This window comes from Ovis aries, chromosome 2 (assembly GCF_016772045.2).
Source record: "Ovis aries strain OAR_USU_Benz2616 breed Rambouillet chromosome 2, ARS-UI_Ramb_v3.0, whole genome shotgun sequence".
NCBI classification, from domain to species: domain Eukaryota; kingdom Metazoa; phylum Chordata; class Mammalia; order Artiodactyla; family Bovidae; genus Ovis; species Ovis aries.
This window is the reverse complement of record NC_056055.1, coordinates 249,140,084-249,367,410: the sequence shown is the minus strand read 5'-3', so window position 1 is coordinate 249,367,410 and position 227,327 is coordinate 249,140,084. Positions and strand designations below refer to the sequence as shown.

At 56.5% G+C, this 227,327-nt stretch overlaps 6 protein-coding genes and 1 long non-coding RNA gene across 30 annotated transcripts; 3 read left to right on the top strand and 4 right to left on the bottom strand.

The window, feature by feature from the left end:
- Positions 1-9,010: 9,010 nt before the first annotated feature.
- Positions 9,011-22,649, top strand: NECAP2 (NECAP endocytosis associated 2). Of its 3 annotated transcripts, XM_027965675.2 has the most exons (8): positions 9,011-9,122; positions 11,276-11,376; positions 13,793-13,897; positions 13,983-14,064; positions 15,014-15,122; positions 17,579-17,756; positions 20,534-20,618; positions 21,425-22,649. In XM_027965675.2, the coding sequence occupies exons 1-8, from the start codon at positions 9,031-9,033 to the stop codon at positions 21,471-21,473; spliced, it is 801 nt and encodes a 266-aa protein (XP_027821476.1). In that variant the 5' UTR covers positions 9,011-9,030; the 3' UTR covers positions 21,474-22,649. The 3 variants fall into 3 exon arrangements, with proteins under 3 accessions (XP_027821476.1, XP_060267507.1, XP_042100711.1); XM_060411524.1 differs by lacking the exon at positions 17,579-17,756; XM_042244777.1 differs by lacking the exon at positions 20,534-20,618.
- Positions 22,650-24,171: 1,522 nt separating this feature from the next.
- On the top strand, positions 24,172-82,118 carry CROCC (ciliary rootlet coiled-coil, rootletin). Of its 6 annotated transcripts, none has more exons than XM_060411519.1 (37): positions 24,172-27,909; positions 35,138-35,252; positions 35,881-35,991; positions 40,770-40,955; positions 41,040-41,123; positions 41,204-41,265; positions 41,342-41,507; positions 42,063-42,169; positions 48,363-48,587; positions 49,239-49,335; positions 49,993-50,076; positions 50,458-50,688; positions 51,279-51,478; positions 52,837-53,019; positions 54,430-54,574; positions 55,193-55,339; positions 55,686-55,916; positions 56,601-56,794; positions 56,983-57,110; positions 58,042-58,211; positions 60,070-60,249; positions 60,961-61,095; positions 61,504-61,647; positions 62,530-62,768; positions 63,268-63,427; positions 65,448-65,615; positions 66,840-67,191; positions 74,420-74,589; positions 74,711-74,831; positions 75,005-75,168; positions 76,927-77,142; positions 77,920-78,144; positions 78,510-78,659; positions 78,928-79,128; positions 79,444-79,575; positions 80,781-80,945; positions 81,628-82,118. In XM_060411519.1, the coding sequence occupies exons 1-37, from the start codon at positions 27,650-27,652 to the stop codon at positions 81,712-81,714; spliced, it is 6,135 nt and encodes a 2,044-aa protein (XP_060267502.1). In that variant the 5' UTR covers positions 24,172-27,649; the 3' UTR covers positions 81,715-82,118. The 6 variants fall into 6 exon arrangements, with proteins under 6 accessions (XP_060267502.1, XP_060267501.1, XP_060267503.1 ...); XM_060411518.1 differs by having other exon boundaries at positions 55,669-55,916; positions 56,591-56,794; XM_027965673.2 differs by lacking the exon at positions 24,172-27,909 and adding an exon at positions 34,468-34,590 and having other exon boundaries at positions 35,843-35,991.
- Positions 82,119-83,273: 1,155 nt separating this feature from the next.
- MFAP2 (microfibril associated protein 2) lies at positions 83,274-89,918 on the bottom strand. 11 transcript variants are annotated; one of them, XM_042244774.2, is made up of 9 exons: positions 89,619-89,918; positions 86,851-86,927; positions 85,426-85,515; positions 85,234-85,260; positions 85,047-85,133; positions 84,885-84,929; positions 84,117-84,204; positions 83,936-84,009; positions 83,274-83,751 (listed from the first exon to the last, which is right to left on the bottom strand). In XM_042244774.2, the coding sequence occupies exons 2-9, from the start codon at positions 86,885-86,887 to the stop codon at positions 83,648-83,650; spliced, it is 552 nt and encodes a 183-aa protein (XP_042100708.1). In that variant the 5' UTR covers positions 86,888-86,927; positions 89,619-89,918; the 3' UTR covers positions 83,274-83,647. The 11 variants fall into 11 exon arrangements, 10 of the variants coding, with proteins under 10 accessions (XP_042100708.1, XP_027821482.1, XP_060267513.1 ...); XM_027965681.3 differs by having other exon boundaries at positions 85,426-85,512; XM_060411530.1 differs by lacking the exon at positions 89,619-89,918 and adding an exon at positions 88,129-88,879.
- Positions 89,919-92,205: 2,287 nt separating this feature from the next.
- On the bottom strand, positions 92,206-111,942 carry ATP13A2 (ATPase cation transporting 13A2). Of its 3 annotated transcripts, none has more exons than XM_042244766.1 (29): positions 111,773-111,942; positions 106,795-106,889; positions 106,310-106,492; positions 105,942-106,000; positions 105,672-105,786; positions 105,022-105,098; positions 103,151-103,228; positions 102,901-102,970; positions 101,987-102,121; positions 101,839-101,905; positions 101,528-101,656; positions 100,852-101,007; positions 100,344-100,454; positions 100,219-100,265; positions 99,946-100,134; positions 98,070-98,328; positions 97,566-97,661; positions 97,331-97,487; positions 97,183-97,251; positions 96,903-97,027; positions 95,638-95,798; positions 95,401-95,517; positions 95,226-95,305; positions 94,624-94,776; positions 94,447-94,543; positions 93,415-93,638; positions 93,181-93,332; positions 92,777-92,946; positions 92,206-92,692 (listed from the first exon to the last, which is right to left on the bottom strand). In XM_042244766.1, the coding sequence occupies exons 1-29, from the start codon at positions 111,780-111,782 to the stop codon at positions 92,558-92,560; spliced, it is 3,516 nt and encodes a 1,171-aa protein (XP_042100700.1). In that variant the 5' UTR covers positions 111,783-111,942; the 3' UTR covers positions 92,206-92,557. The 3 variants fall into 3 exon arrangements, with proteins under 3 accessions (XP_042100700.1, XP_027821472.1, XP_027821473.1); XM_027965671.2 differs by having other exon boundaries at positions 97,131-97,251; positions 98,122-98,328; XM_027965672.2 differs by having other exon boundaries at positions 97,131-97,251; positions 98,122-98,328; positions 101,987-102,094.
- Positions 111,943-112,059: 117 nt separating this feature from the next.
- On the top strand, positions 112,060-116,149 carry LOC105611576 (uncharacterized). Its single transcript, XR_001034868.5, has 3 exons — positions 112,060-112,455; positions 112,684-112,950; positions 114,357-116,149. It is a non-coding gene; the product is annotated as an uncharacterized LOC105611576 (long non-coding RNA).
- Positions 116,150-120,296: 4,147 nt separating this feature from the next.
- Positions 120,297-152,049, bottom strand: SDHB (succinate dehydrogenase complex iron sulfur subunit B). 4 transcript variants are annotated; one of them, XM_027965666.3, is made up of 9 exons: positions 151,948-152,049; positions 144,488-144,556; positions 138,669-138,796; positions 129,678-129,763; positions 127,284-127,420; positions 126,606-126,722; positions 124,101-124,202; positions 122,689-122,811; positions 120,297-120,518 (listed from the first exon to the last, which is right to left on the bottom strand). In XM_027965666.3, exons 1-9 carry the CDS (start codon positions 152,017-152,019, stop codon positions 120,441-120,443), a joined length of 912 nt encoding a protein of 303 aa, XP_027821467.1. In that variant the 5' UTR covers positions 152,020-152,049; the 3' UTR covers positions 120,297-120,440. The 4 variants fall into 4 exon arrangements, with proteins under 4 accessions (XP_027821467.1, XP_042100701.1, XP_042100702.1 ...); XM_042244767.2 differs by lacking the exons at positions 144,488-144,556; positions 151,948-152,049 and adding exons at positions 139,953-140,054; positions 141,382-141,675; XM_042244768.2 differs by lacking the exons at positions 144,488-144,556; positions 151,948-152,049 and adding exons at positions 139,953-140,051; positions 141,382-141,675.
- An 18,873-nt stretch (positions 152,050-170,922) lies between these two features.
- PADI2 (peptidyl arginine deiminase 2) lies at positions 170,923-224,925 on the bottom strand. Of its 2 annotated transcripts, XM_060411522.1 has the most exons (17): positions 224,753-224,925; positions 207,703-207,886; positions 206,592-206,664; positions 198,374-198,435; positions 192,813-192,930; positions 191,972-192,097; positions 187,935-188,000; positions 186,585-186,763; positions 184,373-184,476; positions 183,517-183,628; positions 182,912-183,019; positions 180,601-180,752; positions 179,065-179,209; positions 178,232-178,325; positions 176,526-176,611; positions 174,605-174,733; positions 170,923-173,984 (listed from the first exon to the last, which is right to left on the bottom strand). In XM_060411522.1, exons 1-17 carry the CDS (start codon positions 224,842-224,844, stop codon positions 173,751-173,753), a joined length of 2,064 nt encoding a protein of 687 aa, XP_060267505.1. In that variant the 5' UTR covers positions 224,845-224,925; the 3' UTR covers positions 170,923-173,750. The 2 variants fall into 2 exon arrangements, with proteins under 2 accessions (XP_060267505.1, XP_027821466.1); XM_027965665.2 differs by lacking the exon at positions 187,935-188,000.
- Between the last annotated feature and the right edge of the window lie 2,402 nt (positions 224,926-227,327).

Below are 227,327 nucleotides of genomic sequence, written 5' to 3'. Positions count from 1 at the left end.
CCCCCGACCCACCAACTCCATCCTTCAAGCTCCTGCCTCTTCTCCAAGCTTCCAACCACCTCAGCCCTGTCTCTGGCCTTTGAATTCCTTTGCTGCAACATCAGTACCATGTCTATGGAAATGTCATGGAAACCTCTATTCACTGTTCACTTATTTCTAGGGGTAAATCCTACCCGCCCAGTGACACCTTGAGGATCTTGACGGCGCTTCTCCCACTTTAAATCCTGACAGACCACCAGCACGCACAGAGGAACCTTCTGTTTGCTGGGCATGTTTGTCAACGATATTCTAACCACTCCGTCCGCAAGGTCAGCGGGTTCGGCCCTGTTTTAAACTGAGGTTCAGGGTGGCCCAGTCCTTTGTCCAATACTACACAGCAAATCTGCAGAGGAACTGCTTTCAAACCCAGGCCTATATGACTTCTAAGACTGCTTATCTACCATATCACTTGCCTCCAAAGAAGCTCAATTCATTCCCTTACTCACCCGCACAGCCATCAATTGTGTGCCAGATGTACCCAAGCCTGGCGCATCATCAGGCTTTGGGAGCACACTGGGGGTCCCGGTGACTCTCACCAGGGGCTCCAGGGACGTGCCCCTCACAGCAGTTGACCCAAATGCCCCTCTGTTCTTCCCTCCCCACCACGTCTCCCCTCCAAGTCCCACCAATCCCACAATGCAAACAAGACCCCTGCACCAGGAGACCCCACCACGGGAGCAGCTCCAGTCTCCCCGAGGACCTAGACTCTCACTGGGCACAGAGGAGTCAGCACCATGGCGAGCCCCTCTCTCTTCCCCTGGGGTCCCTCCCTTCTCTCCCCTTAGGCTCCCTAGGCCGTCCCCTTTCCTCTGAGCCCTCCTGCCCCAGACATAGATGACCCATCTGGGAGAAACCTGGCCCCCTCCACACCCCTCACACACACCCCCCATTGTCCACTGTCTCCACTCAGAAAGCACAGGCTCAGCCTCAGAATCCTCAGGCCCCAATATTCCACAGGCTGGGTTTCAAGGGGGCAGCAGCTCCAGAGGGAATCCAGCCCCCTCTTTGTCCCTGTCTGGGGCTTACAACTTCCCTGAGAATCTGGACGAGAAGGGGAAGCCCCCACCCCCAGCAGGAGAGCACGGATCTGAGGATAGAATTGGGGGTGCCCAGTACACTCTGTTCCACTTTCAGGGCACTTTCTTGCTCGCTTTTATTGAGATTTAATTCACACATCACACCACTCAGCCACTTAAAGTGTACAATTCAATGGCTTTTAGTATATTCACAGAATTGGACAATCCTCACTCCAATTTTAGAACATTGTTCATCACCCCCAAAAGAAAGCCCACACCCCTTAGTCATCACCTCAATTCCCCCAACCCACCCCCAGCCCTGGACAATCACTAATCTACTTTCTGTCTCTATAGGCTTGGCTATTCTGGACAATTCATTTAAACGGAATCATATTTCCATGGTGGTTCAGAAGGTAAAGAATCTGCCTGCAATGCAGGAGATCTGGGTTTGATCCCTGGGTGAGGGTCCCGTGGAGAAGGGAATGGCAACCCACTCCAGTATTCTTACCTGGAGGCTTCCATTGATAGAGAAGCCTGATAGGCTATAGTCCATGGGGTTGCAAGGAGTTGGACATGACTGAGCGACTAACATACATATAATATGTGGTCCTGAGTGACTGGTTTCTTTGGCTTAGCAGATGTTTCCAGGGTTCATCTGATTTGTGGGTTGTATCAGCCCTTCATTCTCTTTTTTGGCCAATACTCTACATTTTTTTTGGCCGTGTCATGCAGCTTGCAGGGTCTTAGTTCCCCAACCAGGGATTGGACCTGGGCCACAGCAGTGAAAGCTGGGAATCCTAACCACTAGGCCACCAAGGAATTTCCCCTTTTATGTCTCCATTTATCAGTTGGCAGACATTTGAGTTCTTTCCCTTTTTTCGCTATTATGAATAATGCTGCCATGAACATTTATGTACAAATTTTTTTGTGTGAAAATATTTTTTCGTTTCTCTTGGGTATGTACCTAGGAAAGGAATTGCTGGGTCATGTGGTAACTCTGTTTAGCCCCTGGAGTAATTGCCATGCTGTTTTCCAAAGTGGTCGCATCATCTTACATTACCCAAAGTGTAAGATGTCTGAGGGCTCCAGTCTCCCACACCTTCGTCAACACTTGCTCTGCGTGTGCTTTGTTCTGGCCACTCTAGTGGGTGCGGGTAAAAAGCAGTATCTTATTGTGGTTTTGATTTGCATTCCCCTGATGGCTAATGACGTTGGTCACCTTTTCATGTGCTTATTGGTCATTTGTGTATATTCTTTGGGAAAATGTCTATTCAGGTTCATTGTCCATTTATAAATTGAGTTATTTGTCTTTTTATTATTGAATGGTAAGAACTCTGTATATAATCTAGGTGCAAGTCCTTTGTCAGATACGTAACTTGCAAAAGTTTCCTCAAATCATGTGACCTGCGCTTTCGCTTTTGCTGTCCTCTGAAGAACAAGCATTCTTAATTCTGTTACGTCTCATTCACCCACTTCTCTCTTCTGTTGCCTGTGCTCTTGGTGTCATATCTAAGAATCTGTTGGGTTCTCTTTATTGTAACATAAATCCAAGATCATAAGGATTTGTCTATGTTTTCCTCTAAGAGTTGTACGGTTTAACTCACACATTTAGGTCTATGCACCATTTTGAATTAATTTTTGTATATGGTGTGAGATATGGGTCCAACTTCATTCTTTTGTGTGTGCAATGTAGATAACTCATTCCCGCACTGTTTGTTGAAAAGATTATTCTTTATCAAACTGTCTTGGCACCCTTTGGGAAAATCAAGTGGCTATAAATGTGAGGGTTTATTTTGATTTTTCCATTCTATTTCATTGCTCTGTGGTCTATCCTTATACCAGTACTATACTTTTCGATTCCTGTCCCGTCATATTAAGTATTGAAATTGGGAAGTGTGAGGTCACTAACTTTATTCCTTTATAAAATTGTTTTGTTACCAAGTGCCCTTTTAAAGTAGTTTCCCCATGGCTCAGATGGTAAACAATCTGCCTGCAATGCAGGAGACTCGGCTTTGATCTCTGGGTCAGGAAGATCCCCTTGAGAAGGGAACGGCAACCGACTCCACTATTCTTGCCTGGAGAATCCCGCAGACAGAGGAGTTTGGCAGGGTCTGTCCATGGGGTCGCAGAGTTGGACACGACTGAGCGACTAACACTCCCCATCTGAGAAACAGGGAAATTTCTCTTGGAAATGTTTATGATGGCAGAAAAACACAGCAGGTAAAGATAAGCGACCTATCATAATTCTGGAAGCCACATAAGAACACTGCTCCCCTCAAGCCACCACCTTGGCCCTGGACCTACCAGAAAGCTGCTGGATGAATCACAGCGAGGTTGTGCACTGCTGTCACCTCCTCCCATACGAGACGGGCTCTGCGTGAGCCTGCACTCTGCCTGTTGGGTTGAATTGAATTTGTTAAATAGCGGAGTTAACCTGGGAGTAGCCAGTAGGCCCTCTTATTCTTGGCAATAGACGTTTAGAAATGCCTTTCAGGCGTGTCTGGCCATGTGACTGGGGTTTGAGAATAAGGCAAAGGACAGTCTGACCTCCCACAGCCAGAGGACAGTGTAGCTTCCCTGGGCTGGTCACTGCTTCAGTGGCTCCACTACACAATGAGGATAACAATCCTCGCTCCGCCTACCTCACAAGGATTATTGTGTCAAGGTAACCTCTTCCAGGGAGCCTTCCCTGACTGCCCCCAGGCTGGGTGAGGTCTCTTTTCTTAGCTCCCACACTCCTCTGTGAGTTTCTTCCGTCGTAACACTTTTCATTCCACGATGCAAATGATTCATTTTTTCTCTGTCTTCTCCTCTCTGTTAGCTCCATGAAGGTAGGAGCTGGCTAGGCCTCATCTCTGTGGCCCCAGCACCCAGCAACTGGCCTATAGTAGCTCAGTGCCCATCTCTGTTAGGCTGAACTGAAGGGCAAGTGCTCTGAACATGTTGTAAGACCTAGCTACACAGAGTGAGCATTCCCTATGAGATTGAGAGAGGAAGGTATCCTACATGGGGCAGCCACAAGGGGCCACTGTCAGCCGCCTTCACACTGCTTGGCTTCCAGAGATGAAGTGATGGAACTTGGTGCTGATGGTGGCCGCTATCCCAAAGTTTAGCTCTTAAGAGCTAGTCCCAGACGCTCTCCCAGGTGTAAGATTCCTGGGACACTCTATTTTCCCCAGGTGTTGTTCAGCACATACTGATGCAAAGAGTCAGAGTGTGAAAAAGGAAACACAGTGGCTCATCCCCAAATCACTCCTTGGCTTTGGGATGTAGCCAGTTGAATACACACACACACACACACACACACACACACACACACACACACACACACACACACACACACACAGAGTCATGTACTTTCATTCGCTGAGAACTTAGTCTGTAGCAGGTCCTGTGTTGCTGAATATGGGGGTCCAGAAAGGCAGGGACAGGGTCCTGTGTTCAAGAAGCTTGCAGTCTAGTGGGAGAGTGGACATGGAAACAGAATGACAAGAATGTGAGGGATAAGACTGTCAGAGTGAGAGGTGCCCTCCCTCACCTCTCAGCATCTCTCCCCTCTAGCTTCTAAGGGAACTTCTGTCTTTGTCACTCCTGGACTTTAGGGAAATGAAATAGAACTAGGAGAAAGAAATCTCATTTCTCAATCTCTTTGTTGTGCAGAAACAGGGTAAAGATGAAATCAAATGCTAAATCAGTTCACATAAAGAGAGGTTAGCTTCATACCCACCAGGATGGCGAATATCAAAGGAAATGGAAAATAAGTATTGGCGAGGATGTGGAAATTTGGAACTTTTGCTGGTAGAAATGTAAAATGCAGCTTCTGTGAAAAAGTTTAGAGCTCAAAAAGCTACACATAGAATTACTGTATGGGCTAGCAAGTGCCACTTCTAGATGTATGCCCAAAAGAACTGAAAACAAGGACTTGAACAGGTATTATTCACCAATAATTCAGGTGGCATTATTCACAATAGCCAAAAGGTGGAAACAACCCAAATGTCCATCAATAGACGAATGGATAAACAAAATGTGCTCTATTCAATGTTCACCTGAAGTAATGAGGTTACCAGAACTGCTCCAGCAAAAATGGGTTTGCACGAGATCAGCAGAGAATTGCAACTCAGGGTCTGCAACCAAGGCCAACCATGTGCAAGTTCCCCCAGGGCAAGGGGAGCAGAACTCTTTTACTGAGGGGAAAAGGAACCTGGGGAAAGGAGGGATACAGTAAACCGAGTCTGTGACTTTTCATTGGCTGAGTCATTGCCAGGAAAGAAGAGAGTCTTGCTTCCTCCTTTTGGGCTAGCATTGCAGGGTCTGGAAGCTCCCCATCTTGGGCTCCTGACTCTTATTTAACCAAACTTTCTGTTTATTAATTTTTTATACCATACAGTGAAATATCATTCAATCATTAAAATACATGAAATTCTGATATAGGCTATGATATGAATGAACCTTGAAAATATGAAATAAGTGAAATAAACAAAAACAAATACTGTATGATTCCATTTATATGAGATACCTGGAAGAGACAAATTCATATACAGACAGTAGAACAAAGATTACCAGGGGCTGGGGGTAGCAGGGAATGGGGTGTTATTGCTTAATGAGTATAGGATTTTGGATGATGAAAATGTCTAGAAATAGACACTGGTGAAGGTACTGAATTTCACTGAACTGTACACTTAAAATGGTTAAAATGGTAAGTTTATGTTATGTATATTTTACCACCTTGTATATATTTTAATTTAAGAAGGCAGATCAATCCTGTAATAAAGAGTTTATACAGAGTGAGTAAAAGGAGAGAGAGATGAGAGGGAAGAAGGAGGGGGAGAAAGTTTAGATGCGTTCAGTGAGCCGGAGGTTTGGGATCAGCCGCGGCACACAGAGGACCTGGCTCATCATAAGCACTGAAATGTTTCTATAATGAATGAGAGAATGGTAGGGCTTCCCTGGCAGAGAAGGCAATGCCACCCCACTCCAGTACCCTTGCCTGGGAAATCCCATGGACGGAGGAGCCTCGTAGGCTGCAGTCCATGAGGTCACTAAGAGTCAGACATGACTGAGCGACTTCACTTTCACTTTTCACTTTCATGCATTGGAGAAGGAAATGGCAACCCACTCCAGTGTTCTTGCCTGGAGAATCCCAGGGACGGGGGAGCCTGGTGGGCTTCTGTCTATGGGGTCGCACAGAGTCAGACACAGCTGACGCGACTTGGCAGCAGCAGCAGCAGCAGGGCTTCCCTGGAGGCTCAGTGGTAAAGAATTCTCCTGCCAATGCAGGAGACATGGGTTCGGGGAAGATCCCTCATGCCTTGGGGCTTCTAAGCCCCCGGGCCACCACTGTTGAGCCTGAGATGTGGAGCCCAAGCTCTGGAACTGGCCCCTTGTGCTCTGTAACAAGAGAAGCCGCAGCAATGAGGAGGTACACATGGCAACTAGACAGTAGCCCCTGCTCACTGCAACTAGATAAAAGCCCGTGCAGCAATGGAGACTCAGAACAGTCAAAAATAAATTAATATTTTTTAAAAAGAAATAAAGAGAGAGAGTGGTAGAGAAGGAGAAGGGATTCTGACAGTTTGACTCAGGGTGGCACAGTGGTAAAGAATCTGCCTGCAGTGCAGGAGACTTGGGTGACTTGAGTTTGATCCCTCGGTCAGGAAGATCCCCTGGAGGAGGAAATGGCAACCCACTCCAGTATTCTTGCCTGGAAAATCCCATGGACAGAGGAACCTGGCTACAGTCCATGGGGTCACAAAGAGTTGGACACAACTGAGCCTTCATGCAAACACTGTAACTTCCATAACATTCTGAGAAATCCAAGTTAAGACTGGGATACTTTAAAAAGTACTTATATTATTGAACTTGGTTCCTTTTAATACATCCTTTTGTTGAATCTAGACTACAGGGGCCCAGGCACACGGTGGAGTTAGGATAAGGGTGGCACAGTAGGGAAATCTCATTTAGCTGGTGGGAAAGGTAAAGCTTTCTCTAGAAGGAAAAGGCTCGGTTGCATCTTAGAGTTGGCTGATGGCAGGACCTTCAGGAAGAGCAGAAGGAAGCAAAAGCTGGAAGAGAGAGGCATCAGAGAGAGCTGTCCAGGTAGCAACAGCTTTGAATCTCAGCCAACTGGACATCAGGTGTAAGTGTCGAGGCAACAGGGATGACGACAAACCAGACAATGGATTGCAGTGTGATGTGTATTAAAGTTTTCTCTGTGGCTCCTGAGATGTTGTGGAAGGGGAAGTGCCCAGACAACCCTTGTTGTTGTTGTTGTCACTAAGTCACGTCTGACTCTTTGTGACCACATGGACTGCAGCACGCCAGTCTTCCCTGTCCTTCACTATCTCCTGGAGTTTGCTCAGATTCAGGTCCATTGAATCAATGATGCTAACTAACCGACTCATCCTCTGCTGCCCTCTTCTCCCTTTGCCTTCTATCTTTCCCAGCATCAGGGTCTTTTTCCAATAAGTGGGCTCTTCACATCAGGTGGCCAAAGTACTGGAGCTTCAGACATCAGATAACCTGAGTGTATGCTAAAGCCACTTCAGTCATCTCCAATGCTTTCCGACCCAATGGACTGTACTCCACCAGGCTCCTCTATCCACGGGATTCTCCTAACAAGAATGGGTTGCCATTTCCTCCTCCAGGGGATCTTCCCCATATAGGGATAGAACCCATGTCTCTTATGTCTCCTGAATTGGCCGGCAGGTTCTTTACCACTAGTGACACCTGAGAAGCCCTTCAGACAACCCTCAGTCAGTCAGTCAGTTCAGTTGCTGAGTCATGTCCAGCTCTTTGAGACCCCATGGACTGCAGCACACCAGGCTTCCTTGTCCATTACAACTCCCGGAGCTTGCTCAAACTCGTGTCCATTGAGTTGGTCATGCCATCCAACTATCTCTCTCATCCCCTGCTGTTCCCTTCTCCTCCCACCTTCAATCTTTCCCAGAATCGAGGTCTTTTCTAATGAGTCAGTTCTTCGAATCAGGTGGCCAAAGTACTGGAGCTTCAGCTTCAGCATCAGTCCTTTCTATGAATATTCAGGATTGAGTTCCTTTAGGATTGATTGATTTGATCTCTGTGCTGTCCAAGGGACCCTCAAACATCTTCTCCAACACCACATTTCAAAAGCATCGATTCTTCAGTGCTCAGCTTTCTTTATGGTCCAGCTCTCACATCAATACATGACTACTGGAAAAAACATAGCTTTGACTAGACGGACCTTTGTTGGCAAAGTAACGTCTCTGTTTTCTAATATGCTGTCTAGCTTTGTCATAGATTTTCTTCCAAGGAGCAAGCATCTTTTAATTTCATGGCTGAGGTCACCACCTGCAGTGATTTCGGAGCCCAAGAAAATAAAGCTCACTGTTTCCATTGTTTCTCCATCTATTTGCCATGAAATGATGGGACCGGATGCCATGACCTTTGTTTTCTGAATGTTGAGTTTTAAGTCAACTTTTTCACTTTCCTCTTTCACTTTCATCAAGAGGCTCTTTAGTTCTTCTTCGCTTTCTGCCATAAGGGTGGTGTCATCTACATATCTGAGGTTATTGATATTTCTCCCGGCAATCCTGATTCCAGCTTGTGCTTCCTCCAGCCCAGCATTTCGCATGAGGTACTCTGCATATAAGTCAAATAAGCAGGGTGACAATATACACACAGTCTTGACTATTCCTCTCCCGATTTGCAGTCAGTCCATTGTTCCATGTCCAGTTCTGTTACTTCTTGACCTGATACAGATTTCTCAGGAGGCAGGTCAGGTGGTCTGGGATTCCCATCTCTTTAAGGATTTCCCAGTTTGTTGGGTGGCTCCTGGTTCCTTCCGCCACAGGTCGTAAGGCGGGCTCTCCAATAAACGGCGCGCGGCGACGAGCGGCTGACGCCGCGATCTGCCGCTCTAGCCTGACGTGAGTCATAGAGTCGCGACTTCCGTCGGGCGGGGAAGGAGCCGGAAGTCCGGCGGGCTCCGGGCGTCGAGATGGAGGAAGCGGAGTACGAGTCGGTTCTCTGTGTGAAGCCGGATGTCCACGTCTACCGCATCCCGCCGCGGGCCACCAACCGTGGTTACAGGTGACCACCTGCCGCCAGGCTAGGCTAGTCACGACCTCAGCCCTCCCCGGCCCTGCCCACACGCCCACTGTGGCAGAGGACGGCGCGGCCAGTTGACGGGCGAGGGGCGGGCGCAGGTCTTGCCGGGTCTCTCAGGTCGAGGCCGGAGCCGCGAGGGGTACCCAGCCTTTCTCGTCTCAGTCCGACGAATGGGGTCCCGGCGGCGGGGACGATTGAAGGCGGTATATAGCATTTAGGGAACCTAAACATGGTCGGGAGTGGTGGTGTCACAGACCTTTTTTTCAGCGCTAGCTGACGGCCTTGACGGGATCCTTGGAAAGACTTGAGCCCTGTCATTGGCAGAAATTCCCGAAGGAAGGAAGGGGAGCCCAGAACCGGTCCAAAGGACCCGTCCTGGGAAGTTCTAAGCTGATGTTGAAAGCCCAGGGGCCCTTCCTTGCCCAGCTTTCTTGGCACGAACCTGGGCCCTGATCACCTCCTCTGGCTATTGAGAGGCATCCATCCGCACTTGTCTGGTGACATGTTCACCTGAGACGAACAAATAGGCGTGTTTGTTAATGTAGGTTATGTGGAAGTGAACACAGGAAACTGCCCTGCCAGAGGAAAGGGGGGGCTGGGAGGGTGCTTCCTTTTCATCGCATGTCTTTGTACAGTTTGCATTTTGTCACCATTGCATTTTGTCGTCATTGTCAACGAGGAAAAATATTAAAAGAAGATAATGTCTCATATGGATAACCTAGCGTATGGCTATTTTGTGCCACACGGGGTTGGGGGTGGGGGTGGGCAAGATCTTGAAAGCAATATTTCAAGTCCAAGTTATTTGGAGATACAGGGTTGGCCTGCACCACAAGAATGATGGAGTGTCAACGTCTCTGGCCTCTTGTTACTTTTCAGTTGTGTTAACATGTAGCTGATTTTCTAGTGAACAAATACTTTATCGAATACCTAGTACATCCATGACATAGTTTAAAAATAATATGAAAGCAACAATAGAACAAAAACTCATTTGCTTTCTGCGGTCAAACAGGATGGGCCACCAAACCAGGGATGGTCATCTGCCTCCATCCCTTCAGTAGGATGAGTCTGGTCCCCCAGAGATCGAGGTTACCAAGCGTTAAGGCTGACTAGGTTGGCAAAAAGGAAACTGCCAGCCCCTGCACTTCAGCCTCAGAGCTCTGCTTAACTTGAGTTAAAGGCCCCTTGTCCCAATAAGAGGAACTGAAACTTGTGAAGAGTCAGCTGACTTGTGAATTGAAAGTCTGCATTTATGTGGCCTTCAAAACAACCTGCGTCCACAGTTATGATGTCTCTCCAAGACCTGGCATATGCTTAGGGACTTCTAAGAAAAGCCTCTGGGAAATACCCAAGGTTTTTGCTTTTGGGGGGTTTACTGAGATGGAACTAAAATGTAAAGTTAATGCTTTAAAAGAGCTGAAAGAGGCCGTTGCGATAGGTCTGTGGTTTCCTGGGTTTATTTCTTCTCAGGCTACCTTTGAGAATAGCTTTCTTGAATACTCATTCACTTTTCCCACATGTCCTGTTACTCTTCTTTGCTCATCTGCTAACGCTTGCTTCCCTTCTCCTTTTCCTCCAAGATGGTCTCAGTGGTCCCAAATGATTGCTGTGATGGCCACAGCCTAGCAGTGTCTTCAGCAAACCATGGGCCCTAGTAGTTGGCTTTCTCTACAGAAAAAAACCTAGAATTCTACTTCAGAGAAGGTCTCTATAATCTGGAACTGGGGTTGGCCAGCTATGACCCACGTGTTTTTGTTTGGCTCATAAGCTAAGAATGGTTTCTACGTTTTTAAATGGTTGGGGAACATTTTAAAGAAGAATTTTTCAGAATGTGAAAATTATATGGAAATCAGATTGTCCATAAAGTTTCACTGAAATACATACAGCCGTGCTCAGTAGAAAATACGTAGTTAGAACGCCTGAAGCGCCAACATGTGATGCAGTATGACTGCTCTCCCCCTGCAGCTGCAGCGTGAGGAGTGCAGACAGAGATCGTGTGGTCCTTTTCCCGAGACGTCTGCCAGCCCCCGGTCGAGAGCAAGCAGCCCACGTGCCCTTCCCACCCCTGTCCCCACCCCCAACACTGGAAAAGGGGAGCGGAGCCTCTGGCAGCGACACAACGGTTTTTGTCCCTTTAGGGCTGCGGAGTGGCAGCTGGACCAGCCATCCTGGAGTGGCCGGCTGCGGATCACTGCAAAAGGCCAGATGGCCTACATCAAGCTGGAGGACAGGACCTCAGGTAAAGGCCAGGGAGGCCTGTGTGGGGCTGAGGGACCGCGCCTCCCACTTTGTGAATGGAGGGGCAGCCACGGCCTGGCCAAGCCACTCGGAATCAGGGGCTCTGTCCTGGAGATCAGAGCCCGGGTATACTTGTACATTGACTCCATTCCCCAACCTTTAGTTTAAAAGAAAGTGTTTCCTGTCAAGCACGTGTTCTTTTGGGCGTCCTTAAGAAAATACTAATTTGGGAGCCCAGAGAGAAAAGGCCTACAGGTTGGTCCCAAGTAGGAAGCCCTGGAGCTTGTCTGGAAGATAAGCCACACGTTGACCTCTGCTGTGAGCTTGGTTTCTTAATCAGGAATTCTGCTTATCGGCTAAATGGTAACTTCCCAGACTGACCACACCCAGTAACTGAAAGAACTGGAAATTGTCCTTCTCAGCTCTTTCTGTAGTGAGAGGACAAGCCAAGCTGGGCTGTGTTGGAGTCAGCTGACAGTTGTCACCCTTGGCAGAATCTCTGGCAGTCCTGTGCCACCAGCGCCTCTGGGTGAGCTGTGGAGGGTAACATGGCCTGGAGTAGTCCCAGGCCACCCCCTGGAGCTGGAATCAGATGCAGGGCTTCTCAGTCAGATGCCCCAGCATTCTGTAATGTCTTCTTTTTCTACCATAGAGGTTTTCCTTTGTGGAGCAATAAAATGCAAGGATTCGTGAGCAAAACTGGCTGCCTCTTCTCAGATCTGCACCACTTGTGTCTGAGCTGTGGGGCCTTAGACAAGCCGCATGACCTTTGACACCTTAGCCTCCTTTTTGGTGAAGTGGGGATCACATTAGCTCCTGCTTCATGGGGTTGTTGGAATACAAAATGAGCACATAGATATCCAAATGCTTTGTGAACTGCAAGGTGAGCCAAAGCGCCGATTTGCTTCAAGCATGACTGAGCATTGATGGCAGAGGTGTTTGAAGGGACGGCTGCCTGGGCTGCCCAGAGAACGCTGGCTGCAAGATTAGCTGGGACGTCCCAGGTGGCGGCACACGGGAATGGCAACACCTGTTCTCTGGGGACCCTGGGAACTACCTTTAAGGGACACCTGGTGTACCAGCCACTGCTCAGAGCTGAGCCTCACCTGCAGGAGCCACCCCAGGACACCCTTAGCTTGGGGTCCCGCCCTCTGGGTCATGTTTGTCCCTCACTTCCCAGTCACTCTAGGCCAGGGTGTCTCAGCTTCGGCAGTAGTGACATTTGGGGCCAGCTGAGTTTTGTGGTCTAAGTCGTATTTAAGATACTTAGCAACATCTCTGACTTATACCTACTAGATGCCAGTAGCACCCCCGAGTTGTGACAGTCACAAGTGTCACCAGACATTGTCAGATGTCCCTTGGCAGAAGGGAGGTCCAAATCACCTGTGATGGAGAACCACTGCTCTAGGCTGAAGACATCCAGGTGAATCCCAGATCCCCAGGTACCAAACTAGAGAGGGCAGAGGAGTTAACAAGAAGCTACAAACTTGGTCCACAGATTTGGCTTCAGTTCAGCCTTGATCGCACCGTCACCTCTGAACCATAGGATTTAGTAGAGACTGGTCAATACCTGACTCATCAACAGAGATTGGCACACTCGAAAACACCACCAGTTGTAAATGCACACAGAAGGTGTGTGTTGCACTACACCCTAGAGAGCCATAGTTGATAAGGGGATGCGTTTTACAAGAGCTGTTTTTTGTTGTATTTTTAGTTCTGCCTGTTTATTGCTACCAATCCATCTCCCTCTAACCCCCTCCGTCATGCCACCCCATGGACTGTAGCTTGCAGGTTCTTCTGTCCGTGGAATTTTCCAGGCAAGAAGACTGGAGTGGGTTGCCATTTCCTCCTCCAAGGAAGAGCTGTTTTTAAAAGCAGTCACTCTTTTGGCCTGTGATTAGATTAAATCAGCCTGCTTCAGGTCCTTCTGAGAGTGCAGAAACCTCCCCTCTTCACTGGGTTCACCTGTCCCTCGAGTCCTGCCTCAGGTACTAGACTGATGCGGAAGGTGTGATCTCTGTGAACCAGGGCCCTCGGTACAGGCAGTGGGTGTGAATGGGTGAGACACAGAACGGTGACCAGCTCCAGCCCATCATTCTCACGTGGAAGTGGAAGCCCAGTGTTGCTAGAGCTTTTAAGAGAAGCCAGAAATCTGGGTTATTTTACATGTAATTTGATTTTGAAGTGTTCGGTAGTTAAATTGAAAATACTAAACTGAGAACTGAATCTGACCTGTAAGCCACCTCTGACTTAAATCTTTCACCGGTTATATTCCTGTTACATTCCTTTAGCCAGAAGGCGTTTGACTTGAATTCCAGAGTCAGGTTTGCCGATCTTCCTCGTAGGGCAAGGGCCCCAGTCATGGGATAGAAATAGGCTGTGAGGAACTCAAGGCTCATCCTCACTTCCGCTTTCAGGGGAGCTCTTTGCTCAGGCCCCAGTGGATCAGTTTCCTGGCACAGCTGTGGAGAGCGTGACGGATTCCAGCAGGTACTTCGTTATCCGCATCGAAGATGGAAACGGTAAGCTCGGGACTCGGGGCTCCCTCTTCCAAGAAGGGTTTTCTCTGCCTTTGGAAAGTAGAATTGATTGTGTGTTGTCCCCCAGGGCGACGGGCGTTTATTGGAATTGGCTTCGGGGACCGAGGTGATGCCTTTGACTTCAATGTTGCCTTGCAGGACCATTTCAAGTGAGTGGTTCCGGGAGACACACTCATGCCTCCTCCCTCTTTCCTGGGACAGCATGATCTGCCAGGTTAGGATACCCAGGTGGCTGTGTGTGATCTGTCTGTTGGCAGAGCCTCAGGGGAGCTCACTTCTCCTTTAAGACAGGTCCCCTCTGCACTCTGCAAGTCCTCATCTCTACCCTGAGGTCTCCTTTTCCTGAGGCCCATCTCTGATCCCCAGTCAGCTGCCCTAGCCTTGGAGGTGTCACATCTCTGCCCCCGTCAGTCCCTTGAGCAGCCGGAGTCTCTTCCCGGCTCCCTTGGCCTTTCCAGACCTGTTCCTCCATGCTGTGATAAGCAGTGCTCGGTTTCCCAGGCCACTCGGCACACACCCTGCTGGTCCTTTTGAAGCTAGAAGGGGAGGAAAGCCTGCTTCCCTGCCATCTGAGGCCTCTACCTCTGGCTGTGGGGAGTGTGCAGCTGCTCACGTGAGTGCTTCTAGCGCCTCTGCTCTGCGTGGCTGCTGGAGCGCTGCTCTCTGGAGGGTGGGGGACCTTTTTGTTGCTTTCCACTCGGCGGGGTGTCTGTCCTCTCACCATCTACTTTTTAAGCCCCTGGACGGTGTTTTAGTCTTCACGCCACATGCTGAGGAGGAAAGGACCAGGTTCTCAGATTTCCTGGAGACCAGTGTTAGGACCCTCTATATAAATGACCTTGTGAAATTTTCATAGTCTTTAAGGCATAGGGAATCGTCATCCCATTTTGCTGATGAGGAAACTGACAGACATGCAGCTGCTTACGTGTCAAAGCCAGGACTTGAGTTCAGGCCTAATTCTTAAGCTGCTCTCAGTTCCTCCTGCAAGGCTGCAGTCAGAGCCTCGTCCTGGACTGATGGCAGGTGGGACTGAAGCAAGGGCATGAACACAGGGCAGCTCGCCCCTTCCTCACTTCTTCCTTCCTCTTCTCTCCTCAGGTGGGTGAAACAGCAGTGTGAATTTGCAAAACAAGCCCAGAACCCAGATCAAGGTCCCAAATTGGACCTAAGTTTCAAGGAGGGCCAGACCATCAAGCTCAACATTGCGGTGAGTGCTACCCCTGCTCGGCAGCCTTGGCCACCGCACCAAGCCCAGCCCAGAGCCGCTGCTCTTCTCACAGTCCAACATGTGGGTATTGAGCAGCAGCCCAATGCCAGGTACTGCGCTGGGGGCGAGAAAGAGGGTTCTGCTATCACAGAGCTCAGAGTGGAGCTGAGGTGAGGGAATCAAGATGTGATTATGTGGCGGGAAGGTTCTGTGACCTCGGGATGTCTTCAGTGCCGTGAACTCCTAGGGTGGGGAGTCCTGCAGCCTAGAGTTAGGGGGAACCAGAGACGCCTTCCTGGAAGAAGCGACCTACGAGCAAGGGAAGAGAGGTCAGAGGGCGGTTCAGAGGGCTTGGCGTGTGCAAAGCCTCTTGAGTTGAGAAACGTCAGTCGCTTGCTGACATAGCTGATGTTTCTGTGTTGGCTGTTGGCAGGGGGGACCATGTACTCATCCCAAGTTGTGTTTTGGGGACGTCCCTGGTGGCCCTTTAGTTAAGACTCCACGTTCCCGAGGTAGGGGACATGAGTCCAGTCCCCGGTCAGGGAACTGGATCCCACATGCTGCAACTAAAAGATTCCTCGCACCGCAGCTAAGACCTGGCACAGCCAAATTAAAAAAAGAAAAAAGGATCGGCAGCACTCTGCTGGCAGGGAAGCGTTGGGTGGGCACTGAGGGTCACGGGCAGCTCTGCTGGCGGTGGTGTCCGGGCTCCCTTGTCATGGTCCTGAGGGGCCCTACATCTCAGGAGAGGTTGAGCTGGGCTGGACTGTAAGATGTGGCCTCTGCCTGGGTGTAGGGATGGAGCTGAATGATTTGGGGGACCTGAGGACCTATGGATTTGTTTCTGAAGACAGTTTGTAACCCTGAAATAACAGTCTTCTGCTTCACTTACTATCTCTTTCTCCTCTCTTCTGCTTCCTGCTGGTGATGATTTGGGACCCTTGAAGTTGGCCAACTGTCTCTTAAGAGAAAATCCAGGTCATGTCCAGTGGACTGGTTGGGATGCGAATCTCTGTCTTGCTGGGAGGAAACTAACATTTAATGAGCATCACCTGTTTGCCAGGTAGTGTTTTTAGGGCACTTCTCATGCGGATTAAACATTCTCCCCTTTTACAGGAGAGGAAATGGAGGTTTAGAGAGCTGGAGGGTCTTGTGCAGGGTCGTCGAGCTAGAAATAATCAGCACAGCTGTACGCATACCCAGGACTTGGAAGGCTTAGGCTACCCACCCCAGTATTCTCCGGCGTCCCTGGTGGCTCAGCTGGTAAAGAATCCACCTGCAATGTGGGAGACGGGGATTCGATCCCTGGGTTGGGAAGATTCCCTGGAGAGGGGAAAGGCTGCCCACTCCAGTATTCTGGCCTGGAGAATTCCATGGACTGTATAGTTGAAAACAGTCAGACACGGCTGAGTGACTTTCACTTCAGTTCACTTGACTCTGGTCTGTGATCTCAGCATTTGATTGCTCTCCTGGCAAGGTGGGAACCATGCCATTTTCATATTTGAGATGCTCTGGCTTCTGGTTCACCTCGGTGTTGACGTTTCTGTTTTTCTTTAGTAAATGTTTTGTTGAGGTCTAATATACATACAGAAAAGTACACACATTATAAATGCAGAACACAGTGGATTTTTAAAAAACAAATATGCAGGCTTCCCTGGTGGTCTAGTGGTTCAGAATCTGCCTGCCAGTGCAGGGGATATGGGTTCTGTCACTGGTCCGGGAAGATCCCGGATTCTGTGGAGCAGCTGAGCCTGTGCTGCAGAGCCCGTGCTCTGCAAGAGGAGAAGCCGTAGCACTGAGAGAAAGCCCACGCACAGCCGTGAGGACCCAGTGCAGCTGAAGATGAGGAAATAAATGTTGAAAAGACAAGTTTGCTCCCACAAGCTAGCCCCCAGATGAAGGATGGCTCTCAGCACTCTGGAAGCCCCTCCGCTGCTCTCTTCTGCAGGACAGAGGGAGCACTATCCTGATGTTGTTTTGACGGTTTGTTGATTGACTCGCGCCCTTCATGCTCCTCTGTGTGTGACTCCTTCCGTCTCCTCAGCCTGGCATGTCTGAGGGCATCCACGTTGCTGAGCGTAGGCGGTTTATCCTCGCGGTGGCAGCGGGCTGCATAATGGGAGGGACTCCAGTGGCCTGGTGGTGGGCGTCGGGGTGGTCTCCAGTTTGGGGCTGTTAAAGGAGTGCTGCTGTCAGTGTGCAGATGGTGTCTTTGGTGCCCACGTGTACGTATTTCTGTTGGGTCCATGTAGGAGTGGAATGGCAGGGGCATCAGGCCATATGTTCAGCTTTAAAGATTCTTACAAACAGCTTTTCAAGGTGAAAGTGCTGCGTGGATGGCTGCTGAGCGTCCTGGTGATGCAGACTTTTGGGGCCCCGGGGTCACCTTGTGAAGTTTTCTGATGGCAGTGGGGTCCAGCAGAGCTGACCGATGCTCATTCCTCCCCTCTCTTTAGAGCATGAAGAAGAAGGAAGGCGCCGCCGGGACGCCCCGCGCCCGGCCCACCAGCACGGGAGGGCTGAGCCTGCTTCCCCCACCCCCGGGGGCAAAGACCGCTGCCCTGGCCCCTCTCTCCGGGGAGCATTTGTCTGTGGGGGGCTCTGTCGTCCAGCCAGCAGTTTCTCCCAGCTCAGGTCAGTGTGCGAGGGTGATGGCCCCACAGCTTGGGCTCCTCTTTCCCCTGGCAGCAGGCCCTGCAGCTTTCCCTCCTTTGCCCACATGGGTCACACTTAGTGCCCGTTGTGAGGAGCTGGAGGGTGGGGGCCACAAAGCTGGTCCTGCCCACACTGGGTAAGGGCTTCCTCTCTCTTCCCACAACTTCTGCTTCAGGGTGTCTGTCCCGCCCTGATGGGCAGGGACTATAGCTCACTCGTGGCTGTGAAACCATCAGTGCGTGGGCTCCTGGCTCTCAAAGGCTGCTCGCAAGTGAGTGAGTGATGGCAACGTGGCCTGTGGTCACAGGACGCTCAGTCTGCTTGTAGCAGAAGAGAGGGATCCTGAGCGCAGAGAGCAAGTGCGCAGGGACCAGACTCACTACCAGCCGCGTGGTCTGCAGAGCTGCCGTCGTGGAAGAGGTGACACTGAACCAGGCCTTGAGGGACAGAGGCCCGGGCAGGGGTGCCAGCGCTCCAGACAGAAGAAGAGCAGGAACAGGACTTCGACTTTTAAACGTTGGTGTGTTAGGGAGATGGAGGCCACACGAGTGTTCCACGGCAGGTGGTGGGAAGCATACCTGGAGATTGAGTTTGAAGCGGGCTCCTCAGCGAGGCTGTTGGGCACTAGACGCCGTGAGGCAGCTCCCCCAGCGGCTGCGCTGGCGCTCGCTCCAGGCCGTGAGTAGCGCCTCTGGAGACCCGGGGTTCTGGACAGGAGCGCCTTGTGCCAGGCATGGAGGTGCTGGGAGGCCAGCCTGGCCCCTCAGTGTCCCCGCCCCGCCTGCCCGGCCGGCGCGACGCTCTTCGTCTCCGTTGGGCTGGCTGGCTGTCGCCAGACCCCTTTCTCTGACCAGGATATCGGGCTGGGGGAGGGTCCCAGCAGGAAGCCTGCTTTCTTTCCCTTTTCAGGGTCGGGCCTACCTGGAGGTCAGGCTTCAAACCTCAGCCCTGTGGGGAATCCCTCACCCCAAGAGAACGGCAGGAACAGCAGTCAGGGAGTGCGCCTGCCCAGCCCCTGGAGTCACTCTCAGTGAGGTCGCAGGACCGCTGGGCTTGGCATCCTGGGGCCGGGGGCGGGAACCTGCACACTTCACACTGCTGGGGGCTCACTGAGGTCTGAGGGCCACAGTCTCGGGCGTTCTGTCTGTGGCCGATGCACGTCCAGTGCGAACGTGGAGTCCCTGCGTCACGCCAGGTAGTGTCTGAGGGCACTCCAGGCGCAGCCCTAGGCCTCTGCTTCCAGGGCCGCATGATGTGATGTGCCGGACGGGCAGCTGCGGGTTGTGACTGGCCAGCATTCATGATCACTTGCCAGATGCTCCCGGGCCAGACTGAGTGAGGTCACAGTCCAGCTACCGCTGTGTGACGTTCAGAAGGTTGCCTGCTCCTTCGTGCCTCAGTTTCTATCTGTAGGAAGGGAGTAGTGATGATGCCTGCAGCACCGCTTTCTTGTGAGGATCAAATGCGCCGGCCCACATCGCGCTCGCAGAGCGGCACCTGGAGCAGTGTCCGCGCTCCCTGTGCGGCGGCTCTCGCCTGAGTGGCACTGCACCATTGCCGTCGGCATCACTGGTGGCTGGGCCTGTTGGAAGCCCTCCACTTGTTTAATATATTTGATCCTCAGACCGGTCAGTCTTATGAAGAGTATTCGTCACTGCCGTCTCCATTTTAGAGATACGGAGATTGAGGCTGAAGTAACCTGCATAAAGTCAAACAGACTAGCCTGTCTTCCCCCAGGGGCTGTGGTGAGGTTCAGACGAGATAATGTCTATTAAATACTTACGTGCTTATTCGCTGAGTCGTGTCCAACTCTGTGACCCCATGGACTGTAGCCCACCAGGCTCCTCTGTCTATGGGATTCTCCAGGCAGGAATACTGGAGTGGGTTGCCATGCCCTCCTTCAGGGGATCTTCCCCACCCAGGGTAGAACCCAGGTCTCCCACATTGCAGGCGGATTTTACCTGTAGATTCTTGACCTCAGATTCTTTCCCATCTGAGCCACCGGGGAAGCCCAAGTTTTATGGCTCTCTGAGGGTTTAACTTGCTGAACTGCTGAACTGTGGAGGGCCCTCGCTTTATGTGCTTTTCTGGCCCATTAGACAGTAGACGTAGCTGGTGGGAAGGCAGGTGGCTGGCACAGGGCCTTAGGAAGGAGTGCTGGCACCACTGGGGGAGGGGCTGGAAAAGCAGGCCCTGCCGCCCCATCGTGCCCTCCACCCGGTGACAACACCCACACAGACGCCCACTTGGTACTTCTGGAAGACTCCCCAGCCCCATAACAGTTTGGCTCCTAGGACTTGGTACATGTCTGGCACATAACTTTCTCAGCTAGTTGAGCCAGACACTGGCCTGAGGACTTTATATAAAGACAGTGTTGCAGTTTTGATGAGCATTCTTCATCCAAGAAGTCAGGAGGTAGCACATTTTAAACAGATTTCCAGCATAAATGGTTGGAGCGAGGTCTCCTTCAGATAGAGTGATGGCATGTGACCCGCCCCCACTGGTACCCTCCCCTCCACCTGGTCTGTGGCCTTCTGCGCTGTCTCCAGGAGCCCCTCGGGCTCGTCAGAAGATAGCAGAAATGGGAATGGCTGTGGGTGTTTTGTTGCCAAAAAGCACATCTCTGCATATCTTTCTCAGCACCTTGGAATCATGAGTCTGATTTCCAGGTTACTGAGGCAGCCAGAGGGGAGGTCTCTGACACCTCTATCTCCTTCTCTCTTCTTCCTTCCCGTCGGACTTGGGGACGTCTGTAGGAGGTGCCACTGTGTCCTGGCCACAGCCCAAGCCTGCCACCACTGCCACCGCCGACATCTGGGGAGACTTTGCCAAATCCACAGGGTGAGGAGGATCAGGTTCTCTGTGCTGGGACTGGGGCCAGGGCTGTTACTCTTCAAACCTGGGGTCGCCCCAGCGCCTGCCTTCTGACGTCGGGAGCAAGAGCACCGGTTCAGACACTTTGAGGCCAGTGAGGGGACGGAGCCCCAGTGTGCCCACTCCAGGTGGCACGCTTCTCTGTGGGAAGGCTTTTTGCTGCCTTCCACTGCTGAATGGCCTGGAGCCGCCCTCTGCAGCTCCTTCTGGCCTTTCAACCACCTCACCAGGTACTCTGGCTTGTCAGCAGTACCTCTAATCTCCTCCTCCCCACTAGCTACCCCAGGACACTGGGCCACGAGTTCACCAGGGTTCTGGCATTGGCCCATCCTCATGGGACCTCTGCCTTTTCTGCCTCCTTAAAATTTCGAGCCTTTCCTAGGGGTCAGGGTGAAAAGATGCTAACCACACAGCATCATTATGTGGACGGGCTGTAGGCCGGGAGTTAGCACACACTTTCTCAAGGACCGGGAAGCCAGAGTTTAAACTGCAGGCTAGCTGGTCTCTATCCCAGCTCCTCGTCACCACTCTTGCAGCCCAGAACAGCCACAGTATGTGAGTGAGGGAGTGTACCTGTGTACCAGTGAAACTTTATTTACATAAACAGGCAGAAAACTAGGTTTGGTCTAGTCCTGGGTTGTAGTCTGCTGACCCCTGCCCTAGAACATTCAGGGACTGGCTTCTCGGAGTTCTTTCTGCCTAGGGAGAAGTTACATCTCCTGTGCTCCGTATTTCCAAACATTTGAAATCTAACCCCGTCCCTCTCTTTCCAGGTCGACCTCCAGCCAGACTCAGCCAGGTGCAGGCTGGGTCCAGTTCTGACCTGGATGTGACTCTCTTCCTCATACGACTTCTGGAGAGGAGCCGCCTCGTCGGGGCTGAAGGAAGGAGAATGCGGTGCTCCCTGGCCAGCCTCTGTTGGGAACATGAGTCTCCTCTCCTCCTCCTTACCTGGCTCTCTCGACAGACTGGGCATGTTGGGTGGTACATTGGCCCCGTGTCACACTGTTGCCTGGGATTCGAATTTGCAACCAGAGCTTGGAAGAAGAGTTCCTGGATGCCTATCCCCGTCTGTCCTCTTGACATGAGAGAGACTCTGAGACTCTTCCATCGTGATGACTCTTATTAAACACAAGCCCCCAAAGCAAAAGAAGGGCTTGAGTGTGCTGCCTGGGTTCAGACCAGCCGTCTGGGGAGGCTGTAGGTGTCTCATGATCGCTGTCTGGAGGGGGCCTTTCTGCATGCGCCGGCTGTAGCCATTCCCGTCAGGAGGAGGGATTCCTCCCTGATTTCTGAAAGGTTTTTAGGCTGCAGCCTGAACAGACGATCAGGAGGGAAACCAAGAGCATTAACCAGCTTTTAAAATTCTTTTAGTGTTTGCTTTGCTGACATGCTGATCTGCACTAACTCACGGTCTTTGTAAAAGCATGCCCTGGCAGCCTGCCCCCACAGGAGCCTCTGAAAGCATTCCTCACTGTCAGCTGCAGGAGCGGTACTCTGAGCTTCATCTCAACCTCGTGGCCTGGTTTCCGTGTGTGCAAGGCCCGGCGGGCAGGGCGGGGCTGAGGCAGGCGCTGGCGGCAGCTAGGCCTGCATCTGGGCCAGAGTGGCTGCTGTCCTCATGGAGGTGAGGGCTTTGGCCCTGCCGTCGCGGGCAGCCGTGTGGGCTCCCAGGCTCACTGCGTGGTTCCTGGCGGACTTGGGCTCTCTCCCGGGTGTTTCCTGAAGTGCCTTGTCTGCAGACAGTTCCTTCCTTCCTTCTCTCCTTCGGGGACTGTACGTGACAGACAGAAGGAGTCTGAAGCAGCTGGACGTCTAGGTTTGCCTGTGTTCCTGGTTTATAGGAAATAATTTTATCTGAGCACACCTCTAAAATCGCTTTCGTTGACATCCATTACCTCTTTAATTGAAAGGTCTAGATGATGAACTGAAAAAAAGTGTTGGCCTTTTGGTGGGACCAGATTTCTAAGATAAAAAATAAATTTTTCTACTCTGTCAGTGTGTGTCAGAGATGGGAGTGTTCTTGGCGCCATGGCCGCTGACTCCTCCAGGATGCCTCTGCAGGACACGCCGCCTTTTACCACTGAGCCCGCGTCCAGACTTCAGACTGGGGCCACAGCGCCAGGCTGGCCGGAGTGCGGGGATCTGGTCCTGTTGCCCTCAGGCAGCCAGTGATGTCTCTGCTTACAGAGGCCAGCCTTTCTGCCCTTCTGGGACGCTCCGGGCTTCTTGCCCTCTAGGGTGGGGGCAAGCCCTGCCTCCTGCCCAGACCTCCGCAAGGAAGCAGGCCCCTAAACAGTAAGGGTGTCCAGGCAGAGACCTAAAAGCAAGATGAAGGCCGTGGCGTTTACATGCCTGTGGGCTCTGTAACAGATGTGCGTCCACCGTTGCCTATAGAAACGGCCCCTCTGACTGGTAAGCAGCGTGAGGGATGACAGAGGAGAAGTTAGTTGGATGGTGAACGTGAGTTTGAGTGAACTCCAGGAGATGGTGGAGGACAGGGAAGCCAGGTGTGCTGCCGTCCATGGGTCACAGAGAGGCTGACACAACTGAGCAACTGGACAACAGCAAAGGACAAAGAAAACTGGAACTGAGCGCCCTCTTGCCCTTTAAGTAAGGAAAAGGAAATTGCATCGAGGGATTCTCAGGAGGAGTCAACTTTTTTGTCTGCTGTTACTCCCCGTCTTCTCTAAGTGCCTTGCTGCTGCTGCTGCTGCTGCTGTGAGGCTAGGAAAGAAGCAGCTTAGCGTTAGAGGAGGCCCTTGACAGGAACCATGTGCCGTTGAAGGTGAGCCCTTGGGTCTTGGAGACAGACGTGGGCTTTGATCTAGACTGTCTTCATGGTAAAAATGTGTGCCACGGTCTCCTTAAGCCAGGTGTCACTTGGACGAGGCATCTAAGCCACCAGCAGGTGCCCATCCTGTGACTCAGGTGCTGCGTCCAGAACTGTTACTCCCAATGGTGCTGCTGAAGAAACCGCAGTCAGAAAAACAACCTGGAAAGCGCCTGGAGGGGTCTGTAGGGCAGGGGACAGTCTGGTGCATCAGCAGCTCAAGTCCCAGCTGTGGGACCGGGGTCCCCAGGACAGCCCCCAGTGCTGAGCCATGCATTGCCTCACTTAGATCCCTGCCTGGAGCTTCCAAACGCTGGGGTTGGGGATAGGAGGTAGGTATTGGGTTTGAGGGTTTTGAGACTACAAGATATCTTCATGATTCTATAACATCGCAACTTGTGTCTCACTGGCTTTAAAGAAGCCGACTGCCACGTCGCGTGACTTGCCCTAGTCCCAGGGCCACAGCGTCGAGGTGGGAAAATCAGCCTCTCCGACAGCCAACAAGAAGCTGAAGCGCTCAGGTCAGCGGTCTACAAGGACCTGGATGCTGCCAGAGTCACCTGAGCCGGGGAGCAGACCCTTCCCCGGTGGATCCTCAGATGAGCCCCAGCCTTAGCAGCCTTGCAGAGACCCAGCCAAGCTGTGCCCAGACCCCCGAAGCCTGAAACCCAGTGAGTAAATGTGTCTGAAGCTGCCACGTTTGCGGAGGTGTCATTAGGCAGCAACAGATAACTAATACAAAAGGCGACTGAAGGGCATCGAATGGGAGTCAGAGGAAAAGAAGGCTCTGGACACACTTGAGGGCAGGATGGCCTTGGTAGGTCACTTAACCTGCCCCTTGGGGCCTCACTTTCCCTTTCTGTGACAACAGCTATTGCTTACGTCTGCAAGGCACTGGTCTGTGCCCTTAATGTAAAATGTGCCTCAGGAACTGCCCCAGCAGTCCAGCGGTGAGGCCCATGCTGCCACTGCAGGGCACGGGTTGGGTGTCTGGTCCGGGAGGAGTCCACATGCTGCGGGGCAACAAGGCCCGTGCTCCACAGCAGAAGCCGCTGCAGTGGGAGGCCTGCGCACCAGAACAAAGACGCTACCGCCCCTAGCGGCCGGAGAGAGCGGGCACAGAAGCATAGAGCCAGCACAGCCATAAGTAAGGCTTAAAAAGGGTCTTTTAAAAAGTCAGGCATTATAAGACCCTGTCAGTAAAGCATAAGGTATCCAGCAGGTCCAGTTAACCAGAACACACGTCCTCTAAGCCTCCTGCTTAATGTGGTTTGCCGATGGGGTGCAGAGTCCAACCGAGCCTAGCACCTGGGTTTGGCAAGCACTTGGCCCTAGCAGCATGTGGGTACTAAGTCCCAGTCACGTGTTTCCATTACCGGAGCCGCAGACTTAGACCCCTCCACAGTGGAGCAGGCATAACTCCCTTCTGGTGGCCAGACCTGGGGCGCAGGGCTGGGTGCCACCTGGTTATGGGGCAGTGACCCAGTTCGCAGCCCTACGCTTTCAAATGCCCACAGGTCGGGCTGAGCTGAACAGAGCCCCAGGTCAGCACGGCAGCGGGCGTGCAGCCTGCGGGGGAGGGCTGATGCCAGTGTGTGCTTCCCTGCAGTGGGCTCCTGGGAGCCCCGGGGTAAGAAGGTCCAGCAGAGGAGCTGTGTTTGCTGTCCCTCCCAAAACCTCCGGAGGCAGTGCCATGGTGGAGAGGAAAGAACATGGGGTGAGACCCACTGGACTTCACGCTGTGTGCCCTCGGGCAAGCCACTGCACCTTTGCGACGTCTTGGTCTCCTTACCTGTAAAGCTGACATAACCCTAGAACCTGTAGCCTACAATTCCCCTTCACAGAAAAATTCAAAGGGGATGGAGGATGGAACGAGAAAATGAGAGGTTAACAGCCAGCAGTGTGGAAGGACGCCAGTGTGGGCTGCCTGCGAGGTGTGGGCACTGGCAGCCCTAAGGGAGACCTGGTGCAGATGGGCCTGGACAGGTCCACTGGGGAGACGGGCAAGAAGTGGGGAGCACAGACCCTGGAGCTCAGAGCAGGCTCGGAGCGCAGACCTCAATGCTGTGAGCAACATTCTGGAAGTGAGGGCTCTGTAGGGACAGGCAGGACCAGAAGTGGGCTGGGAAGGCCACGAGCCTGTCAGCACCTGGGTTCAGTCGCTCAGTCATGTCTGGCTCTTTGCGACCCCATGGACTGCAGCACGTCAGGCTCCCCTGTCCTTCATTGTCTCCAAGAGCTTGCTCAAATTCCTGTCCATTGAGTCAGTGATGCCATCCAACCATCTCAATCTCTGCTACACCCTTCTCCTTTTGCCTTCAATCCTTCCCATCATCAGGATCTTTTCCAGTGAGTCGGCTATTCACACCAGGTAGCCAAAGTATTGGAGATTCAGCTTCAGCATCAGACCTTCCAATGAATATTCAGGGTTGATTTCCTTTAGGGTTGACTGGTTTGTTCTCCTTGCAGTCCAAAGGACTCTCAAGAGTCTTCTCCAACACCACAGTTCAAAAGCATCAATCCTTCAATACCCAGCCTTCTTTATGGTCCAGCTCTCACATCTGTACACGACTACTGGAAAAACCACAGTCTATAGACTATATGGACCTTTGTCATTAAAGTGTATCTCTGCTTTTTAGTATGCTGTCTAGGTTTGTCACAACAAGGCTGTGATCCATGAAGGAGCCAGGCCTGGGTAGGGATTCAGCAAATCTGGAGATTCTGGACAGGTTGACACAGACCTGAGCCACGCTGGGGAAGCTGGGGGCCCATCTGCTTTCTGGCAGAGGTCGGTCAGCCCTCCTCAGGCTGGGCCAGGGACACCACAGGGAATCTGTGCCCTTCTGCAAACCTCACAGCCCTCCTCATCCCAGACCCCAGGAATTGACCCAAATCTTGGACCACAGCTCTCAGGCCTGGCCCAGGTCGCAGCCTTGCCTGCATCATCCCCAGGTATCAGAGCCCAGAGGACACATTGGCAGCCCCTAGCGTAGTTTCTCAGGTGTAAAACCCAGGCTCTGACAAAGACAAAACTACCGTTCGGGGAGCTTCCCAGGTAGCACAGTGGTAAAGAATCCACCTGCTGAGCAGGAGATGAGGGTTTGATCCCTGGGTCAGGAAAATCCCCTAGAGGAGGAAATGGCTACCCACTGTAGTGTTCTTGCCTGGGAAATCCCATGGACAGAGGAGCCTGGGGCTACAGTCCACGGGGTCGCAGAGAGCTGCACATGACTGAGCACCACCACCATCCATCCCCTCTTGCCGGTGGAGAAACAGACCGCCAGCTGTAGGCCTGCTGCTCTTCTTTGTGGGAATTTACTTTTTTTCCAAATGTAAAATCACAAAATCAAACATGCTTTTTCAGACAAAACAGTCCTTCCTCCACCCTAGAGATTCAGACCTGCCTGCCTCCCCCTTTTGAAATGGATCCAGTGCCCTCAAGAATGCAAGGAAGTTGAGGCCCACTGAGAGGATGGACATCGAACCTACTTTAGAACAGACAGGACACATCGCTGTTTAGTTTCAAAAGCCTGCTTTCCTCTGTGGTCTCATCCCCATTCCGTGTGGAGAAGGCACCAGAGGTTCTGAGATGGAAGGGCAGTTCGTGGGCTTCTGCCATTTTACCCGTGAACAAGCTGAGGCCAGAGTGCCTCATCCCAGACTGCAGGGCAATCAGGAAGACAAAGACATTCTCCCTGCAGGTCAAGGGACTGATGCCTCCTCAGTCTGGCTGGGCGATGGGTCAAGGCCAGACTTAAGGAGTTTAAGGCCTTGCAGGCAGGGTCAGGGGGCACAAGGGCTTCCCAGTGGCACAGAGGTAAAGAATCTTCCAGCCAATGCAGGAGGTGAGGGTTTGATCCCAGGGTCGGGAAGATCCCCCTGGACGAAGGTATGGCAACTCACTCCTGTATTCTTGCCTGGAGAATCCCAAGGACAGAGGAGCCTGGTGGGCTACAGTCATGGGGTCACAAAGGGTCAGACACGGCTTAGTGACCAAACAGCAGGGGACACAGAACCCCAGACTGCCGCTGGGTCTCGGTTCCAAGTCGACTGTACCACCTTGCAGCTTCCAGGCCCTGAGCAACTGGCTTAGTCTTCAATTTCCCGTTTTGGCATAAGGAGCTAATAATCCCTGTTTGAGGATTATTACTGTCCGGAGCAGTAAATGCAATCCTGTGGGAAAAGCCCTCTGTCCAGTGTGGCTCCCGGGCCAGAGCCCGCCTCACGCTTCCTGCGACCAGCCCCGCCCCGGGCCCAGGGCGCGCCCCCGACGCGGGACGACGCGAGGACGCGGGCGGGTCGGGCGCCAGCCCCTCTGGACCCCGCCCCGGCCCGCCATTGCCCCGCCCACCTCTGGCCCCGCCCTGACCCCGCCCTCCGGCCCGGCCCGCTCGGCCTGCGCGGCAGCGGCGTTGGCGCGCGAAGGTAGGAAGCCGGCGGCGCGCCCTGCCGTGGGCCAGGGGCTCGGGCGCGCGCGGCGGGCGGCGGCCGCGGGTGGGGCGGGTCGCGGGCGCGCGCGGAGGCGGGGAGGCGGGCGCGCGCGGAGGCGGGCCGGAGCCGCGGGGCCGGGGCCCGGGGGCCTCAGGGCGCGCGCCGCCCCTCGCGCTGCCCGGCCCGCCGCTGGCGGAGAGCGCCCGCGGCCTCTGCAGACGGCCTGCCCGCCGTCCGGCTCCAAATCCCGCCCGATTCCCGCGGCCTAGGGTGGGCGGGAGGCGGGGGCTCGCGCGGGCTTCTAGACGGACGCCTCTCTGTCGGGGCGTCGCCTCGCGCGCGGCTGGACAGACTTGTCCCAACTCCGCCACCATGAGGCATCCCTTCCTGCGCTTCCTGTGGGCCAGGCGCCGGCCCTGCCCCCCAAGCTTGAGATTTTGTTTCAGTGCAGCCTACGAAGTCGCAAGAAGCTCCCTTTTGCCCATCAGGAGACTGAGGCCTAGCGCGGTCCACTGAGTTCCCAAAGATGGCACACCCTGCAGGGATTTGGGCCCTCCTGGGGCCTCTCACCGTGGGGCCTGAGACCCCCATCTCTGGGGTTGCCCTTGTGAGCCGGCTCCCTTGTGATTTTTATGCAAACACAAGAGGACAGCGCTCTGAGCCGGTGCCTGCCTTGGGGACCAGTCATCCCAGCTCCCTCTGGGACCTCCACTTGTCTTGGGGATTGGGAGACGGTTGGAGGGAAGCGACACTCGGGTACCATCTGTTCTCATCTGAGATTCCCTGTTTTTCTTAGCTAAGCTCACAGCAGGTGCTTACCAACCACATCCTGTGGCCTGATCAGAGCAGAGGCTAAGGCCAGGCAGGGCAGGCTCCTCAGTCAGGAAAGACCTCAGGAGTCAGAAACCTTGGATCTTGCAGATTTGTTTGACTTAGTTACTCCTCCCCATGTTCCTCTCAAGCCCTGGGTCAGCCCTTGGAGACTAGATACCCCTCCCACCTGAGAGTCTGCTGTCGGGGACATGGCCCGGTTTTTAACCTTGGGCTCCTGAGGTGTGGCGGGTGTTGGATATGTGTTCCCGGGGTCCTGGTGGGATCCCATTCTGTGGAGAATACACAGGCCAAGACTTGCCCTGTGTGACCCCCGACAAACCCAGGGAAATTTTCTTTTCCTTCCTATTTTTCCTTTTTCATTTAGTTTCCTATATTACTATTGTCTCCTGGCATTCCTTCACTCACTTGACAACTGTCAATGGTATCTGGGGCCTTAAGCTCTACAGAGACACCAGTAAGCAAGGCCAACTTGGTTCCTGCCCTTGGACCAGACCAACAGCATACCTGTAGGAAAAAAATTTTTTTTGGCTGGAAGATCAGGGTTCACACTCTCAGAAGGTGACATTTTTGGCCGAGGTCTGGTTGAGAAGCAGGAGTCAGCCGTGAAAGGAAGGGGAAGAGCATCCCAGGCAGAGAGGGTGACAGGTACAAAGGCCCTGAGGTGCAGCGTGCTTGGTGTGTGTGAGAATCAGGAAGGCCAGCATGCTGGGGAGGAGTGCGCTTTGGGAGAGGAGAGACGAGGTGGAGAGGTGGACCGGGGTTGCACTGAGCGGGCCTTGTGGGCGTGGCGGGACTTTGAATTTTATTCTGAGCAGGATGGTAGCCAGAGTGGGGGCTGCACAGAAGAGGGATGTGTGGGAACAAACGGGTGGGGGACAAGAGAGGAAGTAGGGACGCCCATGAGGAGCCATCTCGGCAGGCGGGGCAAGAGGTGGCAGTGGCTTATTGAATACACATCGGAAACCTATCGTGGTGACTGGCACACAGGAAGCGCTACATGACGGTAGCCGTCACGTGATGGCTTCAAACTATGGAGCCAGGCACACGTGGGCCTCTCCCGTGGCTTCAGCTCTTCATGGCTGGATTTGTTGCTGTTGCTCAGGCGCTCAGTCATGTCCAGCTCTTTGCAGCCCCATGGGCCGCATCACGCTAGGCCTCCCTGTCCCTCACCCTCTCCTGGAGTTTGCTGAAACTCATGTCCATTGAATTGGTGATGTCATCCAACCGTCTCATCCTCTGTCACCTCCTTCTGCCCTCAGTCTTTCCCAGCATCAGGGTCTTTTTCCAGTGAGTTGACTGTTCTCATCAGGTGGCCAAAGTATTGGAGCTTCAGCAGTCGTCTTTCCAATGAATATTCAGCATTGATTTTCTTTAGGATGGACGGGTTTGATCTCCTTGCCATCCAAAGGACTCTCAGGCATCTTCTCCAGCACCACGGTTCGGAAGCATCAATTCTTCGGTGCTCAGCCTTCTTTATGGTTCAGCTCTCACATCTGTGCATGACTGCTGGAAAGACCTGACTAGACGGACCTTGGTCAGCAAAGTAATGTCTCTGCTTCTTAATATGCTGTCTAGGTTGGTCATAGCTTTCCTTCCAAGAAGCAGTCGTCTTCTAACTTCACGGCCGCAGTCACCATCTGCAATGATTTTAGAGCCAAGAAGAGGAAATCTGTCACTGCTTCCACCTTTTCCCCATCTATTTGCCATGAAGTGATAGGACTGGATGCCATGATCTTAGTTTTTTTAATAGTGAGTTTTAAGCTTGTTTTTTCACTCTCCTCTTTCACCCTCATCTAGAGGCTCTTTAGTTCCTCTTCGCTTTCTGCCATTGGAATGGTATCATCTGCATATCTGAGATTGTTGATATTTCTGTCAACAATCTTGATTCCAGCTTGTAACTCATCCATGACTGGATGACTTTGAGCAAATAATTTTTTTGGGTGGGGGGAGAGGAAAGGAAAGTGTTATTACTTGCAATAAATAAGGAGAACACCTGGGATTGTTCCTAAAATAGTGTTTCTGAGCAAATCATTTAACTCCACCCAGGCTTATTGTTATCATCTGTAAAATAGGTACAACAGTAGCAGCATCCGGGGCTGTCAAAAAGGTTTAAACAGATAAGGCAGAGGTGCAGAATTTGGGGCACAGCATGTGGCTCATGGTAGCTTCAGTATTTTTATTATAATTTCTAGTCAGCAACTGGAGAATAAAGAAAGGATAATGGGTAAGAGCAGCTGGTACATTTGAGATTCATGAGTAGCCTTTGGGGGACTTTTTGGCTAGTGCCTGCAGCTGGGCATGGCAAATGGCAGCTTTGCAGGGTGGGCAGAGGGCTAAGCAAGAGTGGGGAGGAAATGAGTGCAAAGGGTTTCTTTTCTGTGTTTATTCACCCAACAGTGGCTGAGGGGCTACAGTGCACCAGGCAGGGTTCTAGACTGGGCGCTGTACTGGTGATGATAGCACTAACAATAGCCAACCCGAAGGACTTCCCTGACGGTCCAGTGGTTGGGACTCTGCATTTCCACTGCAGGGGGCAGGCGTTCCATCCCTGGTGGGTGAACTGAGATCCGTCATGCTCGCAACCACAGAACAAACAACCAAAACAAAGACCAGTGGTATTAACTACGTAACAGTGGGGAGTCATTAAGGTAATTCTGGCTGATGCGATGGGCTTCCCTGGTAGCTCAGCTGGTAGAGAATCCACCTACAATGCAGGAGACCCTGGTTCAATTCCTGGGTCGGGAAGATCCTGTGGAGAAGAAATAGGCTACCCACTCCAGTATTCCTGGGCTTCCCTGGTGGATCAGACAGTAAAGAATCCACCTGCAACGTGGGAGACCCCGGTTCGATCCCTGGGAAGGAATCCCTGGAGGAGGGCATGGCAACCCGCTCCAGTGTTCTTGCCTGGAGAATCCCATGGACAGAGGAGCCTGGCGGGCCACAGTCCATGGGTTCGCAGAGTCGGACACGACTAAGCAACTAAGCACAGCACAGCTGATGTGATAGTGAAATCCTGAAATCTCAGTGACTTAGCACAAAAGAAGTTCATTTCTCATTCATGAGAAGTCCTGTTAGGTGGCTTTCTACATGGTGACCCACAGACCCAGAGCCCTTCCAGCTTGTGGCTCTAGCATTCTCTAGGAGCCCCGCGTTATTTCCTTCCAGCTGGGGGACAGGGGAGGCGAGGCGTCCTCGTGGGAGGTTTCCATGGGGCAGGTCTGAGTGGCATGCTTTAGTTCTGTCTTAATTCTGCTGTTGCTGTGCAGGCGCTCAGTCGCGCCCGACTCTTCGCGACCCCAGGGGCTGCAGCATGCCAAGCTCCCCTGCCTTCACTGTCTCCCGGAGCTTGCTCAGACTCATGTCCGAGTCGGTGATGCCATCCAAACATCTCATCCTCTGTTGTCCCCTTCTCCTCCTGTCTTCAGTCTTTCTCACCATCAGGGTCTTTTCCAGTGAGTCATTTCTTCGCATCAGGTGGCCAAAGGATTGGAGTTTCAGCTTCAGCATCAGTCTTTCCAATGAATACCCAGGAATGATCTCCTTTAGAATGGACTGGTTGGATCTCCTTGCAGTCCAAGGGACTCTCAAGAGTCTTCTCCAACACCACAGCTCAAAAGCATCAATAATTCTGCTAGTGAGAACTAGATCACATGGCCATATCTGACTGCAAAGGAGTCTGGGAAATAACTTCTAGCCATTTCCCATAGAAGAACTGGAAATGTTTTTTGGTGAACATATAGCAGTTCCTGTCCCACCATATCCCGGTACACAGCTAAGCATGGATCATCTTATTTAAACCTCATGGCAAAAGCAGGCACTGTTATTACCCCATTTTACAGATAAAGAAACCGAGACAAAGTCATTGGCCCGGGGTCACACAGCTATGGGAGGCACGGCCAAATCCTGGCAGTCAGATGCTAAAGCTATACGATCCAGAGCTTTCCATGAGGAATTCAGTTGTTATTTTGAGAGCTGGATGGAAGCTATGAACGTTAGAAAGTGCACTTACACACAGGGATTAGATATGGGTTCTTGGGCTCTGTGATAGAAGCCAGAAGGGCTGCCGGGGAGAACCCTGTGGGCAGAGCCGAGGGTTCTGGCATCTGACTCCCTTCCGCCATCCCCTAGGCCCCGGGTGGGGAATAATTTAGTTCAGTTCGCCAAGGGCATCTGGGCCCACTCTCTGCCCATCTGGGCAAGCAGGGCTGCAGAGCTTGGCCGGGGGTGTTTGTGGCCCCCTCTGCTCTGGCTGTGGGTGTGCAGCCTGTGTGTGGGGGGTGGTTCCTGGAGGCGGTGTCTGGAGGCGGGAGGGTGGAGCCCCAGGTTCTGTGGTGAGAGCTCCCTGCCTGAGTTTAGCTTTGCCTGAATCCGGCCTTGGTTGTCGTGGCAACATCGAGGCACTTATTTTTCTGGCCTGGGTGCTGGCTCCTGGTTTTCCATTCCTGATTTTCCATTTCCAGAGCAGATTCCCTGGTTGGGGGCGAGGGTTTCAGGCTCAGCTTGGACTGCTGTGCGTTTATACGCACCTGCTGCATTCCTGGGCCTGGCCTAGACAAGGTTGGTAGCGCCTTGGAGTGCAAATGCCCCTGCCTTGCCCTCAGGCCATCTGGGAGGCTGCCTAGCTTAAATGGAAAGAGTTTAGGGCTGCTTCCCCTTCCCTGCAGCAGCTGCAGTTTGGAATAGGTGCGAGCCCCCAGCTCTCTGTGCCTGAGGTGAGGATTCAAAGTGGTCGCACGAATGTGACACTGTTAGAGCAGAGAGCACCCGGAGGCCGGGGGTCAAGAGGTAGCAGGAGCCCAGACGGGCGATGCCAGGGACCGCGGGAACAGCAGCCGCCTTGCTCTGACTGCTCGCGACTCGGTTCAACCCCTTTAATCCTCACGGTGACTCTGTCCGTTTCACGGGAATACTGAGCCGCGGTAGCTCGTGGGTCACACTGCCGACAGGTGGCAGAGCGGGACTCCGCTGTGGCCCCGACTCCGGAGCTGACGGCCTGCCCCCTGCGCCGCACAGCCTCCCTGCCCCAGGGCGGGAGCAGTGGAGGCTGGGGGTGGAGCTCGGAGCCCCAGGGCCTGGGTACAGCGACCGGGCGGGCTGGATGTTCAGAGGAACGAAACCAGTATGGCTCACACGTTCCCTCCAAGCCCGGCGCTCAGTCACACGCCCTTTGCCCCCAGATGACGCCCTGAGCCGGGTGCCAATGTTCGCACCTTGTGCAGGGACATGGGCTCAGAGAGGCAGAACTGCTTCCCCTGGGACGCGGCCTGGGAGGGAGGCGCGGCGGGAGTTGGGGAAGGGGGATTCGGTTCCGTGCCTGCACTGGGCAGTTCCGCAGCCCGCTCCAGATGTGAAGTCGTCCGAGCGCCTTGTAAACACATTTTCAGCAAAGCGTGTGACCCCTTTTCTGGGTCAGCAAAGATGATCCTGAAGACTGGCCTTTCCCGCAGCGTGTGTGTGTGTGTGTGTGTGTGTGTGTGTGTGTGTGTGTGTTGGGGAGGGTCTTCACCTCCACGCCCTCCCCCTCCCCATCCTTCCCTTCGTTTCCCGCTCCTCCCCTTCCCCTCCCTCCTCCTCGCGCCCCTTCACGCCGCCTCCTCCTCCTCTGTCCTCCTCCACCAGGCTCCCCTCCCCCACCCTTCTTTCCCCTCCCCGGCCCCGCCCACCCCGTGATCACGTGGGGCCCGCCGGATTTAAGCCTAATCTGCCCGGCGCTCAGCCGGCCGTCTGGCTGTTGGGGAGTCTGGGTGGGTCTCCCGGGCCCTGGCAGAGGCCTGCAGAGGGTGCCCACGGCCGCCCCCCATGAGCTTGGGGCTGGAGCAGTCGTTGGAGGTGGTTATCCAGGTGGGCCCGGGTCTGTGCCCCGTGCAGGGCAGGGGCGCAGAGCCTCGAAGGAGAGGGTGAGGGGCGGCGCGTCTCGGGGTGCAGGCGTGGGTGAGCCGGGGACCCCGGCTTGCAGCTCTCGGCCAGGGTGGGGGCGGAGGGGTCTGGGCCTCAGTTCCGGGGCTCTGTCCAGTGCCCCTCGAGTGAAGGGGAGTCCCCACCTCCAGGTTTTAGGGTTGGGGTGACCGCTGCTAGCACTTTGAGGTCCTCACCCGCCCTGGGCGGGAGCCCCCGGCACCCCGCCTGCCCGGGGCGGGGTCTGTGAGTGGGCCGTGCCTTTGGCTCGCTTCTCGTGCCCCCGGGGGCCTCCTTTCCAGGGCAGGGGCGCACGGAGCGTAGCGTCCTGTTGGGCTTCGTGCAAGTCTGACTCCCAAGCGTCCTTCCAGGTGGGGTTTCCTGAGCGCCTCCTGGGCACCCACGTCTCGGGTGGCAGCCGTGTTTCTTTGCCACCCGCGCCAGGGAGCCCTGGGTCTCAGGCCCCCCGCAGACCCTCCCGCTTTCCCCGCAGACTCTGGAGAGGAGCCTCCTGGGGTCGGGCCTGGCCCAGGACTCGAGGCCCGCCCACCTGTCTGCCCGCATCAGGGAGATCATCACCCGCAGCCTCTCCCAGCCTGAGAGCGCAGGTACCGCTCCCTACCCCCACCCCGCCCCAGACACTCCTCTCGACAGTCGTGAGGACGGTAAGGATGGCAGCTTCCATTTCTTGAATCCTCACTGTGAGGCAGGCACAGACCCATGATGGAGGGTCCCATTTTACAGATGAGAACATGGAGGCTTGGAGGTGTCATTTGCCTAGACTTGGCTCCACGTGCTGCTGTGTGAAGGCGGGGCATCACCTCCTTGCTTGCAGGAAGCCTGCTTCGAAAACTAAACCCCAAACACAGCGTTCTCTCCCAGGGAAGGGGTGGCCTCGGTGAATCCAAGACAACAGGGAGAAGGCAACTCAGCTTAGCTCAGGGCTCTGTAGACAGCCTGGGGTTGGCAGTGCCCGTTCTCCACCTGGGCAGGAAGGCTCATGGGCCCCCAGGCCCCTGGAGGGCGGCCCCCACAACCTCCTGTGTGCTTTGACAGTCTGGGAAAGGGCCCCTCAGCTGCAGCTCCCTTCAGGGACGTGGTCCGTCTTCCTGCCTCCAGGGATGGGTGGGGCACCTGTCTGGGGAGGCGGTCCCTCTGGACACAGGTGGAGGCCAGTCGAGTGCCCGCTGTCCTGCAGGCCCGGCCCCCGAGATGGCTTCCATGCTGTCGCTGCAGGAGGAGAACCAGCTGCTGCAGCAGGAGCTGTCCCGCGTGGAGGACCTGCTGGCCCAGAGCCGGGCGGAGCGCGACGAGCTAGCCATCAAGTACAGCGCGGCCAGCGAGAGGGTGGGTGCTGCCGGGCGCAGGGCACGGGGCTCCCCAGCCTTGGGGGTGGGAGGCACCCTGGGCAGCGCACCCGGGAGGAGAGGTGGGCCCCAGAGCCAAGCGGCCTGTGTTCAGGTTGTGACTCTGCCCACTTGAGTGGCCTTGAACACGTCTCTCCACTCGACACGCCTGCTGTCTACAGTGGGGACAGTGACGACACGGAGCTGCGGAACCGATGGGACGAGGGGATGAAGTGCCAGGAGCCTGGGTGTTTCATTCCCGGCTGTCCTGGGGGTGGGGCATGGAGAACAAGACCCCCAAGAGTCCCCCGCCGCAGTCTCTGGGCATCTCTCGTACCCCTGTGTACCTGGGCTGGGGTGTGCACAGACCTGGCCCGCTCTCCCAGATGAGGCCCCGCCAAGGAAGGACAGGGTAGCCAGGCCTGCGCCCAAGTCCAGACAGGGTGTGTGTCCGGGGGCCTGTGCCGCGGGGCGGGGCAGGAGGTCTGTGTGCTGGGCGCAGGGCGTCGTCAGTGCCTCGTCTCCTTCAGGTCGCCAGGCTCCAGGCAGGCAGCCCTGGGGAGGTGGTGGTGGCTGCAAGTTGGTGAGAGAGCTGCATGCGGGAGGAAGTGTGTGTGCCTGTGGGGGCGGGTGATGGAGTAGCACGCAATAGTGTCTGTGGGCCCTTGAGCCCCTGCTGTGTGCCACGTGTGTGCTGGGAGCTTGACGTTTGCGATGCAGAGGTCGGGACCGTTGCGACGCTCGTGTGATGGAGGAGCTCGCTGAGGCTCAGAGCGGGAGAGCGCTGTGCTCGCAGCCGCGCAGCCCGGGGCCCTGCGTTGTGGCTTTGTTCCCTGGGGATGGGAAGAGGCCACTGGGCTGGGAGTCCCGGGGGGCAGCTGGTCCTGGGAAAATGGGAAGGACCTCAGATACGACCCCCTAATACTGCAAGCGGCAAGCTGAAGCCTGCAGATTGACGCTGGCCCAGGGTCCCCTGAGCAGGACTGGCAGAGCCAGGGTTGCCCAGGACTCACTGAGCTGGGCCCGTCTGCACGAGGGCTTGTTACCCGGCGGTGGGAGGAGCGATCTGTGTCTCCCTGTTGGTGTGGGCTGTGCCTGTGTCCTGGCATCCGCCTGCTGGGATAAGCCCTCACCTTGTTGGGACTTGCAGAGAAGCAGGGCGGGGGGTCTAAAGCGCACCCCAGCACTGGGCACAGCGCAGGGCTCGCTTTCCCAGGGTTTGCAGGGAGTATGGGGGGCAGGCTGGGCTAATGCGCATTGTTCGTGGTGCCTGAGCCAGCCCCTCCCACTGAGGCCAGTCATCTTGGGGCCCCTGGCACAGTGTCAGGCCCGGGCGGCGGGGGGCTGCCTCTTAAATGCCAGCTTCTAACCAACAGTGGGGCCAGCATAGCCCCCCTGGCTGGGAAGGGAAGGGAAGAAGAGGTGGAGGGGGCCGCTCCCTTTCCTGTGAGGACGCTGCTGGGGGGCTGCATTAGTCTAGGAAGTTCCCTCTTGTGGCTGGGGAGGCTGGGACAGCGTGCAGAGGGAGCCTGGCGTGAGGCTGTCCCCTGTGTGTGATGGTGTGCGTGGGGCCCTCTGGTTAGATGAGGGTGACCTTGAGGCCTGTCCTGGGGGTGGGTCCCCAGGTAACATCAGAGCCTGGAGATCGCCTCATGAGAGGTGGGGAGACAGGCCCAGGGAGGGCATCGCGGGGCCAAGGCCGCTGGTAGAGCTGGGCCGAGCCCCTGGCCTGGGCGCCGCAGCCCTGGGGCATCGTCCCTCTCGGCTGCGCGTGTGGCCCTGGGCCGCGGGCAGTGGGGCCTGCAGCCACAGTGGTGCATGTGGCCTGGCTTGAGGTTGTTCGGACCCTTAAACTCCTAGCACCTCAAGGAGCGGGGTGGAGCTGAGGTCATGATCTGTGTCCAGGGGCTGCGTGTGGGGAGGCTGAGGTGGTGACCCCCCTGGGTCAGAGGGGGGACCTCGGGTCCCTGTGAGGCCTCCGCTCTCCCATCCCTGAGGAGCAGTTGTTGGGCCAGCCCGGCTCCCGCAGTGTCCATGGTAACCTGGACCGGGTGAGCCCTGTGCAGTGGGGCGGGGGTTGCTAGGGGAGACAGTAAACTTCTTTCATCCTTGGCTTGGGAGCAGCCTGCTTCCTTTTTGACTTATGAGTGAATTTGAAAGAGTTTGTGGAAAGGGCTGGGGTGTGGCCAGAGGGGCAGGGGTCTGGCTGTGAGCCCTGGGAAGCAGCGGAGCACTGGCAACTGCAGGGACCCCCGTAAACCCGAGAGACGGACAGCGCCCGGTTCCCACAGCGGCAGGGACCCTGGTAAACCCGAGAGACGGACAGCGCCTGGTTCCCACAGCGGCAGGGACCCTCGTAAACCCGAGAGACGGATAGCGCCGGGTTCCTACAGCGGCAGGGACCCCCGTAAACCCGAGAGAAGGACAGTGCCTGGTTCCCACAGCGACAGGGACCCCTCTAAGCCTGAAAAACGGACAGCAACTGGTTCCCACAGCGGCAGGGACCCGTCTAAACCCGAGAGACGGACAGCACCGGTTCACGCAGCTGTGTGAGACACACACCACGGCCACCGCCAGACCCTTTGTATGTGCACGAGTGCAAGTCACTTCAGTCGTGTCTGACACTTGGTGACCCTGTGGACCCTAGGCCACCAGGCTCCTCTGTCCATGGATTCTCCAGGCAAGAATATGGAGGGGGTTACCATGCCCTCCTCCAGGGGATCTTTCCAACCCAGGGATCGAACCCAGGTCTCTTATGTCTCCTGCATTGATAGATGGGTGCCCTTCTATATACACACACCAACGGCCCACCAAGAGGCTGCACTCAGATCCACAGAAGCTGCATCAGACGCCACACCGCCCCACCCGCACGCATAGCCACACACCATGGCCTGTATGTCCACACTGCAGACAGCCCAATGCTGGCTGGATACCTACAGCCAGACACAGGTGTGCACAGATGCACGCAGACCCCCCTCGTATGCTGTGCACACAGGCGTACAAATGCATGGACACGTAGGAACACACGCAGACGTACCCATCTGCTTCACCACAACGCATGCCTTAGACCACAGATGCCAGCTCACCCAGGTCCTCGTGAAGGCCCAGACACAGACACACAGGGTCACACATGGAGACAAACGACAAAACACCCCCCCCGACATCCAGGAAGCGCCTGCTGGATGGTTGACACACACGCAGCACCCCGGTGCCGCAGCCAGCACCGACTCTCTGCCCTTCACCTAACTTGGGTGGACTCCACGCAGATACTGGCCACGGGCTTGCTGCCCGCCCTCCAGGGAGAGGGACCCCCTGCGTATCGCCTGCTCCCGCACCCTCAGACCAGGTTCCACCAACATGAGCTGCAGCTGGCACACAGCCTCTGTGGGCACAGTCGCCCTGCCCCAGCGCTGTCCCCGGGGTGGGGATGGAGATGAGGTGGTTCTCAGCTTGGTGGCTCCCTGAGCCTCTCCTGGCGCACCGCTTAACCCCGGCCCAGAGGGCCAGCCTGGCCTGGGCCCCTGGTCCGCATGGGTGATGGTTGTCGTCCTTGCCATTGGCCTCCCCGGGACCGGACGTGGGCGTGTGTGTGAACGGATGCCCTGCCCCGCCTCTCACAGGCCAGGCTCTGGGCTCAGCCCTGCTGTCGGTCCACTCTGGGCACCATCCTCCTCTGAGCCCTGACATCCTCAGCTGCCTCCTCCATCCTTTCTACACTTCTGGGGGAGGCTAGGGGCCCCCTGGGACCAGCAGGTGCCTGGAGGAGTGAGGGGGTTTGGGCTAGTGGAGGCCGTCAGAGCCTGGGACCACCTGGGCCTGCAAGGCATCGTGGGTCGGGGTCCAGCCTGGTGCCCCCTACAGAGGCCTGAGCCTGCCTTCTGGGGAGGCGCAGGACTCTCACCTGGGGCCCTTCCCCGCAGCTGGAGCAGGCTGTGGTAGGGTGATGAAGGGGCTACAGGCTGCCTGGGCGTGGGGGACGGGGTGGGGTGGAGGTCCCCCCAGTGAGGGAGAGCGGAGAGCTGGGGGCCAGGCTGGGCTGGGCTTGTGAACAGCCACGCCATGTGTCAGAACACTTGTGCTCGCCTCTCAGAAGCTTGAGCACTGTGTGTGGGGAGTGGGAGCCAGGTGAGTCCGCCAGTGCCCGTCTGGGGTGTCTGAGACGACCTGTGCGCTGTGTGTGTGCGCGCGTCTCTGAGCTCACACCTGTGCGCTGTGTGTGTGCGCGCGTCTCTGAGCCCGTCTGGGGTGTCTGAGACGGCCTGTGTGTGCTGTGTGTGTGCGTGTCTCTGAGCTCACACCTGTGCGCGTGTGTTGACGCCTCTGAGCGTGTTACATGTGCTCGTGCTGTTAACTCATGAGCACGCTCTTCTAAGACCGCATGCTCACGGCCCTAAGGCACAGTGGGAGCAAACTCCAGGTTTCCTGGGTTCGGGTGGCACGGCACGGATCTCATAGTTGGCCACACAGGGTGCTGCCCGGGCCTCAAGGTTTGCCCCAGGGGCATCTTTGTGTTTTGTGTGCACACGTGTGTGGGCCCACCTGCACGCGTCCCTGCACACCCTGTGTGTCCCTGCACACCCTGTCTGTGTCCCTGCACACCCTGTCTGTGTGTCCCTGCTTGCCTCGTATGTGTTTATGCTTGGCCGTGCACACGTGCTCTCCGTCCTGGGCTTGCCTGCAAGGCATCGTGGGTCGGGGTCCAGCCTGGCGCCCCCTACAGAGGCCTGAGCCTGCCTTCTGGGGAGGCGCAGGACTCTCACCCGGGGCCCTTCCCCGCAGCTGCAGCAGGCTGTGCGTCGGGAGTCTGGGGAGCCGGAAGCCCAGGAGTCCAGGGGGCTGGCCCTGCAGAGCGTGGAGCTTCGGCGGCAGCTGCAGGAGGAGCAGGCCTCCTACCGGCGCAAGCTGCAGGCCTACCAGGAGGGCCAGCAGCGGCAGGCGCAGCTCGTGCAGCGGCTGCAGGCCAAGGTCGGGCTGGCGCCCCGCCCTCCGTGCACCTTTCCTCCCCCAACCCCAACCCCCGAGGCTGACCCACTCTCTGCCCACCCCCAGATTCTCCAGTGCAAGAAGAAGAGCTCGGAGACGGAGCAGCAGCTGCTGGAGAGATGCACAGAGCTGGAGCAGCTGCGGCTGCGGGTGGGCGCCAAGGGGCTGGGGGGCAGGGCTGAGCCTTCCTGTCCTGCCCAGTCTGACACCCCCGCTTCCCGACCCCTCAGGACGCAGGGCACAGCCAGGACCTGGAGAGCGCCCTCGTCCGCCTGGAGGAGGAGCAGCAGAGGTGGGCCCGCGGGGGGCGAGCGGGGGCCGGCCGCCCTCCGCCCAGGCACCCACCTGCTCTCCTCTGCCTCGCCCAGGAGCACAAGCCTGGCCCAGGTGAACGCGCTGCTCCGGGAACAGCTGGACCAGGCGAGCTCGGCCAACCAGGCCCTGCGGGACGATATCCGCAAGGTGACCAGCGACTGGGCGCGCAGCCGGCAGGAGCTGGAGCAGCGGGAGGCTGCCTGGAGGCGCGAGGGCGAGGTGGGCGAGGGGCCGGGGCTGTGGGGCCCCACTGGGCTGGCAGGGAAGGGGCCCCGCGCCAGCTGAGCCCTTTGATTCTGCAGCAAGAACACCGGCGTGGGTCATCATGCCCTTCTCCAGGGCATCTTCCCAACCCTAGGATGGAACCCGGGTCTCCTGCACTGTAGGCAGATTCTTTCCGATCTGAGCCTCCAGGGAAGCCCCGTTAGGGAGGAAAACAGTTGTCATAACAATAGCCTTGATTAGTGCCTATTGTGTGAGAGGTGGGCGTTTTCTCCTCTGATCCTCTTAACCTACGTGGATGGTGTTCTAGTCCTCCTGAAGAGAGCTTGAGCTGCTGCCCGGTCGTGCTGCAGGCAGCTGGGATGCAGACCGAGGTCTCTGGCATCTTCTGCCCTTCCCCGTGTAGGCTTTGACACCCAGCTCCCTGGGCCAGGGGGAGGCGGGGGCTGGTGAGCGAGGCAGCTCGGACCCAGCCTTGCAAGCCGGCGGTGGGGACGGCACACGGCCCCCGGGTCGGCCCTTGGGACCTCACTCCGCCCCTCCGTCCCCCAGTCTTTCAACGCCTACTTCAGCCACGAGCACAGTCGCCTGCTCCTCGTCTGGAGGCAGGTCGTGGGGGCCCGACGGCTGATCAGCGAGGTGAAGACGGCCACTGAGAGGTGAGGCTGGCGGAGGCGCGGCCCTGCTCTTCACGAGTTCAGCTCCGCCCAGCTGGGCTTCAGTCCAAACCGACCCGCCTGCTGTGTCTGCTGTGTGCCGGCCTTGGGAGACACAGAGGCACCTAGTGATAATCAACTCTTACCAGGTCAGGGCAGTCATGTCGAGTTTGCTTAATGTATCTGCTAAACTGTCTGTGACTAAATAGTCATATTTTACTAAACTAAAAACATTCTTTTAGTAAAAAACCTTTTTTTGTAGTTTTAATAATTTTTAGTAAAACATTTTTTTTCAAGTTTAGTAAGCATATTCTACTAAACTAAAAACTGTTTCATTGTTTTCTAAATTTACTGTTTCCTAGTTACTACTAGTACCCTGGAGGCAGCCATGGCAACCCACTCCAGTACTCTTGCCTGGAGAATCCCCAAGGACAGAGGAGCCTGGTGGGCTGCAGTCCGTGGGGCCGCAAGAGTCAGACACGGCTGAGCGACTAGGCATAGCGCAGTCATTACTAGTAACCAGTAAACATTTGCTAGATATTTGCTACTAGTTGGGCTCCTTGAACCTTTTATTTCATTTCATATCCCCAGTGTTCCTGTGAGGTAGGAACTGTAATAGTCCTCACTTTTCAGGGGGGACATTGAGGCTCAGAGAGTTAGATCACAGAGCGGTAGGAAGGAGGCTGAGTCAGGATTTATCGCCCCTGTTTTTAACCCACTGGACTGTTCGGTGAGCCTGGTGGGCTGCCATCTATGGGGTCACACAGAGTCGGACATGACTGAAGTGACTCAGCTTGACCTAGACTGTTCGCTGTCTCCTCCCAAGGGCCTGGCGACCTGCAGGGGATTCCCTGGCTAGGACTCTCTGTTTTCACTGCTGAGGGTCCAGGTTCAGTCCCTGGTCAGGGAACCAAGATCCCGTAAGCTGTGTGCGGCCAAAAAGGCTTAGAATAAGAACGAAGGACCTTGCGGTCTATGGACTGAGGAAGCGAGAGGTCAGTGACATGGAAGTGGAACAGAAAGGACGTCCCAGATGCTCAGAGGATGCAAGGGGCTGTGAAAGGAACAGTCGCTCAGTCGTGTCTGACTCTTTGCGACCCCGTGGACTGTACAGTCCATGGAATTCTCCAGGCCAGAATACTGGAGTGGGTAGCCTTTCCCTTCTCCAGGGGTCTTCCCAACCCAGGGCTTGAACCCAGGTCTCCCGCATTGCAGGTGGATTCTTTACCAACTGAGCTAGGAGGGGAGCCCCCAAGGGAAGGGGTTGGGAGGCCGGAAAAATGCTTCATAGGGAAGACAGAATTTGCACTGACCCCAAAGGATAGGTAGGGTTTTAACTGGCAGAGCTGAGGGCCCTCCAGGGAGAGGGAACAGCAGAAGCAAAGGCTTGGGGGTGGGAGAAAGTGGCAGCCAGTGGGGCTGAAGCAAAAGGCAAGTGAGCGGGAGGTCAGGTTGGAAAAGAGCCTCACAGGTCCCTTGCTGCAGGGGACTTGGTGTCTGCCCCCGCCCACCTCCGCCACGCACAGCTTGTGGGATCTTAGTTCCCCGACCAGGGATCAAACCTATGCCCCTGCACTGGAAGCATGGAGCCCTAAGAGCTGGACTGCCAGGGAAGTCCCTTCCTACTTGCTCTTTGAGCACGTGGGGCTGTGGGGAGAGCCCAGAGGCAGGCAGACCAGTCTCTCTCCTTTTGTGCTTTAAGCATTAAGTAATGACCTTTTGGTGAGATATCTCATACTCGCTCAGTATCCACAGTATCAATTGATTCATCAGTATCACAGATGATTTTGCTTTGGTTTTTGCATTTAAAATTGTTTAAATCAGGATCCACAGATGTTCACAAGGTGTGATTCATTGATTTGTCTTAAGTCGAATATTTTATTTGTTCCAGAAACTGGGACAGTTGCCCTCAGAGATTCCCACGGTCTGGATTCTGTGGTGTCATGTAACACCCTTGTCTCCTGTATTTCTTGGAAATTGGGTGTTGGCTGTAAGGCTTCATCAGACTCAGGTTCGGGTTGTTGTGTTTTGACACAACCTCTTCATAATGCTGTGTGCCCTGCCATCAGGAGCCTCTCTTTCTGTGTGTGGGCAGCCCTTGACGCTCCACGCCAAGGCCCAGACACTCCTCAGTTCCGTTCAGTTCAGTTCAGTCGCTCAGTCGTGTCCAACTCTTTGTGACCCCATGAATCGCAGCACGCCAGGCCTCCCTGTCCATCACCAACTCCCGGAGTTCACTCAGACTCACGTCCATCGAGTCCGTGATGCCATCCAGCCATCTCATCCTCTGTCGTCCCCTTCTCCTCCTGCCCCCAATCCCTCCCAGCATCAGAGTCTTTTCAAATGAGTCAACTCTTCGCATGAGGTGGCCAAAGTACTGGAGTTTCAGCTTTAGCATCATTCCTTCCAAAGAAATCCCAGGGCTGATTTCCTTCAGAATGGACTGGTTGGATCTCCTTGCAGTCCAAGGCACTCTCAAGAGTCCTCTCCAACACCACAGTTCAAACGCATCAGTTCTTCGGTGCTCAGCCTTCTTCACAGTCCAACTCTCACATCCATACATGACCACAGGAAAAACCATAACCTTGACTAGACGGACCTTAGTCGGCAAAGTAATGTCTCTGCTTTTGAATATACTATCTAGGTTGGTCATAACTTTTCTTCCAAGGAGTAAGCGTCTTTTAATTTCATGGCTGCAGTCACCATCTGCAGTGATTTTGGAGCCCACAAAAATAAAGTCAGCCACTGTTTCCCCATCTATTTCCCATGAAGTGATGGGACCAGATGCCATGATCTTAGTTTTCTGAATGTTGGGCTTTAGGCCAACTTTTTCACTCTCCACTTTCACTTTCATCAACAGGCTTTTTAGTTCCTCTTCACTTTCTGCCATAAGGGTGGTGTCATCTGCATATCTGAGGTTATTGATATTTCTCCCGGCAATCTTGATTCCAGCTTGTGTTTCTTCCAGCCCAGCGTTTCTCATGATGTACTCTGCGTAGAAGTTAAATAACCAGGGTAACAATATACAGCCTTGATGTACTCCTTTTCCTATTTGGAACCAGTCTGTTGTTCCATGTCCAGTTCTAACTGTTGCTTCCTGACCTGCATACAGATTTCTCAAGAGGCAGGTCAGGTGGTCTGTATTCCCATCTCTTTCAGAATTTTCCACAGTTTCTTGTGATCCACACAGTCAAAGGCTTTGGCATAGTCAATAAAGCAGAAATAGATGTTTTTGTGGAACTCTCTTGCTTTTTCGATGATCCAGCAGATATTGGCGATTTGATCTCTGGTTCCTCTGCCTTTTCTAAAACCAGCTTGAACATCAGGAAGTTCATGGTTCACGTATTGCTGAAGCCGGGCTTGGAGAATTTTGAGCATTACTTTACTAGCGTGTGAGATGAGTGCAGTTGTGCGGTAGTTTGAGCATTCTTTGGCATTGCCTTTCTTTGGGATTGGAATGAAAACTGACCTTTTCCAGTCCTGTGGCCACTGCTGAGTTTTCCAAATTTGCTGGCATATTGAGTGCAGCACTTTCATAGCATCATCTTTCAGGATTTGAAATAACTGGAATTCCATCACCACCTCTAGCTTTGTTCGTAGCGATGCTTTCCGAGGCCCACTTGACTTCACATTCCAGGATGTCTGGCTCTAGATGAGTGATCACACCATCATGATTATCTGGGTCGTGAAGTTTTTGTATAGTTCTTCTGTGTATTCTTGCCACCTCTTCTTAATATCTTCTGCTTCTGTTAGGTCCAGACCATTTCTGTCCTTTATCGAGCCCATCTTTGCATGAAATGTTCCCTTGGTATCTCTAATTTTCTTGAAGAGATCTCTAGTCTTTCCCATTCTGTTCTTTTCCTCTATTTCTTTGCATTGATCGCTGAAGAAGTCTTTCTTATCTCTTCTTGCTATTCTCTGGAACTCTTCATTCAGATGCTTATATCTTTCCTTTTCTCCTTTGCTTTTCGCCTCTCTTCTTTTCACAGCTATTTGTAAGGCCTCCGCAGACAGCCATTTTGCTTTTTTGCATTTATTTTCCATGGGGATGGTCTTGATCCCTATCTCCTGTACAATGTCACAAGCCTCGTTCCATAGTTCATCAGGCATTCTTATCTATCAGATCTAGGCCCTTAAATCTGTTTCTCACTTCTACTGTATAATCATAAGGAATTTGATTTAGGTCATATCTGAATGGTCTAGTGGTTTTCCCTACTTTCTTCAATTTAAGTCTGAATCTGGCAATAAGGAGTTCATGATCTGAGCCACAGTCAGCTCCCTGTCTTGTTTTTGCTGACTGTATAGAGCTTCTCCATCTTTGGCTGCAAAGAATATAATCAGTCTGATTTCGGTGTTGACCATCTGGTGATGTCCATGTGTAGAGTCTTCTCTTGTGTTGTTGGAAGAGGGTGTTTGCTATGACCAGTGCATTTTCTTGGCAAAACTCTATTAGTCTTTGCCCTGCTTCATTCTGCATTCCAAGGCCAAATTTGCCTGTTACTCCAGGTGTTTCTTGACTTCCTACGTTTGCATTCCACTCCCCTATAATGAAAAGGACATCTATTTTGGGTGATAGTTCTAAAAGGTCTTGTAGGTCTTCATAGAACCATTCAACTTCAGCTTCTTCAGCGTTACTGGTTGGGGCATAGCCTTGGATCACTGTGATATTGAATGGTTTGCCTTGGAGACGAACAGAGATCATTCTGTCATTTTTGAGATTGCATCCAAGTACTGCATTTCGGACTCTCTTGTTGACCATGATGGCTACTCCATTTCTTCTAAGGGATTCCTGCCCACAGTAGTAGATATAATGGTCATCTGAGTTAAATTCACCCATCCCAGTCCATTTTAGTTCGCTGATTCCTATAATGTCGACATTCACTCTTGCCATCTCCTGTTTGACCACTTCCAATTTGCCTTGATCCATGGACCTGACATTCCAGGTTCCTATGCAATATTGCTCTTTACAGCATCGGACCTTGCTTCTATCACCAGTCACATCCACAGCTGGGTATTATTTTTGCTTTGGCTTCATCCCTTCATTCTTTCTGGAGTTATTTCTCCACTGATCTCCAGTAGCATATTGGGCACGTACTGACCTGGGGAATTCCTTTTTAGGTATCCTATCATTTTGCCTTTTCGTACTGTTCATGGGGTTCTCCAGGCAAGACTACTGAAGTGGTTTTCCATTCCCTTCTCCAGTGGACCACATTCTGTCAGACTGCTCCACCATGACCTGCCCGTCTTGGGTTGCCCCGCGGGCCTGGCTTGGTTTCATTGAGTTAGACAAGGCTGTGGTCCTAGTGTGATTAGATTGACTAGTTTTCTGTGAGTATGGTTTCAGTGTGTCTGCCCTCTGATGCCCTCTTGTAACACCTACCATCTTACTTGGGTTTCTCTTACCTTGGGCGTGGGGCATCTCTTCACGGCTGCTCCAGCAAATCACAGGCACTGCTCCTTACCTTGGACGAGGGGTATCTCCTCACCGCGTTCATCAGAGATTGCAAAATCGTGAGGGTCTCACTCTGTCACTGCGCCGTGTGTTAGCCGGAGCTTTTCTACAATAAGACACTTCCTCTTCTTACCATTTGATACCCAGTGGTACAGTCCATTCAGGAAAGGGAAGAATTTAGCCTATTTGATATATTTAAAGTATGTATTATTTTAAATTAGCATTTAACATTTTAGCATCTTGCTTTTGAATAATTCACGTAAGTACAAGATTCAAATTTTACAGGGTGTACTATGAAGAGTCCCTCCCGCCTTTGACCCAGACACTCAGGCACATTTGATAAAAGCAAATAGAGCAGACTGTACGTGTCCCTGCTCCCCTGGCCCCTCCACTGCTCTTCTGCTGTGCTGGGCCACCGCCGCCGTGGGCTTTTCTCTGCCTGCAGAGGGCGGGGCGGCTCCCCGGTCCTGGCGCATGGCTCCCCATGTGGTGACTTTTCTGGTTGCAGAGCACTGGCTCTCGGGCTTCCGCAGCTGCCGCTCGTGGGCTCAGCAGTTGTGGCTCCTGGACTTGGTTGCTCCGTGGCGTGTGGGATCTTCCTGGATCAGGGATCAAACCCGTGTCTCCTGCATTGGCAGGTGGACTCTCTACCACTGAGCCGCCAGGGAGGCCCCCATTGTCGTTATCATTTACACTTGGAAGCCTGCCCCCCATCCGACCCCCATGCTGTGTCCTCTCCACCAGGGACCTGCTGCAGCTGGGAGGGGAGCTAGCCCGCACCTCGCGAGCCATCCAGGAGGCGGGCCTGGGGCTGAGTGTGGGCCTGCGGCTGGCCGAGAGCCGGGCCGAGGCCTCCCTGGAGAAGCAGGCGCTGCTGGAGGAGCAGCTGCGCAGCAAGGAGCTGCAGGAGCAGGAGCTGGCCCGGCTGCAGCTACAGAGCAACCTGGACAAGGCCAACCTCAGTGACAGGTGGGTTCTCGAAGGCGCAGTGAGGCAGGCCTCGCTGGAGCATACAGCCGGGGTTCTGGGGCAGAGGGGTGTCTGTTCACCAGCGATGGTCCCTTCCCCTGTGTGCGCTTGGCCAGTCTCCCCAGGTCCTCTGTTTGGCAGAGGGGAAGACAGGTTCAGAGGGCTCTTGCCCAGGTTTGCAGTTCAGCCTCTGCTCCCAGTGCTAAAGAACCCATCTGCCAGTGCAGGAGATTAAGAGAGGAGGGTTCGATTGCTGGGTCAGGAAGATCCCTGACCACGAAGATCCCTCCTCCTGGAGGAGGGCGTGCGACCCACTCCAGTCTTCTTGCCTGGAGAATCCCATGGACAGAGGAGCCTGGCGGGCTACAGTCCACGGGGTCGCAAAGAGTCAGACACGACTGGGTGGCTTGGCGCCCAGCAGCACTCTGCTTCTGAGATCTAGGCAGGTCCCAGAGTGGTTCCCCATGAGATAAAGTGCCTGGCACTCATTCTGATTCAGAGATGAGAAGTCTGCAGCCCAGAGAGGAGGTGCTCCAGGTCACACAGCAAGGGCGGCCAGCTAGCGTCCCTGCCTCAGGTCTGGGGAAGCTGGGGGTTTGAGGAGAAGCTGGGTGGGCCTCCCATTCACCTGTGTAGCTCCCCCGCCTCCAGAGTGACCGAGCTGGCCGTGACAGTGGCGCGCCTTCAGGACCAGAATCTGGAGAAAGACCAGCTCAACAAAGCCCTCAGCGAGAAGCTTGAGGCCCTGGTGAGACGCGGGGTGCGATGGGAGGGACCAGATGTAGGCTGAGGGCTGGGTTGCTTGGGCAGCCCACTCAGAATCCGCATCACCCCTCGTTAACTGAGCACCTAGTGTGTGCAGCTTTAATGTGAGCACCTAGTATGTGTCAGCCGTAGTGGTTAGCACGTTCGCTTCCTTTATCCCATTTCATCCTCTCAGCTGTTCTGTAGCGTGATCCCCATTATACAGATGAGGAAGCTGAGGCCCAAGAGAAAATACTTGTCCAGAGTTCTAGAGCCGTGTTGCTGGCCCGTCAGGACTGGAACTCATGCCTATGCCCTGCTAGCCCAGGGCTCTTCCTGTTGGAACTCAGCTGCCTCCCCACCAGAGGGACACCCCTCATGGGTGCTGCCTGGGTTGGTCATCCTGTGTGTGGTCTGGCCTGGATTCCGCGCCCAGCTCTCTTCCAACAGGCTGTGTGCCCTGGAGCACACACTGTACCTCTTGGGGCCTGGTCTGTTCAGTGAGGCCACTGGTGCTGCTGTGGGGTCTCCCAAGCCGTTGGCCTCTGGGCATGGCCTTCCAGGCGCTCTGATGGGCGGTGGTCCAGGTAGGGAGACTGTGGTTTCTGACTAGGGCAGAGACCCTGACCACTCTTTCTTTGTCTTCCCAACGCCACTCTAGGAATCCCTGCGGCTCCAGGAGCAGGCGGCCCTGGAGGCAGAGGAAGGAGAGGGGCTGCAGCAGACCCTGAGGGACATGGCCCAGGTTGGAGGCAGGCCAGCGCTGGCGGGGGCCTGGGCAGGGCCAGGGCAGGCGGGCCTGGACCACTGCGTCCCCTGGTGGCTTTGAGCTGAACTGCAAGCGGTTGAGGGCCCTGGCGCCCTCCCTGCTGTTCTCAGCTCAAACTCTGTCCGGAGCGGAGGCACTGCCTGTTCCCTGCCCGTCTGAGAAAGGCTCTATGGTGTCTTCTCAGTAAACGGAAGGCGTCCCGGTGGGCTGAGGGCTGTGATCAGGAAGCCTGCTTTTGGGAGGGCCCTAGGCTGTGTTGCGGAGTCTGTGGTGAAGCTGGATGCCAGGACTCCAGTGGCCGCGCTGCGCCCCACTAACCGCGCAGCTCCCCTCCCCTTCTCTCTGACCCACCCCCAGGCTGTCCTGTCGGACACGGACAGCGGCGTCCAGTTAAGTGGCTCCGAGCGCACAGCGGACACTTCGGACGGCAGCCTGCGGGGGCTCTCGGGGGCCCGGACCCCGTCCCCGCCGAGGCGGCCCTCACCCGGCCGCGGCCGCTCCCCGCGCCGAGGCCCGTCCCCCGCATGCTCGGACTCCACGCTGGCCCTCATCCACTCGGCTCTGCACAAGCGCCAGCTACAGGTCCAGGTGGGACAGGGCTTGAGCACCCTGTGCTGGGGATCCAGCCCAGGGCGGGGCCTGGCGCCTCCGTGGGTGGGGCCTGAGCACCCTAGGAAACCCTAGGGGCAGCCAGAGCCCGGGGAGAGGGTAGAGAGTCGGGACCGGAGGTGGCCGAGCGCGCAGCGTCTGGAGTGGGAGGGGCCTGAGCTGCTGGGGGCGGGGCCTGGGTGGAGCTAGAGTCCTGGTGTGGGAGGGGCTTGAGCCGCTAGGGGCGGAGCCTGGGTGGAGCTAGAGTCCTGGTGTAGAGCGGAAGACGAGGCGCCCACATCTACCAAGACAGCCTTGGGTGAGGGCGTCAGACGCGGGGTGCGGAAAGGAGTGTGCTTGGTGTTCGGGAGACTTGGGTAGTTGTCTGGGGCCCCAGGAGCTGGAGGTTCAGAGCCCTGGCAGAGGTGTCAGAAGGGTGGGAGGGCACCGTGCAGGGGAGTGGACACTGAGCCTATGGGCTTCGCTCCACTTTGCCGCCCAGGGATGGACGCAGGTCTGGGTCCCAGAGCAGGCTGGTGTACATCCTGCGGAGAGCAAGGGCTTCCCTGGACTCAGTGATTCTGCCACAGGACATGCGGGGGCGCTATGAGGCCAGCCAGGACTTGCTGGGCACCCTGCGGAAGCAGCTTAGTGACAGTGAGGGTGAGCGCCGTGCCCTGGAAGAGCAGCTGCAGCGTCTGCGGGACGACGCCGACGGGGCCGCCCGGGCCCAGGAGGACGCGCAGCGGGAAGCCCAGCGCCTGCGCAGCACCGTCGACCTCCTGAACAGGTGCCAGAGGCCAGAGGTGGGGCGCCCAGCCCCAGGGATGAGTCAGCCTGCACGTGCTGGATTTGCACTAATACGGTCGTAACTGGCCACGTGTGTCTGTTCAAATATAAGGCAACGTTTACAAAAGCGAAAATTCAATCCCGCAGTTGCGTTAGCTTCAAGCGCACGTATGACTAGGAAACATCTCCATCGGCCCCGAGAGTCATGTTGGCAGTGTTATTCTAGACTCTGTTTCTTGGGGATTTCAGGGACAAGAAATTATCCGTTCTTGGCTGCCTGATGGTTTTGATTTTTTGTTCTTGCTTATTTTTCTTTTTTAATGTAACTACATAATAAAAAGGTTGAAAATGGAGGGAAATAAAAAGGTGAAATCTCTTCACAGCCCTCCCTCCCCCACCCATCCTGACCCTGTTAATGCCCTGGCTTTGCTTTCCATCATGTTTCCTGACAGTTTGCAAGCGTCCCCCGTACACCTCCTGTGTGCCAGGCTCATTGCCAAGTCCTTCACATGTACAGTCTCAGTCAGCCTTCCTGTCAACCCCATGCACCCCACTGCTGTTACTGTCTTGAGGTTGAGAGCCTTGCCCAGGGTCACACAGCAGTGTCCTGGGGTAGGCGATGGGATTCTGGTCCATCTCATGGCAAAACCAGTGCTTCCCGCCTTGGAAGGAGGAGTGCTTTTTTGTAGTAGTATTCTTAGTGAATGCCTCGTTTCGCTTGGTATTGTTTTTCTTAATTTCACGTTGTTATGTTTTCCTCTGCCTACTGCCAGCCTTCGTGCCTAGTGTATTCACAGGGTGCCATTTTGAGCGAAGGGGAGTTGGCAGTGGAGGATATGACAGCCGTCAGCCCTAAACCAGAAACTCGAGTCTTGGAAGGAGGCTCTTCCCTCCCTTGCCCTTGCCCTGGTTGCCACGTGCTGCTGGCCTGGGCAGCAGACTTTGGGATCTGGACACGCCCAGTCTGTTGGGCCTCCCAGAACTGAAGGGCATGGGGTGCTGTAAGGGGGCCTTCCCGGGCTAGGTGGGCCAGCAGACCTGGCGGCAACAGTGCCCGCATGTCTCAAGCCTGGCCTGGCCTCTTCACCCGGAGGCGAGGCTTCCACCCATTTCTCTGGGCCTCCAAGTGGGGCTGGATGGGGAAGAAGGATGTCTGGATTCTCTTTGCTGGAAAGAGCCGGCTCCAGGGAGACGTGGAGGAGATGAGTTGGCCACACGCAGGGGCAGGAAGGCTTCCTGGAGGCACGGGCCTCGGAAGACGGCAGTCTGTGGTTCCTGGCTAGCACAGTAGCGTGGCCATCCTCCGTCATGGAAGGGGCCCTGGCAGCCCCTTCAGCGGCCCCTCCTCTCGTCCTGCAGGGAGAAGGACAGCCTGGCCCACAGCCTGCATGCGGCCAAGCAGCAGGCCGAGGAGCTGCGACAGGAGCGGGAGAAGCTGCAGGTGGCCCAGGAGGAGCTGCGGCGCCAGCGGGACCAGCTGGAGGAAGAGCGGGAGGACGCGGCTCAGGACTGCACGCGGGCGCGCCGGGAGCTCGAGCGCAGGCGAGTGGCTTCTGGCGCTGAGCTGGGCCCGGGGCCCTGGCTGTCCCTGGGGGCTCGGGAGCACTGACTGTGCGCGGGCCTCCCATGTGCTCGGAGTCCTCGCCGCACCCCCTGCTGCAGGGTCTCCTAGCCAGACCTGCAGGAAACTGGGGCTCGGGCAGGTGGAGTCGTTTCCCAGAGATCAGAGCTGGTCGGAGGTAGAGTGTGGATGATGATAACAGCTAATATAACAGCAGTTACTTTGTTGTTCGGTCGCCAGGTCGTGTCCGACTCTTTGCGACCCCGTGGACACATGGCAGCATGGAAGCATGGCAGGCTTCCCTGTAGTTACAATATATAATAACTTCCCTGTAATCATGTATATAACATTTATATGAAAGCAAGCAAAGTTGCTCCGTCGTATCCAACTGTTTGTGACCCCACGGACTGTAGCCTACCATGCTCCTCCGTCCATAGGATTTTCCAGGCAAGAATATTGGAGTGGGTTGCCATTTCCTTCTCCAGGAGATCTTCCTGACCCAGGAATAGAACCCAGGTCTCCCGCATGGTACGCAGAGGCTTTACCATCTGAGCCACCAGGGAAGATAACATTAAATAATAGTTATATGTAACTTCATATATAATATAAAGTTACACATAACATTCAGTTCAGTTCAGTCGCTCAGTCGTGTCTCTTTGCGACCCCATGAACCACAGCACGCCAGGCTTCCCTATCCATCACCAACTCCCAGAGTTTACCCAAACTCGTGTCCATTGAAATGTCGGTGATGTCATCTAACCATCTCATCCTCTGTCATCCATATTATTTAATTAAAACGTAACATTTTATATGTAACATTATTTTAATTAATAATATTATTTTTAAATTTAAAGTTATAATAATAAGACTAATACTAACATTACTAAGTACCAGACACCATTTTAAGCGCTTAGCTTCTCTTGTTTCACCTTCTTAATAACTCTGTGATGTAGGGGCTGTTATTAGCTCCATCTTATCAACAGCGAAACTGAAGCACAGAAAGGTCATTTAAGTTGAAGACCCAGGATTTGAACCCAATCACTGGGGCTTCAGAGTTAACGTCTTAATCACTGTACTGTTCACTTATTTCTCTGAGGCATAAGTGACAGTGATGTTTAGCACGTTGTGCCGGTGGATGTTATCCTTGTTTCTGAAGGCCCTTGGGGAGGTATGTCAGGTTACAGTAAAGACACACGTCCTTTTAACAACTTCACAAGGTGGGTGTTACCCCATTTTGCAGATGTGAAAACTGAGGTTCAGAGTCACCGTGGGCTTGGCTGTCCCTGTGGGTGAGGCTCCTGCCTCGTGCCTGGCCTCTCGCTGCTCCAGCATGTCTGGCGGTGGGAGACTCAGGGGAGTGACTGGGGCAACCCCTGCCCTCTGCCCCACAGCCACAGACAGTTGGAGCAGCTGGAAGGGAAGCGCGCAGGGCTGGCGAAGGAGCTGGTGGAGGTGCGGGAGGCGCTGAGCAGTGCCACGCTGCAGCGGGACATGCTGCAGGCCGAGAAGGCTGAGGTGGCCGAGGCGCTGGCCAAGGTGGGTTCCCGTTTGCCACCCCGCCACAAGCCCACCTCTGCCCTGGGCCCCAGGCCTTCTCCCTCTGGCCACAGGCTGGCCCCCTCCTCCTAGACTCAGGCTGACCTCTGTCCTGGGCCGCAAACAGACCTCTGATCCCAGCCGTAAGTGAACTGCCCTCCAGGCCTGGTCATACCTCTGCTTTTCCAGGTGCTTCTGGGGCAGGGCCTGTGACTCAGGTCGTCCGGCCCCATCTCTGGGCATAGGTCCTGGGGTCTGTGAGTGCTGGGGGCACAGTTCTTGGTTGGTGCCGGCCCCACTCCCTGTGTCTAGGCCCTGAGCAGGCCCGCCCCCGACCCCACGCTGGTGCCCTCTGACCTCTGGCCGTGCCCGGTGGCGGGAGCCGGCCTTGTCGGCCCTCGTCCAGCTCTGCGTGGGCAGCAGGCCATCTGCAGGGATTCTGTCTCACGCTGCATCTCCTTCTCATGGCCCCGCCCTGTCTGAGGGCCTTGTCTCCCCACGCCTCTCCCTCCGCCCATCTCTCTGACTTTCTCCTCGTGCTTTTGCGTCTCCGCGTCCCTCACGTCTCTTCGCTGCTCTCTCCGCCTGACCGTCTGGCCGCTGGTTCCAACCCTGCAGGCGGAGGCTGGCCGCGTGGCGCTCGAGCTCTCCACGACCAAGCTGAGGGCGGAGGAGGCCTCTCTGCGGGATGCCTTGTCCAAGCTGAGCGCCCTGAATGAGGGTCTGGCGCAGGACAAGCTGGCCCTGAACCGCGTTGTCGCCCAGGTACGTGGTGGGCCCGTGGACCCTCCTGCCTTACTCCTGCCCCTGCTCCTCAGAGACCCCCCAGAGGCGTCCCCAGGCCCAGCTCAGGCCCAGCCCACCCCTCCCTGGACGCCTCTGTTCCTCTGTCTTGTTCTGTCTCTGACTCCGTCTGTCTTCTCCCTTGTGGTCTGATGGAAAAGAAGCTCCGCAGGCCCTGCGTCTCCTCCCCAATGGCCTGATGGCCTCTGGCCCCGCGCTTGGCCCTCGGGAACCTCCCCTGTCCTCTAGCCCAGTGTGGGTGATGGGTGGGCCCCCTTCCGCATGAGGGCTGGGTTTGCCCCCGCTCTCAGCCCCGCCTGACCTGCAGCTGGAGGAGGAGAAGGCGGCCTTGCTGGGCCGGCAGCGGCAGGTGGAGCAGGCGGCCGCCACGTCTCAGGAGGAGCAGGAGCGGCTGCAGCAGGAGCGGCTGGAGCAGGAGGTGGAGCGGCAGGGCCTGGAGGGCTCCCTGCGGGCAGCGGAGCGGGCCCGGGAGGTGCTGGAGCGCCAGCTCCCCGAGCTGCACCGCGAGCGCTGTCGGCTGCAGGAACAGCTCGCCCAGGTGGGTGGAGGGGCAACACTGGAGGGCTTCTAGACGCTGGAAGTCACAGGCTCTGGAGCCTGATTCCCCGCTGAAATCCAGCCCCGCCTCTGCAAGCTGGGACCTGGAGCAAGCTCCCCAACGCCCCCATGTCCCGGTGGCCCCATCTGCAACACTGGGATGATAGCTCTCATCCCAGAGGGTTGTTCTGAAGAGTGCACCGTGTAAACACTTGGAAAAACGAGTCACCACTTAGTAGATACGCGGCAGAGAAGTTCAGAACTGGAGTCAGGCGTGCTGGGAAACCATAGCTGGAGGGACCTTGGGTGTCTGTCCTGGAGGGCCTGGCTTCCTGGGAGAGGTCGCTAGCGAGCAGCCCGTGTGGCGCGGGAGCCGGGCTCCAGGCCCCTCCCTGCAGCCTGTGGGGCAGTTCTCCTGTGGTCTGTGCTATATACCCACCTTCCCTGGACATGCTGGGGGAACAGCAGGGGTTCAGTTACTGCCCAGACTGAGCGAGGACCCTGTGCACTGCAGGTCCAGAGAAGGCTGTGATTTGTCCAGATACAGCATGTCAGGGTAGACCCTGGGCTTGGGCCTGGTCTCCTGCCTGCCAGGCCAGGGCTGGGTCAGGCCCAGAGCTGGGATGCTTCAGGATAAGCAGGGGAGATCCCAGGGGTGGCGCTCACAGTGCCTAGTGGGGGCCAGCTCTCCAGGCAGGTGAGCGAGCGGGAGCAGCAGCTGGAGCAGGCCCGACAGGAGACGCAGCGGCAGACGGAGGCGCTGGAGCGGGCAATGCGGGAGAAGGAGGCTCTGGCCAAGGAGAGGGCTGGCCTGGCAGTGCAGCTGGCGGCCGCCGAGCGTGAAGGCCGGGCCCTGTCGGAGGAGGCTGCACGCCTGCGGTAAGGCCTTGGGCTCTGCCTGGCCCCCCTGGGAGGGATTGGCCAGGGTCGCCCGGTGACCAGCCCCGCCCACGCATTGGACCCAGCTGGGCAGGTAGGGTGGCACCTGGCCCTGCCGGGCCACGCCCCGGAATCCTCTGGGGCCCCGGGTGTTGGGTCCCAGGCCTCAGGTATGTCGTGTGCTGCAGCTCGGAGAAGGAAGCCCTGGAGAGCAGCCTGTTTGAGGTGCAGAGGCAGCTGGCGCAGCTTGAGTCCCGGCGGGAGCAGCTGGAGGCAGATGGGCGGGCCCTGCTGCTGGCCAAGGAGGCCCTGACCGGTAGGCAGGCCTGAGGCGAGGGGCGGGGAGCACCGGGCTCCACCCAGACTGCACCCCGTGGAGTTCTGGGCTCTCCCTGAAGTGGGGGTCCTTGGCTCTGGCTGACCTGGCCCCCAGCCCCTCCTCTTTCTGGGCTGCAGGCTCCTCATCTGACAGAGATGAGGAGCCCCACCTCCTGAGGCTTCACCAAGATGAGGTGAGGGGAGCATGGCCTCGGCAGGATGCCTGCTGCTTATCGTCAGCAGGACCCTGAGAGAGCCCCGAACTCTCTGGAGCCATCAGCTGCCTTTATGGTGGCTTTCATTGCCCGCAGTCTCGGAGCTCGGGGTTTTTTCTCGCTCCACATTTACTGAGCACCTCAAGAAGGGGAATGCCGACAGTGTCCGGTGGCCTCCAGCCCCCAGGATGGTGTCTGGATTCCTCCTGCAGTCGGGCGCACTTTCGTCGCGGCCGTTTCCATTAGTGCTGACAGTCCCCCAAGCATACCGTGGCAGTCAGTCACTAACGGCGGCGTCTTGCGGAAAGCTGCGTGGCCTTGGGAGGACCCTGTCTTCCCTGAGCCTCCCTGTCCTCACCTGGGAGTTGGGGGTAAGCCTCCTAGGCGTGATGTGAAGCTGTGACATGCCCGCCAGGTGCCCGCCAGAGCACGCGCTCAGTGACGGGGGCTGCCGTATGTTTGTGTCCTCCCCATCCTGGGGCCCCTTCTTCAGTCATTTCACCCTTGAGATGCCGTTCCAAGTGGGTAGGGCCACTGGGCCATGCAGCCGATAGGGAACTGCGGCGCGGAGAGGGCAAGGAGGCTCTCCAGGGGAACTCAGCCTCGACACCAGAGGGACGCTCTCCCCTCTGGGACTTTGTCCCCGTGGTTCCCCTGGCCCAAGTCTGCTGGCCCACTGGGGAGTTCGCCCCAAGACCTGCCTGCCCTGTACAGGGGAGCTGGCGGGCCTGCGACAGCAGATGGCAGCTGCAGAGCAGAAGGCTGCTCTGGACAAGGAGCTGACGGCCCAGAAGCTGCTGCAGACTGAGCGGGAGGCCCAGGCCTCTCTGCGGGAACAGCGGGCAGCCCACGAGGAGGATCTGCAGCGCCTCCAGCGAGAGAAGGTTCGGGCTGCTGCCTTGGGGCAGACTGGGGAGGGCTGGATGGGGGGTGGCTCTGAACCACTAGCTTTTGCTCCTCTGTGACCTCAGGCAAGTCAGCCTTCTCACTCTGCCCCAGTCTCCAAATCTGTGAAATGGAACTTCATCTGTGTTTCAGAGGCTCTAGGGGCAGCTGGGAGGATCCATCAGGGGCCCCTTCTTATCAACCATGCAGATTCCCAGGCCCCAGACTTCCAGCCCTGGTGATCCGAGGCAGGAGGTCCACAGACGTGTTTGGAAAACGCTGGTCTAATGCACAGCAGGAAAGCACTTTAACTTGTGAGAAGTGCTATTTGCACTATTTGAAAGTATGTTTGAAAGTGCTATTTGAAAGTAAATTCTGGAGACCAGAGCACCTAGGAGAGTAAGGGGCAGGTCACTGGAAGAGCAGAGCAGCAGTGTCTGAGCACACCGGCTCTCGAGCTGTGTTGCCCGGCTCAGACCTGGTCTTGGCCGCCTGTTGGTTTTGCTACCAAAGGCCGCTGTGCCTTCACTTGCTCATCGTAACCGTGGGGAACGGTGACAGTTTGAGGCTGGCCAGAAAGCTTGTTCAGGATGGAATGGCAGGCCAGCCCAACCACACGAAGGGCTTCCCACAGAGCAGGCGCTTTCTGGATGCTGGTGGTTATTGCTGCACTGAAGCACTTCCCCGGCAGGCCTCTGGGCAGGGCCCTGCTTCACCCCTCTTGGACTGGGCTGCCTCTGACAGAGGGTTCGGGCTGTGGCCCTCTCCGCCAGGGGCCCACGCACCCCGCCTTCTTGGATTTGGGTGGATGGAGGCCCCCTCCCTCAGCAGGGGCGGCACCGCCTTTTACGCAGGGTGTCCTCACAGCTGCTAGGACGTGTGCGGGGCCAGGCGACCCCCTTAGGCCCCGGGCGGGCTCTGCCTGTGCTGCCTGTGGGTCTCACCCACCCAGTCCTGGGGGCCAGAGTCCATGCCCGCCCCCCCTCTCCCTGCAACCCCAGACTCAGCCTCTTAATGTCAGCAGACCTGTGGCTCCCAGACCCAGGCCGCCTCAGTCCTCACAGCCGACCTAGCCCTGCTCTGCCCAGACCCCGAATCCCAGGCCTTCTTCCGCATTCTGTGTGTGCGCGTGTTAAGTTGCTCAGACGTGTCCCGACTCTTTGCGACCCCATGGACTGCACCAGGCTCCTCTGTCCGTGGGATTCTGCAGGCAAGGAGACCAGTGTGGGTTGCCGTGCCCTCCTCCAGGGGCTCTTCCCGACCCAGGGATCGAACCCCAGTCTCTTACGTCTCCTGCACTGGCACGTTGGTTCTTTACTACTAGCGCCACCAGGGAAGCCCACCACAGCCCACTGTTCTAAAATTCAGATTGCCCCTTATCGCCCTGGCTTGAGACCTCTGCTGTCCCTAGGAATCAGATCACTCCCCCCGACGTGCACTGGTCTGGCGTGGTCTGGTCTGACTGCTCCATGTGGCTCTGGCCCTGGCCTTCACCCTGTCTGCCTTGTAATTCGAGCTCCAGGGACCGTAAACATCATGGTTTCCCTGTTCGTCTTCCTCTTTCCTCCAAGCTGTTTCTGGGGCTGGACTCGGGCCCAGGGTCCTTTTTCTTTTTTCTCTACCTGACTAACTGCTGCTCATTTCCTCCAGGAAACATTTTCTGCCCCCGCTCCACTCAGCCCCCATCCTCCCAGCCTGCTAGCTGCTGCTCCTTGGGGTTTGCACAGCCCTTGCATGTCCCTGTCATAGCCCTTCCTCTTACCCACCTCACCTGCCCTGAGGCCCGGCCGCCCTGAGGGTGGAGAGCGGCTGCCCACCCAGCTGCATGGGTCACGCACACCTCGGCCTGGCCCTCAGGAGGCGGCGTGGCGGGAGCTGGGCGCAGAGCGGGCCCGCCTGCAGGGTCAGCTCCAGCGGGAGCGGGAGGAGCTGCTGGCCCGGCTGGAGGCTGAGAAGGAAGAGCTGAGTGAGGAGATGGCCGCCCTGCAGCAGGAGCGCGATGAGGGCCTGCTCCTGGCCGAGGCTGAGAAGCAGCAGGTGCGTGGGCTCCGGCGGCCGCCTGAGGGGCCAGTCCCTGCTCGCGGCGCAGGCTTGCGGCCAGGAGTCCTTTCCGGGCCTTAGTCTCCTCACCTCACAGTGGGAACTCAAGGGGCGTTTGTGAGGCATCACCGAGACCCCCATGTCCAGCGGGTGGGCCTGGCACATGGCGGGAGCTTAACGCGTAGCCACCACAATCCTGACACCATGAGTGTTGTTCCCGAAGAGCTGACTCCCTCCACTCACCCTTCCTCCACCCCAGGCCGGGCGTGGCGTCCCCGTGACTGCCTCCGAGCAGTCCCCACAGAGCCTGTGTGCAGCAGCTGACCCTCCTCAGAAAGAACTAACTCCTGAGCTTCCTGTAATGTAATGGAGACAGGGCAGGCTGCATCCATCTCCTTACCCGCCACGTACCCCAGGGCAGGTCACTTTACCTCTTTGAGCCTCAGTAGCCTCATCTGTAAAATGGGAATATTGAAAGGCCCTTCAGGATGTGCGATCTCTCGTGTCTGTGTACAGGTGGTTACCACTGTTGTGACAACAGTGCCCCGGCGCTTTTCTGGGGCTGCGACTTGGCCCCGGCTCCACCTGCGGTGGCCGGTCAGGGCCCCAAGCCCCTGGGGCACCGTTCCCAGGGCGGGGTGGGGAAAGGCCCAAGCATCCCCCCGGACCTCCCAGGATCCTGAGCCCTCTGCTCCCGCCTCTCCGCAGGCCCTGTCACTGAAGGAGTCCGAGAAGACGGCGTTGTCCGAAAAGCTGATGGGGACGCGGCACAGCCTGGCCGCCGTCTCCCTGGAGATGGAGCGACAGAAGCGGGACGCCCAGAGCCGCCAGGAGCAGGACAGGGTAGGGTGGGCGGGGCTGGGGGGTGGGGGCGTAGGCCGAGGCTGGGGCGGAGATGTGGCCCCGGGTGGGCGTGGCCCGGGCAGGGGCGGGGCCCGGGACGAAGGCTTGGCTGTGCCCTGCGGCAGCTTCCAGGCTGTGCTGGAGGCTTCGCCCTTTCTTGGGGGTCGCCACTGGAGGCAGAGGGTACAGCTGGGCCCTGTGAATCCCTAGCCTGGGGGAGACAAGCTGCGTGCAGAGTGCTTCCGGGTGTTGAGATCACAGAGGGCCTGAAGGGCCGCCATGCGCGGCCGCGCTGGGAGCCGACAGTGGGCAGTGCCCCGCTAGCCCAGCTGCAGTCAGGGGCGGGCTGGCGGGGGCAGGGCCGGGGTGGACACTACAGCCCCAAGTCTGAGGAGCCATCGATCCTAGAGCACCGTGAACGCCCTGACGTCCGAGCTGCGGGACCTGCGGGCCCAGCTGGAGGAGGCCGCCGCGGCCCATGCCCAGGAGGTGAAGAGGCTGCGGGAGCAGGCTGGGGACCTGGGCCGCCAGCGGGAGTCCTGCCTGCGCGAGGTGAGCCGCCCGCCCGCCTGCCTGCTCGCCCCTCTGCCGCAGCACAGCTGAGGCCGCTGGGGGCCCAGAAGGTGCCTTTGAGAGTAAGGGAAAGAAGGAGGGAAGGAAGGGAAGCGAACATTTGTTAAGGGCCTTCTGTGTACTTGAAAGGTTGGTGGGGTCCCTGCCTTCTTAACTCATTATTGACCAGGGGTTTTTGCAGAAATTAATGCCTGTGGCCAGCAATTTGTAAGTGAATATTGAAACGTTTTTGGTCAACATATTCAGGTAACAGGTTGTATTAATACATCTCTGGTCAATAACGTGTTAAGGTTGATCCTTAGGATGATCGATCTTTTCAGGGGGCTCTGTTGCACAGCATGTGGCAACTTCTCCAGCCAGGGATCACACCCGTGCCCTCTGCAGGGGAAGTGTGGAGTCCTAACCACCGGACCACCACAAAGTCCCTGCAGGGTGCTCTTGACTGATGATTAGGTGGTGGTAGTGTTAGTCGCTCAGTTGTGTCTGACTTTACAACCCCATGGACTGCAGCCCACCAGGCTCCTCTGTCCATGGAATTCTCCAGGCAAGAATACTGGAGTGGGTAGCCGTTCTGCTCTCCAGGGGCTCTTCCTGACCCAGGGATCGAACCGGGTCTCCTGCATTGCAGGTGGACTCTTCACCGTCTGAGCCACCGGGGAGGCCCTGATTGATGGTTCTTTCAGGCCAGAGCACCGCTGACTCCAGCATGCTTTGCCCCAAATCATAACCTGCTCACCTGCAGGCCCAGTCGCGGCAGAGGGATGGGGCAGGCGCCTATGGCTCCGGAGACGGGAATGGGCGGGCTCGCACCCAGCCCAAGGGGGCCTGGCCCTCGGCTGTGGACACCCGCTGTCCTCACAGGCAGAAGAGCTTCGGACCCAGCTGTGCCTGCTGGAGGAGGCGCGCGGCGGGCTGCGGCGGGAGCTGCTGGAGGCCCAGCGCAAGGTGCGGGAGGGCCAGGACGGCCACGAGGCCCAGCGCCAGGAGGTGGCCGAGCTTCGGCGCAGCCTGAGCGAGGGCACCAGGGAGCGCGAGGCCCTTCGGCGCTCCAACGAGGAGCTGCGTGCGGCCCTGAAGACGGCAGAGAGCGAGCGGGTCAGGTGGGGGATGCGCTGGCCCTTCACCGAGCCCCGCCCCTTCGCCAAGCCCCGCCCCTCACTTCCTTCCGCCTCATCCCTGGGACTATCTCCATCCCCACGGTTCTGGGGGAATCGCACAGGTGGGGTTTCCCTACCCTCAGACCAAGCTCAGACTCTACCCGTTTGAGGTGATTTTCCTTCCCTGCAGGAAGGGGAGTGGTGGTGGCCGGTGGGGGGCGGCGGCGGGGTTGGGGGTGGGGGGGCCAGACCCTGGCCCCACCTGCCAGCATCGCCCTGGAGACCAGTGTGCCTTCTGGTCCACCTCTCCCCGCCGAGGGTCTGCTCCCCGTCCCTGGAGGGCCTGGCCCAGGGGAGGACCGCTTGGCAGGTGGCACTGGGCACCTGCGGGCAGGAGGCAGCCAGAGCCACTCCAGAAACCAGGGGCAAGGGCAGCTGTATAGGGTCACTCAGGGTACCCTCCCCAGGACTGGGGGCCACCTCTGCCCTCTGATCCCTCCAGCCTGAAGCTTGCCAACGAGGACAAGGAGCAGAAGCTGGTGCTCTTGGAGGAGGCCCGGGTGGCCGTGGGCAAGGACGCTGGGGAGCTGCGGGCCAGGCTGCAGGAGGTGGAGCGCTCCCGGCTGGAGGCGCGGCGGGAGCTGCAGGAGCTCCGGCGGCAGGTACACCCCCACCCCCATCCCCCCCACCGGGCACTCGCTGTGTGCCCCAAGTCTACCGCACCCCCTTCCTGGAGCCGAGGCCCCTCGTATATTTAAAACCAAGGGCTTGAACTGCAAAAGGCCTGTTACCTGTCTTTGGTATTAATGGATGGTCTTCGAGAGGAGTCCTCAAACCATGAAACTGTGTGTGTGTGTGTGTGTACTTTTGTGTACACATTTATTCACATAGCTCCACAGATTGGGTCCGGGGCTCTTAGCCAATTCTCAAAGGAATCTGTGAAGAACCGGAGGTGCAGATCCCATGAACTAGGTCAGGAGCTGCCAAACCCTTGTTTTGAAAAGTGTCCGATAGTAAATATTTCCAGCTTTCTGGGCCTTACGGTCTCTGTCGCAACTACTCTTCTCTGCCATCATCGGGAGGAAGCTGGCCTGGGTGGTACCTAACGTGAGTGGAGTGTGTTCCCTTAAAACCCTGCCTGTGGACATTGAAATTTGAATTTTATATACTTTCCATGTGTCAGAAATATTCTTTTTTTGCTTTTCTTTCAACCATGTAAAAATGAGGCATTTTTAACTACTCAAAACATACAAACCATCCTTAGCTCAAACTCTTACAGAAACAGGTGACTAGTGGAATTTGGCCTCTGGAATCTTGGCCTGCCATTTGCAGAGCTCTGAACTAGATGACCTCCAAGGCCGTCAACAGCAGCAAGCACTTAAGTACCTGCTGTATACTGGGCACTGCCCTGGTCACTGAGCACTCAGGCTTCCCCACTCCAGAAGACCAGCAGGACAGGAAACAGCCCCCTTTGGCACCCAGGCTCTGAGATACTGCAGCCTCAATAACGGACCCCCCCCCGCCCACCTTCCACCAGTGTGCCCCTAATCCTCTACCCAGGCCCCTTTCTGCTAGGCTGAAGTCCTGGGAAACCACGAGAATCTCTGACGGGAGCCTGTGTACCAGGCTCTTGCTGGGGTTTTGTGTGAGATAGCATGTTTTCAAGTTCCCTTTGCTAAAGTGCTGCAGGGTAGGCGGGCCTCACCCCCACCTGCCTCTCTGGGAAATAGGGGGCTAGAAACATCCCTTTGATTCTACTTGTCTGAGATCAGATCCCAGTGTGCTGCTTGTGGGCTGTGTGACTTTGGGCAAGTCAGCTCTCTGAGTTTTCGTTTTCTTGTCTGTTAAAGAGGGATAATGTCAGTACCTATCCTGTATTAACGAGTTCACATGGCCAAAGTACTTAGAACAGGGCTGGACATGTGGCAGACACTCCATAAAATTAGGCATCATGGTGGAGTAGAAAGATGACCCAGAGTCCCTGCCCTGCAGAACTCCTGGGGGTCAGCACTCCCTGCCCCGACTCTCTGTGGGAGGTGGCTGTGAGTAGGTGGTACACTGAGGTCACTGGTGCCCAGGTGAGTAGGTGGCACACTGAGGTCACTGGTGCCCAGGTGAGTAGGTGGCACACTGAGGTCACTGGTGCCCAGGTGAGTAGGTGGCACACTGAGGTCACTGGTGCCCAGGTGAGTAGGTGGCACACTGAGGTCACTGGTGCCCAGGCGCCTGACCGGGCTGGAGCTATCAGGCACGGGCTTCCAGTGGATTAGGGTTGTGTTCAGTGTTATGTATCCCTAGAGATTCCTAGGTGGCTCAGTGGTAAAGAATCCGCCTGCCAATGCAAGAGATGTGGGTTCCATCCCTGGGTTGGGAAGATCCCGTGGAGGAGAAAATGGCAGCCCACTCCAGTGTTCTTGCCCAGATAATCCCACGGACAGAGAAACCTGGTGGGCTACAGTCCGTGGGGCTGCAAAGAGTCGGGCAGTAAGCACGCACACGTGGTCGTGGTCTCTAGAGCTGCGGGTCCCGAGTTCCCTCCGTGCCAGGTTTGGACCAGGCAGGTTCCGGGGCAGAGCTGAAGCACTGCTGTTGGGGCTTGTGGCACTCACGGGCACCCTGGACTCGAAGGGAGCATGGTGCTGAGAAGCGTCCTCAGTTCTGCCTGTGCCCACTCTCTCCCAGATGAAGATGCTGGACAGCGAGAACGCCAGGCTGGGCCGAGAGCTGCTGGAGCTGCAGGGCCGCCTGGCGCTGGGCGAGCGGGCAGAGAAGGAGGGCAGACGGGAGGCCCTGGGCCTGCGACAGAAGCTGCTGCAGGGCGAGGCCAGCCTGGAGGCCGTGCGACAGGAGGTAACCAGACGGTGGGCAGGCTGCCTGGATGGGAGGGTCCTCAGGCGCAGTTAGAAGGGGCTGGGGACTCCAATAATGAAGTCGTCTTTTTTGGCCACGCTGCTTGGCATGTGGGATCTTAGTTCTCTGACCAGGGATTGAGCCGTGCCCCTGCAGTGGAGGCAGGCTTAGCGCTGGGCCTCCGGGGAAGCCGTGCTGCAGGCATTCTGAGAGGCCACACCTTAGGACTGGCCCCTGACCCCCACTCCTGGGGACTCTTCCCCGAGTATAACAGTAACAGTAATACCGATAAGAACTGTGTAGCGGGGGTAGGAGAGCTTTGTAGACAGAAACTTGTTTGATTCTCCCAGCAGCCTCATGAGGTGGGTATAATTAGCCCCAGTTTAGAGAGAGAACCAGATACTGAGGCTCAGAGGTCAAGGGTACTTACCCAAGGTCACACGGCCACCCAGGTCTGTCTGACTACAAAGCCGACACGTGCTGGCACCGAATCTACTGTGTGACCTTGACTGAGTCACTCGACCTCTCTGTGCTTCAGAGCAATTATAGGAGAGGGGTATACCAGGCCCTGGCGCAGGTCTCGGCATCCAGGTGTCCAGTGGACGCGCTCAGTGAAACTAACGGCAGTGAGTGGGAGGTTGGCTCATTCTCTGAGCCAGAGGCGTGTGTGGTGTGTGTGTCACGCGCGTCGCTGGTAAGGAGTTTTTAGTGCCTCCTGTCATTGTGTGATTCACTGATAAATTACGTGCACTGAGAGGCACCCTGGTCTGGTGGTTAAGAGGGAAGGTCTGGGTCCAGGGCTGCCTGGCTTTGAATCCTAGCTCTCAGTTTTCTAGCATTGTGGCCTTGGGCAAGGTAGGGAACGGCCCGGTGTCTCAGTTTCCTCATCTGTGAACGGAGATGACTCAGTGGTGATTAGATTTGGTTTTCTGGGTGGGGGAAGTGCTTAGTGCCTGGCCTGGCACTAATAAGTCCTATCTGCAGGCCTTAGCTGTTAGTTTATGACTAATGAACGGTGTACACTGCAAGGCACATACAGAGAAGGCAGAGAGAAAACACGCTAGCCGCTCCCTCCCTTACTCTCACGACGTTCGCGCATCTCCTACGTAGGTGGAGACCACAGGTGCTGCGTGCCGTACTTTTTGGCCCGTTGGCCGGGAGGCTGGGTGTCTGTTGAGGGGTGGCTTTGCTGACCCCTACTCCTGGGCCTTGTCCCCACTCCAGCTCCAGGGGGCCCAGCGGAAGCTGCAGGAGCAAGAAGGCGAGTTCCGGACCCGGGAGCGAGACCTGCTGGGCTCCCTGGAGGAGGCGCGCGGTGCCCGGAGCCAGCAGCTGGACCATGCCCGCAGCCTGGGACTCAAGCTGGAGGCCGCCCGGGCCGAGGCCGCGGACCTGGGACTGCGACTCAGCGCAGCCGAGGGCCGGGCTCAGGGCCTGGAGGCTGAGCGGGCCCGCGTGGAGGCTCAGCGGCGCGCGGCAGAGGCCCAGCTCGTCGGCCTGCGCTCGGCCCTGCGCCGGGGCCTGGGGCTCGGGGGGCCAGTGGCCGGCTCCCCCGCCCGGGGCGTGCCTGCGGGAGGTGAGAACAGAAGCAGCGGTCGGCGGGCGGGCCTTGCGGGGCCTCCGCCCCTCTCCCGCCCCTAGGCCTAGCTCTACCGCTACCAGGCGCCCAGGGCCTGGCCGCCCCTCCTCTGATGACCCCGCCCTGTGGCTGGTTCTGGTGACTTCGCAGAGCCCGCCCACCTGGGGCCCAAATCACTTTCCGGCCTCTTAGCCGGGGCCACGCCCCCTCACAGAGGCAAAGGGGCACACATGGATTGATTGCTGCTTTTTAAAGGGCTTTCCTAGTAGCCCAGAGGGTAAAGCGTCTGCCTACAATGGGGGAGACCTGGGTTTGATCCCTGGGTCAGGAAGATCCCCTGGAGAAGGAAATGGCAACCCACTCCAGTATTCATGCCTGGAAAATCCCATGGACCAAGGACCCCGTGGGGTTGCAAAGAGTCGGACACGACTAAGCAACTTCACTTCAGAGGAAGCGGGAGGTGCTTCCTTTTTTTTACATTGAACCATGGTTGATTTGCGGTGTCACTTCTGATGTAGAGTGACGGGATACAGTTACATGTATGGAAGTGGCTTCCCTGGTGGCTCAGTGGGTAAAGAATCCGCCTGCAATGCCAGAGATACCGGTTTGATTCTTGGGTCGGGAAGGTCTGGAGAAGGGAAAGCCTACCCACTCCAGTATTCCTGGGCTTCCCTGGTCCCTCCTCTGGTAAAGAACCCATCTGTAGTGCGGGAGACCTGGGTTTCATTCCCGGGTTGGGAAGATCCCCTAGAAAAGGGATAGGCTACCCACTCCAGTATTCTTGGGCTTCCCTTGTGGCTCAGCTGGTAGAGAATCTCCCTGCAATGTGGGAGACCTGGGTTTGATCCCTAGGTTGGGAAGATGCCCTGGAGAAGGGAAAGGCTACCCACTCCAGTATTCTGGCCTGGAGAACTCTGTGGACTGCATCGTCCATGAGGTCGCAAAGAGACACAACTGAGAGACTTCCACTTCACTTTATGTATGTAGGTATATTTTAAAATATTTTTTTGTTATGGTTTATTACAGAGTATTGAATAGAGTTCCTTGTTGTGTATCCACTCTACATAAAATAGCTCATATCTGACAATGCCAAACTCCCAGGTCATCACTCTGCTAACCATCTCCCCCTTGGCATCCACAGGTTTGTTATCCATGTTTGTGGCCCTGTTTCTGTTTCATAAGAGTTTCTTTGTGCCATATATTTAAAAAAACATTTATTCACTTGGCTGTACTTGGGCTTAGTTGTGGCACGCAGGATCTTCCATCTTCATTTTCTGCCTGCTGGATTTTAAGTTAACTGGGCAAGTTCCCTGAGCAGGAATCGAACCCTGGCTCCCTGCACTGGGAGTGCAGAGTCTTAGCCACTGGACCGTCGATTCCACATATAAGTGAGATCGAGTGGCGTTTGTCTTCCTCTTTCTGGCTGGCTTCACTTAGTGTGATGAGCTCTAAGCACACCCACGTTGCTCCCAGTGGCGTCACTTTGCTCTCTTTTGAGGCTGAGCAGCAGTCCGCTGTGTGCGTGTCCGCGTCGTCTTGACCCACTCCTCCGCTGATGGGCATTTAGGCCGCTTCCTGTCTTAATATGGACAGTGCCGCTGAGAACATAGACTGCGTGTGTCCTTTTGAATTCTGTTTTTGTCTGGGGATATGCCCAGGAGTGGGATTGCTGGATCATATGGCAACTCTGTTTTTAATTTTTTGAAGACCTTCCGTACTATTTTCCATAGTGGCTGAGAGGGCTGCATCTTGACGCCCTCACCTCCTCTGGGTCTGTCTGTCCTCTGATTGACTCCTGCCCTCTCTCCATCAGCTCCTCATCCTCTTCCATCTCCCATCACGGCCGCCCACTCCTCTGTTCCGGCCTGCGGCCACTATGTCTACCCTAGAAAGATGCGCACTCAGCCCACCCGCCCTCCAGGAACTTCAGGAAGAGACCCCCCACCTGCCGTCTGCTCCCAAGGCCCAGGGGGTGACACTGGGGAAGGCATCACTGTGCTTCAAGGGTGCAGGCAGCCTCTCAGGGAGCCCTCATCTTGTCTCAGCCTAAGCCCAGTCTCACCTTGACTCCTAGGGCTAGAAAATAGGTCAGGGGAAAGTCAAGGGATATTGTTGGTTGGAACGTAAAATAATGCAACCACTGTGGAAAAGTGGTTGGGCAGTTCCTCAAGCAACTAAAATTTAGAATTACTATTTGTTGTTGTTGTTGCTCAGTTGCTGGGGCATGTCCGACTCTTGGTGACCCCAGGGACTTCAGCACGCCAGACTCTGTCCTCCATTATCTCCCAGAGTTTGCTCAAATTCGTGTCCATTGAATTCGTGATGCTATCTATCTGTCTCATCCTCTGCTGTGCCCTTCTCCTTTTGCCTTCAGTCCTTCCCAGCATGAGAGTCTTTTCCGATGAGTCGGCTCTTTGCATCAGGTGGCCAAAGTATTGGAGCTTCAGCATCAGTCCTTCCAATGAATATTCACGGTGATTTCCTTTAGCATTGACTGGTTTGATCTTCTTTCAGTCCAGGGGACTCTCAAGAGTCTTCTCCAACACCACAATTCAAAAGCATTAATTTTTCAGTGCTCAGCCTTCTTTATGGTCCAAGTCTCACATCTGTTTATGGCTACTGGAAAAAACATAGCTTTGACTATGCGGACCTTTGTTGGCAAAGTGATGTCTCTGCGTTTTAATGGTGTCTAGGCTTGTCATAGTTTTCCTTCCAAGAAGCGAGCATCTTTTTAATTTCGTGGCTGCAGTCACTGTCTGCAGTGATTTTGGAGCCCAATTACCATATGACTCAGCAATTCCACTCCTAGGTATATCCCCAAGAGAACTGAAAAGAGGCGCTTGAACAGATATTATATATTGTACACCATTTCAAAGTGTGCATGGACAGGTGAATTGATAGTGTAGTATTTGAATACAGTGGAGTTTATTCAGCCTTAAGAAAGAGGGCCATCTTGATCTGCACTGCAACATGGATGAACTTTAATAGCATTACATTAGGTGAAATAAGCTGGTCACCAAAGGACGAATATAAGGACTTCCCTGAGGATCCAGTTGTTAAGACTCAGCATTTCCACTGCACGGGGGCGGGGGGTGGGCATGGGTTCGATCCTTGGTGAGGGACCTAAGATCCTGTAAGCCATTTGACATGGGCAAAAGAACAAAAAAAGGACAGATATAGTATAATTATAGAAAACATTTAGCATCGACATTCATGGAGAGGGAATGTAGAGGTTGCCAGAGGTGTGGGGAAGGGAGGATTACTGCTCACTGGCTGTGGAGTTTGCGGTTGTGTTTATCTGCTGGGGCTGCTGTAACACAGCAGCACAAACCAAGTGGCTTAAACAAGAGGAAGTTGTGTCTCGTGGGTCTAGAGGCCAGAAGCCCGAAGCCCGAGCGCTGACAGGGCCGCCCTTCCTCTGCAGAGTGAGGGAAGGATTGGCTCCAGGCTCCGATCCTGTGGGAGTTTCTTGGTGGTGGAGCATGCCCCGTCTTCGCGTGGAGCTCTCCTTGCGGGTGTGTCCAGGCCCCCCTTTCTGGCTGGGCCAGGTCTCAGTCACAGCGTGTGGGATCTAGTTCCCTGACCAGGGATCTAACCCAGGCCCCCTGCATTGGGAGCATGGAGTCTTAGCCACTGGACTCCCGGTGAAGTCCCCCAAATGTCCCCTTTTATTAGGACACCGATCGTGTTGGATCAGGGCCCATCCTCCTCCAGTGTGGGGCTGCCCTGGTGGCTCAGGCAGTTAAGAATCTGCCTGCTGTGTGGGAGATGCAGGTTCCATCCCTGGGTCTGGAAGGTTCTCTAGAGAAGGGAGTAGCAACGCACTCCAGTATTCTTCCCTGGAGAATTCCATGGACAGAGAAGCCTGGTGGGCTACAGTCCATGAGGTCGCAGGGTGTCAGACATGACTCCTCATCTTAACTCATGACAGATAAGGTCCCATTCTAAGGTATGGCGGTTAGGACTCCAACGTGGATTTTGAGGGGACGCAGGTCATAAGTGGTGATGGAAAGGATTTAGAAACAGATAATGGAGACGTTCACGCAAACAGTGGGAATGTAACTAATGCCTCTAAAGGTGGTCAGAGAGCCCTGTTTCGGTATATGTATCTTATCACAATAAACGTGTTTGGGGGAATTCCCTGGCTGCCCGCTGGTTAGTGCTCTGTGCTTCTAGGGGCAGGGGTTTGATCTCTGGCCAGGGGACATCCTGCAAACTGTGCAGGGTGGCAAAAGATAGAAGAAAATGCTTGTTGTTAAAGATAAGGCAGCGGTGGGGGCTTGGGGTTTGTGTGGGAGGGCAGGGAGATCCTCACTGAGGAGGTGGTCGGTAGGAAAGGAAGGGGGAAGAGACTGCAGGCGAGCGGGTGGGTCCCGAGTGGCGGTCCCCCACCCTGCGACCCGCAGAGGCCACCGGGCAGCCAGGGAGCGGCGAGCAAGGTGGAAAGGGGTGGGGTGACGGCCGCGGGACCTGCTCAGGCAGACCTTGCAGGCCACCACAAGGTGCTGGCTTCACTGTGAAGGGTGCGGCAGTGAGTTGATGTCCTGCTCGGAGTCCTTTGGGTGCTGACGGACTGCGAGGCTGTTAGGGTGTCACTGGGCAGAGGATGCTAAGGGCAGGCCGACTCCTCGTCTTGCAGTGCCCCTGTTGACCTCTAGGTGCCGTCCTGCCTCCGTCTGCCCTGCCCCCTCCCCCCTCTTCACTGCCCATCTTCTCCCAAGCAGAGTTTGTTTTTCTGCAGGGAAATAGGGGCACGTGCATTCCAGTCTCAGCCCTGGACCTTTCAAGCTTTGAGGCCAAGCCAATCACTTAAGAAGAGGTGGCAAGGATACACAGCAGAACTATATGAAAAAGACCTTCACGACCCAGATAACCACGACGGTGTGGCCACTCACCTAGAGCCAGACATCCTGGAATGCAAAGTCAAGCTGGCTTTAGGAAGCATCACTACGAACAAAGCTAGCGGAGGCGATGTAGTTCCAGTTGAGCTCTTTCAAATCCTGAAAGATGATGCTGTGAAAGTGCTGCACTCAGTATGCCAGCAAATTTGGAAAATGCATCAGTGGCCACAGGACTGGAAAAGGTCAGTTTTCATTCCAATCCCAAAGAAAGGCAATGCCAAAGAATGCTCAGACTACCGCACAATTGCACTCATCTCACACACTATAATGCTCAAAATTCTCCAAGCCAGTACATGAGCTGTGAACTTCCAGATGTTCAACCTGGTTTTAGGAAAGGCAGAGGAACCAGAGATCAAATTGCCAACATCTGTTGGATCAGAAAAAGCAAGAGAGTTCCAGAAAACATCTACTTCTGCTTTATTGACTATGCCAAAGCCTTTGACTGTGTGGATCACAAGAAACTGTGGAAAATTCTGAAAGAGATGGGAATACCAGACCACCTGACCTGCCTCTTGAGAAATCTGCATTCAGGTCAAGAAACAACAGTTAGAACCAGACATGGAACAGTGGACTGGTTCCATATTGGGAGAGGAGTATGTCAAGGCTGTATATTGTCACCCTATTTATTTAACTTATATTCAGAGTACATCATGCAAAATGCCAGGCTGGATGAAGCAGAAGCTGGAATCAAGATTGAGGTGAGAAATATCAATCACCTCAGATGTGCGGATGACACCACCCTTATGGCAGAAAGTGAAGAGGGCCTGAAGAGCCTCCTGATGAAAGTGAAAGAGGAGAGTGAGAAAGTTGGCTTAAAGCCTAACATTCAGAAAACTAAGATCATGGCATCTGGTCCCATCACTTCATGGGAAATAGATGGGGAAGTAATGGAAGAGGTGGCAGACTTTCTTTTCTTGGGCTCCAAATCACTGCAGATGGCGACTGCAGCCACGGAATTAAAAGACGCCTGCTCCTTGGAAGGAAAGCTGTGACCAATCTGGACGGCATATTGAAAAGCAGAGACGTTTTGCCGACAACGGCCTGTCTAGCCAAGGCTGTGGTTTTCCCAGGGGTCATGTATGGATGTGAGAGCTGGACCGCAAAGAAAGCTGAGCGCCGAAGAATTGACGCTTGTGAACTGTGGTGTTGGAGAAGACTCTTGAGAGTCCCTTGGACTGCAAGGAGATCCAACCAGTCCATCCTAAAGGTGATCAGTCCTGAGTGTTCTTTGGAAGGACTGATGTTGGAGCTGAAACTGCAATACTCTGGCCACCTGATGTGAAGAACTGACTCATTGGAAAAGACCCAGGCTGGGAAAGATTGAAGGCAGGAGGAGAAGGGGATGACAGAGGATGAGATGGATGGCATCACCGACTCGATGGACATGAGTTTGAGCAAGCTCCAGGAGTTGGTGATGGACAGGAAGGCCTGGCATGCTGCAGTCCGTGGGGTCGCAGTCAGACACAACTGAGCGACTGAACTGACTGAATCTCCTCTGAGCCTGTGTAGCCTGTGAAGGGGAAAGATTGGTCCTTACCTCTCAGGGAATTACTGTGAGAATGGAATGAGGTGATGTAGGGAAAGCTTTGGTCCAGTACCTGGCACATCGCAAGCTCTCAAAGTGTGTGTGTCAGTCGCTCAGTTGTGTCCGACTGCGACCCCATGGGCAGTAGCCCTCCAGGCTCTCTGCAGGCACGAATACTGGAGTGGGTTGCCATTGCCATCCCCAGGGGTTCTTCCTGACCCAGGGACTAAACCTGGCCCTTAGCATTAGTCCAGGGAGGCAATGAAGCGAGGGAGAGTCTACCCACAGACTGGGCCCTGGGGACGCAGCCTCAGGGTGCTTGTGGTCTGGGGGTGGGGGCAGACACTGGACCCCCAGGAGGTGGGGAGGAGCTCACCCCCACCCAAGGCTGGGGTCAAGGAGGCCTCTGAGGAGTGTTCTTTACATTTAGGCCTAAAGGAATGGGCCAGAGATGCCTGGGGGGAGAAGGGAATAGCACGCACAGAGACCCTCGAGCCTTTGCAGGGAGGAATGTTGTAGAGCGTAGGAGCTGTGGGTGGTGTCAGCCGGCCAGCTTGCAAGGAGGGAGACTGATGATAGGGCGAGCAGCAGGGGACGGCCAGGACAGGGGCATGATTTTGAGGGTTGTGAGTGCTGATCGAAGGTGAAGCGAGAGGCTGAGCGGACCCAGCGCCTGTGCCGTGGGGAGCTCACGGGGGCGGCGGGGCGCACTAGGCACGATGCCCTGGGACGGTGCAGACACCCTGCAGACAGCAGAGGCCAGTGGCTCCTGTGTCCCCCGGCGTGTCTCCTCCCCTAGGAAGCCTGGAAGGGCTCAATAACCCCGACCCCATGGAACGCAGCCCCGGGTCCCAGCCGCCCTCCCCAGGACCGGCCGTCTCCCCGGCACCTGCAGACCTGGACCCGGAAGCGGTGCGGGGGGCCCTGCAAGAGTTCGTGCAGGAGCTGCGGGGCGCCCAGCGAGAGCGGGTGAGGGGGGAGGGGCTGCGGAGGGAGTCGCGGCCCAGCGAGAGCGGGTGAGGGGCGAGGGGCTGCGGAGGGAGCCACAGTCAGAGCTGGATCTCCTCCCCACCCGACCTCCGGGCTACAGGATGAGCTTCGCGTCCAGATGAGCTCCCTGAGACAGCAGCTGGCTGAGATGGAGGCCTCACGGGACGGCGCGGCCTTGCGGGCCAGGCAGCTGGAGAAGGCCGTGGTTGAGAGTGAGGAAGGTGGGTCTACCCCGGCGTCCTCGCCTCGCTCTTGGGCTCTTCCCACGTTGGCGGGAGGTGGTGGTGTCCAGGGGACCCTTTTGGGGGGGGGACCCCACATCCAGACCCCCAACCCCCAGGGCTCTGAGGGCTCAGGTCTTGGCCAAGCCTGACGGGCCAGGTGGGGGCCGCAGCCCGGCGCAGCGTGGACGGGCGTCTGAGCGGGGCACAGGCCGAGCTGGCGCAGCAGGAGGAGAACGCGCGGCGTGCTGAGCGGGAGCGCCGGGCGGTGCTGGACCGCGTGGCCAACTTGGAGAGAAGCCTGCAGGCCACTGAGAGCGAGCTCCAGGCCAGCCAGGTAGGCAGTGGGAGGGCGGCGGGGGGGTGCTGGATGTGCCTGCGGGGGTGTCTGTGAGTGCTCCTGTCCATGAGTGGGTGTCTGTGAGTGCTCCCATGCGTGCCTGTGAGTGCTCCCATGCGTGCCTGTGAGTGCTCCCGTGCATGGATGCCTGAGAGTGTTCCCATGCGTGGATGCCTATGAGTGCTCCCGTGAGTGCTCCCATGCGTGGGTGCCTGTGAGTGCTCCCTGCCCGTGTCATTGAGTGCTCCTGCACATGGGTATCTATGCGTGTCTGAGTGCTCCCGTGTGTGTATATGTCTGAGTGCTCCCGTGTGTGGATGCCTGAGAGTGTTCCCATGCGTGGATGCCTATGAGTGCTCCCATGCGTGGATGCCTATGAGTGCTCCCGTGAGTGCTCCCGTGCGTGGGTGCCTGTGAGTGCTCCCTGCCCGTGTCATTGAGTGCTCCCGCACATGGGTATCCATGCGTGTCTGAGCGCTCCCGTGTGTGTATGTCTGAGTGCTCCCGTGCGTGGATGCCTGTGAGCATTCCCGTGCATGTCTGTGTTCTGTTTGCGTGGCTCTCTCAGCACCCATTGAAGTGATTAGCTTGTGACTTTCTCCAAAAGTACGTTCGGGTTTTGTTGTCTGGTTTCATGCTGAGGTCATGAAGCAATAGAAGAGAGTCTGGGCGTTTACAGCTGCCAGACGGGTTGAGCTTTTGCCTCGCTGTGTGGTTTTCATTCTCATCGAGGAAAGGGGGAGACGAGTAGTTCTCTCCTGGAGGCCATGCGCGCGCAGGGTGAACGCGGAGACGGTGCTCACAGGGCCTGCTTCCTCTGTCTCTGTATAGTCACACCAGGGCTGCTCTGGGGGGTTATGTGTATTGGGGGGATGCCTGTGTATCCCTGTGTGTGTGTCTGGGGCAGGATGCACGGGCCCTGGTGCTGATGGTCAGGCTGCTGGAGCCTTGAGCCCTTCTTCCAGGCACAGATCCCCCCTCTCCCCCGGCCCTCCTGCCTGCCCCTGCAGCCCGCTCCCCGCCCCTGGCTCTGGGCCGAGCTTGCGCTGGCTTGTTGTGTCTGCAGCTCCAGCTCTGGCCGTGGGCCCAGCCGCAGGGGTGCGGGAGGCAGCCAGGAACAAAGCTGGGAGGGAGCCAGTGTGGGGCAGCGGGGCCCAGACACGGCAGGGCTGGGACTCAAGCCCATGGACAGGGGGCCAGGCCTGGGGGGCTGCGGTCAGAGCAGCTCTGTGACCTGCCCAGCTCTGGAATGGCGACAGAAAAAGAAAGGGACTCTGGTCTGTGTTCCTGCCCTGTCCCCAATCCCCAGGCCCCTTCACCGGCTCGCCTTGCTTGGGGTGGGAAGGACCATCATCCCCTACAACCCAGGGGGGCCCCGGGCCCCGGGCCCCTGCCCACCGGGCAGCTCTGAGCCGCCCTCCAGAGAGCCGTGAGGTGGAGCAGGGAGGCCCTGGAGTCTGCACTTTGTGAGCACCCAGGGTGTGGGCTCCTTGGATGTGCAGTAGGGAGCAGGGAGGGAGGCTGAGCCTGGACCACATGGCCCGTGAGACTCGGGCAGAGCTGGAAAGTGCCCTGGGGTCCCTGAGTCACCCTGCGAACAGAAGGGGCACTGAGGCCCCAGGAGAGTCGGGCTGACCCCCGATCCCATGGTGAGTGGTTGGACCGGCCCCTTCCGGGCCGCCCCCCGCTTTCTCCATGGGCCCTGAGGGATATGGGGGTCACAGGTAGTCTGCCCTCACCCTGCCCCACCCCCAGGAGAAGCTCAGCAGGATGAAGGCCGACGAGGTGAAGCTGGAGAGCGACAAGCGGCGTCTGAAGGAGGTGCTGGATGCGTCCGAGAGCCGCGGTGTCAAGCTGGAGCTGCAGCGGCGCGCGCTCGAGGGGGAGCTGCAGCGCAGCCGCCTGGGCCTGAGTGACCGAGAGGCGCAGGTGCAGGCCCTCCAGGAGCGGGCGGACCTGCTGCAGAGGCAGGTGGGTCCCCCTGGCCTACCCCGAGCCAGGGGCGTCATGGGGCCCTGCCCTCCCAGCAGCCCTGCAAGGCAGCGTGTGTATCGTCATCACCCCATTGCACAGATGGACACATGGAGGCTCACAGACCTGAGGTCTCTGCCTGAGATCACGGAGCTAAGCAGGGGCAGGGTGAAAACTAGACCGGACTGTTTGGTGATGGAGTCTGCACTGAAAGGAGGTCTATGGAAAGACAGAGACTTCACTCGTTTTCTTTTCTTTCTTTAAATATTTATTTATTTTGGCTGCACTGGCTTAGTTGAGTCATGCGGGATGTTTAGTTGTGGCACGCAAAGTCTTAGTCATGGCAGGTGGGATCTAGTTCCTTGACCAGGGATCGAACCCACGTGTCCTGCATTGGGAGTGTGGAGTCAGCCTTGGGACCAGCAGGGAAGTGCTTTCTTTTTTCGCCTTGGCTGCCAGGAAGCTCAGCTCTAACTGGAATGTTCAGTAGCTCTTCTAGCCCTACACCATCACCCACCTAAGCCAAGAACACAAAAACTGTCAGGGTGGTGGTGGTTACCCTTTCTCCTCCATAGCAGTGGGAGACCACCACGGGGTCTGGCACAGCTGGGTTGATGGCTGCAAGAGGGCACTTAACTGGCAGTGTGTCTTGGGCAAGGCAGCTTTTGGAGCCCGTGGGAGTGCCTGGGAACCAGGAGTGTCTGTGACAAAGGCCTGGAGAGAGGTGGCAGGGCTTGGCTTGGGCACACCTGGACCGTCCGGGCCGTCCTCCCCCAGGTGGCGGACGGCGAGGTGAAGGCGAGCACTCTGCAGCTGACGGTGGAGCGGCTGAGCGGGGCCCTGGCCAAGGTGGAGGAGAGTGAGGGCCTCCTGCGGGACAAGGTGCAGAGCCTGACGGAGGCCCTGACCCAGAGCAGCGCCAGCCTGGCCAGCACCCAGGATAAGAACGTTCAGCTGCAGAAGGCCCTGACTGCCTGTGAACATGACCGCCAAGTGCTCCAAGTATGGAGGCCCCAGGGCCCAGCTGTGGGGGGCACGGTGGAGAGCTGGCCCCTGGGAGCCGTCTGTGGGTGCACCCTTTGGGAGATACTGGCCCAGTACGCAGATTGGCCAATGAGAGGAGGCTGGGGGTGTCACAACGGCCAGGATGGGGTGCAGGGCCCTGGGGCAGACCCGCGGGAGCAGGGCTGGGGTCTGGGGGCTCCCCGCCTCATGGGGGCCTGTGGCCAGGCCTGCACTCTGGCTTACCACGCAGATGAGGGCACTGCCCACGCTACGGGCTGTGAGCCTGGCCTGGAGGCACCAGGCAGTGCGGAGCCCTTTGCCCAGGGCCCCCATGCAGCCTGGCACCGCCCCTTTTCCCTCAGGAGCGGCTGGAGGCCGCGCGGCAGGCGTCATCCGAGGCGCGGAAACAGAGCAGCTCCCTGGGCGAGCAGCTGCAGACCTTGCGGGGCGAGCTGGCCGACCTGGAGCTGCGGCGGGCGGAGGCTGAGGGGCAGCGGCAGCAGCTGCAGGAGGTGAGGGCCAGGGCCCTTCCCACTCACCTCCACCTCCTCCCAAGGCTGGGCCCTGCCTCCAGGAGGCCTTGCAGCTCCTTCGTCCGTGTCCCCATTACTCAGGGCAGAGACTGAGGTCCCAGGGATCGTTCCCCACTGTGGGCCTCCTAATAGCAGCCTCGTCTCGCCGGTTGGCCGAGCAGCTGGCCTCATCACCCCCAGCGTGATGGGGCTCCGGATGCCCACCCTGAGGCCCCAGGGGTCAGAGGCTTGCTGGCTTTCGCTGTAGGCGCTGCGGCAGCGGCAGGAGGCTGAGGCTGCGGCCCTGTACGCGGCCCAGAAGGTGCAGGACGAGCGGCGGCAGCTGCAGGAGCACCTGGGGAGCCTGCGGCGCGCCCTGGCCCAGCTGGAGGCCGAGAAGCGGGGTGCAGAGCGCTCAGCCCTGCGGCTGGAGGAGGAGCGGGCGGCCCTTAAGAGCACGCTGGACAAGGTGGGCCATGCCCCTGGGCCCTCCCTGGGCTGCCCCTGGGTCCCAGCCCTGCTTGTGTGTGCCTGCTGGCCCCGCTCCCTCTAACTCAGCACCCCTCCCTGAGCCCCCCTGGGACCTCCCTCCTTCCCCGGGCACCCTGATGCCCCCAGGACCTCCCTCCTTCCCCAGGTACCCTGATGCCCCCCCCGGGACCTCCCTCCTCCCCGGCACCCTGAAGCCCCCCGAGGACCTCCCTCCTTCCCCGGGCACACTGATGCCCCCCGCCTAGGACTCCCTCCTCCCCGGCACCCTGACACCCCCGCCCTCCCCTCCTAGGTGGAAAAGGAGAAACTCCGCAGTCACGAGGACTCGGTGCATCTGAACGTGGAGAAGGGCCGCCTGGACCGCACGCTCACGGGGGCAGAGCTGGAGCTGGTTGAGGCCCAGAGGCAGATCCAGCTGCTGGAGGTCTCGGCGCTGCCCACCCCGCCCCGGACACCCCACCCCTCTGCCCCTCTGTAGCCCTGGACCCTACAACCCTTGCAGGCTGTATGGGTTGTTCACCCCTACAACCTGCAAGCCCAGACAGTCCTGAGGGGGCGGCCCAGAGCCAGGCCTCAGAGGGAGGGGTCCTTTCCAAAGTGGAGAGAGACGGAGGTGCTAAAGGCCTGTCAGCGCACGTGCGTGTGTGCTCACACTTGTGGGTGTGCTCACGCTTGGGTGTGCTCACGTGTGTGCTCATGCTTGTGTGTGGTCATGCTTGTGGGTGTGTGCTCACCCTTGTGGGTGTGTGCTCACGCTTGGGTGTGCTCACACGTGAGTGGTCATGCTTGTGTGTGCTCACGCTTGTGGGTGTGTGCTCACGCTTGTGGCCAAAGAGAGCTATGAGTGTACGCGTGAGGACTCCTGTGCGTGTGGTGTGGGCCTTGTGCGTGTGTGTGGCGTGTCTCAGTGTAGGGTGTTCTGTGTGTGGTGTGTCTTTGTGTACAGATGTCTTCTGTTGTGAACACTTCTACCTGTGGCCGTGCCAGGCCTTCCGTGCTGCAGGCTTCCTCTGGGTGCAGAGCCCCCTCTAGCTGTGACGCCCGGCCTCTCCCTGCAGCGGCCTCTCTGGGCGTGGCACAGGCTCTGGGGCGTGTGGGCTCAGCAGTTGCGCTCGCGGGCTCTGGAGCCCAGGCTCAGCAGTTGTGGCGCCGGGGCTCCCTCAGCTGGTCTGTGGCGTGTGGGATTCCCCAGGACCAGGGATCGAACCCGTGGCTCCTCACTGGCGGGTGGAGTCTACATCGCTGAGCCCCCGGGGGAGCCCTGGCTGTCTTCCTGGATGTGCGTGTGTTTGTGCGTATATGAGAGTGTTGGGCTTTGGACACCTGCGCATCCACGTGAACACAGGTTGTTACATGCTTGCTTGTATGACTGTATATATACAGGCGTGTCTCTGCATTTGACCATGTGTGTGTGTACGCACGTGCTGCTCAGTGGATCACTCAGCAGCCTGACTCAGGATTCGCAGGCCAGGAGGGCTGGGTGCGGGAAGACAAGGCTCTGGTCCTGCAAGCCCCGCTTTGCCCATAGGGACCCTTGGGCTTCCACCCAGAGAGGGCCTGGCCCTTCACACTCACACACGTGCGTGTGCGCATTGCGGCCTCAGGCCTGACCGGCGGCCCCTCCCGCAGGCCCAGGTGGCGGCGCTGGAGCAGAGCCACAGCCCGGCCCGGCTGGAGGCAGCGGAGCTGCAGCAGGAGGTGGAGCGCCTGCGCGGTGCCCAGGTGCGGACGGAGCGCGCGCTGGAGGCGCGGGAGCGCGCCCACCGGCAGAGGGTGCGGGGGCTGGAGGAGCAGGTACGCGGGGCGCTCTGTCGGGAAGCTCAGCCAGGAGCAGGGCGGGAGCGGGAGAGGGCGGGTCTCACTGCCACTTGCCCCTTTCGGGCTTAGGTGCTCGGGGGTGCCTGTAACTGAGACGGTCGGGGTGGACCCGGGCTGGTGTCAGCCATGGCTGGACATGGGGGCGCGAGTGAGGTCATTGGAGCTCGGCCCCCTCTCCGTAGCTCCGTGCCTGGGCGGGCTGTCTTGCGGTGGCACAGTTGGCCTCAGGATAACCTAGCGACTCACAGTCCCGGAGGCTCAAGGGGCCGTTTTCCCTGAGAGCAGCAGTGGGAGTCTGAAGGGCGCTCCTCCTGGGCGAGCTGAGCTCACAGGCTCCCCGTGACCATCGTCCCCATCGCGTCTGCAGGGCAAGGCTGCCCTGTGGGTCAGGCCGGGGCCCAGGTCCGCCCTGGAGTCCAGCTAGTGCCAGGCCTGTCCTGGTGGTGAGAGGGGATGGGGCCCCCAAGGAGAGGCTGGGCAATCTGGAGAGGCCCAGCCACTCCATGGAGCCGAACGAGAAGCGGAGGGAGTTCCCTGGCCGTTAGGACACCTGGCTTTTCCTGAAACGCGGCCCTGGGCCCTCTGGGGTCCCTGCTCTCTCCCCGGTTCTGAGCCCAGGCTGGGCCTGGGTGGGCCCTGCTTCCTCCTTCTTTTCCAGGTGTCCACGCTGAAGGGGCAGCTGCAGCAGGAGCTTCGAAGGCACTCAGCCTCCTTCTCCCTGCCCTCCGGGCCCCCGGAGAAGTGAGCATGTCTCCTCTGGCATCGAGGCCCCGGGCTGGGCCAGATGGGAGGGGCGCCCTCAGCATGGTCCAGGGCGCCTGGGCCGGAGCTCACGGGGGCGAGGGGCGGGGTGCCAGGGCAGGGACGGGGCTCCAGCCTGTCAGAGCTGCCCCCTTGGGGCCCCCCTGAGGGCTGGGCTGGCGAGGCCCATCCCCGGCTGACCCTGGGCGCAGGCGTGCTGGCCCTGAGGGTCGGGCCTGGGGCAGGCCCTGTGGCTGCTCAGAGGTGTGTCCGTCTTAGTTCAGTGTTTGTCAGCGAGTCCCTCAGAGTTCAGAGCCGCTGTATTTTTATACCTTTTTACAATGTTAGCCGTTCGGAAGCGCTGTTTTTGTAACAGCCCCACTTTTTAAAGAACGCTTTGTACGGGTGTGTCTTTTTGCTCTTGATGTGCTTCCTGGGACATGGGGAGTCTGGAGGGCCCTGGGGCTGGGGTCCCCTAGTGAGGGGTGCGCAGGGACATGGGGAAGACTTTAGAAGGGCCCCTGCGGAAAGGTAAGGAACCGCCTCACAGGACGGTGGGCTGGAGAGGCCTCCAGGTCCTGGGCCATCCACCTGTTTAACAGACGGAGCCACTGAGGCTTGGGGCTGGGCCCAGCTCTGCTGTTCCCGGCTGAAGCTTTCTGCCCTTTCCTCTGGCTCCTCCTCAGGACAGGTGCACCCCCTGAGCACCAGCAGGCCTTCCAGACGGCATGGTGAAGGAGGGCAGGCCTGGGGGTGGACCTGGCGTCCGGCCAGGCCCCACTGGGTGGTCCTGGGCACAGCTGCTTCCGCTGTCAGCCTCTGTGCTCATTGGTATGGTGGGACCCTGCCTCCCAGGCCGGCGGTGCGGGAGCACTCAGCAGGTGCTTAGTCGTGTTTCCAGGGAGAACTGCCTCTCAGCCCACGGAGCCCCACGGCGTCAGGGTCTGCCTGCCACTGACCGACCGCTGTGGACCCCGGTGGGTGGGGAGTTCCGTACTGACTCTAGGCTTGATTTCCTGTCTGTAAGATGGGAACATTACCCATGCCTGCCGTACAGGCTTGGTTAGAGGCTTAAAGTGCGCTGTGTGCTAACCCTCTTGACGGAGCCTGGTGTCCCCATGCTCATCAGAGGGCGCTGTTCAAACGGCCGGCCTGCTTCTGCCTTCTGAAGTGCACCGGGCCTCCCTCCCCACAAACACCCTTGACGCCAGAGCCCACTGACCCGACCCTGTAGCCCTCTCAGGTCCCTGGACAGGCAGCCTCCATCCTGCCGGAGCCCTTCCCCAGTGACACCCCCCCCCCCCCACAGCCCTGACGGTGAGAAGGCCGTGTTCCTGAACCTTCTGTTTCTGATACAGCCTCCTGCAACACACACACAGCCCGGGGGCAGGGGCGGTTGTCAGGGCCCACGTTTCTGGGCAGAGCTGAGCTGGCACTGTGGAGGCCACAGTCGCCAGAACTGACCCTTCCCCAGGGGGGCCGGGCAGCCTCGGGGAGGATGCTCAGGGTTGGCGGCCCTGGCCATCTCCTCTGCGCTCCCCGCCAAAAAAGGGACTCCACGTCTTTCGTAAAAACCTGTTTTTAATTTTGTATAAAAAGGTGGTCTACGCCCAGGAGCTGTAGGAGATTCGAGCAGACCAGCTGGGGTGGGGGCTCACAGCCTACCTTGGGGGTGGGGGACGGTCCTGGTGGGGGACGAGGAAGGCATGTCAGGGGCCCAGGTCCCACAGAGCACCCGGGTTGTCCCCCACCCGGGGGGAGAGACTGGCCCTTCGGGAGCCCCCTTGCGGCCCTGGGGGTGGCCCCAGGCTAGGGGAGGGGCTGCGGAAGCCCCAGGCCCACAGCCCTCTGACAAGGCGAGAGGAACGTCAGATGGGAGGAAAGCACCAGGTCAGGCAGGGCCTGGGGGCCCCAGGCTGGCAGGGGACCAGCTCCCCCTAGCAGCCCCCACAGCTCCTGGCACAAGCAGCCGCCACAGACTGGCACAGGCCGCTGCTGGCCAGCACGCCGCACTTGGAGAACTTGTCACGGCACAGGTCAGCTGTCGGGAGGGCGGGGAGGAGCTGGGGTGAGCGCGGCCGGGTGAGGGAGCTGCCCCGCGCCCCAGCCCTGGTGATGGGTTGTCTGAGGATGAGATGGGCCGGAGGGGAGCCGGCTCGGACCCACGTTTGATAAGTGGTAGGCGGGCCCGGGGACGCAGGAGGGGCGGGGTAGGGGCTTCCTACCCCGCAAGAGCTCCTCGTGGGCGCAGACGGTCCGGACGCAGATCTCCTTATTGACGACATATACGCGGCGGAGGCTGAGGGGACGGAACGGGAGGGCTCAGCCCCGGGGAGAGGACCCCACGCCCACCCCCGGCCCGGGAGCCGGGCTCAGCCTCAGGATCACTGTCTGTCCTGCCCTCACCTGTAGAAGCAGGCCTCGTTGAGACACTGCTTGCAGGGCCTGTGTATGGAGTAGAGGCGGGTGCACGGGTACTGCTCCTCACGGCAGTCTGGGTGACAGGCGGGGTCAGCGGGCTGCAGCCCGTGGCTCAGAGCTGGGGGCCGCCTCCAGCCGCACCCCCGGAGGGACTGGCTCTCGGGGCCAGGAACCCCTGCACCCTAAGGCTAGACACGCACACACACACAGAGACACACACACCAACGCACGCACACAGCACTGCCGGACCTCCCCAGGCTGCCCGATTTTAACCAGTACATTTATACACATGCAGACTCACAACCGCACCGAGAGGCCTATATCCAAACAGACAAGTTCAAGCAAACCTACAACCACACACAGGCCCAGAAACACACGGCAGCCTCACAGGAGGCCCCTCACACGGAACAGGGTCCCCCACACACAGGCCGGCGGACTCTTGGCCGGGACAGTCCTGCTGAGCCCAGGAAGCCCCCAGCACCACTCGCTGGGGGGCTTCCTGCCAGCCGCTCCCCGCTCCCTCATGTCTGGGACTAGAGGCTCCTCCCGAGGCCATGGGCAGTCCAGCCCTGACCAGCTCAGGGCAGAGGGGTCTCCAGAGCTGCCAGAGGCCCTGCTGACCTCAAGCAGGGGCACCTCTGCCAGGGCCCCAGCCCACCACCCACCCCAGCCAGAGCAAGAGGCCTGGCTGTGTCTGACCTCCTGGGCCCCCCACTGCCCCCTAACTCCCGGGGGCCCCTCTGTCTCTCTTACCCAGAGGCCCTGGCTCCGTGGGCTCTGTCTCCACAGTCCCCGGTTCTAGAGTTGGAGAGTCAGGCAGAGACCATTGGGATGGTCCAGGGCAGGGTGGGGTCGCCTCCTCCGACCCTGGGCAGCCCTCCGCACCCCCAGGGTTGGCTGGAGCTGGTGGCCTACCTAAGGTGGGGGCTGGGATGACTTCCTGCTGGACTTGTTGCTGGGACTGGAACTGGAACTGCTCCTCAGGCGGCCGAGGGGTCATCTCTGCCGGGAGAGGTGGTAAAGGGGTCTGCTCCCTCCCCGCAGGCCCCGCAGGCCTCCACGACTCCCCACCCTGCGGGCGGCCCTACGCTCAGCCCTTTACCTGGGTAGTCGTAGTAGTCTGGATTGTCTGGAAATAAAGAGGTGGAGTTGGTGAGGGTCAGGCTAGCCCCAGGCACTGTGCAGCCAGGGCCCACAGCCCTGAAAGCCCATCCCACGCCCTGCCTGACCCCCGGCCGAGCAGCGCCAATCTGGGGAGAGGGCTGAGGGGCCTGGAGGTGGGCGGCGGGCTTACCGATCTGGTCGCTGTAGTGGGTATACTGCACGTGGTCTGGGTACGGAGGCAGTGGGTCCAGATCATACTGGCCCTGAGCCAGCAGGCCTGCTGTGGGGAGACAGAGCTGAGGGGGCGCCAGCAGGGAGGGGCAGCAGGGGCCCTGAGGGTGGGCCCTCGGGTGGGCCCGTAAGATCCCCAGCAGACTCAGACTCACAGGATGCATACGGCCTTCTTGTCCACAAAGGCCCTTACACGCCCTGGTCCCGGGCCGGCTCCCTGACCAGCCCCCCCATGCTGGCTCTCGGCCGCTCCTGTCTGCCCCAGGGCCTCTGCACTTGACTCTTCCTGGGCCTGAGAGCCTGCTTAGCTTCTCCTCCTCCAGGTCTCTCCTGAAGCTTCTGCTCCGCTCAGGGGCTTCCCGGGTGGCTCAGTGGTGAAGAATCCACCTGCTGATGCTGGGGAGTGGGGTTCAATCCCTGGGTCGGGAAGATCCCTTGGAGTGGGAAACGAACAACACCCACGCCAGTGTTTTGCACTGGAAAATTCCATGGACAGAGGAACCTGGTGCGCTATGGTCCATGGGGTCACCAAGAGTGGGACAGGACAGTGACTGAGCGCCTGGGACTGCCCCGGTGGTACAGCAGCTGAGATTCTATGCTCCCAGTACGGGGCCTGGGTTCAATCCCTGGTCAGGGAACTGGAGCCCACGGGCCTCGACTAAGGCCGCTGTGAAAGAGCCCACAACGAAGCCTGAGGTTCCCATGTGCTGTAAGACCCGGCACAGACCAAGAAATTACTATTAAAAAGTAAGAGAGGCCTTCGCTGGCCTACCCACCCACACCGTCGCATCTTCTGGTTTATTTCCATCACGGCACTCAACACAACCTGACGTTTATCACCTCGCCCTTCTCTAGACCGGCAGGGCACCACCACCCAAGGCAGGCATTTGCCCACTGGATCACTGCATCACCAGGGCCTGTCCCAGTGCCTGGCACAGAGTAGGTGCTCCACAGGTGTCTGTTAAATGAACGAACGTTAGACCTGGCAGGCCGTTTGTGATCCCCACTGACAACTCTTTCATGAGACAACCAGGGACCTCTCCAAGGTCAGGACTGTAGCTGAGCTGGCCCCAAAGGAGTACAAATCCCAGGCCTTCAGACCCCCTTTTAGGGGCCTCCATTCCTGCATGTCGGCTCCAGGGAGGACCAGGCAGTGAGCGGGAAAGTCTGGCTCCTGGTGCCTGGGCTGAGCCTGCTGCTGCGGAGAGGTGGGGAGGCGCCCAGGAGATGCCTCCAGACTTTGGGGGGTTGGCCAGTCCAGTCTGTGCTCCAAGACGTAGCAGGCCCTGGGGTTCGGGAAACAGTTCCGGCCGCAGGACAAGAGCTGGTGGCTAGCTCCCTGCCCGCACCCACGCGCGAGCCCCACCAGCCCAGTGCCACTTACCAGGCAGGAAGAGCAGGAGGAGGGAGGCACCTCTCATGACTGCTCAGGGACCGCGCTGGGCCGGTGTCTGGGGACAGCTGGAGAAAGAGGAGGGGCGAGCTGCTCCCCAAGCCAACACCCCAGGGCTGCAGGGCCACTTCTGCTCCCAGAATTCAGTCTGGAGAAGGGGGCCCGGAACAGAGGCCAGGCAGATGGAGGGTCACGGAGGCAGGCCTCAGGGGCAGCGACCACTTTGGACGGATCTGTCCCTGAGACCCCACTGGGCCTTCAGGACCTGAGGAACTCGCCTCCCCCGGGGCCGGGCGGGGGGCGCGGCACCCCCATCTGCTTAGACTCGCCTTCCTCCAGAGCCGATCATGACAATGGACCCTACCCTGCTCGCCCACACTCCACAGACATTCCTAATCCCTGCCCCTGCTCTCCCAGCCACACCGATGCCCACCCTCTGCTCAGCACTTCTCCAGGAATCTAGTGCCCAGACCACGACCCCAGGCCCATCCTTGGGACCCCAGTCCTGCCCAACTAACATCACAGCCCCGACTCAGCAGTCGGCCAGACCCAGACCGACACCTGCTCCCAATTAGCCTGGGGGCCCAGGCATCCAGCAGGAAACCACATGAGCCCGGGCCTGCTCCCGCCCCTCGAAGACTCCTCCTGCCAGGCCGCCCAGGACCTGGCTGACTCCATCACACACTCACGAGACTGAGGGCTATTTGTCTGTTGGGCAGGAAGCACTCAGGGTGGGGCCTGAAAAGCGTCTCTCCCGAGCCTGGAGGGCAGCGCTCAAGAGGACCGCGGTCCCCTAGCCCAGGGGCTCTGGACCGCCTGAGACGGTACGACTGTGACAAGCGTCACAAGCGTAGTTTGGGGGGAGAGGGCAGGTTCTTGAAGCTCGAGAAGCGCTGGGTGAGTCCCGTCCCCAGTCTGGCCCCACGGTGGACTTGGCAGACTCGACAAGTCCTCACGGCCAGCCCCAGCGCAGCGGGGGGCAGCCTCCAGACTGCCCGCCTTCAGCCAGGGGGCTGGGAGGGAGTCCTGGGCTCACCCAAGGGGCCCGCCCTCCCACAACATGAGTTCTTCCAGACGGGTAACTGGAAACCTGCCTGCCTACCCCTGCCCCCTCCAGGCCACAGGGAATCAAGGGAGAGGGGGGCCAGGGGCAGAGACCTGGTCCCTCTCCTTCTGTGAGCCCCACCCCCACCCCCACCCCGCGACCCTCTACTTCTGTGACCCCGGTCACCGCACACACTCCCCGTCTCCCTCCCCCTCAAGCCTTACTGAGCAGCGAAGAGGAGAGGAAGGGGTGGGGAAGCTGAGGCCTTTGGCCCAGCTGCCCCGCAGGCCAGGCGTCCACTCTGAAAACTCTCGGCCTCCTCCCCGCGGGGGGCCCCAAGGCCTGGAGCCCCCCCAAGTCCTCCCTGCCCCCCATCTGGCTCCCAGGCTGGTTGGCGCTGTCACCACTCGAAGGCCGCAGCTGGGGAGGTGGTTTGTGGGGTGGGTGGCGGTTCTGTCTGTCCCCAGAGCCCCTCCTAAGCCTCGAAACCCCCAGCACGGGGCGCCCAGGCTCGCTGGGGGAAGGGGCCCCGGGCCAGGCCATCCCGAGGAGAGTCCGCGCGGAGAAGGGGCCCCTCCAGGAGACGCGTCTGCGAGCGCGTCCAGACGGCGGGCGATCGGGCGGGGAGGGGGGCCGAACCTGCGGGGCCGAGGGGAAGGCCCAGCGGGCCGGGGACGCACCCCGGGGGCCCGGCCTGCCCTGCCCTTTGTCTCCGTCCCCGCCGCCCCGCGGGCACCCCGCCGGCCGCCACCTCCCTCCTCCGGGGAGACAAAAGCCGCCCCTCCAGAGGACCCAGGCTTCCCGGCGCCCTCTTCCATCTGCTTAGACGGCCCCCGGGCCCGGGCCCCACAGCCCCTGGGGGCCCGCCGACGTCGGATCCCCGGCCCCCGCCCGGCCCGCGCCCGCGCCCCCCGCCCGGCCCGCGCCTACCTGCGGGTCCCTGCGCGCCGCTCCGAGTCCGCGCGCCGCCGAGCCGCCCCTCCGCCCCCCGCGCCCCGCTCCGGGCCCCCGACGGGGCGGGCGCCGCCCTCCCGCCCGGATCCGCTGGGTCCTAACGCGAGCGCCGCCGGGCCGCCGTGCTGCGGGGGGCGGGGGCCCGGGGCCGGCCTCACGGAAGCTCGCGCCGTGCGGGACGCGCCGCCGTCCTGTCCCCATCCCGCCTGGCCCGCTGTCAACGCGGCGAGGCGGGCGTACCGCCTCCGCCGGACACAGGACGGAGCCAGCCTCCCGAAGGGGACCGCGCGCCCTGCCCTCCGCTCCGGCTTCTCCCGGCTTCCAGGACGCCCTCCCGGGCCTCCTACGTCTCCCCAGGCAACTCGCGGCCGCAGCGGGCTTCCATAACCAGCGTTTCTCCGGACCCACCGGCCACAGGCTACTGGGCCTGGCCCCACCATGTCCCCAGGGCCCCAAACTCAGCGAGGATTCAAGTCCAGAATCACAGCCTCCTGACCCTCCCCGGCCCCGGCCCCGGCAGGTGTTCCTTCAGGGACTGAGCCCACCACCCTTCCCTCACATAGCTGACTCCCCACCCGCCGCCCGCCAAGCTCCACCTCTAATCCTGAGTCCCTGGTACCTGCCCGCTAGGCCTGCCCACGTGGCACTAGTGGTGAAGAATCCGCCTGCTAAAGCAGGAGACATAAGAGACGCTGGTTCCATCCCTGGGTCTGCGAGATCCCCTGGAGGAAGAAATGGCAACCCACTCCCGCATTCTTGCCTGGAGAATCCCAGGGACAGAGGAGCCTGGCGGGCTGCAATCCACGGGGTCGCAGAGTCGGACACGGCTGAGTGACCAACCAGCGGCAGCACGCCTTCCCAAACAGGCCCGCCCTCACCCACTCACCCACTCAGGGCGGGCTAGGGGAGGCTTCTACCTGAAGCCTTTCACTGGTGTCCCGAGGTACCTGGGAACAAGGCTGAACTCCCCTGGAGACCCCAAGGACCCGACCTTCACCACAGCCCGGCTCTGCCTTCTCGTTCCCTCTGCCTGGTCTCCCAACAGCCTCAATGGCTTTTTAGCTGTTTCTCATCAAACCCCTTCCTCTACCTGCCACAGGGGGTTTGCTCAAGCGGTGTCTCCCCGCTGCAACACCGCTGAGTCCCTCCCCCTTCAAATGACAGGTCAACCCCCCCCATCCCTCAGCGGAGGAACCCCCCTCCCTGTGCCCAGCCGTGGCCCTGGTGGCCTCTCTCCGCCCGAGCCTGTCCACTGTATGGAGACCAGGACAAGCTCAGTTTCAGCTCATCCTCCGTTTGCTCACTTGGCACAGCGCCAGGCTCAGAGCAGCTGTTCAGTAAACATCTGTGGAATGAATAAATGAAGGCACAGTGGATTCTCCTGGGAGACGAGCCAGGTGTGGGGGTTGAGGTGTCCTGCCTGGTCACAGGGGTCTAGGCCTGGCTGGGAGGGGGACAGAGACACCCTCAGGCCCCCTTGCCTTGCCTTAGGCCACTTGTCCTTTAGACACTGAGTCCTATCAGGCAGGGAGTGGACCTGGGGTTATTTGTTCCACAATGCTGGTTTGTCAAATGAATGGATGGATGAATAACTATCTGCCCCCCACCCACTGATGGCAGAACAGTGGGGATTTTTGTCACTGGGAGTGCTTGGGCCCAGGGGCCAGCCCAGCCCCCCTCCCCCCGCCCTCCCTAGGCCCCGCCCCGCCCCCCCGCCCTCCCTAGGCCCCGCCCTGCCCTCCCAGGCCCCGCCCTGCCCGCCCTATGCCCCGCCCTGCCCTCCCTAGGCCCCTCCCTGCTGCCAGGTGCAATCCCACTAGGGTAGAAAGAACTCCCTGGCTGGTGGCTCAGCGGGTGAAGAATCCTGCTGCAGTGCAGGAGCCCCGAGTTCGATCCCTGGGTCGGGAAGATCCCCTGGAGAAGGAAATGGCAACCCACTGCAGTGTTCTTGCCTGGAGAATCCCATGGGCAGAGGAGCCTGGCGGGCTACAGTCCACGGGGGTCCCGAGAGTCGGACACGACTGAGTGACTAAATCACTGCCACGCCTGACAAAGGGGGGCACTGAGCCCCAAGCTACTGCCTCTAGACCTCACCTCCGAGACCCTCCGCTGTTTCCGCACTCCTCTGTCTTAAGGACGCAAGCACAGGTAGCAGCTCATTCGGGGTGGGGTAGCAGGTAGGGCACTCTTGCCCCCGTTTCCTTGGAGAGCTGCCCCTTCCCTGCCCGCCTCACACCACGTCTTATAAACTGCACCCAGGCAGAGGCCATGGCTTTGTTCTCCACTAGCGCTGTGCCTGACACATGACTGCCCGGCACAGGCAGGAGTAACCAGTTAGGGGCAGAAGGGACTCACACCCAGGCCTGGCGGTGTCCTCTGGCCCCCGAGCAGCATTTGCCACTTGAACGCCGCTGAGACTCAGAGTGCAGCGGAGGGTCTGTGGGTGCCCCTGGTGGCACAAGTTGCCTCTCCACACCCCACGCCCTGGTTCTCGGTTTGAGTCAACATTCACTGAGCTCCCGGGAGGGCAAAGCTGGGGGGGGGGGAGGGGGTGGACACCACGGCTTCCGGTAATAAGGCTGGTGAGGGGCTTTTCTTTCCTGTCGCCCCTGCCCAGCACAGATGACCAGCTGCATCTCTAGGGCGGGGCTCGGCCAGGGCAGCCCCCCCACCCGCTGGGATGACGTCAGGAGCACCCACCCTCTCCCGGGGGACGGTGCGTATGGTTCTGGCTGAGCCTGAGTCTTCATCTGAGGGAGCGACTGGACCGCAAACACAGCCCAGGGTGTTGCGGCTGGGAAAGCTGGGAGCTGCCCCAGTCAAGGCCTTGTAGGCGCTGGCGCTCGTCTGAGACATCCTGTTCTCTCTTGCCTCCACAGGGGAGTAGGAAGGTTAAGAGCGTGAACTCTGGGGTCAAAGCGACCTGGTCCCGGCTCTGACTGCCTGCTGCACGGCCTCTAAGCCTCAGGTTTCGTATCTGTAAAAGGGGGACTGGGAACTCCCTGGTGGTCCAGGGATTAAGACTTGGTGTTTTCACTGCCGTGGGCGCGGGGTTTGATCCCTGGTTGGGAAGCTAAAATGCTGCAGACTGCGTGGCATGACCAAAAATAAAACCTGAAAGAAGGGGAGGAACGGTACTCCACAGACGTAAGGATTAAATGACGATACATAAAAATGCTGAACAGAGCTCTGGGCACGGCTGTGACCTGGAAACATTACTGTCAGACGAGGACACGGAAGCTCAGAAAGGGGCACGGTCCACCGCGATCTGAAAAATTCAGGGGATGCCAGGAGCAGACACACGCGGGGGGACCCAGGTCTGTGGTGTCAGGCAGGAGACAGGCACGGCCAGGAAAATAGGACTTTATTTGCTACATTGACAGCGGCTCTGCCTGGAGCAGTGGCTGTCGTCTACATGGAATGTCCGGAGTGGGGGATGTGGATAGCTAGCATCTCCCTAGGGGTAGGTGGGAAGCTGCAGCCTCGGGGCTGCGGGGGGAATGGCGGAGGGGGTCTGGGGTCCAGTGGAGGCTCAGAGGCAGCAGGTCCAGTGTGCAGGGCGCGGGCCGCCGGGCGGCGCTACCTGATGGGGCCAGCAGGGGGCGCTGCCTCATGGGGCCGGCACCTCACGGGCCCGGCTGGCGGCGCTACCTCGCGTGGCAGGCAGGGGGCGCTGCCTCATGGGGCCGGCAGGGGGCGCTACCTCACGAGCCCGGCGGGCGGCGGCCACGGCCGCTCCGCCAGCTCCCGCTCCAGCTGCTTGAAGCGCTTCTTGGAGGCCCGCTTGGGCCGGAGCTGCCGCAGGCAGCCCGGGAGGTACTGGTCCAGCAGGCTCTGCGGGGACAGGGCGGTGCGGGGGCGGCTGAGGCCGAGTCCCCCGCCAGCGCCCCCCCAACCCCAGCCCGGGGCAGGCCCCACCTCCAGCATGAAGGCTGCCACGACGTTGAAGGCCACCAGGCCCAGCAGCAGCAGCTTGAAGGGGGTGCTGGTGATGCTCTTCAGCGCCAGCGGCCCCTGCAGAGGCCCGGGGGCCAGGACAAGGCCCACCAGGACGGAGCCCAAGACCACCAGGGCCACCAGGAAGGGCACTGGGCAGGGGGGGCGGAGCCCGTCAGGGCAGGGGGCCCCGCGGGCACCAGCCCCCCAGCCCGGCGTCCAGCGCGTCTCCGCTCCCACTTCATCCAGTGTGCCCCCCCGCGCGTCCCCCCTCCTCCCAGCGCGTCCCTGCCCAGCGCGTCCCCCCTCCCCACCGTCCAGCGCTCGCCCCTCCGCCCTTCACCCAGCGCGTCCCCGCCCAGCACATCCCCCCAGCGCAGCAGCACCGTTGGTGTACAGAGGCCGGCGGAAGGGCGCCCCCTTGGACACGGCGGCCGCCAGGATGAGGTACTGGAAGCTGGACAGGGAGAAGACCACCGTGTTCTCGTAGTTGGGGAGGTTGTCCGGTGCAGGCACGGTCCCGTTGAGAGGCACGAACCTAGGGGCACAGGGCCGAGGGTCAGGGACCCAGGGGAGGAGGCCGGGGCGCGGAGGGACGCGGACTGGCTCCCGTTACTCACCAGGGCTGGGCCACCGTCAGGAAGTAGCCCCCCAGCTGCACGCCCGCCACCAGGACCACTTGCAGCAGCAGGCTGCCGAGCACCGGCCCGCTCAGCAGGGACCCGGGCGGCCGCGCCCGCCCCAGCGCCCGCGCCGGCCCCGTGCGGCTCATGAGCACGGCCACCGTGGCAGTGATGACCAGGTCCACGGCCAGGAACTGCAGGTCGCCCAGGTTGGTGTTGACCTGCCAGTGGGGAGGGGGCAGGACAGCTCCCAGTCTGCTGGGAGGACCCACCCTGCCCTGAAAAGCCCTGCTGCGGGAGGTGTTCTTGTGCCCTGCCTCTCTGGAACCCCTCGCAGGTCTGGGAATTGCTGGTCTGACAGCGGGGACACCCCCCTGCCTCTCCGCAGCCCCTCACGGGTCTGGGAACTGCTGGTCTGACGGCGGGGACACCGCCCTGCCTCTCCGCAGCCCCTCGCGGGTCTGGGGAAGGCATGCCCGCTGACCTGGGTGGCCTCATTCTGCTGGGAGCACCCAGCCTGAAGGTGGTCCCAGAGGACTCACAGCTCCCGCCTTCCCCAGGCTGCCGGTGGACATGGGGCAGAAGCCAGCGCAAGGCCTCCACTGCCCGCGGCATCGCCTGCTTCCGGGGGGTGCTCAGCATGTGCTCCCGGCAGAGAGGGGGCGATGCCCACTGGCAGGATGCAGGGGGCACAGCTGAGGTCTGGCTCAGGGCACGTGGGGAAAGGTCGCTCCATGGGAGAGAGGCCACCGCCTCCTTCACCCCAGCCTGAGCTCTGCCTCGGTCTCCCAGCAGGTGGAAGCTCCCAGGGGATGGGGGGCCGGGAAACACGAGCCCAGGATAGCTGCTCTGGTTTCTGAGGACCTACTGTGCACCAGGGGCTCAGCGCTTTCACCATCTCAGACAGTCCTCGCCACTGAGACCCACAATGCCCACGCCACCTGGCTGGAGCAGGATCTGCAGCCACGCTGACTATTCCAGAACCCGCTGGCTCCTCGCCCCCCGGCCGAGGGCCCAGGAGACGCTCACCGTGTAGAGGATCAGCACAGAGATGAACTGGGTCAGGCTGTACAGGGCCATGTACTTGAAGACGCTGAACGACGTGTCCAGGGAACAGCGGCCTTCCCTGGGGAGCGAGCATGGGTGTGTGGGGTCCAGGCCCTGCCCAGCCCCTCTCAGTGCCCGCCGGTGCCTGGCCTGCCTTACCTGATGACCATGGGCACACACTCAATGCTGGCCACGCTGGAGGTGAAGGGGGAGACCACCGAGGCCTCGGCCTGGGAGAGCGAGATGCCCACATCCGCCGCCTTCAGGGCCCCGCAGTCGTTGGCGCCGTCCCCACACATGCCCACACAGTACCTGGTGGGGACGGGAGGGTGGGCGGCCCGACTCACCCGCCGGCTCTGGGCCCACAGGGGCCTCCGCGGCTGGGACACGACCCCCCGCCCCGAGGGCTTGCAGGCAGAGCAGGGGGCTGGCTGCACCCCCTGCCTGCGGGGTGCCTGGGAAATGCTCGGGAAACAGCGCGCTGTGAGCGCTCAGTGAACAGCTGCAGTCACAGCTGCGGGGTCTGAATCCACGCACGCGGAGGGATTGGCCACTTTACATACGAGCCCCTGTGGCTTTCGGCATCTGCAGGGACTCTTAGAATCAGTCCCCCGCAGACGCCAAGGGCTGGGGTGCCTGTTCACAGGACAGACCCAGGGGTGCCCGCGGGGTTCTCCAAGCCGAGGGCTCCCTAATGCCCCGGGTGGGGAGCAGGGACACACAGGCCAGTCGCCCCCTTCGGCCCACCCACAGGCACTCACTGCAGCTTCTGCAGCTCACACACCAGCTCTGTCTTCTGCTCGGGCGCCATGCGGGCAAAGATGGTGCCCTGGACCAACACCTGGGGGCACAGGGAGGAGGCAGGGGCTGAGGCGGCCCCAAGGAGGCAGCCAAGCACGGCGGGGGTGGGGTGACCGGGGGACCCTGGGGGCCTACCTTGGGCAGCAGCTTGGGGAAGTGCTTCACAAGGACGCCGAAGCTGGACCCGCTGAGGGCCAGGTGGCTGCACCAGGGGTCTGGCTCCACGGTGTAGCTGGCAGCCAGGTCAGGATTCTGGGGGCCCGGGAAGGTCAGCTCAGTGCCCCCTGCTCCCCTTGAGAGCTAGGGCCTGGGGCAGGGAACACGGGGGTGGCGGCGTGGGGGGCTGTGGCTGGAACTCAGGGTCAGCCTCACCTGGGCCCCATTCGTGGCTGTGAAGGACTCCACTGGCTGGAGCTGAAGGGAGGCAGGCTGGCCCCGCTCAGGGGGCGCGGCGTGGACAATCACCAGGCGCTCCCGGGGGCCCACCATGCCGCAGCCCTGGGCCACAGTGACCGCCGTCTGCAGGTTGTCCCCTGGGGGTGTGGGGCAGGGTCAGAATCCGGCCGCCGTTGGGGGCGCCATCCTAACCCTGACGCCTGTACAGCTGGGAGCACTGAGACTGGACGGACTCCGTCCACCACGATTGGCTGAGCGAGCTCAGGCAGGGCACCAAGGCCTCTGAACCTGGGTCTCCTCGCCTATAAAACTGTGGGTCAAAGGTCCTAGGAGAGGGCTTCCCCAGTGGTCCAGTGGATGAGAATCTGCCCCCAGCGCAGGGTAACGGGTTTGATCCTTTGTCCAGGAAGGCTGCACATGCCACGGGGCAACTACACCTACGTGCCCAGCCACAGAAGCCCGGGCTCTGGGCCCAGCCAGCAGCGACCACTGAGCCCAGCACTGCCACCGCTGACGCTCGGGCGCCCAGAGCGTGTGCTCTGCAGAGAAGCCATGGGAGCCCACACGCCGCAGCGAGCGCAGCCCTGCTCCCTGCAGCAGCGAGAGCCTGCGACAGACCTGGAGACAACACGCAGCCAGGAGGGGACCAGCTCACGCTTAGAAGTGCGCTGAGGAGAAGCGGGCCTGGGGTCAGTCCCACACGCGCTGTGTGATGCTGTGGGGCTCTGCCAGGAAGAGTGTGTGTGTGTGTCTGTGTACCTGTGTGTCTGTGTGTTTACGTGTGTGTATGTGTGTGTGTGGAGGAGCGGGAGGCAAAGAAAGGACTCAAACCTCTTGAGCCCTACCGTGTGTGTGTGTACGTGTGTGTGTGTATGTGTGTGGGTGTGTATACGTGCACGTGTGCAGGGGCGGGAGGACCAGGGGAGGACACAAACCCACTGAGCCCTTCCGGTCACCCTGGCTGGAGTCTTTCTTCCTTCCTCCATGAAACGGGCCTTCGGGGCTGACCTGCCCCTCCGCCCTCAGGGGCGCTCACCCAGCGGGTGGGCCCCAGGCTGTCATCCTGCCCAGCCTCGCCTCCCTCCTGTCAGCTGGGGTGACAACTACCGCTCGGAGGGAACCGTGATGATACTTGAAATGTCCAAAGAGGACCCGACCGGGAGCAGGAGCCCAGCAGGGACGCCCCAGAGGGGACACCTGGCACGCTGCCCTCTGGGGGCCACCCCGCCGGCCGTACCTACCCGTCACCATGACGGTGCGGATGCGAGTCTTGCGCAGAGCCTGGATGACGCCCGGCGTCTGCGGCTTCAGCAGGTTCCGCATGACCAGCAGCCCCAGGAGACTCAGCTGCTGCTCCACAGCGTCCCTGAGGGGCAGGCCTGGGTCAGAGGCCGCGGGCCACGCGCCTCCCCAGCCCCCGCAGGGCGCTGGGCCTGGCTCCGCGCACGAGGCAGGCACTCGGTCCCCACCTGGGCAGCTGCTGAGCGGCTTCCAGGCTGGCTGTGACGGGCAGCGGCTTACCAGCGAGGGCCACCACGCGGTAGCCCGCGGCCGTGTAGCTCTGCAGCCTCAGGGCGAAGTCGGCGGGCACTGCCAGGGGAGGGGCGGGTCAGGGGGCGGGGGCGGGGGCGGGGCGCCTGCCGACCGGAACCCCGGGGGCCCCCTTCACCTGTCGCGGGGTCGCAGAGGCTGGCCACCAGCTCGGGAGAGCCCTTGACGCAGGCCTCGGGCTGGGCGGCACCGGGCCAGGCCACCACCACGCTCATGCGCTGCAGCGCTGACAGGAAGGGGAAGCGGCCGAGGATGCTGACCGGCGCCGGGGGCTCCTGCAGGACCGGAGGGCCGCTGAGGGCTGACCGGTGGGCCCCCACCCCCCGTGCCCCACGGGCACCCCCGCGACTCACCATGCCCTGCAGGTGGGGCTCCTGGAGCGGGGGTTTCATCACCGCCAAAACCTGGGTCCCAAATGTCGAGTCTGCAATTGGTCCCTCCTCCAGGACCTGGGGGATCAAGGGGCGGGGTGCTGGCTTGGCCTGGGGCAGCCAACCCTTGGCCCCGGGCAAGAGGCAGTAAGGGAGACCGAGTTAGAAGCGTGGAGGACTTCCTTAATGGGAGGCTGGATGGAACAGACGTCACAAATGTGGGCTCTGGAAGGACCCGAGTTCAAACTCTGGCTTTGCCATTTACAAGCTGGTTGGTGACCTTGGACACATTATTCCAAATCTCCCCATTTCCTCCCGGTGAGGCAGCTTTTAAGCTCACCCCCCGAGATGAGACCCCTGCACCAGAGCGCTGGCATGGGGTTGGCACAGCCCAGGGCCACTGTCATTCTTGGTGGTGGGTAAGAGAGAGACTCCCTGGGAGCCCCAAAAATGGAGATCAGAGGGGCTCAGCTCTGGTGGGCTCACCCTCTGGCCCGGGTGCCCAGAGGCAGGGGGCCAACCTGCTTGGGCTCCTCACCCAGCCAGTCGACTCCACCATCTTGAGGTCCATGGGGTCGCCCACTGGGGTGTCCCGCAGCCGGCTGAGGGTGTGGCAGGTGGCCAGTGCCCGGAGCAGGGGCCCCACGGGCAGGCGGCGGGGCTCCGAGACCAGCGGCAGGAATTCCTGCCCCTCCAGGGGCACCACCCCCATCACGTCCAAGCCGTCTTCAGTGAGGGTACCCGTCTGCAGGGGGCAAGCAGGCAGGTCAGTGGCGAGTTCTAGGTGAGCTTGGTCCTGCGGCGGTGGGCGCCCATGTCCCTGGTTAGGGGGGCTCCTGGGAGCCCCAGGAGGCAGGGCTGGAGCCAGAAGAGGTCTCCGTGCTTCCAGACCTTTGGTCAAGCAGGCCCCTCGGCCAGGATGCCCCACCCCCCCAGCAAGCCCTGGGGCTTCCCTGTCTGGCATCATTCCCTCCAGAGAGTCTGCTTGCTCGGGGCTCCCACCCATGGCCTCTCTACTACCCCACCACTTGTCCACTGTGGCACCGAGAGGACCTGGCTGTGCCTGGCTCCCAGGGAGATGAATGGGTGACTGGGGTGAAAGGACTCCTGCATCTTCCGCACCGTGTTTCAGTGGCTCAGTTCCACACTGGCCCTTTCATGAGCCTGGGAGCTCTGCAACCTGACCACGCTCCATTCTTTCAGTTAAAATAACACCCGGGGCTTCCCTGGGGGTGCAGCGATAAGAACCTGCCTGCCACCGCGGGGATCCCGAGTTTGGGAAGGTCCTACATGGCGTGGGCCGCTAAGCTTGTGCAGTGCAAGTACTGAAGCTGGCGTGCCCAGGAGCGTGCGGTGCGGCGGGGGACGCCCCACAATGAGAAGCCTGCGCACCGCAGCGAGAGAGCAGCCCGCTCGCTGCAACGAGAGAGAGCGCGCAGCCACAAGGACTCATCACAGCCAAAAAACCGCTGCGCAGATAATGTCCAGCCTGCTCACCAGGGCCCGCCAGCCTTCAATCAGTCAGGGCTCTGCGGGTCTCGTCTCTTCACTGTTTCCCACAGCCTGTTCCTCCAAGGAGCCAGGAGCCACACAGCTTATCCCCTCCGCCTGGCCAGCCCCACTCTCATCGCGGTGCGGGCACCCCTCAAAGATCACCACGGGACTCACGGAGCCTCGACTGCCCTCTCTCTGAGGGCATGCCCTGATGCCTCCTCCCATGTACCCCATCTCTTCCCTCCCTAGAGCCCATCGCCATCTGCAGCTCTCCACGGTCCTTGGTTTGCTCATCCTGGTGGCGGGCACATCTCTGAGGGGCTGACTGCGGGATCCTCTGTGGTACCCAGGGGCTTCCCAGGTGGCGCTAGTGGTAAAGAACCCGCCTGCCAGTGCAGGAGATGGAGGAGACACAGGTTCAATCCCGGGGTCGGGAAGATCCCCTGGAGGAGGGCATGGTAACCCACTCCAGTATTCTTGCCTGGAAAATCCCACGGACAGAGGAGCCTGGCAGGCCACGCTCCGTGGGGTCGCACAGTCACACACGACTGAAGCGACTCAGCACGCACACTGGGCACCCAGCAGGCTCTCAGCGGTCTTCAAACAAATTAGGTGATTTCGGACATTTTGCATTTCAGACAGTGAGCAGGACAAAGGTGGAGCTGAGGGTGGAGGGCGCCTCTGAGTGTCTCCATCCCAGGACCCAAGGCGGTTGCCGGTGCTCAGAGAAGGGCCCATGGGCCGGCAGTGGGGACCTGGGTTCAGCAGGTGCTCGGTCAGCACTGCGGGGTGAGGGGTAGGGGTGTGTGTGTGTGTGTGTGTGTGTGTGTGCACCTGGTCGTGACGTCGGCGTCCCCGCAGCCCCTACCTTGTCGAAACACACCAGCCGGAGCTTGCCTCCCAGGTTGATGCGCTGCGGGTGGATACAGAAGACGCCCTGGCTCTCCAGCCGGCTCTGGGCGTAGAGCACGCACATGGTCATGGCGGCCGGCAAGGCGGGCGGCACGGCCACCGTCACCACGTCCAGCGCCCGGATCACGATCTCGCCCAGGGGCACCTGGCGGGAGGCGCTGTCAGGGCCCAGGGCCAGCCTGTGTGGGCCCTGGGCCCCCCAGAACTCCCCCCCAGCCCCCAGGCTTACCCGGTTGCGGAGGAGGGTAACGATGCTGTAGATGGTGCCAAGCAGAGCTGGGGAGACAGGAGGGGCTCAGCGGGGCTGTGCTGGGGCTCAGGGCCCCCAAAGGGCAGGGAGCGGGGGCCACTCACCCACAACCGAGAGGGCGGCCACGAACTTCATGCTGTGCTTGTAGAACTTGAAGCTGAGCGGCCGGGGGTGCAGGATGGAGCTCACCAGGCCCCCCTTGGCCGTGCAGAACCCTGGGAAGGGAAGCAGGGGTCAGGAGGGGTCACCCGGCCTGCCCCACACCGCCCACAGCTCCGGGGTCAGCGATCGCCCAGCTGGGGACCCACAGCTCCTGCCCAGACTTCACAGGTTTACTCAACACAGAATCAGTACGTAACACCAGCTACAAGCTGGGTGGTTTACTTCCAATCCAGATTGCAGCTTTGGCTGAAAAGAAGTCCAATCTGGTGACACTGGGTCCCCTTCCCATGAGGCAGGGGCTCCTGGGGAGCACAGGGCTGCTCTCTCCCTCGGGGGCTCCTTCCTTCTCACCAAGGTCCCGCCCGCTGCACCCAGCCAGCCCGCCCAGCTCTGCGCCCCTCTCCTCTGGCTGGTGACCCCAGTGTCTCTGTTTGGCCCTCCGCCTCGCACCTGTCTGCGTCACCACCGCCAGGACGTGGGGTCCCACAAAGGCCCGGGCCTGCAAGATGAGGGTCCCGCAGAAGAGTGTGTGCCGCCGGTGGGCCTCTGGGAGGTAGGGCGCTGGGCCCTCGGGCAGGGCCGTCTTCAGCACTGGGACGCTCTCCCCTGGGGGATACGTGGCGTGAGGCCCAGGCAGCCCCTCCGCCGACCAGACCAAGCCCTAAGCAGAGAACTGTAATGGAAGCCCTGGGCCTCATTTAGCTCTTCTAACTGCGTGTGAAGAAGTCACTGTCCCCGTTTTACACAGAGGTACACTGAGGCCCAGAGCGCACAGAAGACACAGGCCCAGTGAGGCACTCTCGGTTCAGGAGCCGTCTCTCCAGGGAGCCGGGAACAGTTGGGGGGCCCAGGGTCAGGGGAAGGCACTGCTGTCTGTCCACTGGGATTACTCTGTAACCAGCTGTGTTACTTTTACAACAAACCACCAAAGGGATTGACTCCAGCCCCGAGCCAGCTGCTGGTGAAGAGCAGCAGGGCCTCCCCCGGGGTCTGTGGGGCGGGAAGGGGTGAGGACAGGATGGTTACCTGAGAGCAAAGGGGAACGAGAGCTCCAGCAAAGACGGTTCTGAAAGGCAGAGGAGCTTGGCGGCGGGGGTGGGGGGCAGCGCCAGGGGCAGGGGCTGACCTGTCAGGGAGCTCTCGTTGACCACGCACTCGCCAGCCACCAGGGCCGCGTCGCAGGGCATCAGGCCGCCCTCCTGGGGCAGCACCAGGCAGTCTCCGGGCACCAGCTCGCTGGAGTCCACCCACTCCTCTGCGGGCAAGCCGGGGTCAGCAGGGGCCGGGGCGGGGCCGGGCGGGGCGGGGCGGGGCCGGGCGGAGGGGGGGGCGGGTTGGGTGGTCAGCAGGGGGCCACTGGCTCCTCCCCTCCGCCGGCTCCTCCCCCCTCCCCCAGCCTCTCCCCTCCCCCAGCCTCCTCCCTCCCCCGCTTCTTACCTCCCCCGGGCCTGCAGACGCACACCCGTACAGACAGCTGGACCATGTCCCTCAGGGTCTGGCTTTGCTGTGGGCAGGCGGACAGGAGGGCGCGGGTGGGTGGAGGTCCCAGGACGCCCGCCCCGTCGCCACCGCCCCGCCCACCCACCTTTCTGGTCCTGTAGACGGACAGGCAGATGGAGACTGCGGAGACGAGCAGGATGCACAGCGCGTACCAGTAGTAGTGGTCGGCCAGCCACAGCGCGATGCTGAAGGCCTGGAACCCATAGTACGGGTTCAGTGCCTGGGGGGGCGGCGGGGAGGCAGCGTCAGGGCCCAGGGCCCCCGCGGGGGACCGGCCCCGGAGCGGAGCAACTGACGGCTCCAGGGATGGAAGCCAAGCCCACCTCCTGGTCGGTCCCGCCCGACTCCCTTGGCCGCGCTCCCTGCTCTAAGGGGACACAGGTCTGCAGGCCGGGCCCCCGCCACGCACCCCGTCCGCCTGTCACACGAGGGTGAGGGCAGCTCCGCAGGCTGCCGCCGCCAGCTCCACCGTGCCCCGGGGGCGCCGGGGCACGGAGGCTGAGTCTCTGCCTGATACCCCACGCCCCGCGTGGCGCCGGGCTCCGGGCCTCCCCTCTGTCTCGCCGGCTTCCGCCCCGGCTCAAGGGCCATGTCAGCCCGGACTCTCGGTGTGTCCGGCACTGGCTTCCCTTTGACCCTGTGTGACCCTGGCCGTGTCTTCCCTCCTCTGAAGCTCCGGCTCCTCGCGTGTGAAACGCGTCCCTGCTGCGAGGCTGCTGGAACAGGAAGGTGGGCAATGCACGCAAGGACCCAGGCGCTGGAGCCCAGCTCTAGGCAAAGCGGGAGCCCCGGCCGTGTGGGGTGCCTCGGCCTCCGAGCCCAGCCGGACCAGAATTGCCGATCCCTCTCCCTGAGCTGACCGGGGAGGGATCTGAGTCATCTCCACTGTGGAGAAGAGCACGGCAGGCAGGACCCGCCTCTGCTAAGGGGCCCAGAGAGGGCAGGTCCCTGGTCCAGGTCACACAGGGCCAGAGCTGGGGAGAGCCAGGACAGCCCTACCTCGTCCACCAGCAGCTGGGGATAGGACTTGACCGGGACGCTGATCACGTTGGGGCCGTAGACGGCCTTCCTGCAAGACGAGTGACAGAGCTGTCAGGTGGGGGGGTGGGCAGTGGCAGCTGGACCCTCCGGCAGGGACGGAGCGCCCCGCTTCACAGCCGGGGAGACCGAGGCCAGGGAAGGCAGGAGACTGCCAGCAGGCCACGCCCTGGGGCGCAAGACAGAGGGCCGGCCCCCAGGCAGCCCCCACCTCACAGTGTGGTCCTGCAGGCTGAGGCCAGCGCTGGCACGGCGGAGGTCGTCACAGGTGCGGCTGTGGTCCAGCAGGCTGCAGGAGCGGAGAGGGGCTTGAGCGGGCAGCAGGGGCTGAGTTCTGTTCCCCTCCTCCTGGCCCACCTCTGCCACCCCGGCCCAGGGAGAATGCGTCCTGCACTAACTCTGGGCCCGAAAGAAGTGAACGTCTCAGTTGCTCAGGTGTGTCCAACTCTTTGCCACCCCGTGGATGGCAGTCCGCCAGGCTCCTCTGTCCAAGAATACTGGAGTGGGCTGCCATGCCCTCCTCCAGGGGATCTTCCCGACCCAGGGATCGAACCCAGCTGTCCTGCATTGCAGGCAGATTCTTTACTCTCTGAGCACCAGGGAAGCCCTCACTTTCCCCTTTTGTCCCTCTGATTGGGCCTCAAACCCTGTCACCCAAGAAAAACAATTAGAGATGATGAAAATACTTAGCAGGGACAACAGCTGCTGTTGTTCAGTGACATTTAGTGCCGCGACTATTTGCTGACATCAATGCCAGAATGAGTGGAAAGCGACACGCTGCGTAACGCTTTAAGCATTGTTACCGGCCCTGCGTTAACAGTTTGTGTGTCTGGCACTCTGAATTGGAAATACATATGTATATAGATAAAGCTGGCATAAACTTTGCTAAAGCAGCTATATTGAAAAAAGACGCCGCCTTAGGTAGGTCACTGCCTCTCTGGCCTCAGATGTTCATGTGCAGGTTGGAGCTGGGGACAGCACCGCCTCCCGGGGCTGCCGGTGGGGTCAGGGGAATAAGTTCTGCACGCGTTCGGACGGCTCCTGGCAGCGATGGAGCCACGGACACCGCGGTGACTCCCATTCTCCTCTCGCAGCGGAGCCTCCTGGGGCGTCCGCACGCCTGCTGGGCGCTCGCCTCTGGGCTGTGCTGCCTTTTACCAACCAGCTGGGGGGCATCAGGGCTCCTCCCGGCTGCGTGAGCACGCTCTGCCCAGGACCCAGGAAGGCCGGAATCACGCCCGAGTTAGCGGACTCCGCGACCAGGAACGGCCGAGAGTACGGGGATGGCCCCTGGCTTGCTCCTTGGGTGAGGGCACCCCCAGGCGTGTGTGCATCACTGGCTCAAAGGGGCCCCCGAGGCCTGCGTCCCGGGCGCCCACGACGAGCCCCTTCACTGCCTTCTCCCTGCCTCCCGACCCTGGTGTCTCCTTCCAGCCTCCCTGCACCTGAATCCTGTCTTGGGGTCTGCTTCTTGGGGCTCAAACTAAGACATAAAGTGAGCTCATGTTTCTCAAGCCCTTAGTAGGGGGCAGAGCAGCTACAAGACCCGGCTCTGTGCCAGGAGGTCCACGTCCAGGGTGGGCAGTCTGCTCACAGTGGTGCTGCCACCACGGGCCGGGCACTGGGCCAAGCCTTGCACCCCAAGCGTGTGCTTTACATTCCAAACAGAGCTAGGATGGGGCTTCCTTTGTGGCCCAGCGGTTGAGAGCCCTCCTGTCGACGCAGAGGACACAGGTTCGAGCCCTGGTCAGGGAAGACCCCACGTGCCTCGGGGCAACCAGGCCCCTGCTCCCCAACAAGAGAAGGCGCCGCCCTAAGGAGCCCATGCGCCCCAACTAGAAAACAGCGCCCCCAGCGGCGAAGATGCAGCACAGCCCGAAATACACAACCTCAGAGAAACTCTGGAACTTGAGGCCAGGATCCCCTTCACGACTTATTTACAAACAGAAACCTTGAGGCTCTAACAGGCTCCGTGACCTGCCTGGGGTCGCAGGGGGTCGAGGCCCGGAGCTGAGAGCGGAGTCCACGCCGGGCTGCCCCCCGCCAGCCCTCTGCCCGGCCCAGCGCCGCCCTGGTGCCCACCTGACTTGGCAGAAGGCCTGCTGGGTCTCTATCCAGACGTAGCGCTGGCCTCGGAAGACGTAGTAGCGCAGCCTCCGCTGCAGGGGGGACAGAGAGGGGTGTGCTCACGTGGGGCGGTGGACAGGGGCCCGCCTGAGGCCTGTGCCTGGGGGGCGGGCGGCAGGCAGGGGCCCCAGGAGAGGGGTGGGAATGAAACAGGTGATCCACCAGGGACTCCCTGGGGCTCCAGCGGCTTGAGACCCCTCGCTCTCAGCGCAGGAGCTGGGATATCCCCCCTGGTCAGGCCCTCGCTCTCGGCGCAGGAGCTGGGATTATCCCCCCTGATCGCTCTCAGCGCAGGAGCTGGGATCCCACCCCTGGTCAGGCCCTTGCTCTTGGCGCAGGAGCTGGGATCCCACCCCCAGTCAGGCAACCACGAACAGAGCCTGCATGCTGCAACCAAGGGCCAGCACAGCCAATAATTAATTTTAAAAAATGAATAAAAAATAATCTGATTAATTCAAAATAAAAAAGGTGATCAGCCAGTATCCTGGCCTCTTAGGAGAACCAGAGGTGCCCGGAGCACAGTGGAGGCCAGCTCTAATCGCAGAGGGTGTGAAAATGGGCCCCGGGACGGGCAGGGCGTATCCGGAGCCCAGCCGTCTACATACCTGCTCTTCAGGCCTGTGGAGCCGTGCGGTGTCCTTCCAGGCATCCTCCGGCTCTGCCCCCACAGCCGCCCGGCTCCGGCCATCCTCTGCCCGCGTCTGTGGGGGCGGCTGCAGGCTGTGGAGGGGCTGGGGTTACTGTGGACCCCGGGCCGGCCCAGCACCCGCCTGTCCCCAGTCACTGCGCTCCCTGGGATGGGAGGCCCGGGTCGGCGCCTTCGCGGGAGGAGAGCGGGAGCGGGGCTCCTGGGAAGGGGGACGCAGCTGCCTCACCTGTCAGCGCCGATGGCCTCCGTCTGCACTTGGACCGTACAGAGCTGCCATGAACTATCCTGGAATACGGAGGCCCGGACCCAGTCCGAAGCGATTCTTCCCCTCCCCAGCCCCACCCCACGGCCAGGTGGTCCCCGCTGGAGGAGGCAGGGATCAAGGATGCGGGGGACCTCCTGGGAACCACCAGCCCTGCCGCGTCTGCCCACTGCTCAGATCGGACAGCTGAGGTCTAGGGAGGAGACGCACCCGTGTCAGGCCCCACAGAATGTCAGCAGCCAGGCTGGCCCGGGAACCCAGGCGTCCTGCACCCCCGAGCCCGAGGCACTGCCACCCCTCCCTCCAGGCTCTCCCTGCCCCCGCCCGCTCACCTCTCTGTCTCTTGTTTCGATGACGAGTGTTTCCGCGCGGGCCAGGCTGCAGGGCCGGAGCCGCAGGCGCACCGCCCACAGGGGCTTCCACCGGAACAGGAGCAAAGGGAGCCCCGCCAGCGTCCAGACCACGGCGTGGTAGCCGACGGCTCTCCACGGACTGCCACAGTAGCCGCTGAGCCTCTGCACCGCGGGACAAGGCCAGCGCAGCTGGGCGGGCGGGCCCACCCCCACTCGGAGCTCGCCCGCCCCTCCTCGTCCGCGTGCACGCGTGTTCTGTCACGGCCGACTCTCTGAGACCCCCAGGTCACGGCTGCAGCCCGCCAGGCTCCTCTGTCCGTGGGACTTCCCAGGCAAGAACACTGGGGCGGGCTGCCGGTTCCTTTCCGGGATCTTCCCGGCCCCGGGATCGAACCCGCTCCTCCGCGCCTCCCACCTCTGCAGGCCCGGGACCCTCCCCCCGCCCCCGCCCCGCCTCCACATACCTCGGATGAAACTGAGGAGCTGAGGGGATCTGTAGATGTCTCGATCGTCAGGGTCCCATAGCCGGCGGGCGTGCTGCCCACGAGCGGGCTGCTGTCTGTGGGGAGAAGGGGAAGCGTCCTTGGTGGGGGGGCTTGGCCTCCTTCCTTAAACAGGACTGAAGCTGACACACCCAGCAACTCGGGCCTTTCTGGCCCTGTTCCCCGCGTCCTGCTGGCTCTCGCTCACAGCGCCTTGTTTCCTTGAGCCCCTGGTGAATTCTGACGGGCTGTGGCCAGGAGTCGGGGCCGGGGCCCACCTGGCTTCGCCAGCACCCATACACCCAGCTGCTGCCTTCCTGGGAGCTCTGTGCCCCACTTTCCACCTGGTCTCCACCCCAAGGGCAGGGACAGGGCTCTTCATCCTTCATTAACCTTCCTGCCCAGCACAGCCCTGGCCGTGAGGAGACGCTGAGAATCTGGACCAATAAAACGTAAAGGCAGCCTCACTGTGGAGGTGAAATGAGGGAGGAGGAAGGAAGAACCCTGTCACTGGGGGTGGGTTGGAGCAGGGCATGAGCTGAGCAAGCCCCCAGGGCTGGAGGAGAGACGCTACCACGTGCCAGTGCCCAGAGGAACAGCGGGCAGCTTCCTTCTGTGAGGAAGGGGCCCATTTTAAAGATGGGTAAACTGAGGTTCAAAGAAACACGGTGGGCATTTCTACTGCAGAAATCATTCTGTTTCTCCTGCTTTCCCTACTGTAGAGCTACATTCCTCGCAGAGCAGGCAGACAGGGGGCGATCTGGGGCCCTGCAGGGGGTAGGACTCAGGGCTCCCAGCCTCTGCCAAGGTTTCTCCAACTGCGGTCCCCAGACCTCTCAGAGAAGCTGTTAAGACATGACGATGCCCGAGGCCCTCCCAGACCCGCAGGCACGAAGGCGGTGGTGCTGGGCAGCCGCAAGTTTCCCAGGAAGAGCTCGCTGTGGGGGGTGGGAAGCCAGGCAGGTGGGGAGCAGCCTGCTGAGTTTCTGGGCTCCCTTCCCTGCCTCCCCAGACAGAGCCCTGCAGAGGCCTGAGCTAAAGGTCCCACCCAACAAACCCAAGGTTTCCCAGGCAGCTGATCCTGTCGCAATACCCCAGCCCCTCAGGGGCTCTGCCCCCAAACACTTGGGTTCCTGCAGCTGCTCCAACCCCGAGGCAGCCCGGAGGGTCAGTGTTTCCCAAGGACCCACAACGAGCGGGCTCCACTCCCGGTCCTTCTCATGTGGGTAACACAGTGACCCCGCCACGTGAGCACAGTAACTACCCCCTTTTTACAGAAGAGAGTTAGGCTCAGAGAGGCTAGGTAGGATTTTAAAGCCCATCAGACCAGACCAGACAGTCTGCTCTCTCCTCTCCAGCCCCCACGCCTCCACCTAAGGATGGTGGTAATGATCACTATGGTAATGGTCAGAGTCAGAGCTGCCGACGTCCATTAAGCACCTCCTGGGTGGCAAGAGTGGCTCGAACCTGCCACAGGAAGGGGCTGCTTTCAGTCCCCAGCAACACGAGGAGGAGCTGCTTCGTACGAACGGGGGAGCTGAGGCTGAGCCACAAAGGTCCCCAAGCGAACGGTGGAGCCAGGAGGTCACGGCCCAGACCCTGTGCTCTGGGGGCCAGTGGGCACCATCCCAGAGCAGGGCACACGCCCGCACCGCCTGAAGCCTCTCTCAACAAGAGGACCCAAACCTACACGGAGCCAGGCTCCACCACGGCCAAGCCACCCGGCTACTGGGCGGCTCAGAAAGCTATGGAGGCGCCACCAGCTCCAGGAAGGGCCTAGTCTCTGGGGAATACACAGAGAGAGAGAGAGAGACAGATAGACAGACAGACACACACACACACACAGAGACAGACAGACAGACACAGACATACACATACACATAGAGAGACACACACAGACACAAACACACACACACACACAGATACACAGAGACACGAAGCCTGCGGCTCTCAATCACCTGCGCCTGGTCAGCCTTCCCCCTGGGCCCACAGAGACCCCTGGGGGTGGTCCCTTTGCGTTCTGGCCCCAGCCCAGCCCGGCTTTGGAGGGACCCTTGCCGCGCTGTCATTTCCTGCCCGTCCTGATGGCAGCGCACAGATGAAAAAGGGCTGAGCCCCCCGCTCTCTGCGTGTGTGCGGCCCTCCTCTCTGCTGTGGGTCTGTGTGTGTCTGTGGCTGCAGGTGGGAGCAGGCGGCTCGCCCTGGGGCAGGACACCAGGCGCTCAGGACCCATCCGGCCTGGGCCCCTGACAGGCCCAGCCCTTTTTCTGTTCCCGCTTCAAAGACCACGGTCCCCGCTGGCCTTCCCACCAGAGTCCCCACCAGCTCTGAAGACCTGCCTCCTGAGGGGTCAGAGTCGGTGGTCTCTCCCCTTTAGGGCTGACTGCGGGTGTAAGGGGAAGAGCACCTTACAGGGGAATTCCCTGGCGGTCCAGGGGTTAGAACTCTGTGCTTCCTCAGCAGAGGGCACTGGTTTGATCCCTGGTTAGGGAACTAAGATCCCCTGCAAGCTGCAAGGTCAAAAAAAAAACAACCCCAAACCACCACCACAAAGGGGGCTGACACAGGCCAGGCACCGCTCAAGGGCTCGACACACTTCGATTCACTCATTTCTCACCACTGTCAAGCGGGGACTGCTTTTATTCCTATTTTACAGACTAAGAAACTGAGGCCCGGAGAGGTGGAGTAAGTCGCCCAAAGGCACACAGCCAGTGTGTGGTGGGATGTGATCCAGGGGGTATGATCGTAGGGTCCCCGCTCTTAACCGCAGCTCCATGCCTGCCGTCGCTGCCGTCCCCCTCGGTAACTGTGGTCCTGGTTCTTTCACAAGGGCCCCAGCCTCTCTGGCTTACCCCTCTCCAGGATCGTAACCCTGAGGCAGCTGGCCCAGGGGGTGTTTGAAGTTCCTGAAGCGTGGCCTGTGCAGGAGGGCGTCACCGGCTCCTCTGCCAAGGAGGTGTGGCTTCCGCCCTGACCCATTTCTCGGGCTCCCTTCCACGCTCCCACTGCCCCGTCTGAAAACCCACAGCTGTGCACTCAGCAGCCGCTCCCTGGCCTCCACGCCCCCAGGCCAGCGGCTGTGCTGGGGACCGGGCTGCAGCGTGGTGCCCACCAACTTGTCTCACAACTGGAAAGGCCATTATTCCAAAGCCCCCTCTGCCCACTTCCCGCCTCCGCTGAGAGCAGCGTGCCAGGCCTGCACAGGCATCACCCGCTCCTGCTCGCAGCGCCTGGAACCCACTGAATGAACGAACACATGAGTGAGGGCTGCACACCTCACTGACCTAACAGGGCTCGGAAGCAGCGGGGCAAGGGTCGCTGAGTCCCTCTCCCGCCCTGGGCCAGCTGGCAGGTGCAGAGCGGCCAGCCTCTTCTTGACGGGCCCCGCCAGAGCCCACCTGGAGCCGCCCTCAGCATCTCGCTTCCCCCAGGGCCTAAACAGTGTTCCCTCTGGAAGTTCTTTCTTGTGTCTGCCTCACACAAGTCACTTCTCCCAGTCAACGCGGGGAAGGAGGAAGGCAGCTTGAAGGAGGAAGCCACATCTGTGGAACACTCTAGATTCCAGCAAGGTCAAGCCCAGGGCCTGCTTTTGCAGAACACCTGTCAACATACTCAGAAGGCTGTGTTTATATCTATTCGCATCTGAGGCTCCCCAGGGATGGCACAGGAAGGTCAGGGCAGTGTCTGATCTCTTTCAGGACCCCTAGCTGCTTGAGATGAGAATACTTTCACAAATGATGGCATTGCTCTTCTCGATAACAGCAACGGATCTTCACAGGTAACCCTCTGATGGAGGGACTATTATCACCCCATTTTACAGCTGGGGAAGCTGAGGAACACAGCTTCAGGGTCCCTTGCGCAGGCTCATAGAGCTTGAAAGGGGAGAAGCTGGAAATGAGTGGGTCTGAATGAACACATTCCTTCCATTCGCCCTCACAGCCACCTCTCAGAAAGTAAGGATTAGGAACCCCATTTCAGTGAGGCTCAGAGAGGTTGATCAACATGTCCAAAGTCACACAGCTCCAAGTGGTCAAGACTAGACTTGAAACTAGTCTGACTCCACAGCCCCGGGGCAATGCCACGAGCACTGCAGAACCGAGGGACTGGAGTCAAAGCCGTTTGGGAACCTCTTGTTTCCTGCGGAAGCGCCGGTTTCCTGCTGATGATCGCGGAGGCCTAGGGCAGCCTCCTCCCTTGCCGTGCTTCTCCGGGGCCAGGCTGAGTCAGGCACAAGCTGCCAGGAGCTCCCTGATCTGAGGATCTGGGTCCGAGAGCCACAGCCCCTCAGCAGGCCTGCACTCTAGAGTCGGGGCTGGGGAGGGGGGGTGAGGTGGGAGACAGGAGGGAGAGGCCCAAAGGGTCTGAAGCTGCAGAGAGGATGCTCGGGTGTTGGTGGCCTGTGGCTGAGAGATGAGCCCTCTCTAAACACCGGAGGTCTACTGGTGCCCTTCGCAGCAGACAGGATTTAAATTACGTGGCCTCCAGACACACGGCTTGGGACGGGTGACAGGGGCGGTGTGGTCCCCGGACCAGGGCACTGAGCCTTCCTCTGGAGGCCTGGACTGACATTTGTACCCCAGGACATTCCAGTCCAGAGATTCAGGAACCCTTGGCTCCTCCAGCTCCATTCATTCATTCAGCCCAAAGGAACACCCGCTCAGAGGCCCGGACGCAGCGACCTCCACGCCTCTCCCACCTGGACGCCGGTCTCCGCACCCGGAGGCCCGCGCCCCGGTTAACCCTCTGCACGGCGGCGCCGGGCGCTGAGCCGCCGGGGCTTTAGGAAGGAGCCACCCCGGGCTCCCGGCCTCTCTGGGATCTGGAGTCGGGGGGGTGCCCGGCGCGGGGTTTTCGGTGGTGGTGGGGGGGGGCGCGGTGTCCGGGGGCCGCTCCCGCGGTGGGGTCTCCCAAAGGCAAGCGGACCGCGCCCGGGTCCCGTCTGCCCCGGCGGCGCGCTCACCTGCGCTCATGGCGGCTCCTCGCGCTCATCGCCGGCACGGGCGTCGCGAGGCCCCGCGGCAGGGGCCGAGGCGGAAGGCCGGGGGCGCGGGGCGCGGCGGAGCCGGGCCGCCCGCAGCACCTGCAGGACCGGGAGGAGGGAGCGGCGGCCACGGTGCCGCAGTCGGGTCTGCGCCCCCCGCGCCCCGCCCCGCGCCCGCCAAGCCCCGCCCCGCGCCCAAGCCCCGCCCCTGCGTGCGCGCGCCCCGCCCCCTGCGTCCGCGCGCCCCGCGGGCCGCCGGGACTTGTAGTCCGAGCCGGCCGCGCCGCGCCGCGCCTGGGCTGCGGGAGGCCGACGCGAGAGCCCTGGGGCAGAGGCGCGCAGAGAGGGGAAGACGGAGACGCGGCAGGACGGCCCGCAGACGCAGGAACACAGGCGCGCTCCGAGATCCAGTCCTCAGATGCGAGCGCGGGTGCGCCCCCCGCCCTCCCGCCCGGAGTCGCGCCCAGGGTTGCGACGCAGCTACACAGGGGCGCCCGGGAAAGCAGCAGGGCCGTGTTACACAACCACCTCAGACACGCACGTGGGTTCGCACACACAGGCGAGACTCCCAGGACCCAGACACAGCTCAGAGTCACGCACAGAGGTGATGCTGAGACACCAGGCGCTCACACCCGGGAGCCTGGCCCTCAGGAGACACACAGGTAAGACCAGGCCGGCCCGCCCCGCCTTAGGTACTAGGCACGCTGGTTCAAGCTGCGCCCCCTCTTCTAGGCTCTGTGACCTCGAGCAAGCCACTGAGCCTGGCTCTCGTTTCTTTTCTTTTTAAAGCATAGTTACATTCTATTTATTTATTTATTTTTTTGATGAGGACTATTTTTAAAGTCTTTATTGAATTTGCTACAATGTGGCTTCTGTTTTGTGTTGCCTAGCTTCCGACCAGGGGTGGAACACCCGCAGCTGCCCCCCCTCCAAGTTGAAAGGCGAAGTCTTAACCGCTGGACCACCAGGGAAGTCCCCCTGGGCATCATGTATTGACCTTTAGGAGGATGACGACATGAGCAATACCTGCTTGAAACTGTTGTGGGGCTCACAAGAGGAAAAGCACTCGGGACAGTATCTGGCACCACTGGAGAAATGGCAACGGAAGAAGCCACACCTGCCCGGAGACTCACAGTCTCAGAAACACCCCTACAGAGGTGAGTGTGCCCACGGGCAGGCTCTGCAGTGATGTACAGAATGCTTCTGAAATGCCAGAGAAATGGCAGAGACGGGGCTTCCCTGGCAGGCCAGTGGTTAAGAATCTGCCTTACAGTGCAGGGGACACTGGTTGATCCTGGTCCAGGAAGATCCTATATGTCTTGGAGCAACTAAACCCACATAACACAACCACTCAGCCTACATGTTACAACTACTGAAAGCCATGTGCCTAGATCCCCTGCTCTGCAACAAGAGAAGCCGCCACAGTGAGAGGCCTGTGACCGCAATTAGAGAGGCGGCCAGAGAAAGCCTGGGCGCAGCAGCAGAGACCCAGCACAGCCAGAGATAAATAAGAATTTAAAAACAAAGAAACAGCAGGGGCATAACCTGGGTCTCAGAAGCCTCATAGTGTGACGGCAGGCAAGCCTGCACAGGTGGGAACAGGGAGCCCCCGAAAGGCACCAGGACCCTGGGCTTGTACGCGGCGTTAGCACGTTGTCCCATAGTGACAGGCACAGACATGGTGTCCCCTGACCTGGGGCTTGGTGGCTTCTGGACTGAGGATCTCCAAAGGATTAGAGACCCCGGGCTCCAGGGCAAACCAGGAAGGATCACATAGAGACTAGAGCTGGGCCCAGGGCATCATTACGCATTTCTGCAAAGCCGGGAGCTGCTCTCCGAGCTGGGAATAGAAGGGTGAACAGACAGACATAGGCAGCAGCCACGGGCAAGCAGAGGGAAACTCCAGCGTAACCTGGAGTGGAGAGGGCTGCCGGGAGGCAGAGCCATGATGAGGAGTACTGGTGCGGGGAGAGACGGCAGGGGAGGGCAGGGGAGAGACGGCAGGGGAGGGCAGGGGAGAGACGGCAGGGGAGGGCAGGGGAGAGACTCCAGGGGAGGGCAGGGGAGGGCAGGGGAGAGACTCCAGGGGAGGGCAGGGGAGAGACTCCAGGGGAGGGCAGGGGAGGCTGTGGCAGTGTCTGACACAAATCAGGGACTCCGTGCATACGCTTGACAAAGGGGTGGGTGTTGGCAGGACTTGCTGATGAATGGGAGGTGGAGGTGCAGGAATGGGATCGAAGGTGCCCCTCCTCACTGAGTTTTGCTCTGAGCAGGTGGGGGGCAGGGGAGCCGTGTGCTCAGCTGCGGCTGGGGGAGCAGGCTGACGCTGGGGCGCGGGGCGACCCATTTCTTCTGCTGACGCCCCAGGGAGGGCAGCCTACTCCTCTGAGTCCCCACTTCCTCCTGCAGAACTTAGCTCCGTGCCGGTGCAGACCGCTTACCCAGGGAACCGATTTTGGCGGCAGGCTGGACGGCTGGTTTTGTCAGGGGAAGCGCACTGATTGAGACCGCGCACCCTGGCCCGGCACCACAGTAACCATTTGCAGGCGTTGTTTTATGACAGGAGATCCTGATGAGGAACACACTGATAAGCCACCACCACCAAGAAGAGTTCAGGAAAGGTCAAAAGGAGATGCCGCGTGTCCGTCCGCTTCCCCGAATCCCTCTCACTAGCATCCATCTTGGCTGAGCGATGATGGAAACACTCTGAATTAGAATGATTGGCCAAAGACCACCCGGAAACTAATCCCATCACCATAAAACCCGAGACTGTGAGCCACGCAGCAGAGCAGTTCTCCTGGGTTCCCTCGCCCTCCTGCTCTCCACCTGGGCGCCCTTTCCAAGAAAATCTCTTGCTTGGTCAGCACATGCGTCTCCTCGGACAATTCATCTCCGAGTGTTAGACATGAGCCCAGTTTCGGGCCCTGGAGGGCTCCGCCTTCCTGCAGCAGTCTCGCACAAATGGCTTCTTCAGATGCTCCTGCCGGGAGGCTGAGTGGTGCCGTGGCCGGGGCTGGGCCTGGCCCTGGGGAGGCCTGGGTTTGGTGCACGTCAGCTGCGTCTACTGTGAGAGCTTTCAAAAGCCACCCTCCCTCTCCGAGCCTCTCTCCTCCTCTGTGAAATGAACGCTCTTCAAACGAGGTGGCAGGAGCCAGCTGCTTTCATGAGGTCCCGGCGCTGGGCTAAAAGCTTCCGAAAAGCAGGGGGTTGGGGACTTGCATGTCAAGATGTGTCCCTTACTTCTTGTGTTGCTCTTTGGGGCGTCCCTGGGGGCTCAGATGGTAAAGAATCCACCTGCAATGCAGGAGACCCAGGTGTGATCCCTGGGTCGGGAAGACGCCCTGAAGAAAGGAATGGCCACCCCCTGCAGCATTCTTGTCTGAATTCCATGACAGAGGAGCCTGGCGAGCTACAGTCCATGGGGTCACAAAGAGCCGTACACGACTGAGGCACTAACTCGTTCACTTTCACTTGGCATTTAAGACACTCCAAGCTCTGAGCCCTCAGGGAAGGAGCCACAGCTGCCAGTGGTCCACGGTCTTTATGGGAGGAGGCCAGAGGAGGCTTCCTCCCAAACCACAGAGGATCTGTGAGGCCCTGCATCTGGCCAGGGTCACCTTTGGGGAAGCGGCTCTCCCTGTGGTCACCAGGTGGTCTGCGGGCTGGGACCCAGGGAGGAGGTTCCCTTCTGCGGCTGCTGCTTCCTCGGGGACCCACAGGAAGGACATAATATACCTGGTTCTGTAACCAGATGGGGTAAGGGAGCCCTGGGGAAAGAACATCAGGCCTGGCTTTCTTGCCATAAGAGAAGCCATTTTGGCCCCAGCCCTTCTGTGATCTAAGCCTGCCCACGATGCTTGCCCTAGACCAGGTCTCAGTAAAGTGATCTTAAGGGAACAAAAGAATAAGGGATTGTTATCAGGCAAGAGCAGTACCACTAGCAAAGATAATACATCGGTTGTAAATGTCAACTTCTGTGTCAGCGGTGACGATTAGCCCGAAATGCTCAACCAGCAGGCCAACTGGAACCTGATGTCAACCTTTCCCAACTCCTGTGAGTTCAGTCAACTAAAGCTTGGACTCTGTTGACTGTCCAAGCCCCTTCATGAATATGCGTGAACCCTTAGCTTAAAACTTCCCTAGTGTTGCTGTTTGGGGAGATGCTGCTTTGGGGGATATAGATCCCTGGTTCTCTTTTCTCTGCAAGAAATGAATCTTTCCTAATCCTGATGTTTTGATCTGACAGTCCCCAAGAGGCAAACCCAGTTGCCCAGACTGCTTTCCTCTAGAGCATTGCCAAACTTCTCAGTTCCCCTGGTTTCACTGCATCTTTGCAATAAAAGGGATTTTCTCAAACCCCGTGACAAGATGATGGCTGTCTAGACAGATCAGGTGGAGTTTCAGCAGTCAGCCTGGTAGCTTCCCGGGCAGGGAGGAGGCGGGTGTCAGTGGCACACTGTCCTGGCACCCAGCCGTCAGGGCGGCGTGGGCGATGAGGCGGGAGCGTTGTTAGCCTTGCACAGACAGCCCGCCCCCTGCACGGGGGGTCTCCCACTCTGGCCACGTTGGAAATACACCAGCTGTGGCAGTCCTGAGGGGCTGGTGCCCAAATCTTGCAGGATCTCAGTTTCCGAATCCAGGGATCTAACCTGGGCCCTCTGCTGTGAAAGTGGCGTCCAAACCACTGAATTCCCAGGGAATTAATCACCTTGGAAATGGGATTCAGTCTTCCACCCAGTAGGTGTTTGAGACAAACCAGTTGCTTGAGTTTACAGAGCATTTGCTCAGCTGCAAGCTAGAAGCTTTTTTTACATTATTAGTTTTTAAACTCATATGTGTTAGGTATTTATTTTTGAAGTTTTTTTCAGCGTAACTGAAGTGTAACTGAAAACAGTGTGAAATATTTAAAGTGTATGATGTGATGATTTGATATACATTGTGAAGGGGTTTTTCCCTCATCAATTCAATGAACACATTCATACCTCACAAACATTTTTGGGGGGATGGTAAGAACTCATATTTATTCTTTTTTTCAAAGATGCGTATCTATCTGGTTTTGGCTGTACTGGGTCTTGTTGCTGGGCCAGGATTTCTCTGCTGTGGCGAGCAGCGGCCGCTCTCGAAGGCACACAGGCTCCCCTGCAGTGGGGTCTCTGGCCATGGAGCACTGGCTCAGGGCATGGGGCTTCAGTGACTGCAGTTCACGGGCTCGAGAGCGCAGGCTCAGTGGTCGTGGTGCCCGGGGACCTGCGGCGTGCAGGCTCTTCCTGGACCCGGGACTGAACCAGCCTCCTTTGCATTGCAAGGCAGATTCTTAACCACTGGACCACTAGGGAAGCCCCCCATTTATTCTTATGGAGACTTTACCCACAATTCTGAGAGGCGAATGCTCTTAATTCCCATTTTACAGATAGCAAAATAGAGGCTCAGAGGTTCAACAACTTGCCCAAAGATGGGGTAAGAAGAGGTGGCTGGCTTCAGCCCTTAGGGAAACTCAAAGCATTCCACAGGATGCCTTTCTGAGGATGAAAGCACGTCGTCTGGACACAACTAGGGCACAGAAGTAGCGTGAAGGACAAAACACCGTCCCTGTTCACGTCTGCAGCTTTACTAGAAAAGTCTTTGTGACTTAAAACAGAACATGCGCCTGCAGTCCAATTGAAGATTAAATAAGCAGAAAATTAAACAGTCAGTTGATAACGTATTCTAATTTAGCTCAAGTTTAAATGGGGTGAGAGAGTGATCTATGCTTGTGAACTTGACGTCCGACAAAGCCGATTTGAAGTGGCAACTCCCCTGCTTCTCGTCAGTAGCTGGCTGGTGCAGAGCTCATCTTTAAAGCCATTAAATTAGTCCCAAGAAAGCCCATCTTTCCCTACAGGTCTAGAGATTAGAAGCAAAATAAAATTATCCCGGAATGTGACCTCCCCCCGAGGCTGTCAGAAATCAGTTAAGTGTGAACAGACCCGGAAGGCAGTTTTTGCCCTACTGCCGCCCAGCCCGGGATACGGAGAGCTGTCTGAGGTTTTCCTAATTCTCACTTCCAAACCTGGAGCTTGAACATCTGAAGCCTGTGTACTGCGTGTTCTTACTGAGGTGGTCGACAATTCTGAGATGCTGATGTTGGGGCTTCCCTGGTGGCTTAGACGATAAAGAATCTGCCTGCAGTGCAGCAGACCGGGGTTCGATCCCTGAGTTGGCAAGATCCCCTGAGAAGGAAATGGCCACCCACTCCAGTATTCTTGCCTGGAAAATCCCGGACAGAGGAGCCTGGCGGGCGACAATCCATGGGGTCGCAGTCGGGGACGACTGTGCAACCAACACATACGCAGTGTGAGGGCAGGGGCGAAGAGGATGAGGCGGTTGGATGGTGTCACTGACTCAGTGGACCTGAGTGTGAGCAAGCTCCGGGAGACAGTCAAGGACAGAGCCTGGCGCGCTGCTGTCCACGGGGCAGCAGATATGGGCACGAGCGAGTGACAGCAGCAAGTGGAGGGCGAGGACGGCGCTTCCTGAATCTCCAGTGATTGAAGGTTTGTTCCTTTTCTCTCCTAGGCAGGAGGGGACAAGCCTTGCCCCTCACCTCTTGCAGTACCAGATGAGTGCCTTTGAACTGTCCCTTTTATTTATGGCCTGCTTTGTTTATGGGCTTGGTCTTCGCGCTGCACATGGGCTTCCTCTGGCTGCAGGAGCCTGGGGCCTCCCTGTGGTGACGTCCCTGGTTGGGGGCGCAGGCTCTCGGGGAGCGGGCTCTCGAGCACAGGCTCAGTAGCTGTGGTGTCTGGGAGTGACTCCCCCTCGGTCTGTGGGATCTTCCCCTGGATCTGGGATTGAAATTGTGTTCCCTGCGCCTGCAGGCGGTCTTTTTATTTCCTGCATGACATGTGGGGTCTTAGTTCCCCACCAGGGATCAAACCCGTGCCCCCGCATTGCAAGTGCAGAGTCTTAACCACTAGACCCCAGGGACGTCCCACGGCTGGCCGACTATTAACCAGCGGACCACCAGCGGAGTCCAGACTGTCTATTAAAGCCAGAAATGCCCATTAAGGCTCATTCTCAGTGACTCGGACATTTTTCTTAGCCTCTTGATACAAGAAGCCTTTGTTTCCAGGATCTCAGTGCTACAACTTGAAAAGCAGCCTTGGAGTATTCCTCAGAGTGAACGCTACGGAAAGTGTGTTGGAAATGGTGGAAATGTAAATAAGTTACATCCTTGCCAAAGAGCAGAGAACCAGCGGGTAAATAAGCTGAAGTTGAAGGTAAATTGCACACACACACATGCACACACACACACACGCACACAGCTCTTTAAGAGCAGAGAACCAGCGGGTAAATAAGCTGAAGTTGAAGGTAAATTGCACACACACACACGCACACACTCACACTCACACAGCTCTGTAGTAGCACCATGGACCTTTTATATACCCTAAGGGTTAAAGTAGAAAGCTGCTGTTCACAGTAGCTGAAACGTGGAAGCAACCAAAACGTGCACTAACAGACTGGATAAACAAAATGTGCCGTGTGCATACAATGGGATTCTTCAGCCTCAGGAAGGGCTTCTGACGCTCGCTGGAGTGTTCACAGGAGTCAGCCTGCAGAACGCTATGCTAACTGAAAGGTGTTACAAAAAAGACAAACCCCGCTGAATGCCACTTCTGTAAGGTAGAGTAGTCGGAGTCACAGAAATACAAAGTCGAATGATGGTGGCTAGGCGCTATGGACGGAGAACTTTTAAGTGTTCAACAGGCAGAGTCTGAGCTTTTCAAGAGGAAAGTAGTTCTGGAGACAGAGGGCTGTGCAGTAATGCGGATGCGCTTAATACCACTGAGCCGCCCACTGAGAAACGGCCGAGGTGGTCGGTTTGTTATGTGCGTGTTACTGCAAGGAGGAAAAACAATAGACACTTGCTAATATTTTGTACCTCATTTTTGGAGGGAATGCAGAACTCCACACACCTGAGAGGACAAAGCTCTGGAGGAACAACGTGGACAGGCAGCAGGGGTGTGAAAGCTGGGGGGCTGGAGGGGCTTCCATTCTTCACTCAACAAGCTGCCACTTTCTTCTCAGTGTTGCCACTCGGGGCAGCAGAGCCAGGGCGGCCGCGGCGGGAATCCACGCTTCCCGCTGAGGCCGAGGGCTCTGGAGGGCCGCTGCGGAGCGGGAGCTCACAGCTGTGCCGGGGGACTCTGACGCTGTCTGCACGAGACAGAGACGTGGCTTTAAGTAACTCCGACGCTGCCAGCTGCAGACGCCAGGACGCTGCGCCCCACGGGCCAGTGCTTGCCGAGCGCCCGAGGGAGGGAGGCGCCCGTGCCTCCCGGGGGGTTGCCCCTCCCAGACGGGCACTCGGGGCAGCAGAGACGGGCAGCGAGCCCCCGGGCCCCGCGGCATGGGTTCTGCGCCTGTCCCCAGGCACTCCCCACGGTGGCTCAGCTCTGGAGCCGGGGCCCCTCCTCACGGCACCTGCGCCTCCCACTGCAGCACGTGTAAGGAACAGGCTTGGTTTTTGTTAATAAACTAGAATAACGTTTATTTATTTCTTAGACCGTGTATGGTACATGCAGCATTTGTGGGAAAGCACGACCTCTGAAGGAGCTCGGAGGTGAACTGCATTCTGAGCTGGCTACAGTCAGGTTGGGCACGGCAGTTAAGCAGAAGCCTGCTTCTCTTTATAGGTTGCCATCATCTTCTTGATTTCAGCAATAGCTTTCCCAGGATTCAGCCCCTTGAAAAAAGGAGAAGAGCATCAATAGGAAACATTAAGTGAAACTGAACAAACAGCCCAATGACCTTGGGTGGGGCTCCCGCCGTTGCTGGTGCCAGGTCCAAGCCCCGTGACTGCAGACCCAGGCCTCTGACTCCTCGGGGCTGGCTGGGGCGGAGAGGCCCCCGTCCCCACTCCTGAGACGGCCGCGCTCTCGGCAGGAGCCGGTCTCACTGAACGCCTGCGAGTGAGGTTCCCTGTGGCTGGTCAGAGCCCAGGAAGAGCTCCTCCTCCTGTGCCCACACTGTCCGAAGCAGGCAGGTGTCTCTAAAGGCTTCATATGATACTATTATCATTAAATCACCACCACCGAAAACCAGCATTTACAAGCCCTCAGAACGACGTGGGAGGAAGGACCCTGTTGCCCCTTCCTGAGCTCCGTGAGTTAAGTGGCGGCGACCCCGGGACGAGCTGCAGCCTGGCCCGCGGCTGGGACAGCTGTCCTGTAGGAGGCACAGGAATGAAGCCCAGTGAGCGCCAGCCTCCCGAGACAGCAAGGGGCAGCCCAGCGCTGGGTGGAGTCAGACACTCATCCGAGGCGAGCGGCGGGCTCCTCAGTTTACAAGAACAACTCTTAACTTTGAAATTGAAGCGTGTAGGAAAAAAGAGATCTTCAGAGAGAAAGAGAGGGAAAGAGAAGCCAGTCTTCAAAAGACTGGTCCCTGAAAGCTTATGGATCACAAGTGTATCCCTCTGAACTGATCCTTCAAAAGAAGTTCCCTGGACTATTGCTACACAACACGAGAAGAGGCAGACGCTGGCAGAGGGCATGCAGTCACTGTGCGCAGCGCCCCCCACCCCGCAGGGCGCCCGGGAGCACGCATTCCCGGAGGGCTGGGAAGGACCTCCCGCCACTCTGACCCACCGAGCCGTGCATACCGCCTGCCCAAACGGTTGAGACTCGGACGGGCAGTAAGAGGGCCTGATGCGGCCCCAGGAAGGAGGGCAGCCCTGGGCTGGGAGGTGCGTGGCGGGCCTCTAGCCCTGCCCCAGCCCGACCGTGACTGTCGTGGGCTCAGCTTCCCCATGTGTAAGAGGGGTTGTGCTGGACAGTTTTCAGGGCCCCTTCCAGCTCAATCACCCTGGGCCTGTGTGCAGCCTCAGAGCCCAGTGCCCGCCCCTCTTTACCAAGGGACGGGCGGGACATGCAAGTCGGCTCCTGGCTGGTCCGTCTGCTGCCCTCCGCAGCGCATAGGCTCACGCCCAGGAAGGCACCTCAGGAGGCTGTGTGGAACTTTTAGGAAACGTGAGGACGCGAGGCAGGCCTCCTTGGGGTGGCTGGTTTCTGACTGACCGGCTCCAGCAGGGCCAGGACCTATTTTGTTCCAATAACAGAAGGTCCCCTGCGCTGAGCGCTCACTCTGCGCCAGGCCCTGTCCTGAGAAGGTCATCGGCGTGAGCCGCCTCTGGGCCACACGGCTCACTGGGCGGAGCCCGGGTAAGGGCGGGCAGCGCTGCCTGCAGCCAGCAGCACCCAGCTGCCCCGCTGACCCCCGGGCCGACGCCCGCCCGGCAGACAGCGGCGTGGCCCAGTCTGGATTTCACGACTGCTGAGATATGGTGCCTTTTCTTTTTTAAGCCGCTAACTGGCTGGGTGTGAGTCTTCCATCTTGCTGCCTGTCCCCTAAAACAACACTGCTCCATCCACAGTCCTGCGCAGAGGGCGGCCCTGGTGGCTCCCCGCCCACGGGCCGGACCACAGCTGCTGGCCGACTCTGACGTGGGCTGTGCCAGGAGAGCTGAGCTGGGCCACGAGCCTCCCTCCAGGGAACGCAAGCCGAGAAATGAGGAGCCAGGCAGCTGCTGAGGCTGCGGCAGGGCGAGCCCAGGAGCAGGAGCAGAGAGAGGGAGTGAAAGCTAAGCGGAGCTCCGAGGCCGCGGACAGACACACGGAGCGCGGGCCTGCTGCGGGGGAGTGCGGCGGGCGCAGCCCTCGGGCCAGCGGGACCGCAGCCCGCACGGCCGCCTGTGCTCGGATGCTTCCGTCCCGTGTTCCTGCAGCCAGAGCGAGCCCAGCGGATCCGAGGGCAGGAACCCGCGTCGGAGCCCACGGGACCAGCCTCGCGCCCACACCCCCGGGCCCACGCTGAGGCGGCCGCGCGCTCTGCCCCCGGGCCCACGTGGCGGGTACCTTGGGGCAGGTCCGCGTGCAGTTCATGATGGTGTGGCAGCGGTAGAGAGAGAAGGGGTCCTGCAGCTTGGCCAGGCGCTCCTCCGTGAAGTCGTCTCTGGAGTCGATCATCCAGCGATAGGCCTGGGGGAGCGGGCCCTGGTGAGCCGAGCCGAGCCCTAACTGGCCGCAGCAGCCCTCTGACTGACCGCAAGGCTCCTGGGGTGCAGAGCGCCGCGCCCACCCAGCTTAGAGATCGTCTCCACACCCTTTATTTCTTGTCCCCTTTCAGAGAAAGGCTTCCCACCCTTTCATAACATCTTCCGATCACCTCGACCAATGGTCCCCACGAACCTCTGAGCCACAGCACCTGGTCCCTGGTGCCTAATTATACACCAAGGGCGTCGTGTCTTCAACTACTGATCTCACGCCCTCATTAGCCTCCTCCCTAGATCACCAAAGAGCAAAGGCAGGCATGCTGGGCTTGACTCTCTCTTAACTGCCTCCCCAGCACCTACTCACCGTCTCTGAGTAAACAGAGGACTTAACGTTCAATCTACTTATTGATTCTCTTAATGAGCATGGCCATCTAGGAAGCCTGAGCTCAGCCAGCTGAACACGGACTCAGCTCCTGAGCAGCAGGCTTGCTCCAGCAGTGTGGCCGGGAGGCCCTCTACGCTTCCCAACAACGCAGACGCCGGTGTAAGTGCCAACTATGAACACACCTCACTATTCAGTCTTTAACTTGGCCAACATCAGTACTGCTAACTGGTCGCAGAACCACAGAACTTCTCTTTTTGTGGGAAAATGAAAACAAGAAGTTGTTTTTTGAGTTGCTTAAGGCTTTATGAAAAGCGCTGACCACAAATATAAGTATGAGCTTTCTGGGAACAAAGACAGTGACTCTCGGCTGTGAACTACACACCCAGTCAGAGGCTATGGAAAGCAGCACGCCTTTCTTTCTAAGCAACCTCTCAAGCCTGCACTGCAGGCTTTCATTAGCCGGGAAACAATCTCCAACATTTCACCGTTAACTGCCCCTCAGTGAAATTTTTCTCTGCCCTGCCTGCATGTTGAAAATCCCTGGAAGGGAGGTGGGGAGCTTTCTGACAGATGGAGTCAGGGAAAGCGGGCAAGTGGGCAGCGAAGAGCCAGCTACACAGGAAAATGTCTTGAACATCCGCACGGCACGGCCTGCCAACCTGCAGCCACCAGCCCCTGGTGTGGCCCTTGCCACACTAAACGGAGGCGTTCTGCAGATGGAGCCCCAAGACTTCCCGAAGCCAAGTGAAGGCGATGTGACCCATTACCCCGTTTGTCGCGGGTGCCAGGGAAGGACACCACCCCTCAGAACAGCGAGTTTCCAGCACACTGTCCTCCTGGAGTCCTGCAAGCCCGTCTCGGCTTCCCTCCCGATATCGAAGGCGCCTCACCTGCATGAGGACCGCGGGGCCCAGGTACTTGTCTCCGTTCCACCAGTAGCTTGGGCAGCTGGTGCTGCAGCAGGCGCAGAGAATGCACTCATAGAGCCCATCCTGTGGGGGGGGAAAGGGGGTCAGGAGCCCATCGCGCAGGAGGCAGCTGTGCCCTGAGCTGACCCAGCGTAACGTGTGGGACAAAGCGCACTAAGCTTTGCTGCGTTTCTGGCGAAATCCCAGCAGTGGCTGCAGAGATTCACCAGGTTCATAAAAAGATCTTGGAACTGATCTTCAGACATGTGCTGGGTCAGAGCCCAAAGTTCTTAAGTCCAGACGTACTTATCCTTTAACAAATAACCCCTTGCTGCTGCTAAGTCACTTCAGTCGTGTTCGACTCCTCACGACCCCATGGACGGCAGCCTACCAGGCTCCTCCACCCATGAGATTTTCCAGGCAAGAGTACTGGAGTGGATTGCCATTGCCTTCTCCAAAATAACCCCTTACTTATCTTAAAAAAAAAAAAAAAAAAAAACCCACACACATGAAAAGAACTTACCACCTCAAATGCAGTCTAGCAGAAATTAAAAAGCCCCCAAGTGCTGAGGCATCCAGAGTCTACACTAGCTTCTGCCCAGGGTCAGCAGGGATCTCAAGGCTTCCAGGGGGAACATTAACACTGTCCCAAACAGTCAGCCCACACTGAGCACTGGGTGCCTTACTGACCTCACTTACGTGGCACAATAATCCTGGGGTGTTATTAGATTCCCATGTTACAGGTGAGGCACAGGGGCTCTGAGGAGTCAGGTCCCTTGCCGGGGGTCACACAGCTGCAATAAGAGAGCTGAGACGGGCCTCCGGGCAGCCTGCTTTGGCATCTCTCCTCTAACACTGCCACACTCACAGAGTCAACCTGCCCAACAGGTTCTAACAAACCGGACTGACTTGGGGAACAACAGAAACTGCTTACAGTGAGAGGCGAAACGGAAGGGTGTGCCGACTCTGCAGTGACAGCCACGCGCAGACGGCAGAGCCGACGGTCGCCACCGTGAGCACAGGCCCCCAACAAAGCCTGTGTTCTCAGCTGGTGAGCGCCCGAGCCGGCCCCACTGTCCAGAAGGCATGAGGTCACAGCTTTCACCACCTTTCATTAAGATCAGAGCCTTAGTAACAGTCGTATTATTTAGTCTACTTGATATGGTAGACTCCCTGGAGTTAGAAATTAGGGGTAGAGCTACGTCCGGAGAATAAGAAAGCCTTGAAGGGGAAGTTGGCTGCTTGCTCTGACTCACATTATCACCATGCCGACCCTCGGCATCCCCACGGTGACAGAGCTGGGCATCCCAGCAAGACTTTCTAGTTGCTTTTTGAGCTGTACCATGTGGCACGTGGAATTTAGTTTCCTGACCAGGGATCGAACCCACGCCCCTCACAGGGAGCTTGGAGTCTTAACCACTAGGCCACTGGGGAAGTCCCACAGACTTTCCTTTCTTAATGTTTTATGGGGAAGAGGAAGGTGTGAGTGCGGGCTCGGCTGCCTGACTCTACACGACCCCCTGGACTGCGGCCTGTCAGGCTCCTGTTGGTGGGATTCCCCAGGCAAGAATATGGAGCGGGTTTGCCACTTCCTTCTCCAACAGGGAAGAGAGGACATGCCACATATTCCCTAGGACCTAAAAGGGCAAAATTCATTTATTCACTCACACAACTGTATTTGCGGGTAAGACAGCTCACGCCATGGGACCATAAAGGGCAGGGTGTGGCCCGCCGCCGCGGCGCACTTGGCCTGCTGGCGGGCTGCCCCGTAAATGAATGCGGCGGTGGCCCGAGGCAGCGTGAGTCCCTGCCTCAAACAGGCAGCGCTGGCACCTGTCTGCTCTGGCCCCCTTCCCGCCTCTTCCTCTCTAGAGGAGCGTGCTGGGAGTGTGCAAGCCAGAGTCTCCTTAAAGGGGGTAAAAGTGTGCAAGGGAGAGAGACCAAAGCCTCAATAATACCCCCTTCACTCTCAGAGACTCCACAGCCTGTGCCCAGGCGTGGCACCTCCAAGAGTGAGCTGGCCCACACGGCGTCACCAGACGCGCGGCATCAGGAGAGCAGCAGGCGCTAGCCCTGGTTCTGCCATCACCTCTCACTCCCGTCTGTAACTAGAGCGGCGGCAGCCGGGCCGCAGCCGGCCAGCACATGCTTTACTGGCCTGCACTGTTAGCAACTGACGCAGCCCTCGGGCCTCTGGGTCCTCTGGAGGCCCTGGCGCCGAGGCAGCGCCGCGCCACCCCAGGCAGGGCCCTCTAGCCCTCGGGCCTCTGGAGGCCCTCACTACCCGCCGGGCTCTGATAGGCTGGGCGACAACCCTGGACAGTTAGTTCTGAAGGTCCTTTCCGGAAGATGCTGAATGGTCCACATCGTCTCCTGCGGCCCCTGCCACCAGCCTCCCCACCCCCCCCCCCCCCCCCGCCCCAGCCCCCAGGGTAAACATCTCTGGCACAAAATCCTCAAGTCAGATAATAAACGGGGACTAATGACCAGTTTCTCACGGTCTTCTATGGACTGCAGATACTGCTCCTTGCCTCCCTGGGACTCATCCTTCTTCTTCAAGTAAGGCTCGATGGACTTGTACTGAGCATAGAAGTTGCTCAAATCCTGCGGTTAAGAGGAAGAGGAAGGGACGGGTCAGATCGCACTGTCACCGAGTGCCCTGATTCGCCCACTTCTTGGACACTGCGCATCCCGCCCCGTGACAGGCAGCAGCCAGCCTCTCTTCCTTCGGCACAGACACGTGCAAAGACCGTGAAAGAAGTGGTCGCATGTAAGCGTGCGCAGGAACTCTCTCCTTTGGCCACGTGAGAAACATTCCCATCTTGCAGTACTTTCTCCTGATGCCCTTGAAAGCACCCAGCGAGGGAAAGGAAAGGCGGTCAGCTATCAGGGGGCAGAAATTAAAGCTTTCCCAACGGAGATTTTCCACATGAATTCTTTGATGTTAGGGCTAAACTCATTTCCGAAACTGTCCTGAGTCTAAAGTCCCGTGTCTTGTTATTCCCAGACAATCCTCCCCAAAGGAGTGGCTGGAGGTCCTCTGGGCCGTTTGTCTCCTGCCGCTCACATCCCTTAATTAAACTCAGGACAGGAAAGAGACCTGCCCTGAAGAGCGGCACCATCACACACACACCTCCCGACCCGCTTAAAACACAGGGAACTTACGGGAACAAGGTCCTTTATCACATACATGTGTGGCAGGGGGTAGATTTTGGAAACTTTGCTGAGGTTGGTGTCGATCCTGCGGGTGCACGCCAGAGTGTTGCCTCCGTTGATGTTCATGGCACAGGAGCCGCAGATGCCTGGAGAGGGAACGGGGCGCCCCGACCCGCTGCGTCGGCTCCCTGCCAGGCCCCGACACGGACACTCCGTGCGGAGGCGCCCGCTGCCTTTCCCTCCCTTCCTTCCTGAACGGAGACGCTGAAGGCTGGAGACCCAAAACCCTGCTGTGAAACCAGGGGCGACCCTGAGGCTGGAAGGTGCCCGCCCAGGATGGCGCTGCCGGCGCCCGAGGGCCCCCCGGCCCTAGCTCCTCGCTCCATGTCTTCTGAGAGGAAAAACAGCCTTTTCTGTGTGTGTGTTTTTAAAGTAACTGTTACTTGAATTATTCTGGAAAACTTAAAAAAAAAAACAAACTTTTTTTTTTTTGGATTGAAGGATAATTGCTTTACAGGGCTGTGTTGGCTCCTAGTGAACTGAACTTTTTTTTTGGTTTGGCCAGGCCACATGGCTTGTGGGATCTCAGTTCCTCAACCAGGGATCGAACCTGGACCCTTGGCAGCGAAAACTCAAAGAGTCCTAACCACTGGACTGCCTCGGAATACACTGGACTCAAGCCCTCAACAGATTAGGGCCCCACAAATCAGCACTGTCTTGGTCATCTTAAAGCTGAGGCCTGGACACGGGCGGCCCGGAGGTCGCCCTGATTCTCCTGTCTCCACAAAGCAGCTCGGTGCCTACACTCTGGACGTGAAGCCCACACGAGCTGCCTCAGCGCCCACTTCCCAAGGAGGATGAACTCATGGGAAACCAAAGCAAGCACAAGAAGGCGCTGAGCAAGCACCTCGAAATGAGGCTTCCTTAGCTTGCACTCACTTCCTGCTTACGGAGCTTCCCAGGTATTTCAGGGTTACAAATGGCTACGGGATCTAACCCCTGCTACCACGTTTCTAAAAACAAACCAGCAACAATGAGGCCTCCCTTAAAACGGCTCGCCTGGAAATTCTCTTTACAAACAAGGGAAACAGCGGCAGCCAAAGCTAGTATCACTCTGCCTTTTTTATTTTTAGCTCACATGGGCCACGCCTGGTGTTTGGCTCAGAAAGGTTACTGGAAAGTGTCTTTACTTCCTGTGTGCTCAGGTGGGTATTTGATTACAGCAGGATGTTCCCTCAACAGCAGGATTCAGCCAAACTATCATACGTGTCAGCAGCATTGGCTACATTAAATCCAACCCTGTAAGATTAGCTGAATCAAAACAGACGTCTTAGCAGGACTGGAAACACCTGAGCCCACAGGACACGCGTGAAGCGCAGTGGGACGGCAGCTCTGACGACCTTTCCTTGTACGGAAGGCATTTTAGGGACAAAGTCAGCCACGGCCCGTGGTCTTGGCCCCAGCAACCCTGTTCTGGTTTCATCCCAGGCTGCCAAGCCAGGCTAAGCACGTGCACCGCCCGAGGGGACAATTCCAGAATCAGAATCTGAAAGCTCTGCCCGAGTCCTGGCTCCCGGCTCAGCCGCTCCGGGTCCTTCCGGAAGCCGGGCCCTCCCCGTGCCTCCGCCTCCGCACAAGCCCGCCGAGGGTGAATGGCAGCATCGCCCGCCTGCCTCATGGGAAGCGCCCGGCACGGAGTGCGCGCAGCCTGCGCTCCACAGCCAGCAGGATCGTCAGCCCTCACGGCACCCGTGGTTTTCCCACACAGGACTCTGGATTACTTAGGAGTTTTCTTTAAATCAGCTCCTTTTACTTAAATGCTTATTTAAAAAATCATCTCTATCACTGTTCCACTGTTGTGACTATTTTTTTCCATGAAAGTAAACGGTGCTGGTCTGCACAGCCTGGAGTCAGCCGCGCAATGCAGCAGCCGCTGTTCCCACCCAGAGCACCCCGCCGACCACCTGTCCTGGTCTGTGCACGTGTGGCGCTGGGAGCTGGCAGGGCGCGCGCGCCTCCCCTGCTGGGCAAGTGGTGAGTGAGTGTCTAGACTTCCCCACCACCGCCCGAGCGAAGGGGCTCTGTGGCCGCCAGGCCGCCAGGCAGAGTATCTGAGCTGGTTCCCGAAGGGTGCAGCCGCTCACGGGGGCCGCCAGACGCAGGAACCACACAAGTGAAAGCTCCTCAGAGGAAACGAACTCCGAAACCTGGATGGTGTATCCGGAGTTCACACCCCCAGCACCTCTGCCCAGGAAAAGCAAGTGTGACTCGTGGCGGGGCTACCTGGCGGAGCGCTGCAGCCACCGTCCAGGTCGCCCCAGACACGGCTCTGGCCAGCCCAGGCCTCTTTTGGGAACCAGGACAAAAGTGTCCGAGCCCAGCGACAGGGAGGCAGAGGCTCACCTTCTCTGCAGGATCTCCGGAAGGTCAGGGTGGAATCGATTTCATTCTTAATCTTGATTAAAGCATCCAGCACCATAGGACCACAGCTGACCGAGAGAAAAAGAAATCACAGATATCACAGACACAGCTGTGTTTATGTGACGCCCAATCTCCCTGCACGTCGCCACGCCGTGGCCTCAGACAGCGGCCCAGGTCATCTGCTCTGCTTGCCCATCTGGCCTCTCAGGCCACCTTCAGCCTTTCCCCAGGTTTCACCCTGCGCACAGCAGCACACACACACTCTCACACAGTTAAGGGCCCCTGGGCTCTGCTCTGACGCCCACACTGCGTGCACACGCCCCGGAAGCGCAGCGTACAGAAAGGGAGACGCGTTTAGATGAGGGAGCAACCTCCACACACCGGCGGCTTGTTTCTTCTTCTAAAGCTCCCTGAAAAGTTTTCCCAAATAATCCATTTAAAATTTCAGGTTTATCTTTTTGGATGGAAACAGTAAGTAGCTTTAACTGGTTGGTTAACAGCTTCTCAGCTCTGGAGCACAGCGAGCAACGTCCACGTCACACAGGACTGCTGTCGGGGGGTCAGCACACAGGAAAATGCAGCACGTGACAGCGTGTCTGCCACACACATTCAGCCTAAGAGCGACTGCAGAGACTCTGATTCAGTGAGAATGGCTTATTCTCTCAGAGCCTGTTTCTCCATCTGTAAAGTGGAATTAATATTTATATAAAATTATGAAGATTAAATAAAAACATGTAACAAGGTCCTACTGAACTGCATTCAATATCCTGTGATAAGCCATAGTGGAAAAGAAATGGAAAATAATATGTATAACGGAGTCATTTTGCTCTGCAGAAATGAACACAACATTGTAGATCGACCACACAGCACTTCAATTAGAAAGCAGTGCAGCTTTCAGAGTGCCTGGCTTGGCAAGTCTGCCTCCTGGCTGACTCCTCCACCCTATTCTGAGCATTTCTCTACGCATGGGGTTTAATTGCCCCTCTCGATTCTCTATATGCTCTCTCTCTTCCCCCCACCCAGCTCTGAGACTGCTGACAAACACTATAACCTTAGGGCACGCCGCTGTTCAGCCGCTCAGCGTGTCCGACTCTGCGACCCCGTGGACGGCAGCACGCCAAGCTTCCTGTCCTTCACCGTCTCCCAAATTCGCTCAAACTCAGGTCCACTGAGTCAGGGATGCTCTCTGACCATCTCGTCCTCTGTCGTCCCTTCTCCTCTGCCTTCTGTCCTGCGCAGCGTCAGGGTCTTTTCTGGCGTGTCAGTTCTCTGCATCAGGTGGCCAAAGTATTGGAGCTTCAGCATCAGTCCTTTCAATGAATATTCAGGACTGATCTCCTTTAGGATTGACTGTTGACCTCTTTGTTGTCCAGGAGACTCTCAAGAGTCTTCTCCAACACCACAATTTGAAAGCTTCAATTCTTCAATGCTCAGCCTTCTCTATGGCCCAACTCTTATCCAAACATGGCTACTGGAAAAATCACAGCTTTGAGTAGATGGACCTTTGCTGGCAAAGTGATGTCTTTGCTTTTTAACACCCTGTCTAGGTTTGTCATAGCTTTCCTTCCAAGGAGTTAGCGTCTTTTAATTTCATGGCTGCAGTCACTATTTGAATTATTTTGGAGCCGAAGAAAATAAAATCTGTCAGCTTCCACTTTTTCCCTTTCTTAAAGTGTTCAGTTCAGTTCAGTTGCTCAGTCGTGTCCGACTCTTTGCGACCCCATGAATCGCAGCACGCCAGGCCTCCCTGTCCATCACCCACTCTCGGAGTTCACTCAGACTCACGTCCATCGAGTCCGTGATGCCATCCAGCCATCTCATCCTCTGTCGTCCCCTTCTCCTCCTGCCCCCAACCCCTCCCAGCATCAGAGTCTTTTCCAATGAGTCAACTCTTCGCATGAGGTGGCCAAAGTACTGGAGCTTCAGCTTTAGCATCATTCCTTCCAGAGAAATCCCAGGGCTGATCTCCTTCAGAATGGACTGGTTGGATCTCCTTGCAGTCCAAGGGACTCTCAAGAGTCTTCTCCAACACCACAGTTCAAAAGCATCAATCCTTCGGAGCTCAGCTTTTTCACGGTCCAACTCTCACGTCCATACATGACCACAGGAAAAACCATAGCCTTGACTAGACAGACCTTAGTCGGCAAAGTAATGTCTCTGCTTTTTAATATGCTGTCTAGGTTGGCCATAACTTTCCTTCCAAGGAGTAAGTGCCATTTAATTTCATGGCTGCAGTCACCGTCTTCAAGTGTGCAACATGATAATCTGATATCTAGTGGAAGGACCGCCATGATAAGGTTGGTTAGTTAACACATCTGCACTCTCTGTAAGTATCTCTACCAACAGTGTCGTACCCTTTCCACTGTACCTCTGCTGACACTGGGAATTGGAACCTTCACATCCATTACTTCTCGGAAGTCTGCTCTGCGCCAGGCTCTGTTCTGGGTGTTAGACACCCACCAGGGGACAGAGCAGACACAAACCCCCGCCCACAGGCAGCACGCACGCTAGCGACTAAGCTCGCAGGCTCCGCCTCTCCATGCTCCTTGCCTCTGTGTGTACTGAAGAATCTGGGGGATTTTCTTTGTTAAGGTCTCAACTACCACCTTCTGGAAGAGAAACTCTCCTGCTTTTGTCCACTGCTCCTCACTCCCAGGACCTCGCCTTCCAGTCACCAACTGTGTGGGTGCTGCCTCCACGCCAAGTGACTCTGCAACAGCAAGTGGGCGCCCCACAGCGGAACTCAACGCTGACACTATCAGCTCGAGATCCTGAAGACCCCCTCCTCCAGTTTGCTAGAGTGGCTCTCAGAATTAAAAAAAGAGAAGTTCATTGATTAGAACACTGCTTATTATAAAAGGACACAGTCCTGCAACAGGCAGACGGGGGAGGTGCACAGGGTGAAGGGATCTGGGAAGGGAGGAGGGCTTCCACACCCTCTCCTGAAGGCCACTCTCTCCTCGCACCTCCTGGGCCTCACCGACTCACACTCTCTGAACCTCGGAATCAAGGATTTTTATGGAGGTTTAACTATGTAGGGAAGACTGATTATATCACTGGTCACAGATAAGCAATTAAACCTCTAGCCCCGCTCCCCTCCTGGGAGACCTGGAAGTTCCAGCCCTCGACTCCTACGATCTCCTAGCAACCAGCCTTAATCGAGTGGATTTAGGGGCTTTTAAGAAACCACTTAATATAAACCCAGGTGTGGTTGAAACGAGCTTGCTGTAACAAAAGATGCCCATTTCACCCCTATTGTTTATCTGAAGCTATCTCAGGAACTGAGAGGGGAAACAAAACATCACAAAAGATGGCCCTATAGTTCTTTGGGGTTACAAGCGTTTTAGAAGCCAGAAACCCAAGGCCAAATACGTACCTCAGTATCACCCATCTAATAAATCCGATGCTAATCTTGCTTCCACCCTCAACCAGCAACTGGCTATCTGACTTCTGATTTTGAAAGTCAAAATTTTAAAACATGCAAAAATTTTAAATGTTCACACTGTTAAAAGGCGACCACTTTTCCTTTTACGATCCTGTCCCCTTTTAAGTCTAAAAGCCCACGCTCCTTCCTGAGGCCAGATGAATATTTTGGGTTTTCCTCTATTCCTTAACATTTTCAGAGTGTGCGTGTGTGCAGCCGTTTCAGCCGTGTCTGACTCTCGCGACACGATGCACTGTGGCCCCCAGGCCCTCTGTTCGTGAGCTTCTCCTGGCAGATTACTGGAATGGCTGCCACGCTCTCGTCCAGGGGAGCCTCCGACCCGGAGGTTGAACCGCGTCCCTTACGCCCGTGTTGGCAGGTGGGTGCTTACCACTACCGCCACCTGGGAAGCCCTCGTTTCTGCCTTCCTTTAAGCAGTAGTTTTACATTAGTATTTTAAAAATTCCATTTTAATATATATTTACCTTATATATTCCAATTCCATTTTACCTATGTCTCTTGGCATTGAAAACAGTCGTCTGTGGGTGTGTTCAGTTACTAAGCTGTGTCCGACTCTGCAACCCCATGGACTGCAGTGTACCACACTCACCTCTCCTCCACCACCTCCGGGAATTACTCTGATTCATGTCCACTGAGTCGGTGATGCTATCCAACCATCTCATCCTCTGCCGCCCCCTTCTTCTTTTGCCTTCAACCCTTCCTAGCATCAGGGTCTTTTCCAGTGAGCTGGCTCTTCACAGCATGTGGCCAAAGTATTAGAGCTTAAGCATCAGTCTTCCCAATGAATAATCAGGGTTGATTTCCTTTAGAACTGACAGGCTCGACTTCTGTGCCGTCCAAGGGACTCTCAATAGTCCTCTTCAGCACCACAGTTTGAAACCATCGATTCTTTGGCGCTCAGCCTTCTTCAAGGTCCAACTCTCACATCTCCATGACTACTGGAAAAACCATGTGTGCGCCAAGAAGCTCCCGTCATGTTCGGCTCTTTACGATCCTATAGACCACAGCCCACCAGGCTCCTCTGTCCATGGGATTCTCCAAGCAAAAATACTGGAGTGCAGTGCCCTCCTCCAGGATCTTACTGACCCAGGGATCGAACCCAGGTCTCTTGGGTCCCCTGCCTTGGCAGGCGGGCTCCTTACCACTAGCGCCACCTGGGAAGCCACCGCCTTGACTATACAGACCTTTGTCGGCCAAGTCTGCTTTCTATACGCTTTTAATTTTGTGGCTGCAGTCACCATCGGAATTGATCTTGGAGCCCAGGAAGACTAAAATCAGTCATGCGCCCACTTTTCCCCTTCTGTTTGAAGTGATGGGACCGGATGCCATGACCTTAGTTGTTTGAATGCAGAGCTTTAAGCCAGCTTCGCCACTCTCCTCTTTCACCTCTCTCTCCTCTTTCACCCTCATCAAGAGGCTCTTTAGTTCTTCTTTGCTTTCTGCCATCAGTGATATCACCTGCATGCCTGAGGCTGCTGTTACTTCTCCTGGCAATCTTCATTCCAACTTGTGATTCCCCAGCCTGGCATTCTCCATGATGTACTCTGCGTGTAAGTTAGACAAACAGAGTGACAATATAAGCCTTGTCATACTCCTTTCTCAGGTTTGCACCGGTTACTCTAGAACTACACGTCCTTAACTTCTCAATGGATCGAGAGTTAATACTGTATCACTTCAGGTAACCACCTTCCAACTTCACAGGTGAACCTGCTCTCAGCTCCTGTGATGGCGATCAGTTGTCAGGACTTCCCCGTAGTTTAGTGCCGAGAGCCTGCCTGCCAGTGCAGGGGACGTGGGTCTGGGAAGACCCCACCTGCCGGGAACAACTAAGCCCGAGCGCCACGGCCCTGGAGCCTGTGCCCTACAGGGCCCAGGAGCCACAGCTGCTGACACCTGTGCGCCCAGAGCCCGAGCTCGGGAGTGAGAAGCCCAGACACCAGACAAGAGCGCCCACCGCCCGTGGCGACCGCAGCAGACGCAGCGCCGCCAGAAGCAAGGCGCCAGGGGCCCCGCGGCACCGCTGTGAGAGCCACGCTGGTGCGACGCGCTGCAGGCGGCTGCAAGGCCATCGTCTGTGTTAACAGGCAAGAGGAGAAGGGGTCACAGTTATCACACCTGGTGCTCTTTATTATTTCCTGAGAAGTGAGATCCCACAAGGCAGTATTTTTCTTCAGCTTGAAAAACTTCCTCTTCCATGTGACACAGGCCGCTGGCTATTACTCCATTCACTTTTTGTCTGGAAATGTCTTGATTTCATCTTCATCTTGAAGGATCCTTTGTTGAATGCAGAATTCCAGTTCACAGAGCTTTCCTTTTAGTAGGTTAGAGAAGGCATTCCGCTGCGCTTCAGCCTCTGTAATTTCTGATGAGCAGTGAACAGTCACTCACATCTCTGCATGCAATGTGTGTTTTTTCTCACGGCTTTCAAGATTTTCTCTGAATTTTTATCTTTAGTAACTTGACCGTGATGTGCTTGGTGGTTTTCTATGTATTACCCTGCTTGGAATTCATTAAGGTTCTTGAGTATGTAAATCATGCTTTTCACAAGCTTGAGTAATTTTTGGCCATTACCTCTTCGAATATTTTTTGCTTATTTTTCCACTGCACTTCTCTGGGACTCCAATTACACGTGTGTTAGAGCTTCTAACTGTTCCATCCATCAGTGAAATGCTTCTTTAAAAATCTTTTTTCCTTTTTGTCTTAAGAACAGACAATTTCTAGTATTTTTTTTTTTAATTTCTACTTTCAGGTTTACCAAAGTTTCCCACCGTCAGTTCCCACCTGCTTTTAAGCTAAGCCCATCCAGTGAATTCTCTGCTCCAGAGACGGTACTTTTCAGTTCCAGAGCTTCCACTGGTTCTTCAAGTTCCTAACTCTCTGCTGAGATTTCCTGTCCTACTGTGAGCATATCTTCCTTTATCTAAGAACACAATTACAACTGCTTAAAATCCTTTCTGCTAGTTCCCACAAGCGGGTTGCTTCCAGGCTGGTCTCTGTCGAGCTGGTCTGGTCTCTGGTCTTTTCCCTTGAGTATGTACCATGCTGCACTGCTTCTGTGTAGGAGTAATTCTGCGTTGTATGCGGGACCATGTAAATAACACGACGCCGTAACGCTGGACTGTACTGTGCTTCTCAGAATGGTGACGATTTTTTCGTTGTTGTCAAATCAGCAATTAGTCTGACGGAACTCAAGATCTGGGCAGTTCATAAACAGAGTCTGGGACTGCCCCCTGTGCCTCGTTCCGGGATCTCCCCCCCAGTCCCTGGTCACCGTGCTGGCTTCCAGATGCACATTCTGGTCACGTGGCTAGCGACCACAGTGAGGCTGTGGCTGTAACTGAGTTTTAGCCCTTGCACTCCCACACCAATGGGGGCTTGCCTGCAGTCAGAGAACATGCAAAGAGAGTTTATTTTTGCAAGTAACATCCTGTCCTTCCAACTGCCAGCTCTCTGTGTCGGCCTGTGTCTGCCTGCCCGGCTCCTCTCCTGCGCCTCTGGCCACTGCTGCTGCTTTCCAGGTCTCCAGGGATCCTGCCTGTGCTGGCCCTTGGCTGCAGTGCACGGGCCTCTCGCGCACGGGCTCCCCTGCTGTGGGGCACAGGCTCGGGCACACGGGGTCAGTACTCGCAGCATGCAGGCTCTTCCCGAACCAGGGATCAAACCTGCCCCCTGTATTGGCAGGCAGATTCTTAACCTGCAGACCCCCAGGGAAGCCCCACTGCTTCTTATGTGTATTTTATAAACCAGAGTGTACAGTCATCATTTGTGGAAGGGTTAGGGCTGCCCTCGTGGCTCTGATGGTAAAGAGTCTGCCTGCAGTGCAGGAGACTCGGGTTCGATACCTGGGTCAGGAAGATCCCCTGGAGAAGGAAATGGCAACCCACTCCAGTGTTCCTGCCTGAAAAATCCCATGGGCAGAGGAGCCTGGCGGGCTACAGTTTATGCAGTTGCAAAGAGTCGGACACGACTGAGCAACTTTCAATTTCACTTTCAATCTAATGAAAGCTATTCTGCCATTACTGGAAGTAAATGCAATTGATCTTTAAATTTTTTATCATTAAAAATGTTATAAATTCAACTTTCAGTTTTAATCACATCCTGCAGTTTTAATTTGCAAAGTTTTTGTTTTTTAAGTATTTGATAACATTTTTATTATTCCTTAATCAAGTAGTTATTTTAAAAGAGTGCTTTTTAATTTCCAAGTAATTATGGTTTTTTGCTCTTAATATGAATTTTTAGTTTTATTGTGTTATGGTCAGAAAGTGTGCTCTATACAATTTTCCTTTATTTGGATTTTATTAATAATTTTCAGCTGCTAAGTATCTGATAGTTTTGTCTGAGAAGATCATATATCAATTAACTCTATTAAAAGAGTTTATGGGTTGACAGTTAAAAAAAAGCATTCAGAATACTAGTAGTTTTCAAACTTTTTTTGGTGCCATGGAAGCTTTTGTTCAAAGGAAATACTCATTTATAAATAAAACAGACCACAAAACAGAGCAGTGCTGGTGTTACTGGGGAGGCAGAGGTAGCCGGCAGCGGGAAGCTAGAGCCCAGCTCGCTAGACTCGTCCTTCCTCCTGGCTCTCTGCGGAGCGCCTTTAAAGATGCCGGAGGAGGAGTAGTTCAGAGACGCGACGTGAGGGACTCGGCCTGCTACTGCTGCTCTGGAGGCGCGGGCTGTGAGCCGAGGGCTGTGCTGGCCTCTGAACGCTGGGAATGGCCCTCAGCTGGCTTCTGGCCCAACAGCTTGAAGGGACAGAAGAGGCTCTCGTCTCCAGAAGGAACGCAGCCTGCGGACACCCTGAGCTTAGTCATGAGACCTTTACCGAACTGCTAACCTACAGAACTCCAAGAGAATAATTCGATGTTGTTCTAAGCCACTAAATTTGTGGCAATTACTACTACAGAAACAGAAAGCTAACGAACAGGAATGCATCACTTTTAATATTTTAACTTCATGCCTGTCTTGGCCCATCACCATTCTGGACAAGTCTATAGTGTTACCATTACTGTAGAACACACAGGCCCCCATTCACAAATTAGCATAAAACAGTGAGTATGTTTAAGCTCTTAATGTGTTAATGACTTCAGATCTATGCCTAAAACCGTCTCTACTGTTATGCTGTGAGATTCCCAGAAACAGTTACACTTTGATTTGGAAGAAAGAAAGGAATTTCATGAAAGCTGTTCTTGGTATTATCGTTTTTAAATCTAAAATCCCGGGTTATTTTTTAAATTTAACTCTGACTGAAGGAGAATTGCAACGCTGTGTCGGTGTCCGCCCTGCATCAACACGGGTGAGCCGTAGGTACACATATGTCCCCTTCCTCTTGAGCCTCTCTCCTGGTATTATCCTTTTGAATCAGGTATCTATGTCATTCTTGCTTTAAAATCAGATGATAAATTCCTGAGCCACTGGATACTCTCAGTTTTAAAACCTTCCAAGGATGGGAAAAATGTGTCCCTGAATCAGATCAAGAGCTCACCTTCATTTATCAAATACCTAGCTTTCACAGAGATACTCACTTATTCAAATCAATCTCGTAAGTTTGCATATGAGGTTTGTCTCCTGTCTTGTCTGGGTCCCATCGATAGATGGCAAACTTCTTGATTCGGGGTGCTGCGGCTGCAGCTGTCTGGGCCCCACGGCAGGCCTGAAATTTAAAAAGTTCCCAAGAAGGGGAAAAAAAGAATCATTAAAAATGCAAGATAAATCATTCTACTTAGTTGGCACTATAAACTGCAATACTGGATACAAACTCGCCTATTCCTGACACAGTCTTTCAAGATCCAACAGACGGCGCCAAGCAACTGTGCCATGCCAGCGATGGCACTGGGGGCTGGTGAAATGGCGCTGAATAAGCACACACAGCCTTTGCCCTCACAGAAACCAGTGTGCAGCAAGCAAGACGAGAGACAGAACACTCATAATAGAATACAGCGAGGGAGGCCTGGCAGCGGAGATTCACACTGGTCTAAGTGGCCAGGGAGGCCTCCATAAAGGATACTTAGGCTGAGGCTTGATGACTAGGGGTGCAGGGCAAGGAGAAGGGGCATTAGAAGCTGAAGGAGCATGTGCAGAGGCCTGGGTGGGAGGGCACAGACCCCTGTGAGGACCGAGAGACGTCCACTGTGCAAAGGCTAACCTGAGACGGGATGAGACAGGGCAGGCTCCAGGAAGGCAAGAAAGACTTCTAAGTTTTGATCTTATCCTAAGAGCAATGAGAAGCTAACAAAAATTTATCAGGTGGATGACATTTTATTTTTGAGAAGACCACCACTGGCTTACAAAGGAAGACTCGTCAGATGACATCTAGGGAAACCAGTTAGAAAGCGACTGCGGTGATCGAAGAGAGACGCTGGTGTTTCAATTAGGTATTTTAGCCTGAGTCACTGTAAAAAAAAAAAAAACACCGAAGACTAGGCAGCTAACACAGCAGACATTTACTTCTCATGGTTCTGGAGGCGGGAAGTCCAAGAGCCAGGTGTCAGCAGGTCCGCTTTGGTGTCCAAGTGAGGACAGACGGCTGCATCCTGCTCCACCTCCACTTGCCGCAGAGACCTCAGGTCTCTCCTTCTCTCCATGAGGGCAGTGACCCACCACACAGGTCCTGCCCTCATGACCTCATCTAACCCTAATTCCCTCTCACAGGCCCCAGGTTCAGGTACCATCACACTGGGCATCGGGGGTCCTACGTATGAATTCTGGGGGAACACAATCCGCCCGCAGCAGGACGGCTTTGTACAGCAGCAGAGGAGACCAGGTAACGCATACCGTATCTTAGAACAAGGCAAAGCCCGGGCACTCACAGCAGCAGAGACCTGCGCTCTGAACACAGCTCCTGGGCGTCCACAGTCTGTGCCAGTCGGCCTCATGCGCGCCACGGGGCCCTGGAGCGCCGCCGGGGGCTGCTGGGAGACGACAGTGGTAAGGGGGACCGGCTTCCCGCCCTCCAAGAGAGCAGCCTCCCCACAAAAATGTATTTGCAAAAAGGGTGCTTTGCTCAAAAAGTTTTCTGTTTAAATTTACCCTCATCTTAAAAGCCACTATTTATTACTGCCAGGCACTGTATTAAATGCTTTATATTAATGACTCCACTGGATCTTCATTTTTAAAGACGAGCAAATGAGGCTCAGAGGTCAAGTGATGGGCCCACAATCAAGAGCTGGTCAGCGGAGCCAGGACTGGAACCCAGGTCTGGCTCCAGAGCCCACGTTCCTGAACACGGTTCTGTTCATTTGGGCGTCTTCTCAGGCCTCTTCTTGGTGCCGCTTCCTTCTCCTCACATCCTGACTCCTCCAGGGCATGTGTATCAGCCAGGCTCTCCAGAGAACCAGGACCGACGGTGTGTGCCCGCGCACGCACGCACGCACACACACGCACGCACGCACGCACGCACACACACACACACTCACACACAGAGTGTGAAAAGAGGGTTAGTACACAGAACCGGCCCACGTGCCTACGGGGAACTGGCTCGTGTGGTTATGGGGATAACAACCCCCAAGATCCGCAATGGGCAAGCTGGAGAGCCGATGACGCAGCCCCAGTTCAGATGCCAGCACGCTCAAGACCCAGGAAGAGCTGTTACTTCAAGTCCAAAGGCGAGAAGAAGAATCAATATCCCAGCCTGACAGACGGGCTTCCTCTGATTTGAAGGAGGGCCAGTTTTTTGTTCTATCGGTATCTTCAATCGACCGGATACGGCCGCCCGTGTTAGAAAGCGCAATATGCTTCACTCAGTCTATCCTATTTTCTTAAACGCAATTAACAACTTTTAAACAATTTAAATTTTTTTAAAAAGTATATTTTCTGGCCACATTGTGCAGCTTGTTGGATCTTAGTTCCCTAACCAAGGGCTGAATCCGGGTCCTCAGCAGTGAAAGCCTTAAGTCTTAACCACTGGACCACCGAGAATTCCCCCAAATATTCTGATACAATCTTAAGGCTTACTTCACATCTACAGTTATTACAAGAGACTGGCTACAGTCCCCGTGCTGTCTGCGCCTCCCTGAGCCCGTCTCCCGCCCATCAGACTGTGCCCCCCGCCTCCCCGCCCCCCGCTGGTAGCCATGTTTGTTCCGCTTCCTTTTTGGTTCTGTTCAGCATTTTGCTTTATTTTTAAGACTCCACATATAAATTGCATCATATAATAATTGTATTCCTCTGTCAATCTATCAATTAAAATGTTAAACTCATTCAAAAACACTCACTGAAACACCCAGAGAAACATCCTACCAAGGGTCTGGGCCCAGTCAAGTCGATACAGAGCGCGTGACAGCATGGAGCCCTACATGTCCCGTCTCCCAGCAGACCTGGTCCAGGCCCCTGCATACAGCAGTTCAATCCATGGTTAGGAATGACTGAAGAAAAGGGCAAAAACTGAGCATTAGAATAATGCAAAAATGTGGTTTATTCTGAATGTACCTTAAAAGGCTGAACAGTGCAACCTACATCAAGCCATTAAGAAATAAAAGTACCCCTCTGTCTGTGGCATTCCCGTACAACGAATGCCAAGCCGCCGCCGTCCCCTCGTCCTTGAAGCCCTTTTGCATTTAGGCAGACAAAACAAAGCAGAGGCCACACAAGTCCTGCGGGCTTCTCCTGCGGCTGTGAGGAGGGGAGGGTCTTGCCAGTCCAGAGAGTACTTGGCAAGATTCAAGCTACATTCCAGGCCAGCTCACTCTCTTATAAACTGCTGAAGAAAGCAAAAACTCTTAAGGTTCACTCAGTAATTACAAGAAATGCACTGGAGTTTACTACTGGCTGGCAAAACCCAGCCCAAATTAAACAAAGCTGAAGATATCGACCCTCAGTACGGGAAGAAAACGTATGAAGAAAATGAAGGTGACGGTGAAGAGGAAAGCTGTATTTCATCAAATCACCAAGCTGGTGAGGATCATTGGAAAAAGGAAAGTCACTTCTGCAAATGAACACGTTCCAACTGGAGGCTCCATTTTGTGAAATGTCAGGAATGCTTGGCTAACGCCACCTTGTGGTGACTCAGAGGAGGGGAACAGACTCTTGACATTTTTGGCGGTGTCTGCCAGCGCGCAGGACCTCAGTAGCCCAGAACCTCTGCCCTCGCAGTGAAAAGGGGCGTCCTAACCACTAGACTGCCGAGAATTCCCGGTTGCAGGTATTAGCTCCAGCAAGCTTTTGCTTGCTTAACTGCCCTACCCCCACCCTTTCTGGGGACTGCCCTGGTGGCTCAGACAGTAAAGCGTCTGGCTACAATGGGGGAGACCTGGGTTCGATCCCTGGTCAGGAAGATCCCCTGGAGAAGGAAATGGCAACCCACTCCAGTATCCTTGCCTGGAACATCCCCTGGACGGAGGAACCTGGTAGGCTACAGTCCATGGGGTTGCAAAGAGTCGGACACGACTGAGCAACTTCACTTCTTCACTCTTTTCTGTGAGATTTAATGAGGTATATTCATTATAATTCACCAATTTTAAGTGCACAGTTTGACGAGTTTTGATGAAATTGTATAACCACTACCACAATCACAGCAGAACATCCCCATTAAGAAAGCCCGCTGCAGTCAGCGCCCTCTCCCTCCCCCCGCAACTGACCGCTTTCTATCACTGCAGATCTATCTGCCTCTGACAGAACTCCATATAAACACCGTGAGGTCACACACTGCGGGCCTGGCTTCTCTTGCTCCACAAAGCGCTTCTGAGATTCATTCATGCTGCTGCATATACTCGTAGACTGCTGCTCTTTAAGTTAACACCTTTCATTTGGAAATAACTGTAGAATCCCATGCATTTGTAAGAAATAATCCTGAGCTCCCACCTGTCCTTTACTTGATTTCCCTCAGTGATGACCATGCACGAAACTACAGCACGATGTAACCCCGATATAGTCCAGGTATGGCCTCCCTGTGGCTCAGCTGGTAAAGCATCTGCCTGCAATGCGGGAGACCTGGGTTCGATCCCTGCGTTGGGAAGATCCCCTGGAGAGGGGAACGGCTGCCCACTCCAGTATTCTGGCCTGGAGAGTTCCATGGACTGTGTGGTCCACGGGGCCACAGGGTCGGCCGCGAGTGCAGAGCATCGCATCCGTCATCACAAGGACCTGCTCCTTTACAGTCACAGTCAGGCCCCGCAGCCCTCCCGTCCCCGCTCCTCCACCCCCAGCAATTACTAACCTGCTACATTTTTATAAGCCGGTCACTGGACAAAAGTTATATAATGTAATCATCTCTTCTCTAACTTGGGGGGGGCTTCATTCAGCCTAACTCTCTGGAGACTCAGCCACGTTAGACGCCTAAACACATTTCTTCTTACTGCCCAACAGTGCTCCCCGGTGCATCGCAGTTAAGCCACTCAACCACTAGAAGGCTGTTTCCACGTTTGAGGCTATTATGAATAAGGCTGTAATGAGCAGTTGTGGACAAATTTCTATGTGAACAGAAGTCTCCATTTCTCAGGGGTAAATGCCCAGGAGTGTGACTGCTGGGTTTAGAAAACGCAGAGGAACCAGAGATCAATTCGCCAACATTCACTGGATCATAGAGAAAGCAAGGGAATTCCCGAAAAACATCTATCTCTGTTTGTTCGACTACGTTAAAGCCTTTGACTGTGTCAATCGTAACAAACTGTGGAAAACTGTTAAAGAGATGGGAATACCAGACCACCTTACCTGCCTCCTGAGAAACCTGTATGCAGGTCAAGAAGCAACAATTAGAACCAGACATGGAACAATGGACTGGTTCAGGACAGAGAAAGGAGTATGAAAAGGCTGTTTGTTGTCACCCTGTTTATTTAACTTATACGCTGAGCACATCATGAGAAATGCCAGGCTGGATGAGTTATAAGCTGGTATCAAGCTTGGCAGGAGAAACATCAATAACCTCAGATATACGGATGACACCACTCTAACGGCAGAAAGTGAAGAGGAGCTCAAGAACCACTTGATGAGGGTGAGGAAGGAGAGTGAAAAGACAGCTTAAAACTCGACATTTAAAACACTAAGATCATAGCATCTGGTCCCATCACTTCCTGGCAAGTCAAGGGGGAAACGGTGGGCGCGGCGGCGGGTTTCTTTCCCCTGGGCTCTGGAATCGCGGCAGCGTCTACAGCAGTCATGGAACCAGAAGGCGACTGCTTCTTGGCAGGAAAGCTACAACAAACCCAGACTGTAATTAAAAGCAAAGACATCACCTGGCCAACAAAGGTCCACGCAGTGGAGACTACAGTCTTTCCAGCGGTCTCACACAGTTGTCAGAGGTGGAACAGAAAGAAGCTGAGCGCTGAAGAACGGATGCCTTTGAACTGTGGTGCTGGAGAAGACTCTCGACAGTCCCTTGGACAGCAAGGAGATCAACCCTGAAACTCACCGGAAGGCCTGATGGTGACACTGCTGTGAACAGCCAACTGCTGAGAGAAGAGCCTGATGCTGGGAAAGCCTGAGGGCAGAAGGAGAGGGGGAAGCGCTGGGTGAGACGGCTGGAGGGCATCCCCAGCGCGCTGGACATGAGTCTGGGCAAACTGCAGGAGCTGGTGGGGACGGGAGGCCTGCTGTGCTGCAGTCCACCGGGTCTCAGAGAGGCAGACATGGCTGGGCGACTGGACAACAGCAACAAGTGGCAGCAGACGGTTGACCTGTCACTAAGCTGTGCTCCAAAGTAGGGAGCTGCTGCGCCTGAGTCAGGTAGCAGGGGGAGAGGGACAAAATGCCTTTAAAAATTAACTTCTACGAATTCAAAACCATTGGTAAACCTTGGAATTAAGAGAGTCTGGGACTCTGCGGCCGTCAGCTGGTTTCAAAGCCTGATTTAACAGTGCTGTCGATGGGCACAGGCATCTGGCTCTCCTAAGCTCAGTCTACCTCCCACAAAGGCCTGTCAGAAATGACCGTGGTTTCGGCAATGAGCCCGCACTCGAACACCTCTAATACTTATATATTTGCTTCCTGTCCACTTTACAAAGAGCCAAAGCTCTAAACTTGATCATGAAGATCATCCCCAAAGAAACTGTGTTTGCTTAGAAATCATTAAAAACTCTCTCTTATCGTAAGGATGATGGAAGACAAACCAAAACAAGCGCGACTGCAATAGCCCAAGGCGGCGGCCCCGCCTGAGCGCTGACAGCAGCACACTGGAGCCTCACAGGGCGGCGGCCCCGCCTAAGCTCTGAGGCACCCCAAGGTGTCGCTGGTTTTTTTTCCAAAACAACGACTTTAAATTAATTTGAGTTCAAACCATATTTTATACAACACTTGATACAGTAGGGGGGAGGCTAACAGGAACGAGGACAGAAGACACTGACATCAAAAAGAACAGAGCAGGTCGTGGCTCTGAACGTGGAGGAGCTGTGCTCGTCTTGAGGACTGTGTAAGAGTTAATCCACACGGTCATGGGGGAAGTGACTTAAAAACACTCCCTGAAGAGAAATCTAAACATCTGTTCTGCAGGTGTTTGTGGCAGAAGTAAAAGTGAAAATAACAGCTTTCGTCATTGAGCCCTTTACCATGTGCCTGACACCGCACTCAAGTATCTCTAATCTTTACATCTCTACAAGAAAAGCTTTTCCATTCTTAAACAATAAGAATAAGGTCATAAAACAAAAGAGCCAGGATTCAAACACAGGTCATCTAACCCGAAGCCCGCCCTGTAGCTGCTGTATACGGTGAAAATGCAAATCCAGAACACAGCAGCTCAGAAAGAGGACTCCTTCCCCCCAAACAACAGAAGATGTTTTACTCACACAATCAGCAAGACTTCAGGCGGCAGTTGGTCCAGATAGCCAAATTTGGCCTCGGAGTACAGAACGAAGCAGGGCAAAGGCTAATAGAGTTCTGCCAAGAGAACGCACTGGCCACAGCAAACACCCTCTTCCAACAACACAAGAGAAGACTCTATACATAGACATCACCAGATGGTGAACACCGAAACCAGACTGATTATTTTCTTTGCAGCCAAAGATGGAGAAGCTCTATACAGTCAGCAAAACCAAGCCCGGGAGCTGACTGTGGCTCAGATCATGAACTTCTTATTGCCAAATTCAGACTTAAATTGAAGAAAGTGGGGAAAACCACTAGACCATTCAGGTATGACCTAAATCAAATCCCTTATGATTATACAATGGAAGTGAGAAATAGATTCAAGGGATTAGATAGAGTGTCTGAAGAACTATGGACAGAGGTTCGTGACACTGTACAGGAGACAGGGAGCAAGACCATCCCCAAGAAAAAGAAATGCAAAAAGGCAAAATGGCTGTCTGGAGAGGCCTTAAAATAGCTGGGAAAAGAAGAGAAGTGAAAAGCAAAGGAGAAAAGGAAAGACATGCTCATTTAAATGCAGAGTTTCAAAGAAGAGCAAGGAGACAGAAAGCCTTCCTCAGCGATCAATGCAAAGAAACAGAGAAAAACAATAGAATGGGAAAAGACTAGAGATCTCTTCAAGAAAATTAGAGATATCAAGGGAACATTTCATGCAAAGATGGGCTCAATAAAGGACAGAAATGGTCTGGACCTAACAGAAGCAGAAGATATTAAGAAGAGGTGGCAAGAATACACAGGAGAACTGTACAAAAATGATCTTCACGACCCAGATAATCACGATGGTGTGATCACTCACCTAGAGCCAGACATTCTGGAATGTGAAGTGAAGTGGGCCTTAGAAAGCATCACTATGAACAAAGCTAGTGGAGGTGATGGAATTCCAGTTGAGCTGTTTCAAATCCTGAAAGCTGATGTTGTGAAAGTGCTGCACTCAATATGCCAGCAAATTTGGAAAACTCAGCAGTGGCCACAGGACTGGAAAAGGTCAGTTTTCATTCCAATCACAAAGAAAGGCAATGCCAAAGAATGCTCAAACTACCGCACAGTTGCACTCATCTCACATGCTAGTAAAGTAATGCTCAAAATTCTCCAAGCCAGGCTTCAGCAATACGTGAACCGTGAACTCCCTGATGTTCAAGCTGGTTTTAGAAAAGGCAGAGGAACCAGAGATCAAAATCCCAACATCCGTTGGATCATGGAAAAAGCAAGAGAGTTACAGAAAAGCATCTATTTCTACTTTGTTGACTATGCCAAAGCCTTTGTGTGGATCACAACAAACTGTGGAAAATTCTTAAAGAGATGGGAATACCAGACCACCTGACCCGCCTCCTGAGAAATCTGTATGCAGGTCAAGAAGCACCAGAAGTTAGAACTGAAAATGGAACAACAGACTGGTTCCAGATCGGGTAAGGAGTACGTCAAGGCTGTATATTGTCACCGTGCTTATTTAACTTATGTGCAGAGTACATCATGAGAAATGCTGGGCTGGATGAAGCACAAGCTGGAATAGAGACTGCCAGGAGAAATATCAATAACCTCAGATATGCAGATGACACCACCCTTATGGCAGAAAGTGAAGAAGAACTAAAGAGCCTCTTGATGAAAGTGAAAGAGTGAAAAAGTTGGCTGAAAACTCAACATTCAAAAAACTAAGATCATGGTATCTGGTCCCATCATTTCATGGCAAATAGATGGGGAAATAGTGGAAACAGTGACAGACTATTTTTTGGGGCACTAAAATCACTGCAGATGGTGACTGCAGCCATGAAATTAAAAGACACTTGTTCCTTGGAAGAAAAGTTATGACCATCCTCAAAGTGAAAGTGAAGTTGCTCAGTCGTGTCCAACTCTTGGGGACCTCATGGACTGTAGTCTACCAGGTTTCTCCGTCCATGGGATCTTCCAGGCAAAAGCATTGGAGTGGGTGCCATCTTCTCCAGGGGATCTTCCCAACCCAGGGATCGAACCCGGGTGTCCCGCATTGCAGACAGACGCTTTACCGGCTGAGCCAACAGGGAAGTCCTACCTACACAGCATATTAATAATAAAAGCAAAGACCTTATTTTGCCAACAAAGGTCTGTCTAGTGAAAGGTATGATTTTTCCGGTAGTCATGTATGGATGTGAGAGCTGGACCATAAAGAAAGCTGAGCGCCGAAGAATTGATGCTTTTGAACTGTGGTGTTGGAGTAGACTCTTGAGAGTTCCCTGGACTGCAAGGAGATCCAACGAGTCCATCCTAAAGGAGATCAGTCCTGGGTATTCATTGGAAGGACTGATGTTGAAGCTTAAACTCCCAATACTTTGGCCACCTGATGTGAAGAGGCAACTCACTGGAAAAGACCCTGATGCTGGGAAAGATTGAAGGCAGGAGGAGAAAGGGATGACAGAGAATGAGATGGCTGGATGGCATCACTGACTCAATGGACATGAATCTGAGTAAACTCTGGCAGTTGCTGATGGACAGGGAGGCCTGGCGTGCTGCAGTCCACGGGGTCACAAAGAGTCGGACACGACTGAGTGACTGAACTGAAGCAACGTGAAGGATGGAGCTACCATCAGGTGAGACGGGAGGAGAAGGCTGGTGTGTGTGTCTCAGGGTTTTGGTTTTGTGCCAGCAAAGTTTATTAAACACCCATGTGGAAATTCTGAGAATATGGCTGAGTGGCCATCTGAGTCTGAAGATTTGGGGTGATGTCTTGGCTGGAGACATAAATTTAGGAGGCATCTAAAGCCCAAAGGAGTGTCTATAAAGACGAGACCTAAGGAGAGACTCCCTAGAGTTTGGGGCAATGAGAAGAAATCAGCAAGGGGAGAGAGAAAGGACTGCCAACACGAGAGGAGGACGACCTGGAGCCTGGCAGGCAGGCCAAAAACATGTTTTGAGGAGGGAGTTAACAGTATGCTTCAGGGAGCAAAGCCCCGTGAGAACTGACGTTGGAGTTAACAAAGCCAAAGTGCCTGGTGGCCCTGACCCAAGTATCTTCCGTCAAGTGCTAAGGGTGAAAAGTCTGAGTGGAATAAGTTCCTGAGACAACTGGTTGGTGAGTTCAGACACCTCTTGGGAAATTTTTCTATAAAGATGAGTGGAGACCTGGGGTGGTGGCTGGACATGGCTTTTTCTGAGATGAGAAAAATACCGTGTTTGTGTGCTGCTGCTGATTGCGAGGGGAAGAGGAGAATCTCTGGAAAGCTATCTTTCAACAAGCGATGGGATGACAGCAAGAGTGAAGGGTGGCTAGAGGAGCGCTGCCAGTTTTCTCACAGTAACAGGCAGAAGAGGGCAATATATGGGCAGACATGAAGAGGTGAGCAAATAGTTGAGGTTTTTTTTTTTTGTAGCCTACCTAACAATTCATACTCCAAAGCCAAGAGCAAGGGCGGGGGGAGGTCCTTCAAAAGCATTTCTACCTCAATCTACAAAATTAAAGAGTGTTCAAGGCTGAGTGCACCTTTGCAGGACATCTTAGACAAGATGAAATCCACAGTTTATAATTTAAGGGGAGAAGCAAGATCACCACCAACTGGGCTGAAATGGAACTGAGGATAAGAAGGGTGGATCCTCCATCATGCTGAAGGCAGCCTGTCTGTTCTCTAGGAAAGCTTCCTTAAGGGGCAGGTTTGGAGCTAGATGGAGACAGGTTTGACCCTGATGCTGGGAAAGATTGAGGGCAGGAGGAGAAGGGGACGACAGAGGATGAGATGGCTGGATGGCATCACCAACTCGATGGACATGGGTTTGGGTAGACTCTGGGAGTTGGTGATGGACAGGGAGGCCTGGCATCCCGTGGTTCATGGGGTCGCAGAGTCAGGCACGACTGAGCGACTGGACTGAACGGAGAGGCAGGTTTGGAGGTGGGACAGGAAGGTGAGAGACGGAGGGGAGGAAGGCAGGGAGGCCCCTGCAAGCCTGGGAAGAACAAGAGGTCAGGCTTGCTTCTGAAATGTGTGAGCAGCACCGCAAATCACAGCTCTACCACTTGAGAGCTGAATGTTCTTCGGCAAATTACACAACCTTTCTGATTTTAGCTCCTCTTTTGTAAGAAGGCGGGGAGTATTAACACCTACCTTAGAGGATTAAGTGGAGGGCCAAGCTCCTAGAATTGCTCAGAAAATAATTTCTGCTTTCCAATACTGTCAACCGTATCAGTTCCTGTTATCATTTTGATTGGCAGACAGATACCCTAACCCTGCCAGTGCTGGGAGCAGAGATACACAAATAAAAGTAGGCGGTAACTGCCCTCAAGGAATACATAGTCTAGACGAGAAAACGAAGCAACATCACAGGCAACAATACATTACAGTTAAATACTTACAGGCAGAACTGTGGTTCGGTGGTGCAAACTAAAGTATAAAGGGAATTCAGAAGAGAAATCGCACCGTGTTCTAGACTCCTAGAATCTGAATAAGCCCAAACGTAATACACCACACTCATTACTTTTCAGGTGGCTTTTGAGGGTATGAATGCATATTCCTAGAAAACGGTAAGCGAGAGGGTGGAATCTTCTGTTCTCTGCCCTCAGGGCCCTAGGATGGCCTCACCAGGAATTACAACACTGACCTATGAAACCAGCCCTCTCTATAATTCATTCTTGGAAGAGGGACCTGAGCTTTAGAACTCACTCTCATTGGCCGGGCTCTCACAACTTGATTGCTTGCTCAGCAACTATAAAAGGAACTGGTAAACAAGGTCATTATCAATCACCAATTTAATGCTCAGAGGGCACCAGCTTGAGGCTCTGGGAGGCAGGCCTCACTCCCATCCCTGCTTCTCAGAATGACTGTAAAATGACTTGTCCAAGTTCACAGACAGCATATTGGAAAGAATAGGCATTAGAAGATGGGCCATAGGCACCGCGTTGTAAAACCACAGCAATTCCTTAATACTAGATGTATTTTCACATGAGTGCAAGAGAGAGACGAATATATGCTGTACACCTATCACGTGTCTTGATCTGTGCTAGGAGTTTTCCACACATCATGTTCAAAACAGTGAGTCTAAGCCCTAGATCAACTGGTTCTTGGCTGTGATATTTTGGGCAAGTGAAAAAAAATCTTTTGGGGGAGGGGCTCAGTTTTCAAAGGGAGAAGAAAATGGCAACCCACTCAAGTGCTCTTGCGTGGAGAATCCCAGGGACAGAGGAGCCTGGTGGGCTGCTGTCTATGGGGTCGCACAGAGTCGGACCCGACTGAAGCGACTCAGCAGCTGCACCAGTCTTCAAATCTCTAAAAAGGAGGTTGAAATTCCTGCTCACCCACCTCCCGGGACTTTTTTCCCAGAGGGAAAGGATTCGAAAGGGATGTGTAAAGCCTTGGTCTTGGATGCACACAGACTGCGATGGCAGTTTCCCTTCCTCTTCTCCATGTTCCCATTTTCCTGACAATACAAGGGATGTGGAGAAAAACTATCAACGCACCCTGAACGATACGAACAGGAGCAGCGCCAACCTCCAGATCCGATCCGGGGAAACCTGTGAGGTCGGTACTGCGACACCGAGGAGGCCACGGCGTTTCGCGGGCGCCCGGGTCCCCCCGGGGGCTGAGTGGATCCCCCGGCCTCGCCCTTCTCCCGCGCTTTCCGTCCTGCCCGAGCTCCCAACCGTGCGCCCGGCAGGGCTGCCTCCCCGGCCCTGCCCTTCACGGCCCGGCGGGTCTGTCTGTCCCGGCGGTGACGGTGTGCGGGCGGCGCAAGGACCTGGCGTGCGAACGCTCGGATTCGCGCTCCGCCTGCACCAGGCAGTCGTCACCCGCTCGCCATGTGACCTTGGACGGTCCAGGCGCCCTCCCCATCCTTTCCCCGCCGTGTCTAACAGTGCCCCTCCGCCCTGACCACCTCGCAGGTGGCGGGGAGGAGCAGCAAGAAGCCGGCATCAGGACGCCGCGCGGCGGGAGCGGGTCGCGCCCCTCCCCGGGGCCGCCCCGCCGCCCCTCAACCTCCGCCGCCGCCCCCTCGCGTGCAGGCCGTCCCCGCGACCTTCACGCCAGCCCTGACCCCCCGCCCCGCGCCGCGGCGCACCTGCAGGCGGGCCCCGCCGAGGGCGGCGGCCGGGAACCGGCGCCTCAAGGAGAGAGCGACCACCGCCGCCATCTTGGCTCCTGACGTCGAGCCCCGCCCCTCGAGCCCGAGGTCGCGCTCCGCCGGCGTCCCGCCGAGCACCGCGGCGCCGCGCCAGGGCCCACCGAGGCGCCGCGAGCTGCGCAGGCGCCGCCGGGTGGGCGGGGCTTCCGGCCCCCGAGGGGGCGGAGGGAAGGCGGGGGAACCAACGCCAGCGCCGCAGGGCCAAGGGCCGGCGCAGGCCCACTCGGCTTCCCGGGGTGGAAGGTGACCTTCAGAGGAAGGGGGCGGGGCTTGAGGGTGGGCCGCGCGAGGGGCGGGGCTACGTGCGCGAGGGGCGGGGCCGTCCGATCCAAGTCCAGTCCCAGTTGTAACCCTTTCTTCCTGATCACTTTAGTTCAGTTCGGTCGCTCAGTCGTGTCCAGTTCTTTGCGACCCCATGGACTGCAGCACGCCAGGCCTCCCTGTCCATCACCAACTCCTGGGATTTACTCAAACTCATGTCCATCTAGTTGGTGATGCCATCCATCCATCTCATCCTCTGTCGTCCCCTCTTCTCCAGCTTTCAATCTTTCCCAGCATCAGCGTCTTTTCAAATGAGTCAGTTCTTCGCATCAGGTGGCCAAAGGATTGCAGTGTTGGCTCAGCATCAGTCCTTCCAATGAATATTCAGGACTGATTTCCTTTAGGATGGACTGTTTGGATCTCCTTGCAGCCCAAGGGACTCTCAAGAGTCTCCTCCAGCACCGCAGTTCTTTCTTGTAAAGTTTATCAATCATAACACCGTCTGAGTCACTTCTGTGAGACACAGTGCAGTTTGCCTGAGACTTTCCAGGTTTCAGCACTGCTGGCTTCCGAGAAACTCCTCGTGCCTGCTAAGTCGCTCAGTCCTGTGTGACTCTTTGTGGCCCTGTGGACTGTAGCCTGCCAGGCTCCTCTGTCCATGGGATTCTCCAGGCAAGAATACTGGAGTGGGTGCCATTTCCTCCTCCAGGGCATCAGTCCCAGGCAAATCAGGAGAGCTGATGAATGAACCAAGGGGACTTAAGGATGGCGGGCAAAGGTGTAATTTATTCACTCATTATTCATTTTTTCGTCATTTGTTCAAAAATATGTATGGAGTGCCTCCTATGTGCCAGGCGCTAGGATGCTACAATGAGTGAGCAAGCCAGGTGAGGTTGTGCCCTCACTGAATTTACTTTCAAATCGGCAAGTAACTGGACAATTGCAATACAGTCAGCTCTGCTCTGTAAAAGTGGGCCACGAGGGAAACTGGCCCTTCACGGTTTAGTCATCTAGTGTCAGCAACCATGTTTTGAGCTCCTGCTCTGTACCGTGTGCTATGATCTATCATCTTCATCTACTTTTGTTGTAACTTTTTTACTGGCGTAGCGTTGCTTCAGGTGCTGTGTTAGTCTCTGCTGTGTAGCAAAGTGAATCAGCTGTGCGCGTATGTATGTTCACTCTTTCGGATTTCTTTCCTGTTTAGGTCGCCACAGAGAGTTCCCTGTGCTGTGCAATAGGCTGTGCGAGTGTGTTTTAAGTTCCGTTCCAGTTGCCTCAGCTGCCTTTCCATACCCCTGTCCCATTTCAGACCTGGGACCTGGGACCCTTTGCTGCAGTGTTTGCATGGAGACAAATACCTTCTGGAGCAATAGAATACAAAGAATTCTCCAGGCAAGAATACTGGCGTGGGTTGCCATTTTCTCCTCCAAGGATATTCCTGACTCAGAGATCTGGAACTGGGTCTCCTGCATGGCAGCAGATTGTTTACCAACTGAGCTACCAGGGAAGCCCCAAAGAAACTACACGGGACTAAAAATGACTGCATGCATGCTGCAGTTGGGGCAAATTATGGACAACAAGATACAAAAAGACCAAAAACCCAGCTGCCACTCCTGAGGAGCAGTACCAGGGCACTGGGAGCAAAAGCAGGGTTCCGTGCGTGCCCCCTGCACATAACACCGCCACAGGGTGGGCAGACCACCTGAGCCACCCCCCTGGGCACACCCGTGCCCTCTCCACTGGTAAGGAACCAGCTCAGCGACCCCTGCCCTCCTACCCCTCCCCCACCAGCAGTGAGCAAGGCTCGCCGGGTCTCACTCTGTCACTTGCTCTCACTCCGCCTGCTGCCGCAGGATCCCCAGTGACGCCTTGCCTGAACTTCTTGTCTGGCCTCTTGTCAATTTCTGTACCGGTCAGTGGCTTGATTACGCTGGGCAGGTGTGGCCTGTGTCCTCCAAGTCCCTTGGTCTCGTCAGTCACCTCTGGCAGTCTACGTGTGTAGCTAACTTTACAGGCACCTGTGTTTCCCAGAATAATTCCTTCCTTCTCTGCCTACTTGTTTCTTGACACATGAAAGCCACGTTTTTAAAACACGGGCTTCCCTTGTGGCTCAGCCGGTGAAGAATCTGCCTGCAATGTGGGAGACCTGGGCTCAATCCCTTGGAGAAGGGAAAGGCTGCCCGCTGCAGTAATCTGGCCTGGAGAATTCCATGGACTGCAGAGACCGTGGGGTTGCATAAGAGTCGGACACGCCTGAGCAGCGTTCACATTTCACTTTTTAAAACGCTGACGGAGCTCCCTGGTGGCCTAGTGGTCAGGATTTGGTGCTTTCACCACAGAGGCTGAGCTTCAGCCCCTCTCGCCACGGAGGCCGGGCCTCGGCCCCTGGTCAGGGAGCTGAAATCCTGCAAGCTGCATGGTGCTGCCAAAAGAAAAAAAAATTAAGTTATAGTTTATCATATAAGTTTCGGGTGTATGACATAGTGACTCACAAATCTAAAGGTTAGGTTTCATTTACAGTTATTATAAAATATTGGGCATGTTCCCTCTGCTGCACTACATATCTTGTTTTTCTCACTTAGTAGTTCGTACCTCTTAATCCCTTACCCTTGTGAAAGGCACCATTTTATAGGCTTTGGCTTCCTCGTTCGCATAATTTAAATGCTACTGGAGAAATTAAGATGGTCAAATGAATTGGTGGATGATGCTTAGTTTGTGGAGTCCTGGGCTTCCCGGGCGGTGCTAGTGGTAAAGAACTCGCCTGCCAATTCAGGAGATGTAAGAGACGTGAGTTCAATCCCTGGGTCAGGAAGATCCCCTGGAGGAGGGCACGGCAATCCATCCCACTATTCTTGCCTGGAGAATCCCATGGACAGAGGAGCCTGGCAGGCTGTGGTCCATAGGGTTGCAAAAAGTCAGATACAACTGAAGCCACTTAGCAGAGCAGCTCAGGCTAGAACTACCACATGGCCTCAGTAGAGGAGGCGTGTAGTGAGGTCACAAGGAATAACCAGGACCCCTGGTCTAACCTTGACTCTTACCCTGGAGGCTGCGTGACCTTGGACTAGCCTTCCCGCCCCCATCTCTGGCCTCCCTTGCCTGTATCATCCGCGTGTTGGGCAAGCTGATTTGGGATTCTGTGAGTCACATGGCTGCCTCAGGGGGCTGCTTTGAGGGGCTGGCCTAGGGGTAACAGGTGACAGGGCTGAGGTCACTCTGACTTTTCAATGGGGCTGACCCAGCATTGAAATAGAGCTCCTCCATGTCTGTCCCAAGGGGCTGCCCAAATTGGATGCAATTGTGGAAAGATTGTCACTTTCCCTTGAAGTCTTCCTAGCTGCCTTACCTTCTGAGACGAAGGAAGAGTGACCTCTCCCTCCTAGGGATATGTTTCTAGGGAACTGACCCTATAGGCATTTTTAGGTTCTCTCATCTCGACTGCAGATGCTACTCCTAGGTTAGCGACTACCCTTTCACTTTGTCCAGGTCACCTTGGACAGAGCAGTCTGAGGCCAACGGCAGTGAGACCTTGATTTATGGAGGGGCTCTTGGTGCCAATGGACCCACGTGCCCTGCAGTCACATCATTCCTGGGCTTCATAGGGATTTGGGGAGCTCAAATTTATGGAGAAATAAATTCCTGGGCGGCTGTACCTCCGCCCTGAACTTTAGGATTCCAGAAAGGCACAGCTGCAGGAGAGATTTTCATGGCCTGCTCCTGACGTATCTTCCGAAGGTGTGTTTGTTATAAGACCCAAAGTTTCTTGGCCTGTTTCCATTTGTCTAGCTAGTGAAGTATTGCTTTTCGCCAGTCAGCTAGATGCTTTTTGCTTATTCTGAATCTTATCACTCACAAATATGTTTACATAAGCAGTCTCCTTTCCTCCTCATAACAACCCTTTGGGGTTGGCATGACTAACTCCAGTTTACAGACTTTAGTCTTTGGATAATGAAAAAGCTTGAGCAATCTTGGGTGTGAATCTTGCTTTAGGACCTCTTTCTTCTCCAAGGGCTGGAAATTAAAAATTTAAACCGAGAAGCCTAGAATCAATTGTCTTTTGTAAACTCAACTATATTTTGGGTGTCCTGTGATTTAGAACAACCTGACTGCCCACCCCGCCAGGCAGAGGCTCAGTCAGGTTGGATTTAGCGGGGAAAAGCCTGATGATTTTACCGCCTGGGAGATCTATCTGCCTCAGAGAGAACCTCACTTCACCCCAGTAGACCCCTGTGGTGGGACTCAGGGGTCTTCTCATCGAAAATTCAGGGTTTTCTTTGCCTTTGACCGATCGGCCTTTGTCTTCCGTCTGTCTGGCGGACCCTTTCCCATTTCCAGCCATCTTCCGAACATCTCCACGGGGGTCTAGTGGCCGCCGAGACGGCCCTCTCCTGCCTCATCCCTGTGATAAAACCAGCTCTGTCCCCTCCTTGCCCCTCGCCTCCACGTCTTCGCTCACATCTGTGCTGGGATCGGAGTGATTGTTCTTCCTTTTCCACGTGGCCAGTTTAAGGTTCAGCTTCAGCTGTCTCCTCTGAGGAAATCACCTCTCCACCACCCCCGTCAAAGCATCCCTTGCATCTGCCATCCAGGCACATCACTCCTGGTTTCACAATTACCCCCTTAGATGTCTGTCTCCCCAAACTGTGGGCATCTTGAGGGCCTGGATCATTCCCTTTATTTTCTTTGTAGCACTGATTGCTATCTGCAAGTTTGTTTTTAATTCTTTTGAATGTATTTATCATCTCAGTTTCTCATGCCAGGGGTCAAGAACCACGTCTTTCTTGTTCACTGTTCTGTCCCCAGAGTCTGGCACAGTGGCTGGTACCCAAATGGTGGCCAGTAAGCACTTAGTGAATGAACAAATTTGTCTTTGTTTCCGAAGTGCCTGGCTTGGGACCTAGGGCACAGTAGGTATGTAGTCGATATTGGTTGAATGAGGGAGTAAATAAAAACAGCATGAGCTGTTCCTGTTCTTCATAGAAGGTGGAAAGGGAGGCTGGGGTTGAGGGTGGGTGGCTGGGGGAGGAGGGAGCCCCCCGGAGACCTAGGCAGCTTTTAATCTCTGGGCCAGGACTCGGGCAAAGTGAGTGCATGGCATTTAAGGTGGTAAAACAAAACAACTCAGTCATTAAGATATATTTTAATGCACTATTAAAAATGCCAAAATGTCATGACTGAAACATCAACATGTTAAGGGCAGACAGTGTTCTTCAAGAAAAACCAGTAACTGAGTCAGTCAAGGGAGCTGGGAGCGGTTCACCCTGGCTCCTTTTTGCCCTGGTGGAGACCAGAACCCACGCTTTCTTGACTTACTTTCAGTAGCGTCTCCATCGTGTCTTAGCCTTGCTGACCCCTGTTTGTCTCCTTGTGGTTAGCATCAGAGAACTCTTAGGATGCATCAAGGCGGTTGGGCGCTTTTTCAGGGGCCAGGGTGAAGGAAGGAGCGGGCCTGGGTGGGCAGGAATGGGGGCAGAAAGTGGTGGTGGCCATCACAGCCCAGGCCTTCAGCTGGACCAGCTCTTTCGTCTACAGGGGTCCGTTGGGTGCCCGGGGACGGCGGGACAGCCTTACAGAGAGGCTGGGGGCTGAGATGGTAGGAGAGTGTTGCCGTCATTCCCTTCAGCTGAGGAAGGGGTCCCTCCCGCGGAGCCCCGCGAGCAGGCCTGCCACCACTGAGATTTGCAAACATCTGGGCTCCTCCAAGTATACCCCAGCTCTCTGCCCGGGCTCTTTTTCTTCCAGGAAGCAGCTTGATTTGTCACTGTGGGACTCTGAGGAGAAGAAGAGGCAAAAACTGTCCCCCAGAAGTGGAACAGACGTAGCAGGGAAAACAAAATGCCATCGGGGGGACTTCCCCAGCGGTCCAGTGGTTCAGGACCTGCCTTCCAGTGCGGGGGATGCGGTGCGATCTCTTGTTGGGGAACTAAGATCCCCGGTGCCGGGAGCAACTAAGCCTGAGCGCCGCAACTGCTGAGCCCGCGCGCCGCAGCGGAGACTCAACGCAGACAGGCAGACGACTAAAAATTTAAAAATAAAGTTAGAAAGGATTACGATTCGCTGAAGCCTCAGATGATGGTTAACGTTAAATAAAATGCTGTTGGCCACCTGGCCCCGGTCTCCGGCCCCTGCCCCTGCCTGCCTGCGCTTACTCTCCGAGGAGCCCTTCTCTCTCCGCCAGCTCACTCAGGGGTCATCCTCACTGCCGCTGAGGATGCCAGGGACGGCGATGAGGGGGCTGCTGCTGCCGCCGCTGCTGACCGTCGCTGCCGCAGAGGACTTGACTACGTCCCCGGACCTTTATAGAGCAGTTCAGGTGCGTTCCCTCTCTTTGATCATGAAGTAGGGATTTTTGTCCTAAACGGTTGAGGCAGCTGAATCCCGGAGAGGGTCACCAACTCACCCTGAGTCATACAGCTGGGAGGCGAGCACATCTGCTGGGAGCTGGGTGGGCTGTGGGCTTGCCCCCGCGGCCCTCGGGAGCCCAGCGGGTGCAGCCCTCTGATTGACCTGCAGAGGGCGCTCTTGTCACACAGGCCGGCCCGGGCTCCCCCCAGCCCCTTCCAGTCTGCCCTTAGAAAGGGCTCATCTCAGCCCTCTTCCCTTCAACCCTCACGGTGTAATTAGCCTTCTCAGAATGTTCTCTCTGAGTGGGATGGGCACAATCATATGCTACAGACTTCTCCAGTTTCATGAGCGGACTCTACGGAACTCCCGGAGCAAAAGTCACCAGCCACCCCCACTCCAGATGGGGCTGTTTTGCACAGCTGAAGTCAGCTCAGCTGCTGGACTTAGCAAGTGGCCCGAGGGCTTCTGGGGACTGTCACGTTGCGGGGCCCTGCTGCACCACACGTGCGCACGCGCACAGGCACACACACGCACAGGCGCGCGCACACAATGAGAGCTCGTTTACTCTGCTACCTCGGTCTGGCTCTCATCTGCCTGCCACATCACCAGCATACTCTCAGATTAGCCGTGAACTTGATCCTCTGGATGTGTGTGCCTGTGTGCTTTTTAAACATGGGATATGATGAAACTCCCTTTCCAGCTGATTCTGAATTTTGAACACCCCTCACGTGGCGCAGAGACAGCGCCGAGTAATTGAAACGCAAAGGAGGAGCGGTGGTGAGCCGGGGTTTGCTGTGGCTGAAGACCGGCTGGCTGAAAGCAGATCGAGTCGGGAGAGCGCAGAATGTCAAACGCCAGTCGAGCGAATCCCTGGCCGCCCAGTGGTTAAGACTCTGCTCCCGATGCAGGGGTGTGGGCTTGGTCCCTGGTGGTGGAGCTGCCCACATGCTGTGCGATGTGGCCAGAAAAAAGAAAAGGCAAGACAAGCGGGAAGGCCGCCGATGACACGGTCATGTGTGAAGGCCTTTGGGAGATTCGGCTCCTATTGTGCCAGGCATCATTACGTGACCTTCAGCAGGTTACCTAACCTCTCTGTGCAGTCGTTTCCTATAGCGCAAAATGGGGGTAAGAATAATACTCTCCCCTCAGGGCGGAGAGTAAGTGAATTAGTACCAGTAAGGAGCCATCAGTCTTAAACTGGTGGGGCAGAAAAAAGTAAAAGGGAACTGGGAATTATTAGGGGGAAGACATCACTAGTCAGGATGGGAAGATTTCAGCATAAACAAGATGCCAAGGGTTTTAGGCAGCTTTAAAAATAGTTTAAAATACCTGTGTAGTTAAATTCTCACTATGTAAGAATTTCAAGCAACATGAAGTTTCAATCCCCTCTGCCACACTTCTTTTTCCCAAAAGTGAAGACGATTGTCAGTTTCACGTGATCGCTGCCGTACCTTTTCCTTTGCATGTGTACACACGTGAGTTTCTACAGAGATCACGGCTCTGCTTGACTTTGAAGAAACTTATCTATGTGCTTATTTTTGCCTGGGCTTGGTCTTCGTTGCTGTGTATGCACTTTCTCCAGATGTGGCGAGCGGCGACCACTGTCCAGTCGTGGTGTGCAGGCTGCTCACTGCCGTGGCGCCTTCTTTGCTCCTTTTTTCCTTTTGCAGAACACAGCCTCTAGGTCTCGTGGCTGCGGCGCCCAGGCTTACTTGCCGCGCGGCACGTGGGATCTTAGTTCCAGACCAGGGATCAATCCTGTGTCCCCTGTGTTGGCAGGTGGATACTCAACCCCTGGGCCACCACGAAGGTCCCAGACTTTTTTTTTTTTAATACCAACATCAAGTGTTCTGTCTTGGAGCTCTTTCCTTGTTAGTACGCATAGTACTCATTTTAAGTGCTGAGAAATATGTAAAAGTGGGGATGTACAATGGTTTAATCATTCCTCAGGAAGTTTCTTAATAGCAAAGAAGATATATATGTTACTGTATTCTTCATGGAATACAGAATCGGTCTAGTGACCGCAGCTGCCCCAAAGCTTCAGGGGGCTCCCATTGCTCAAAGCCTAGTATTTCCAGGGTGACTTCAGTCTATATCTCTGCTGTTCTCTGTGATCACCGCTTCTTAACCTGTCATCCCCTCCACCTTTGTGTTCCTGTTCAGCTTGGCGGCCTCCCCTTCCTGCCCTGCCCAGTGATTCCTCCCTACATTCACGAATTCAGCTCAGGTGAGCGTCAGGGCTGCCCTCGGTCACTCCCCCAGTTGGAAATGATCGTGAGTGAGTGAGTGTGTGCGCGTGTGTGTGAGTGAGTGTGAGTGTGTGTGTGTGAGTGTGAGTGTGTGTGAGTGTGTGAGTGTGTGTGTGGGGAGTGTGTGTGCGAGTGTGTGAGTGCGTGTGTGTGAGTGTGAGAGTGTGTCTGTGAGTGTGTGTGACTGTGTGTGTGTGTGAGTGTCTGTGAGTGTGTGTGAGGGTGTGTGAGTGTGAGTGTGTGAGTGTGAGAGTGTGTCTGTGAGTGTGTGTGACTGTGTGTGTGTGTGAGTGTGAGTGTGACTGTGTGAGTGTGTGTGTGTGTGTGTGTGTGTGCGATTCTGCAGCTTTTGCTCCTTGGTCATTCCTCCATTCAGCAAGTACCTATCACGTGTCTACTTTATCATTTGTCTCTTTGCTCTGCTGTCTCCCCTGACTCTCTCAGTTCCTTGAGGGATGAGATCATGTCTCAGACACAGGGTTTCCAGGGGGAACAGACATTCTGGTTTGCTCAGCATGGTTCCAATTTTCACCTGTTAAACTGGTAGGACTATTATGTTGCTGTTGTTCAGTGGCTACCTCGTGTCTAATTCTTTGCCACCCCGCGGACTGCAGCCCACCAGCCTCCTCTGTCCTCCACTGTCTCCTGGAATTTGCTCAAATCCATGTCCACTGAGTCAGCAATGCTACCTAACCATCTCATCCTCTGCCGCCCCCTTCTCCTTTTGCCTTCAGTCTTTCCCAGCACCAGGGGCTTTTCCAATGAGTCCACTCTTTGAATCAGGCAGTCAAAGTATTGGAGCTTCAGCTTCAGCCACAGATCTCCCAATGAATACTCAGAATTGACTGGTTTGATCTCCTTTCAGTCCAAGGGATTCTCAAGCGTCTCCTCCAGCACCGCAATTTGAAAGCCTCAATTCTCCGGCACGCGGTATTCTTTATGGTCCAGCTCTCATTCTGGTTTAGGTGGAAAGTCGTCTGGTCGCTCTAGTTTACACACGCTAGATGCGTACGGTCAACAGCAACGAAGAAATGAAAGCGGGTGAGTGAGTGCAGTTTGTTTTCCATGATGTTGAGGTGCCGCTCGGCCGAGTGGAAGACTCGAGAGCACGCTCTGTGTCGTCAGTCTCCCAGCTGTCATTGCGACCCCGAGGACCGCAGCGCGCCAGGCCTCTCTGTCCCTCCCCATCTCCCAGAGTTTGCCCAAGTTCACGTCCATTGCGTCGGTGATGCCGTCCAACCATCTCATCCTCTTACGCCCTCTTCTCCTTGTGCCCTTGACCTTTCCCAGCATCAGGGGCTTTTCCAGTGAGTCAGCTGTTTCCATCAGATGATCAAAATGTTAGAGTTTCAGCTTCAGCATCGTCCTTCCAACGAGTATGCAGGGTTGATTTCCCTTAAGATTGACCGGTTGGATCTCCTTGCAGTCCAAGGGACTCTCAGGAGTCGTTTCCAGCACCACAGTCCAAAGGCATCAATTCTTCGGTGCTCTCCCAACTGTATGTGACCACTGGGAAGACCGTGGCCTTGACGACTTGGGCCAAGACGCATCCTGTGTTATATAGAGGTTGTTTCACCCCCGACTCTACTGTCTTTGAAGGGGTTTTGTTGTTGTTCAGTCGCTCAGTCGTGTCCAGCTCTTTGCCACCCCATGCACTGCAGCACGCCAGGCTTCCCTGTCCATCACCAGCTCCCGGAGCTCGCTCAAACTCATGTCCGTCGAGTCAGTGATGCCACCTAGGAGTCCTATTATCTGCAGACACTTGTTTGCAGGTGTCCTTGTTATAAGATTCTAATAGTTTCTCTAGTATGCTGAAAAATGACGGGCGCAAAGGCAACCTTTATTAATTAAAAGGATGGTGACGCTGCTGAGTGAAGTAGGCCAGACAGAGGAGGAGAAATATCGTAAGACATCGCTTAGGTGGCATCCAAAAAGAAACGAGGCAGATGAACTTACTAAACAGAAAGAGACTCACAGGCTTAGAGAAGGAACTTATGGTTGTCAGGGTGTGGGAAGGGATAGTTAGGGAGTTTGTGATGGTCATGTACACACTGCTATATCTAAATGGATCACCCACAAGGACCTACTGAGCAGCACATGGAACTCTGCTCAGTGTGATGTGGCAGCCTGGATGGGAGCGGCGTCTGCGGAGAAATGGATACATGTGTAGGTATGGCTGCTGCTGCTGCTGAGTCACTTCAGTCGTGTCCGACTCTGTGCGACCCCATAGACGGCAGCCCACCAGGCTCCCCGTCCCTGGGATTCTCCAGGCAAGAACACTGGAGTGGGCTGCCATTTCCTTCTCCAGTGCATGAAAGTGAAAAGTGAAAGGGAAGTCGCTCAGTCGTGTCCGACTCCTAGCAACCCCATGGACTGCAGCCCACCAGGCTCCTCCATCCATGGGATTTTCCAGGCAAGAGCACTGGAGTGGGGTGCCACTGCCTTCTCCAATATGTATGGCAGAATCCCTTAACTGTTTACTTGAAATTATCACAACATTGTTAACAGGTTCTTCCCCAATACAAAATTAAAAAGCTTTTTTTTTTTTTTTTTTAAAGAATGACTCATTGAACTTCAGTTAGAAAGTTGTTCCTAAGATGCGAGAGGCAAGTGCAGCGGTTCAGCCTGTGGGCTCTGGAGTCAGACGCCTGAGTGCGTCAGGTTCAGCTGCTTCCTGCTGTGTAGACTGGAACAAGTCACTTCTTCGCTGAGCCTCAGTTTCCTCGTCTATAAAGTGGGGATAATAGCCTTGCTGCAGCACAAATAGAAATCAGACTTTTCTTTAAATGAGGAAGCAATGAACCAGCTGGGGAACAGCACGAACAGGCCCGAGAGTCAGGCGATCTGGGTTGCTGTTCAGCTGCTGCTGCCGCCAACAGGAGATCAGCCAGCCCGTCCTGAAGGAGAGCAGTCCTGAGTGCTCACTGGAAGGGCTGATGCTGACGCTGAAGCTCCGGTTCTTTGGCCTCCTGATGCAAAGAGCCAGCCCCTCGGAAAAGACCCTCATGCTGGGAAAGACTGAAGGAAAGGGAGAAGGGGGCCTCAGAGGATGAGGTGGTTGGGTGGCTTCATCAACTTAATGAACATGAGTTTGAGCAAATTCCAGGAGATAGTGAAGGACAGGGAAGCCTGCTGTGCGGCAGTCCATGGGGTCACCTGGAGCTGGGCATGAGTGAATGACCGCACAGCAGCAACTAACAAGCGCTTCCTGCTGGACTCGCCCTTCCCAAAGCTGATTACTCTGACTCCACCTGAGCTGAGCTCTGTACCTGACATTCTTCTTGGCCTGCACTCTCTTGCAGCAGGCTTCATTTCAGAAAGACGAGAGGCCACTAACTTCAGAAAAGACCAGCTCCAGTTACCAAGCTGCCTGATGCCAACCATGGCTGTTTTGAAATTTTGCAAAAGAAAAAAAATGCGAGACCTTCATGAGGATATGAAACCAGGGAGTGGGGGCAGAGCCGTTGAGGTGCGAGCCGGCTGTGTTTCCCTTTTGCCTGGAAAAGAATAAAGTTACTACTCTTCTTTCCTCCAAACTCCATCTCTGTGTTTCTGTTTGGCATTGGTGGACAGTGAACCAAGATTCTGGCATCAACCTCACAGCTTTGTTGTGGGAATTAGATGAGGTAATGAATGTGAACTATTAGGCTGAACCATATGAAACCATCTCTATTTGACCCTTATCAGCTTTAAAATGGCATGTCACATAGTTTAACATGGCGGGTACCTGGCAGGCAATCAGCATGTGAAATGGTGGCTAATACCGCGAGCCTGGGACCTGGGACCCTTTGCTGTAAAGCTTGCACCTGGACACACTTCTCTTCCAGTTATAAAATACAAAGCAACGGGATGGAACTAAAAATTGTGTGTGCGTGCAGCTGGGGGAAATTCTGTACCAAAAGATACAAAACCCCTCAAAAAACCCAGCTGCCATTCCTGAAGAGCAAGGAACAGAAGCTGAGTGTCGGGAACCAAAGCAGGATTCCGAGCACGCCCCCAGCTCAACGCCACAAAGCGGTGGGCAAGCCACCTGAGCTGCGCCCCCGGCCCACCCCTGGACACACCCAACCCTCACACCACTGTGCAAGGAAGAGCTCGGCCCCTCGGGGAGCAAGGAAGGCACTTCTGTTCAGTCCCTGCTGCAGTCAGCAGTCAGCACACGCGTCTCAGTAAAGCCTTGCCTGCATTTCTCCTCTGACTTCTAGTCAATTTCTATCGACTGGAGAAGGCCAAGAACCCTGGTCGTTATCAATCTGATTGGACTGATATTTCGGCTTCCGTGGCCTAACTGAGCAGGCATTTCATTCTTTCATTCAAAACATTTTCTGAGCACTGACTATTAAGAGATACTTGCTCCTTGGAAGAAAAGCTCTGACAAACCTAGACAGCATATTAAAAAGCAGAGACATCACTTTGCTGACAAAGATCCATCTAGTCAAAGCTATGGGTTTTCCAGTGGTCATGTATGGATGTGAGTCAATGCCTAGGCAGGTTGATAAGAAGTCTGGGGTCCCCAAGGAGGCGAAAGGGGTCTGTGGTTCTCTAGGAGGAGATAGGGGTCTGGAATTCTCAAGGAGGAGGCAAGGAGAAACTCTTTTTCTCTACATTCCTTAGTCTTAGCCACATAAAACCTTTTTTTCTTTAAGCCTGAAACTGATGATTACACACTTGGTTTAAACTCTGTGCTAGGGATTATACAACAACAATGCTTGAGGACAGTTTCTCCTTCCTGAAAGCCTTAGACTAATCCTGTTGTCTTAGAATGTCTATTATGTGAGTGGGTCTGGTAGGATCTTTCTGTTGTCGAGTTCTAGTCCTGTTATCCTAAAATGTAAACTGTGGGGGTGGGTCTCGAAAAATTTTCACAAACGTGAAACATTCTTTTGATTTATTGTGATAACTAATTTAAAAGTATACAGCTCCCTTGCTAACACTAGTGAGGGGGGCACTCTCCATCCCCCCTCTGATGTCTGTGTCAGAAGCTTCCTCTCCATTTTCTTACTGTAATAAAACTCTGCTACACAAAAGTTCTGAGTGATCAAACCTGGTCCCTGGTCCCAAAGCTGAATCTTCTTTGGAGGTCACGGATCGGCCACCGTCCACCGTAAGCTGTCCTATGGGGGCTCGTCCGGGACCTTCAGGACAAGGTGAACACTCAGAGCTCTAGCCTCTCTGCTTTCTCAATGCACACATGTTCTGCTTTACTTGTTAGCTCTTCGGTGTCCTTGTGTGAATGAATGGCACGCCCTGTGTGAAGCAGGTGATGAGCCCTGCTCTGCGGTTTTGTGGTGCCTCATAATGACTGAAGGCAGCTCCTAAAGGGGAGCCTTGTCAGGGGTTTGTGCCAACCTGCCTAGGCCAAGAGACACCCAAAGGTCCCTGCAAGGGGAGCAGCCAGAGATGGGCAAAGCGTGTGCACCGAACTCTCCTTTCTCGGTCAGCTTTTCCTGGTCTCTTTGACCACTTTGTAACTGCGTGGGGAATTAGAACTATTAACCTAATCTGTTGGACCGCAGACTCTCACGGGACTTGTGATCCGCGCTGTTACTGTGCACGTTTACTCGGACCCCACGTACGGAAGCGCCCGGCCTTGCTAGGAGCCGCAAGTCGCAGGCGCACGTATGGAGCGAGGAGGAGCTCCGGCTCCTGGATGTCAGCCTAGACGCCTCTCAGCCTAGACGCCTCTCAGCCTAGACGCCTCTCAGCCTAGATGTCACCCTCCGGGCTGCCTGCCCCGGGGGCCGGAGGCCTGAGAGGGAGACTTTGTCGCAGCCGGGTCTCCCGTCTGTGTGGAGAGATGCACTGCTGGCGACCGTGAGGCTTTCGAGGACACAGCTCGGGAACTGCAGGGTCTGGGCAGGCTGGAAGGGCAATGGGCTTCCCCCTTCGGTAGCGCGAGCTCCTAGTGGGCCGGGGGAGGCTCTGTGGCGGCTTTTGTCTCGGCTCCTTAGATAGTCCTTTTGTGGAGTCTGTGGAAATGAACTGGAAGGACCAGCCCTAATGGTTCGGAAACAAAGCTCGCTTTCCCCTTGCTGGCCAGCCCTGCCTCGCCTCTCTGTTCGCACACACACGGGCGCGGTGACTCTCAGGAGGGACATCCTCGTTGTTGTGCATCCCTTTACGACTCACACGCCTCCCCCTGGGAGTCCTAGCTTGGGAAGCGTTCTGGGAAAGCTACTCTGCTCCACCCCGGGAGGCATCAGAAGAAAAGGGCAAATCAAACCAAGGTCTTGGTGTTATGGAACTCAGTCCGTCTGGGTTGCCATCAGGGCTACCCCGGGGGCATCTCCACCCCGCCTCGGAGGTAGAACTGGGAGGGCAGACAGAATGAAAACCACAGTCACAGAAAACTAACCAATCTCATCACATGGACCACAGCCTTGTCTAACAGTGAAACTATGAGCCATGCCGTGTAGGGCCACCCTCTGATGGAGCAGGATAAGAGGCTTACGGAAGCTTTCTGATGGGAGAGACTGACTGAGGGGGAAACTGGGTCTTGTTCTGATGGGCGGGGCCATGCCCAGTAAATCTTTAATCCAATTTTCTGCTGATGGGCGGGGCTGTGTTCCCTCCCTGTTATTTACCTGAGGCCAAATTATGGGCTTTCCTGGTGGCTCAGAGGCTAAAGCGTCTGCCTCCAATGCGGGAGACCTGGGTTTGATCCCTGGGTCGGGAAGATCCCCTGGAGAAGGAAATGGCAACCCACTCCAGTATTCTTGCCTGGAGAATCCCATGGGGAGAGAAGCCTGGTAGGCTACAGTCCACGGGGTCGCAAAGAGTCGGACACGACTGAGCGACTTCACGTTTCAAACTATGGTGGAGATAATGAAGACACTGGCGCCTCCTTGAGAAGGTACCACGGAGGCACTGCTGTGCTCAGTGACCCCGACCCTGCAGCAGCCACCGTCACCCACGCCTCCGCCGGAGACTCCTGGGCACTCCCGGGCAAGCCTGGGTCAGTCTCTCGCGGGGTCACTGCTCCTTTCTCCCGGGTCCTGGTGCACACAGGGTTCTGTTTGTGCCCTCCAAGAGTCTGTGTCCCAGTCCTGGGTAAGTTCTGGCGGCTCTATGGTGGGGTTACTGGCGACGACAAGAGGGCTTATGCCACGCCCAGGTCTGCTGCGCCCAGGGCCCCTGCCCCTGCAGCAGACTACTGCTGACCCGCACCTCCTCAGGAGACACTCACACTCAGTTCTGGCTCAGTCTCTGTGGGGTCTCTGGGTCCTAGTGCACACAAGGTCAGGGCTGAACAGGAACCCAGCTGGCTGGGGAGTGAGCCACAGCTGAAAACCACATTGCTCACATCATCCAGGCTTGAGAGAAGGCAGCAGAGCTGGGCTTTCTGCCTGAATATGTCTTTTATCTGGTTGTCCAGCTGGAGGAGAGATAACCACATGCTATCACTTGGTGTCACCTTTCACAATGTATTGAATTATCAGTAACATCGCCATCAGCCCCTTGGAGCTGATGCCCCTTGGACGAGGATCCTGGATAAGTCCTCCTGGGCAGGCAGAGTTTATCCCTGGCTGCTCTTTCACTTGAGGAGGAGGGATTCCACTTCCACAGGCTTCTGGCTATGCCAGGGTGTGGATCAGATCCCATCTGGAATGAAGAGGCTGATATAATGAGGACCCCAATGCCCCTTACCTGGGAACAGAAGACATATTAAAATGCAGAATCAAGTTGTATCCCAGGGAATGGTGACAGGAAGGAGGCTGGAGGTGAGGGAGTTATGTTTTCCCTTTCCATGGTGCCAATGAGGATTCTCTTCCTGAAGTGAGCAGAGGGGACTTGGCCAAAGGCACTCCCTTTGCCAACAGGCCAGTCCTGGCAACGTGGCGGCAGCCACGACACGGGCAAGAGAGCCTCTGGAGGGGCGAGGTGCTGCACATCAGGGCCAAGGAGGGCGATAGCTATCCCCTCTTCCTCCTCTCGGTATTATGCAATCGACTTTTGTCAGCCATTGCCGTCAGTCTAGCTGGATTCTGAGGGTGTAAGGAGTGTACCTATTTCTACAGCTGGGATTCAGCCTGGTAGAGATGACTCTATAACTCTGCCATCCTGTGTGGTGGCTGTGCCCAAGCTTGTTCTCCATCACCTCAGTCATGTACGACCCTTTGCAAACCTATGGACTGTAGCCCACCACGCTCCTCTATCCATGGGATTTTCCTGGCAAGAATAATGGAGTGGGTTGCCATGCCCTCCTCCAGGGATCTTCCCCACCTAGGGATCAAATCCGCATCTCTTGCATTGCAGACTCTTTACCCCCAGCTACCAAGGAAGCCCAATATGGTAGCCACTTGTGGCTACTGAATGCTTAAAATGTGGCTAGTCTTAAGAGAGATGTGATTTAAATATGAAATATATATCAGCTTTCAAGGACTTACTACCAAAAAAGAGAATTGAAATATTAATATTTTAAAATTTTGATTACCTATTGAAATAATAATTTGGATATACTGCTATAAAGAAGACATTATTAAATTAACTGCACCTGTTTTTCACTTTTAAAAGTGTGGCTACCAGGAAATTTAAAATTACATATGTGGCTTGCACTGTGTTTCTATTGGAAGGTGCTGTTCCAGAAGCGTCTGGATAACCTTCAGAAATTCTGAGGTGAGTGAGTGGCCAAGATGTGAAAACACCAGCAGGATGGATTCAGCACACTAGCGTCCCTTGGGAAGTTCCAGACATAGGTGAGTCGGGAAACCCCCACCAAGGATGGGCTCAGGCCATGTTAGTTGGGTATAAAAGGGAAGAATGACCTCAGAGGGCTGGACTTGTGGGTGAAGTCCAGGAGTAAGAGAACTGGAGATTTTAATTTTGCACCAGAACAGCTGTCCAGAAACCCAAGATGGGGCTGAGAGGTAAGAAACTCCCAGGTGCATCCCAAAGAGCTTGAAAGTGGCTTCTAGTTTCAGCAACCGACCAGGTGATTCTATTTTAGGGCCTTAGGAGCTTATTCACAAAGACCTTGTTGATCACGGCTATGGATTTTATGTGTGTGCTTAGTTGCTCAGTCATGTCTGACTCTGCGACTCCACAGACTGTAGCCTGCCAGGCTCCTCTGTTCATGGGATTCTTCAGGCAAGAATACTGGAGTGGGTGGCCGTGCCCTCCTCCAGGGGATCTTCCCGACCCAGGGATCGAACCCAGGCCTCCCCCATTGCAGGAAGATTCTTTACCGTCTGAGTCACCAGGGAAGCCTATGGGTTTTATGCCATGGGTTAAATCGTACATCCCGTGCAGCAACTCCACGTTATGAGAATATGCTATCACTCAGAGCAGTGGGCACACCGGTGCTTTGCCCAGATCCCTTTCTGGTTCTGGGAACCCATTCCCCAGCTCCTGGGACTCTTCTGCTAATAAGCACAAGCTGCAGGGAATTCCCTGGCCATCCAGGGTTTGGGACCCTATGCTTTTACAGCCACCGGGGCTGCGGGTTCAATCTCTGGTCAGGGAACTAAGATCCCACAAGCCGAGAGGACGGCAAAACACAGAGCTACAGCTGTGATCCCTTTAGATGATTGCCTGTGGGCTACAGGTATCCCTTGCCTGTTCAGAGTGTTCAAGTCCCCACAGCCAGCGACTGGCTGCTGCAGGCCATGAGACTTGGCTCCAGATGGAATGACTGAGCTGCCACTTCTGCTCAGAGCGCTCCCGTGACCAGGCTGAGGCCGCGTCTGAAATCACACTCTTGAGCTTCTTCCCTCTTCTGGTCCTGCTCGCTGCACTCCCTCCCTGGTTTCTCCTGGAGTCACTTCCTTAAGTCAGTCACTTGTTCCGAAAAGCTCACCTTCGGTTTTCCTTCTAGAGAACCCCTCCAGAAAACAGTCAGACTTTATTGTGGCTGTTGGTCTTGACCCTGGGCGGTGGCCAGGTAATGCACATCCATTGACTGTGTGGGATTCCACACCCTTGGGATACTCTTGCTGAGAGCCCCGGTTGTGTGTGCAGAAGGGCAGGGACCGCAGGGCCAGGAGAGGGCCTCTATGTGGCCTGCCTCACTCCAGGCCATGGCTCTGAAGCAACCATGAACACCACACCAACAGCCACATGACTTCCCTCCGACCTTTTATTTTGTTGCTGTTTAACAGGCTCTTTCCCAAACATGTTGTGATCTCCAGCATTGCTTCTCGTCCAGAAAGTTGAAACCATGCCCCGCTTCTCGTCATCTTCACAATACCCTCTGCTCTCTTATTTAAAATATTTCATAGTAAAGATCGAAACAGGACCTTGGCTGAGTTTTGCAACACGGAAGTGTATTCTAGGCCTACGTTTATAGAAAGTGGTGGGTGGGAAAGAATGATGAGTCCAGGGATGCTGGGGGGATATCCACGGCAAGGGTAGTCACATGGGTGGGCAAGCAAGATGGGGAAGGCTGTCTGAGGCCTGGGGGCTTCAGAATCATCAGAAACTGCTGACTTATTGATGGAGAGAGCCTTAGAAAATTCTAGAAATACACATCATCTCCACATGGGAAGTGCTCACTTCCCCTTAAGGCAGACTAAAAAAAAAAAACAAAAGAAAAAATGAAAGAAAGCCCCAAAACACACATTAACCAAGCACAAAAACACACAGCAAACTCTAAGTCTCCAGATAAACATTCACAAATAGGCACTTGGTGTCTTCAGCTCTGGGGTTGGAGAAACCTGGGGCTTGGGTCCCCAAAGGCAGGAGCCGCTGTTCCCAAAGCGGGAACAGCAGCTTCTGAAGGCACTGGGGTCCCATCTGCTGGGGGGCACTGGCCCAGCTGGACGGGCAGGAGGCTTGTTTAAAGAAGACCCACCCCCCCTCATCTCACTGCGACAGCGACTTCTGGAAGCTCTGCACCCTGTGCATTCCCTGAATATAGTGAACTGGCATTTCTAAAGAGTGCATCCCCAAAAGGGCAAACGCTGGCCATTTAAATACGGGTGGCTGCCTCCTGGAGGCAAGGGCAAGGGCCAGACGCCATTTGCTACTGGGCCCTGTATCCTCGGAGCCCACCACCGTGCCTGGCACTCAGGCACACAATGCAGGTTTGTTGAACGAGTGAGTAACCCAAGAAGATCATCTCATTCTTCAGGAATCCAAACTTACAACCTTTTCATTGGTTATAAATCAGTTCCTTTTTAACCCTCGAAGTGCAATTATAATTCACTTATTCTCTGAAGTCAGCTGCCCTTAAAGGAAATTTTAAAGCTGACACTCTTTTCAGTGGGAGCCAGAGAATGAATCTGATTATGTCCAAATGAGAGGATTTTCAGCAAATGTACTAAGAAACTTCGGTGGGGCTCATCGGTCCATTTCTAAGGCCAGTAGCTGGCCCAGAACTGGCTGTTGGGGCTGGAGGTTAAGGCAGGGTCTTTATGCCTTGCGCCTGACATCTGGAGAGGAGAGGTGGGTCTTAATTGTGTCCTGTGGCGGGGAGGTCTGAGCGTGGCTGGTGGGGAAGAAGTCCTTGTCTAGCTGCCTGGAGAGACGGCACCAGAGCAGGAAGTGGAGGCCGTGAGAGGAGAGGGGTCGGGGCAGCCAGAGAATCGAGAACCCGGCAGAGAAGATGGGTAACACAGCTCACCCTGGGGCATCTCTGCACACGGAGCTCTCGGGCCACGAGGATGCTGGTGTGTGTGGGGGACTCCCAAACATCTGGGAGAGCCTGGGTCCACGAGAAAGATGAGGCAGGAGCATCTCAGAAGTGGAGACGGGTGTGCTGATAAAATCTGCTGCCAGCGAAGCGTCTAAGCCCGATGACTGGACCCTCGGGGAGCGGGGAGCTGCCAGTGCTGTCTACACTGCAGGGGGCAAGCCAAGGGGCTCTGCGGCAGGCTGGAGAGGAAGGGATAAATCGGGAGGCCCCCTGGACAAAGGGCAGTGAATTTCAAAGGATGATGGCAGTCCTAGGTACACCTGGAGTCCAGAATTCTTCTCCATGCCGGCTGCCTTGACCCTCGGGGCATTGCTACTGGGCAAACTGGTCATCCCAGAGCCTCCTTCCCGTCTCCTCTCATTCCGTTTTGGACAACAGACTAAAGCCTTTGGGGGAAGGTTCTGGGTCCTGGGGTTTTGTTTTGCTTCTCCCATCAGGGCTATACAGACTCTGGCCAAATGTTCAGCTATTTTCAGGGAGGGCAGCGTGGAGGCTCACAGGGGAGGTGACATTGTGGATGCTGAGGCCCTTCTGAGGGAGGGCAAGGCACGGATATCCCACATCCCTCCCCAGTGCTTGGAGGCCCTCAGTGGTGGCCCACAGTCCAGTTCAGGCCGCGGGGTGCTCTGGGGGTACAGAGAGTCTGGAGGAGTCAGGGAGGGAGGGGGGCACCCGGGCCCCTGTGGTGTCAGCCCCGACAGCTGGGTTTCCTCCTTTTTGTTATACAAGCGCCTGACTCAGCTTTGGTTGCTGAGTACTCACTTCAAACATGGCAACTTTGAGTAAATACAGTGCCAGCTACGCAACTAGGTAAGGGGCCAGGCTGCCTCCCCTCACTGAGGCCCTTTCTTCTAGAGATCTTAGTTGATTCTGATAACTGACAATTGGGGCCACCTCCCCCCCCCCCCGCCCCCGCTTCCCTTGCTTTAAATTTCCACTCTTCCATTTAAAATTCACCAAGGAAGAGAAAGCCCTCGAAAAACCAGACCCCCCCGCCAACTCCCATACAAGCAGAGGCCCAGTTTCCTGGGTTCTCTCTCTCCTCCTGACCTCGCTGTGTGGCCCAGGTGTGCCAGGCAACTTCCAGGTCCTGTAAGTAAAAGTAAAATTGAAAGTAGAAATGTTTTTCCCCAAGTTTCCTGATGGCTATCGCTGAAGGGCACCCTGCAATCACACTAAGAACCACAGAGGCTGGCCCGGCCCCAGCACGGCAGCCGCGGGCTGCGACCCGCGCACGGCAGCCCCCGGGCGGCTCAGGGCTCCATGTGCCACCACTTGAAGGCGAAGGGCTTCCGGCGCACGTTGGTGCCGCAGTGCACCTCGCCCAGAAACTTGTGGTAGGCGGAGATGTCGTCCACGAAGGTGCAGCAGAGGCCCAGGGGCTCCAGCAGGGAGCGGACGTGCGTCTCCAGGCAGCACACCTCCTCCACCTGGGGCCCGAACGGCTTGGGGATGCCCAGGTCCTTGTCGAGCACAATCATGTTCACCTGGGACAGGCAGGCGGGGCCGCAGTCACCTTTACTGAGCGCCCGCTCTGCCCGCCCTGTTCCGAACCCTCCAACAACCCAGCGATCTAGTGACTGCGACTATCCCCACTTTACAGATGAGGAAACTGAGGCTCAGAGGGGGCTAAGCACTCCACACACGGCAGAGCTAAGCAGAAAACCTAGCAGCCCGCCCCGTATGTATGTGTGTGGACACACGTGTGCACGCAGCTGTGTGCGTATGCATCGGTGTGCGCACTGCATGCACGCACGGCCGTGTGTTCACGTGCGCATATCCTCATCTGTGTTTCTTGTGTGTGTTCTGTCCTCTTTCTAGCTCATAGGAGGCTCTCCTCTGTAGCAAGAATCTCTCCTGTCTCTAACGGCCTTTTGAATTTACAAAGCACTTTCTACTGTGTTAAGGTGAAGGCTCCCCCAGGATCCCAGGGGGCAACCAGGATGAGCAGTTCTCCCGGCAGGGTGAGCGCCGGGGTGGGAGGCCGCACGGCAGCTGGGCCCGGGGCCTGGGCCTCCCGCTCGGCCAGCTTCAGCTGAGGGGCCCCTCCGGGTCTGGCCCGCCCCTCTGATGGTCTGGGTGAGGCCCAGAGCCCAGAACGCCTCACCATGTTTGGGAAGAAGGCCCTGGCCTGGCGGCTCTTGTCCATCTGGAACAGGGCGGGCAGGTCGATGATGTCCTGTTCCGCCAGCCCCAGCTCCTTCTTGAGGATGTCGCGGTTCCAGTCCAGGCAGCGCTGGGAGACACGGAAGAAGGGAGGGCGGGAGAGTGAGGGGCACCCCAACACCTCTGCCCACCTCACCCCTGCCTGAGGCGTCAGACCTGGGCCCAGCACCCCAGGGAGCTGGCAGGGCCCCTCCCATGCGGGGCCGCCTCTCCCGTGCCCTCCCACCCGCACTGGAGTAACAGAGTGAGCGAGAAGGGGACAGAATCCCTGCCAGAAGCTCACAGGAATGATGCCCATGCTCACTCACTGACCACCAACTACGAGTCAGACCCCAGGTGCTCGCCATGCAGCGCCCCACCGAATCCTCAGGCCGCTCCGGTGGGAGCAATATCAGTGACAATTGATCAATAATAAGAGCTAATACATACGAGTGCCCTACGTGTGCGGTTCTGAGTGCTGGACGTTCGTTCCTTGCTTCAACCTCAGCCTCACGAGGTGGACACTTGGTGTCCCCTTATTAGAGACCAGGGGGCTCGGTGGTAAAGCATCTGCCTAACAAGGCAGGAGACGCAGGAGACTTGCGTTCAGTCTCCAGGTCGGGAAGATCCCCTGGAGAAGGAAATGGCAACCTACTCCGGCACTCTTGCCTGGGAAATCGCATGGACGGAGAAGCCGTTGGACCAGTCCACGGGGTCACAAAAGAGCCGAACATGACTGAGCAGACACATCTTGAGTATCAGAGACGAGGGAAGCTAAGACAGAGTCCTTAGTGAGTGGCCCAAAGCCCCAGTGCGGAAAGCGAGGGGTCACGGTCTGACCTCTGATCTACCTGACGCCAAAAAGTGAAACAGAGAGGAGTCATGATAAAGTCAACTTTCAACCAGCCGTGAGACGGTCGGGGAACTTGGGGAAACTTGGGATTGCTTCTCCAGCATCCACTCCACTCCTCCCCCTGTCACCTCCTGGAGACAGCCGGTGCCCCTGCCTCTTTGATCCAGGGGTCAGTTCAAGGGTGGGCAATAGACCAGGATTAAGGCAGTCAGCATATGAAATTCCTCTGGCTACAAGAATTGGCTCAGTTTGGCACAATCAGAGTGAAATGCAAGGCTTTTAATTGTTGGTGGCATGTAAGACCTCTCTCTTTGTGGATGGTATGGGGGGGTAGATGGAAGACCTTGAGCTGTTGCAACCAAGCTCCTGCCATGAAGGTGCCTACAGAGCCCAAGAAGCGCAGAGATGGAGCCAGAGCCTGGACTGGCCTATGCCTGGAATCCACGCCTCTGCCTGGAATCCACGCCTCTGCTGAACTTTCCACTTTACGAGCCAGTCATGCCCTTTTGTTTAAATATGTCTGAGTTTTTTTTTTTTTTTTTTTAACTTGGTGCTTTAAATATGCCCATGCAAACAAAGAGAGATCTAATTCAACTAAATAGGACCCTGTTGACTGGTTTCTACTTCTGGATATAATTTTGAGATTTAGGGATTCAGAAAGTAGGATTCATCCATAGATAGAAAACTTCAGGAAGCTGTGACCGCTAAAAAACAGAACTTCAGGGCGTATCTTCATGGAAGAGTTTTCCTGGAAGGTCTGTAGTTTCCATATTTTGGTGTCTGTGGGTCTCCCCCAAATGTTGCAGGCTCTAGCCTTACAGGAACTTCGGCTCTTGAGCACCGCTTGATGCATCTTCCTTCCCAGGTCTGTCTGCTTCCAGCCTCTGCGGGCCTGCACGCCCCCCACTGCCACACCGTTCAGCCCCCAGTACAGGAGTGAGTCAGGAAGGCCGGGCCGCCATCCCCCAGGGCGGCCCCAAGGGTGTGACAGGCGCAGCCTCCTCCCTCCCAGGAGGCCCGGCCTGCTCACCTGGAAGTACTGGTTCTCCTGCACGAGGCTCTCATTGGACAGAATCTTGTTGATGGTGATACGCTTGCTGCTCATCCCGCCCAGGCCTGCGGGGGTCAGAGGACAAGGGATGGTCTATGTCCAGCCCGGTGCTCCTCTTTGCCAAGACTCTCGGCTTCTGGGCTGCCTCTCAGGACGAGGCCGCTGGAGCAGGGACAGGCAGGAGCGTGGGAGGGCAGCCCGCGCGGTCGCTCCTTTCCCCAGGGCTGGGCGTGTCACCGGGGCCAGGGAAGCGGGGGGGCCGCTGCCTCACTCTCTCTCTGCCCGGGGGGCGGGGTGGCACAGGAGGCCTGCTTCCAAGGACAAGCAGCGGGCCAGGGGAGGGTGGCAGAAGCAGCGACACCCTCCTGCTCCAGGCCCGCCTCACACCCGGCCCCCGTGCCATGCTGGGCCTGCATCTACCCCCTGTGCCCTCGCGGTGGCCCGTGTGGCTTCTGACTGGTGACCCCCAGCGCTGAGGGAGCACCCGCTATGTAGCAGGAGTCTCCTGGAAATTCACTGCGTTAGCTCAGTAGTCTCCCCCCTTTTCTATCAGGTAGCTTCCAGCATCAAAGACGAAGAAGCGGAGGCGCAGAGAAGCTCCCTGACTCATCCGAGGCCTTACAGCTGGTGGCCGAGCCCGTAAGCAGACCGGGAAGTCAGACTCCAGAGCCTAGCTGTTACCCCTTCCTCCGTGTCTGATGCTGGTCCATTGCGCTTCCTAGTTTTGCAGCTTTTTAGTGGCAAACAGATGGGGGCTGTCGCTGAGCTGGCTCCAACCCCTTGGACGTATTTGTACAAAGACAATAGCTCCTGTACCCTATGAGTAGCTTTGAGGGGTTAATATAGAAAGACGCTTTCAGAAAGTTGAGACTCATGCCTGCCAACCTAAAAAATTCCTATCGGTGGGAATTAAAAAAGGATAGCGGTCTTAAGTTTATCTTGTCCGTCCCAGACACTGGTCACTATCAGGAACACTGCCTTTGGACTTGGAGGGTGGTCATGTATGTAAGTAAGTATCAACCGGTCTGAGGGAGTCAGACTCCTGGGATTAGGTGGATTAGAGATGCCAACCTGAAAAGTGACAAAAGCTGATTTACGGAAAACACTTAAGAAATTGTCACGCGTCTCTAACGTGGGTCACTGAATCCACCTGATCAGCTTCCTTTGTTTCCATGATTCATTTAAGAGCAAAGCTCCTCCCAGTCTGTCTGTCTGAATTAAGGGTCTGAATTAAGCAGACGGTTTCTCGCTCCAGGACTAGCGGGGAAGCCGTCTTGCATCACATCATCAGCTCCTGCCTCCTCCTGCCCCTAAACTGCAGTGTGTGCGCTCTTCTCTAGCGTCGTTTGCAAAACGCAAGGTCCCCGAGTGCGGATCGCACTTCAGTTTTGAACCATTTAACTCTCCTCGGGGCTGGAGATGTCTGAAGTGTCGCACACCAGGTCCCGCAGAGCCACGAGCCACGGGTCGATGATCATAAGGGGCGGTGGGCGGCTAGAGGTGCGGGTGACCACCGCGAGGCCCACAGAGGCCGGGGCCCCCTCCCACCAGGGTGACCCCACGGCCCTGGAGTGGGCTGGACGACCGGAAGTGGAGCTGGGTGTCCGGGACAGCGCTCACCGGCCCCGTGCTCCCACAGGCCCCCCTGGGGGCCCGGCTCGCTGCCAGGAACCGCGGGCGCTCACCTTTGAACATGATGGCCTCCCCGTGGCCCTCCTTCTGCTTCTCTCGGAAGAGCTTGTAGCAGGCTGAGGTGCTGGCCATGAGCATCCGGAATTTCTGCAAGAGACCATCCAGCTGGCCGGTCAGCAGAGGGCAGGTGGCTGAGCCGCGTGGGGGGCTCCTGCCCTGAGGACCCGGGGCCCTGCCTGCATATCGTCTCGGCCACCCACGCTGAGCGGCAAAGGCTGCCTGGCAGGATTTCTCTATTTCAGAGGAGTATTTCTCACCCTTCCTGCCACAGAAATTTTCCTGCCTCAGCAATGCCGTCGAGTTGAAGCTCAGAGTAAAAGGTGACCTTGGACAGAGAGGGAGAGCTTCTCCAAGGGGCCCAAGAAGCCCGGCCATTTGCTCCAGATTTCCAGGGTTATTAAGTTGCAGACATTTCTTTGCACTTCAGAAAACGAAAGAATCTCTCTAGGGCCCCAGGCCCATACGCCATTGCGCTCTAGGGCGTTACAGCCAGTACGGTGGCCGCTAGCCCCGGGGGGTTGGTGGACACTTGAACTCTGGCTGGTCTTGGTGGAGATGTGTGAAGAACAAAGCATACGCCAGATTCTGAACGCTTAGTATGAAAAAAGAATGTAAAACCTCTCACTGTCAATTTTTATAACGATTACATGTTGAAATGCTAAAATTTCAGATTTACTGGGTTAAACGTTTACTGGCCACAGCAACAACATACAAACCAGCTTCAGCCCACTTCCTCCTTCCACCAGATAACCCCCCTGCTGACAAGAGCTGGTAGTACAGGGGTTCCACACTAGCCTCTTCCCTCCAGCCTCAGGGGGCTGCTCACCTTGGTGCCTGGGATGGGGACGAAGGTCATGAATTCATCCACGTGGCCCACGGTCAGCCAGTCAGAGTAGAGCTCCACGGGCGCCTGCACCTGCTGGGCCTGCAGGAAGTCCCGCACCACCCTGGTCATCCTCCGACCACCAGACCTGGGTGGGGTTGGGAGGGGGCAGTCCTTCAGAAGGGGGCCGTGGCGCCTGTCTCGCCAGAGGGCCTGCAGGAGCTCAGCCCCTGGAGCCCTGCCAGGACCCAGCGTGGCATCAGCAGAAAAGCCATGAGGAGGAGCCTGAGTTGCAGAGACACTGGCCCAGGCAGAAAGGCACTTGAGTCCAGAGGGAAGAAGGAAGTGTCAGCTGCAGCCACGGTCTGTGTGAAGGGCATGGAGCCCGGCCTTTAGGCCCTGAGGGTGTCAGTGGGCAGAGGGAGGCCAGCTTCTGTGCCCAGGGGTCCTTCTTGGACTGCTGGAGGGGGCTAAGGCTCAGGCAGAGTTCCAAAATCTGCCCCTGCCTATGTCCCTCTTTGCTAGTAACTTCTCAGTTTCAATCCTGAATCAAGTGACGCCTCTTCCAGGAAGCCCTTCTTGACTTCTAACTCCCGAGGTCTTCAATCTCCCTGTTACCCTCACACTATAACCTGAGACCTTCACAGTGGCTGGAAAATTTGCTTCTGATCTGGCCCCTGCCCATCTCTCCTACTTCACCTTACTCCTCCTTGTCCTGTCTGTGCCAGCAGGTGCTGAGCTCGTTACCACTTGAAGGTTCCGCCCCGGCTGTCCCTTTTATGCGGAACGCTCTTTCCCTTTGATCTTTCCATGGCTGCTTCTTTCTCATCATTCAAGCCTCAGTTTCAGAGTCATTTCCTTAGAGCCACAAAAGCCAGAGTGCCCCTGGCCCACCCCTCTTTACCAGGCGCCTACTCCACCTTCCTCACTGCACCTATCAGCACCCGGAAGGGCCTCACTCAGCTGCTTGCCTCCATGCGTGTTTTCTGTGTTGCCGACACCCCTGCTCACCTCTCAGAACTGTTCCTCCTCTCACTCCTGCACCGCTTCCCTGCCTTACTTATAATCTCATTAGACACCCTCCCATTTGGGGAAGAGGGTCATTTACTTAGTCTCACTTCCCTGGTGGCTCAGACGGTAAAGCGTCTGCCTACCAGGTGGAAGACCTGGGTTTGATTCCTGGGTCAGGAAGATCTCCTGGAGAAGGAAATGGCACCCCACTCCAGTACTCTTGCCTGGAAAATCCCATGGACAGAGGAGCCTGGTAGGCTACAGCCCATGGGGTCGCAAAGAGTCAGACACGACTGAGCGACTTCACTTCACTTCACTTCATGCTAGATCCTAATTCATACTAAGATGTAAAGGTTAACTTGATTTTCTTTCCAAGAATGTCTGTATCTTGTCAGTCATGGGCAGGTTAATTCTCCCAGCCAATCACTCCATGTCTGAGCAACCCAGTCTGCTCCAACAGAAACAACAGCTACCCCCACAAACCCCCCCACCCTCCCCCTTCTCCAGCCCCTCCCTGGCTTCTCTTACAGAGGAAAACTGCTCCCGATGAGGATCCGGCCCAGGGGGTATGTCTTGCCATTCACGGTCACTGGCGGGCTGACCTCCAGGTTCCCAAAGGAATCAAGGCTGGTGACAGGCTCAAAGAGCGGCTCCCGGGTCACATAGCCAAAATCTGGGCCCTGGGCAGGGGGCACACACCTGTGGTTAGTCCCCCGCGGCCAGGAGCCCTTAGTCCCAGCCCAGCCACCCTCTGAGGACCACTTTTCACCACCTTTGGTCTGGCCCTATGAGCACTTAGCTTCTGGGGGTTGCCCATTTGCTTCTTGCTCCCGCTGAAGCATAGGAACTCGGCAGGGGAGGCTGTCTGTGAGCACGTCGGTAAGAGTGTGAGTGTGAGTGTGAGTGTGTGTGTGTGTGTGTGCACGCGCACATCTGAGTCTGCATCCGTCTCTATTCCTTAAACACAGAGAAATACTGGTGATTTCATGGTTGGTCCTTGTTTTGTGCCATTGACATCTCTGTTCCTCCGTTAATGTGAGCAAGAAACAGACGGACCTTTGCTGATGTTAGCTATTGACGGATGGGGGCTGTTTGTTACTACAGTCTTATCAAGTGAAAGCTGACCAATACATGCAAGAACATCAGATAAGTAACATATATACAATTTCAGCCCAGCCCCAATCAGCCATACTTGTGCACTGAGCCCAGACGCAGCCTCAGACTCCTTCTTAGCACAGAGCTCTAACGGACTGCAGTCACATGATACAAGCCCCGTAATGAGTGTGGTAAAGCCCCTGTGGCTCCCTGAATTTTAAGTTTCCTTTCATGAATTTTGTTTTTCGTAAAAAGGTAGGGATCTTGCTTGAGAGCTTGCACTGGGGCTGGAACGAGGCTTGTCTGAAAAACATCCTTGCTAATAAAAATCATAGAGTGAGAAGACGTGGCTTATCCTGGCCCAGCTCAGAGGCTCAAGGGACAGCTGTGCCCAGAGGGGCGAATGGTTGCAGCTTAGCACTTTCTCTCCTGGGAGCCCCAGATGGCAAGGGGTGATCTGCCAGAGGCTGGGGCAGCTGGGGTTTTATAGCCTCATACCAGCGGGCAGGCACGCAGCACAGAGCCGGGCTTGGCCCGGGCCTCCAGGAACAATGCAGCCCAGGGCACTGGTACCAGGCCAGCCTGGAACAATGCAGGCAGGTGGTGACCCAGGAAGAAAGTGAGAACAGGATCTGAGAGGCCTCGGTTCTCAGGCCTGTGGCAACTGCTGACTGGTTTGACTGCCCCTGGACAGTCCATATGAGGACCGTGTCCAGGGCTGGGGAATGAGAACCAGAACAACGGCTAATAATAGTCCTTGTGTCGGGAGCAGCTCGGGTGTCTTAGATCACGCCTTCAATCTTCACAACAAGTCTGTGAGATGGATACCATTGTGATCCTCGTTTCACAGATGAGCATACTGAGGCTTGAGGAGGTTAAGTTGCTTGCCCAAGGTCGCACTGCTGCTAAGGGGTGGAACTGGGACTTGAGGCCAGCTCCATCTGGCGTTCCGGAGCTGAGTGCTCACAGCGCTGGCTCTGCCATCTCCCCGCGATGCGGGGATGAGGTCAGTGAACGCTCTCAAGCGGCAGGTGCAGACTTGGAAAGGGCCGCCTCTGAGCAGCTCTGATGTCTCGTGGGAGGCCGTCCTGCATGTTACTTTGGGAAAGATCCCCAACCTACCTTTTATGCTCCATCCAAGCTCTCCCTGCCTGTTCAGGGCAGAAGGTCAGTACAAAGAAGACTGATTTTGGTTCTGTCCTCATTCAATTGGTTGTTGAGGGCATAAAAAGAGAGTGGTGATGACCTCTAGGATCAAGGGTTAGATTGCTTTTTAAAAAAACCCATGAACTGAAAAATCACAGCCTTAATGAGCTTTGAAGTTGGAACCATGCTTTTCAACAACGGCTTATAAGTTCCCTCCCTGAAATGTATTTTGCTGCAAGTTGGGGGTGGGGGCAGGGGCAGGCCTCTGCCTCCCGCAGTATCAGTGATGAGAGCAGGAAGGGATGTCGGAGGCTACTATTCCAATGACCCATTCTGCAGATGAGAAGACGGAAACAGCGGACTAACTTGCCAAGGGCTTCCCAGGTGTCTCGGACGGTAAAGAGTCCACCTGCAACGCAGGAGACCCGGGTTCGATCCCTGGGTCAGGAAGATCCCCTGGAGAAGGAACGGCAACCCGCTCCGGGGTTCTTCCTGAGACTCCTGGGGACAGAGGGGTGCCCGAGGCCTCACTGCTCTGCCCTGCAGCCCCAGGGCTGCGCCCCGACCCCATCCTGCAAGACAGCCCTCAGCCTCTCACCAGGAGCTGCTTCACCGGGAAGTCCTTCAGGTTTCCGTCTCTGGGGGAGTCCAGCACCACGGGGAAGCCTTTGTGCGGGGCCTCGATGTAGCCAAACTCGATTTCATCCTGCGGGGACAGCGGGGAGAGCCATCCAGTGCGCCCAGGGGGCCTCCGGGGCCTCCCGCCGCCTCCCCAGTCCCCGTGCACACAAGGCTTCCTTCCCATACAGCCTTCCTCAGTCTCTGCACGTCCCCAGCGCGCCTGCACTCACACTGACCCCGCTTTAAACACCGGCAACATCCTGCGTAAACCTCCCTGCGAGGAGCGCCTGAACCTGAGAGCCGTGCTGTATTCAGACTGGCTCCTTCCTGGCTGCTGTGGGGCGCTCCACAGAGAGGCCGCCGGCCACGCGGTCGCCCCTCCCCACGGGCGGACGTCCCGGCTGCTCCAGCCGTCCGCTCCTCTGAGAGGCTGCAGCGGGCCGCCTGGCGCATCTATGTCCCGGTGCGCACGCACACGTGGTCTGGCAGGAGTCGCCCGCGCGGAGCAGCTGCCGCCGGGGTGCAGGCCCTCAGCCGCCTCTGCCGAGTCCTGAGCCGCGCCCTCCCGGCCCGGGGCCTCACCTGGACCCAGCGGTCTCCCCGGTTCATGTACTGGAAGCAGACCTTCAGCTCGCAGTTGGTTTTTTCCACCAGGTTCTTCACCTCTTTCAGGAACAGGTAGTTGTCCTTCATGCTGAGAAGCGCGGGCAAGAGGGGGAGAGCACGGGGGAGCGTGAGGAGGCACAGGCCCGCCACGGCGGAGGCGCGGCGGCAGGCCCCGGGGCCGGGCGTGCTGGGCAGCTGAAGCCCCTCTGTGCTCACCTGTGCAGAGCCTGCTGAGTCAAGGGCCGCGCAAACTCAGCCCTTCCTGCAGTGTCTGCCAGTCATGAACAAACAAAGCGGGGAGGGGAATCCTCACCCTGCCTCCCCCAAGCCCGCCACCTCTGACTCCCAGATTTCCAAGGAACAGCTAACCTAACCCGGAGGCAGGGGATGGGCTCAGGACACAGGGGCCTGTGGCCAGCATCGCCTGCAGGCACTTCTTTCGCCTGCTTCTCGTCACACGGGGGCTCTCTAGCACATAACACGCTCAGTGAAAAGCTGCTGGGTGAATAAGATGAACTGAATATCCATCACAGAGGAAGGTTCCCAAGTCTGTGGTAAGGGCCCAAGGTACGTGAAAGAAAACGCAGCTATCATTTTTAGAGCACAAAAAACTCTGCACCAGGACCTTCATGAATGCTTTGCCTGCTTCATCCCACTTAACCCTCGCAGAGACTCTGTGACGTCACCATCTCAGAGAAACAGAGGCACCGAGAAGTCAAGCTAGTTGCTCCAGGTCACACGGCTGAGAAGTACCAAGCATGAGCCCAGTCTCTCCGCGCCTGAAGCCTTGGCTCTGGCCTCTCTGCCTGTCTGCACTGGGCCCTCCACTTACCAGCACACATACACCGACACGGGAGGCAGCGTGTTGGGGGTCATGATCCACGGAGCGACGCGGAACGTCACGGTGTCCGTGAAGATGGGTGTCAGAGGGATCCCCTGGGCGTGGGAGAGAAGAGGTCAGGAGGTCCTGTCAGGGTGCTTACCACTCCTGTCTAACAAGTAGGTGAGACCAACAACTGCTGTCTGTCCGACTCTGTGACCCCATGAATTGCAGCACGCCGGGCCTCCCTGTCCATCACCAACTCCCGGAGTTCACTCACACTCACGTCCATCGAGTCCGTGATGCCATCCAGCCGTCTCATCCTCTGCTTCCCCTTCTCCTCCTGCCCCCAATCTTTCCCAGCAGTAGTACATTATTGAGCACTTACCGTATGCCAGGTCCTATTTTGACAAGTGAGATTTCACTTCTGCCATACTCAGGGGTACATACTATTTTAATCTTTGTTTTGTAGATGGGAAAACCGAATCATAGACCTCTGACTCACAAACTGTACATAGCTGTCCAAGGTCAAGCGATCAGTAAGTGGGTGAGCCTGTATTTAAACCCGGACAGTCTGGCTGTTGAGCCCAATCTCAACCGCTATCTGATCCTGTTGCATTAGAGTTCTTTTCCTGAAATCGGCTCACATGATGACTGAGTCAGACCCGGCCTTCCTCGGTTTTTGCTCTGGGTACCTTGCTCTTTTCTACATGTGAACATTTTAACGTTACTGGGAGAAATTTTGCTCTGTCCAGATTTTTCTTTAAGGAAAGGTTCGGGAAGCTTGTCCGGAACCTGAGGGAAGATGAGATAAGATTTCTTTGCATGGCTGGCTTTGGAAAGCTACAGGAAGCCGTGTCCTGCCCTTGGTGGGGAGCATGGAGGCGGCCCTTCCAGCACGGGTCTGCCTTCTGCTGGTGTCCGTTGGAGGGGCCGCTCCGAGACCCTGATGGCCAGGCTGCTGTAGGCACTGGGCTTGCAGGAGCAGCCCCTCCCCGCCCCGTCTCGTTATCTCCGTTTTCCTGCCTTTCCCTCCTCCCAGGGACTCGAGAGCACGTTGTGAATGAGTTCCTACAAGCACCGATGCTCACAATCACGCCAGGAAGCAGAGGCATTTGTCATTTCTATTTTCCAGGCGGGGAAACCAAGGCACACGGGGTCAGTTCACTTGCCCAGTGTCTTGTGGGCTCAGACCGGGCAGTCTGACTCGAGCTCCTTCTCATAACCCCGAGGACCAGCTTCACCTGCGGTGGAGCCCACACGTCTCACCTTGAAGTGGTCTAGAGGCGAAGCAGAGGAGCAAGCCCATGTCTGAGGGGTCAGCCGAGCCCTCCCTCTATCTGACTGAAGGGAGGCCTGAGAGCCAGGGCTCTGGGACTGCCGTTTTGGTGAGACGGCCTTACGAGTGGGACGCAGCCTTGGCTGGGGGCACTGCTCCCCTTGGGGGCAGGTACTCGCCTCCTTGCTCAGTTTCTGCAAACCAGGAGCGCACGTGCGCGAGACATCCGGCTGCAGCGGGGGGACGTGGGTCAGGACTGGGATTCAGGGTTTGGCAGCTCCCATGGCGAGGGTGCAGGGCCCGTTAGGGAGGGAAGAGCAGGGCACATGCGGGAGGCTTAGTTTGCTCCTCATGCCAACCAGTGGGTGCCTGAACTACACCCACCCTGGACAGGGACGGGGGCTTCCCAGTGGCTCAGCGGTAAAGAGCCCGCCTGCCAACGTAGGAGCCGCAAGCTGGATCCCTGGGTCAGGAAGATCCCCTGGAGAAGGAAATGGTAACCCACTCCAGATATTCTTGTCTGGGAGATCGCACAGAGGGGCCTGGCTCCTCAACTAACGTCTGATCTCGTTGCATCGAAGTTTTCTTCCTAAAGGCAGCTCACATGATAATCGAGCCAGACTCAGCCTTCCTGTTTCTGCTCTGGGCACCTTGCTACAGTCCACGGGGTCGCAAAGAGCCAGACACAACTGAGTGACTGAGCACACTCACAGACACACACACATACTCTCCAGGGAGCAGGCAGACCTGGGGACAGGCGTGAGGTCAGAGGAACACCCGAAGAGCATCCTGGGGAAGAGGTACAGTGAGGAGGACCCCCAGGGTGGGGCTCGGAGGCCCTGGCGGATGCGTGCGGGTGGTGGGAGCACTTAGGTCTCCAAACCTGGACTTCCTCCAAGGAAAGCCCCTCCGGCCCCCGGAGCCCCTCCCGGCGGAGGCCCCCACCTCGGCCATGTACTCCAGAAGGCTGACGTGGATGGAGACCAGGCCTGAGAAGCCCTCGTCGGGAAAACGCAGGCCTTCCACGAAGAACAGCAGCTCCGCAGAGCCGCCTGTGTACTTGACCACGTGGTAGAGCTTCCGCCGGCCCAGGATGTGGACGTAACGCTGGCCGAAAAAGGGGTCTGGAAGAAGAAGGACCCCGGTCAGGCCCCGCTCCCCCAGCCGACCATGGGGCGGGCTCACCGATGGGGGCACGACAGCAGAGTCCTTGTCCTCTGGACACAGGGACAGCACAAGCGGCAAACGCTGCTGGAAGGGCCGCGGCCTGGTCACCGTCCCAGCCCTGCTGGGCCCTAGCCCTGTGGCCCCGGGCCAGACGCCCTCCCTGGCTTCCCGCTGCCTCGGCTATAAAGTGAGTGAGCTCTCCCCAGGAAGGAGACAGATGAGAGAAGCTGAGCCAGTGATAGCGAAGAAGGGAGTTACTGTTCCCATTTTACAGAGGAGGAGACTGAGTCCCAGAAGGGACAATGGCTTGTCTGGTGCCATATAGCCAGTACGTAGCTGAGCTGGGACTCAAATCCCTAATTCTGAACCCTGACCTCTCCTCCCCTTTATATAAAGAAAACACCCACTTATGCCCTCAGTTCCCCTCCGCACAGTGGAAGCCGTATCAGCATGTGGGTCTCTCGCTGTGCATTTTTCTTTCCTGGTTGCACACGATTGCGGCTGGGAGGAAAGGCCGGTTTCCCCGCACTCCTAGCCCACTGAGATCTCTTGGCTCCTCGCAGCACTGTTCCCTCTGCTCAGAAGGCTTGTCTCCCTCCTTCAGGCTCCTGCACTGCGCCCAGATCCCCAGAGACCAAGCCAGGCATCTGTCTGCAGCGTCTGCACCCCCGTCCTCCCTCGTCCCAGCCGTTAAACGGGCATGACCTCAGTGTTCAGCTGTTGGCCCCCAGAGCCTGTCACTTGCATGATGGCTGAGACAGGCCCAGCCGGGCCCAGCGCAGGTTGTGTTTGATAAAATCTGCCGAATGCACCATGCTCCCATGTCACTCCGTACGGGAGCACTTTCAGGCCAATTCAGAGCACATATACAGTTACTGCTCTCTGACATGGGCAAGGACCTCTGGGGGAGACAGAGAGGGTCAAGAAGTGGCCCCTCGCAAGGCGCAGCTGATGATAAGATGGCACAGATGAGGGAGCATCACAGGAGAGCTCTGCGGTGAGTGAGCTGGAGGGTTACTGGGAGGCAGAGGAAGGGGGCAGGGTGGGAGGCGTCTGAGCGGAGGAAGGCAGCCTTTGAGATGCCCTTGGGGGTGGCAGAGGTGGGCAGCGAGGAGACGCGATACTTGCATTGCCAAACGTGCGGAGGTAGGACCCTATGCAGTCCCAGGAGAAGCTTCTTTATGCCCTGCAGAGCTGGAAGGGCAGAGTCAGGCTCAGCTTAGGACTGTCGTCAACAACAAAGGGAACGGTTAATGAGCAAGCGCCCGAGGGCTGCAACATGTAGCTAGAACAGCATGGACTGGGCGCTCAGTCGGAAGTCACAAAGTGAACCGAGAAGCCAGCGGAGCTGGAGCTCAGGATGGCGCCTCACACAAGACACGGCGCTCAGTCAGGTCTCGGTTATAAACTCAGCTCTCTGAGGGCGGGTTGCCTTAGTGGTTAGGACTTCCAGGGTCAGAGATGCGGGTTCAAGCACCTCTCTGGCTTTCAAGATGCAAAACCCCAGGGAATTCACTTAACCTTCCCGAGTCTCAGTTTATTCATCTGTTAAATGGGAGGCAATAACACTTATGCCATAAGGTGCTTGCAAGATGAAATCAGGAACTGAGGTAAGCTTGGTAACCAAGGGTAATGACCAGTAACACAGCTGGGACCCGCTGGTATTACTGTTATGAGAACCTGTGAATGTATCGGCAGACCCTATCGTGAAAAACTCACGACCTTCTCGGGGGATGGTTTAGGAATAGAAGGCAAAGAACTAACACCTCACCTCCCTTTCTGTGGGGGGGCCCAAGAAATGAGGAAGGCAGACCAAGACTGCGTGTCCCAAGGGGTCTGTAACAGGTCAGTGCGAAAGGTGGCATCCTTCTCACGTGGAAAAGACACGCGCCCTGTGTCCCAACCACCGAGGAGGTCCAGAGGGCTCTGCCTCATTAAAAAACTCTCCTCCAGGGACCCAGGGCCTCCCATGACCACGAGTCCCAGGCTGCACTTGAACTGATGCTGGGAAAGCGGTCTCAGGCCACGAAGCTGACTTGTCTTCCCAGAAAGCTCCGGAAATTTCCCACGGCTCAGGGCTGCGTGTGGGCTCCCCCGGGGCCTGGGAGGGTGGGGCTCTGGCAGGGGAGCCGGGTGGGGTACACGGACGCGTTCTGGCCCACCTGAGTGTGGTCTTTCCTGTGTGTGGCCCACAGTATCTCAGGCCAGCTCGGGGCAGATTGATCGCTCGGTGGGAACAATCAGCCGCTGTCCCCAGAGCCTCCTTCCCCCGTCTCCCATCCCCAGCTGGACGCAGGCCTGCCTCCGCGTGGCCAGCTCCCCCTGCAGGAACCAACAATGCCCCTCTATGGCGCGGCCCACGCGCCTCGGGCTGGCCCCGCCAGCCACCCTGACCTCTCCTTAGCCCCAGGAGGGGCTGGCACGGGGCATCACCCTTCCGGTCAGTGTGGAGTCATTCCACCTCCAAGGAGACTCTGATAGTGTGACCAACTGTCCTGGTTTGCTTGAGATTGAGGGGCTTTTCAGAATGAGGGACTTTTAGTGCAAAAACCAGGAAAGTCCTGGGCAAACTGGGACAAGCTGTTCACTGCAGCCCTGTAGAGGAAGGTGAGGTGCTGACCTGAGATCCAAGGGCAGAATCTGAGGCTGGGGTGCACATTCCTGGGTCTTCCTAACAGCACTGGGGACGCCTGTCCATGTCAATGACTATAATTAAGCATCACAATAACAGCCCCCTGAAAGAAGCAGTTGTCATCCACGGAGAGCGTTCCATGGACCGGCTGCTGAGTGCTGACATGTTTCTTATTTGATCTCTGTTGCCAAGGGGACAGTCAGGCCTCTCCTTAGCCACGAGTGACATCCCACACGAGGTTCCCAAGGCCTGGCCTGCTGAGGAGACTTGCCCACACCTGGGATCTGAACCCCCTGGGCTCCAGAACGGCCTCTCAGGGTCTCTGAGCCCCCAGCCCGGCCCCTGGCCGTTGGGTACATGAGTGACACGTGACATTTGTGTAACACCGCACAGCCTCATCCACAGTGCACTTGGTGTTTGACAGAGACCTCAAGGTGTCGCACAAAAGGAAGAAAAGGAAACCGTGCCACCGATGAATCCCTCTCAGCCTGCTCCTCGGTGCCGAGTGTTCACCTGGGGCTTCGGTTCTGGGGGAGACGGACTCTCCTGGGCTCATCGCTGTGTCAGTGAGGCCGTGCCCCTCTGCAGGATGGCAACCTGATAACACAGCCTGGGGATGGTGGCGCAGCAAAGCGCTCCCAGTGGTGGCTCCTGTCTGCTCGGGGCCCAGCTCGGAAGGCTGGGCAGGGGACGGACGTAATCACGAGCCAGACCTCAGCCTACCGCCACCCTCGGAAAGGCCTCCAGGTCAAGGCCGGGGGCCACTGGTAGCAGCAGGCTGAGTGTCACAATGTGACCTCGGGGGCTGCCCGTACCCCTCCTGCCCGGCCAGCAGCCCCACCCACTGTGGTAACCCTGGCCTGGATGGGGTAAATAGCAACGGCTCGGGCCCCCTGGGGCAGTGGAGCCGGCCTGACTGGGACCTTCCAGCCCGCGGCGGTCACTGCCCGATCCCGGGGCGGATCAGCAGGAGGTCGGGCTTCAGGTGGCAGCTGTCCACTGCGGTCCTGGCAGAACCCCTCCTGGAGGTGAGGGCTCAGGGTCACCAGGACCTGCCCCGGTTCTGAGTGGGCCTGTTCTGTGAGGTGGGTTCCAGAGCTAGGAGACCCCAGGCTCCCGGAGAGACAGGCACGAAGGGCAGCTCCACCCCACACCATGGCAAATCACGGACTATTTTGCTGAGAGAGCTTTTTAACACATAAATCAGAGCCTGACAGTAGCTTGCTTAAAAGCCTCTAATGGCTTTCGGCTGCACTTAGAGTCAATCCAAGCCCTCTCTCTGCCCTGGCCCCTGCCCAGTCCGCTGACCTTGACTCCAGCACAACCCGTGCTGCGGTCTGCTGTCTGCTCCCCAGCGCTCCAGACCGGTTCCCTCTGCTTGTGACACTCCTCCCTCAGCTCAGGGATGGCTGATTCTTTCTCATTGTCCGGAGACCTGGGCTCACTCCCTGGGTTGGGAAGATCCCCTGGAGGAGGGCATGGTAAACCTCTCCAGTATTGTTGCCTGGGAAATCCCCATGGACGGAGGAGCCTGGTGGGCTGCAGTCCACGGGGTTGCAGAGAGCTGGACACGACTGAGCACTCAGCACTTCTCATGGCTGGTTTGGGTCTCGACTCAGACGTCGCCCGCTTGGAGACCCCCCCCAACCCTTGAGGCCGGTGGCTCCCGCCTCTACCTGCTGTCCCCTACTACTTGCTCTGTGTCCTTGCCTCGTCAAGCTCCCTGTGACGTCTCCCTCACAGACTGTCCCCTCCCTGAGGGCAGGGTGCTGACCCAGGGATCCCACGGAGGGGCTCAACAGCCAACCACAGAAGGCATGAGACAGAGTGGGCAGCTGCGGGCATTAGCCCCTCACAGAAGCATGTTTCCCACACAGGGGGGGCCCCAGACGTCCTGTCTCCTTGGCAAGAGGAGCAGGGGTCTACTCCTCGAGGGTGCGCACAGCATCATCAGGGGCTCTTTCAAAGTCAGGGGGGCGGGTCCAGTGGCTGAGACTCCACGCCCCCACTGCAGGGGCCCGGGATTGATCCCTGGTCAGGGAACCAGAGGCCGCATGAGCCCACGTGAGCCCACGAGCCCACGGGCCGCAACTAATGATCCCCCGTGCTGCAATGAAGACCTGGCTCGCCAAAAAAAAAAAAAGGGGCAGTTTTTCATTTTCAGAAAGTCCGAGTTTCGAGAAACACCTGGCTGGGGAGAGGGTGGGTCCCTGCCTCAGGCGTCACGAAGGTGACAGGAGTCTGCGAAGGATGACTCACAAAGCCCTTTCTGCCCAGGCTCACGCTGTGCGCCTCCAGCCCTGTGACTGTCACCGCTGACTCCTTGAGGGCAGAGAGGTTGCGCCCTTGGGGCCCTGATTTCACAGGGCCGCGGTGACCCTGGATGATGGTTGGCCCATTACCAAGAGGCCAGTCCTGGACCGCTCAAGCCACCTGCCCCCGTGACGACTAAGGGAGCCCTGGGGAGCCTTAGAGGGTGAAGCATGCTCCCCGAGGGGCAGCAGCTGCTGGAGGGTGGGCTGGGGACACTCACTCTCCACGCAGAACACGCCCACTTTGTCCGAGTCCGACATGGAGATGTAGAGGACGGTCTCGTAGCCGGCGGGGAGGTGCTCGGGGCCTCTGGTCCGCAGGATCATCTGGGACATGTCCTTCAGGTCTGGGGGCGGAGGCAAGAGGAGGTTGGGACTGAGAGGACGGCTCTGGGGCGCGGGGGGACCGGATGACAGTAATCGGGAGGGAACAACACGGCTCATCTCACAGACACTGCTGCGTGTCTCACATGAAGGTCGGTGAGAGAGTCTATCCTAAGAGGGCTCCTCTCGAGAATTTTTTTTCTATTTCTTTAATTGTGTACCTATATGAGATGATGGATGTTTACCAAACTTTTTGTGATACTCACTCCACGATGTACGGGAATCAAATCACTATGCTGTGTGCCTTAAACTTACATACTGCTTATGTCAATCATATCTCAATTCAAAAAGAAAAACAAAGGAGAACTGTGGCTGGAATGTTGGCCTGTTACTTTCGTAAGTAGGACAAAGCAAACCCCAAACGTATATACTGTGGAAACTATAGTAAAGTGAAAAAGTAGTTGCTCTCTCCAATACCACAGATGACCTCCCGTAACACTTCTGGAGCACCCTTCTGCTCCGGTTTAACATATGTGCAGCTTCGTGAAAAGCGTGGTTCCAATCCAACCGAGCAGTAATGATAGTTTCGCCAGCTGTTCTTAGCAAGAGTGGATACGAGTCCAATCCTCAGGAGAGCCAAGGTCACAGTGGCCTCCCGCTCTGCCCAAGACTCGGCGTGAGCGTCCCCACTGCCCCTCCCTGCCCCTCCTCGCAGCCCCGAGTGCAGACCCCACACACCTTCTTTGCTGTAGACCTTCTCATCACCGCAGTCCTCCCGGGGCAACCAGGGCGTGTCTCGGTCACAGTTTACCAGCAGGATGGCGCCCTGGCCCTCAGGGCCCCAGGTCCAGGATGCCTGCGTCAGCGAGGAGAGAGGGCAACGCTGTGGTCTCTACATCTGCAGACGTTCCCGACCTCAGTGCAGACCCCGCAGGACACTGGGGAGACGGCCCAGGGTGAGACTCAAGAGCAGCCACGGGGGCAGCTGTGACCTGGCAAACATGAGTCCTGCGTCTGATGCCTGGAGAGAGCCAGGGTTAGCACCAAAGGCAGGCCCAGGGTGGGGACGGACAGTGGCAGAGAGACGGACACAGAAGGCTGACTCGGCAGTATGAGCCTCCCATCTGGTGTGCCTGCAGTCGGTGGGGGAGGCAGGCTCCAGAGAATGGACAGGCAGACATTTTATGACAGGCTCTAAGGTAGAGGGACGGCAAGACAAGGCCTGACTGTAGACCACGCCACGAAGCTACGGTGATCAGACCAGCACAGCGAGCGCACACACACAGACACGCAGATGACCGGAGCAGAGCAGAGAGCCGGAAATGAGGTCCCACTTACACGGGCCACCCGCCCACAGCAAGGGAGGCAAGACTGCACAGGGGAAATGACAGCTTCTTCAACAGATCGTGTCGGGCAAACCTGGACAGCTACGTGCAAAAGAATCAAACTGGGCTTCTTTCTTACAAACACCACACACAGCAATAAATGTAGAATAAAGACTTAGACTTCTAGAAGAAAACACAAGCAGTGTGCTCTTTGACATCAGTCTTAGTGACAGTGTTTTTGGATCTATCTCCTCAGGCAAGTGCAACACAAGCAGAAACAAACAGGATCACATCGAACTAAAAAGCTTGTGCTCAGCAAAGGAAACTGTCAGCAAAATAAGAGAGCTGCTTGCTGAATTCGAAAAGGTATTTGCAACAGATATGTCCGATCAGGGGTTAATACCCAAAATACACAAAGAACTCATACAACTCAAGGTCAAAAAACAACCTGATTTTAAAAATGGACAGCGAAGCTGAGTAGACATTCTTTCCAAAGAAGATGTACAAAGGGGGACAGATACGTGAAAAGACGCTCAACATCTCTAATCATCCGGGAAATACAAATCAAAACCACAATGAAATGCCTCACATCTGTCAAAACGGCTATCACAAAAAAAGACAACAAACAATAACCCTGACGAGGATGTGGAATAAAGGGAACTGGGCACTGTTCCCTGTGCACCGCTGGTAGGAACATAAATTGGTTCAGCTACGACAGGAGAAAGTATGGAGATTCCTCCAAAGAATTAAAAATAGAACTTCCATATGATCCAGAAATTCCACTCTTGGGTCTTTATCAGAAGAAAATAAAAACACAAATTAGAAGAGATATATGTGTTCCTATGTTTGCACTGTTATTTGCAACAGCCCAGATACGGAAGGAATTTTAAGTGCCCGTCAATAATGAACGGATGATGAGGATGCGGTACACACTCAGTGGAATAGTACTCAGCTACAAAAAAAACGAAGTCTTGCCATTTGCAACAACGTGGATGAACCTAAGTGAATAAGTCAGAGACAAATACTGCTATATATTATAAATGAAAGCTGTGAAGAGAGTAAATCTTAAGTGTTTTCCTCAGAAGGAAAACTTTCTTGTTTTCTATTTCTAAAGACTGAGGGCAGGAGGAGAAGGGGGCGACAGAGGATGAGCTGGTGGACGGCATCATCCACACAATGGACATGCGTTTGAGGAAACGCCAGGAGCTGGTGAAGGACAGGGAGGCCTGGTGTGCTGCAGCGCATGGGGTCGCAAAGAGTCGGGGCTGAGTGACGGAGCAGCAGCAATTCTGTATCCACATGAGAGGATGGATTCACACTGAACTGAGAGCGGTGACCCTTTCATGATGTATGTGAGTCCAATCACTAGGCTGTGTGCCACAGAGCAACTACTGAGCCCGCGCACGCAGCTGGAGAGTCCACGCGCTGTAACGAAAGATCCCACATGGTGTAACGGAGATCCCGAGTGCTGCCACTAAGGCTCGACGCTGCCTAAACAAATAACTAAAGCCATTCTGCTGCATACCTTAAACATACACGCTGATATATGTCAATTATACCTCCACAGCACTGGAGGGAAAAAGAGGCACCCAGCGGGGCTCAGAGCTCTTGGGTGAACGGATACCCGGCCATTTTCAAACTTGCTCTGAGTGCTCCAAGAGGGACCTGTAAGGTGATCCCTTTTCAAGACTGCAGCCAGAGCGGTATTAGGACAAACTCCAACCGGATCGCGTTGCTTCCCTGCTTCACGCCTTGTCAGGGGCCCCCTGTTGACTCGCGATGAGGCTCCCGGCCCTCACCGCGGGCTGAGGGGCCCCGTGAGACCTGCCCACCTCGGCCTCTCTTTCCGTCTGCCTCCCCCTCGCCGGCCGCCTCCCGGCTCCCAGAAGACTCCAAGCTCGGGCCTTCGCGCGCTGCTCCCTCTGCCTGGAAAGCGGCCCTGTCTCGCTTCTCCTGGCCAAGCCCAGCCCTCCTTCCGGGCCCAGAGCATCACCCCTCCTTCCTCCTGGAAGCCTCTCTGATATTCCAGACCAAGGCAGCTTTCCGTGGGTTCACACTTACGACACTGTAAGCATTCCTCCTGGGGCGGACCCAGGACAACTGTGCTGAAACGGCCGCCAGTCACTCTTCCTTCACCGTGCCCCCCATCGCCCCTGGACTGCAGGCGCCCGACGGCAGGGGCTGTCTCTCCTGCTCCGGCCTCCCCCAGGCCTGACCCAGTCCTGAAACATGAGAGATGCTGAAAAACACTTGTGGGACGAATCAAAACAGCAACGAGGTACCTCACACTGGTTAGAACGGCCATCATTTAAAAGTCTGCAAATAATCAATGCAGGAGAGGGTGTGGATGAAAGGGGACTGTTGGTGGGAATGAAAACTTTTCTCCACTGTGGAGGAAAGTGCGGAGGTGCCTCAAATAACGAGAAGTGGAGTCGCCGCATGATCCAGCAATCCCGTACGTGGAGACATTCCCAGACAAAACCATAATATGAAAAGATATACGCTCCACCATGTTCACAGCAGCACTAGTCACGGTCGCCAAGACACGGAAACAACCTCCGTGTCCATCAACGACGAATGGAGACGGTGCGGAGCGTGCGCGCGACAGAATACGGGAGCGGAGCGTGCGCGCGACGGAATACGGGCGTGGAGCGTGCGCGCGACGGAATATAGGTGCGGTGCGTGCGCGCGACAGAATACGGGAGTGGAGCGTGCGCGCGACGGAATACGGGCGTGGAGCGTGCGCGCGACGGAATACGGGAGTGGAGCGTGCGCGCGACGGAATATAGGTGCGGTGTGTGCGCGCGACAGAATACGGGAGTGGAGCGTGCGCGCGACGGAATATGGGTGTAGAGCGTGCGCGCGACAGAATACGGGAGTGGAGCGTGCGCGCGACGGACTATGGGTGCGGTGCGCGCGCGCGACAGAATACGGGAGCGGAGTGTGCGCGCGACAGAATATGACTCAGCCACCAGAAAGAATGGCAGTAACATGGATGACTTAGAAAGTGTCATGCGAAGGGAAGTAAGTCAGAAACAGAAAGACAATACCAGTGACACCATTTACATGTGGAATCTAAACTACGACACAAATGAACACATCTACGAAACAAGAACAGACTCCCAGATCCAGAGAGCGACTTGTGGTTGCCCAGGTGGTGGGGAGGGAAGGACCGGGAGTCTGGGATTTGCAAACATAAACTGGTATATTATACAGGACGGCTAAACAACAAGGGCCTACTGTTTAGCACAGGGAGCTGTGTTCATATCCTGTGATAAGCTGTAATGGAAAAGAACATGAAAAAGAAGATGTAGGTAGATCTGAGTTACTTTGCTGTATAGCAGAAATTAACACAATACTGTAAATCAACCATACTTCAATAAAGGTAAAAAATATTTGAGATGAATGAAGAACACGTTAAACTACTCTGGCCCAGATGAAGGAAGTCAGGGCCAGTCCAGGCCCACAGGGGCGGGGTGAGCCCCCAGCTCCTCCGGGAAGCAGGATGCCTCGGGCTGCCCTGGGGCCTGCCGTCGTGTGGCCGCAGACACTGAGCACAGATCTGTGGGGCTGACTCGGCCTCAGGAAGGCAGGGCTGGGCGGACGCCCCTCCCAAGCAGGAGCCTTGGGGAGCGGGCTCCCCTACAGCCCCGAGGAACCCCCAGAGGCGCGTGGAGAGTTTGGAGCTGGCTGCCAGGCCCCAGATTCTCACTGGGCTGTATTTACTTACTTTTTAAAGTATTCATCTCCACATAATTTAAACCAGCATACAGGTTGTTATTATAAAAGTGGTGTATGCCCATGGCAAACATCTAAGTGCGCTAGAAGAGCAGAAAATAGAAACTAGAAGCCAGGATGTGCACAGAGCGAGACCAGCGGAACTTAAAAATGGGGTTGAGAGTCACACTACCATGTATAAACTAGACAGCCAGTGGGGCTTTGCTGTATGACTCAGGGAACTCACACCAGGGCTAGAGAGGTGGGATGGGATGGGAGGTGGGAGGGAGGTTCAAGAGGGAGGGGATATATCTATACCTGTGGCTGACTCGTGCTGATGTATGGCAGAAGCCAACACGTTACTGTAAAGCCATTATCCTTCAATTAAAAATAGATTAAAAACAAAGCAAAAAGGGGGCCAGGACAACGACGTGGAGAACGCAATGCCGTCTGCACAAGTTAAAAATACACACACCCTAACCACACCGCATGTTTCGCAAGAATCACAAGAACGGAAAGTGACACATTAAAACCATTCGAGCGGTCCTTTGCAGGGGAGCAGGACGGGAGCGAGGAGTGTAGGATCGAGGAGAGGAAATGATGAGTGGACGAATGTGCTCAGTCGTGTCCGACTCTGTGACCCCTTGACTGGAGCCCGCCAGGCTCCTTCGTCCATGGGATTCTCCAGGCAAGAATACTGGCATGGGTTGCATGCTCTCCTCCAGGGGCTCTTCCCAACCCAGGGATCGAACCCAGGTCTCCCGCACGGCAGGCGGATTCTTTACCGTCTGAGCCACAGGGAAGCCCGAATGGACAAATAAGTGATACACAAAACCGGGAAGAGGGTGTGTGTGCATCATTAGCGAACACATCGGGAATTGGGAATGATTACTGGAATCTTCTGCTCCTGATAGCCAGAAAGACCCCCAAAAGGCCAAACAATAAGAGCAAATGCTTTGGCGGCACTTGCTCTGTGGCAGAACGTCCCTCCTTCACACCAGCTGCATGAACTGGGTGTCCCCACCCTCTGGATGGGCCACTGAGACTTGGGAACCAGCTCCGTGGCTGTTCCTCTAAGGAGCTTGCTCCCAGCTGGGCTCTGTCAATGGTGTGTGTGTCTGGGAACTTGTCTTCTCATCTGTAAAGTGCGAGTTGTTGGAGTTTGCTGGGAGGACCGTGGCTGCCTGCAGGCCCCAGCCTGGGGCTCTGGCCCCGGAAGCCCCCCATTCAGGGCCGCCTGCCCTGGGGGTGAAGTACCTTTCTTGGGTTGTTCTTCTCCACCACGCCGTCGCGGTCTGCGTCCACATCCAGGGAGATCTCTGGGGACAGACACGTGGGTGAGCTGCTGGGCTGGCCAGAGAGGGTGGGGTGGGGGCAGGAGGGGGACCTATGGGGTTAGGGTGCAGCTCACCCGAGGGAAGAGCTGTGCTGGGGTCACCTTAGCAAACCCCCTGCCGCAACACTGCACTGCTGGATGGAGTCACGAGCGGACACTGTGCAGACTGCGAAACTCAGGAAGGGGCTGTCAGGTGGGTCTGGGGTCTCCCGCCCCCTTGCTGCTCCTCTACAGCTCTGGGTGGTGGGTGGGATGCGCTGCACCAGATCTCGGAGTTCAGAGAGGTCAAGGCGTGTGCCCGGGGCACAAGGTCACAGGGTCACACAAGGAGATCTGAAGCATACACCGCGTTTGGTGTGAATCAAAGCTCAGATGTTGGAAACTTTCACGGGACTCCCCACAGGCCTTCCTGTCCTGTCCTGGTGGGTGCACACATGTGCAATTGTGGGCTTCTCTTCCAGAACTCCCGGGGGTCTAGACTCCACCTCGAAGGACTGAGGGTTTTACTTTGGGTGGGAAACTGGATCGTCAGCTCCTCTTGATCTGACTGTGCCCAAGAGGCCAAGCCGCCAGACAGAGGATCCAGGATGGGGTCCTCGCTGTCTCTCCTCTGGGGGAGGGACCTTCTCTGTTCGTAGGCCTGCTGTGGGGACTACGTGGGGCAGTGAAATGAGCTCAAAGTTCAGCATCAGAGAGCACTGAGCTTGAACTGTGGTTCCACCTTGTAAGCTGTGTGGTGCTGGGCAGCTTAGCTTCTCTGAGCCCCGGTCACTCGACCTGAAAAGTGAGGTGCTCTCCCATTAGATGAGTTGCCTTAATTGCAACGGTGGGCACTGCTGGCGCTTTGAGCCAGATTGCTGCTGCTGCTGCTGCTGTGGGTCTGCCCTGTGCATTGCAGGGTGTTGGCCACATTGCTGGCTTCTACTCCCCGGAAGCCCGTAACATCCCCCGAGCTGAGACAACCAAAAGGTCTCCAGATATTGCCAAAGGTCCCCCGGGGGCAACATGGCCCCCTGAGTTGGAGACAAAGAGGGTGAGGCAGGGGAATTGTTGGGAAGGAGGTGGGAGCGACACGCGGAGTGAGGCGAGCTGGGTCCAGGTTGCGGACAGCCCGTGGGCTCGGCCTTAGGCTGAGCACGACTTGGATGGAGGTCGGAGCTGGGTGAGAACAACCAGGTTTCTGGTTGGTCCCGCTGGCAGCCGAGCTGTCTCCCTGGAGGGGCAGCGTGCCTCCTCTCTCTTAGGTCAGGGATTATATGGAGGGCCTCCCTTTGCCCACAGCCCGATTCTCTCCTCACCCTGAATGCGGCTCTTCCAGGTCTGGAAGGAGGTAGGAAGGGGGTTCTAAGGGCACTGAGTCCTTGGGAGAGGGAGGCAGTCTCCCCGCTTCTGCAGCCCCACATTAGGTGCTGTAGGAAATAATTATATAAACTCCCATTGATCCCATTCACACACCAAATCACTACTGAGAATCGACTGGGCTCTAGGCCTCACCCATGGGGAGCAGCGTGGGCAACTGGCCCCCAGTGCCTGCTCCCAAGGAGCCCGCAGTCTCATGTGTGTGGTTAGTTCATTCGTGTCCAACTCTGCGACCCCATGGACTGTACACCACAGCCTCCTCTGTCCATGGGATTCTCCAGGCAAGAATACCGGAGTGGGTAGCCTATCCCTTCTCCAGGGGACCTTCCTGACCCAGAGATCAAACCTAGATTGACAGGTGGATTCTTTACCGTCTGAGCAACCAGGGGAAGTCCTGTGAGATAAATATTACTGTTTCCACCTTCTAAGCAAGGAAACGCAGACTCGGAGATGTCGCTGGTCGGCACACTGGGCTGATGATCTGAGGGGCTGGTTCGGGGTAAGACTTCTAGGGAGAAAGCCAAGAAGAAGGCCCCTCCAGCTACTGCTAGAGATGGAAAGCTCAGAAGGACCAGTATTGATACTGGCTCCCAGACGGCCACGGACGTTCCAGCGCGACACTCCCAGGGAATGCTGCTGCTTGGGGAGGTAGCCTTCCTGAAGCTTCTCCCAGGGGACCTGCTGCAGACCCAGCCCCCTCCAGGAATCACTCTTCGCTTTTCTCTCCTGGGTGTACAGTTCTTTGTGGACAGAGCACTTGCCATGGGTGTTTCCCCTTCAGTCACCACCCTCCCAGCCATCCTGCCATAAATAGGAGGAAGCGAGGCACCCAGCAGGGCAGTGACCACGAAGAGCCCAGACAGTGCAGAGCCAGGGGTCGCCCTTGGGTCTCAGACTCCAGACCCCTGCCCTTGGCTGTTTCCTCCTCAGTCTCAGGCTGACCTCCATCCTGGGTTGTTTCCCAAACCAAAGCCCGCCTTCCAAGACCCAGGACTCACTCCTCTAGAGGTCGTTCCCAGAGGAGGGGCCAACTCCCCACCCTGGCGACCCTGTGGCTTTGGTCTCGAGGCTGCAAGGCGCCACCGCACCGCGGCTCCTGTGGCCCATGAGAGCAGCGGCCGCAGGAGAGAAATCAGGAGCGTTTCCCTGTGCTCCGTTACGGACTTTTCGTTATTCTGGGCTGCACCACGTGGCTTGCGAGCTCTTAGTTCCCTGACCAGGGACGGAACCTGCGCTGTGTGCCAAGTCCTGACCACCAGAACGCCAGGGAACTCCCCATTATGAATTTCTTACATTAAATTTTTGTTATCAATTTTATCAAAAAGAGTACCAAACAGCTTCTAAAAAAACCCAGGGTTTCTTTGTTTAGCCTGTTCCCTCACCGCCTGAGGCAAGCTCTATAATACCAAATAATATGCCTACTATTTTTTTTCGGTTTATTCAACTGGGACAAATTTCACTGACTTCCCATAAAATCACATAATCGGCTCCCTTTTCATCCACCTCCTGACGTCGCACGGGGCTCCACACCTTCTCTCCTGTGAATCTTGACAAAACTTCATGGTCAGTTGGAACAGCCTCCTTACCCTTCCGCCCTCCCTCGGAAACTCCCCCAAGTTACAAGCCATTCCTCGAGGACTTCTCCCTTTCAAAGCTTCCCTCAAGGTCCAGTTTAACTGGATTCCAATGGGATGCTCCTGAGGGAATGGGAACAGGCTTGCGGGCCCGCCCAGGGCTCTGCCTCCTGAAGCACCTCTGTCTTTCCTGAGGAGGGGGAGGTGGCATCTGTTTCAGGGCCTCTGGGCTCCAGACATTTCCCGGAGGCTCCAAATCCTGTCTCAGCTCCCCAGAATAGCCCTAAGGTGTCAGGTGGCACCCAGGGTGTGGGGCAGATTAAGTGGAAATGTCACCAGGACTGGGCTCAAGGCAGCCTGCCCCGGGGAATCAAGACATCAGCCTCAGCTTCTGCACGAGTGCTTTGGCAGCTGCCAGCCCCTGGATGGTGGCGGGGTGCCAGGCCTTCTTGGCTGATGGGGCAGCTTGGGGTGTGGCAGGGAGGGGACTGTCCCCGACAGTCACCGAGGGTGGTTATCCTGGGTCTGGGAGGGGGTGCAAGGAACGAGGGCCTTAGGTTGTTGCAAAAAATCCTCCAGGGTCACGTCCACATGCTCCTCCCTTTGCAGGACCTCGGCAAAGAGGGTGAAGCTATGCCTCTCTCCACCATCTTCCCCTCGAATCCCCTTAACAGCGAGGACGTTGCGAATTAGCCCTACCCAGGGGCTCGGAGGCTCTCTGGGATCAATGAGCTCGAAACTCACTTTATAGCCTCGAAAAAGTGAGGTCCAGGGGACTCCCTGGTGGCCCAGTGATAGGACTCTGTGCTTTCACGACCAAGGGCCTGGGTTTGATCCCTGGTTGGGGAACTAAAGCCCCACAAGCCAAGTGGCACAGTCCCCCCTCCCCCCCCCCCCAAAAAAAGTGAGGTCTACAGGGAGAGGGCATATCACAGCTTTTTGGTGAGACTGGGACTGAGAACTACAGCCTGATTTGACCAAGGGCATCATGATTTTGTTCTCAATACCAGGAGGAAGACTGAGGCACCATAAGGTTCTTCAGCACCACACAGGCAGAGAGAAAATGGGCTGCCCCATGCCCCAAGAGGAAGGGACAAAAGCAAAGAGCATTACCTGAGCACCTAGCCCCTGCCAGGCCTGGGGATGCCCCATCCCACTGAACTCCTATAAGCACTGTGCAAGAGTACACTGGAAACCCATTCTACAGAAGAGGAAACTGAGGCTCAGCAGAATGGTGGTCATAATGTGGCTGGAGTGGGGAGAGCCAGAACTTAGACCTATTGTATTTCTGTCCACTCTGAGGCCAAGGTTCTTTCTACCCAGTGTGGACGCAGGACAGAAGTATGGTGAGATGGACACCAATACCTCCCTGGGGGACAGCCCCACCATCCTGGGTCGTTAAAAGCACTCTTGCCTCTGAGCCACCCCCCCCACATGATCCTGGGGCAGGTCTCTGAGGGAAGACAAGACCTGGGTGGGTCAGATAGACCAGTGGATGGGTCTCAAGGGAAACCTAGTTTTTACCAGGCTCCCTAATGAAACATAAGTTCAGTTGGGGTGAGTTTTTCATAAAGTTTTATTTCTGCATGTGAATGACTGTCTTCTGTTTTGAGATTCAGTTCAGTTCAGTCACGTCTGAGCTCTTTGCGACCCCATGAATTGTAGCACGCCAGGCCTCCCTGTCCATCACCAACTCCAGAGTTTACTCAAACTCATGTCCATCGAGTCGGTGATGCCATCCAGCCATCTCATCCTCTGTCGTCCCCTTCTCCTACTGCCCCCAATCCCTCCCGGCATCAGGGTCTTTTTCAATGAGTCAGCTCTTCCCATCTGGTGACCAAAGTACTGGAGTTTCAGCTTTAGCATCATTCCTTCCAAAGAACACCCAGGGCTGATCTCCTTCAGAATGGACTGGTTGGATCTCCTTGCAGTCCAAGGGACTCTCAAGAGTCTTCTCCAACACCACAGGTCAAAAGCATCAATTCTTCATTGCTCAGCTTTCTTCACAGTCCAACTCTCACATCCATACATGACCACAGGAAAAACCATAGCCTTGACTAGACGGACCTTAGTCGGCAAAGTAATGTCTCTGCTTTTGAATATGCTATCTAGGTTGGTCACAACTTTTCTTCCAAGAAGTTAGCATCTTTTAATTTCATGGCCGCAGTCACCATCTGCAGTGATTTTGGAGCCCCCCAAAATAAAGTCTGTCTGACACTGTTTCCACTGCTTCCCCATCTATTTCCCATGAAGTGATGGGACCAGATACCATGATCTTCATTTTCTGAATGTTGAGCTTTAAGCCAACTTTTTCACTCTCCTCTTTCACTTTCATCAAGAGGCTTTTCAGTTCCTCTTCACTTTCTTCCATAAGGGTGGTGTCATCTGCATATCTGAGGTGATTGATATTTCTCCCGGCAATCTTGATTCCAGCTTGTGCTTCTTCCAGCCCAGCGTTTCTCATGATGTACTCTGCATAGAAGTTAAATAAGCAGGGTGACAATATACAGCCTTGATGTACTCCTTTTCCTATTTGAAACCAGTCTGTTGTTCCATGTCCAGTTCTAACTGTTGCTTCCTGACCTGCATACAGATTTCTCAAGAGGCAAGTCAGGTGGTCTGGTATTCCCATCTCTTGCAGAATTTTCCACAGTTTATTGTGATCTACACAAAGGCTTTGGCATAGTCAATAAAACAGAAATAGATGTTTTTCTGGAATTCTCTTGCTTTTCCATGATCCAGCGGATGTTGGCAATTTGATCTCTGATTCCTCTGCCTTTTTTAAAAAGCTTAAACGTCTGGAAGTTCCCGGTTCACGTATTGCTGAAGCCTGGCTTGGAGACTTTTGAGTATTACTTTATTAGCGTGTGAGATGACTGCAATTGTGTGGTAGTTTGAGATTACACCTTGCCTACTTTTTAGGTGCTAACATGTTAACAAGATGGTGATAATTGATGGTAAATTGCTTTATTAATGTCTTTTTTTCTTTTTGGCCAACCTTCAAAACCGTTTACTAATTTGGTGGGGAAAGGAGGGGCCTTTATTACTGACCCATGGAGCCTAAATATCTGGAACTTGTGGCAGTTAAAGAAATATCTCTTCAGTGAGAGCGTCAGCACCCCGGAAGGACGAGCCTGGTCATTCACCACGTACTCGGTATCTTCTGCCCAGTCTCAGCCCTATGGCACCCTCGCTTGCCTCGTGGCTCTTGTTGTTTAGTCGCTAAGTCAGGTCCGACTCTGTGACACCACGGACTGTAGTCTGCCAGCCTCCTCTCTCCGTGGGTTTCCCAGGCAACCATACTGGAGTGGGTTGCCATTTCCTCCTCCCGGAGATCTTCCCAACAACCCAGGGACTGAACGCATGTCAACTGCATCGGCAGACAGACTCTGTCCCTGAAGGACCAGGGAAGCCGCGCCGGCCTCCTCAGTGCCCCTACAGCATCCGTCCCAGGCCCGACCCTGCGTCCTCACAGTGTCACTCTGCCATCCGTCCTGGGCCCGCGCCGGCCTCTTCACAGCGTCACTCTGCCATCAGTCCTGGGCCCGCGCCGGCCTCCTCACAGCGTCACTACACCATCCGTCCTGCGCCCACGCCGACCTCTTCACAGCGTCACTCTGCCATCAGTCCTGGGCCCGCGCCAGCCTCCTCACAGTGTTACTACACCATCCGTCCTGGGCCCATGCTGGCCTCTTAACAGTGTTACTACACCGCCCGTCCTGGGCCCGCGCCGGCCTCCTCACAGCATCACTGCACCGCCCGTCCGGGGCCACTGTGTTTTGTGGGAGTCTTGTCAGTGGCATCGTCAGCCCCCTGGCAGCTCCCTCCTCTGCCAGGCTTCGGGCTGCTGCCCGTCCCGCTAATGTCCTCAAGTGTCCTTGCCTCTGTGGGGTTGGGTTTCGTAGGGACGGTCACCTGAGACACTGGGGCACCGTGTACCCGTGAGGCTCACACGTGCCAGCCCTCAGCTGCAGCGCTGGAAGCTTCGGTTTCGTCTCCCGAGGCCACTCCCCGCCACGTAGTCCTGAGGACCAGCTGGGCACTCACTCCCTCAATGTGGAAAGAGCGGCAGGTGACCGGCAGTCAAGCCCATTTGGGAATCAGCTCAGAAGTGGGAGAGCAATGCTACCAAGCCTGATTGGGGCTAAAAGCGCAGGGTTGGAGAAGGAAAGTCTGGCTTGGGAACTAGTTGTTTTGTGGGGGGATTTCTGAGCCCCTCCCCTGGGAGAATATGGCATAATTGAAACAGCCGGGTGTCCCGTAGACCACGCTAAGCTTGGTTTTCTCATCTGTAAAATGGGGACTATAATAGCATGTCCTCTTGGAATAGCTGTGAGAATAGACCGAACTCATGATAGCTAGGCCACCTCGTGCTGGAGCTCGGCGGTGCTCAGTAAACGCCGCCTCGGGGCCAAAGTCCTGGACACAGAGCAGCTGTTCAGCAGATAGACATCGCTGTTATTTTCAACGCCCTCAGGACATGGCTGAGGCTCAGCAGCAGGCAGCTCACCTTCCCCTGGCCTGTCGCCACTCTGTCAGTGCTGAACTAAGGACTCACTGAAATGTCCCCCTGGCTTGGTCATTATAGGGGCTAGACTGAAAAGACAAGTAATGCCTCCACTGCAGAAGGCCCAGGGAGTGCAGGCCCAGAGCCTCGCAGCCAGGGGAAGGCAGTGCGGCGCAGACGGGAAGACCCGCAAAGGAATGAGCCTGAGCTCTGGGCCCAACCGGCGCTGCGTTGCTGTGTGACTTTGAACCAGGTCCCCAGCCTCTCTAGGCCTGAATGTCTGGGCTAGGACGAGGTGGATTAAGGACCCAGGCTGCATCTTTGCACCCTGAGGGGCTGGGTCTGGGGAAGGCATGGGTGTAGCTGGGGCTGGGAAGGACAGTGCAGGCTTTGTAGACAGGCCATTCTCCTTTCTACAAGCGAGCTCTTCTCCGGGCTGCAGGGCAGAGATGGGGGAGGAGCACCCTTGGCTCTTTCTCCCCACAGTCCACAGAGCCTGCGACGGGGACTGTGACAGTCAGCTGAGTTGCTGAAGGACCAAGGCATGCCTCCCCCCGCAGCACCCCCCAGACCTGCATTATCAGAGGAAGCTCCGAGTGCCAGGCGGGCAGCACCGAGAACAGCCCAAGCGCCTGGGAAGAGCAGCAGTGCCAGCCCCTGGGGAACAAAGGCACCCAGGCCAGAGCCACGCAGACTCACCGATGGCCGTGAGGAAGAGCCCAGCCTGGTCGACGGGCGTGATCCCCTCCTCCTCATAGTAGCTGACGGTGACCTTGACGGGGGTGGGGGCGGCACACGGGGAGGGAGAGAACAGAAGTCACAGGTCACAGGCAGGAAGACCTGCAGGGACCACCTCACAGTCTGTCAAGCCGATCGGCTCTAACCGGATGAACCCTCTCCTCCAGGAAGTGCTCTTGGCTTGGTGGGCTCTCTCAGAATATCCAACTAGACAGGGGGCTCCCCTCTCTCAGAGGGCATCCAGGGTGTCATCTGCTACTTGCCCCCCGGTGCGTCCTGCTGCCGGTCCCCACTTCTACCAGGGTGTGTATCTAGCTCCCACTCGGCAATGATGGAGCTTAGGCTGTCCTCACTGGACAACGCCCAGTGCCGTCCCTGACACAGGACACACGTGACGTTCATGTTAATAAGTAGAGAGCCCAGGGAGAAAGGGCCTAGTCTCGGCTCTACCTCTTGCGCCTGGGCACCCAGCATCCCATCTGATACACGATGAAACCAAGGGCATTCGTGGCCATCGCGTCCAGGAGTCTAAGAGTCTGTGCTAAGAGTCCCGAGACGTTAGCCTGCCATGAATTCCCCCTTCTGTGGCCACAGCCATGAGCCGATTTACGGAGCACGTGAAAAGTGGCTAGTTTGAACTGAGATGGGCTACAGCTGTGAAACGCACAGAAGATTTAGACTCGGCGTGGAAAAAACCTTGGTCTTGTTTTTTACACTGATATCACGTTGAAATGACAGTATCTGGATATATGGAGTTAAGTAAAAAATATCATCAAAATTAAGTCCATCTATTTCTTTTTGCTCTTTTATTTACTTACTTATTGGCCATGCCACCCAGTATAGGGGAACCTTATTAACAGTTCCCTGACGGAGCGCACCCATGAGCCTGCAGAGACCGTGTGGAGTCCTAACCACTGGCCCACCGGGCAGGTCTCGCTTTTCGCTCTTTTAATGTGGTTGTGGAAAAACGGAAAACTGCGTGTGTGGCCCATGCTTGGCTTTTCCTGCCCACACGGATCCGGCCCGTCCTGATACCGGCCTGGCCCCCGGCCCCCAGGCCCGTGCACGGTACCTTGTCGCTGCTGGCTTCAGGGCTCGCCTGGCTCATGGTGAGCCGCAGCGTGGTGCTGGGCGACAGGGGCCAGCGCTGCTTGCCGTTGGTGGCCACCTCCTCAGCCTGCCCATCGCGCACCACCTCCACCCGCACACGCTCCGAGTGCTTCAGGCTGAAGGTCTGGGCCCCCGCAGGGGCTGCGCTGCAGGGAGAGAGGAGGCCGCGTCACAGGGACTCCTGGGTGGGCGGGACGAGGGCCTTCAGGAAGAGACCCCTGGGGGGCAAGGCTGCAGGGCTCCCAGAGGAGCAGTGAAGAGGGCACTGGCTAAAAATACAGATTCCTTCAGTGTGGGAGGGATAAATTAGGAGGTTGGGATGAACCGATGCAGACTACTACACATAAAACAGATAAGCAACAAGGACCTACTGAAGAGCACAGGGGACAATAATAACCTATAACGGAAACCCAACATCTGCTGGATCATCGAAAAGCAAGAGAATTCCAGAAAAACATCTATTTCTGCTTTATTGACTATGCCAAAGCCTTTGACTGTGTGGATCACAATAAACTGTGGAAAATTCTGCAAGAGATGGGAATACCAGACCACCTGACCTGCCTCTTGAGAAACCTATATGCAGGTCAGGAAGCAACAGTTAGAACTGGACATGGAACAACAGACTGGTTTCAAATAGGAAAAGGAGTATATCAAGGCTGTATATTGTCACCCTGCTTATTTGACTTACATGCAGAGTACATCATGAGAAATGCTAGGCTGGAAGAAGCACAAGCTGGAATCAAGATTGCCGGGAGAAATAGCAATAACCTCAGATAGGCAGATGACACCCCCCTTATGGCAGAAAGCGAAGAGGAACTAAAAAGCCTCTTGATGAAAGTGAAAGAGGAGAGTGAAAAAGCTGGCTTAAAGCTCAACATTCAGAAAACGAAGATCATGGCATCTGGTCCCATCACTTCATGGGAAATAGATGGGGAAACAGTGGAAACAGTGTCAGACTTTATTTTCTGGGGCTCCAAAATCACTGCAGATGGTGACTGCAGCCATGAAATTAAAAGACGCTTACTCCCTGGAAGGAAAGTTATGAACCTAGATAGCATATTGAAAAGCAGAGACATTACTTTGCCGACTAAGGTCCATCTAGTCAAGGCTATGGTTTTTCCAGTGGTCATGTATGGATGTGAGAGTTGGACTGTGAAGAAAGCTGAGCAATGAAGAATTGATGCTTTTGAACTGTGGTGTCAGAGAAGACTCTTGAGAGTCCCTCGGACTGCAAGGAGATCCAACCAGTCCATCCTAAAGGAAATCAGTCCTGAATATTCATTGGAGGGACTGATGCAGAAGCTTAAACTCCAGTATTTTGGCCACCTGATGCGAAGTGCTGACTCATTGGAAAAGACCCTGATGCTGGGAAAGATTGAGGGCAGGAGGAGAAGGGGACGACAGAGGATGAGATGGCTGGATGGCATCACCAACTCAATGGACTTGGGTTTGGGTAGACTCCAGGAGTTGGTGATGGACAGGGAGGCCTGGCGTGCTGCAATTCATGGGGTTGCAGAGTTGGACACGACTGAGCGACTGAACTGAATGGAAAGAATCTGAAAAAGAGTGTACATGTATACGGCTTCCCAGGTGGTGCTAGTGGTGATGAGTCCACCTTCCAGGGCAGGAGACGTGCACTCGACCCCTGATCTGGGAAGACCTCACATGCCAAGGAGGAACTAAGGCCGTGCACCGCGGCTGCTGAGCCCAGGCTCCAGAACTGGGAGCCAAGCTCCCGAGCCCTCGCGCCCAGGGCCCGCGCTCCACAGCAGGAGGAGCACCACAGTGAGAAGCCCACGCGCCTCGGCGGAGCGTGGCCCCACTCGCCGCAGCCAGAGAAGAACCCAAGCAGCAGCGAGGACCCGTCACTGCCAAAGATAAATGAGTGAAAAGAAACATACAGATTCCCTGGGCTAATCTTGCACCCACTGACTCAGAATGATCCAGGTTGGGGCCTGGGGAATCTGCTTTTATTTTTTAAAATAGTAGGCTTTGTTTTTAAAGCAGTATTAGGTTTACAGAACAGTTGATCGCATAGTATAGAGAGCTCCCATATACCCCTTCTCCTCTGTGTAGTTTCCCATATTATGAATATCTTGCATTCCTGTGATACATTTGTTACCATTAATGAAGCAATATTGATGTACTATTATTAACTAGAGTCCATAGTTTACTCTGTATTGCAGTCTTCTGAGCTTTGTCAAATGCACAGTGTCAAGTATGCACGTTTATAGTATAGTACAAAATAGTTTCTCCGCCTTAAAAATGCCCTGTGCTCCACCTAGTCATCCCTCCTGGGGACCTGAATCCTTAACAAGATTCCTTGTATTTCTGATGGGCAACCAGCTTGGAAGCCACCTGCTATTGTAAGGGTAGAGGTCTGAGGCTCAGACAGAAGACCGAGTTTGCAGCAAAGACAGAGTTTGCTGGGCCTAGAACTCGCGTCTCCCAAGCCCTGTTCAGTGTCTGAGCTGAAGACCAGGGGAGCTCGGCTGCCAGTGAGGAGGCAGGCTTCCAGGTGCTGGGTTTGCACACAGACGGAGCCGTGAACCAGGAGCTTACCGGGCAGGGGTGGGCTCTTCACAAAGACACCTCCTTTTCGCCACAGCTTTCACAGCTTGGAATTCTCTTCGAGAGTCATTGCTTGGGGTTCTGGAGGAGTTTTCTACTGAATGGGAAATAGTCTTAGAATTCTTGAGAAGCCATCAAGGTTTCAAGGCGGGAAAATAACTGGTTTGAGCTGGTTGCTGTGGACCAAATGTTCGAGTCTTAAGCCCTAACCCTCAATGTGATTGTTGTTGAACATTAGATGAAGTCAGGAGAGCAAGGTCTAAGTGATAGGGTTTGCCTCCTCATAAGAAGAGGCAGAGAGAGTGCGGTCTCCCTTCGCGGGCACTGAGGATGGGCCGCATGAGCCCACAGCTGGAAGGCCCTCGGTGCAGACCTGGGTGAGAGCCTGGCTGGTGCTCTGATCTCAGACTCGAGCCGAGGGACCTGGGAGAGAGAAACGTTTGTTTTTAAGCCACTGAGCCCATGGCATTTTGTGGACTTGGGAGAGAGAAACGTTTGTTTTTAAGCCACTGAGCCCATGGTATTTTGTTTCGGCAGCTCAAGCAGATTACGACTCAGACCTCCAGGGTGATAACAGGAAGGACTGGGAGACAGAGGAGGACGGCGCCAGGGCTGACGGTTTTGCTAAATCTCCAGCCCACGGTCTGAAGGTTCCCAAAAGCTCAAGAGGGCTCAGAGGGATTCAAGCAGATTCTCGTGGGGCTTAGGACGAAGATAGAGGTGCAAGTGTCTGCCTCAGAGGCACAGCTGCTGTCTCGAAGGCCTGGTGCTCTCAGGCTCCCAAAGAGTTCTCCACTATGATCGGGCGTCAGGATCATCAGCGGGTACTGTTTCAACCTTTGCTTTCTTTTTTTAAACGGCCACAGATTTGTGGGTGCCATTCTCAGAGAGAACGGCTGGCATGACGGAAGTGCGCCTGGGACAGTGGCCAGGGGCGAATGAGAGCTTCGGAACAGCGGTCCTCCGCGTTCAGGAGCAGCAGCTGCAGCAGCAGAGCCTTTACCTGGAGGGCTCGTCAGAGCATGGGGTGTCTGGCCCCTTCTCAGCACTTCCGATTCTGGTTTTCAGAGAGGCAGAGGAACCAGAGATCAAACTGCCAACATTCACTGGATCGTGGAGAAAGCAAGGAATTTCCAGAAAAACATCTACATCTGCCTCACTGACTACATGAAAGCCTTTATCTGCACGGCTCACAGTAAACTGCGGAAAATCCTTAAAAAGATGGGAATGCCAGCCCATCCTATCTGTCTCCTGAGAAACCTGTTTGCAGGTCAAGAAGCAACAGGTAGAACTGGACATGGAACAACAAATTGGTTCAAAATTGGGAAAGAAGCCTCTAACCTGTCACTCTGCATATTTAACTTATATGCAGAGTACATCATGCAAAATGCGAGATCGGATGGAGCACAAGCTGGAATCAAGATTACAGGGAGAAATACCAACAACCTCAGACATGCAGATGATACCACTCTAACTGCAAAAAGTGAAGAGGAACTAAAGAGCCTCTTGATGAGGGTGAAAGAGGAGAGTGAAAAGGTTGGCTTAAAATTCAACATTCAAAAAATGAAGATCATGGCACCTGGTTCCATCACTTCATGGCAAATAGAAGAAGAAAAAGTGGATGACAGGACAGATTTTATTTTCTGGGCCCCCAAATCACTGCAGATGGTGACTGCAGCCATGAAATCCAAAGATGCTTGCTTCTGGGAAGGAAGGCTATGATGAACCTAGACAGCATATTAAACCAGAGATATCACTTTGCTGACAAAGGTCTGTCTAGTCAAGGCTATGGTTTTTCCAGTAGTCATGTATGGATGTGAGAGCTGGACCATAAAGAAAGCTGAATGCTGAAGGATTGATGCTTTTGAGCTATGTTGCTGGAGAAGACTCTTGAGAGCCCCTTGGGCAGCAAGGAGATCCAACCAGTCCATCCTAAGGGAAATCAACCCTGAATATTCACTGGAGGGACTGATGCTGAAGCTGAAATTCCAGTCCTTTGGCCACCTGATATGAAGAGCTGACTGACTGGAAAAGACCCTGATGCTGGGAAAGACTGAGGGCGGGAGGAGAAGGGGACGAGAGGATGAGATGGGTAGATTGCAGCACTGACTCAGTGGAATCTGAGCAAATTCTGGGAGGTAGTGGCGGACAGGGAGGTACAGCGTGCGGCAGCCCAGGAGATCGCAGGGACTGGACGCAAGGTAGTAACGGAACACGAGGCCTGAAGTGGGGCCCGAGAATCTGCATTTCACCATATCTCTAGGAGCTGTTGGTACTGCTGGTCCACGGACCGCAGCTCGAGAACCACTGGTCTAGACGTGCAGCAGTGCACTCTGGCGCTCAGGGTCCTGGGGCAGGATGGCCAAGGCCGTGAGTGGGAGTTTGCAGAGACCACCAGGCAGGGCCTCGTTGAGCCAGGCCGCAGGCCGTGAGAGTTACCGGCGAAGACTACTGTGATCACGGGCACTGTCAGGAGAGAGCACCAAGGGCTGGGCAGCCCCATGCCCAGGGCTGGAAAAGGAGAGAGTGAGAAAAAGTTCCAGAATCACTGTTTCTTGTCTGTCTTCTTCCAAACCACTCAGTCCATCATGGGGACACTTGGCTGTGGTCTGCTGTGGCACAGAGTCTGGGCAGAAGGCGGAAACCCTGGCTTGGGGGGATATGTGCCAAAAATCTGGGTTCAACCCCTTTTGCCAGTGACATGCTGAGGGGGACTTGAGTGTGTCCCTTGCACCTTCTGAGCATCTGCTTGTCAGCCCATAAGGTGAAGGAGGACCACCCATCCCTCCTGTCCCACAGGCCTGTCTTTCCCTCCTCGGGGCGGGATGCGTCTCCCGTTGCCATGGGATGTCTATCTCCTCTGGATCGTAAGACCCCGAGGGCAAGGTCTGCTCTCCTCCAGAGCCTAGCACAGGGCTGAGCACATCACACCCACTCAGCAGAGGGGGTGGAGCTGAGCAAGACACACTTCCCTGGTCACTCAGACGGTAAAGAATCCGCCTGCAATGCAGGAGGCCTGGGTTTGATCCCTGGGTCAGGAAGATCCCCTGGCGAAGGAAATGGCAACCCTCTCCAGTATCCTTGCCTGGAAAATTCCATGGAGAGAGGAACCTGGCGGGCTACAGTCCATGGGGTCACAAAGAGTTGGACGTGACTGAGTGACTAACATTTTCACACGTTCTGAGCAGTGAACCTTTTAGATGCGCCAGGCTGGAAATCCCCGAAGGAGGTGTGGGTACCCATGAGATACTTTTAGATGGCACATGGATGCATAATTTAAGGCAGGTATTCCTTTAATGTGCTATCTTTTACGGAAACTGATAAAGGCTTGGCGTTTATGGTAATGATAAAAGATCTCCACTTAAAGTTATAAGAAAAATAAGAGATGGCTTAAAGATAAATTTTAAGTCAATGATACGAGAGTTAGAATATGCTTTTGGTAAAAATCATGGGAGTCTGGGGAGCTGTGCGCTCAGGTCTAGCAAATATCACCCTAGCGCAAGCCCTGGGTTTGACCATAAACCTGCTGGGTGGCCTTGGGTGAAGCACTTGTCCTCTCTGTTTCATCAAGAGTAAAGTGAAAGAATGGGACCAGGACAAGGGTGGCTGGAGTCTGGGGAGCGCAGAGGGGCAGGTCTGGACAAAGGGGTGGCGAGGGAGGTGCTGACTAGCCGGGGGTCTCTCTGCTAGACGCCCACCCCTTTAACCAGAGCCACTATTGTTTCACCTTGTCCTGTATACTGGGCTTCTGCATACAGCTCTATAGAAAAATTGCTCTGTAAACTCACAGGGCAGGATGACGTTTTAGGGCCCAGTTCTGACGATGGTTGCTCTGAGTGATGCTCCCCACCTCCTTCGTCCCTCTGAGCCAGTGAGAAACTAGAGGAGGCCCCAGAGGTTTGGGGGTTAATACCCCACCTACACTGGAGCTCTAGAGCCCCACACCCTCCCGTCCCAGCCCTGCTCTGAGCTGAGCAAACAGCTATTCTTGGAGTGGCCCTGGCAGAACCAACCAAGGCACCCATTGTTCCCTGTGGGGCCTGCTGGCTGCCTCCCTCCCCAGGAAGAACCTCTTAGAATCCCCTGCAGAAACCCAAGAGCCAGGGGCTGTGGGCATGTCACTTCTCCCTGGAGGCTGCAGGGCGGGGCGCGGGGGTTATGGAGGGGCCAGAGCAGAGGTCGCGGTGGCCATGCCCTCCGGCTTACGGGAAAGAGGCTAAAGCCATGTGGACAGAAGGCCAGGCGGGGGCCACGTCGGCACTGCCCACCATATCCCAGCACCCAGGGCACGGCCACGCTCGACGTATATATTTCAGGAGTAAATGAATGAATGGACCCACCCTTCTTGGTTTTCCAAATTGTATTATCAGAGTGATTTAAAAACAGGGGAAGAAATCAGGTTACTTGCCTGCTGGAAAATACTCAGCGGCTCTTCCGTGACCACCAAACAGCAAAATTCAAACTCCGGTGCCTGGTACTCACCCCGTGGTACTCAGCCACCGCGTCCCACACTGACTCCCCGCCTCGCTGCCTGCAACGCCCCCACCGCCCCAGCCCCGGCACTGTCTCGCCTCACTACGCGCTTTGCTCCTGCGGGTCCTTCTCCCTGTAAATCTTTCCCCCGACTTCTCTGCCTGGCAGCTCAGCCTTCCGGCATGACTCAACTCAACTGATTTGGCTCCATCCATGTTTATTTTCCCTGGTGGCAGCTCACCTTCTTGGAGGCAGAGAGTGTATTTTCTTTCACTTTCAGCACCTAGCTTAGCACAGGCGCACGGTAAGGGACTGTTCGCCCCAGGAAGGGCTGGAAAAGGGGACTTGCGTTTGTGGCCATTCACGTGACAGTATTTATTGAGGACTTTTTATGTGTCAGGCGTGTGCTAGGTCCTGGGATAGAGCAAAATAGAAACTATGGTCCTGGGGCCATGGAGAAAATACTCTAGTGGAAAAGAAAAAGGCTCTTGACGGATTGCACAGTTATGATCACAGCTGTGAAAGCTGCTCTAAAGGAAAGTATAGGGTTCCACGAGGTCCTGGTCTGGAGGTCGAGAAAGGATTCCTGGAAGACGTGGAATTTGAGTTGAAGTTTTAATTTTACACTCTAAATTATAGCTTAGTTTGTTAGATCAGTGGTTCTTACATTTGAATCGCACTGGCCCCACATGAAAGGCCTGTTAAAATATAGATTGTCAGGCTACCCCCAGAGTTTCTGACTCTGCAGATTGGGGAAGGTGCCTGGGAATGCGCATTTCTTCCCCGCAATTTTATTGGAGAACTGACAGATAGAATTGCATGCATTTAAAGAGTGTAATCGGAAGATGCGATACACATACACTGTGAGAGGCAGCTACATTGCCAACAAACTCCCAGGTGAAGCTGCTGGTCCAGGGACCAGCGTGGGAACCACTGAATTTGCCCAAAGCGATGAGAGGAAGAGGAGCAGAGATTTCCAAGCAGCAAGGACAGCGTGGGTGCTGGCCTGAGGTGGACGTGAGCCCAGCATGTTTGAGAAACTGGAAGGAGGTTAACGAGGCTGGGGTCTGTGAGCACGACAAGGGGAGAGCAGTGGGGGGAGGACCCAGGCCACGGTGAGGGGCCGGCCGCTCCCCTGCAGGCCCCGAGGCTGCTGCGCAGGGAAACGCGAGCGCCTTGCCTGCAGACAGCTCCTCCAGGGCGCGGGGTGGGAGGCAGAGTCAGGAGAGGGGTGGGCGGGGGGACCAGTGGGAAGGTGGCCGCAGCTGTCCAAGGGAGCGGTGGTGGTGGCGCGGGGCGGGGTGTCGGCCGGGGAAATGGAGGGACACGGCCAGTCAGCAGGCATCAGACAATGGAACTTGGAGCAAGACTGGAAAGCAGTGTCAGGTGTAGGAGAGGCGTGCTCACTGCGCCTGGCCCGAGGGGATTCTGGGTGCTGCAGCCTAGCATCTGCTCAGCCCCACAGATGCTGTGTGACCTCGAGGGAGCCATCAGCCTCTCTGGTCCTCCCTTAGTCAGTGGGGAGGGCCAGCTTGACCTCGCAGGGCTGGGACACTCCCTCCGCCCCAGACTCGAGGGCAGGACGTGCCTGCGGCTCACTGGCAACTGGCTCTCCTGGCTTGTCCACCTGCCCTGGGCCTCGTTAACACCAGTGGGGCTGACTCCGCTGTGAACCCAGCTCCTGGCAGCCTGGGTGTGACATCCTGTCCCCAGGTCTTTGCAGGGATCTCAGGGGCTCTGTGGGTGCCAGCCTGGTGTGCAGCCCCACGGCGAGCCCCCTCCTGGAGCCTTCTGGAGGGGAGGCAGCTGGAGCCTGGGAGTGGGCAGCTGGTCTGGACTGGGCTCCGTGAAGACAGACCGCGCCTCTTGCTCTTAGCCAGCCCTCTTCTGTGCTCGGTGGGCTCAGCAGCCTCTCACTAGGCACTGGGGCCTCCAGTTGCCCAGGGGCCCTCTCCTTAGGGAAGAAACAATCTAATCCACGATCACTCCCTCCCCAGACACCTGCAACGACTCCCTGCAGAACAGCTTAATGCCTGAGCCCAGCGTTCAAAGCCCAGGTTCAAGCGAATCCACTCTCCAGGCTCACACTCCAGGCTACAGAAACTATGCCCTTTCTGCCCCCCAGTGCCCCTACCTTCCTGCCAGGCACCTTGCTCCCGCAGGGCCTGTCCGGGTCACACTGTGAACCCCCGTCCACCCTCCAGCTGGGTTGCCACCCTCTCCAGGAAGTCTTCCCAGATCTTATCTGCCAGGACCCCTCCCCCTCCCCGTGCTGGTGCTTGAAACAGTACTTAACGCGGCGTCAACATTTCTCTCCTGTGAACATGCTGAACTGTTTGAGGCCACAGTCCACTATTACCTGTCTTAATAATCTCACAATAAACCCAGTGGGCTTCCCAGGCGGCGGCAGTGGTAAGAGCCTGCCTGCCAACGCTGCAGACACAGGAGATACAGGTTCCGTCCCTGGCGGGGGAAGACCCCCTGGAGGAGGACACAGCAGCCCCCTCCAGTGTTCTTGCCTGGAGAATCCCATGGCCAGAGGAGCCTGGTGGGCTGCAGTCCACAGGGTCACAAAGAGTCGGACACGACTGAAGCGATTCAGCACGCACAAAACCCAATGCTAATTCACGAAAACTCCTTACTGACTATGTGCGGGATACTGTTTCAAGTCCTAAGCCCATGTAATCTCAGTCTATCCTTTTGATAACCCCACGAGGCCCGTGTTAATGTCATCCTATTTTACAGATGTGCACGCTGAGGCCCACAGAGGCAAGCATTTGCTCTGAGTCTCATGGACAGACCGAGACAGGCAGGATGTGGGGGAAACTGAAGCTCTCTGAGCTCCAGGCCTGGCTCTCCCGTCCTGGGAGGGATCCAGGGGTTCCAGTCCTCCCTAAAGATCCTCTGGGTAGGGACACCGGGTGAAGGAGGGGGAGTCCAGGCCTGGGTCAGGAAAGGATCAAACAAGAAGCCCCCACTCATTTTGCAGGTGGGCATCAGTCCAGAGAGGGGACACCAAAGGCTGGCATCCTACCCTGGGTCTTCAGATAAGTGACCAAGATAAGCCGTCAGTGTCCTGCGCATGGGGCTGGGCATGGCTGGGCAGAACAGAGCTGCTGCCAAAAACTGGCCTCCCCCAAAGCTGAACCACGTGCCTGTCCAGCTGGGGGTGGGCACTGGGGTGAGCCCTTGCTGCTGTGCTCCCACCCGACTCAGGCCCTGTGGGTCGGGACAGAAGATCTGGGGGACCCCAGCTGTGCAGGGGGCGGTGGGCTCGATCACACAGAGCTGCCACTCCCCGGGGACTAGCCTGGCACCAGAGCCTTTCCTTGTTTTTAAGAGTTGAGGGTCCTGGGTGTTGTTCTAATTTATGAGGCCACCTGGCCTGGCCTGAATTCCACCTCTGTCATTCTCTCAGGGGCAACGCTGCCCTGGCCAAGCTCGGCCACACGCCCTTGGCCTTCCGCCGCTCTGTCCAGCGGTGCCCATCCCTGAGGCTGGCGGTGGAGCCTGGTGACAATCCAGTCCATGTGTGCCCTGGCCACATCCATCCAGCCAGCCAGCCAACCAAGGAGACATCAGTGACCTGAGGGCAGGGGGCTCACGGGAACGAGGAAGGCATTGGGCAGGGGGAGGACACGCCTATAACACCCGCCCCAGAAGACGGCTTGGCAGGGCGGCCAAAGGTGGCTCCGCAACGCCACCATCTAGCGGCTGCGCCATCATGGGCAAGCTCCCCATGCGCTTCCCCGTCACAGTGCCTACTCACTAAGCGCCACCATCTAGCAGCCGCGCCATCATGAGCAAGCTCCCCCACGCGCTTCCCCGAAACGGTGCTTGCTCACTAAGCACCACCTTCTAGCGGCTGCGCCATCGTGGGCAAGCTCCCCCACGCGCTTCCCCATAACGGTGCCGACGACTCACTAAGCTATTCCCAGTTTCGAAGTTGCTTTTAGTCACTAAGTCATCCCGACTCTTCGCGACCCCAGGGACTGTCGCCCGCCAGGCTCCTCTGTCCATGGGACCTCCCGGGCAAGAATACAGGAGTGGGTTGCCACTTCTTCTCCAGGGGAATCTTCCCAACCCAGGCATCCAACCTGTGTCTCCAGCATTGGCAGGTGGATTCTTTACCATTGAGCTACCTGGGAAGCCGGCTGTGAGGTTTAAACACAAATAAATTATCAAATCCCTGGAGTAGGAAATGGCACCCCACTCCAGTATTTCTGCCTGGGCAGAGTCTATGAGGCTGCAAAAACCAGACACGACTAAGCAACTGAACTCAAATTATTAAACACATATGTCATGAGCGTACGAAGTGCCCATAAGGCTGCCTGGTACAGAGTAAGTTAGCTAGCAATGTTAAGTGAATAATAAGATGCACAAAGAAAGCAACAGTCCTGAGGCGGGGAGCGCCTGGGGCTTGGGGTCGGCACTGTGGAATGCGGGGTGGGTGGGGAGGAGTTCAGAAAGCTGCTTGGAGGAGGTGACAGGAGCTGAGACTTGCCAGGCTTGCAGAGGTCAGGGGGCCACGTGCCAGACAAAGGGAACAGCACCTGCAGCGGCCCCGAAGCAGGGAGGAGGAGGTGCGGTCAGGGGCCAAGAGCAGCGTCCACAAAACCAGCCAGGCTGCAGTGGGTGCAGGTGGGTCAGCAGGAGGTGGGGGGCCTGACACCCGGTGGCAGGGCGCTCAGGCACCGTAGGCCCTAGCACTTCGATCGGATCCTAAGTATACTTTGTAAAACACTCACACCAACAAAGAGTCAGAGAGGGTGATCTGAGTTGAGTTGAGGGAGTGATGTGGGGTTGAATCCAGATTTGGCAGGCTCTCCTCCAAGGCTGGGGGCTTCCCAGGTGGCTCGGCGGTAAAGAATCCGCCTGCCAGTGCAGGAGACGCGGGTTCCGTCTCTGGGAAGAACCCCTGGAGGAGGGCATGGCAGCCCACCCCAGTATTCCTGCTTGGAGAACCCCAGGGACAGAGAGGCCTGGCGGGTTGCAGTCCATGGGGTCACACAGAGTTGGACCTGCCTGAGCGACTGAGCGCGCAGGGCCCCCAGGCAGGGTGTGCGACGGCCTGTGCCCTGCTTGCCCAGTGTCTCACTGTGCTGATGCCTGCGACCCCTTCCTGGCACCCCCGTTCCTATCTTCTGTCGGAGGGTGATGGGCCAGGCCCTCCTGGAGAAATGGCTGGCCAGCCTCTGCCTTGGGGAATCAGAGGAAGGTGCGTAGATCACCTCTACTTCCAACCTCACGGGCTCATCAAGAGGTCAAATGCAGCCAGGAGAAAGCCCTACAGAGGCAGGAGGTGACCGATAACATTATCTCTGCCCTGAAGCTCCTGCAGACCTCAGGAAACGGATATGGAGAGAGCTCGCAACCCAGTCAAGAACTCTTCCCCTCCCGGTCAGATGCATGAACCCAGGGCTTGTGGGTCAGGGGGCGAGTCAGGCAGAGCGCAACTACCCTGTCGCCTTATCCCAAGGCCGCTCGTTCCCCAGGCTCCCAGGGGATCTGGCGGAGGCGAGCGGCAAGATGAAATTGACATGGGGGTGCCACTCACTCAGCGCTTTCTCTCCAACAAGTCAGAATCAGATGTGGACTCAGGCCAGCCCACTGAAGCAGCAGCTGTGGGTTGAAGGGACCGTTGGTGGAAACCGCGAAGACGAGGCCCGTGCGCAGAGGAGGCCCGCACACCAGACCTCAGATAAGCGTGCTGCGTGGGAGGCAGGGAGGGGAGAGGAAACAGCAAGTATCTTTAACAAGGATCCCGAAGTAAATCTCCACAGAAACATTTCCTACTTCCTCCTTTCTGTGCATCTGTTTTTAGCTTGCTGCAGGCCAGCCCTCAGAATGTCGCTGGGTCAGGTCATCATCCCCAAAGGACCGGTTTTGCTGGGAGAGGGTGGGTGACCCTCAGGACCAGCCGAGGAAGGGGCAGGCGAGGCCCCTGCCTTGTGTCTGGAGGTGAAGGAGGTCTGTGCACATCTCAGGAGAGGGGACCCAGAGCCCTTGGGAAAGCGGGTGGGTGTTGTGGTCTGTTCACTCATCTTTGTGATTCAGGACTGAGGGGTCAAGACACCACTCCCTCACTGACTGGGCCTAAGGCCCACCACCTTGCCCCTCAGTGTCTCCTTAGAGACTGGAGACCCTGGGGCATCACGTGGGGGTCAAGTCGGGACTTGTGTCTGGGTGGGGAGGGAAACAGAAGGTCAGCTGGGGGCGGGTGAAGTCTCCGGGGGCAGTGTCTCATGGCCCTGGAGGGGGCTGGGAGGGACACGGGCTAAGAGGGTCATCTAATTCAATCTGGACTGGAGGTTAGAGGAGCCTCCCCAGAGGCTCAGTGATAAAGAATCTGCCTGCAGTGCAGGAGACCCAAGAGATGCGAGTTTTATCCCTGGGTTCAGAAAATCCCCTGGAGAAGGAAATGGCTACCCACTCCAGTATTCTTGCCTGGAGAATTCCATGGACAGAGGAGCCTGGCAAGCAATAGCCCACGGGGTCGCAGAGAGTCGTACACAACTGAAGTGGCTGAGGACACAGAGCTTAGGGAGGAGATTAAGGGCATGAGTTCTGAGCCAGACAGGGCTAGGCCTGAGTCCTGCGTGACATCAGGCAAATGGCTTCACCTCTCCGAGCCTCACTTTCCTCATCTACAAAATGAGATGACCCAAGCACAATCTCCAAGGTCTGCAGGGAGGAAAAAAGGAGGTAACGCACTTGGCACGTTGTTGTTTGGTCCCTAAGCGGTGTCCGACTCTTTGCGACCCCATGGACTGCAGCACACCAGACTCCTCTGGCCTCCACAATCTCCCCCAGTTTGCTCAGATTCAGGGCCCTTGAGTTGGTGATGCTGTCTGAGCATCGTATCCTCGGCTATGTTGACAGATGTTCTTATCATTACAGCTATCAGGACTGACAGCAGCTCAGTCTTGGTATCGGGAGGGGCTTCCTTCCACTGGACCAGTGGTTCTTAGCTGGAGGCGACTCGGCCCACCAGGGACGGCTGGGTTATCTGGAGACATTTCTAGGTGTCACAGTTGGGGGTTGCAATTGGACATGGAACAATAGACTGGTTCCAAATAGGAAAAGGAGTACGTCAAGGCTGTATATTGTCACCCTGCTTATTTAACTTATATGCAGAGTACATCAGGAGAAACGCTAGGCTGGAAGAAACACAAGCTGGAATCAAGATTGCCGGGAGAAATATCAATCACCTCAGATATGCAGATGACACCACCCTTATGGCAGAGAGTGAAGAGGAACTAAAAAGCCTCTTGATGAGAGTGAAAGAGGAGAGTGAAAAAGTTGACTTAAAACTCAACATTCAGAAAACAAAGATCATACATGGTATCTGGTCCCATCACTTCATGGGAAATAGATGGGAAACAGTGGAAACAGTGGCAGACTTTATTTTTGTGGGCTCCAAAATCACTGCAGATGGTGGTTGCCGCCATGAAATTAAAACATGTTTACTCCTTGGAAGGAAAGTGATGACCAACCTAGATAGCATATTAAAAAGCAGAGACATTACTTTGTCAACAAAGGTCTGTCTAGTCAAGGCTATGGTTTTTCCACTGGTCATGTGTGGATGTGAGAGTTGGACTGTGAAGAAAGCTGAGCACTGAAGAATTGATGCTTTTGAACTGTGGTGTTGGAGAAGACTCTTGAGAGTCCCTTGGACTGCAAGGAGATCCAACCAGTCCATCCTAAAGGAGATCAGCCCTGGGTGTTCTTTGGAAGGAATGATGCTAAAGCTGAAACTCCAGTACTTTGGTCACCAGATGGGAAGAGCTGACTCATTGGAAAAGACCCTGATGCCAGGAGGGATTGGGGGCAGGAGAAGAAGGGGACGACAGAGGATGAGATGGCTGGATGGCATCACCAACTCGATGGACGTGAGTCTGAGTAAACTCCAGGAGTTGGTGATGGACAGGGAGGCCTGGAGTGCTGCAATTCATGGGGTTGCAAAGAGTCAGACACGATTGAAGCGACGTAACACGCACGCATGTATTATTATAATCAATTTTACCTGCCTATTTTAACCTTAAGGCTCTCTTTGTGGCTTGCACTCTGTCTCCACTGGACAGCAGGGGTCCAGAGCGTACTGCTTCTCTGCGGGGGGTGTGAGAGGGTCTCAGGCCACATGCAGCTAGGAGGTGAGGGTCGCAGGGGCTGTGACTGGCTTCTTGAGAAAGGACAGAGGGGACTGTCGCACCTCTGCGCTCTGCTAGAGGGGGGATGAGTCCCCCTTCCCTCCACCTCTGTCAGGACAGAGGGTGGGCCTGAGCCTGACCCCTCCTCGACTCCCCACCCCCCAACAAAGGCATCGTGCCAGCCTCTCAGGCTGCACTGAGTGCCCCAGTGACAAACAGGCGGGTCTGGTGACAGCTGAGGCTTAGAGGCCTGAGCGTCCTGGCTCCCGGCCCACTTGCTGGCAGTGCCCAGTTAGGACGGGGGTGGGGAAGGGAGGGGAGCGCCCCCAGGGCCACTGAGGCCTGGGCCACACTGCACTTCTGAGTTGTGACCCTGAGGTTCACACATGGAAACTGAAGGCAGGGGCCGCGGGTGGACAGGGCTGCCGGTCTGCACGGTGACCGCCTCTTTGCCCTCGGGGTCGGCCAGTGCCTGCTGAGGAGGAAGGGGGCAGGGGACTGGCCTGGCAGGGCTGGCGGGGCCACTGGAGGTGACCGAGGGAATGGGCTGGGAGAGTGTAGGGGAAGACACAGGGATGGAGTGTTGGAGGGGCTGGGAGAGATAGGGTGCCTGATGACAGAGTGATTTGGGAGCTGTCAGCCACTCAAGGCACAGAGCAGATCGGGGGACTTGTCCATGGGCATCAGCATGGGGGCCCCACCCTGAGTCCTCCACGCTCCCTCCTCTCAGCACCGACCCCTCCCGTGCCAGCAATGCTGGCACTTCAAGGACCTGGAGCAGGGGGCTGCAGGGTCCCACCTGGGGCTCTCCACCGCTTCCTCCGCACCAGTCTGGGACTTGGCCGCTTCCTGGGCGGGAGCGGTAGGGTGCTTACTTCCATTCCCCCATCCCACGGCTGCGGTCTCAGAAATCCTGCACTCCACCAGAGTTTGGGGACGGGAGGACAGGGCCCATGGGAACAGGGTTCTGAACGAGGAGAGCTCTTCTGACAAAGACCCCCACGTCCACACCCTCCCTCTGGCGGAACAAGGCCCCTCCCTGACCCCAGGGTGAAGTCAGGGGAAGGCATTTGGGAACAGGGTGCTCCTGGCCAGTGCTTGGGGACAGACAATCACCCAGAGCCCCCACAGAGCGAAATTGGAGCCTAGGCCACCCCTTGGCCAGATTCCCGCTGGCTATGCCCCAGGTGGATCCAGGGGGAAGTTCAGCTGGTCTGGGAGTCCGGGGAGGGTCTGGGAGTCCGGGGAGGGTCTGGGCTGCGGTGGGAGGTGAGCCAGAGAGTCTGGGGGCTTCAGGGAGCTGCTGAGGGCAGAGCAGGGAGGGGAACGAGAAGAGGCTGGGGAAGCCGAGGGGTGCCCAGGTCTTCCCCGGGGGAGGTGCTGGAGAGGGGTGCCCGGGTCTTCCCAGGGGAGGTGCTGGAGAGGGGTGCCCGGGTCTTCCCAGGGGAGGTGCTGGAGAGGGGTGCCCGGGTCTTCCCGGGGGAGGTGCTGGAGAGGGGTGCCCGGGTCTTCCCGGGGGAGGTGCTGGAGAGGGTCGGGGGCGGGAAGGCTGCGGAGAAGCGGCGGGGGTTCTTGGTAAGGGGTAGTGGGGGTGCCCATGCTGTGTCTGCATATCTGGGGGGTCTCTAGATGTGGGGGAGTCTGATACAAGGTTTGGGTGCTGGTTCTCAGGATTTCTGGGGGCGGGGGCCTCGGACAAGGGCGACTCGGGCTGGAGGCAGCCTATTCGTTTCCCCGAGTCCGGCGAGGATCTCGGGTTTTCTGGGCCCAGATTTCGGGCCCAGCCCGCAGGCGGAGGGGAACGGCGGCCCGGCTCACCTGTAGACGTCGGTCCAGAGGTGCGTGCCCAGCACGTACACCGCCTCGACGCGGCTGCCGTACTGCAGCCGCACCGTCCGCTCGCGCAGCATCCTCGCGCAGCGTCCGGCCCCGTGCACGTCCTCGCCCGGCCGCTCCGCGTAGCACCTGCCGCAGGTGAGCCCCTCGCAGCTGTCCGCCCGCGGCCCGCGCCCCGCCTTTATCGGGCCGCCGGTGGGCGGGGCAGCCCGCGGCCTCCTCGCGCAGTGGGCCGCGGGCCCGCCCGTCAAGCGTGGCCACGCCCCCCGCTTGGTCTGGGTGACGTCAGCAGTTGAGTTGGTCATTCTTTCATTCAACAGACTTTCCGCCCGCCCCCAGCTGCCCGGCGCCAGGACGCAGGGCCAGCCGCCCCTCTGGGCGCCCCTAGCCCCGCGGGCAGATAATGCAAACCACAGGGGCGGGGACAGAGCGAGTGGATGCGCTGACCCAGTCCGGGCTGGGGGGTGAGCCTTCTTAAAGGAGGGGTTTGCATTTCTCGAATAACGAGCGACGTTGAGCATCTGTTCTTGTTTCTTAGCCATCTGGGTGTCTTCTTTGGAGAAACGTCTGTTCAGGTCTTCTGCCCGAACCAGGGCAAGTTTGCTGTGCGGAGCAGGGCACCAAAGCCCGTGCTCCGTGATGACCTGGAGGAGCAGGGTGGGGAGGGACGCGGGAGGGGGGCTCAGGGTGGAGGGGACACACGCGCACCTATGGCCGATTCATACTCATATATGGCAAAATCCATCACAGTATTTAAAGTGATTATCCTCCAATTAAAATAAATTTTAAAAAAAGAGGGGTTTGCAGACTGAGGGAGCTTCCTGACCAAATGGGGAAGCCAGATACAGCCTAACTGCCCCCCTAAAGCCCCCAACAATCAGGTCAATATTACACAGGGTAAGTGGGGAGGGGGGTGGCAGTGGGGCTGGAATGTCAAGCCAAGGTGTTGACTGAAGGGTGGGCAATGAGCCCTGGCACGGGTGGAGTGAGGAGTGGCTGGGGGCGGAATTGAAGGAAGCCCTTCTGGCTGTCCTGGATGGATGCCAGGAGGTGTCTTGGGCAGGGTCGATGAAGACCCCCACTGGGCTGCTGAGAGCTCTGAAGAGAAGGGGATTATCTGACCAGTGTTTGTGGACTGAAATATTGATGTTCCCATGCAAAGGACAGTGAGGGATCACTGGGGCCCTGGGCAAAAGAGGGTGCCCCTGCAGAGCTCAGCCTGTGACTTGTGGGCCCGTTGGAGGTGCAGGACGGCATTGGGTGGGATCCCCATCCCAGACCCTTCCAGCTCTGAAGCCAAGCCAGATAATTCACAAAGGGCTGATTGGCCCTTGGTAGAAGGGGCCAGAAGTGAGGTGTTTCTGAGAGGGCAGAGGTTGCAGGCTGGAGGGGATGCTTACACGGGAAGCGGATAAGTCTGCTGGGGGATGGGAGCCGTGGGATGGGGTGAATCTGACTAAGAGGGTTCAGGCTCACAACTGCTCAGAGCGGAGACACACCCAGATGCCTGACCCCAGCGGCCTCCTTGAGGGAGCCCACATTAGGAGACGGCCAAGAGCCCAGCTGCTCCTGGGTAGCTGAGATGGAGGAGGCACGCAGCTGGGGAAGGGGGAAGGCCTGAGTCGGGCTGGGTGGGGGGTGCCTCTGCCCCCAAGGTGCACACACCTAGGAAGACCTGGTAACTTCTGATAGGCTCCCGCAGTTGCTGAGTGCACCCTCCAGTCAGAAGGCAGGGTGGCCTCCTGCCAAAATGGTGGAGTATTCGTGCAGCTCAGAACTAACCCCGAGGCCCCCAGAGGGGACTCTTGTCTGGGCATTCCTTTACCAAAATTAGTTTCGACCCCCTACTATGTGGCAGATACGGGGCATATGCCAGGGGACCCACCTTCCTGGGGATCATGGAATCCAGCACCCTCACGTCACCCGCTGGGGCCCAGAATCGGGGGGAAGTACCGCACCCCCACCGAAGCTGGATGGGTCATCACAGGTGCAGGGGAGAGAGAAAACCAGGCAAAGGGGGCGGCTGCCAGGAGACGGGGGACAGCGGGCCCTGAGCGTGCTCCTGCGTGCTGGGCGCTGCTCCGGCGGCACTTTTCATGTGTTAGGATGAGATCATTATACCCTCCCAATCACCCCGCCCTTTACAGATGGAGAAACCGAGCCACAGAAACGGTCAAGTGTTTGCCCTTGGTCGGTCTCATAGCGGCTAAGAGCACAGGAGAGGAGCTTGTGCGGGTGTGTGGGGGTGAGGTGAGGGTCGGGGCAAGGGGGGTGAGAGCAGGGAGGGATGCTGTCCGCTGCCTGGGGGTGGGGAAGCCCAAGTTCTAATCCCAGTCGTGCCTCTGTGGGACCTAGGACATCATTTTCCTCATTTACCTGATCTGTGAACAAAGTGATCTCTCAGCCTAGATAAGGATGACTTGATATGAGGCAATGTACAGAAAACATCAGCACAGTCTCTGGTACAAGGCGAGTGCTCAAGAAATCAAATTCCCTCTTAAAAAAAAAAAACCCCACCCAGGCCTGGCAGACCCACGTTCAGGGCTCCCATCCCTGG

Bases quoted from the DNA above. Each gene is read 5' to 3' on its own strand.
- NECAP2 (XM_042244777.1), top strand. From the start codon at position 9,031: ATGGAGGAAGCGGAGTACGAGTCGGTTCTCTGTGTGAAGCCGGATGTC. The intron at 11,377-13,792 runs GTAAAGGCCAGG...TTCCGCTTTCAG, and splicing joins GCTGGAGGACAGGACCTCAG to GGGAGCTCTTTGCTCAGGCC. The intron at 14,065-15,013 runs GTGAGTGGTTCC...TTCTCTCCTCAG, and splicing joins GCCTTGCAGGACCATTTCAA to GTGGGTGAAACAGCAGTGTG.
- CROCC (XM_060411518.1), top strand. From the start codon at position 27,650: ATGCAATCCTGTGGGAAAAGCCCTCTGTCCAGTGTGGCTCCCGGGCCA. The intron at 50,689-51,278 runs GTGGGACAGGGC...ATTCTGCCACAG, and splicing joins AGCGCCAGCTACAGGTCCAG to GACATGCGGGGGCGCTATGA. The intron at 51,479-52,836 runs GTGCCAGAGGCC...CTCGTCCTGCAG, and splicing joins ACCGTCGACCTCCTGAACAG to GGAGAAGGACAGCCTGGCCC.
- MFAP2 (XM_060411527.1), bottom strand. From the start codon at position 86,887: ATGAGAGGTGCCTCCCTCCTCCTGCTCTTCCTGCCTG. The intron at 85,513-86,850 runs GTAAGTGGCACT...TCCCCACAGCAG, and splicing joins CCTCCTGCTCTTCCTGCCTG to GCCTGCTGGCTCAGGGCCAG. The intron at 85,134-85,233 runs GTAAAGGGCTGA...CTCTCCCGGCAG, and splicing joins AGACTACTACGACTACCCAG to AGATGACCCCTCGGCCGCCT.
- ATP13A2 (XM_042244766.1), bottom strand. The intron at 102,122-102,900 runs GTAGGGCTGTCC...CCGCCCCCCCAG, and splicing joins CCCAGCTGCTGGTGGACGAG to GCACTGAACCCGTACTATGG. The intron at 101,008-101,527 runs GTCAGCCCCTGC...CGTATCCCCCAG, and splicing joins CAACGAGAGCTCCCTGACAG to GGGAGAGCGTCCCAGTGCTG.
- SDHB (XM_042244767.2), bottom strand. From the start codon at position 141,477: ATGCAGGGGCCTGGACCAGGTCTGCTGGGAGACGGGACATGTAGGGCT. The intron at 127,421-129,677 runs GTGAGCCTCTGC...TTCCCTCTCCAG, and splicing joins CCGGAGATCCTGCAGAGAAG to GCATCTGCGGCTCCTGTGCC. The intron at 120,519-122,688 runs GTACCCGCCACG...CCTTTTTTCAAG, and splicing joins GCACGCGGACCTGCCCCAAG to GGGCTGAATCCTGGGAAAGC.
- PADI2 (XM_060411522.1), bottom strand. From the start codon at position 224,844: ATGCTGCGCGAGCGGACGGTGCGGCTGCAGTACGGCAGCCGCGTCGAG. The intron at 179,210-180,600 runs GTAAGAGAAGCC...AACCCCACCCAG, and splicing joins ATCGGGAGCAGTTTTCCTCT to GTCTGGTGGTCGGAGGATGA. The intron at 173,985-174,604 runs GTGAGGCGTTCT...TGCCTGTCCCAG, and splicing joins GGGCCTTCTTCCCAAACATG to GTGAACATGATTGTGCTCGA.